We start from the raw sequence: 279221 nt of genomic DNA on the forward strand, positions 1-279221 counted from the left end.
GATTTACCCAAGTGTGATTTAAGAGCTGGCTGATAGCAAGGTCCCTGCCTACCAAAATTTTGTGCAAAATCTTGACAATTGAGAAAGGTGACCTCACTACCAGGAGAAGGCTATCTTAAGGCCAGCCTCATGAAGACATGAGTAGCAGGGCCCAAGGGCCTATAGGCCCATTGGTGTCAGGAATAGTCACAGAGAACTGCCTCCTGGAATCCATTCCCAAGCATACAATGGACAAGAAGGTAAAAAAAGGACATTCTGCAAATTTAACGGGCATACTACACCTGAGCAACCTCACTGCCCTCTAAAAAGATGAATAGCTGGTGAAAGAGTAGGGGCTGTGGCATATCTTTACTCTAATCAGACTTTTGACACTGTCTCCCACAGCATTCCCATTTTGGAGCTGAGGTTCAAGTTGGATATACGTAAGAACATGGCAATCTACTGAAACACGCTGCCCAGAGAGATCATGGATTCTCCATCCTCTGAAGTTTACTTGAATAACTTGTCTGGATATAACCTCAGTTGACCTTAGCTAGTGTCAGGAGCAGTCTGACTGCAAGCAGGAAGCTTACAATCTTCATAACCCCATCCTGTTAGTTTTTTCCACAAATCCACAGCTCACACCACAGAATGCTAGATTGCAACTTTTCCCCAGAGAGATACGCAGGAGCCCTGAAACAGATCTTCCCTTGCTTTTGCAGTTAGGTGAAAAGCATGTGCAAGATTCCTTCCCGTCACCTCATCCTAAACTAGCCTGACTAAACTTCCTATGATTTGTTTGTGATTTGTTGTCCAGCCACAGGTTTGCCTGAACAGCCTCGTGGGACATGGAAGAAACTACAAAGAGGTTTTTCTTCTAAAGAATATTTCCTCCCAGGGCTATTTTTGAGTGCAGACAATATGATACCCTGCGGAACAGGATACAGAAAAAGGTCCACAAGTTGCACCCAACATGTCTACATCTTTCATGGTACCATAGGACAGATGTTCTATAGACCAACAAATCCACCTGGTTCAGCATAGCAACTCACACACGTACTGGCCAAGGTCCAAAAGCATGATAGCTGTGCTCTGCAATTTGACATTAAAACTAAAGAATTCCCCTACATGAGCTAAACCATTTCTGCTACTAAATAGTCTCCTGAGGTGCAGAGCAGCAGTAGTAAATTAGCTGTCAGAGCCCCTCAACAAGGCCCACTGTTTTGAAGTGGCCTCAGTCTTGCCTTTCCTTCCAGGCTAATGAGCATCATGACATCCACATGAGAAATCTCCTGACCAGTTCCTATCACTTGCCTCCCCAGTCTGCACTGTCATCCTTTCAATAAAGAGTCCAGGATTTTTCAGGCTCCCTTTTCTCTTAGTATACTTTGTCTTTTTCTAAAAAGCTTTGTTGTTAATTCCCCCTGTTCCATGCTGGTTCACGTAAGCCAGAGAGGATATAAAATGGTTGGTCTAAATCCCTGCAACTGTGCATCACTGCATTGCACAGGGGAGCCAGCCATTCTTTCAGGTCTCTGAAGAGCTAGTGTGCCCTATTACAGGTCTCCAAGTCTGACACCTCTTAACAAGGGGCATAAGTCCACTCAAGATTTAGCAACAGCTAAGAGCATTTTAAGAGATCCTTATCCTCTCAGGCATGCAAGCACGTGAAACAGTTTCTCATAACTCTCTTTTCAGTTTCCTTAGTTTGAACAAGACTCTGCCTTTCGCCTAATAATCATATCATGTAAACAAAGCTCCTCCAGTGATTTTTGCATGGAAATACACCTCTCCCCTAGAGTTCTTCCTATTACAAAGGGCTATCAAAAGGCCTTCCACTTTTCTCCAACTCTGGTAGGAATGAGAGCTATTTCCATTAAATACTTTCAAACTCTAAATACAATAGCAAATGACAAATCGCCTGTCCCCAAATTGTGGATTTAAAAATTGTAACATAATTTTTAAAATAAAATTTAAAAAGACTTCATACTGTGACTCCATTCCGGTTTATGAACATTTCAGACATATTCACATCAAAAGTTCTTCTCTCTAGAAATATTAAGGCTAGAAGCAAGCTTTTTCTTTTTTTTCTTTCTTTTTTTTTTTTTTAATGAAAGAAAAGACTTGCACAAAAAATACTTGTCTGGGGGAGCTGGGTGCTACAGACACACAGTAAATAACAAAAGGCTCAAGATAAAATCAGCATGGTGTATCCCCAAACCAGACATATTTTACTCTGACTTTCACAGTTGGGTTTTGCCTCCAGGCTTCCAGGCTATAAAGCATACTGTTGTAGCCTTTTCCTTGAGCTGCATGGTTCATGTGGAAATCTGTGACTGATTGCATTTGGCCAATGGGAGAAAAATGCATAGGATAAAAAAAAGATAATAAACTTTCTGCAGCACAAAATGTTACAGTTAGTTGGGCCTTGAACATCCTCCAAAGTTTCCTGTCACTCTGCTTCCACTATTGGATTACTCAGTGCAGTATTTTTTTAGTCACTATAGAATATGTTTGTGAGTTCTTATATCATTTGTTCAATTCAAAATCAGTTTCCTGATATATTTTCTTTTCAGGAAACATAATCCTAAAATTAGCCTGATTCTGAGCAGAAAGTAAATAATGATGAACCTGGAAATAGAAGGCTCATATTCTTCTTGATGTGTGACATCTGGAGGAAGATGCATAAAGGAATACCAACAACAAAAACACAAATACATTAAGCAAACTCAATACTTTCCAGGGCAGTAAAGAATACGAGCAATACAAGCAGTGCTGATACATGAGAGAGAGCATGTTGAGGATTAAGTCGGGGAACACAGAAACTCCTTTTAAGAAGATATAAATAGTGGAAACAAGAAGTGAAAAGAGTAATGAAAAATTCTAAAGGCCAAGATGAGAAGAGTATGATGTAGAAACAGCAAGGAATGAGTAAAGGCTTCTAAAATGAAAAATTCCAATTGGCATGTGGTGATGGAACTGAGAAGTATAAACAGAAAAGCCACGACAATCAGCAGGTAAGAACATTAGACTAACAATAGGTCGCTTTCAGAAAAGATGGGGACAATGTGGAATGGAAAGAAGTGAAAAATATATCTGATCTGCATGAGCTTTATAAGCAACTGCGGAGATTATGGAGGGAAATGAAAAAAATAGGCATAGGTTATATGCTTGATGCTGAGACACAAAACAAATAAACATGGAAAAGCTTATTCACTGAATCAGAATTTAAAAACTTGGTATATATGCTTAAAAATATACATGCCTGTTTTGACTGTGGGAGAGAGAGTGGTCTAGGGCAGAGCTCCACTTGTTTTTAAAAAGGTATTTTTGTGGTGATAACAACCAAAATGACACTAGCAACGAATGTTGCTAGTAAGAAAAGAAAGATGAATAGTGAGAATCAGAGGGGAAGAAAAGAATTTCTGTTTTTTGTTATCTTTTAAGCACTTGTATCTCTCCAAGAGGAAGATAAGACAGGTAGAAGCAGAATTATTGATGAGAATGTGGGCAGACAAGAAAGAAGAAACGTACTTAGGTGCCATGAGCATACCAATATCATTGGTGAGGAGCAAAAGCACTGTTGATAGGGTGAACATAAAGATAGCATACAGACCCAAAACAATACACTAGGCAAACTGCTAAGAGAAGCACTTCAAAACTGCTAAAAATCAAGAAGAGTCAGTTGGTCAGACTGGAAGAAAGGTGAAGTGAAAATTCAATATCATGCTAATGAAGAAGTAAGAAACAATCTGGTGTCAAACACAGCTCAGGAAATTTGATTCCTGCACAAATCAAGGATGTCTGGTAGTAGGATGTCATGGAGCAAGAGCATCGAAGGGCTACAATGGTTCATCTCTTAAAGCCTGAGGATTATCATTAAGGTTACATTTCTCCCCGCAGTATCTCTTTCTAACTTGATGAGTTCCTAACTTGGTGACTTATACTGATCTGCATCTGAGATTTTTTTTTTCTAGATAGGGCAAAGCAGTCACATGGAAGTGAAAAAGAGCAATGTCTTAGGCAGAGAAAAATCATAGAATCATAGTATAACTGAAAATGTTGAGTTGCAAGGGAACCACGAGGATCATTAAATCCAAATCCTGGCTCCACATATGACCACTCAAAATTCAAACCCTATGTCTGGTAGCAGTGTCCAGATGCTCCTTGAACTCCAGCATTCAGGTCCATGCCCACAGCCCCGTGCATCCCGTTCCCCGCCCACCGCCCTGTGGTGCAGCCCCTTTCCCTGACCCCCAGCTGCCCTCCCCTGACGCAGCTCCATGCCGTTCCCTCGGGCCCTGTCGCTGTCACACAGAGCAGAGCTCAGCGCTGCCCCTCCGCTCCCTGTGAGGAGCTGCAGCCGCCATCAGGCCTCCCCTCAGCTCCTCTGCTCTGCGCTGAGCACAGCAAGGGTTCTCAGCCGCTCCTCGTACGTCTTTCCCTTCAGATCCTTCCCCATCTTAGTAGCCCTTCTTTCGACACTCTTGTCTGAGTCTGTACTCAAGTTTGTAGAATACAACCACCACTTTTCTCTGCTACAGTAGGTATACCATAAATGCCTACTCTAGAAAATGGTATTTTAACCTTACAGTCTTCATCTGTAGCACAAACATCTCTAGGAAATACTTCAAAAACCACAAAACTGAAGCGCTGAATGACTACAAACGAAATAAGTCACAAGGCAAGAATGACAATGAGGCATAAAGACTCCTCTAGTTGAGGAATTTATATCTAGGATCTAGTTGATCCTAGTTTATACAATAGGAAACAATTTTAAGTTTACGCAGAAATAAAGAGGAATCAGAAGGAAGAAAGAGAAAGCACTATTTATTTTATTTAATTTTATATTAATTCTCTATGAGACTGAAAAAAAATGCAATGCAAGAACACAGTGAATGAATAAGAAAGAGTTAAAGTAACTTTAGCTAAATCCTTGTACATATCTTAGAGGAATAATCCATGTAGGTGGAAGAAAATAATAGGCAAGTGCATTACATGTACCTTGATCAGTTTCAGCAGCAACTGTGTTTTTTTTTCTGCAATTTTAAATAGATAAATTCTTTATTTCTGAAGTGCCTTAAGCCGACCTGTAGAGCTGCTGGACAATGTTCAGCAATCACCTGCACTCACTTCAGAAGCAGTTGCTCTTTACTCATTACTGAACTTCAGTAGCATTACTTGCAAGCATCAAAACTACACTGAAGAGATGTTCCACTCCAATAGCATGCTTTCATTGACTCAGGCCTCCCAAGGGGAAAGAACCGGCGGAATTATTTCATGTTCTTAAGGGCAAAGAGAGCGTTATTTTTTTTCCTCCTTAAAGCTTGAGAATTATTCTTCGGACTACAGGGTCTGAAGGTCTTTGCAAAAAGAGTGTGTGCAGATAGATAAATATATGCATGTGTTAACAAAAACTACTTAAAAAAAACATGAAAAATACATAGTCAAGCATTGCATCAAATCAAGAATTAGGACTGTTAGGATAGCTTTCCCTCAAGCTTCTTCCCTGCTTATTATTATTAAGGATAACTATATATTATCCTTATCACATTTATTTTTTGCTTCAAGCACTCATAGAAGAGAGCATACAGAAGTCCAACTGTCTCCCAAATCCATATATATCTACTGCAATGAGTAGGATGAGGCCCTGGGCAGCCTGGTCTGGTATTAAATGGGGAGGTTGGTGGCCCTGCATGTGGCAGGGGGGTTGGAGATTCATGATCCTTGAGGTCCCTTCCAACCCTGGCCATTCTGTGATTCTGTGATTCTGTGATGCTCCTTGAAACAGGTGGTAGGATTCTTCAGCAAGCAGAGAACAGTACTGGTCTCCCCTTCTACGCATGCTTACTTCTTGGGAAAATTGGCTTTGTAAGTTTAAAACTCTCTTGTTCGCTTGTGTGAGTTGCATTTCCTTGGCAGATTATTCCTGATCTCACTGCCCTTGGCAGCATTAGAGGGGTCACATTTTTACACAGCTGAACTTTAACAATTTCTTCAAAGTATGAAATAGAAACATTCTTTCCTTCAAAGCAGCCATGCATGCTTTCTTCTTTATTCTGTTTGTTCAGTTTTTATGTTTTTTTTTTAAGTCAGTAAACACTTCGTACCTTGTATTCATTGCAAGAAAAATAAACTCTGCTCCATTACTATTATCTGCATTTTGTTTGTGGCATTTACTACTGGAAATTAAGAATTTCACATCTCAAATTCCTTTCAAGACTTAAGCACAATCTGTAAATGACGCTTTCTTCAGCAAAAGTTCTAAATGTATCTGGCAGGAATGAAGTAGAAAGTGACATCTCTGATTATCATTTGCCAAGCCTCAAAGAGCTGTTGTATCCTCTTTCCCAGTTCCCAGGAGAGAATCAGTACAGTAAACATCGCCTTCCAAGGTACTGCATGTAGGAGCAGCAGACACACTGGCAAAGGTGACCTAGCAGAAAGCATTCCTGCCAACTTTCCTTCAAATTCAAGGGGTTATTATGAACTATTTAGTGCAGAGTCTGCATATATATGATGAATTAACTGCATGGTACGTCTCTCATGAGTTATATCTACTTATTTATATAGCATAGGAGATGGATAAGGGTATTGCAAATATAAGGTAACATAGAATTTACCCAGTCCTTTTATGTGGTCGAAATATGGAACTTCAGCCTTTCTGAGACCCTGGAAAGATGAGACAGCCATTCTTCTATGCTTTTTCCCTTTGAAACATGTATTCTCATAGAAGTCCAATGAAGGAGATTACCTCCAACACTGCATCAACTTTTATTTCATAATTTTTTATTTCTTAAGCAGACTAATAGGATTATCAGTTCTGTATCCTGGAATTCATATTCAAAAGTAATAGCAACGAAATCTTTACCATGGAGACCAGAATACTGTGAGGTTTTTAGTGTGGTTCTTCAGAAGGCATTAAAATGCAGTCAATAAAGTCATCCAGCAGAGAGGGACAATGATGAAAAAAGCAATGACATGCCTGTAAGAATCCAGAAGGTCTAGTTGTTCTCTCACTCTCTCTCAGAGAGAGAGAAAGAGAGAAAGAGAGTGAGAAGGAAGGAAGGAAGGGAGGAAGGGAGGAACTCATATCTTCATTGGACAAGAAGAGTTTTAAAGTTACCATTACCACTTCAGCCCTGTAGGTCTGTGCTGATAGCCTGCTCCTGCTGTTCCTACATATACACCTCCTTTCTCCCTCTGAATCATGCCACCGTGCAGATTAATTTCTCCTTGCCCTTTCACAACTCTCTTGTTCTCATCCCTGTGCCTGACAAACCAAGCCCTGTGAGAAAGCTGCCTTCCCTTGTTGCACTCTCCTCAGAGGTTGTCACTTGTGCTGTCTCCATTCCTATATCCAGCACTGCACTGCCTAAGAGCAATAACTCCAAACAAAGTCTTACTGAGCTCCACTCAAGGAACAAGCAGAACTCTCAAGTCTAAAAGTGAAGGCCAATAAAGAGATAGAACACTTTCAGTGTTAAAAGGGGTCCTTGGAAGAAATTAGCTCCTAGATCAGTTGCTGCTGGTATTTTTAGAGGACAATACCTGACCAGCTGGAGAGGAGGTCTGCAGAGAAAGAGCTGGGTGTGCTGGTGGACAACAGGTTGGCCATTAGCCAGCAGTGAGCCCTTGTGCCCAAGAAGGCCAACAGTATCCTGGGGTGTATTAAAATGAATGTGGCCAGCAAGATGAGGGAGGTGAACCTCTGCCTATACTCAGCTCTGGTGAGGCCATAAATGGAATACTATGTCTGTTTCTGTGCTCCTCAGATAGAAAAAAAAAGACATGGATCTCCTAGAAAGAGTACAGTGGAGAACCACAAAAATGGTTAAAGGTGTGTAGCATCTCCCTTATGAGGAAAGGCTGAGAGACCTGGGACTGTACAGTCTGGAGAAGAAAATGTTAAGACAGGATCTTATCCCTGTTTATAAACATCTAAAGTGTGGGAGTCAAGTAGATGGGGTGGACTCTGTTAGGTGGTGAACAGTGATGGAACAAGAGGCAGCAGGCAGAAACTGGAACATAGGAAGTTCCATACTAACACAAGGAAGAACTTCTTTAGCCAAAGTGACAGAGCACTGGAACAAGCTGCCCACACAGTTGTGGGGTCTCCTGTTCTGGAGATATTCAAGACCCTCCAGGATACTTTTTTGTGTGACCTGCTGTAGGGAACCTGCTTTAGCAGTGGGTTGAACTGGATGATCTCCAAAGACTCCTTTCAATCCCTACAATACTGTGATTCTGTGATTGTGTAATACCTATGACTATGCCCAGATTTGTTTTTAAGAAAACAATGGAAGACATATACTTCACAACTTTCTTTTGATAACTTTTTTATAGTACCCAGGCATTCCAGATCTGCTCTTCACCAATAAATAAATAAATAAATAAATCCCCAACTAGACTGTTTTTATTTCAGCTATAGAACAATTTGTTTTTCTTCATTTCTGCATTTCTCAAGAAGGCACTCACACAAAATAGGACAAGTATCTGGCAGATATGCAGCTTGAATTTTAGCAAAGTTATAATCTTCTCTCGCCAGAGATGCTGGGCTTTATCTACTAGAATTCATGCAACTAGATCCAAGTAATACACATTTCTAATGTCTGTCATAATAATAGTATAAACTATTAAAAATGAAAGAAAAAAAAAATGAAATAAAATGGCCAGATATTGCCCTTATCAGCAATAAATCAGTCTGACTTACCTCAGTGGGCTCAAAAATTATAAATGAGTAAAGAATCACCAGAAGTTTTTCCAGCTCTTTTTTCAGACTTCTGCTTCTTTTGGCTGTCTGCCTGTAAGAGTCTGTGTCTCTGAAACAGCCTCCCTGATGTATTGTTTCCTGAAAACAAAGGATACAAAAAGGCAAGCATAACTATTCTCATTCATGGATACTTGAAACAAACAAGAGAAGACATAAGTAATGAGAAGGCCTCTAAGTCAGTATCTGATGAGAAATAATGAAGTATCTTACAGACAGAGAAAAATTGAAGTGCAAAGGCATGTAACATTTCACACATTAATAATGTAATCGTACTTTCTAAGATAACACATCTTTCTTATTTTTTTTTAGAGAGGGATAGTGGTGTTTTGCCTTAGAACTTATTTTATCTGGACCATTTCATTTACCATCAATACCAACCAACCGTAGGACAACAGTTGTTTTTCTGATTGACTTGTTTAGCCTTATGTTTTTAAGTTCTATCCTGCAGAAAGACCGGCACTCACCACCAGAACAGTTCATTATCACTTTCCAAAACTGTGTGTGAGTTTTACGTAGCATTTGAGGCTTATCATTAGCAATAACACTCAAAAGGCTAAATATACCCTCAAACATCATGAACAAGCATGATAGTTGCTGTTGGAGTTGATTCTGTATAACACAATTCCATTTCACCTTTCTCTAGCCCCAATAAAGCATTTCAGGAGTCTCCAGAGGCCCAGAAGGATAACAATAAGACTTTATTTTACCAAGCTGATAGCAGAAAACCTTTCCCAGATGCACTGGGTTTTCCCTCTGGCTTAGATGCTACAAATAGTTCAGAGCTTGTGGACTACTTTGCTAGTAACATCCTCATTTTTCATGCAGGTGTTCATCTTTACATGTCTAACTGAAGAACTTTAATATGTGTAAGATACTTTGGAAACAAAGAGCTCAAGTTTGGTATTTTTTTCATCAGAAAGAAATAAGACACAGAGTAGATTATTTAGATCAAGGTCACTTAGAGCACTGTCATAATTTTATTTTCAGCGGGATGAAGACTTTACCCATATCCCTGCTACTATTTTGGACAAAAACAATGTAAATTTTGTAAACAAAGCACATTTTTCAAAACTAGAAAGGGAAAGGAAAAAAAAAAAAGGACCTCATTATAAGCTGCAAATAATCCTTTAGCAAAATGAAAATGATTTAAAAAATAATCCCACTAAATACATACCTAGGCTGTCATTCCAAATTCTCTTTCAGCCAAGTGTCGCTCAGACACTTGATCTGAATTCCACGATTCAGCCTTCAGTACTTCAGATTTCATTTACTGCCCCAGTATACAGAATGGCTTAGGTTGGAGGGTACCTTCAAGATCACCTACTTTCAAGTTCCTGCAATGGGCTGGTAATTTATTGGTCCAGGAGGAGAGGAAAGGAAGGAAGCTCCGTGTCTACATGGCAGTCACTGAGTTGAAGAATATAAATTAAATAAAGTACAGATCTTTATAGATTATGGCAAAATGCACCTGCCACATCCAGTCTGCAGAGACTCTGCCATGGTAAGCATCAGAATGATAATTAAAAAAGCAAGTTATAAGGACAGGCTGCAGGAACTGATTTTACCATGCATGCGACCATTTATTGCTTGAACTTTTCAGAATTAATTTGTTATGCAGAACACCACAGAGAACATAAAGATAGCCAGCAACTTCCCAACTTTAAGTTGGCTTACAGACAGTAAGGTCCATCATAAGATTCCTCTGAGTCTCCAAAGTCAGGCATAGGTATAGACCCACAGTTGTATTAAAAGATAAGCTTATTAAAAACCAGCTTCTGAGGAGGGTGCAGCCAGGAGCATGCCTGCAACCTCCTTGTTGAATATCTGGTACACAGATGAATTGGAACAAAACTGTAATCTGTGCATTTATCTCCCCAGAGTGACTAACGCACTGACTTTCACAGGCATTCTGTGTTCTAACTTCTTCATTTCCCAGTAAACACTGCTGAGGTCTAAAAACTTCTGAAAAGCTTTGACCAAGCTTATTAGTTTCCTGAACATTCAGTAACTAGCAAGTCTTTATACTCATACTATTAACAATAAATGAATAGTCCACCAATGCCAGGCAAGAGGATTGCAGTCCTCCACAGCTATGAAAGTATCTGAGTAATCTCAGCAATACGTGCCAGCTGTGAGTGTGGTGTTTTTGAAGTGCTGTTAAAGTTCACTGCATGTTTAATTTTTCATAGTTTATAAATTTATAACCATTGCCTACTTGTGGTGTAGGAAGGTCTGGAATCAGAAGGTCGATACTGGATCATTTAAGGACTAACCCACAAATAATTTCTTCCATGGTGCCAGAGGAGAGAGTCGAGAGAGCCTGCAGAGGTTTGTGAGGAGAAATAACACTTTTCTAAGAGTGGTCAATAGTGGTCAATGCATTCAACAGGAATTCTGTAGTCTGCCTCTGATGTGGGGCAGAAACTCAAACATCTACCCTCCCAGCTAGCAATGAGCCACATCAGGCCCACAGTTAGCAAAATTTAGTCTACCAGTGATACACAAAGGACAAAATACAGTACTAATTGTACGAACAGGACTGTAGCACTGGGATGTTTGAGACCCTAATCTTGACCTCTGCTCTTTTGCTGCTGTTTGAGCCTACAATATCTGGGACAGCCAGGCTTTGAGCCACTTAAACCTGCAGCCATGGTTCTTCCTCCCCATTCCTTTGCTCCTGGTCCTTTCCACAAAGGAGGGATGGTGGCATATTGGAAGATTCTGCTTTAACTAGAAAACAAGCAGCAAGCAAGATCTTTTTCCACATCTCCAAACTTTGGTTGGTGACACTCCACTTTCTTCCTGACAAAGGGATGAGGTGTTGCAAAGAGGAGGGCAGAAGGGCTTGAGGTCCAAGGGAGAAATAAAACATTCTGGGATGTGGAGGTTTCTATGGGAGAAAGAGCCTCCAAATGGAGAGGAGGAATGTCCTGTGGAATCTTGGTGAGGTCAAGGATCTTGCTCCAGGGAAAAAGATGTAGACTAAGGACCTCGGCACCCCTCTGGGTGACAGCCTCTACCACAAAGCAAAATCTTGGGATAATTTCTGATCTCATTTCAGCCAGGCTCCAGCAGTGGCAGCGCAACTATGAATTATGTTTTTTCTCAATTTGTAATGGAGCTTTGACAGAAGACAGTTGGATTTTCAACATCTCACATGATTCAGCTGTAGCCAAAAGAATATATAACCTTTCCAAAATCTATTTGCATAAACACTGATCAAAGATGACACTTCTACCAAGATACTCTACCCACAGTAAAGAGAAAAGACACTAAACATTTCCACCTACATCCCCAACCGTGCGTTCTTCAGCCACAAGATTAATTTTGGATTAGTTCTACACACTGTGCTGTCCTTAAACAAGTCTCCAGACTGTCCATGCCCTCATTTGGCACAGGACATGTGACTAGACCTCTAGGAACATCACTGGAATAGCTCTCCAGTATGGCATGCCCCTCATCCTGGTTTATTCATTCTCTTGGCAAACATGCAAAGAGCCAAACCATGCTATCTCCACTGCCGCTCTGCTGCTCGGCTGTTTACTGCTCTGTCATCTGCCAGCAGCGTTTCACTGGACTAGGCACAAAGTATGAAGGAGCTGATGCATGGAGATTGCAAACAGAGAAGACCATTTCCAGTGAGGTCTGAGAAGAACAAAATCTCCTCTTTCCTAATGCTATTGAACTCTTCAGATTAACTCTCTGTGCGCTGCAAATCCAGCTGGGTTTCTTGCCATACCAGTGTGCAATTAGTGGTAAAGAGCAATCAGTCTTCTTAAAACTGAAGTATTGATTACACTAACAGTAGGAACACAGAAAGTAGACAAAGCAATTTTAGAATAGAAGTCTTTATTTTGTGTCCATCTCTCCTTGTTCTTACATAATGATAGCGTAGGTCAGCCTGACTTCTTCAGAGGCACAGCTGACAATTGCTTCAGTTTTAGCAGTCACCTAAAAGCTTCCTGTTTTGGAAAGAGAAGATCTCTTTTTAGACATCCAGAGTTCCTCTGTTCCCATCAGTTCCAGCACTTCCTCTGCATGTTCAACCTTCTTCTCCATTCCTGTTCTCCCTATAGCTTCATTCTAGTATCTACATATAGCAACTGTCCCTCAGACTTAGCTAATACAGCTCATCCAGTAGTTACGTGTTTATGGTATGCTGTATTCTCTAAATACTGGTGGAAGGTTATGCTATAAAGACATATGTTGATTAACTTTCAAGTGGCTCACAGTTTAAAGCACCACAATAGGATCAAAGCAGATGGATGCAAAGTCTAGATATACCTGCAAATTTATATGTGAACAAAGGACTTTTTAAAAAGACCTATTCTCACTGTAACGTTTAAAGATTTTTAACAACTGTTTACTCAACGAACACATACTTGGAATAACAAAATACAGAGAAAAAAAATCTTCAAATACGCTAGAAAATAAGGAGCCCCGACACCCTTTATTTGCATCTGTTTCCAGCATTTCATTTGTTTTGTATATGTGGTACATTTTGTGAATGTGGATGCATTGCATGCAGATGATTTCTTCTCCAAGCAACTGTTTGTGTAGTCAGGCTCAGTTCTCTGGAAGTTTATAATGTCTTCTCCCGAAGTAGCTGTTTACATTACTCTCATAAGATCTCTTTCTGCCATTGTTCAGACACGCACAAGGTCTGCTCACCTGCACATGGTACAGCTTGAGCCTCATCAGATTCTTCAGTAAATAAAGACGAGCACAGACAGAAATCTCACAACACACTTTTGTGTGAACATGGGTCTCACTGTGATGATGTGATGGGAGGATGGAAAGGTTATGTGTACACCACTTCACATGCAGCAGCTTTCTGATACACACGTGCAATGAGACTTGTACATAACCACAGAAAACAGGACAAAAAAAGTGTGACAAGACAAGTGTGACTTAAAGGCTATGCTATATCTTCCATACTTTGACAACTACACAGTTCTCTGGCTGGGATTGCTCTCCCCAGAAATATGGTAATGTATCTTAGCAACAGAGGCGAGGGGGGAAGGCTTACTGTACTGTAAAAGAATTCAAACAAAATGTATATAGCTGCTGACTGTTATAAATACACCCCTACCACTCTGAGGGGGTGTTCAGTTATACTCCTGATTGCTTTCCTTTCACAGAGGGGCACGGGCACTTCTCCAGCTCTCAGCTCACCCACAAAGAGCCTCAACCATCCTTCAGCTGCAGCGCTGACGACACAGGTTGTGCAGCACTGCCTGCCCCTGCTCAGTTCCACCCCCCCCCAAAAGCCAATACAGAACACTCAGGAGATAACCACTGTTGTGAGCCAAACTACCGCTCCCGCAGGTGTTTGGTTGCCAGCCTCCAAAGCCGCACTTCCCAGCTCCTCTGCCCCAGGCAGCTCAGGCTGCTCAAAGTAGGGCTGCAATCTTTCACCATTCTCTTGTCAGGAAAAGAGAAAGCTTCCTGCCACCTGGCAGGTGCAGAGTTTGCACAGTTACACCTATGCGTTTCCTACAAGTAAAATAATGTGAATGCAACCTTTATCCTTGCCTTCTACCCAAGTTCTCCATCAGGACAATCCTGCTGCTCAATTCCCACCTCCAGAAAATCACGGCTGAAAGCACAGCAAAGCGTTCCTCCTCCCCATGGATGCCAGGGACTGCACCCACTCTGTGCTGTGATGTGCGAGAAGCACTGAAATGATCTAAGGGAGTGGTTACAAAGTGAGGGGAAGGGCTCGAGGATTTGAATGACAAGCCAAGGTGCTGAATACATCAATGAAAAAAAGTGAAAGCACCTCTTTTCCTTCGGCGAGAGCAGGTGGGCTTCAATTTTCTTTCAGAGTATTGTCCCCAAGCAACTCTGGCAATACCTATGAGCAACAGCCTCACCTAAGCAACCTTCCAGCAAAGAGTTTGCTCAGGCTTCCTGGGAACGAGAACAGACATTGCTCGCCTCAAAGGAGACTTTACTCAATAGCTGTGAAACACCTGGAAATCCTTTGGAGGATTCTTGCCCCTCAGGAACTCCTGCTGCTTGCTATAGCAGATCTTCATGCATGCAATATGGAGTGGGTATATACTCAAGGATAAAACAGGTGGCTGCTGAGGGTTTGCTAAGGACAGCACGTCAAAGAATCAGAGAAAATCCCATATTGGAAAGGACCCACAAAGATCACCAAATCCAAATCCTGAAATCCAAACCCTATGTCTGTGAGTTCTGTCCAAACACTTCCTGAACTCTGGCACTGAAGGCCCATGCCCACAGCCCCGTGCAGTCCATTCCATGCCCACCGCCCCCTGGTGCAGACCCTTTCCCTAATCCCTCCACCCGTCCCCTTCATGCTCCATGCCGTTCCCTCGGGCCCTGTCGCTGTCACACAGAGCAGAGCTCAGCGCTGCCCCTCCGCTCCCTGTGAGGAGCTGCAGCCGCCATCAGGCCTCCCCTCAGCTCCTCTGCTCTGCGCTGAGCACAGCGAGGGTTCTCAGCTGCTCCTTACACACCTTGCCTCTTCACCAACTTCATAGCCCTTCTTCGGACATTATCTAATAGCTGTATGTCCTTTTTGCACTGCGGCACTCCGAGGTACACCTGGCTGAGGCTGGGCAGGCATCACTTATTTCCGGCAGAGAAGGTGGGGCAGCTGAGGGGTGCAGAGACCAAAAAAGCACGAGTGAATCGGCTTAGATTGGCTTAATGCCACATCTAAAGGCTTCTGCAGCACCCAGCCTCACAGTGCCATTACTCCAGAGACGCAGAGGCTAATTTCATCCTAAGTGTTCTCATCCTCTGAAAGGCCACACTCGACTGCTGTTATTAATTCCGTGCATGATGAAGACATTTAGAGCCTCGCAGCCTTTTTAATAAGCGGACGCCAGTCATGCCCCGCTCTTATGACAACACGCCGTTAATGCAGCAGATGAATTTCCACACACACACGGACAGGACACGCGGTCACAGAGAGATGGCGACGGCGCGGCCCGGCGGGGCGGCGATGCCGATCCCACCGCCCCCGCTGCCGTCCTTTCGGGGCTCTCGGAAAGTTTCCTCCCCGCCGGACACACCGCGCCGACACAACTTTCTCCGCCGCCGCGGGGAGGAGCGCAACTTGTCCGGCCGAGCGCGGGCATCGGGGCCGTACGGAGGGAACGAGGAGGAGCTCGGCGCGGGGGGAGGGGGGAGATGGAGCCGGGGCGTGGGGAAGCCGCTCCCGCCTTCCTCCTCCTCCTCCTCCTCCTCCTCCAGCCCGGCAGCCAGGCGGCCGCTGCCTCCCGCCCGAGCCGCCGCAGCCGGGACGTGCCGCCGGGATGGCCGCTCCGGCGGCTCCCAGCCTCCTCCTGCTGCTGGCCGGCGCCGCGGGGCTCAGCCGGGCCTTTTTCTCGCTGCCGCTCCGCGTGTCCCAGCCCGCCGCTCCCCGCGCCTCGTCGGCCGCCCCGCTGCCGCTGAGACCGGGGAGCGCCGGAGGAGGGCAGCGGGACGCCCAGGACGAGGTGGGCGGCCTGGCCTTGGCCTCCGACCCCGCGGGCAGCCTCAACTTTTTGGCCATGGTGGAGAATCTGCAGGGAGACTCCGGCAGAGGATACTACCTGGAGATGCTGATCGGGACCCCGCCGCAGGCGGTAGGAGAGAGGCGGGGGGCAGCGGGGAGCGATATGGGGGAGAGCAAGCATCTCGGCAGCCGGGCTCCGCCGGGCTCGCTCCAACGCAACTTTGTCTCAATGCCGGGCACGGCGCAACTTTGCAGCCGAGCCCGGAGGGTCCGCTCAGAATCCCCCGCTGAATTGCGCCCCACCACCGCTTCAGGAGAGCCGCCGCGGCGTGCGGGGATCGGAGGGAGCCCGAAGTTTCCTCGCGCCCTCCTTCCCCTCCCCGCCCCGCAGCGCCCGAAGTTTTCTCGCGGCCGCGTCACGAGACGGCCGGGCTGCGGAGGGGCTGGAGGATGACTGTCAGCTGAGAGGGGCCGTTTCCTGGCAGCCCGCGGGGCTTCCACCCTTCCCCCCCTTCACCGACCCGGAGCTTGCTCTCTGAGGCCGAGCCCTGGCGTTCCCCGTGTACACAAAAATCTCTGTTCTTTGGCTGTTCTCTGTAGCCAGGAGGCAGGGAATGCCAGAACGCCCAGCCTGCAGAGAATGTGTAGATAGCACGTTTTTGGGGGCTTCTGTGGGATTTTTGTTACACCTGGATGTAACTGTAATTGAAGTGTTTGATAGCGAGCTTGATATTTAGGAATGAGTCTCTTGTTTTACAATCAATAAATGGGGTTAAGAAGGAGCTAACCAGGTCTGAGGTACCCACGTGTGGCCTGTTAGCCACAGAGGACAGAAATAATCACTCTTCCACAGTGTATGCTGTGTTTTTTATGAGCTCTGAGAGTGTGGCATTGCATGGTCTTCATTCCTCGGAGGGATGTTCAATATTGTTTTCCGCCAGCATCAAGATATCAGGTTGAATTGGACTAATAATCCAATTCTGTGTGTCTTAAATTAAAAAATAATTTTAGGCAGAAAGGGTGAATGCAAAAGATGTCATCTTGCATGTCTAGGGGGATCTTGAAAGGGAAAGAAATGGAAAAGGAAAAATGTGACAGGTTCTTGATAATGTAACTAGAGGTCTGCCCTCAGTATGCTTGGAGACTTCACTTACACTAACAGCCAAGTATTACTTGCACTGCATGCCATGCAAACGTGCCTTGCTGATTTTTCCACCTGGAAAAAACTCCAGTGGCAAAGCTTTCATCATTTTGAACCAAGTTCTGAGTTCTTTCAAGGTTAATTATTTAAAGGATCTCTCCTGGTGGCTAACACATAATAAGTTGTATTCATGTGAGCAGGCCCACCATGGTTGCCGTAACGTTATAAATGCGCTTCCAGAATGTCAGACCCCAGGATGTAGTGATGGAGCAGAGTGCAGTTAAAATGTATTTGCTACTTTGGGTAAGAATTTGTTATCTTGTTCCCTACCTGAAAGTGGAAGACTTAAAGACCATGAATGTGCTTGTTGCTTTTCTGCTCTACAATGAGCAATAGATCTGCTGCAGTACACTTCCACTTGCGTCTCTCACAGTGCTGGCACTGAAAGCAAGTGTCTTGGTACTGCCAAGTGCTGGGATCACGTCAAACTCCATGGGCAGGCAGTTGCTGGAGTCACAGGGGACCGTGATTGGGTAGGAAAGGAGAGATGTCTTAGGCTAATTTAAAGGTTCCTCCCAGCCTGACTTTGCCACACATGGCAAGCTAGAGTGTATACCTTGAACACCTCCCTTCTATGACCCCCTGACATGGGACTTTCCCAAAGCTAATTCCCTTCCTCATTCAGTCCCCTTCTGAGCCAAGACACACATGGCACCGCTGTTCCAATGCTTTGCCATGGATGAAGAGGAATCCTGCCAGTGAGGAAGAGCTGTGGAGAAAAGAGCAGAATGACCAGGGAGCAAGGCTGCTGCTCTGCACAGCATCTTAGTGAGGGGGGGGAATGCAAACAAGGCAGGAGCATATCAAGACCAGATAGCAGGCTGTGAAAAAAGGCACAAGATTTAATGTTGCAGTTATAAGGCTGTTGCTAGCTTTGCGTTTAGTGTTGAAAGCCTGCTGTGCCAGTATGGGGGTAAACATTAGTTTCACAAGAGACTTTAGCATTCTTGAACTTGTATTGCTACTTAACTGCATTTGTAGAAATTTTTCTTTTCTAATTTCAGTTCTTGGAAGGAAGCTGCTATGAAAGAACTTATATTTTCAGGTCATTTAAGGCACACAATTTGGCTTTCGTTCCAAGTCTGATTTGTCATACAGCAGATAAACAGAACAGAACTGAGCTTCACAATGGCAGTTCTGAAATACTTGTTCTGCCAATATAAAAATAGAGCAGTTGTGTGAAGTCAATTTTTTTTTTTTTCAAGAGAGAAAATTTGAGTGTAGTCAGTCCAATTTTGTAAAGTATTTGCAGTGAAAGTATTTCTGACCATTTCCAATTTTACTATACATGGCAGATCTCCAGATTAGCTAGCAGATCACCAATAGTTCTCATTGCCTGCATTAATTTTCATTAATACACACACATCTCTTCTACGTCCTAATCTCTAGGATTATGTGAAAGCTGAAAAAGAAAAAAGGTTTTATATTGTTTTGCATTGAGGAGTGTGATGTATTTGTCTCTTGCATCGTGAGTGTATAGCCTCCTGTTTCTGATGGCTTATGTGCTTTACACCTGTATAGGTGCACTTTTTCCAATGCTAGATTTAAATATGAAGAGGCAAGAGTCCAATATGAACTGTGTACACTGCTCTCACTTTTTATTTCTTTAAATAATCTGATGGAATTCCTCTGCTCTGCCTTTTATTATTTTGCCCGCCTTGAGATTATAAGCACTGTGCAGAACTGAATCAAAGATCATTCAGGCATTTGTTCACTATCTTCTTTGTAGTTCTGTTGATATTAATTTTGCTACTCTTAGAAGCCTTTGACCAATGAAACAGTCAAACTCCGAAAGCACCCCATGTTCTTCACAGCTTTTTTGAAGTCCATGTGGACCATATTAAATCTTAGCAAATAGAGTACTGTTGTCTCATTCCACCTGTTATGTTAGTCTTTATTATATGAAGTAGTGGCAGTCCTGTCAGTCTTGCTGTGTTTCCAAATTGTGCTTTTGTTGAGATCATACAAATATTATACCTTCAAATTCGTTGCAGAGGGAGGCTTGGCATGCACCACTTGAAAGCTCAGAGTCCTGTAGCTATGGTTTGATTAGTGGGTATTGAAACCATGGTAGGATCTGATTTGTGCTCTGAATACGCAAACCCTTTCTCAACCCTGAAATTTAAACTTCTCATTCTAGGCACAAAGAGATTTTGTTTATTGTTCCCACTAATAGCAGTTTGTTCTGTGCAGGGGGTGAGCAAAAACCTCTCCTCTGAACTTTGCTGATGAACATGTTGGGTCCAGTGGTCTTTGCTGCAAAATGCAACCTTCAGTTTCCACATAATCAATGGGAGGTTGTCTTTCATTCAATTTATTCCAGTTATTAAAGAAAAGAAAGATATGTATTAAATATCTCAAGTGTGGCACAGACTTTTATAATTTATAGCTTGAAACTTTGAAGATGATGAACGCACACATTAGCAATTTCTGAACATGCAGCCATTCTTCCTTAATTGTTGATAGCTTTCATATTCAGGGTGAATACTGTGAGGAAAGATTCAGCTGCTCTTGTAATTTCATCACTTCAATAGTTTTGCTATGTTAAGTGATAAGTGCCTGATTTCTGCAACTGTGTCATTCCCCAAAAAGCTAAGCTTTGTTTTCTTCATTTTGTTTAAAAGGAGTTCACCTTCCTTCTAGATACAAAGAGAAAATTTGAAAATATGATCCTACCAGGTTCAAATACTAGAAGGCAAGTTCCAGCTCAAGTCTCTCATTTCTTTCCCCTTCTTTTGTTTTGTAACAGTTACGTGGATCTCAAAAATATATTTTTGAGCTTTTTATGGAAGATGAAAAATGGAATGAAGATGAGTGCTGTGACGTATTGAGTATTTTAAGGTGGCAGCACAAAATTCTGATCCCTCTGCTGGAAGTACTGTGGAGATGCAGCGTACTGCTGTTACATGATGAGTTGGGTAGATTTTTTTGTTGCTGTTGAGTACCAGCGAAATAAAAAAGACAAAGACCTGAAAGTTACAAGAGACAGGGCTGATACTCTGATATAATGTGCTGGGGTGTAATATATTTTTGGTCAAAACAAAAGTAAACAAGAATACCAGATTTTAGGTGACAAAACTGTCCCTTCCTTTACAAATCTGCATTCCAGCACCTCCTTTATACAAAATCAACCCTTCCAGGTTGACTGCATGGGAATAGTTAGAGCCGGTATTATAAAAGCAGCCCATATCATGAGTTAACGACAATGTAGTGGCCTTAGTAGAACATGGCACAGGGAGTACTTTGTAGCAAGGCTTTGCCTTGGTTTGTTTTGAGAGGTTCATCATGGCCTGTAATGTCTATGTGCAGTGTCACTGAATGGAAGAGGCTAGTTCCTCAGGATGTCCTTAAGGACAAATTCTTTAGCAGGGTGTGCTGTGACAGGACAAGAGGAAATGGTCTCAAACTTAAAAACAAGGCGAGATTTAGACTGGATATAAGGAAAGTTTTGGGTTTTTTTTCAGTAAGAGTAATGAAGCGCTGGCACAAGTTGCCCAAAGAGGCAGTGGATGCCCCATCTCTGGAGACACTCACGGTCAGGCTGGACAAGGCTCTGAGCTACCTGATGTAGCTGTAGGTGTCCTCGTTCATTGCAGGGGAGTTAGACCAGATGGCCTTTAAAGGACTCTTCCAGCTAAAATGATTCTATGTGCCAGCACAGATAGGTTGGATTAGAGCCCCACCTGCTTTTCGCAGGACGCTTTACTGAAAGGCGCTTAACTTCAGAGCAGTGCTAGACTATGTTATCCAGTGTCCCTGGTCATAGCAAACACAGTTGCTGTTCCTGGGCAGTTGGGGCAGAAGGGTGGCTGTGAAGATCAGTGACATGGCAGAAGGTGGCAGGTTCATACTTTTTACTGCCCCAAGCGTTTATTTCATCCCCTACCAAGGCAAAAGCATTAAGTTAAATTTAGAAAGAATAAACTAGAATGTGTACAAAGAACAATGTTGCCTATTATGAAGGAGTGAAGCAGTTGGGATTTGGAGCAGGAGTGATAAAAAATAAAATAAATAAATAAAAGAAGGAAAAAAGCCAGGGGACAAAAGAAAACCCATGTGGAATTTGGGATTATTAAGGGAGGAATATATATATATGTATTTTAAGCTCTAACCAGAGGTTTCTGAGCTCCAGGGATATTATCTGGCAAGATCAATTTAAAGATGACTGTACTTTGCAGTGGTGTTTAATTTTTTAAAGGAAACTCATGACTTTGACTCTTTGTGAACGTTAACTGCTCTGTTTGGTATCCGTGTTTCATTATCTTAGAAAATGTCTCAGTTATTGTAGGTGAAGTTGTGACCCAAAATGTTATCTGGTTGTTGTCAAGTATAAGTACATTTGAAAAAGGAAACTGAGATAGTTACATAGCCTGGCATATATGCTTCCCCAGTCTGAATCAAACGTTCTTCTCTCCCTTTTCTAACTTGTAGTAAAATATAGAATTGATCAGAATTTATGTTAATAAGTGAAGGAACTTGTTGCTTTAACTTATGTTCAAATTAGGACTTGAAATCAGGTTTTCAAAGTAAAAGAGGTAGTATTGAGCTGCCTGAGAAAAAGGAATTTTTTTTCCCTACCATTGATGGAACTGTCGTACATCCTACTACTTTTTAGCCTCATTTTGCTATGTAAATGTGAGCTTGTGAAGCAAATGGTATGCATATTGTACAGATACCAGACTGCTGTAGAAATAAAGAGTTTTAAATTTGAATCTGTATCTGTTAGCTCAGCATCCTTCAAAGCACTTAAATAGCCCAGGACTAAAATCTATTTTATCTGTGGCATTTTGCACATGAAACCTCTAGTTTTAAAATTATACGTTAGCTGAATATGTCTCCTTTTTTTTTCTGTGCATGTTTACATCACAGACACTCATGAGAGGAAACTTTGGCTAGTTGGACCTCTCACTGCTACTTTATGAGGAGTATTGTGGGACTGATTCATTACTTTTTTTATAAGAGAGCTCCTCGAATAGGTAAAGCCTGTGGAATACAGTGGAGAGGGAATCTGAGGAAAATAAGTGAGCTGGAAAAAATCTTAAACAAGTGAAAATTAGAATTCATGGAATGCAATTAATGTGTCATAATTAAGAGGCTCTTGAAGAGAATCTGTGAAGACAGTAATTGCACTCTACAATCCTGTTACTGCTTACTAGTAATTTTAAATCATGAAAAGTAAATTACTTGTGGATTTTTGTCGTCTTTGCACAGCTTGTGTGTACTAAAATTAGTTGGCTTTATGTTTGGTGTATTTTTGCACCTAGTTACTAGCAAAAACTGCTGTTAAGTTATGCTACATGCATTCAGAGAAAGTGTCTCGAAGTCATTGATAGTCCAGTTTTAATTTAAAGAGGAAGGTTATTAATGCTGCAGTAACACTTGGGAAGCTCCTGCTTAAAGACACCCATTGATTCCTAGGGATCTATAACTGCTTTGCCAGCACTGCTTTTTCCCATTAGGATTTTCTTTTTGGAAGAAAAAGCCAACTCAGGAGCCAAGAGTAACCTTTGCACTTGAGGGCCGGAACATAAACCTTTTCTCAGGAAAGGCCAACTCCTGCCATTTGACAGGGAGAAAGTAATCAGGCTGTTTTGGCAGCTCTCTCTTAGGTAATTCCTTCTGATATTTGTTTGTGGATCTGCCTTGTGAGCGGGCTGCAGGCAGTGCCTCAGGGCCTGCTGTGCAGTGAAGCCTACCTTCAGCACTGCAGCAAGGCCAAGTGAGAAGGTTTTCTTCCCACCTAGGCTCTTCTTTCTTGTTCTGCTGCCACACCATACCTCACTTTGCCTCTTGCTTCATGCCAGAAGGTCAGCCTATGGGCTATATGGGGCTTTTAAGGAAACAAAAAGGTTACCTAGAAGGCAGTCGTATGGAAGGGTGGCTCCAGTCTCCCTCTGTTCCCTAAAGTCTTTTTATGTGGTATTAGAAAAGAAAAACGCACAGTTCAACTGCAGATTTGTTTTTCTAGATTGCAACTTCGACTGTGAAATCTTGAGGGGGAGGTTTTTATTCCTCTCTCTCTTTTTTTTTCCTACTTCATTAGAATCATAACTTCGAAAATTCAACAATTATCAGCCTGCTCACGTGGGATCTCTGTCAGCCTTTGCAACATAAAATATTGGTAGTTGTAACATCTTTTCAAGACAGAGCACGCTGTACCGTTTTGGAAGTTATTTAGTGCAGTGTTATCAGGCTGCTTGAGCACAGTATGGAAAGCCCCGTGTTTTCCTTCGTGGAAGGTGCTAGGTGTCTGCCGCAAGTGAGAGGGAGTTGGGACATGTCAGAAACTGATTCATCAGTCCTGCTGATGTTTTCCTGTGACTAAAGAGATTTTTATTTATTAATTCATTCATTTTTCTTCTCCCACATTCTAAGGTGGCAGATATGACAGAGTAGTCCAAAGGTGGTCACACTCTGAAAAAGTGTGAGAAATGCTGTAGCAAGGTAACATCTGATGAAGTCACACTGCTTCAGTTTATCTGTCACAGAATAATCTTCTCATTACTTCACAAATGCATAGTCCTTCAGGGAATAACGCAAAACATTTCACACGATCCAGAGTGCCAGTTTTTTGCATTTGGACTGCTGAAATAAATAATGTATGGAAAACAAAATCAGAAAGTTTCTCAGCAGCCTTCGTTATAAATGCTGGAGCGTGTTACATATTTCAGCTAAAGTTAACTTTCATTAGCACTCTGTTTATTGTTTAAGCTAGCCTTGTCTTGGCAAATGATCAAATACCAATAATACCATCTACATTTTTATTTGGATTTAGGAACTTTGTTCACTTCAGGTATGCCCTACAGTGTTTTCCATTTATTAGTCATACTTTCAGTGCTCTACTGGTCTGAGCACCCCAAGCTTCAGCACGAGCAGCAGAGTGACTGCATGCTGCAAAGCTTTGAGAGAGCCATTCCAGGCAGGACATGACATTTAGAAACCCTGGGCAACTGTGGTTCCTGAGGTACCATCATCACACAGTGGATATTAGCCCCTGGCTGAAGCAGAGCATAGTTTACTCCTTCATACAGGTTGATATTTGGAAGGGTAGCAGGAACCTCTCTATGTGAAGCAGCCTTTGTAAGCCTGAGAGAATAAAAAGTATTTTAACTTCCTGCCCTAAAAACTCAGCCTGGTATCTGAAAATAAAGCTGTGTTCCTGCATGCCTCTGTGTTCTCCTGTGTAATAAAGATTTTTATAGTAGAACTTAGTTAACAGTTGTAACGATGTATGAGCCACAGGCAAAGCTAGTTCATTTCCCAGAGCTGCTGCCTCCACAGAATTAGCCAGAGTAAAGAGAGTAAAGTGTGCATGTTTGAGAAGGAGAGAGAGAAATAAATGAGACCAGGAGCAAGGGGAGTAATACTGCTGTTTTATTATTATTTTTTTCAAAATAAAAAATCATATCTTATTTCACTTGAAAATCACGTCTGCTTTTCAAATTGCCCTTCTGAATTTTTAAGTTATAGTGTTAGAATAAATATGAATAAAAATATCGTAATCATTTTTAATAAATCAAACTTTGTTGTGACATGACTTATAAGCTTTTTCTTTTATTTTATTTTCAATCAAACAGTCCTTCCCAGTCTTATGAGTTGGAAAGCTGCTTTTTGTGTACGCCTTTGAACTCCACTGTATGATTCCAGTAAATACCCATGATAACAATCAAATTCTGCTCATGATAATACCCTAAATAGGTCAGGTGGAATGGGGAGCAGAAGACTACCATTACTTGCATTCCCTGTAATAATTACCAGGGTAGTAAAAACAATAGAGTTGAGTCACCTTGTTTGTGCTCAGAGACCTGGAGCTGCATGTGTACATTCCCCGGGCTACTTGCATACATTCCCATGGCTGATCAAGGCAGCACAGAGCAGTGGTCAGCAGTTTGACCCAATAGCTTTCTCCAGAGATGTGGCACAGCTTTTGTAGTAGTGAATGCAGTCTGAATAGCCAAATTGCAGTCCTTCTGTTTGTTGCAGCTGGACCTGGTGTGATGTCTTCCCTCTCTTCTTCTTGACAGCAGCAGATGATCCAGTCCTGTCCCTTGTCATTGATATAGCAACAACCCAGTGGCTGTGTAAAATTAAGTGATGGTGGTTATCTCTCTAGGCGGAAACATCCCTACCTGGCCATACTGTTGAAGTTTTCCTAGGCTGAACAAAATGGAGCAGTGTTGGAAGTCCCATCCTGAGGAACAAGTTGTGACATTTTTATAGCGTAGGTTATGACTTGAAATATAGGGAGCTGCATAGTGAGTGTTTCCAGGAGGGTGCTCATGTATGGATCTCCCTGTGTCCCATGATCCTGGCTAATTCAGGAATGCCAGTGCGTGACCACGGGCTAGCCTAGTTTTCTGGCCTTCAGAAGGCAGAGGCTGCTTTCACAACCGTAAACTCCACAAGAGTAGTGAGGTGGGCATTCTTGTGTAGTCGTGTCCATTGGTTTTAGTGTTTTGGAAAGATATATTTCACTGTTATGGTGTGAAGATGAAGATTGCTTTAAGAAAAATGATGCTTATCTGCTATGATTTTGTTACAGTGTTTTAGGGGAATGGGTGGAATATACTGTATAGGCATTCAGTGTCCTGCTCTATGAAAAGCGTAGAAAAGATATGAGTGAGACCTTTCTGTAGGAGTCCTTAGGTACAGCTGGAAGAACGTTACAGTGAGCGGCTATACTGTGTGAGTACAGCACCTGGGTGAGGGCAGCCTGCTCGGGGAGAACAACTCAGCCTGATGTGTCTGGCTTGTCCTTCCTTCACCTTTCCTTGTGCAGCTCTTCAGGCTTTGAAAAACCTTTACTAACAAACACCCGTCTCTGAAACTAACGTCTTGACAGGGAGAAAAAAAACCTGAAGAGAGTCGTGTAGCTACAGGAATGAACTGACAGGGGGAGGAGAGGGAAAAGGGCTTTTGAGATCAGGTCGAGCATGCAGCATTCTTAAAAGATGGATTTTTCTCACTACCATCCTGCAAATGTAGAAGTATGGAAGCGAGACAGAGGCTCTACTCTTAGGCTGCTGCTGGCTCTGCCTGCTACTGAAAGATATTGTCTTTGACAAAAGGAAGACTTAAAGCAATATTTTTGAGGCGAGAGATACCTCCTAGTCTATACTCAGGAGTGTTAGGAATGGATTTCATAAGGTGTGTTGAAGTTTGAAATGTGACCTTTGATTAGTTATAATACTTCCAGCTGTCACAGTAAACATGGGCAGTGACTCATGGTGTAGAAGCTTGTATGTGCGGCATGAGGAAGGTCAGATTAGCTGGGGCAGGCTTTCAGTTTATTTGGTGTAGCTTGGCTCTGCGTAAATGTGTAAAACTTTCGATCTTACAGATGCTGCAGTGGGAGGTGGGTTTCTTTAGAGTATAGGACTTCTGAAGGTAGGCAGAAAAAAGAAATACGAATGCAATTTCTTTTTTCAGACAGCAGTTTCTCTGATTCTAATGAACAATAGAAGTAAAGAAAAGGATGGACTGACAAAATAAATTGGAAGCTAATTTTGTAGAGCAGAAAGCCTAGGAAAATTGAAATTCTAAACTGTATGCAGCTTCTGACTATAATAATTCACTGCATATAATACATTAACGTAGGCTTACTGATTTCATTTCTTTAAAAAAAAAAAGCAAAGCAAAAACCCCTTCTTCATATTCTGAAAAGTAATATATTAGCATGATGAGTTCTTTTCTCCTTTTTCTTTTTTTCTAAAACAAAACAAAATAACCCTCTGAAATGTTTGACATAGAACTGTGTTTTTTAGAAGTATCACGCTCTAAGAAATAGTGGTAGACAGAACAGACATAGCAGATGTCTAAAGTAAGACACGTGAGGTGGATGGTTTTTTGTTGGTTTTGTTTGTGTTTTTTTTTCTTTTTTCAGTGAGGTATTTGTTTTACAGGGAAAGTTTAGCTTCAGGTCAACTGAAACAATTTGATAGTGTTTTTCTTTACTTCGGGAATGAATTGTGGTTAAGCACATGGATATTAGTGCGTAATGCTAAGGAGGAGCTGGCTGGGGACAGTGAAACCATTTGTGGCTGGGGGTGTTCCTGTATTTTGAAACAGCTGCGCAGTCCTTCCCAAATCTCTACTGCCCTCCTGTTTACTAAAGAGCTATAAGCTCTTTCCTCTTTCCTTTCCCTGGGTCTCTGTTCAGCACATGTTCAGCACATACAGCCCCATGAACTCATAGCTATACCATATGGCTGGCCTTTGCTCCACAGAGCTCAGAATCCTGCCCAGTAGGGCCCAGCAAGCCTGCTCTGCTGTAACTACCCTTAGTGGTTTCAAAGCAGGAATGAGGTTCAGGTTCAGAAGGTGACTGAAATCTGTCATGGCATTCACAAGCTGCTGATTGAAACAGTCTTCAGGCGTTTCTTCTGTTTCTTGTTAGCTGTCGGATTATTGAATTAATAGCTGTCTCTCCAACACCTTGACTCTGTGTTCACTGGGGAAGGAGTGAGCTATGGATGGGATGCTCACTAATTCAGATGTGGCACAAAGCTCAGATGCCCATTTCTCTAAACCAAGGCTGAATGGGCACTGGGATGCCTAGTGAGCCTTGCAGTGAGACAGGAGTGTTAGTCTCAATGGTACTCAGTCTATACTTCTCTTTTCTCTCAGTGCTGTACTGTAATTAGTGGAAAATTGATGAATTTAATTCCTGTACACCTACTAACAGGTAGAAACTTGCTTTTGGTCTAATGTGGGCTGTCTGCATACTTCATATGTAAATGCCTGATGTTTTCTGCTTTCATTCTTACATTTCGGGATATGTTTATGTTTTGTTGTGGCATTGTGTTGTTTTTTTTTAATCTTACACTTATTTAATCATGTCATAATCTTTGAATTCACAAACATCCTTAGTATAAATATAGAAAATATATGTTTTTTCCTCACTGAAATTTGTAAGGACATCAGACTGTTCTTAGTAACAACTAATTGTCAACTTCACATTACAAGTGAAAGATGATGCAGTGCTGCCTACAGTGGGAAAGGCTGGAGATGGTGCAATAAGCTTACATTCTGTTAAAAGACAATCACAGTTTTCCACAATCTTGCACAGTTCAAGCCTTCCCAGTGTTGGAAGGTATCCCTAGACCTATAGATGATTTTTATTAATGAAAGTCTTCTGAGTTGTCCAGATTTTCCTTAAAACACAATATCTAGAACATGGCATGACTTCAGTTGAGGTATAGCTGTTTTGACGAATGAGGGAATTGTTTTGCACACATTTTTGTCAGCTATTCGGTGTCCAAGTCAGTGATACAGGAGAGGATCTTCTATCTGGAAGAAAAGAGGGGAAAAAAGGTCAATCTTTTCTGAAAAGGCAGTGAGACAAAATTGCTACGATTCACACAGCACTAAGATAAACAAGTAATTGCTCATGTTCAACAGCGAAGCATGTTCATATAACATGAATAGGATGGATGTGTTGTATGATGAATCTAGACACAGCAAATAAATTCCAGCTTGAAAAATAAGATACCACATGAGACAGTGTGTGCAGGAAGAATGTTAATGTTGAGGAAACTGAAGGAAATGGTGGAAAGGAGGGCGCAGAAATGAAGAATAGATATTTTCCTTTGTTACCAGGATTGATTGGCTTTTTTTTTTTTTTCTTTAAACCATAATAGCCTTCCCTTATTGTCAAAACGATAATATATATAAAGCACTTCCTGTAATATTTCTCTTCAAAATGACTATTCATCAGTCCCAGAGTCAGATGTTCATATTTCAAGTCACAATTTAGTTTAGCAAGTTTATACTTCAGAGTAATCAGTCATCTTTAACATTTGTGTTTTTAATACAAATCTCAACTACAGAAGCACACAGCTCTCTTAAACAGGGAAAGATTGGCTAATCCTGATAGTACTTTTCATCTTCTGGCAAAGAAAGAAATTATTACATTTCCAAGGAGAAAAAAAGGATTTTTCCCGACCCAGCAATTCAGATCATGAAAAGATTTGGGGCAGGAGACTCTGTCTTCTGTCAGCCCAATGCAGGTGTGATGGTAGCTAGTGATAGAAAAGTGTCTTGGAAGACAGGTGGTGGTAGAGTTAAGGTAAAGGTTATATAAATATGGGATCACATCTCAGGTCCTGACAATATTTGGGTATGTGATGGGGGGAAATGACAGCAAATGCTGAACAAGTTCTGGTGGACTTGATCTATGGCAGCTCTGAAGAGCCTCCATTTACAATTTGTTCTCCAGCTTATTTCATAACCTACAAACAGACCACAGTTTTTCTGACAGACTTCTGCTCTCACCAGAGCAGGAATTGTCTTTAGTAATATGCTTGACTGTCTGGTTTGGCCACCTTTTCATGGTTCTATAGTTCACTTCCTCCTGTGTCCCAAAGCGTGACGTTGCAGCAAAACATGGGCACCACCTGCTTAACAAACTTGATTAGAAAATCCATAATTGCATTGCCAGTTTGATTTCTTGCACCATCTCTCTTATCTCAGCTGGGCAGTTAAACCTTTCTAGAGGAGAAGTAGCAAAGAATTTGTCTGTTGACTCCTGTGAGTTGGCTTTCCTCAGAGCAGCACTTGGAAATTCTCCTCCTGGATCCAACATAATTTGTGGGCTTCCCACTTCCTCATTCTCCACAAAGGTGAGCTGTGATAAGGTCCAAGGCACAGAGTTGGGTAGGGAATTTCTCCAGTGTCACCAGTGGTATGCAACAGTCAGTCAAACAGCTGAGTAAAATTCTGTATTTCTCTGCTCAGCCCTGGTGAGGCCACACCTGGAGTGCTGGGTCCCCAGTACAAGAAAGGCATGGACATATTGGAGAGAGCCCAACAGAGTGCCACCAAGATGAAGAAGAGACTGGAGAACCTCTCCTGTGAGGAGAAGCTGAGAGCTGGTGCTGCTCAGCCTGGAGATGAGGAGGCTCAGGGAGGTCTCATCAATGTGTGTAAATACCTGAAGGGTAAGTGCAAAGAGCCCAGTGCTAGGACAACTGGGAATGGGCACAAACTAGGACATGGGAAGTTCCATCTGACTGTCAGGAAGCACTTCTTCACTGTGTGGATGATGGAGGACTGACTCAGGTTGCCCTGAGAGGATCTAGATTCTCCTTAGGTATATTCAAAACCTGTCTGGACTTGGACATGGGCAATCTGCTGTAGTTGGCCCTGCTTGAGTAGGGGGTTGGATCGGGTGATTTCCAGTGCTTTCTTCCCACCTCAGTCTTGTGATTCTGTGAAGTGGTGCAGGGCTGCTCAAGTCTAGGGACTGCTTAATGAGCCATGAAAAATTGCAGAATCCTGTCCCTGCTCCAGTGTTCAGCAGCAGTGTGCCAGTCTTTTGTACAGACTGACAGATACACACTTTTTTGTTTCAGTCCTGTCTGTCCAGTGAAATATACATCATTCTACAAGCAGAAATTGTTCATCACAGAGGCTTTCAGGTTTATGTGCAACTTTGCAGGCCTTGTATCTAGACACACTTCCTAAGATTCCTCTAACTCATGTTTTAATTAGGTTTTATTTCTTTATCTCAAAAGGAAGAGATGAACAATCCGCATTAAAGCTTAGTCTTCTGAATTTATTAGAAAGTAGGCTGTAAGTGCTAATTCTGGATAACGCCGAAAATAGTGTATGGTAACTGTGCCTAAAAAGCCACTGTATATTGTAACATTATTAATTTGTAGAAACAAATTGCTGAAATAAGCTGACTGACAATCTATGCTGATAATTACACATAATAACTGTGGGCAAACAGAGCATATAGTTGCTAGAGTTTTCTGTTTTGTGTGATGGCTCTAAGCAATTCTTGCCAGATGGGCTGATAATGTAATTAGGAATCGTTGTGTTAAATGAGGCACTATTTAAATTGGCAACTAATTTTCCTATCTATTAACCAGCTTAAAAAAGAACTGTTACCCAAATGATTTCTAGCTGCTAATCCCATATCACTTTTTTGCACTTTTTTTAAGCACTGCCTAGGAAATTATTTTCTGTAGGGCCTAGTATGTGTGGGACAAAAGAAGAAAGAGAGGGAGTTAAGACATGTTCCAGTTTCAGGGGTTTTTGGACGGGATGGATTTCTACTAAGCCAGTGTATCATGGTATGTGGCAGCAGCTCAACGAGCCAGTAATGGGATGCTTCCAATTTAGAAGTCTCTAAATGTGGACAGAAAATGTTTTTACTTTGTGATAGCTTACTGTGCAGCATACTCCATCAAGCAGAGTAGGATTGTGAACCCTATTTTAAGCATATGTGTAGGAGAAATCATGAAAACACAGCAGGACAAGATTGTGAATGGTGTATGAACGTTAGTAGCGTGTAATGTTCACTCTTTACTGGGGAAGAGAGAAGAATAGAAAGATGGGCCCTTGGGTCAAGTAGATATCCCAGGGAAGGTATGATCATTTATAGTTCTCACTGTAGTGTCTTATGAGTCCTGCTTCACTGGATCTACTGGCTTCATAGAATAGCTCAGGTTGGAAAAGGCCTTAAAGATTATCAAGTCCATCTGCAACCTAACCATACTACCCTAACTCTAACAACCCTCTGCTAAATCACGTCCCTGAGAACCATATCTGAATGGATTTTACACACATCCAGGGATGGTGACTCAACCACCTCCCTGGGGAGCCTATTCCAGAGCTTAACAACCCTTTCTGTAAAGAAGTGTTTCCTGATATCCAACCTAAACATCCCCTGGCACAACATAGGGCCATTTCCCCTCATCTTGTCACCTGTCACCAGTGAGAAGAGACCAACCCCTCTCTCGCTGTAAGCACCTTTCAGGTATTGGAACAGAGCACTAAGGTCTCCCCTCAGCCTCCTCTTCCCCAGACTAAACAGCCCCAGTTCCTTCAGTCTCTCCTCATAGGATATATTCTCCAAGCCCTTCACAAGCCTTGTTGCCCTTCTTTGGATCTGCTCCAGTATCTCCACGTCCTTTCTGTACTGAGGTGCCCAAAACTGAACACAGTACTTGAGGTAAGGCCTCACCAGTGCTGAGTACAGAGGCAGGATGACTTCTCTAGTCCTGCTCACCACACCATTCCTGATACAAGCCAGGATGCCATTGGCCTTCTTGGCCACCTGGGCACACTGCTGGCTCAAATTCAGCTGACTGTCCATTAGTACACCGAGGTCTCTTTCCTTCAGGCAGCTTTCCAGCCACTCCTCCCCAAGCCTGTAGGGTTGCCTGGGGTTGTTGTGGCCAAAATGACCTGACACTTGGCCCTGTTGAAACTCATACAGTTAACCTTGTCCATCAATCCAGTCTATCCAGGTCCCTCTGTAGTGCCTTTCTCCCCTCTGGCAGAGGGACACCATACTGACGTTCTGCTACAGGCCTCCTGACCAAGAAGACTAAATGGATAAGGCCTTCTATAAACAGATATGAGCAACTTCAAGTTCACAAAACATGGTCCTCATGAGAGACTTCTTCCACCCCAATATTTATTGGAAGTACAACACAGCAGGGCACCAGCAATCAAAAGGTTCCTGGAATGTGTTGATAATAATTTCTTCTTCCAAGTGGTACAGGAACCCATGAGAATAGGTTCTGTGCTGCACCTTGTCCTCACCAATGAGGAGGGACTGGTGAGTAACGTGGAGCTCAAGGGCAGCCTTGACTGCAGTGACCATGAAATGGTAAATGTTAAGATCTTTAGGGTGTCAAGAGGGTACACAGCCAGCTTACAACCCTGGATTTGAGGAGAGCAGACTTGGAACTCTTTGGGGAACTTCTTGGCAGGATGACATGGGATAAAGTCCTGGGGGGAAGAGGGGCCCAAGAAAGCTGATAAGTATTCAAGGACCATCTCCTCCAAGTCGTGCATCCCAAGAAAAATGAAGGCAGGCAAGAATGTCAGGAGGCCTCTGTGGATCGACGAGGAACTCATGGACTTACTTAAGTGCAAAAAGAAAGTTTATAAGGAGCGGAAGCAAGGAACAGGTTACATGGTAGAACTACAAAGAAGTTGTCTGAGCAGCCAGGAATCAGATGAGGAAACCTAAAACCCAGATAGAATTATATCAGCCAGGGACATAAAGGGGAATGAGAAGAAATTCTACAGGTTTATCAGTAATAAAAGTAAGGCCAGGGAAGACATGGGTCCTCTCTGGAAGAAAACTGAAGACCTGACCATGAGAGAGAAAAAAAAAGCTGAGGTACTTAATGATTTTTTTTGCCTCAGTCTTCACCAGGAAGGGCTCTGGCTACACTATCCAAGATGCAGAAAGCAAAGGTAAGAACCTGGAGAAGGAAGATCTGCCTGCTGTAAGTGAAGATCAGGTTCAAGATTATCTAAAGAACCTGAAGGTGCACATGTCCATGGGACCCAATGAGATCCTTCCATGGGTTGCGAGGGAACTAGCAGTTGAAGTTGCCAAGCTGCTATCCATCATATTTGAAAGGTCATGGCAGTGTGGTGAAGTTCCCATTGACTGGAAAAGGGGAAACATAGCCCTCATTTTCAAGAAGGAAAAAAAAAGAAGATCCAGGAAACTACTATTAGTCTCATCTCTGTATCTGGCAAGATCATGGAGCAGATACTTCTGAAGGCCATGTTAAGGCACACAGAAAATAGAGTTGAGGTGATTGATGGTAACCAACATGGCTTCACCAAGGGCAAGTCATGCCTGACAAACTTGGTGGCCTTTTATAATGCAGTTATAGTGTCACTGGATAAAGAAAGAGCAACTGACGTCATCTACCTGGACTTGTGCAAAGTGTTAAACACTGTTCCACATGACATCCTCGTCACCAAATTGGGGAAAAACAGATTTGATGGACAGACCACTCACTGGATAAGGAATTGGCTGGATCTCAGAGAGTTGCGGTCACTGGTCAGTGTCCAGGTGGAGACCAGTGATGAGTGGCATCTCTTGGGGATCAGTGCCGGTACTGGTAATATTTAGCATCTTTGTAGGTGACATGGACGGTGGGGTCGAGTGCACTCTCAGCAAGTTTGCAGACAACTCCAAGCTGAGTGGTGCAATTGACACACTGGAAGAAAGGGATGCCATTCAGAGGGATCTGGACAGGCTTGAGAGGTGGGTCTGTGCCAACCTCCTGAAGTTCAACAAGGCCAAGTGCAAGATCCTGCACCTGGGTCAGGGTAACCCCAAGCACAGATTGGACAGAGGTTGGACTGAGAATGGCTTGAGAGCAGCCCTGAGGAGAAGGATTTTTGGGTGTTGATTGATGAAAGATTCCACATGAGCTGGCGATGTGCGCTTGCAGTCCAGGAGGCCAACCATATCCTGGGTTGTATCAAGAGAAGCGTAACCAGCAGCAGGTTAAGGGAGGTGATTCTGCCCCCCTACTCTGCTCTTGTGAGACCCCACATGGAGTACTGCATCCAGTTCTGAGGCTCCCAACACAAGAAGGACATGGAGCTATTGGAGTAGTCCAAAGGAGGGTCACAAAGGTGATCAGAGGGCTGGAGCACCTCCCCTATGAGGACAGCCTAAGAGACCTGGGACTCTTCCGCCTGGAGAAGGCTCTTAGGTACCTCGTAGTGGCCTTCCAGTACCTGAAGGGGGCCTACGGGAAAGCTGGGAAGGGACTTTTTATAAGGGCAGGTAGTGGCAGGACAAGGGGAAATGGTTTAAAGTGGAAGAGGGTAGATTTAGAGTAGATATTAGAAAGAAACTCTTTACTGTGAGGGTGATGAGACACTGGAACAGGTTACCCAGTGAGGTTGTGGATGCCATCTCCCTGGAAGCATTCAAGGCCAGGCTGGATGGGGGTTTGAGAAACCTGGTCTAGATGGAGGTGTCCCTGCTTAGTGTGGGGGAGGTGGAACTAGGTGACCCTAAAGGTCTCTTCAAACCCAAACCATTCTATGATTCTATGAAGAATCTACAATGTTTAATCTGAAAGTATCAGGTCTGTTAACTTGAAAATCTATACTGGGCTTTTCCACAGGCCAGTCTTTTATGGGGATGAAGATGATGGCCATGTCAGTGTGGGTTACCCAGAGAAACAACAGTGCAACAAGGTTGCATGCAAGCCCTAGGATTCCACACCTGGTAAAGACTGTGGATGCTAAACCCCCAAGGAGAACTGTTTCAAAGAAATGAGTTATGCACCTTGCAGCCCGTGGGGTTGGTTTTGTGTGTTTTTCTGAACATGACCAAAGACTTCTGACCTCAAGCTAAAACAGGAAAGAAACACTTCCCTAAGTCTGAATATAGTGTAGTTCACAACAGAGGCAAGGTTTGTCCCTACTCAGGGATAGTGAAGTCACTTTCTGAATGCACTGTGCCTTTTGCAAACTGCGCTTCTTCTCACCAGACAGTTAAATTAGACATAGATAATGCCTAGTGCTGATGATGTTGTATTAACAGCACTTGCAGTAGCAGGCAGGGCATGAGCCTGAATCAAGACAGAGGAAGCTTTGCTGAATGAAAAAAGATACCAAAGTACAACAATATTCGGCAATGGAAAACTTAAAAACAAAAAAAACCTAAAGACATAGTGATGAGTTAAATTACTGAAGCAGTTGAGTGAGTATACAGTAAGTGTTATTTGATGCTGGTACTGAATCAAGCATTGGAAAGTTTGAGAGATCCTTGAAGTATTGACAATGCAATTGACTTCCACTTGAAATGAATCATTACAACTGTGGTTTTTTTTCAGCTTCTCCACCCGTTCAGAGTAAAAAACAATGTATGAGATATATGGCCTAAGGAGACTTCTGCCTCTCTGTTGATGCATTTCAATGTTCATGACTTTCAGTAAACAGGTTTTGAGTTGTTTGGGCTTTTTTAACTGGAACTCAATGGCATGTAGATAGGGTGCCAGATTTCAGCTGTAAGTTTTTCATGGCAGAAGTAGATGTTCCTGTCTTGCTCAGTCTATACCCAGGCACCTCTGTGAATCTTTTATTTATAATCATACTGGTTCTGCTTCTGTATGAAACATACTATTCACAAAATACTAATCTCCAGGTATGATATGAGGTACCGATTTCATGTCCAACAGCTGTAGTACAGGTGACCTTTGGGGCAAAAAAAAAAAAGGCTTTTAAGTTTGCTGTATAGGTCTAAAGCTGAACTCGGAAATGGAAAAAAAAAAAAAAAAAAAACAACCCACAATAGTAGGCTTTCCTTTTGTGCTTCAGGAAGTGAAAGGAAAAGAGTTTTACATGGTTTCTAATGCTAGGCATGTGATAACTCAGCAGCATTTGGGAGTTTTCTGCTTTGTAGCCTCATTCAACATGAGGGAATGGCATGGAGCTGTGTCAGGGGAGAGGCAGCTGGGGCTTAGGGAAAGGGTCTGCACCATAGGGCATTGGGCACAACCACCAGAGCCAGAGTTCAGGAAGTGTTTGGACAGTGCTGTCAGACACTGAGTGCTGTGTGAAGCCCAGAATTGGACCCAGCGATCCTTGTGGGTCTCTTCCAACTCAGGATTATTCTATGATTCAGTCATGCCTCTCTGATCTTGGCTATCACCTAACAGTTTCTGAAAAAAACATGGCAATGGCTAAATAGTCAGTTGTAAGAGATAGGACACGATTCTTTCAAGGTGGCTGCCGTGAATCCAGTGGATTTGCTTTGCCAGCCAAGGAGAGCTTTGATTCTTGGTGTCTGGTGCTTTGCCAGGAGGCCATTGAGGAGAATGTTTCCACCACTGTTGGATCTCCCTCAGCATCAGTGCCTTCTTTTTGTGCTGCAGATAGGTGAAGGGACAAGCTGAGGAGCTGTGGAGTTCAGGCTTCATTGGCAAGCAAGATGGTGAAATGTGACAGCTGTCACTTCCATCTGCTGTGATATGGGCCCAGCTGACCTCTGCAGATGGAGCAAGGCAGGCCTTGGGCCTCAAGAACTCTGTCTGCTGCCCTGTGACTCACCAGAGCTGGTCTGGAAGCTGCCCAGCATCCCTGTTACACTGGCAGAGAATTGGCACAGAATAACACAGGCTCTGGCAGCAACAACATGAAAGTGGCTCTTAATGAGATGGGGGGGGGCACTAAAGAAAGTTCAGAGCCAAAGGGCAGTGGGAAGAGAAGGAGTGCTCAGTCAGTTATACCCACCCCAAAATGATCTGTTAATCACTGCTGCCATTGTGAGGTTCACAATAAATCTGTGTCTGCCCTGGCCGCCCGCGTCTCATTATGCACAAACATGCAGATCAGGAATGTCAGCCTCAATAGTGATTTGTCGTGTGAGCTCGGCTACAGCCGAGTGGGCTGGGACCTGCATGGTTAGCTGTCTTTGTGTTTTCTTTTTTGCTTTTTTTCTTCTTTTTTTTTTTTTTTTTTTTCTTTCTTGTGAGGATATCAGTTTGCTTTTGGAAATGTTGGTTCGCTCTGTCCTGTGGGCAGTAAACTTGCCCTTTTTCTCAGCAATTTGCAAATTCTGTGATGTTAACATTTTATACAAGGTGGGGAGGAAAGATATATCTTCCATATGTGCCATTAGTTAATGATTGAGTTTTTGTTCACGTGGTTTTTTTTCCAGTCCTCCTCCATGTACAGCGTCATGCATATTACCGAGGCTAGGGCAACACCTACATGTATTTATGCAGCTGATATACAGTGCCCATTATTCAAACATTCCGGACTGCCTTGATAATGCTAATTAATTTAAGCCCTGCAGCACCCCTTTGAGGCAACTTTTGTTGGTCCTGATAGATGCATGCATTGTAACTGCTCTTTGTTATTTATTTTTGATATGATTTCTATCCCAGAGGGGAAAGGGGGGGAAAAAAAAAAAGAAGGAATAACTCTTACTTTCATAGGTAGTTGGCAGAATGTTAGATTTTAATCTCAGCAAAACAATGTATGAAGTAAACTGTGGATTTTATTGCAAGTCATGCCTCAGAGGTTCTCATTTTCTTTCAGAGCCTCAGTTCCTGAAGCCAGGTGAACTTAAATATGTCCTTTTGTTTTTAAAAGTCTGTCTAGCTTGTGTGTGATTACAAAATAAATTTTAATGTATTGTCTCCACTTAGACTAAAATCTGAGATGCAGTGAGGTAGGTAAATAACTTGACTAAGGTTGTGGTTTTATTTATATTTATTCTTAACGTTTTTGCATGATTAGGACTGGGAATGCCAATGACAAGTGCATGTAGTTCAAAAGAGAGCCCCACACATTACTAGTTGGTTTTGAGTTTGTTTTCTTCAGATCTCTGCAGTCCCATATTGCATTAGCTAGGTCAAACAAGGGCAACCCGCTGTTTCCTTTCTCTCCAAGTGCAAACCAAAATTGTTTTCAAACATCAGCTCACACTTTTTTTTGGTCTATGCTCATTGTAAAATCTATTAAAGAAGTATTCAGCGTGTCTTCTCCAAATGCTTTATCCTCCTTTCTCTTTATGCTCCTTTCTGAACTCGATCCTTTTTCTCCACCTCTTTTGTCAACACTGAGCTCATTTACTGTATCTTTCTTACCCTTCCCACATCTGCTTTTGGTGCTCAGTCTTGAGTCTTAAGTACTTGACAAGGGCTACAGAAGCAGTGAGCTCAAGTTTTATTCAAAGCACAGGCAAACCAGTCCTGATTTCTCCCTCCTACTGGAAAATTCTTAATTCCTTAACATTGTTATAGGTGCAGGTGTCTGCTGTGGCCTGGAGCATGATTTCACAATCATTTTGGGGCCAATCTGAGACCACACTGACACCAAAGGACGCAATCACCATTTTCTAGTATCTGCTCCTACCGTCTACTGTCAAGTAGCTGTCTGAGTTGATAGATGACTAATTTTTTGTAACTGTAGGAGAGGAAACTGATCTGATTTGCAGCACAGCCACATGGTTACTAGTGCTTGTGCCAAGAAGCCGTGGGAAACATACAGCCAAGAGCAGGCAAAAGCATGACCACCGGTTTTGGTAGTGGTACAGTCTCTGGCTTCAATTATCATTTAATGGCACTCCAAGCTGTAGTTTCAATGTGATCCCACATCTCAACAAATTCACAGCTGTGACCTTCTGCTTTTTGCTAGTACAAGCATTTTCCCACAGCTGTGGTGAACCAGACTGGTCACCTGAGCCAAATGGAGAAAGAGAGAATTTCATTTTTTTCTGTGTTTATTAGTCAATTTTTGGCATAAATTATCCTCCCAATTAACCGAACAAGTGGCCCACTCTAAGGCTGCCTTCCAGACAGTGCTTTTCACTGTGTTATAAATCTGGCCTCCTGTTCCCAGGCAGTGAAGACTGTGGTAGGGTACTGCTGCTCGGAAGGAGTTATACTTTCTTCTTATGCTTTCCAAACTTCATGTTTATGCTTATTTCTGCTCTGACTGGCACTCAGCCCCCCACCTAGAAACCTCATCAGCCCTACAGCAAGCAGTGCTTTAAACAGGTCACAAAGCAGTATGTGTCCTAGATGAGGCAGGTTGCTGACACACGTGGATTGGGCCAAAAAGAAGTTTGAGGTGTTCATAAATTCATTTGCTATGCAAATACGGACTTGGTGGGTATTCTCCCTTCCACAACCATGGCTATTTTAAAGCACTGCATTATAATCAGCTGTTCTGGAGGGTCCACAAGCAACGTGTCTTCCCCAAAGGTTAACACTTTGTATTTATTTTTTCAGAGCAACTTCCATCTTCATTTTTAAACTAAAGGTAGTTTAGACAAAAAAGCTTTGATGATTTTTTGTTTGTTTAGTTGAATATGAAAACCACCTCTCCTTTCTTCTGTTTCGGCAGTTAAATATTCTGGTTGACACTGGGAGCAGTAATTTTGCTGTAGCAGGTGTGCCTGATCCTGATGTCACCTCCTACTTCAATACAGAGCTGTAAGTACCTGTTCTGCACGCAGTGGTGGGATAGGATGTCTTTGAGATTCTGACTACTCAATGCATAAGAAGATGATCAGGAAGTTCATGGGGCTTCTCTGACATCCCGTTGAGAGTGGGTTTCTTCCTGAGAGGGTTTTCTTCCTGAACCAGAAGGTCAGCTGTCCCCAGTGCAGAGTCCACCATTTGACACCACAAATGTTCCCAGTGACAGCAAAATGATCTGGTGATGAAATAATGACAGCAAAACAGATCTGGGCCCTGTGCTAATTAGAGCTGAGGAAAAAGGAAGATTATAGTGTAAAAATTATTTGCAAGATCACACCAACTTCAACCAGTTTCTTGTCCAAACGGTCTTGGAAGGAATTACAAGTTTAAAATTACTTTCCTTTTGTTTAAAAACAAAAACTAACACTAACTTTATCTACTGCTTGACATTTTATCTAAAACCAAAATTAATCAGTCAAAAACTAATTTGTTGTTTAATTTGGATGAGGTCTTCAGTCACTGTTTGGGATAGGCCCAGTTTGGGTATTTATAAGATACAACTTGGAGATTTTAGCGCCTGTTACACACAAAATTTGCTGTTTAACAAGAGCTGACATTAGTCACAGCCAAACACAGCGCTGTGCAAATAATTCATCCTCCTTTCATCTTTCCTTTCAGCCCTTCTCTAGTTTCAATTACTTCAGTTATATTTCTACAAATCAGAGTGCTTATCTTTAGCTGACCATGTAGATAAAATTACTTGAAGGTCTGATGGTGAGGAGAACATTAACATTTTCTTTACCTCTTCATGTGTTTTACCACAGGGTGTTGCTTTTTTTTTTCTAATAAGATGCACTGGTGATGGAGGCAAAGCCAGTATTTCCATGCTGCCATGCTGTAGAATAACCATACCTCCTGTCACATATTCAGCTGTTGGCAGAGATGTTCCACATAGGTCTGAAAAGTTCAGAATTAGCACTTGAATACTATTTCTGTGCTACTGCAGAATTTTACTTGCTAGCTATCCCTTTCCATAGGTGGCGGCTGTAATTACAAGAAAACTGAATTGTCAGGAACTAAAAGCTGAAGTATTCCTCCTCACTTTTCTTTTCAGTGATGTTACTTTGTCTGGACAGGCAAGGCCTCTCTTAAAAGAGCCACACACCATTGCAAACAGCAACAACAACAGAGACTGTGTATTGAGAATGCTATGAAATCACTTGAAGGTTACAGCCTCTTATCAGTGTTCTCTGTGTACATTGTGTTTTTAGAACTTTGATACAAAATTAATGATGAAACCTTGAAAATTAGGCCCTGCAGAGTTAAGGGTACTTTACCAAGTGATTTGAATTCAGTAATAGCAGCAAGCAATTGTGATAGCAGTTCCTAGCTTGGGTTGGATTGATGCAGAACTGGAATTTGCTCAGAATGAAGTGCAGCCATTAGCACGCTTGAACCCAGCTACATCAAGCTTCTTTCCTTTCAGGTAGTTAAGGCATAAATGTCAGCTGGAGCACTTCTTGGCCCCATTGTAATCAGTAAGGCATTTAAATACTGATTGAAAGAAAACTCTGTAGGTCACCTGTTACGTATTCCCACTGAGGCAAGGGCTGTCACTAGAATGGATCAACCATGGCTGATTCTTGCCAAGTCCTGTAAGCCTCTGAGGGTGGAGAATTCATGAACTCTGGGCAGTGTGCTTCACTCATGTGCCATGCTCTCCTGTAGAGGAAATGCTTCATAATATCCCAACTGTACTTAACAAAAGGATGTTAACCCTGACAAAGAAAGTTGTCTGTGTCATTTCTGTAGCCATCTTTTAAGTGGTTGTAAGCTGCTATGAATTCTCCTTTTAGCTTCATTTGCAAAACAAGCCAAGATCCACTTAACTTTTCATAGGTCCTTTCTTGAGGTCCCTGACCTATTTGGCAGCCCTCTACCAGTCCATTTCTCCACATGCCTGTTTAACTGGCTTCATACAGCTGGCTACAATATTCCAGTTGTGGTCTCACCAGTGCTGGCCAGAAAAGGATAATAAACTTGCTTAGACATATTGACTGTTGCCCTCCAAATGCAGTCTGTTGTAGTTGCTATATGCACAGTGCAAGTATACTGCTGGCTCTTATTCTGGTGTCCACCATCACCTGAGATCCCTTTCTGTTGCTTCTCAGCCTATCCCAGTGTGTGGAGTTGTTTCACCTGAGCTGCAAAACTTCATGCTTCTCCTTGTTGAATGAATGAAGTTTCTGTTGGTCCACTCTTCCCATTTTTCAAAGTTGCCCTGGATTCAAGCTCTGCCATTCAGCACGCTCTTTAAGGTCCTGTGGTAATCTGCTTGAGGGTGCAGTCTGTCCATCATGTCAGTTCTTCACAAAAATTTTCTCCCCACTGATGTCATGCACTCTATATGTCATGAGCTTGACACTGAGCCATTGATCACTGACTCTTTTAGGCCTGGAGGTATAGCCCATTTTCAGACCCCCAGTGGTCTGTTCATTCAGCTCTACATCCTCAGCTTCTAAATGGGAATGCTGTGGGAGGTGGTGTCAGCAGTCTGACTAAAGCGAAGACGTGCTACAGCCCCTGATCTCTCCTCATCTGTGTAGCCAGTCATCTTGGTGTAGAGGGCAATGGAGTTGTTCACACGTGGTATGCCTGTGAAATTCCTTGCAGAGTTACAGAGTCCCTTTTTACCTTCTTGTCCATTGTGTGCTTGGGAATGGATTCCAGCAAGCGATTCTCTGTGACTCTTCCTGAGCTGAGGTGAAGTCACTGGGCCTATAGGCTCATTGCTCATCTATTTTTGAGACTAGACTTTTCCTGGCAATCAGATCACTTTCCCTAATTGTCAGTGATTTTGCATAAATGGTAGGCAAGGGCCTTGCTTTTATGTCAGCCAGGTCTGTAAAATGACTGCAGTGTGATCTTTACCCATGTGCAAGTGAAGCAAATAGTTTGTGTGCACTTTTCTTCCATTCTATGTAGGACACTTCAAAATTAAATAAAGACATTGTCTCTCATCTAATGCTTATTTCTGTAGTTTTTCCCTTTCTCATCATAAAATGCTTTCATATCAAAGTCATAAACTGGAAATTGAAGGCAAGAGAAAAGAAGGGTTAGTAATTTGTTATATTAGTAAAATTACTGGGACTGAGTTCTAACTCAGTAAACACTTATTAGAATATTGTGTTAGAGAAACATTATGATGAGTATGAATTTCCTGATTGCCAACATCTTATTTTAATTTTTTTCAAATGATCAAAATATTAAATTAAATGCATGATTGATTTTGAACAGAAACTGGGGAGAGTGCATAGGAAAGGTATCATCTTTGTTTCAAGAGTCTTGAGGAACTTGGCATGTGTTTTGTTCAGAACAACCTTCCTTGAGTAATTTTGTAACCAATTTGTTTACTCATATTATGTTTTCTTGTCATATAGTTGCATTGTTTAATTATCTCAGGTTGCATTGTTTAATTATCTCAGGTTTTCCATACAAAACAAGCAGAGCTATTCTCATGAATTCGCTAACAACTTGGTTTTTTGAGTGGCTCTTAGAAAATTCTGCTGTGAAAAGTTCTGGCATTGATGTTCATACTTCATAAGTCACCAAGATATATAATGTTGTGAGAAGTGGCCTCATAAACTGGAAAGAAAAAAAAGTTATGGCATTTGTTTCTCATACCATTCAAAATAATAAGTAGTTTTTGTTGAATATGCTAGTTATGATAAAAAGAGCTACTTAAACGAATTTATAAAGTGGTTTTCAGACTTAAAGCTAAATCAGCCTTAGCATTCTAACAGCGCATAAGAGAATGACATACATGGGCTGTCAGAACTCAGAATTGGTATCCAGTTTTATTTCAGTGTAAGTACCACTGCCTCACAGTCTAAAGTTTAAAGAAAAAACTGCTCAAGAGTTAGGTGGGGTAAGAAAATTACAAGGAAAAAAAAATTGAGATTATGCAATAAATTATATACCTGCTGGCAAAAGTAAGCTTCTGCTTTACATTGTGGTCCTGCAAGTTTGGCTGTGTACCCTGCGTATTTTATGGTTCAGGGTGAATTAGAAACTTGTTCTGGAACCCCTTCAAATTAGATGGGCTCCTTGGTTAAAAATTAGTAATTTATGTTGTGGAATAGCCTGTAGACAACTAGGTTGGTTGCTCAGTATTCTTTTTCGCTTTGTCTTAAAGTCATTGGCTCTGAATCACTTGTCTTGTGCCATCTATCTATCACTGGAGGGAATGAAAACATCTGTTCAGATCTTTTGGTCAGTTGCCATTTTCCACCTCTTTTTCACCATTGCTGGTTGTAAAGATTATTTGCTTCTTCAGAAAAAAAAAAAGGGGGGGAAAAAAAGGGCAGACAGGAAAATCTAAAGGTTTGTTTTATGCAGAGTGGCAATGGGAGTGCATGAAATGAAGGAGGAGTTGCATGTTTGGTGAGGTCAAAATTAAACAGTGCTTTATGCACAGTGGTTTTGTTGTAGCTCTATTGAGCTTCCTTTAAGTGTAGAATGACCACAGAAATGTTTTGACTATGTTTTGTTCAGTGCTGTAGGCTGGTATTGAAGATTAACTACATATGGTAATGAACCCATTACTAGAGTTCTAAGCTGAGACTGGAGAGCCATTCAAGGTCTGAGAATTTTCTGTCGGCTGCTCTGGAGAGAAAACAGTTAACTGCTGAGGAGAGGGTGAGAGGAGTGGTAGTACCACAGGACCTTCTTCTGGTAGGCCTTTTTCCTGCAAAGAAACACCCTTGTGGTGTAACCCCGCAAGCAGCCATACAGCACAAACAAGTGATGTATAAAGCAATTGCTCACCATCTGCCAACCAGTGTCCAGCCAGTCCCCTGGCAGCAGAAGTCCCCTGGCATACTCCCCTCACTTTTATAGCTTTTTCAGCTTTTTCATGTGATATCGTATGGTATGGAATACCCTTTATACCCTTTGACCAGTTTAAATCAGCTGTCCTGGTTCTGACCACTCCCAGCTCCTTGTGGCCACCTCCATCCCCTTCACTGGCAGAACAGTGTGTAAAGCTGAAAAACTGAAGTGTTCTTGACTCTCTTTAGCAACAGCTAAAACATTGATGCATTGTCAACATCGTTTTTCTCCTAAAGCCAGAGCCTAGCATCATACCATATACTATGAAGAAAATCAACTCTGTCCTATCTGAAACCAGGACAACTCCATCCCACTGAAAAAGCTGGATTTCTTATATTTGTTTCATAGTCAAAATGGCTTGTTTGGAATTGATGTGCTGTGCATTTATTTTAAAACTTTCTGCATGTGAATTAGAACAACTCTCTAGTTTTGACCTCTAAAGCCATTTTCTTCTTTTGGATCAGTGAGTTGGAAAAGCATGGGCTGATTACAGTCAATAAGATGTAGCAGGAAATGTTTTTGCAGAACAGAATATAATTACTGCCACAAGGACGATGTCAGATCCCTCCCACATTAGGAATTTTTCTCCTTGAAATAATTAATAAGGCTTCCTCTTCAGTGTGACATTTGTGTGCTTTGCCAGTGCGATGAACAGCCTCATACACATTTCTACAGGAGGGGAAGCACAGAGGGGAGGAAGTGACTTGTCTGCCTTTGTGCAGAAGAATTCATCAACAGTACTGGGTGATGAGCCCAGTCCTTTTGTATCCTGTTCCAGAGCTCAATCCATGAGCCTATTAGTGCTCATGGAAGAACAGATATGTACTGCTATTGTTGCTGGTCATGCAGAGTCTGTACTTGCAGACTGGCTTTGTGTTACTGTTCCAGTACTCACCTATCTTTCTAGTTTCAGATGATTCTTCTGTTGCACAGCCAGACACTTTTCAACATGACCAGCCCTGTATTTTCCCTTCCTTTTCCATGTTCTCCCACAGGTTTCTCTTATGTTGCTAATTATTCAGACTCTGTTTTGATTTATAAAATGTACTGCCAGTATCACAGTAATGCTCTGAAGACCCTGACTGAGCAGAGATGTCCCTTTGTTTAAATGTCACGGAAAAGCAAAATTACAAAGCACACTAAAACTGCAGTAGAGATGACCAGATACAGATATTAAGTGCCAGTAACTCTGGAATTTGTGCATTTTGAAATATAATCAGTGCAGCCTATTTTCTCATTTATTTCTATTGTCTTGGATGTTACAAGCCACTGAGTCCTGAAGCTCCCTGAAGGGCTAGGCACTGGGAATATCAAGAGCTACTCAGGATGGGGGAATGGTTTTAAACTAAGACAGGGGAGGTTTAGGTTAGATATTAGGAAGAAGTTTTTCACTCAGAGGGTGGTGATGCACTGGAACAGATTGCTCTGAGAGGTTGTGGATGCCCCATCCCTGGATGCATTCAAGGCCAGGCTGCATGTGGCTCTGAGCAGCCTGGTCTGGTGGTTTGTGGCCCTGCTCTCTGCAGGGGTGTTGAAACTACATGATTTTTGAGGTTCTTTTCAACCCAGGCCATTCTGTCATTCTGTGATTATAGCTTGGCCTCTTATTCCTCCATTAACTTGGAAGGAGGATCACTTGTATGGGCATTTGGTGAAATTGCCCAACAAGGTGTGAGTGCTCAAAAAGGTGGGAGTATGTGTGTACCCATCTGAATGGTGTTCCCCATGGCAGGCAAAATTCTCCGATCTTTTTTTCTGGCTGGCTCAGGTAAGGGTGGCTGAGGAGACTTCCGTGGCAGCTCACAGGCCAGGAGAAGCAGCTCTCCAGGGCAGCTCTTGTCAGTGAGCTCTCATCTCTTGCACTGCAGTCAAGGACTTCAAGGCTTCACGGCAGCTTCTGTCAGAGCAGCTGTTAGGTTAAGGCTGGGCGGATAAAGCTGTCCGCACTTGATAAATGACCTCTACTTTCTATTGTGTTACATGCATGTAATTTTTTTTAGATTTACTTTTAAAAAGGCTGTCAAGCTGAAAGTCTGCTCCGATGAAGTAAGCATGGTCATTTTTCTCTTTAGGACAAGAAACTGCATGCCAAGGAATGGGACCAAAAATAGATTGTAAGGGATCTATCTAGGTGTTCTGTTGCTCCTTATTTGTGATGCAGATGGAGGGTAGTTGCTATGTTTATACTGCAGGTTTTTAAAATGAAAAATTTCATGGTTTTTTGTAATGTTTTTGCTAAGCTTTCTGCCCAGGGTTTATTTTCTTTGCTCCTTTGCTTTTGTTATCTTGGTCTAGAAGGAAATCCTCCCTTTTATTCTCCAAGTTAGTGAATCATTTGTTAGTGAAATCCAGATCTATTAACTTCTTTATGGACAGGCCAGACTGCAGATTTCGGTGTGTATCTTACTGCTTAACTCACAGTAATATTCTCGTTTATCCAAAATGGAATTTTAATAATATTAATGAGATGTTAGTCTACAGCTATCCGGTTATCTTGGTATTTCAATTTTAGATTTGAAGTCACAAGCTTTTTATTTCTTACCACTACTTAGTACGTTCCATCTCCAATTAAAAATTATTGCTCCTATTTTGATGGACAAGTTTGAGTCAGAGACACATTGCTCTAGATGGCACAAAACCTTACATTAAATTTAAAAAAATGGGAGAGGAAATTTGAGTCATTTAAGGCTTCAGGTAGGGGCTCAAGGGTTTGCTTTTAATTATTATCATAATTGACTGTTACTTCCTTTAAAGTCCATCCCCCTTCTTCTGTATGTATACGTGACTGACTTTACAGATTTTACTTTCTTTTTCCTATCTGTGAAAAATGAAGATTGGGCAGTGCTTTGGTGTCTTAGATTGTAAATAAGCAGCTCACACGTAATTGTATCTTTTCCTTTTAAAGGTCAAGTACATACAAATCACAAGGGATCGAAGTCACAGTTAAGTATAGTCAAGGAAGCTGGACTGGAGTGCTGGGCACAGATGTCATTACTATCCCAAAGGGGATTGATGGCAGCTACACCATCAACATCGCTACCATTCTTGAATCGGAGAATTTCTTCTTACCAGGGGTTAAATGGCATGGAATTCTTGGTCTTGCTTATGACACCTTAGCCAAGGTAAGTCATCTTTTCCCCAGCTTTTATCTTTCACAATGACAATAAATAGAAATGTAAATATTAAAGAGGACAGATGATGATCTGTCAGCATGAGATTCATCCCTTACAATGACTCTATCCTAAGGATCCTTCAGATTTGTTAAAATATTGAAAGAATAAATTGGGTTGTGATGGTATCCCAGTTTCATATGTGGATTTAGGCTTTTCTGATGATGAAGGTTCTAATTTTAAGGCATCTGGAATAAATAAACTTTTTAAGAGTTTGTAATACAAGGAGGATAGGAGTAAAAGTTATAAGGCTTCTGGTGTATGTGCAGAAAGCATTTATTAGTGCTCTGGTAATCTCCTTCAAGACTTGTCAGCAGACTGCTGAATCTTTTGTAAAAGCCCTTGGCAGTTCATTCTAAGACATTCCCCATTCATCAAGTAGAAGTTGAGACAGAAGTTATATATGGGTAGTTTCAGTATAAACGTTAGCTACCATGTTTTCATGAACATATAACCAAATACATCTTGTTCTTATGAGGTAAGAAATTCAGATAGAAGTTTAAATTAAAACCTAAAATGTATAAGCTTGTAATCTAAAACTGACATTGTAATTGTTGCACTACACAGTCATAGCTTTCAACCTACACAGAACTGTCTGAGAAATTCACAAACTGAGATGTATCCATTTAGAATAGATGATTCAGAACTGTCTGCCAACTCTGGAATTAAAATGCTTTATTCAAGAGCTGTGTGATCGTTCTATTGACTTTACCTCAGCTGCTGTCATACATTGTCATCAGACAGACAAAGAGGAGCTGCTTCTAAGACTCTGCTTTTGGGCAAATAGCGTGTTCAGGATATTTAGTTTTCTCCTCTTCTGAAGACTTCAGTGTTGTTGGCTTCTGAGGCTGCACTATGCTTTGTGTAGTAAGAGCAGTTGGCACCTCGCAAGCTAATCAGTGGACCTGCCTGTCATCAGATGTAACTGCACAGAATCTGAATTACAGTGAAATTGTAGTACTTCAAGGCAAAGGCAAGTATGGCATAGAGCGTAGCAAAGAACTAGCTAGTCATTAACCAGCTGAACTTGAATATAAAGTTCTTAAGAAGAAAGAAGAGGAAATAAAGCCATCAAATTCAAAGTTCATTAGAATTAAATTATGTTTAAAAGCTGCAATTCCACACTTTAAAGTCTGTCCTTTTAACCATAGGAGATGGAAAGAGAAAGTCACATTTGAGCATTCTAATAACTGAAATCCTTTTCCAGACAGAAAGTATCGATGAGAGCTTTTACCTGAAACTGAAATAAGTATTCGAGTTCCAAAACTGCAGTTGGAAAATAATCTCATGCTTTAGAGATTTCTTTGACAGTGGTACAGATTAAAACTGCTTTAAAAAAAAAAGAAAAAGAAAAAGAGAAATGACAGGTGTTGGTTTTTTTTTTTAATGATACATAATATCTAGGATTTTCATCACTTGCTTGTCAGAAATTCAGTTTACTTGTGAAAAGTAGTCTTGTTTAAATGACTTGCTCATTACTATAAGGAAACTTTGTAATTAATACTTCTGCAATTCTTTCTGTTTTTCTACACCTTCAAGCCTTCAAGTTCTGTGGAGACGTTCTTTGATTCTCTTGTGAGGCAGGCAAAGATCCCCAACATTTTCTCCTTGCAGATGTGTGGTGCTGGACTGCCTGTTTCTGGAAGTGGTACCAACGGAGGTAGTCTTGTGGGTATCTGTCAATCTGAGAGGGAAGATGCATCTTTGTTAAACTCTCTCCCTTTTTTCTATGATTATCCTACTACCAAATTTAGTGGTTAAATGTACGAAATGTTTTATAATTTTTTGAGGTGAAGTTAAGCACTTAGGCAAAACTCAAGCATCTTGTTATTTTCATTCTCTATTGTCTTTTAATCTCTTGAGTTTGAATAAACTTTTGCATTTGAAGTTTTAATTTTAACACAGAAAAAATAAAAAAATTGTGGTGTCCCTCCTCACCAATTGTATTTCCTCAGGGAAGATTGTGCTACCTTTCTCAAGCTGAGTGGTCCTCTATTCAGCTATCAAAATGTGAAAGTACTTTTTTATATGATGTGAAAAGGGGGAGAGGAATCAAGGCTCTTTGTCTTTTTTGCAGACAGCATAGCAAAGGATAAAATCTGAGAACTGGATCTTCCCCTTGTTAATCAGGGAAGTTTTTGCATCCATTTTACTGGTTCAAAGTACTGGATATTGTTTATTTGAGGTAATGATTTGGAATAACTCTTATGCTGAAATAAGCATATCAGCACAGGAGTTAATTGCAAATAATCTGCTGTAAATTCACGTGCTACTGTAAATGTTAACACATTTGAGATAGATAATGCCTATGAGAACTTACGTTAGTAGAGTTCAAAGCATGATGGTCTAGTACGCTGTCACAAGCTTCAAAGTAAGTCTTGACAGAAGCTAATGATGATAGCAATTACATGATGATCATATTCCCTCTTTTATGTGAATGAATTGTTGTTAAGCAGTATTAAAGCTATTTTGATCTGATAAAGTGAATTTACGATATGCAGGTTTTACTATTTCATCCCGTTTTTGTACATTGCCTAGATTAAACAACTGAAGGCATGGTTTTGATCTGAAACATACATCTTTTGTAAGAAAATCAGTGTGAATTTGTAGAAGGTGCTGGAAATTTGCCCCATGGTAGGATTTTTTTGGTGTACTGAAGCAGTATCTTCTTAATTTCTAAATGTTTCAAATTTCTTTATTATTGTTAAAGAATTTGTTAGCAAAATGACTGGAAAAGGTGCTAAATTAAAAATTGTGATGCCCTCTGTATCACAGTGAAGCGTTCCCCTTTTTCCTGTACTTACCCCAAAGGTAAACACCTGTCATTCTTAAGCATGTGAATTTCTTTCCATTTTCACTCAGGTTCTAGGTGGCATTGAACCAAGTCTCTACAAGGGTAATATATGGTACACACCTATCAAAGAGGAGTGGTATTATCAGGTTGAAATTCTCAAGCTGGAGGTTGGAGGACAGAATCTTGAATTGGATTGCAGAGAGGTATTTGCAGTAATCTGTTTCTGTCTATATAAAACATATTTTTTTTTAAAAAAGCATCCAACTGATCGTTTTTGACCTTGCAAGCTCCTCTTAGAATTAAGACTGCATAGTGACTTTGAAAGGAAATGAACAAACCATGTGAAATGTACGTCCATGCTAAAATATATATTTGGCATGTACATGATAAAAGTGCTTGAAAGAGAAGTTCAGAGTTGTTGATAGTACTTGCAGTAAATAAAGAACCAAGTTATAATTATTTTGTCAACAGTTCGCTGAAAATAAAGCTGCTGTGGTTTGGAAGGGCTGAACCCCTTAACTAGTTTCAGATGTACTGCAGATGTCTAAGAACTGAAAATACTGCACTGATTTAAGAAGACTTTCTATAACACTCTGTAAAATCAAACCAAAGGATTTTTAAAACAGTTCTGGTCAAATAGAGGAAAGAGAATATTTTGCAATGAACTCTGGAGATATCTAAGCACATAATTCATGATGGCAGTAGGCAGGTATTTTCTGTGGAAGCTTCCCAGACTATCTAGGCTCATGCTTCTTTTTTATTTTTGAAGTTCACTTTTCACAGAATCACAGAATGGTTAAGGTTGAAAGTGATCTCTGGAGGTCATCTGCTCCAACCTCCTGCTCAAGCAGTGTCACCTCCATCAGGTGTTCAGATGGCTTTTGAACATCACAGAATCTTGGATTATCCTGAGTTGGGAGGGAGCCACAAGGACCACTGGGTCCAACTCCTGTTTCCACACAGGACAATCCAAAAATCAAATCATTATTTCTGAGAGCACTGTCCAGATGTTTCTTGAATTCTGAGAAGGGCAGTCTTCAAGGAAGGAGATTCCACTCTAGGCAACCTGTTCTTTTGCTCCACCACATGCTCAGTAAAGAAGCCTGATGTTCAGATTGAACCTTTTGTATTCCAGTTTGTGTCCATTGCCCATCTTCCCTTTATGGCTTTATCCTGTGGTATTTTGCTGAGCAGACCCCTGAAGAGGCTAGAATGTTCTCTCCTGAAGTCCAGGTTTGTGAGTTTGCTGGGTGCCCTACCCACAGTCCTAAGGATGGTGAACTCCATCATCTCATGCCCACAGTGGCCAAGATTGCCCTTGAGCTTCACATTCCTTGCCAGTCCCTCCTTGTTGGTGAAAACGAGGTCCAGTGGAGCACCTCTCTCAAAAAGCTCCTCTATAATTTGGAGAATAAAGTTTTCACCAGTGCAGTCCAGGAAACTCCTAGATTGTTTATGCACTGCTTTGTTGTCCCTCCCGCAGATTCTGGGGTAATAGATGTTCACAATCAGAACTAGGGCTTGCAAATGAAAAGCTGTTCCTATCTGGGCGTAGAGAACCTCATCCACTTATTCTTCTTGATCAGATGGCCTGTAGCAGACCCTCATTATAATGTCACCTCTGCTTGCCTTCCCTTTAATCCTGACCCATCTGTTCTCAGTCAGTTCCTCATCTATCCTCCAGGCCAAGTTTAATGCACTCCTATTGGTCACTGACTTAGAGGGTAGCATATTTTCCTCATCTCCCCTACCTGTCCTTCCTAAAGAGCCTGCATTCTTCCATTGCAGCACTGCAGTCCTGAGAGCCATCCTACCACATCCCCCTGATGCCAATAAGATCAAAGCCCTGCAAGGATAAACACATCTCTAACTCATCTTTTTTACTCCCATATTTTTTATGTTAGTGTACAGGCACTTAAGAGGGGCACCCACACATTTTAAGTCCCTAGAAAATGTTTTTGATAATTTCTCCATAATGTTGCCATGTTGGCATTTCCTTATTTTGCCTGCAAGTGCTGGATGTGACCTCTCTCAAGACCCATATTGTTGACTTTGTGATCGCACCCTATCACATCACTCCATGTCACTTGTTCAGCAGGCCTATGCATCACTCTTTTACTGGGCTTCTGGTTGCTTCCCCCCTATCGTAGTCCTTCCTAATTTAAAGCCCTCTTTACAAGGTCAGCCTGGCAAAAATGTGTTTGCCTTGCTAGGGTGCATCCTATCTCTCCCGCACAGATGCTGATTCTCAGAGTCCCATGGTCAAAGAAATGAAAACTAAATTTTATTCACTTCAGCCTTGCTAATTATTATTCCTCATGGTTATGTTTTCTGTTCTTATTAGAAAAAATTTTCTGCTGTCTCTGGATCAGTCTAATAAAACTGTGCTGCTGGATTTTTTTGTTCCAAAGCTGTTTTATGTTTTTCTGGAGGATATGTGTGTATGTGTGTGTTTCATTTGGTTCTTGCTGTTGCCTGTTGCTATTCATGTTTTGATTTTAGTTTGGTGATTTTCATGCCCTCTTTTCATTAGACACCCTGTCTTAGCTGTCACTTGTCCTCTTCATTGGAAATCAGTAGAATGTGCTAATTCTGAAGTTTTTATAGTTCATACATATTAAATAAAATTAACAATAAAAAGACTATGAGCATAAACGTATTGCCACACAAAATACAAAAGTCATATTTCTGTAGAAACTATTTTAAATGAATCATGCCATCTTCAATCTACTTAATAAGCAGAACAAGGTCTATTCAAATGCCTCCCTATTATATTGCTCGCAATGCAGAACTGCTGAGCCTCTAGCAAGAATGTTTGTATTTGCTTTTCTTTCCAGTCCTAAAAAACAGTCGACGTGTTTTGAAGAGGAGGCCTTGTACCGACTGCTTTATACATGCTGTTTCCAAAAAACAACTCACTTAAAAATCTAGTAGTGTTATGAAAGTTTCCTGTTATTGTCACTCTTCTGAGCCGTGGTTTGCTTTCACCTTGGACGTATCAGCACAGTGTGCCAGTCAATACTGCAAAAGGCATCATGTCTTTCTTGATTTAAAGAAATCTCCCAGCAAAACTTTAGGAGAAGAGAAGTAGGTGAAGGCTAGAATGATAAAAAGTTAACTAATTATGGGTTTGCTGAGAACACATAATTCTTTGTATGTGTTGATGAACTATGTGCCCTCTCGTCTCCTAATTGTTTTCTAGGAAGCAGAACATTTCTTGTAACAGTCACTAGGGACTACTCCTTTCCTTGAAAGGAAAAAGCTGTCCCTCTCACTTGAGCGCTCAGATTCTGTCCAGTATTGCATTGCAGCTGTGTCCGTGCTGCTGACAGAACAGGACTGAGAAGGCAGGGAGCTGCCACTGGTACTCTGTTAAATATTAACCAGCAAGACTGAGAAGGCAAGAAGTTACTGCATGCTGAGTGTACACTGTACACCACATGGAAATCCATAAGAAAGGAATTCTACATGTTTTTATGCTACTGCTTGGCCCTCTTAGTTGTGCCTCCCACCTACTTACTTTCAAGGGTAGCTCTCAGGATTACTGACCATTGCATATTTATGGTGCAAATATGCTAAAAAGTGTTTCCAAATGCCTTAACATTTTTCTCCCCTCTTCAGAAATTCCTGAGAAGTTCCTGAGTGTAGGATAAATGGCAGGTGTTGCCTACCAGTGCTCTTCCTGTTTGCTTTTTTTTCAGCGCTGTTTGGCAGCAATTTGTATTTGGAAGCCAATGTATTTGGAATTTAATTCCCGTATGATCTTTTCCTGAAAAGATTATAGTGTGTGTTTCCTTGTGTCTTTTGATTATGCCACAGACACATCACTCTTCAGTTACACTAATCCTGCTGCCTTAGCTGATACTTTCCATAGCTGGGAAGTAATTAATGCCAATGACTGCCACTGTTGCATGCCTTTCTTTTTGCAATTAATCATAGTTTTTAAAGGATCTACAGATTTTGAAGAGGCAAGATTGAAATTTTCAGACTTCTTTGTAGTTGCTTTTGTATGTGTTCTTGTGGTTTTCCTAAGATGAGAAAGAAAGGTGTGCATTTGGCTTCTGTACTCTTGAGTCAGGACCAAACATGACGTGTAAAGAGGACTCATGTTCTCTGATCATTTTAAGTGAGAAACAACAGTCATTAAAAGCAAGCTCCTATATGACATTTGAACTAGAGTGAGTGAGTACTTTGCATTATTGCAGAGACCTCAGTGCAGGGCTTAGGCATACATGCAGGTGCTTCAGTGTGCTTACCCTTTGTCAGTGCTAACCATGAAGGCACTTTAGCCATTCTATGATTCTATGACTGCTGAAAGGTATGACATACCGGCTGGTGAAGTCAGCTATCAAAAAGGAACAACCTTGTCATTGCTATGAAACAGTTTAATCTGCATTACATTAACTAAAGTGTGTAATTTGCCTCCTTTTTCCTCCTTTCTAGTACAATGCTGATAAGGCAATAGTAGACAGTGGGACCACCCTCCTCCGTCTGCCCCAGAAGGTCTTCAGTGCTGTCGTGCAGGCAATAGCTCGCACATCCCTGGTAAGCTAATGCCATTAATTTTGCTTTAAATGTTAAATTCATGTTAAATAACCGTTTGATCTTTGAAAGGACTGTCATCTTCTTTGTCTGCCTTGTAAGTCATAGGGTCTTTGACTTGAGGGGATCAGAATCTTTCCTGGTGTACTTCTGTTAAGAAATTATGGATGGATTCGATGGAAACAGAAAAGGGAAAGGAAGACGAGAGAACAGGAAGGGAGGTGGGAAAAATGAGGTCTAAATCCAGACAGAAGGTGCGTATGTGAAAATGCGCCAGAAATAGTGTGGAGACTGAGTATTTTGTTCTAAGCAATTCAGAAATACAGACTTAATTCAATATTTTTCTATTGAAGGTATTAAGAGTCCAAAAATCAGTCCTTTCATTCAAAACAGAGTGTTTGTAAAGCAGAAGAGCCTGCGACTACAAGCAGTTACTTTCCAAATACAGGCTTGATTGCTGCATAGAATGGATGCAATTCATCAGGATTATTCATATCAAAAAAGATACTTTTGAATGTCATTATTTAATTATGTTTTAAAGCATCTTTCTTTAGAAATAGAGGAGGCTTTAGAAGTAGGGCAGGGACATGGTGGATTTATCTGAGTGTAGAGTAACTGAAGCGACATTTTCTAGTGAACAAAAGCTGTTCATAAGTTTTGATTGAATACAGTGAACAACATTGAGGAGGTTAAAGCAAAGGAATAAATTTCAGATATTTTGATGTGAACAAATTGAATATTTCTGTTGTGGCTTCAGGAAGAGATAGTGGTAGGAAGTGCAAATCACAGGAAATGTAATAAGTAAGCTATTGGCCAGCTGTCCGACAGGCAACATACTTACCTGTATGCTTGTAGTTCAAGACTGATACCCTTTTCCTGACTGAAAGCAGAGATTTGGCATGAAGAGTTTATTCACTGCCTGTAGTTGTCTGGTGTGTAAAATAAATATACAAATTATCTTACAGAGCTCAGTTTCCCTGGTTAAAAGTTCTGCTCTTTGTAAAGTGCTTAAGTATTGATTTGTAACAATTGCAGCTGATGAGGGGGGAGGGAATCAAAAGAACCGTACCATTGAGCTTGTGTAACGTGGGCATGGCATCCTCCTGGGGAGTGGGTCATAGCACTCCATACTCTTCCCTGATGTGAGTCAGGAGGATGTTCAAATACGGGCTTTCCACATGCCAAGTAAGCAGCCAGATCAATAAGATATTAGAGGGGAACCACTCTCTCACTTTGCCTAATGATTTTTGTTCTTCCTATTAAAAATGCATAAGCAAACTCTTCCAGACAGGGTTTCTTTTTAATTTCAAGGGCCTTGTTGTTGTATCCCTTTGTCTCCACACACACCAGAAGTTATTTGCACAGCTCTAAACAAAGGAGATAGTCTACTAAATAAGAAAGTAGTTAACAAGATGTAAGGATTAGTTTCTTGAGTTGTCAGAGTTATTTTAGTAAAATGGGTACTTGCAGCAGTTGTACCAATGGCATGACAACTTTGCTTTGGGGTCTGTGCTTCTGGCAAGCTATTTATCACAGAAACATAAAACCAACTGCTGTAGTCAGATACCTCTGACCACAGGTGCAGTAGGTTAACAAGTTCCTGCTCCTAGCTGCTTGTTACCTGCTTCCCAGCATGACATTATTGCCCACTCAGGTTTATTGGCATAACTGCTTATGTACCATTCCTTTATTCAACTGCATTAAAAAAAAAAAAAATCAAGTCTGCAGCTTTCTGCTCTTTAATGGTGCAGAGAGTTTTTTAAAATGCCCTTATTTGGTCTGAAGTCTTTTAGGGGGCAGTTATAGATGCAGTTTGATGTTGGAAGGTCTGAAGAGTGGTGGGTTTGGCAGATGAGCAGAGATGAGTTGCAGGGAAGGCGCAGCGACTGTACCTCATGGAGCTGAAGTCAGAACAGCATGTCTTCTCACATCGTCAAAGTAATGCAAAGTCAGTAAGCTGGAGAAGGGAAAGCTCAAGTAAACCTAAAATCTTTATTTTAATAACCTTTTAGGTATCATAAAGCCAAATGCCTCCCGATGCATTTGTTCAGCATACAGAAGTAAGGCAAAGGAAATACAATGTAATAAGCAGCCTCACTGGAAAATCAAAGTAGGCACTTAAAATAGAGCACTTGATGGATTTTGTCTGTCCAGTCTGGGTGCTGCCTGGGAGCTCTTCTCAGATAACAAGCTCTGCTTTGCAATGCAAAATGGAGAGAGTGCTATGTTTTCAGCAGGTCTGACATGGGACTGCTGTGAGAGGTAGAGCATTTTGGTTCCATACCAAAAGATAGACTTAAGCATGCATTGAGAGTTAAGTGTAAAAGCTGGCTGTGTAAGTCTCATGCTGTGTTTGTATGAACGTACGTTTGCTGGCCCAAGAACAGAGATGAGCACTTGGAAATATAACGTCTCTAATACAACCTTAATTATTTCATTGGCAAGAAGGTGGGTGTCTGTGAATACTTGTCACCTGTAAAATGCCATATAAATAATGCATGAACTGATATTTGCAAAATAATCGATATCGCAGATAATTATAAATGAGTGGGGTAGAGAGGCTGGATTCCATCTTTTGCACCTGTACGAGATAATTTGGCTGTACAGCAGCGTAATAAGATATGGGCTTGTATGCTGCTTCATTGTGGAGTCAGAGCCAACACAAAGCACTGCATGCAAATAATGTTTTCCTCTGATCTGGCAGCACATCAAATTTGTTTGCTTTGGGGAGCAAGAACTCCAGGCAAGATTGTTATCTTAGGTGAAGAAGCTCTGGAAGGGTTTAATTTTCACTTTGTTTATGTCATGGCTATATTAAGAAACACTGCTAATCAACTTTTATTTCAAAAGCACATCAAGTCATACTGGTGGTGAGTGACAGAGCAGCAAGAGAGATAGAGATGTGTTTCTTTTCATTGAGTAGCAGACCTTGAGTCTCTTGGATCCATTTTGAGTCTCTTGGATACCTTTTGGCTTCAAAACCCTAAAGCTGAGTAAAAAACTGTGTGTGTGAGAAAGAGAAGCAATCCCATCAAACATTCATGTTGCTTGTATTTACTTTGTGTTTTCAAAAACTATTTATTTATTTTAATTGTTAGCATTCAGTCATAGCTATCAAAATCTATCAAAATGCATGTAATCTGTATGTATCGTGGTTTTTTTTCCATAGATACAAGAATTCTCTTCTGGCTTCTGGTCTGGTTCACAACTTGCATGCTGGGATAAAACTGAAAGACCTTGGTCCTTATTTCCCAAACTCTCTATTTACATGAGGGATGAGAACTCCAGCAGGTCATTTCGGATCTCTATCCTACCGCAGGTCTGTTTTCTTTGTTTATTCAGTGTTGCTTGTATTTTTTACTATTATAAGGCATGTGCTCTTTAAAAATGGTAATAAAAATTGGCTTATCACATGCAAGGGAATTTTCTGTAATGACATTTTTAAAGATCAGTTTTTAAGTAGGAAAAATAACAAAGAAACTTGTGTATTAGAAGAAACTCCAACTCCCAAAGCCAAATACAAAAGTTTCCCTCAGAGTGCAGCCCATGTAGTTGGAAATGATTCTTTCAAATTGTTAGGAAAAATAAGTAGGTTTGGTTTTGTTTTCTTGAGCATTAGCCTTATTATATATCAATACAGTGTTCCTATTCATTTTGATCTTCTAATTTTGGGAGAAGGAAATTGATTTGTTTTTCATGGCATTCTGAATTGGAGCACTTCTCCTGAAAATGATACTCTTGGCAAGGAGCCTGTGTGATCTCTTCACCAGTTCATATAACTTGGTTGGTTTATCTTTTATTCATATTTCATTCTAGCTTTTAGAAAATAGCGTTGTGCCACTTTTATTTCTGCTCTCTGGCTTTTTTTACCCCAGTATAGATTGCAATATAGGCCAGTATCTTCTAACATTCCTAATACAATCTTTTACCTCAGGGAATGGTCAGAAGTGTATAAGAGAATGAATTTTTAAGTACATTTTAACTGGAAATATAGTGAAGCCTCATGATAAGCTTTTTCTTTATTGATCATGTAGAATGTCAATCTTTCATCTTCTCCCAGGAGAAAAGAGGTAAAATGTGGCTTGAATGTATGAATCTAGAACTTTGAGCTAACACTGAATGCTTTCTGAATCAAATTTATCCTGATATTTTTGTTTTAAATATTATTTTTTTTCTATAATTTGGATTCATGTTCCAAATTCTTTCTTATGTATCCTCCCCGTGTGGAACATACAGTAAGAAGTGGGTTTTGTGAACTTGTAGGTTCTCTGCATGTAGTGAATGACTGTGTTCAAATTTAAGCTTGGGCTCCCAAGAGCTTTTACATGCATGTAAGCTTTGATCAGATTTAAATGTACAGAAGTCTGTTTGCTGCTATTCACTTTTGACTTCCAGTGGAATTTGAGTGTTTGATTATAAAAACCCGAAAAAAGTCTTGTAAGTACTCTGTGGTGTTCCTTCTTACACTCTGTCTTTCTTTTCTTTCTTTGTTATTTTAATAGCTTTACATTCAACCCATCCTTGGGATAGGAGAGAACCTGCAGTGCTACCGATTTGGGATCTCTTCCTCCACAAATGCTTTGGTTATTGGTGCTACGGTCATGGAAGGCTTCTATGTAATCTTTGACAGAGCTCAGAGGAGAGTGGGCTTTGCAGTGAGTCCATGTGCAGGTAAGAAGGATATTTTGTGCAGGACTGGTGAGTGAGGAAACAATTGCTACTCTCAAAATTGACCTTTGTCCTTTACATAATGAGGAAAGGTATGAAAGTGTGGTTAACAGTAAAGTATGTTTTTTAGCAATCCCAAAGCATTCAGATTTCAGGAAGAGTGAAAAAAGAAGGTCTTTTGGTATGAAGTAAATCAGCATCAATTTGGATATCTTAGCTGCATTCTTCCAGCTGAGATAGGATCTTCTTATTGAGACACCCATCTGTGTGTGCAGCTTCCCCAACAGAGATCAGTCCCTGTTTTTAATGCAGCTTCATGTGTGCAGTCCTGTTTCAATTTGCAGATAAATTGATTCTTTACTTGACTGGGCAGTGAAGTACCTTACTCATGTTTTTCTCTAAATACAAATCGTGCCTTTACAGCCTTTCAGAAATCGTCAGAGCAAAGATGAAAATGGTACTCAAATTAAGATTTGTGATGTCTGTGTTGGTTCTAAACACGTTGTTTGCTCAGTGTGAGTAGGAAGCCATTGAAGTTTTCATTAGCTGCTGAGTAAATGGGAAGAAAAGAGCTGGTCGTTTTGGGCAGATTTTGCAGTTATCTGGTTAACTTTCTTGTTGTTTTGTGTTATTTTATCTTACCAAAGGTAGCTAAAAACAATTACAATTTTGGCGTTCCCTCCCACTGCTGATGAGACATTGCTTTGGCACCACGTGAACATAAAAGTGGGAGAAAAAGAAAAGGCTGTGTACATATATGCAAATGTCTGTCCAAAATACAAGTGGTATATGCCTTGAAAAACATAGCATCTGTGATTTGCATGGGAAAAGGAGTATTGACTGACACTGCCACTTTAATCCCCGTTATTTATGTTAGAGATGTAAGGGCAGTAAGTACTTGAGTGCTTAGTGCGACCAGGTAATTGAGGGAAAAAAGAGACTAGCTGAGTTGTAGATTCAGAGCATTCCAAAAGCTTTATAAAATTATTTATTTATTTTAATTTCTATATTGTTAGTGGGTTCAAAATTGTTGTCTTTGAGCTTACAAAGAAAAAAATGCTGGACATTTGATGCAGGCTGCTTAGTGAAGAACTCTATGAGATACCCTACAGTGATGAAAGACACATTTTGAATGCGTCTGGAAGGAGAGTGTAACTACACAAATACTGCCGGGCAGGTTTTTCTGCCTGTCATTCCTCCATTTTCTTCCTAACTGCAATTTATCAAGCCTAGAAGTGCCTCAGTCCCTGCTATGCTGCAGCCATTAATGGAAAGAGGAAGGGGCATTTTGACTCAACGCTGTGACCAACATCAGGTCGGCAGGGCGAGCCAGCTGGTGTTCATAAGGGTTGCTTTAACAGCCATTTCTGTGTAGAGAAAAAAGAATCTGGGAACCATAGTAACACTTTCACTATTCACTTTCATAATTAATGTTGCTACACAGAAGCATGGAGTTTGGTCAGTGCAGTTAATTCTGCTAACCTCTCTAGAGTAGAACTGAGCTTTCTGACTAGAAATGAAATCCAGATCTGCATGAGCATGGACGCACGATGATCCCCAGGTGGTGTTAGAGTGCATTTAATTCTTGTTTCTTTGTCCATGTTTCATGCATAAGTCTAACATAACATCATGGGAACCTGATGCTTCTTGAAGAATCAGATGATGCAAACCAGTGACTGAGACAAGATATACTGATTTGTCAGACTTTATTCATGGGGGGCAGATGACATTTTGCTAGATGTGCCAGTTATTCTGAATTCACTTCTTCACAGCTTGTGGTTTCCATATTTAACACTACTTTCATCAGAAAACCACAACTATGAGTGGTTAGCAGTCAGTGCAGTGTGAGAGATTAAGCTGCCTAACTGGCTTCCTGTGGAGGCCAGCCACGTCCTCCATAGCAACTATATTAATGTAATTTATTTGGAGCTTTTTAGTCTGTTCATGGCATAAATTAAATTGAATTACCGATGGCATAAAACCTCAGAAGTAGAGAAATAGAAAAGACTGTTCAGTGTTGCTGTGCTTCTTTATAATCATCTGTGCTTTCTTGTTTACAGTAGTGCATTAACACTAAATTTAAACCCATGCTTTTGTGAGATATTAAACAGATATATGCTGAATTTAAAAAAACAAAACAAAACAGTGGGAACAAAAACTAAGACTAAAGCCCTCAACTTCACTAAGCTCCATGTTTCTGTTGGCTAGAATGGCTAGCAATGAGAAATGACTTATCCCACAGCCCTCCTTGCCCTGTTTTCATTCTCCAGGATCTACCAAGAACCAAAGGGTGAGGAGAGCTTAGTTAGAAAGCAAGAAGCTAATCCATTGTGGCAAGAAAGGAAATATTCTTTTTCCTTTAAGTCTTATTCTGCCTGTTACTAATTTCAAGTTGTTTCAAAATGTCTGTTGTTAACTTCAGAGATAAGTAGTATTTATAGGATGACTAGGAAGGGGTTTGGATTGAGCTCCATCTTGAGACCGAATGTTTGAATCACTTAGATAGTATTAGTGATGCAACCTGATGGTACCTCAGCATTGAGTAGAATTACACCTCTTGTTATTTTGTAGTAAGTGAGAAAATCATAGCAACAAGCCTTAGATGTTTTAAGAGCAGAAATGCACCAAGCACCACAATCATAAATAACTTCCACACTAAAATGTGATGAGACAGAATGAAGTCTCACCACTTTTTCATTCACTAAACTTGAGAGAATGGCTGATATGGTGAACACAGTGGCTAACAGAGCTTCAAGTGAAAATGACCATGCTAAGATGGAGGACTGAGCACCAGGAACCTCATGAGGTTCAGTGAACAGAACTGTGGAGTTTTGCATCGTCAACAGAAAACCATTGTGTGTGGGTACAGTCTGAGAGGGGCCTGGCTGAAGAGCTGTCCTCTGGAAAAAAGAAGTGGAGATTATGGTGGGCATCAAATGTAAGTCAAGGGAGAATGCAAGTGAAAACACAATGAAGGGCAACACCTACCAGTTATATCCTGAGATGTTTACTTTGACAGTAGGAAACCTTCAGCAGGAGAGGAGTATAGCAGGTTCTCCAGAGAGATCATGAGTTCTCCATCCTTAGAGTTTTCCAAGGCTTAGATGGACAAAGAAAGCTGCACCTGACTTGATCTATTGATGGTGACAGTCCTGCTCTGAGTAGGAAGCTGCACTAAGTGACCTCCAAAGGTCCCTACCAGGCAGCAATTCACAGTTCTGTGATATATTTGGTCTCGCTTCAGGTTGCTTCCTTTCCAGAAAATCCAAGACAGTGCAAAAGATTGTTAGACCTTCACAACTTTGAGTTCTACACGGATATTATAAGATAGCATTTTTGTCCTGTGATCATCAATATTGTAGGAAATCCCATTTGTTCAAGGTCAAGAAATGAGTGTAGGTAGCTATCACCAGGTATTCTAACAACAACAACAACAAAAAAAAGCCAAAATATCACAATTCAGCTAACGTATAATAGGTTGTGTGACTGTTGTTTTATGTTAGGGGTATATTTGAACAATTTAGGCAAATTTCTCCCTTTTTATTTCCTTGCAATTTCAGAGTAGAAGAGGGTAAAGGGAAAGTTTTCTTTTCAGAAGGAAAAAAGCAGAGTCTATGCTGCTATCAAACATTCTCAAAATGTAATTTCAAATGTCAGCCACTGCAGCAATAATTTTGTATTGCTTTTTTTTTATAAGGAGTAGTTATTGTATTCGAATCAAATAATAAGCAATTAGGGACTGCTTATTTTCAGAGCTAGCTATCTCCAAGGTGGAAAATTGTGTGCTTTTTTTTTTTCTTTTCATTTTTTCACTTTTCAAAATGCTGAATTCCTAAATAGTAATCCTTATGCCTTACATTTCACATTAATATTATATGTGGTTTAGTTTGGTTTTGCTGCAGGGCTTCACAGAGACATACAAAATGTGGGGCGGAGAAGAACAGTGAGATATGTATGAGAAATAACTGCATGGCAGGGCAAGTACAATATGTGGTCTCTGAACAACATAGATTTCACAGGCCTTCAAGGTTGACTTTTGCAATTCTGTCCACTCCTGTGCAGCTTCCATACAGTGTCTGTGCAACAGCAGTGTCTTGGCAAAGATATGCTGATGATAGAGGGCTGCTTTAAATTGGTCTGATGAGTTGAGAGAGCACGTTTGGCTATTACTGGTGTCAGAAAGCTTGTGAATGCAGCCTCAGGTTTCATGCACCTCTCTCTAATACTTTTTTGCCATCAAAGAAGTCTTCCCACATCTGCAGATGGAGAAAGGGTTGGTTCAGCGAGTGATCCCTGAGAAAATTCCTGGGTTTGACATTTCTTATGGGGAGGAGTGTTTTCCATCAGGTGAGTGAGCTGTCCAGACTCTCCTGGAAGCTTACCTGTCACCAGGGACAAGATTGTGAGTGAGCAGAACAGCCTTCTGCTTTAGTGCCCTACCATAAGTTGAATTAATTCTAGTGAGAATTGAACCTTTAAATAATATGAGATCATGGGAGGCTGGGAACTGAATACTAAATCCCCCATCTTTCTTCCCAAGGATGTTTTATGCCAGTCTCTCCAAACGTGCTTTCATGAGACTTGTCAAAGCTGTGTGTAAAGGAGATGCAATGTTTACAGTAGGCAGGGCCACTTAAGGTCTGGTAAGTGTGTTTCTGTATGTAAAATGAACAAGAAATGAGGCGAGAACCTTAGAACTGAGGTCTTTACGAGAAATATGCAAATGCATCTTGGAATATTTCAGTAGAAAAGCAGATGATGTCTGATTGGAAAGTTTGTTAAAATGCACAGAGAGCACTGACTGCAGGCTCCTAGTTGCCCTAAGCATGCTGGAAGGTGTGTCCTTCCCCAGCTACAGGCCTGCAGGTACAAAACGCCCTGAATATTTTGTTGCCCCAGGCAACTCCCTTGCTCTGCCTTTACAACACACATAGCCCCATCCACAGCTCAGGGGAGCTTTGCTGGCTTGCCGTGGTTACTGTGACAACCATGGACAGCATAACCCTTTCCAGCAAATACTGGTTTAACAAGTACCGGCTTGTAGTGGTAATGAAACAAATCAGGAACTTGTGATATGCCAAGATGGATGGCTGCTCAAAAACAGCTGCAGAGGCACTCCTTCACAATTTTTGCTTTAGTTTTGTCCTGTCCATTTTTGATCTGCTTCTTAGCTTCTTCCTCATTGCCCAACATATCATGTCCAAACTCCTCACCATTGGCACTGACCATCCTCTTCGCTCTTTCCCTATGCTGGGCAGATGTTCCCGAGCTCTCCTGCTTTACCTCCCCTTCCTTCTTGATTTTCATCTCAGCAGTATCGCTCCCAAGGCTATTGGTGCTGCTTTCTGCCTAGAATATGGTCTTCTAAAGTATCTGTGAAGCTAATAAACCTGCATATAACTCTCTAAAACCTTAGGAGGCAGCTAATACAGAAGATGTAAGAATCCTCTGACTCTGTTCCACTTGTTGCAAATGCCAGAAACGCACAAAAACTCTCCAGGCCCTGAACAGTGTACTGGTACTGTAGGATTTTTTAAGCCTCATTAGACTGACATTTCTGAAAGGTTAGTTCAGAAGGAAAATGTGATCCACTGGCTGGGGCTTTAAGTTGGCTATGGGAGACCTGAGTTAAAGTTCTGCTCTCTCACTGAGCCTATGTAGATGTGGGAGTATTATAGTCTCCATTTGCTTCAGATTCCCATTTTATATATGTGGAATACCAGCATTCTAATTGCAATAAGAAAAGCATTTAAAAATGACTGAGCTGAGATACATGATGATGGAGAGGGTTGTATAGGTTTTTAGGCTAGATCTTGTTACTTGCTTTTAGATGGTCTTATAGACTTAATGCTTCTCTTTCTGTAATTTCTCAGAGGTTGATGGTTCTCCAGTGTCTGAGATTGAAGGCCCTTTCACAACCACAGATGTTGCAAGCAACTGCGTTTCTAGCATAACTTTCCATGAACCAGTGTTGTGGATTGCCTCCTACGCTCTCATGAGCCTGTGTGGGATTATCCTCCTCATACTGATCATCCTGCTGCTTATTCCACCACGGTGCCAGCATCGCTACACCGACAATGACGTGGTCAACGATGAATCCTCCTTGGTGCGACATCGATGGAAATGAGAAACTTGATGGTGAAACCTGGGACTTCAACAGAATGAAGGACAAAGGACTTTGCCAAGGGGAAGAAGCCAATGCCTCAGTCCTTTCTACATCCATTACAAATCGTTGTGGAAAGCCCTCCAAATACTCTGCATCATAACTTTTTAAGCTTTATTTTCTAACACTGATTCTGAACCAAAGCACTGTTAACCACCTCTCTTAAGTGCTACGGTACTGGATTTGCTACTACAGTACAATGAGCCTTTATGCTCACAATAGTACCTTTTTTTTTTTTTAAGAAGAACCTTACACCATGATGTTCTTCCACTATCTGAACAAAACTGTCCATCCCTCTTTCATAAAAAAAAAAAAAAACAAGCTATCAGAATTTTCTAAGTGATCTGACTGTAGAAAAAGAGAAAAAAAATTAATAATCTTTCTTACTAATTACATTAAATGAATACTGCATTGTGTTTACATCAGTTCATTTTGAAGCTGTGCTTATGGTGCGGGGGAAGGAGGAAGGTCAGACACATGCAGCAGTTAAAGCAAGTGAGGTCAAGAAAAATGGTGGTTTGGGTTTTTGTTCCTCAAGTTGTCTGCTGCCACTTGAGGGGTCACCATTCCCAGGTGTCATTGCAAAATAGTTTGAGGAGGTAAAAACTGAAAAACAAACTTGTTCAGCCTTAGCGTAAAACAAGACTACCTCTCTTAATTCACAAGGATGATGCCACTGGTAAACATGTAACTTAGAACTGGTCTTAAAACACAAGACATCCCATACAACCAAATGTAACTCCTGCACTTCTTAGTAGTTGATATTAGAGAAATTAATACTTAACAACTTTCCATTTTGGTGCATAAAAAAGCTTTTCAGTTTCCCCCCGATTGTGGGGTTTTGTGTGGTTGTTTGTTTGTTTGTCTGTTTAATTCAGGATGACTGATATATAGAAAAGGCTGGGTTGCATATGTATAGATAGATCCTATAAATCTACGGTCCGTGTTCTCTTGTGTCTTTCCCTATTTCTAGTTAGTGTGTAAAAAAGGAAGCAACAAAACAAAAAAGACAACCCATTTTTTGCTGAGCTCAGCATTGTAGAAAATCAAGAAAAAAGTCTTTCCTCATGGACAGACTGTGAAGTGAAGATCTTAATGCCGGCTTGTTTTTAAACATGAGCAGCAGTTGGGGGTTTTAGTTTAGCTTCATTGGTGTGACAGGCAAATGAAAAATTTCTGGACTGACTATCTGAATACAAACATGCAGTAAGACTGAAAACAATAGTGGGAGAGATCAGGAAGGAGTGTATTTGACCAGACCTCCACTGTGCAAGCATACATCTTAATGATGAGGTCACAACACAGTATTTTCTTTGCAGACAGAACAATTTTTCATGTATTTTGTCAGACAAACAACACAAGGTTGAACATTCCAATGATAACAAGTTATCTCTTTGAAAAATAACAGAAAAAAAATCCTTTGCGTTTCAATAGCAGAGCAGTTTACAAATCTACGAGTAAAAAGAAAGTGGTAAAAAAGGAAGCTTAGCTCAGAATCTCCCAATCCCTCGTCCAGAAATTTTTCTGCCTGTAATCCCTTCCTGCAGTTTTCTGATTCACACTGCCTTTGCTTCTGACTCTGCAGGGAATAAGTGAATATTTCTTTTTTTTTTTCAGGATGGTGCTTTTACAGAGGTGCACATACTATGTGTGAAAATAAAGCACCGTTCTTTTTTAAACTAATGTGTATATCACTTCATAACTAAAAGTGCTAAAAACTTTCCCTTTTAATTCCTGCATTTCCGAACTGCTTGACTGCATAAGGTAAAATGATTCGTGTTTTGATCTAACATCTGAAAATGATTTAATTTAGAATTAAGAGTTGAAAGTGGGAGGAAGTTTTGAATTTGCCTCATTCCTCCTCTGCCTCTCAGCTTTTAAATGGAGAAAAACAATTGCAAGGAACACAAGAAATAGAGTTTAGGTGTTTTCTGCCTCATATACCTTCCATATGTCTCTTTCTTCATGTCTTTTTACTTCATGTCTTAAATTTTAATCAGGTCTTTTAGTACACTTTATAACAAAACGTTGCTTTGGGTTTTCCTTACAGCAAAAGACTTTGCTTCATTTCCAGTTCTGTGATTCAGTTCCACGTAGTCCTCCTGGGTTTGGTTTGACGCGTTAACGAACCTTTTCAAACTTGTATTCCTTCTTGTATGGTACAGTAATACAAGTAATGCTTTTGTCACCTGTTTCAAACAGAAATGTGTTGTGCATGTTTGGATTGATACAGCAGTAACCAGTGAGCCCTTTTTCACTTCAGAAAGCACCAACTGTTGTATGTTCTCTGAATACGTTAACTTCTGTTTCTTTCTCCCCTCCTGCCTCCTCATCACAAGGAGTTTTAGGAAGGAATTCATTGGGAAAGGTTTCTGGTATGCTTCTGATGACAAGCTAGAGTTGTTCTGAGTTGTTTAACAATGTGTAGAAAATTTGATGTAAAAGCCTTTTGTTTTGAATGTCATTGGTCAAGACATTTTAATAGAAATGCTTGAATTACATGAGCAATAATCAAGTAGGACAAATGAAATAGTAATATATTCTTGAGTTTTCATGGCATCCCTTGCCACTAAAATTTAGTTTAGTTTATAGTAAAATGCTGTTAGTGGCATCTGCTAGCGGCAGAAAATTCATCTTAGCTTGTAAATTGATACTTACATTGGCAGATATTCAGGTGAGTATTGCTTTGTTGCTCTGGCAACAAGAAGAGCAATAGAAACCCTTGAGGGTTGATTTTTTAGCCTACAGCACATTAAGAAAAATAATGCTCTTGAGCATTTTTCCATGAAAGATGAAACACAAAGATAGACTACAGCGTTACCAGGTATGTCTTACCAGTGATCGCTTCCCCTGGTGTATTTTTGTAAAGGAGAGTGCTGTGAGGTATTTTATACTCCCGTTAACTAACTTCAGAAATCAGATTAAATCATACCTGAAGAAAAAAGAAAAAAAGAAAAAGAAAAAAGAAAGAAAGAAAACAACCACCAAAGCCAAAAAGCAGAGCTTTGGATAAAGATGGTGCTGGGATATATTCTCTATTTATTATGGAAGACAGGGTACTCTAAATCACAGCACTCTAAATCACTCCTTGTATACATATCAATATTTGTTGCAGAACCAGCATTCTCCTAATGTGAATGTAATATTGTGTACCATGAAAATGTCAGAAAGCCATGTTTTATTGGATACAGCCTTTTAGATAATTGATGCTATCAGTTCAGTCATTAGGGATTTGAAGATGCGTGATTTGAGTACAATAGTTAAACCTGAGTTCAGGCATGGGAATATATTATTTATATCCCACTGCCTTGCATGTTTTAGAAATTTTATCATAGGCTTTTTGGCTCAATTTAAGAGCTGAAGAAAACATGAAGAATTTTTATAAGCTTTTTTTTTTTTCAGATTCAGTAAAAGGAGTTAGGTACAGGGGATTGTTCTGTTTTAAGGATTTGTAAGTTGGACCAACTTAAATGCAATATGTCAAGGCAGGGTGCAATTCCAGTTCTCAGCTTTGATATTCCACAAGTTAATGTATGGCAATCACAGTACTACTGGCTTTGCTATCTCTTGTTAACAGATTAGTTTCTTAACACTTAACTCTTTATCAGTTGATATCAAAAGATTCTGCTCAGTGACTTGCAGCATATGAATTTCTGTTTCACTGAAGGATTAGTCATTTGTATACTAACCTTTTCCAGTCTTTTTTTTTTTTTTCCCCTCTTAACATAGCATTTTGTTAAAAGACAGAGTAGTTTTTTTCATTGTCTAATAATCCAGAATGCCTGAAACATTGAAACGTTCTTTCGGTTCCATAGAGTTTTCTCAACAACTCTATTGGTTGGTTGCCATATTCTGACCTCCAACATGAGCCTCATATACATGAGCAATAGTAGTTCCTCATCAAGAAGGAAGCTGGTGTGACTGAAGGGAAAGCAAAGAAAATAAAGGAAAGAGAAATTAGTAGGATACCCATTACTCCACTTCATTAAAAATTTTAAGAGCACAACTGATTAATCCTTTTAGGAAAGGTCTGTGCAATCTACAAAGACAATAGTTGCTGTCAAACTTGACTCTGATTGACAAATCGTTCATTTCTGGGTGGTGAAATTCCTGCTGCTGTTCAGCGAAGGGAAAGCAGATGGCAATGGGATATGAGCACTCTTCAGAGGCAGTCAGATCTTCTGGCTTCTGGAGTCCAATTAGATTTTAGGTCAGTCTTGTGAATAATCTGGAGTCCTGGTAATTTCTTCTCAGGAACATTACCTGAAATAAAATTGTTGCCTTCAGCCAAACCCCTGAATGGAGTGAACCCATACTGCAAAATCTACTGCTAAGAATTGCACTAACTGACAAAGGGGTAAGGTGAACTGAGGCTGGCTGGTTGTGTGAAAGGATGAGATGCTAAATCACAGAGTCTTCTGCCAGACTTTCAGATCAAGGCTGAGGTTCCTCGGTAGAGAAGAATAGGAAAGCAATTGCAATTGCTGCTGTAAATGCAACCACACCAGCTAATCATCTGGCTTTTTGATAAGAGAACATGTGCTTGAATATTTTGGAAAGGGCACTCTGTGGTGCTTATTGCTATTACTGGGAATTATCCACCCATAAGTGAACAAAGGGTGCAGTCATCTTTCAGTAAGATCACTGGCCTGCTACTGAATAATCCCCTCTCCAGATAACAAAGCACTTAGTGGTATTTCTCACCCATTAGTAAGTAACAAAATGGGTTACTTTAAAACATGTTGACATCAGCCACTGTACAGTCAGTTTGCTTTTTTATTCTGTTCGCTACATTTAGGTTTTGCTGGATCTTAGTGGCCATATAGCTTTTGAAATGTTGGAAATTTTAGATTAATTGTAAAATACATATGCATAAAACATATAAGGTAATTCTCAGCATTTAAGTAAGAGCATTCAGTAACACTGAGTGTTCTCTCATGCTTTAAGCCGGTGATAATCATTTCAAATCAGTGTATTTAACTTCTGTCCTGTTAATTCACTGTCTGTGAATCTTCTGATTTTCTGAAAGTCTCTGACCACCACACCTACTTCCCCCAAAAGAAGTTCCAAAAAAGCCTCGTATCCAAAATTCAACCTACTAACAAAAGATACCATTTTCTTGGTCACCCTTCACAGACCTGTTTTAAAGCACTTTGTGAAGCTTTAGAAGTTAACTCTGGATTGAAAATAGTTGCAGTCAGGTGGTGAGCCTGGAAGGAGAGAATTAGAGCCAAAACTCCACCTGTGAAAGGGATCCCAGAACTTGTCAGAGTGCAAAGAACCCCTTTACACTTCTGAGTACAGCTCCTGGACTCTTTCACTTCTCACTTGGACAAAGTTTAGCACTGGTGTTCCTCTCTGGTTTGTACTTATCGCCCCAGATTGCTTGGAAAGCATTTGGTGTAGCACTCTCCTTCCTTCTTGGACTTATTTCCCAACATATTGAACTGAGTGTAGCTCAAGGAATACTGCGTAACCCATGGCAGACCTTTGGGTAATATACCCTGGAAACTGCTGACATGTACACATATTTTTCCTTGTTCTCTGCCTTATGGAATACAGGGGTGGAGGGAGGACTACAAGGAGCTGTGAGAGTCAATGCCATTCTGTAAGCAGGTGATGGCCCCCAATGGAAGGCCTGGCTGGTTTTGTACTGCCACGAACTACAGTCAATCCCTTAGTGACTTCTGGCTCTTCCTTCTGAATGAGAAACTTCTACTTTTTCAAGTTGAGCGACTCAACTTGATTTTACAGCGATGTGTAGTTAGGTAAAATACTTGAATAAACTGCATTGTTTGTAACCATTGTATTCCTGTTTGAAGTGTACCTTCTCTCATAGCTATGTCAAACCCTGAAGGGTATGTTTATCCTGAGTTGTTAGAGGCTAATCATGTAACAGTGTTTAAATGGCTGTGTTTGCAACACAGGTGTCCCCTGGAAAATCCCGGGCAAAATAAAACAGGTTCAAGTGAGGCATACTGAAACGACAAATGACAATTTCTTGATAGCACCAAGGCATGGATTACTGCAATACCTCCTGGGAAAACTGCTTCTCTAGCCTCTGTGTGTGTATAAAACTACACAAGGTTGAGTTTAGATGATTTATCTGAACCAACTCCCATTTTTTATTAAAAAATAAAAAATAAATGGAGATATAGAAATCTTTGACAGCTATCACTACATCAGCTGTTATTTGATGGTTCCTCAGGAAGCATGGAAAGGTCTTCACCATCAAGGAAATGATTCCATGTAGTAGAGGCAAATCTTCACCTCATCAGATGATGAGAGGCAACACTGACTGAATGGAAAACAGGATCAATACTTTGAAAAAAGGAGTACAGTCTCTTTTATTATTATTATTTCCATTCAGTCTTCAGGTTATATTAGGATATCTATCCCAATTACTACCAAGCCTCATTACTGGATTTTCCAAAAGTTGGTATTTGGCACTTTCAGGCCTTGCCATTTCCAGATAAACACTATGTAAAAGTCAAATTTTCCGCTGCTTAAAATAAATGATTAATTCTTTCAACTCATCCACTGTGTCTTTTTAAATCCTGTTAAGATGAACTTCAAAGCCAATAAATCGTATCCATCCAAATTCTTTGAGTACTTTGAGACGTTCAATTCTAACCTCTGCTCTAGCTCTAAAAAGAAAGCAGAACTGCTTCAGAACTCACCTGAAACCAGCAGGGAGGGGAGGAGGTAGGCATGTCCAGCTCCAATGTGATTTTTCCTGCTTACATTCAAACAACTTGAGATGTTCTTGATCCAAATTTCCATCAGTATGTTTCCATATTGGGCAAAAGGAAACAATTAACTAGAAAAGATGAAGCTTCTGATCACCTGCAATGGATTGAAATAATATCTGGGACAGCTGCCCTGAACTCTGAAAAAAGAAGGCATAGGATCTGAATGTCCCATCACTCAGACGGCAGCATTGTTTCCTCGCCTCTGCAGAATGAAGAGCAGCAGAGTTTTTGTGCTCTGTATTCGGTACCCCAGGAGGTGGCGCCCACGTTTTGTTTTTCAAATACAAGTTTTGAGCCTCTTCACAGCAAATTCCATTTGGTTGAATTCTAGTAGATGTGCTTTCGTTTTTTTCTTCTTACCTTATCTTATCCTTAGCGTCCTGATCATTTAGTGCTATCCCCCTTACCCTAAAGTCTTATTTTAAAATCCACTATTTTTAAGCCCAAAGTTATTTTTAAAGGTATAATGCTGTACACGTGTTAATAAATTTAGGAGATTGGTCAAGCAAGACAGATTAGTGCAAACTGCTTAACGTGGTGTTTTGTTTCACAAATTGGAAAGCTGTCTGGTTTTGCTCATTACTGTCCTGATGTTTACTGCAGCCAACCTATTATCACGCAGCTCTGCTCACAGCAGTACTATACAAGTTTGCATCTTTTTCTTGTTTAAACTTCTCCCGTGCATCTGAAATCAACATCATCTTCAGAACACTCTCTGTGCTTCAGGCTACTGAATCCAAATCTGTAAAGCCATCTGACTCATATTAATAACCATCAATCATTCACACTTCTCTTGTTCTTTTTTTCCCCACTGAAGGTGACCCATCTAAACAAAACACCTTCTATGTTTGTGTGCAACGTGAGAGTAAGAATTTATTGCAAGAACAGGGAGTTTTTAATCAGTGCACTCCATTACAGACAAATATGTGAAGGTTTACCATTCAAGAACTCAATCTCATTCTTTGGGACAACATGCAATTCTTATGAATGTTTAATATGTAATGTCTTTCTGCACCAAAACAAACTCTTTTCAAAGACAAATAAATGCCTTTTTTTCCTTCTAGAAGTTTAGAGATGACTACTGCCTACGCCTTGGATTCATCTCTTGTTTTTCTGGGATACTCAGGGGCATTTCCTAAGAAATGCAGGTTACTGTAAAGATTACAGGAATTTGTGTTGACAGTTCATGCATAAATACTAGCACAATTAATTTTACAGTCAGCAGGTAGATGAAACTATTTCTTATAAATAAACAAGGTATTGCATTCCTTCAACTGCTTTATTTTTAGGTACCCAGAAGAGTTCTGAAGTGCATTGCACAAGTATATCTTTTCCTTTGGTGGAGGCATTTTTTAAAGGTGCACTAAAGGGTAATACTAACTTCAGCTAGCTTCGTAAATTCATATTACATATTGGGCTACAGCTTGATACATCCTCACTAGATAAAGAGGAGGGGAAGGGGGGGCAGCGGCTGCTCCCAACTCCTCACGTTTTATGGTGTGATTATTTTTGCTATTCAGAGGGACCTCAACAGACTTGAGAGTGGGCCTGGGTGAATCTAATAGGTTCAACACAGCAAAGTGCAACGTTTTGCACTTGGGATGGAGGAATTCCAGGCATCCATACAGACTGGAAGGAGTGGTCCTTGAGAGCAGAGAAGAACCTGCTGGTCCTGATGGATGAAAAACTTCACATGAGCCAGCAGTGTGCTCTTGCAGCTCGGAAAGCAAATGGTATCCTGGGCTCCAACAGAAGAAGGGTGGCCAGCTGGGACAGGGAAGTGATTGTCCCTCTCTTCTCTACTCTTGTAAGGCTTCATCTGGAGTTCTGTGTCCAGGCCTGGAGCCCCCAGTACAAGAAAGACAGAGAGCTGTTGGAGAGGGTCCAGAGGAGAGCCACAAAGGTGATCAGAGGGCTGGAGCACCTCCCATAAGAAGACAGGCTGAGGGAGCTGAGCTTGTTCAGCCTGAAGTAAAAAACACTGCAAGGTGACTTCATTGCAACCTTTCAGTACCTAAAGGGAACCTATAAACAGGAGGGAGTCAACTCTTTGAAAGGGTAGATAACAGCAGGACAGGGGGAAATGGTTTTAAGTTGAGGGAGGGAAGATTTAGGTTGGATGTCAGGGGGAAGTTGTTTACTATGAGAGTGGTGAGGTGCTGGCACAGGCTGCCCAGAGAGGTTGTGGATGCCCCATCCCTGAAGGTGTTCAAGGCCAGGTTGGATGGGGCCCTGGGCAGCCTGGTCTAGTATTAAATGGGGAGGTTGGTGGCTCTGCCTGTGGCAGTGGGGTTGGAGATTCACGATCCTTGAGGTCCCTTCCAACCCAGGCCATTCTGTGATTCTGTGATTTTTAAGTGCTGATATATTTTTACAGCCTTCGGTTTGCTTATGTATGCCCTTCTATTTTGTACCCACCAATTTCCCACTCTGTCCTGCAGCATCAACCCTCTGTGACCACCCACATCTGTTGCCATCCTGTCCCAAAGGTAAGGTGATATTCCTTTCCTCTCTTCCTCCTTTCCACAAGACAGGTCTGAAAGAAATCCAGCTCTCCCTCTGTGTGTGTGAGGACTTGGCTTTACTGTAGAATTTTTGCTCCTGCAGACCTCCAGCCTTGCCTTCAGGTGACCAAAGCCTGGCACAGCAGGTCAGCCTGGATCCCTGTTGAGAAACTATGCAGAGAGAGTGGATTGAGGACATACTCCAAGACGAGCCACAGGATGTCTTCAAGCCACAAGTGCCTTGGGATTGCTGATAGCAAGGACCAGCTGCCTATGGTAAGTATCTGCTGGACTGAGCGGGCTTACACACTTGTTTACTTGCATGGGACTGCACAAAAGTGACCTGTAGGCCTCATGACTGCACTGACACCAGCATTTCCAGAGAACAGATCACAGAGACCCTGTGCAAAGCCATATCAAAACATCCATCTTCAAGGGAGGGATTTTCCTTTTCCTCTAATTTTGTCCTTCTCCTTCCTCTCCTGTAACATGGAATCTAGGTGACTATTAAAGATAACTAGATTTGGGCCCACAAAGTATTGAGGCTTTCCCATCTACTTGGATTGAAGAGCACATCTACTTGGATCTACTTTGGATTCCCATCTACTTAGATGAAGAGTTTTGAGTCTATTTTCCTTGTGCATCTCTGGATTAACAAGGTATGGGAAAACAGAGAAAAAATGCCCCACCTTAAACAACGTAAGGTATAAAGCAAACTTTTAAATAGATCAGCAACATTCTGGAACTAGATTTACTAGTTGTACAGGTTTTGTAGCTTATAAACTGGAATTGCTCATTACTCACTTTTTGCCATCTGTTACTGGAACTGGCTTTGCATTTCTGGGAGTGATTACATTGCAGTATATCCACACAATAACTTCCATTTCCAAAAGCTTCCATTTCCTGCAGACCTTCCAGTTCTACTAGAAATAAACATTCTTATATTAAAATACATACCAAAGTTGCTGTTTCTCCACTTTGCTCTTCATGATACCACAATTTCAGATACTGAGATTCCATCTGAATTATGGGCACAGACACACGGTGAAATACAGCTGAGTTATGGCTGCTTAAAGAACTGCTCTTCTGCTTTGCACTTTGTACCTCATCCTAGGAGGATTAAAAATACACCACTGGCCATTTGTGGATGAGCAGAGAACTTTGAAATTAAATATCTGTGAGAACAGGGATGAACACATACAGCAGATTGGCCAAGTGAGATTGGTGCAGAAAGCAACTCTGGAGGTACCACCACTCAAAGAGCAGGCAGGAACTTGTTCTGTTGTCATTTCACACCATTAGCAAATGCCTATAAACATTCTCCACTAACTGTGGCCTCACGCATAGGCATTCTGCCCATACACACATCTGTTTCATTTACTGTCTGCTGGAGTGGTTTGTTTCACGAATAGATTTCCTGCGCTGCTGCTTATCATCAAAGGGTCTCACTTCCTCACAAACATCTAAAGCAAAGATTCATGTTTTGAATTTTTTTTTCTAAGCTTTCAAATTACAGGATGAGTGGCAGAAGAGTGAATACCAATAATTATATTTCTGAAGTGTTCTGCATTCCTTATCTTCGAATACTTACATTAGAGAGAAAAGTATCACATTGCTTTCACAGACACAATATTGAAACACCTGAAGTAAAACTTCTTTAAGCTTCCCAGCTGTCTGGCATTTAAAATTCTCCCCTCAGACAGAGACCGCTGGATCCCTAGGCTTTGGCAACCAGAACAATGAAAGTGTTGCCCCGTTTTGTAGCAAACACCCGGGTATAGTTTGGTGTAGTTTAGGCAGTAATGAAAAAGCAATAAACTGACACATTTTTTTTCTGGTTAAAAGCAGGTAAACTGGCTGTCACCCAATTTACACCAACTGCTAATGATGTTTTGTCACAGTGGTGACAAAGCGCCTCAAGGCTTGAAATTTTCATCAGTGAAATTCGTGACCAACTGCTGGTCATACAATAAATGTATTGCAAAGTTAAATTATCCCAAGTCCTAGCGAATTTTCACTGTTTTAATAAAATCTGCAGAATTTTTCATTTTGATGCCACCATTAACTGCAGCATTTGGGGCTTAAGGCTTCCTTATTTTCACTTTAAAAACAAGAAATATCCCCTGTAATAGTTTTAGTCATTTATTAACAGATGTGATTGTCTCATGGGCCATCTTAGAGTAACACTTCCTACAGAAATACCTGTATATTATATATTTGGAAAACTAATTCAGAACAGTGTTGTCTCTAACTCCTTCTTGCCCACTCATAGCTCCTTCTCCTTTTCGCTCTATGCTTTCCATTTCTTAAATTTATTTGTTCCATGCTACCACTTAAATTATTTACACACCTAGGTTTTAATATTGCTTTTCATTTGCTAACAACAAGCAGCAACTACTCCTTCAGATTTTACCTTTATAGGACTTGCAGATGAAGACAAAAAATGCCTCTTCTCTGGTGACTGGAACCATTGTTTTCACAGATGTCCTAGCAGAAAGGCCAAAATCAGAACTGACAGGTGCTGATGAGGTTCCCTGCCCACCCAGACCTGCAAACACCCATTAACAAAGCCTACTGGAAAACGGAATACTAAAAACCCAGCAAGCCCATGATGTGCGGCTCCAGCTGGGCAATGCTCTTAACTAGAAAGCAAGCATCACCAGCACTGTGCTATAGTTCCACACTCCTGCTGTTGCCCTACACTGGAAGTAGAAGAGGTGTCCATTTTTTCAAGGTGATGAGAGCCAGGCACTGACCAAGTTACCCATCAGGAAGGGAATGTGGTAGGCAGGCAGTGGTGTGCGATGCCTTGCCTTCAGCACCAGCACAGCTCACAGCAGGAAAAGGTGAACCAAGAGCTCACTCTGGTGGCCTGGTGCCCATGGTAGGGCCATCTGGTGCTACACTGGAGGGGCAAGGAGGCCTCAGTGAGGTCCTACTCATGGTTTTGGCTAAAGCACAGATCCCGTCAGCTAACAAACCATGTAGAGCCACGCCATTGTTGAAGACAGGCTCTGAAAACTTAGCTAGCTGAAGATGTTCTTTGTATATGTTAAACTGACAAGCAAAGGGCAATTAAACATCCCTAAACAGATTAACATCCTTCAACCAAGGACATCCTGGAGCAAGTAGGCCTTGAGGAAGACATTACTCAGGATGTTTTAGGAGCATTGCCAATTCAGCAAGAAAACTGGAAAACTAAGAGACTTGTAATTGAAGTACCATCATTACAATCACTCCCACAGACCCTTTTATTTTGTTATTTGCCCCTTGACATGCATAGTTGCAAAAGGACTGTTAGCGATATTATAACTGTCTGTAACTTACTGACCACTCATCGTAAAGAAGATGGAAAAACTAGTGACTTTTCAAGCTGCGTGTATAAATACAGCATGGATAGTCCTGTTTGATTTGTAGGGAACTACTCAGCACCCAAATCAGCACAAATCTGAACTAAATAAGCAGTGTCTCTCCTGAGTGTGTGATTACTGACTTGTTGTTATGCATCTGCTTCTTGGATAACACTATCACCAGGTAAAACCCCTTACTTGTATATTGTTTTCTGAGTTGGGTTCAACCAAGAAAAAAAAAAAGGTTTTGAGATTTGGGGCGAAATTGTTTCTCAGATGGACTTCTGTATGGCACAAGCCTTGCCTTCAATCCTGTAAGCAAGTTATTTTCTTTCTCCAGATAATAACTTCTAGCACCCCTGTCTAATGCAGTATGACTGAATTAGAGAACCACAGAATCATAGAGGTTGGAAAAGACCTCTAAGATCACCTAGATCAACCACTGACCCACCCCCACCACACCCACTGCCCACGTCCCTCAGTGCCAAATCCACAGGGCTCCTGAACACCTCCAGGGACGGTGACTGCACCACCTCCCAGGGCAGCCTGTGCCATTGCATCACCGCTCTTGCTGAGAACAAATATTTCCTAATATCAACCTGAATCTCCCCAGCAAAACCTGAGGCCACTCCCTCTTGTCCTGTTCCTGCTACCTGGCAGGCCAACCCCACCTCATCACAGCCTCCTTTCAGGTGGTTGTGGGGAGTGATGAGGTTCACCTCAGCCTCCTCTTGCCCAGACTGAACAGTCGAGCTGTTGGAGGCTTTTCTAGATTAGAGGTACAGCTGTATTTTACAAGCTCAAAAGGAAGTTTGTTTAACAGTCCTCTCCTGCTCTCAAGAGCAGAGGTAGCCCTCAGAGCACCGGGCTGTCCACTGCCGCTGCCAAGGAGACATGAGGAGAGGCTTCCATATCGCCAGAACCGAGCCCCATTGCCAGCAGGACCCCACAGCCCCCTCAGAAAATGGCGGCGGCAACTATCACCATCCACGGGAACGCCTGATGACCGGGCCAAGGCTTAGCTTAAGGTCAGCTCCTCAGCCCAGGAAAACCACCTACACTTTTCCCCATGAGTGAACGAATAGCCCGAAGCAGCAGGGTGCGGCGCGGGGCCGTGCCAAGGCGGGGCATCGCGGACAGCTGGCCGCTCCCCTGTCCGTTCCGCCACTCTGCTGACGGCCCGGCGAGGCGGGGGTCAGTTCTGCCTGCGGACAGAGAAGAACGGAGGAGAGGGGAGGAGGAAGAGAAGGAGGAGGAAGAGAAGGAGGAGGAGCAGCAGCAGCAGCAGCAGCGGGGGACGGCGGCGGGCAGGGGGTGGGCGGCCCATCACCGTCCCAGCGATGTGGCAGAGGCGGCACTGTGAGTAGCAGTCCCTCAGCGTTCCTCTGTCTGGTTCTCCCAGAGCGCAGCTTTCCCCGGCTGTCAGCCGCCTGCGGTACGAACCTCTGGGAAGCATCATACTGCGAATCCACGCCGGATTAGTGTTTTTTTTTTTTTTTTTTTTTTTTTTTTTTTTTTTCTTTCGATCATCAGAATTTAATCTCAAGCCTCCAGGTGTCTTTTTTTTTTTCTCCCCTTGAATGCCGGCCTTGGAGCAGCGGGTATGTGTTGGCGAGGCGTGGCAGCGCCAGTGTTTCAAGTCAGCTAAGCACAAACAGAGGTGTGCTGTGCTTAAGCCGCTGCCAAGGTACGAGTGAGCACCTGAGCAGAAAGGAACCGGAGCTGTTGGAAAATGGGACAGGTGTTTTCCGAGGTCTTCCCGACGTGCCCTTGCCCACCACCACTTCATCTTTCCACGTGTTTTCATTCTCCTATGCCTCTCTGCCCCTTCAGCTCAGTATCTGCCTGTCACAGGCCAAGCACCTCTCTGTGGCATGCAGTTCCCTCACAGCTCTGAGTGCCGCAGCCATGCTGAACCACAACCTTTCAGCTCAGCATGAGCGCAGCCTTGCTTCTGTGAATGTAGACCCAGCTTCTCATTTTATGAGTGCTACTTGTAGCAAGTCATAAGTTCTCTTCAGTTTGAGTGTATGGTTTAGCTGCATATGGGTTTTTATGCATTTCTGTGTGGGGAATTTATAATATGTGTGGTATATGTGTCTTCAGTAAGTGAAGACCCAGTGGACTCCACTGATGCCTTCAGTGCAGTCCCCCACTGGCTTCTGAATCCCCAGAGTCAAAGCCAGAAGTTCACTGGCAATGTTCTACAACAGTTTTCTGGACTCCATCCTTCCATCACTCAAAGCCAGGGCAGCCTGAGCTGGTGGGAGGCAGCCCTGCCCATGGCAGGAGTTGGGGCGGGTGGGCTTTGAGCTCCCTGCCAGCCCAAACCATTCTGTGATTCTGTGAATTCCCTTAGCCTAAGATTGCAAATGTTGCAAATGGCAAAATGTGTTCTCTCTCTGAAGATTCCCGTTATATAACTTTCTCTGTCATAATCCTTTAACTCTTAAATACAGTGGCACAGAACATTTTAAGAGCTTAGACCATCTTGAAAAGATGATGTACTGTCCTTATTGTTTGTTTTTATTTATAAAAAAGATGAGAAACTGTATAGAAAAACTTTAAATGTTCATAATGATCTGCATTGCCCCTCACTGAGATTCAAGGGTTGAAGTACAACTGTTGCTCAGATGTTAAGCTGACACCTGTGATTCAGAGGATTTCCTAGTTCTGTTGCTGTTATGGAGAATAGGGTGTGTTTGTGATTCTTCTTAGTAATATTTAGAGTTAGTGTTACAACTATTTTCTGTTGAGTTTTGTTATTTTTGTGTGTGTGTTTTGGTGGAGTTTTTTTAGGTACAATACAAGGAACAGTCTTATGCAGTAGTTGATATAGAGGCTAGAGAAGTCAAAGCTTTGCAAGAGAGAAGATCTCTTTGTGTAGTATTATAAACTGAATTGAGGCAGTAAATTCTACTCTCAAGATAAATGTCAAAACTTCCTTTTGGCGTGAATAAACATAAGCAGAGCCTCCAGAATGGGCGCATTGTACTATCATGTCCATCCTGCACTAACAGATGTGGACAAGTCAGGCAGTCAGTGTGAAAGAGGTAAGACTTGTAAAGCAAGACTTGAGGAGAACAAGTGAAGAATATGACCTTATTCTACAGAGGGGATAAGCAGAGAAAGGACAGAAGTCTTAACGGTTGTAAAAGCCAGGGTTTCCCAATTCCACTGTGATATTTCACTGTTTAACATCATAACTCAGGTAATGTATCCCTTCTGAATAAGGAATGCGTCTTCAGTGTGCTCATCCTGATGGACCCTGCCACCTGGGATTGGCAGGTTCACTAGCCCAGCTCAGGGATCACCAAGACCCATCAGTGATGTCTGTCACTTGGTCTCTGCACAGCTGAGCCTGCAAAGGGGAGTTTTAGAGCCCTCCTTGGCTGTGCCAGTCAGTGTGAGGGGAAAGCATGGTGAAAATGGATGATTGTGCTGCAACAGCATAGCCCAGCCTGCGCTGCAGCCGGCCACTTGCCCCATGCTGACATGGTGGTGGCTTTGCCCCACCTAGAGGCCCAGCCTGGCCCCAGACACACATCCATCACTCAAAACAGCCTCACAGCAATGTGCGATCCACACTGCTGGGGCCAAAACCAGGGCATGGGGAGGGTGCAGTCTGTGCTAACAGATTATGGGAAATAATCATATGCATTTTGATACGTTGGCTAAACACAGTCCTGTGAAAAGCGAAAAATACACAGCTTTGCTGTCCATTTCAATAAATTTGAGAACAGATTTTAAGACTGCCAAGAACCAGACTGATGTGTTATTTTCACTAAAGGTCACATATCCTACTAGTTTTATGTTTTTGTTGCTTTTTGTTTGTTTGTTTCATTAAAAACTATATATTAAAAAAAAAACTAGCTTTATTACTTATATATATTATGTAAATACATAATTTATATATGTATATATGTGGCCCAAGACAATTCCTCTTCACTTAGTGTGATCAAGTAGTCCAAAAAGGTTGCACACCTGTGGTTTAAACCATTATTTTAGTGTCTGCACATCACACAAAAACAGCAGTAATTGTATACAACCTACATAGTCGTGTATGATATCTGGTACTAATTTTTGAATTGAATTTCATGTCTCCTTGCAGTATCATAACTATGGGTTGAGGGGATCTGGTGCAGAGCAGGGGGTGGGTTTTATTCTCAAAGATGAAGTTTTCAAGATGGAAGGAATTCTGAGACATGAGTGTGCAACCAGTGCTCTGTCACCATATCACCAAAGGCAAGGTTAACACAGTGGTAGAAAAAAATAGCCATTTTTGTAGCAGTGCCAGAGAAAATACTTTTTTTGTGTGTGTGTTGCTATGGGTACATCTTTATGTCTGTGTTTTTCTTCTTGGCAGATTTTGTGAAGTTATCAGGGCTCTTGTTGGCATCATCATTTGCTTGGTACTTGGGATACTTATTTGCTGCTCATTTATCACAAGAGACACTGTCGACATCTATAGCTTATCTTCAAGACATTGGAAAGAAACCAGTGTTGAGGGGTATGTAGTTGTATTTTTTTTTTCCTTTTATCTAATGTTCTCTATTTACTTGTTAAATTAAAAAGGGCTTACAATCATAAAATCACTAAGATCACCCAGTCCAACCACCAGCCCACCCCCACCATGCCCACATCCCTCAGTGCCACATCCACACAGCTCTTGAACACCTCCAGGGACGGTGACTGCACCACCTCCCTGGGCAGCCTGTGCCACTGCATCACTCCTCCTTCTAAGAATAAATTTTTCCAAATATCTGACCTAAACATGCCATGGTGTAACTTAAGGCTATTACCTTTTGTCCTCTTGTTACCTAACAAGCTATTATAAGAATGATGTTGTTTGGATGTTGTTAGGACCAGAGGGAATGGTTTCAAGCTACGGCAGGGGAGATTCAGGCTGGACATGAGGAAGTATTACTTTTCAGAAAGGGTGGTCAGGCACTGGAATGGATGCCCAGGGAGGTGGTGGAGTCACCGAGCCTGGGGGTGTTCAAGGAAAGGCTGGATGTTGTGTTGAGGGACATGGTTTAGTGGGAGCTACTGGGAATAGGTGAACGGTTGGACTGGATGATCTTTTAGGTCTTTTCCAACCTTGGTGATTCTATGATTCTGTGGATAAAGTGAATTCATTTAATTAGTGTAAATCTGGACTACTTCTTATGCACTATTTTGAAGAAACATAATGTCATCTTATATTTGTCAGTATGCAAATATTAATAATTGACTAGTAATCTAATAACACCTTATTTGTTTGTTAGCATGTAAGCATAAGCAATCTGCAAAGCTGCTGCTGAAGCTTTGACTATATCTTAGGTGTTTTTTAGAGTTTCCGTAACTGGTGGAATCGCTAGCCAAAGTTTGTGATGTGGTTCTCTTTTTTTTCTTCTGATCTGATGGACTTAATGTTTTTTTCATTCTATGACTGCTATTGTGTGAAAAAAGTTTAGAATTGTAACAGTCAGCTTCAAGCTATCTGCAGGAATTCTTTATCCATATAACCCTTGTTTACTTTTAATGGAAATAGTACAAAATAGTATGATCTGATTTGAATCGAGAGTATATGGAATTATTTTCTCTAGGCAAGTTAGCTCTTCTTCCCAGCAGTGGTTTGAAAGCCAACAATAACCCAAAACCCAAGCAAATCTGTGAGAATGTTGCCACAATACTGGAAAGCTGACAGTATTGGCCTCTGTGTATATAAGTGTGAGCTTATATATTAACGTGTTGACTCTAAGTGATTCTTTCCATGTAGAAATTGTTTATGTAGCACTCAGGAAGACTTCCTCATCTTTGCTGTTGTAGCCCCACTCCCCAGAAGGCAGAAGTGTGATCACTGGTCTCCCTGCTCACCAGGGAGCTATGCCTATCGGATTCTTAGTGGTGGTGGCAAAGAAAAGCTGGCTAAAATCTGTTTTGAAGATGAGCTGTAAGTACCAGACTGACTTTTAATATATGTCAATACTTTGTAGTATAAAGAAGGATCTTTCATTTTGGTTCACTAGCAAGTAAGCTCCTACGGAAACAAAAGACCTCTTCAGTAAAATTACATGCAGAAAAAGGTCACTGTATATTCCCTTTTCAGTTAATAAGTATGCCCTAGGTCTCTTAGGAACAAGTGAGTTTTTCCTCCTGTTCCTGTTTTCCTTTTTATGGCACTCCTTCTGCAGCATGATTTGAATTCCATCTTAAATACAGATTCTTCTCTGCTTCATTCTGGTGAGCTTTATGGTGATGATTCAAACTGAGACAATTCATTTCCATGGAACTCTGGCCTAAAGTAGAGACTTAACAGCACTGAAGGAGAGCTAAAGATAACGTGGAGATAGTGACTTTGAATATATGCTTATAAATGTGTTTTTTAAAGTTGTTTTAAATTTTTCTCCTCTTCTTGTGTGTTCTGCCTTTGGGATAGCACATCGCTGCCGTGTGGGTCTGTACTGTTTTTGCTGAAGGTTGTATTTTCCTTTCACAGACACTGTAGTTTCTATGTAGTATACTTGCCTTTGCTCAGTGTCCGGTCTGTTTGATTGGCTTTCTCTCATATCCTGGGCTGACTCAACTTTTTTATTGATAGGTAGATGTAATATAAGGTTATGAGAAGCATGTCGTCTGAGTCATTTAAACCTAGATCAAAAGACTTATAAATTGTTGATGTTTTATTGGTGGTGAACATCAGCATATATCTGATAATATTTAACTTTTTTTTTTTTTTTTTTTTTAATACATACATCTCAGGTTATTGTCTTTATTCCTGTAGATAAGCTGTTTTCAGCTGTTGGTTTCAATTATGATTTTCAGTTTTAGTCGTTCAGGACATATATTGAATGGTCAGCACCTTCTGAAAGTCAGGTTTGTTCCTCCTTTTTCAGACTGGACAAGTAAAGTGACTTTAAATCCTTAAAGTGATCTTTCAAGTAGATACAGCCACATGGCTTACTATCATAAAAACGAACCCACACATTTATTATGTTTTTTTATTTATCTTTTGGATGGATTTGTACAAAGCACTTTCTTGATCTGGTTCATTTTGCAGAACTCATTAAGTATCTTTGAAGGAAATGGACTGGTATAACATGCAAGACTTTAAAGCCAAAGCTCTTGCTTACTACTAGGCTCTTGAATTAGATAACTGAAAAAGTTTGAACACCAGGAAATGGCTTAGCATTGGTAAATCTGAATCGGAGTCTCTGGAAGGATGAAATCTACTGATACAGCACTTCTTTTCAATTCCAGGCTTATAAGTGAAGAAAAGGGTAATGTTGGAAGAGGTATAAACATAGCCATTGTCAATTGTAAGTAAGATTAAAAATGTTAGAGACATACCTTTGTGATGATTAAAAAAACAAACGTTTGGGGTGTTTTTAGTAGCTAGTATGGAAGCAAAGGAGAAATTGCAACTTGATTCATCTTAAATGTAAGAAGGACAAATTACTGCTTGAGAGAAATAGTCTTCTGGATAAATGAAAGAAACGTGTACATAATCAGTATAAGCAAATAAAAAGATATACAGTAACTGAGAATTGCAGTTCTACGTGAGGTACAATTTCCTTTTCTAGAATTGGTCAGTGGACAGAAAGACAAACTCAAAGCTTGATTAATATTAAAGTGCTTGTAATAGAAGCTGTTGGAAAGCTGATGCAGTAGTTTGTTCCAGGTCTCATGCACCATTTTAACTTAGATGAATAGGTATGGTGGTGAAATGCAGTGCATTCAACGATGGATCCTTAGAAAAATGATTGCTAAATATCGTGGGGGAGTGGAAGCAAGGGATGCACTGACAAGTTGGTTTTGATCACAGAACGTTTTTGTTCCAGTTTCCTTGTCTCATTATTGTTAAACAAGGTTTTAGCCTTGTCTAAACCTTCATGATTTTATTTGAGTTGCTGGGCTCAATTAATGTAGACAAGAATCTGAAACACTGCACAGAATGGAGCCATTCAAATAGAATCAGGCTTAATCAACTTCTATGTGTATGGTTGCCACCTAATGTAGTATATGTACGTATGTGCACTTGGATGTGTACAGTAAACGGAATTTCTTCCTTAAAACAAAAATAATGATGGTTTTGTCATCAGCGATGTTCAGATTCAGGCTTTTGTTTAAAGAAGAATTTGTTTATTTCCAGTGTGATTTCTCTCTGACAGTTTGCAGGTCTGTGTTGTAACAGAAGTGATTTGAGAACAATTTTTTCAGCTGACTGCAGCTACAAGCAGTGACTACACAAAATGTTTTCCCCGAATCTCAAATTTACATTATTCTATATTTCTTCCAATTTGAAAATGCAAACGAAAAATTGGAAGCACAATAATACCAAAACTTAGAGATGCCTTACTTTTGCTGAAAATGCTGTGCATGCTGCTAAATGTAACCGTTTTTGCTCATATTTGCACTCTTAATCTTTTCTTACAGATGAAACAGGAGCACTAACATCAGCAAATTTCTTTGACATGTGGGAAGGAGGTAGGGAAAAGAGTGCAACAAAGCTTTTGTTAACATCTCAGTGTTCAATAAAAACATATTAAAATATTTGTCCTAGTCTTTAAGTGACTGTGCTTCTTCATTGAAGAAGATCACTTAGAAACAAACAGCAGTTGTAGTCATTTAAACATAGCCAGATCAATAGCCAGATCTTTTGACAACAACTTTTCCTGAAAAGATGTGGGGCTTTTTTTTCTGTTGGTTGAGTTAGTTAATGTTTGTTGTGATTAGTTGCTATTTTTTTTCTCCATTATTTCAGTCTGGCAAAGGACAGCACTTAACCAGATACTGCATCTATTTAGCAAAATCTTTTTTCTGATACGTTTTGTTCTATTCTAATTGCAAAATCATAATAAGCTAGTCTTTCTACACTACAGTGTAGCTAAACAGAAGATCTACTTTAAGAATAGCTTCTAATACATTTTCCAGACTTAGGATGATACCTTACTGTACTTCCTACTAAGAAGAAACAGAATGCTATGAGGCACTTGCAGCCAATTCTTTCACCACTTAAGAGTGTTTATGACCTTGCATGCATGAACAGAAATCACACTGGGTCTAATCATGGGGCTTCAGATTTTCATATGGTGTATGGACTGCAATGTCTCCAAGGCTACTGCCATACAATACACTTACTTTCTATAGAAAATAACGTATGCCTTATAAATAAATATCTTAGTGCTGCAAATAAACTGCCATTTAATGCAAATGGATGTACAGTGGGGTGTGTTACTTAGATCTACAGTTGGCATGGTAGTCAGCACACAAAAATAAAGGCACAGAGTATCAGTGACTTCTGAACTATTCCATGTTTTGCTTGCTGGTGGAGTGTGACGCAGGGTAAAATCTCAACTTGTGTGTAAATGTTATCTGTTTTCAGAGGTTCAGAAGTATCTTTCTTTACAGCTGGGAATTATAGATCGACCTTTGCTCTTCTGGTCTTCAGTGAGAGCTGGCAGCTTTCTGCACCTTCAAGGATTAGGCAAGTCCTGTGCCAGTGCATGGAAAGATTGCCTAAATAGGTCTCATTTTGAGTAGGCAAGGTCAAAAAGTGAGAAGTTGAATGCAAGGGAAAGTAGGTGGAAAGTGATCGTGTGTGTGAGGGAGTAACCAGTTGTGTAATTAATTCAACAGACCACTCAGAAGAGATGGTGGCTTTCATTGAAAGTGCACCACAAGGGTCCCTGCTTTTCATGGTTACTCATGATGATGGAAGCGCCCGGTAAGGAAACTATTCATGACAGGCTGAGAAACACAGCAACAAATAGCCTGGCAGTCACTGTTGTACAGTGGTTTAAAGGAGTGATTCATTTCATTGTATAGTCATTTCCTCTCTTAAAAGTGTGGATTATATACACATTCATTCAATGCTTGCTCATGTCATATATGTTGATGCTTCCAAAGATGGAAGGAGAGCATCATGCTTGTTTAAAAGCACCAGTTATCATCATAAAGGGCAGTGTTATTATCTCTGCATCACAACCTTTTATTAAAAAGGTATCCACAGCTCTAATTAGAACATACCTAGCTTGCATTCCTTCTTACATCTTAACCTGATTCTTCAAGTCCTTTCAAATCTTATGATTGAAGTCATGATATCATAATTAAACAGGGACAGTCTTAATCATTTGGCTGATAAACATTTGAAGCTTTTGTCCACATTTAAAAAGGAATAAAAAGTCAAATTTTACAAATTCAGTGTTTGAGATGTATTTCTTTCTGCTGCATTGTTACAACCAGATGGTATTGACATCAGGGATGTAGAGAAGAGGAATTCAAAGATGTAATTTTGGTCTGTAGGTTTAATGGCATGCTAGTAAGACAGCACTCGGGAAGCTTTTAACTTCTAATTGTTTCTTGTGCCAACCTACTAATGTAAACCATAGAATTATAGACTCATCTAGATTGGAAAAGACCCTTAAGATCATTTAGTCCAACCATCAACCTGACCTCATGAGTCTTATCATTAAACTGTGTCCCTTTGTGCCACATCCACATATCCCTTAAATGCCTCCAGAGATAGGGACTGCACCACTTCCCTAGTCAGCTTGCTCCGCCCTCTCTGTGAAAAATTTCTTCCTGATGTACAACCCAAGTGTCCTCTGATAAAAACTTTGAGGCCGTTTCCTCATGTCCTAATGCTCGTGAACTGAGGGGAAAGACCAGCACCCACCTCACAGCAATCTCCTTTCAGTTACTTGTAGAGAGCAATGTGGAAAACAATCCCAGTTCCACCAGCCACTTCTCACTATAAAGCCAAAGTGTTCTTTTTCAGCTTTTTTTTATATTATTAATACTTTTTTTTTTTTTTTTTTAGGTTGAAAAGTAATGCCAAAAAGTTAGTAGAAGCTCTGGGAAGTAAAGAAATACAAAATATGAAGTTCAGGTCAAGCTGGGCTTTTATAGCTGCCAAAGGCTTCAGGCTTCCAGATGATATCGAAAGAGAAAAGGTCAGGTTCATTTTATTTTCAATTTTATTTGTTTCTGTCTCGGATGTAAACTTTAGGTGCAGATCTTGTGGGGTATCTGTAGTAACTTCAGGATCAGCCATAGTTGTTCAAAGCAAATTCTCTAATGTGTCATTATTCTTTGCTTTAGATCTGAGACTTTGAGTCTTTGGATTTCTTAGGCAGATTGTAAGAGAAATCGGTGGAATCTTAACCCATTATGTTGAATAAGATGTCTAACATACCCCTCAGCTTCCGTTTCTCTTTTATGTTGTATAAGGTTTGACAAACTAATTTGGTAAACACAAATACTGATTCATTTTATTTTGTTTTATTTTTAACAGATAAACCACTCTGACAGTAAGAAGAATAGATACGGTGGCTGGCCAGCTGAAATACAGATAGAGGGCTGTATCCCAAGAAACCTGATGTAAACAAATGCATACCTCCTTAGCAAAGATTCTTCTATATTTTTATACATATAACTCTGGTAGTTTGCGTCCAGAGCCCAATAAGCACCCGAACAGCATTTGTAAAATAAGTCATATATACAGTTTTTACTCTTGCTTTCATTTGTGAGGTTTTTCTCTAATCTGAAAACAAATAGATCTTTCGATGCAAGTGGTAAGAAAATGCTCTGGTTGGAAATTACAGTACTTAGACAGTTGGTTGTAAAATACCAGGGTTATTGAAAGTGATTGTACATTGTCATCAGTGACTTGTTAGTTACTTGTTTTTAACGTGTGTTTCCTCTTGGTTCCCCTTATAAACTAACATAGAACTTAGTCTAATCTATAATATAAAATAAAATGTAAATATAGTATAATATAAAATAAATTATTTAGTACTAATTTATTGGTAACTTCTCTTCAGAAGAAGCCACTACGTTTTTTGAGCTGGTTTTGGTAATGTTAACAATTTGGAATAACGTTGTTAACGTGTGGGAATGGGATGTTGTTTCTGCATTAGATATTAAAAAGGGCAATTGGTTTGAAGAAGTAGAACATAATGTATTTGTATTCTGTAACTTATCCTTAGATCGAAAAAGTAGAAATACTGTATACGTTAGCAGCATCTTTTGGAGACCTAATTACTGAATTATGTGATTAATTATTTCTTGCAAAACTGCAAGAAGTTGTTAAATGTTCCAAACAATGTGGTATAGTGTTAAGGATTAGAAAACATACTGTAGGGTTGTTCTGTTAGGATAAGAAACTCCCAGCAAAAGAAAAATAGATTTAACAAACATCTACACTAGGCTGGACTGTCTCACTCCGTGAGAAGCTTGGGATGTGACAGGCAGGCATCAAGATACTCCCCTCTGTCCTCCTTCCGAGCTTATCTCTATGCAAGGGTGGACGAGCAGATATCCAGAAACAATGACCAAACATAATGACCAAAGGGTCAGAAGTTAATTAGTTAATTAATTAGAAGTTTATGCTTAGCCAGCGAAGATTTATGTTTGTCCACTCTATGTTTAGTGAAGCGTAGAGAAGATTGTGAACATAAAGTACTCAGCCAGTGAGGAACTAGGGGAGAAAGAGATAAGCGTCGGGCAATAAGGCATAAAAGATGCAACACTGTTTTCTGTGTGCTCTCCTGCTTGCAGGAGGCCCGCCATTGCAATTGCGAATAAAAGCTGCTTTATTAGAGGTACCATCCTGATAAATTATTTGGATATTTCCAACAATTTGGGGGGTCATCTGGGATAATTATCACCTCCCGGGGGTCTCCCCCACTGTCCTGAAGAGGATAGGTGCACCCCGCTGATTTCAGCGGTCCTGTCTGGGTGGTGGGGTGACACCTTGGGACAGCTGATAAGAAACTGAGGCTGTTACATAAAGGACAGGCTCTGACAAAGCCAAGAGGCAGGTAGGCACGGGTGTTGGCCTTTGCGACCTGATAACTTTGTGCATGGCCAAGGTAAGGGAATTTAATTCCTGCCTTGGGGGTTGGTGGAGACTCTTGAGTGTGTGCAACTGAGGTGCACTTTCAGTGCAAACCAAGTGCGGAGTCCTGATCTGCGGTTCCATTGTCCTGCAAGGAGCACAGCCAGAGACAGATGAAGCAGCTGTGATGGTGAAAGGAAGAGTCTCAGGAGGGAGCTGTTGGTGTGCAGTGCCCTGTGCACGTGTATGGGAGCTGCTGAGTCACGGCCTGAACCTCTGATTGATCACCTGAGGCGAGCACTGAGTCAGCCAGGGGAGCACAAGGCAATTCACCTGTGCTGCAGGAAGGGGTGGAGCCTGGCTGCACCTCTCCTAGACCCATTTAAGAGCTGGCTACCAGAGGGGAAGGATCTCTTCTGGAGAGTGTCACAGCGAGCCCAGGATATGGGTAAGTTTTCTATCTATTCTCTTTTGATATAATAATTGCTTAGCCAAACTCTCTGGTATATTTCATAACTATAGCATCTATATATTCACTGATTATACAGCACTTGATAAAGTGCCAGCAATACACCCCTATTAATCTGAGAGATAGGAGTGTAGCGCTCCAAAGGGATTGGGCCCAAAATCCGAAAATCGGGGTGTGATAATCTGTGAGCTGGGTAGTTTACAGTAGCTTTTTGGAGGGATGGGTAATAGGAGCTCCCAAAAACAGGGGAAAAGGGTCCCCAGAATGATGCCTAGAGATAGCCCCTTGGGGAAGAAGCTTCAGAATTGGAAAAATAACCCCTAAGCTAGAGATGAGAACAGGAAAAAGATGTTTAAATACTGTGTACAGACGCAGCCTAGAGAGCACTACATGGAAAAACATTTCAACCAAAATGTGAGTCTGACAGAGATCGGCTTTTGTCAGACTTTGAATTTGTATGTAAACAATAAGACTCCTTTCTCTGAAACAGAATTGGCTTATACCGTTTAAAGGGAGCAAAAACAAGACGTAAAATAGTTCCTCACAAGAAAGAGTCAAAGTTCAAAAGAGAAAGGAGAGGAGCAGAAAGATCATAAATGGGATCCCTTCGATAACTACCCCACCTCCCCTAAAAAAAAAAAAAGTACTTACATACTTGTTTCAGTATTTCTCTACATCTAAATCATACTTCTTTTGCTTGTTCATCCTACACGTTTTGTAGGTCACAGGGTTCATTTTGGTGTTTTACAAGTGTGATGGTAAATGCATGTGAACTGTCGTGCCACATCCTGAATTTGTCCTCATTCTTGAATTGTAGGAATTTGAATGGAAAACTCAAGGTCTGCTAGCAGTCACTGGCTACTTAACACTAAAGAAAAGTTATTTATACCTCCTTCAGTTAAAAAAAAATAATAATAATAATAAAAATAAAGGAGGCATCTGTTAAAGGATATGCCTGTGATGCATAAAGGATGCATCACAGGCATCTGTTGTGACCGAGTTGGCCACAGCTGTCTGGAGTTCTGGAGATACTTCAGAGCTTATTCCTTGGGAGATTTGAAGCAGTACTCTGTATAGGCTCCTTAGGTGTGTTGTAGCACTGTGACTAAATTACCCCTCACTTGTGCTGCTGTTAAAGGGATCTAACCACTTGTTCTTCAGCACTCCTATCAGACAGATTGGTGCTAAGACATAAGGCTTGTGTATGTTTATTTTCTTAAGTGCACAGCTTTACATGATCACTATTTTATTTGGGCAGTGTTCACGTTACTGGCTCAACAGTTATTCCTTTAAATTTGTTGCCTGCTTGAATTGTAAAAAAAAACAACATAATTAATTACAGTAATAATAGCAGCCAAATCTGAGGATGCCAGGCTCTGTGGCAGTCATGGGACTCTGCAGTTTGACACTCATTACCTTCTACTCCAGCCTACAATTGATCTTGCGTCAGTTACAATTAAATTTTACATCATATCATAATCATAGAATCATCAAATGGCCTGTGTTGAAAAGGACCACAATGGTCATTTAGTTTTAACCCCCCTGCTGTATGCAGGGTCACCAACCACCAGACCAGGCTGCCCAGAGCCACATCCAGCCTGGCCTTGAACACCTCCAGGGATGGGGCATCCACAGCCTCCTTGGGCAACCTGTTCCAGTGCATCACCACCCTTTGTGTGGAAAAACTTCCTCCTCATATTTAACCTAAATCTTCCCTGTCTCAGTTTAAAACCATTCCCCCTTGTCCTATCACTATGCACCCTCGTAATGAGCTGTTCCCCCTCCTGTTTATATGCTCCCTTCAAGTACTGGCAGTCCACAAAGAGGTCTCCCTGGAGCCTTCTCTTCTCCAAGCTAAACAAGCCCGGTTCCCTCAACCTTTCTTCATAGGAGAGGTGCTCCAGCCCTCTGATCCACTGGCCCTCCTTTGGACCTGTTCCAAAAGCTCTGTGTCTTTCTTGTGCTGAGGGTCCCAGGCCAACATCAGTTTCTTTTTAGCAGTTAACACAAGTGTACTGCTGCTACGCCTTGTAGGTAAAAAGCAAAGTAGGGCTGTAGCTCTGGCATTACCAAGCCTCAGCAGCATCTTGCCTTACTGCTCCTGCAATTGCTTGCAAACCTTAACAACGTCAAAGAGGTCCTTGCTTAATGGTGAGGTGAGGATGTTACCCAGTTGCCCAAGCAGCCTTTCTTTGACAAAGGAAGGCTGGACATTTGGTTTTGTATGCCTGTCAGCGGATAACTGTTCTGATGTATCAGGAACAGGAACACCAATTCCAAGTACAATGTTTTGCATTATTATCATTCTTTCCATTACATCAAATCACACAGATACTGTTCATAGGTTTGTGTGGGGAACATATCAGGACATATTTTGTCCACAATGCTTATGATTGCTTCCTATTAACTGGGAGTATTTTGTGTGCCTCACCTAACTATTCCCAAACAAGCTTTTGGTACCTTTCTTTCTGCAAAGAGGTTGGTTTGTCTGCCAGTCCCCATGAAGCAAGTTCACGGTGCTCCATTCTCTATGAATGGGCAATAGTAAAAGTCACATGCTGGTGGTCTGAATCAAATCTCAGCTACCGAGAGCCCTTTGCAGCATGAGTCACCACACAGTGTTCTTCAGCTTCACTGGGTTTTTGCTTTCTCAGAGATGCAGCTGAATCATCCAGACATAGAGACTTCTAATAAGATGCGGTGTTGGACTGTCAGTTTTGTTTTCCTCCGTTTGTGGCACAGTGCTTAAACACAGTAGGTGGAGGAGACTTGGGTGCTTTGTGATGAGCAGAGGATGGGATGTCCTCACCAAGAAATGGGGTTAAGTCCTCCAGAGGAACTGCTCTTCTTCTGAAGCAGAGAACGCCTGCTGAATGGGAAAGTATCACCTGTAGCCTGCAGTGCTGCTCAGGGCTTGACATGGTATTTTCAAAAGCAAAACAACACAGCAAGTGGAAGCAGTGGCTGTGCTTATCCTGTGTCTGCCTGCATGGGACCAAGCTGCTGCCTTGGCTGGCTGCTGGTACCCCACACCTGCAGCTGAGACAGAGCCAACAGGTCCACATCAACCATTTCTTCCAGCAGCACATGGCTGTTGGCATTCTTCATGGGAAGCATCCAGATAGGCCCTCCTGTCCCCTGCCCACTTAGGTAGACACTTCAGATAGAAGCAGTTAGAAAAATAGCTACCGTTCCCTTTACCCTTCAGTGGAAGCACGATACAAGCAGTCCCATAAGGAACGGAGTGCCAGGACAGAAACCCTTCTTTATCTCTCCGTTTAAGAGAATGAAAAGTGTTTCAGGCCCTGATGGATCTCTTGCAATCCAGCTAGAAGGCAGAGACAGAAATACCAATCAAAGAATAGGTATCTTTTCCATTTCTCACTGGCAACCGTTGCTTCTGGTTGTTGGCCTAACACTATCTATCCCTAGGTGGAAAATTTCTCAAATGTTTAGAAGGAAAATACAAGAAAGTGGAAGTTGTTCCGCAAAAGATGCCCTTCTGTAGACAGTTTGTGCTGAAAGCAAAACTCCTGCTAACTGCAGTCTACTCAGGAGAGCAAAGAGGAGCTGATGCCTGCTGGGAAATAATATAGGAGTGGTGTGTCTCTAATCTCTTCTTAGCTGCTGGTGAATTGCCAGGCAGTAGCTTGAATTCAAGGCATTAAGATGGATGTCTTAATAATGTCTAAGCAACAGTGATTCCTCACTGCCAGTAAATGAAAAGTTTTGGTTTCACTTTTCTGCTGTGGATGTTTTGTGGCGGTGGTAGTGGCTGTGGTTTTTACCCCAGAGCAATTATTGAGCAGCATAGGAAATGTAGAGTCAAATACAAACTTTACATTAGCAGCTCTGATATGATTTTTCTGTCTGCTCCAAAGCGCATAGAGATAGATGCTTTGGGCTTGCCCAGTCTCTATTGTGGTTCTCATTAAAAATAGGTAGATACAGCCTACAGATTGGGACAGTGTTGCTTGGAGGTGAAATTAAACATCTCTGCTTGTGTTTTTCTGAGCCCAAAAACTGCTGTACAGCAGATTGTATGGTAAGGCTTGGATAAGATATTGATGGAAGCTGGTCACTGTTTCATTGTTCTTACTGTAGTTTTAAGAGTATATGGTACTTCTAGAGAACGCAAGTGTGAGTTTCACAATGCAGATGTTCACACTGTGATTAGAGCTGCTCTGCAACAGAAAAGTATGTATTTCTGGAGCAGAAGGTGTGTTTCTGGAGCAGAAGGTTTGGGGTTTTGGCTGGAATAATCTTCTCCATAGTGGCTCGTATAGTGCTGTGTTTGGATTTAGGATGAAAATAATGTTGATAGCACACTGTTGTTGTAGTTGTTGCTGAGCAGTGCTTACACAGAGCCAAGGACATTTCAGTTCCTCACATCGCCTGGCCAGCAAGGAGCTGAGGGGGCACAGGGAGCTGGGAGGGGACAGAACCAGGACAGCTGACTCTGGCCTATGTGGATGTCTCATAACACGTAGCGTCACGTTGAACAACAAAACTGGGGGAACTGGTGGAGCATCAGTTGGCTGGTTGTGAGCAATTGCTTTGCACATCATTTGTTCTGTTCATCCTTTTTGTTCCTATTTTATTTGTTCTGTTTCTAAGCTTTCTCAACCCAAAATTTCCCACACTTTCTAATGTTTTCCCCCATTCCACTGCGGGTGGCCAATATATGAGCCATGTGGCATTTAGTTGCCTCTGGATAAAACGACACTAGGCTGAATCATTAGAATCATTAGATCTAGACTAATAATGATTCTTGTTACTTCTAACATTTCCAGTATAATATGATAAATATACATTTTTATATTGCCCATATATTAGAAAGTGGGTATAAATAATCTCTCTTTGCCCATAAACAAGATCTTGAGTGTAGCAGTGTCCCAGCTTGCAGTGCTGTTTGTCCTTGGTGACCCAGCAGGAGTTGGTACCTTTTTCTCTTCTACTACTGGCCAGGAGCTGCAGGAGGCAACTTCTCAGACCACTATATCATGTCTTTCCCCTTGCCTCTCGCAAGATCTTGCCCATTCTCCATATAGTCTATAGGAACAGAACACAAGGATGAAGAAAATGGCCTGAAAGGTATTGGTCTTCCTTCAGTGTTCATAGAATCATTAAGGTTGAAAAAGACCTTTAAAATCACCTAGGCCAACTCTCAGCCCATCATCACCAAGTCCCTTGGTGCCACATCCAGTCCTTGAACGTTTCTAGAGATGGTGACTCCACCACCTTCGTGGGCAGACTGTGCCACTGCCTCACTGCTTTTTCTGGAAATAAATGTTCCCTGATATCTAACCTGAAAAGTAAAGGGGTTGTTGCTCATCAGCAGTATTATTTGCCCTCTGATTCCTCTGCAGGAGAAGGAGAAACCACAGGATGAGGAGTGTAGCGGTGCACTGGAGTGGTTTTGTTACTGGGTTCTGCAAAGCACTGGGAAGAAAATTGGCTAGTGGATGAGGATGTTGAGTGAAACAAACATCAGGATATTATTTCCAAGCATGAAAGCATTTTAGTTTCGTTTCTGCTTGTTTACGTCATGTAGGTGGAGTCTGTGCATACAAAAGCACCCAAAGCAGCTGAATGCAGTTAATTGTTTCTCCTTGCTGCATGACTCTGGCAGGTATGACTTTTCCTTTTCTTTACCTTCTTTTAAAAATAACCATGTGATTTTTAATTGCTATATTTGTTGCTTTTAATAGTTGAAGGTGTCAGCAGCACAATCTGGCCAGCAGTTTGCATGTACAGTGTTGGGAGTTTTGCACTGCTATATTTTTTCAGATAGTGTTAACAAATGTACAGCCCAGAGGCTGTAGAGATTACACAGATATCTTCTGGTCAGTGTGACAGGTAGAAGTCTGTGTCCCCTTCTGGCTGGACGCAGACTAACACAAGTGATATTTGGGAGACAAAAGGGGGTTGCATGCTCAGCACCGCAGCTTTGTGTTTGGTGGTTGGTTTTGGAGCTACTCCCAGAGCAGTGAAGCCAGGGCTGCCAGAGGAAAGCAAGGCTACTTATTGCCAGGCAGTTTGCAATCCATGCGGCCCCAGCTGGGTCAGGCTGCCCAGAGGTTTCTTGTGGGGTGGCAGGCAGCTGCTGGCAGGAGACTGCAGATGCCTTCAGATACAGTTCAAGGAAAGCAGAATGGCAACAGTGTCACAGCAGCTGTGGTGATGATAGAATGCTTACAGGGAAGAAGTTTTTCCTAATACCCACCCCAAGTAGTTGAATTGTCTTCTGTTGCTGGTCCAAATAAAGCACTTTTCTCACAGTCTATTTTTTGTTGCTGTTTTGGTTAAAGGAGAGAGGAATATTAATAATAATAATAAATTGGACTGAGTAGGAAGTGAGGAATTACTCTTTTTATTTTTATAAACTTGTTTTGCACATTTAAAGTATCATTTATGTTTTATGTGCTCTCCCCATATTGACATCAGCTAAAAGTGCAAAATACTTATTTTTAATTCAACCGAAGAACAGGCTCACTAGTAAATGTATCCACTAGGACTAGCAGATATTTTGGTCCACTAGTCCTAGGTAATTCAGTAAAATCAATCTGCCAATATCCTCCAGGTGCCTGTCTCTCTGCTGTTTTTCTGAATTGAATTTTATTCTCTGTTTTCAGATTGGTTTGTTTGTTTTGCACTGTATTTCACACCTTTCAGGTGTGAACAGGTGGGGGAAAAGTGATTTTAGTTTGCTTTTGTTACACTATATTACAGGAATTGCATTAATCTCCCTGTGCTTAGTTTGCTTTGTCCTTGACAATAACTGGTGAGTCATCTCCTTGTCCTTATCTCAATCTTGGAGCCTTTTTTCATCATGTTTTCTCCCCCAGTTCTGTTCAGGAGGGGGAGTGAGAGAGTGGCGTGGTGGAGCTAAGCTAGCCATTGTTGTGAAACCACTGCATCCGCCCTGTCCAAAAAATTTCTCGTTTAGTCTCCGTAAGAGAGACTGAGAATACTTTGGGAATATCCTGTGTCAAATTCTTTTTTGGGGAACACAAAAAAGGTTTAAGTGACGTCGTGGGAAGTGTTTCAAGTCTTTCCTCTGGAGATCAATCTTAATAATTTGAGAAGAATTTGGGTTCTTGATCCCTGTTAAGGGCTTGAACCAGGAGGTAGAAACATTGTTCTGATTTTTTTCTCTGCTATGGTTAATGTTGATTTCAGAGTCTGTCAAGAGTGGTTGGTATTGATAGTAATCACTGCTCGGTGCAGTACATACGGACAAGCCATAGAGCAAGCCAGAACAACAGCAGAACATGAACGGTGAAAAGTTCAACTTCAGCAGATCTTTCGGATGTGCCAGTCAGATCCCAAACTCCAACACACCTTTCGGATGTGCCAATCAGATCCCAAAGCAGGATAGTAACAAACCACCTTCCTTCCCAACATGTTTTGTTTTTGGGACACGTCCGCCACCGCCACCAGACTGTAGCAATCAGATGACTTCCTCTTTACGAGAACTGACTGACAGAAAGCCTGGGCATGAGCAGGAAGTGTCCAAGAAGCAGAATGACAGTGAAGAGGACAAGGATGAGGTAAGGCAGGTGGCAGAGAAAAGCACAGATACTCTCCAAACTCACCCGTGTTTTACATTGTGACTCAAAATGAATTCCTCTGTCTCTTTGGGGACTTGTTAGGTCGAAGGAGAGGAGAATTTTTAGGATCAGTGTCAAGAAGTCATTTGCATAGCTAGGAAGATGTGTGCCTACTGTTAATCTGCTGGCATAAAAACTGCTCATGTGATAAACAGCATGGCAGCAGCCTAGTAGCCAGTGTAACCTGTAATAAATATCTAATTCATTAGGAACAATTAGCAAACACCAGTAAATGGGAATCCTAAAATCTGGGATATTTTTTAACTTACTTTACTTACTTTACTTACTTTACTTACTTTACTTACTTTACTTACTTTACTTACTTTACTTACTTTACTTACTTTACTTACTTTACTTACTTTACTTACTTTACTTACTTTACTTACTTTACTTACTTTACTTACTTTACTTACTTTACTTACTTTACTTACTTTACTTACTTTACTTACTTTACTTACTTTACTTACTTTACTTACTTTACTTACTTTACTTACTTTACTTACTTTACTTACTTTACTTACTTTACTTACTTTACTTACTTTACTTACTTTACTTACTTTACTTACTTTACTTACTTTACTTACTTTACTTACTTTACTTACTTTACTTACTTTACTTACTTTACTTACTTTACTTACTTTACTTACTTTACTTACTTTACTTACTTTACTTACTTTACTTACTTTACTTACTGTTACCTTCAACGGAAACATAAAGAAACTTTACTAATAATCTGTGTTGTATATTTAACACACAGAGATTATCATAGAATCATTAAGGTTGGAAAAGACCTCTGAGATCATCCAGCCCAACCATCCACCTACACCAACGTTGCCCACCAAACCATGTGCCTAAGTAATACATCTATACCCTTTCCTTAAATACTTCCAGAGACAGTGACTCCACCACCTCCCAGGGCAGTCTTTGCCAATGCCTCACCATGCTTTTTGAGAAGAAATATTTCCTAACATTCAATCTGACCCTCCCTTGTGGTGAGGCCATTCCCTCTCATTCTATCACTATTACCTGGGAGTAGAGGCTGGGCTCCACCTTACCCCACCCTCCTTTCAGGTGGCTGTACTGAGAAATAATGTCTCCCCTGAGCTTCCTCTTCTCCAGGCTTAACAATCCCAGTTCCCTCTGCTGCTCCCCACAAGGTCTGTGCTCCAGACCCCTCACAAGCTTTAAGTCTGTGTTAATGGGGTTTCTTGAGAATGGCTGGGATTTACTAGGCAGTAAACACTGTGATAAAGGTAGTATGAAAGAGTTATCAATTATCAAAGTATCAAGGTGTTTTAAAATGCCTGCTGGCAGAGATGTGTACCATCTTTCTTATCTTGAAAGAAAAAAAATTTTTTTTTATTATATCTGACAAATATTTTCATAGGTGACTCTTAGACAGAACTGATGGTGGTGGCCAGCTAGGATCTGGCAAAGAAAGATGTGAACTACAGATTTTAGCCATGTATGGAGGTTGGTGGCCCTGCATGTGGCAGGGGGGTTGGAGATTCATGATCCTTGAGGTCCCTTCCAACCAGGGCCATTCTGTGATTAAGGGCACTACAACAGAATGATTTGGCGATTGATTACCAACTAGATCTTCAAACTTCAAAAAAGATCTAATGAACTTTCTGTACTAAATTATCTCATCGCTGTGGCCAGTCTCTATTTACATGTGTGTCCTTCCATGCATCTGTATGAGTGAAAGAAAATGACAGTTATTAAAAAATATATATATTCAAAGCACATTTAGTGTTAAGGTCTCTTTTTACTTTTCACCTTTCAGGACAGCTTAGAAAATTGGCCATTTTTACCAAGGTTGTTTCAGTCACTGATCCAATCTCAATAGAGTTAATCATAGTTATATCCATCTGTTTATAGCATGAGGGTGCAAGGATGCACAGTGATATGAAGTACAGGCTGGTGCTTGTACGTGAGGTTTACTAGAGAATGAAGAGCTGGAAAAGCTGCCTAGAAGGTGTTTATTAATTGTTTTGGATGGGTGGGTTGTTTTGATATTTATTTTTTTGTTTCTGGAAGCAGCTTATTTTAAAATTACCTTTAAATTAATTGTAAGTTTGACTCCAACAGGCAGCAGAACACACCTTGCACGACCAATATGACAAAAAGATCCGACCTTGTATTGACCTCGTTGACAGCCTGAGAATGCTTGGTATAGGAAACGACCTGACGTTGCCTGCGATCGCAGTGATTGGAGACCAGAACTCTGGGAAAAGCTCTGTCCTTGAAGCTTTATCTGGCGTTGCTCTTCTTAGGGACAGTGGTATGAATTCACCTTCTCCGATTTTCATCTGAATTTGACACTGGTGAAGTAGAAGGGATTTATTTTTTTTTCCTCCTGATGCTTAGGAGTAGATAACATTATGACTGAAGCTATACCTAAATCATGGGACTCCAGAAGCTTTCCTATCTCTGGTTTCCAGTAGAAGAAATGGATATGCAGGTGGGACGCTTCAGTGTCAGTCCAACAGCTTGCACAGTCTGGGTGGATAAGGGAGGAGAAATAAGGAGTATATAATGTGACATACTTGCTCCAAGTTGTAGGCAGGCAGAAAGGCAGCAGCATCAGCTAACTCGTTGTATTCCCCAGCAAAATGTATTGATTCCATATGCAAGATTAGTTTGAAATTTGTTTCTGCATTGCTCTTTTTAGATCAAAATTTTCTTACAGAAATGTTTGTTTTTGGCAGAAAATGTACAAAGATATTTGCTTACAGACACGTGCCTTGAATGTTAGATTGTTCAAAGACTGTATTTACAGCTCAGGACAACTCATTTTCTACGTGTGTTCACATGTATGTACATGTATATCCACACACCCAAGTTCTGTGAGTTCTGTATTGGTTGGCAGTACCTGAGTACATTTAGGCTTTCAGTCTGGACCTCAAGTCCAGGAATAGGGTTGCCTTCATAAGATGTAGATCAGATGAAGAACAAATCTCCATTCTTGGAGGCCTGCAAGGTAAAATTGTCTGGCCAATCCATGGTTGACCTCACATAGTACTGCTGACATAGTACTGTTGACACAGAGAAGGAAGTCAGATGAGAGCCCTTTGACTCTTCAAACTTTTATGTGCCTTTCCATGTAGTATTAGGCAACCCTGCACACATCACCCAGTCCATTCACACAGTCTATTGTGCATAACAACTGTGTCACCTATGTCTTTGGTGCTACTGCAGATGTCATTACTCGCTGTCCTCTGGAACTCAAAATGAAAAAAATAACACCACCATCAGAATGGAAAGGGGTAATTTATTACAGCAGCATGGAAATACAACTCCAGAATGCCTCAGAGGTGAAGGAAGCAATAAGAAAAGGTAAGTTGTGTATTGCCCTTGCTCAATCTTGTTTGAATTCTTTCTCTCCTTTTCTTAGGCTGAGAAACAGTCCTCAGACTAACACATGGGATTACAGCCACCAAGAACTGAATGTAGAGCTTAAGAAGATGAGGCATTGCAAGAGAGTTGTGCTAATTATTGCTTCAGTGAAGAAGATGGTCCACAGTATCTGACAAAAGCTCAGGCTGTGTGCTCAGCTGGATGCTATTTGTCTTGTTAGGGAAGTTTGTCAAGCTATAAGCATGCAAAGCCCTCAGTGGTTCATGATGTCAGCTCAAATGCTCAGAAAATGCATGTGGTGTCTATGGCAGGAAAGCCTATGATTTTTGAGAAAATTGAAAGATGGCAGAGAGGAGGGCATACAGAGCTTCTGTCAGTTGTGACCATGGCCTCATGCACTGCCATGCAACAGCTTTACTTTTATGGTATTTCATGCAGTACGAGAAAATATTATGTTACCCAAAGTGTAGTAAGCACTTGCCCTAAATGTGAAAGTGATTTTGTTCTTATTTCCTTGGTTAGGACAGCTCTACAACATTGCTATTCATCATATTCATCATGAGTACTCTGTTCAGTTTTGGGACCCTTACTAAAAGAAAGACACTGAGACCATGGAACGTGTCTAGGAAAAGGCAACAAAACAGTGAAGGGCCTGGAGCGCAAGTCTGATGGGGAGCAGCTGAGAGAACTGGGATTGTTCAGTCTGGAGGAGGCTCAGGGGAGACCTTATCACTCTCTGCAACCACCTGAAAGGAGGTTGTAGTGAGGTAGGGGTTGGCCACTTTTCCCAGGTAACAGCGATAGGATCAGAGGGAATGGCCTCAAGTTGCACTGGGGAGGTACAGGTTGGATATTAGGAAATACTTCTTCTCAGAAAGAGTGGTGTGAGGCATTGGAGTTTCCATTCCTGGAGGTGTTTAAGGTAAGGGTATAGATGTAGTACTTAGGCACATGGCTTAGTGGGCAATACTGGTGTAGGTGAATGGTTGGACTAGATGATCTTACAGGTCTTCTTCAACTTTAATGATTCTATTATAATGTTCCTTCATTAGTTTTTCAATATAGTTTTCAACATACCCTTCACAAGCTGCAAAGAAACTGGTATGATTTGAGTAGGCCAATTACATAGCTGATGGAATCTCTCATGAATATTATAATGGAGTTTTCTCGCTCCACATGGTGTTGTTGGTTCCATCATGATTGCCGATACACAACCTGGAGAAAAATGGTTTATCTGCCAACCTCACTATCAGTGCATGGAGAATATAGGGTAACACCTATTGGTCTTCAAAGGCAGCTAAAAATTAATTAAAGTCTACAGAGTATCTTGATGCTGAGGAATAATTTCTGCAGCTTACCAATACTTTATGCCCTTGCTCTTGTGATGTTTTATTTATGTGTATTTTGTGTATGTGTATGACAATCCATTAGTGTATGCTCTGTAAAATACTGCAGTTTCCACTCCAAAGGGATTTCACGTAATAACTTTTTTGGTTTTTTTGCAGAAATGGATTTACATTAATATCTAGGTCTGAAAAAAAGCCACGCCTAAAAGAAATTTAGGTGATAGTAGATATTTTTCTGGAGTCATCATATTCCCACTTCACCTACACTTCAACGCAGAGTTTGAAGCCTGTATTCATTGCTTTCCTCTTTCCACCTTGCAGCCCAAGATGCAGTGGCTGGAACTGATGGTAACATTAGTGGAGAACTAATTTCCCTTGAAATCTGGTCCCCGGATGTCCCAGACCTGACACTAATTGATCTTCCTGGAATTGCCAGACAAGACAATGGCCAACAGGTAACAGTCAGTTTTATCTGCCAACTTATGCGAAGGGTCTCTTCTGTAGCCTATCTTACATGCACATCTTTGCTGTAGGACTCTGGAATTATTATGCTGGGTTTCTGAGCCATTATGAGAGCTACACTAGCAAACAGACAGATCTGTTTTTTGGCAAGGCAGTGCTGATAGGAACAGTGAGGACTAAGACCTCCTGTCTTTCCTTGTTCAGGAGGGAGCTGCCCATGCTGGCATAGGTGAGCCATCCCAGGCACCTGCCAGAGCAGCTGGGAAGAACACAGCTGCACTGACCCTGTTTTGCAGATAGATGGTCTCCAACACAGCAGTGTCTCCATGCCCATAGGCTTGAACACAGACCGGAGTGTAGATAAATCCCAAACAGGTTGCATTTTCTCAGTATTGTGGAGATGCTTGGCAAAAGTGAAATGTCTGAGTTCTTGTAAGCTCTTCTAGAGCAAGAAGGCAGATCAGCACTTTTACTAGCTCAATGCTCTGTCATCCTTTGCTGACAGTGTACATGTGAAGGGAACCAATTGTCATTTTTTTTTTTTTTTCTCATCCCTTACAGTATTTCAGCAGGCCCATTCTGAAGTGAACAGTATCTGCATTAAAGGATATCTGTATGCTTCCCCTGGTGGCTTTTAGAAGAAATGCTGGGCAATGCAAATAAAACTCCAAGAGATAGGGCCAGCTGTGAGGGTGATGCACTGGAGTTGGCTATACTGTACTATACTATAGTCTGGCTTTCATTCCAGAAGTGTGTTACTAGGCATCAGAACTCATTTTTCTTTTGACATTATTTATGAAAATCATATTTCCCTAAAGAAAGATGTTATCCACAAGAGTTTAAATTTTACTTAGAAGAAGTTGTTAAATTTTATGTAATTTAAATGATTTTTTCGTGACAGATATAACAATAGTCCGTTCTTGTTCACATTAAATGTTTGGGTTTATCTTTCTGTAGGAAAAGAGACTACACTATTTTCTTAACCCATTTCCATGCCATTCTTTAACATTTAATGGTACTCACAGTATATGTGACGTATCATGTGGTGGCTTGTACTGCTAGGAGTGGTCACATCCTACATGCAAGCATTTGATTTCATTGAACTCTTTACTACTGTATTACATTTCAGATCAAAATGCTACTTAAAAAATATATTGGCTGCAAAGAGACAATCATTTTGGTAGTGGTACCATGCAATGTGGATATTGCAACAACAGAAGCTCTGAAAATGGCTCAGGAGGTGGACCCCACAGGAGAAAGGACACTTGGTGAGAATTTCTTTAAGCTGAAAGTGTGAATCATTTATTTCCACGAACGTCTGATTTGTGTACTTCATGATAAATCTTCAAAGTTTTAGTTCAAAGCTACTAAAAGAAGAAATAAGCAGACTAAATAAACCCTTTACAAAGCTGGAAGTGATCTACTAGCTCTTAAAAGATCTCAAATTTGAGTCTAGCTGGCATTCACATTGTGAATGAAAATCGAAAATCTCAGAGTTAGTGCTGGGAAAGTCTTGTTGCTCTCTATTGAAAAGGTTTGCAAGGCAAAAGATGGACTGAGTCCAACTGCAGAGTGAGTTTTACAGTGCAAAGCCCAGGAGCTGAAAGCTTTCTAGGAGAGAAAACAAAACAAAGTGCAGTTAATGTAAAACAAAACAAACACCGTAGGGAACATTTCCACTCTTACTGTGAGATGTCCTACTGCACCTCTTCCATCTTCAACTTCTGTGCTTGACTAACTTTCTCTTTGGGTAACTTCACAGGGATCCTTACTAAACCAGATCTGGTGGACAAAGGAACCGAAGAGGCTGTCCTTAAGATAATGCGAAATGAAGTCATCCCACTCAGAAAAGGTTATATGATTGTGAAGTGTCATGGGCAACAGGACATCAATGACAATCTGTCCTTGGCCTCTGCAATCCAGCAAGAGAGACAGTTCTTCGAGACTCACAAACATTTCAGGTACTTCTCACAGAAAGGACCTAACCCAAAATATACTGAAATCACTCCAAATCATGTAGCAAAAGGATGAAGGGAAATGGCTTTAAACTGGAAGAGGTTGTGGATGCCCACTCCCTGGAGACATTCAAGGCCAGGCTGAACGGGGCTTTGAGCAACCTGGTCTAGAGGAAAGTGTCCCTGCCTATAGCAGGGAAGTTGGAACTAAATGTTCTTAAAGATTCCTTCCAACCCAAACCATTCCATGATTCTCTAAGAGCAACAAACCTTGCTGGTAAAGGGGCTAGAAAGCAAGTGTTATGATGAAAGGCTGAGGGAACTGATGTTATTTAATCTGGAGAAGGCTGAGGGAAAATCTCATCACTCTCTACAACTACCTTGGAAGAAGGTTGCAACAAGGAGAAGGGGACTGGTCTCTTCTCTGTGGTGACAAGTGATAGGATGCTAGGAAAAGGCCTCATGTTGTACAAAGGAGGTTTAGATTAAATATTAGGAAGATATTTTGGTCAAGCATTGGAGTGAACTGCCCAGGGAAGTGGAGGAGTCCCCATCGCTGGAGGAATTTAAGACATATGTGGATGCTGCACGAAGGGATATAGCAATGGGGCTTGGTAGGCACGCTTACAGTTGGACTTGATGATCTTGAGGGTCTTTTCCAACCCAGATGGTTCTGTGATTCTAAAAGCATTAGCTTCAGAAGACCAGAATAGTCCTAATGAAGACGAGGTAAGCATATGAACCCTTCCAGTTAAGCACTGAAGTATTGCTATTCAATGGAAAACACTGTAAAACTCAGCATAAGAAAGCACACTGTCTGTGCTGAAGACACAAGTTTCCCCATAAGGTGACTTAGCAGCAAATCAATCACTGAGAATAAGTGATTGAGAGGTGAGAAGTGTTTTGAATTGGCATACTTCCCACAAGCAGAAATAACATAGCAGGTTTTTTGATATTTTTGTTTGTTTATTTTCAGCATTCTTCTGGATGAAAATAAGGCTACTATCCCTCATCTGGCAAATAAGCTTACAAATGAACTTGTGAGACATATTGCTGTAAGTAATGGAGATGCCATGCTAAGAAATATGCATCAGTTACTATCTTAAAAAAAAAAAATCCAACCCTTCTCCCTTTCAGCATTTTTTTTTTTTAATTTTTTTATGCATACATAAGGCTTATCCTTTAACCTTAAACAATCCAAGGACAAATAGAGATGAGATTTGAAGAGAACAAAAACAGCAATCTGTCCTCAGATTTGCCTTTAGCTGAAGAATTGACGATAGGCAAAGTATTTCATCTGCTTGTAACTCATAACACCTGCCTTTTCACGAGCAGCTTCTGGTGCTTCTTTTTGTTTGTGAATATTGTTGATAGGCTGAGTGACAATTACTGCCATTAGCTTTCTAAAACGTGATCATTTCTATCAACTGAAAATGTCTTCAAAAATCCCAAGGAAGAGCTAATTATCTTATTAGACTAATATAAGCATATTATTTTTATTATTTTATACAAATATATCTATAAATAATACATTATTCCATGAAGAGAAAATGCTAAAGTACAGGGACCTGAAGGAGGAAAAAAATCTGTATTAATGTGAACTTACATAAAAAATAAAGCAACCAAAGAATTGAGTTCAATGACGTATTTGTTAGGAATGGAGGGATCAGTGTACTCCCTACATCATGAGCTGTCATGAGACACCTTTTGGCCCACTGTAGGTGAAGTCTTGCCCTAGACTGCAGCTCCTCTGCCTGCTGACAGTGGTGTCAACCCCAGCATCTCAGGGAGCCCCCAGCCTTCTCTCTATGATGGACATATTTCCCCTGTGGTGTTATTCCAGTTGTTCCTGGAGAGATTTTTGGTTTCATTCCAAAATCAGATGTGTTCAGGCTAACTAAGAGTCCTTCTTTCCTGTCTGCCCTCCAGAAAACTTTGCCTGCAATGGAGATCCAAATACATGATGTGCTGCAACAAGCAAAGAAGGAACTACAAAAGTACGCACAAAGCACGCACAAAACTGACCGTGAGAAGATGGTTTTCCTTGCAGGAGTAAGTATTAATATTGCTTCAGTTACAGAGCAGAGCAGACCCTTCTAAAGAAAGCAAGGTAACAGAATGGACCAGGGAGATTCTGGAATCTGTCACTGAGGGGTCTCAGTGAGTAGACCCCTGAGTATGTGAGTATCCTGAGTAGAATCACAGGATATCCCAAGTTGGAAGAGGCCCACAAGCTCCAGGTTCCACACAGCACAACCTGAAATTCAGACCCTCTGTCTGAGAGCATTGTCCAAATGCTTCCTGAACTCCAGCACTTGGAGCTGTGCCCACTGCCCTGGGCAGCCTGTTCCTCTGGTGCAGAACCAAGCAACCAAGAGCTAAGAGCATGAAAGATACAAGGAAATAATGCCTTCAGTCATGTCTGTAATATCAAATGTCTGTGGATTTAATGAACGCCTACAAGTTAGTCTGAAGAAATAAAGCTTCAGTACTTTGTTTTTTGTGTTCCTTTTTGATTCATTACAGTTGATCAAAGTGTTTAATGAAGATATCTCTCGGGCAATGTATGGAAAGGAATCCTGGTTTGGAAATGACATCAGATTGTTTCCAAAAATCCGCAGAGAGTTTCATACATGGGGAGTGAAAGTCCTGGAGAGCTCTGCCAAAGGTAAGCATAGAAAATCTGAGAGATTCCATCCCCTAGCTTTTACATTAAGAGACAACATCATCAATATGTTGTTGTTTAAAAATAATAATAATAATAATAATAATCTAGGAGGAGATGAAATCTGCAGTAATGTTTTAGTTACACATTGGCCCTTAGGGACAGAGAGACCCAGCTTGTGCAAATCACTGTCCTTACAGAGAGATCATTTGACTTCTCCCAAAAAAAGCAATAAAATAAAGACTGGCTTTGGCAGAGAATTAACTGCTGATTCTCTGAACTATTCCTCTAAATAGCAGCAGCAACCATAATAAAAATAATACTTACATTATAAATTAATTGTTGTTGTCATTAATGTTTTGGCATTTTCATCTTCTGTTCAGCTCTTGTTTAAGATGGGGGAGAAACAATTCCAAGTCTACAATAACTATAACCCTGTAAGGAGTAGCCCTTTTTGTTTTTGGAGATAACATAGCAGCATTTGCTAGTCAAGCAGTAACTCTTTAATCAAGTTTAGTCTTTGATGCACATTTATTTTGTCAACATGTCTAGTGGCTATAAAACAATAGGTATAAACAGGCTGTAGACATATGGTCAGCCAGAGGCAAATACTATAGGGAGACAGAACAGACTGCTGTGTCATTGTTTCTCATGTCCTGTCCATGGTGTACCAACATGACTTTATAGAGGGGTGGAAAAAAAAAAAAAGAGTAAGCTAATTAAGGCACTGAGCAATGAGTGCCAACTTCCTTCTGCAGTAAACGTGTTGCTTTAAAGATGAGTTCTACTGTGAAGAGCATTTTCTAAGAGACTTCTTTCTTAATCAAAAGATTTATGAAGTAACCTAGTAGTAAAGCAGTGTTATTTTAATCTTACAGTTGAAGAAATCATATGCAGTAAAGCGTCCAAATATGAACACCTGTACCGTGGACGGGAGTTCCCAGGCTTTATCAGCTACTGGACATTTGAGGACATTATAAAAGAGCAAATTTCAAAGCTGGAGGAGCCAGCTGTTGTGATGCTGAACAAAGTGATCTGTACGTCTCACAGGCCACACAAGGCCATCACATGGGTGACAATGGTGTACCTGGTAATTTTGTGTCCAGAACAAGCCACTTATAATTAATGGAGTAAGAGCTCCAGTTGGGATGCCTTAATGTAGAAGTGAATCCCACTCAAACTGTGAGATTATTCCTTCTCTAGAGCTGAGACCTCAAATCTCTGCATATGACCTTAAGAATTTTTTAGTACACTTCCCCGTGGCTGGGAATGGGGAATTAGAAAGTAACTGTAATACATAATACTGTAAAGAAATAGCATCTTGGAATGCTATTTGGTGCCAGCCGAGCTGGCTGATATTACCAGGCTCAGTTAATGGGATTCATAAACCAGAACTGGGAATCCAACTTCTTTACCAGCTCTTTGCATAAGGGTATATATATTGCACAGTGACTAATGGGGGTGGGGGAAGGGATAACTCATCCCATAAGTAACACATAAGGAAAAAGTACGTCACAATCATTTCTCTGCCGTGTTTGCTTTAGAAAACAGCTACAGCATCTGTGCCAGTCAGGGCCCTGTATTACAGGCACCAGCCCCTCTCCTTGGAGTGGCCACTCGGATGAGAGGCAGATGTGCCTACGTGGCCAAGCGATGACCCACCTGGTCAAACTGAAAGCACATAGATTGCTTTATCTAAGAAGTCTCAGGGATATTAAATATCTGACATGGTGAGTGGTCTTTAGTGACTCATGTACACGGGCCTAGAGATCTAAATTCCTTTTTGTTTGTATGGTCATAAAGGTGCCTTACATCAGGATGGATACCCAGCTATTTTAGCATGAGCACAGAGAGACAGTGGTTTTTCCAGGCCTCATATTGATAATAACTTAAAAACCTCATTTTCTTACCTGACTTTGTTTTGTCTGTCTGTTCTTCCCTTAGGTATGGTTGAAGAGAAATTTTTGCAGCTGGCTAACAAGCATTTTGCTAATTTTCAGAACTTAAACAAAGCTGCTAAGGTGAGGGACTAGCCAAAACCTGAGATAATTCAAGAGCAAAATAGAATGACGTTTGTAAATATAGCCACGCTGATGGCACCTATTCCATCTCATTACATGCAACTATGTGATTTCCTGACAGTCTATGATTTTTATAAAGTAAGACATTTCAAACAACTGCATGTTTGTAATGGCACTAATGAAAGCACGCTCTACCTTTTGGTGCAACGTTGACAAGATCTAAGGCATACATTCTCCATTCATTTTGGTCATATTCTTGACGCACACAACACAGTGCAAAGAAAAGCTGGTATGGCTGCCACGAAGAGCTTAGTAACTTCAGTTTTAAGTCCTGAAATGTTTTGTTAGCATGTGGGCAGCCTCGCAGCACAGTGCTTTTGCTTTCTGAAAGGCAAGCCAGTGTTAGCCAGGGCAGGCATCACACTGTTGATCAAAGGCAGTAGCAGCTAATGAGCAGGCCATTTAACCATGATAGGGTTAGAAGATCCCTTTTTGCAGTTTGGAGGTGTCCAGGTTTTGGGTGGATGCCCTTGAATACCTTTTCTGGGAAAGATCTTTGAAGAAGTGGTGAGGGGCCTGCCATGAAGAACAACCCACACACAGGGCACTGCTTGATGGGAAACTCATAGGCAAATGCAACAACTGTCTGCTGTGTAACTTGCACAGCCAAACCCCATTGAAGTCCCAGAACAAATAAACAGGAACCAAACAAGCTATTTCAGCCAAGCACAGAGGTGTGGTGTCTTCAGGCATAACACAATGAGAGGAAGTGTAGCAGAAATGCTAACTCACAGCCTGAAGGAGTGACCTGGTGGGAAGGCAGGGCCAACCTGGGGAGCTCAGGTGCAATGCACCTGAGTGACCAGAAGGGGTGGAGCTGGGATCCACCCCTTCCCAGACTTCATTTAGGGGCTGGCAGTGGAGATAAGTTTATCTTGCTGGAGATCCTTGCTTACTGGAAGACTTCCAAGGTAAGCAGCTTTTCTTCTTTCGTTGCTGCATCCACAGCTGCTGCATTTGGGCTTGCTCTCATTTGGAGAACAGTCTCACAAGAATTGTGCCACTGTGCTAATTATTGATATACTTTCCATCACATTACAGAATTACAGGAAGGAAGAAAAGAGGAGATTCTGATAGACTCTGAGGGAAAAACAAAAATTTTATTCTGATGTAGGAATGCTAAGTTAGCATTTTAAGAGACCTTGGATGAAAAAGCTTATTGTCTCTGCAGGCAGATGGTAGCACCAAAAAGGTGAAAAAAACATGTTATTTTTAAAAAGATGCTAGATTGCTATGGATTAGATAAGGCTGGTTTGATGACAACAGGTAAGAAATCATGCTTTTGAGAATGGTGGAAGGGGAAATGGAGCTCACATCAGTACTGCTGCCACTGCCTACTTCAAGAAGGAGATTCAGCTGAAATGCATGCAAAAGCAATCAAAAACTGAGCAGGTGCAAAAACTGAGGGCAGGCTGAACTCATCACTGGCAGTTGTTGCTTGATCCAACCAATCTTGGGATTTTCCTTTGGGATACAAGCACCAGGTTTAAACTTGATTTGACATGATCCCACTTGTTTCTCATGAGGGGACCAAACACCACATTTTCCTGCTCTTTCCTGGGAAAGGAACCAGAAGCTAAAACATCAAAGTATGCACCAAAGGCCAACCTGAGATTAGCAGATGCTGCTACTAGCAAGTTGCAAGTGCAACTACATCCACTTCACCACCCTGAGGGATGTTGCTAAGCATCTCAAAACTTATTCTTTTCTTTTCCAGGCCAGAATTGGTTCCATTGCAGACAGACAAGCAACGACTGCGAAAAATTTCATCCTGACTCAATTTAAAATGGAGAAAATTGTATACTGCCAGGATAAGATTTACGCAGATGATTTAAAAGCTGCCCGGGCAGAAAGCATCAACAAAAATACAAAAATCAAAGACCTTGGTCCTGCAATGGCTTCAAGTCAAGGTTCCAGCTTTGTCTTGGAAATGGTTTCTCACACAAAGGCCTATTTCACTGTAAGTCTGCAGACTGCAAGGCAGTACACCAATGCCCTTTGGCTGGCTTCTCCTATGGGAACAAGAGCTAGGGGGATGAAAGGACCGTTACTTACCTGACTTGGGGGAGAGGAAAGCAAGGGGAAGAGCCCATAGCCCTGTAATGAGAAATTAATGACATCTGAATGATGGCAAGCCCTATTGCTCCAGTAAAAGAGCTGTCGGATTCTAAACTCAGAGGGCAGGACGAGTTGTAGTCAAATAATTGGTTAAAATGGATTTGGCTCTCTATAGAGATCAGAGTGGCTATGCCACATCGCATACAGCTCAGAAGTTAAATGGAGATAAATGGGATACTTTAACAAAAGATCATTTTAGAGCAAGACAGCCAAGAGAATGCACAGTATGAGAATATGCTTTTGATCTTTGTTTCATAAACTCCCTCAGTAAGCACCAAGTTAAATATTAATGCACTAACTTAGGTAGTGGTTCAATTTCAATAGAATGGTTTCTGAAACATGGCTGCAACTGAATGTTCAGGCTGTTCTTCCAGGTTTTTGCATTGGGAAACTTTCAGAGAGCAAAAGACAAAAGCAGAATTGCATAAAGTTCTTCCCTTCAGCCTCAGATACTTTCTACTATACCACAGAGTCTTGAAGGATAGTGGTATATTTGTAAATGCCCTAAACACCCTTTTAAACAGTAACCAAAAACCAGGGCATCACAGCTCTTGGAGACTTGGAGCCAAATACATGAGATGAAATCAGATTAGAGCTCTTAAGTCCATGGTATTTGAAAATGGCATGCCTGATCCCATGTCAATTAAGAAAGGTCAAGATTCTGTGTAAGGTTTAGCACCAGAATAACAAAATACATAGGCTCAGTAAGCACCCTGCTGGCTCTGCTGAATTACTCCATTTTGACTAGATCTCTGCAAACTAGAAAGAAAAACTAAATATCTAGTCTTTGGTATTTTTCATTGTCCTTGTAGATGAAAGATTTCTGAGGTAAAGCAGTATCTGAAGCCAGAAAAGACCAAGACTTTGCTGGAGATGGGTGGCCTAAGTCCTTCAGGACTTCCAAATCAAATGTGCCTCTACCTGGTCTAGCTGCTGGCATCTTCAAGTCATATGCCACCAAAATAAAGGAAGATAGAACCTCTGTTATTTGTAGCCAGACACTCATGTTGAAGTGCTCTTCTAGTCGCAGAAAAATTCTTATCAAGGTTAGCACAGAGAGAGATAAACTGGGAGTGGCCTGTGTTGGGTTTAGTTCACTGAGGGACAAAAAATAAAGCTACAGCTGACAATCCCATAAATCTTAACTTCTGGATTTTTTTTTAGGAACAAAAGGAATTAATGGCATTTTCTAGATGCAAGAAACACTCAATTCCTTGAAGTACAGTGCTTTAAAAGTGTGCAGTCACTTTGTAACAGAGCACCTATAGCCTGTTTTATCTTCTTTTAGGAAAGCAAGTCTTCACTTTTTTTTTTTTCCTCCTCCTTGTAGGGAGCAAGTAAACGCCTGAGCAATCAGATTCCTCTGATCATCCTCTCTACTGTTCTTCATGACTTTGGAGATTATTTGCAGATCTCAATGTTGCAGCTCTTGCAAGAAAAAGAAGAATTAAACCACTTACTCCAGGAAGATCATGAAGCTGCTAACCGGCGGAAGTTACTGACCAGCCAAATTAGTCGCCTCAACAAAGCCAACCAGTACCTAATAGACTTTAAGTCTCTGTAGATTTCCTCATCTTTCAGAAGTATTTTTCTGCTTTTGCTTTCTAGCATTAATGAGGAGCTTCGCAGAATCCTTTAATGCAGCAACCTTTAATACCAGTTTCTAGATTTTTCTAATGATTTGGTGGCCTAGTTCTGTCTTAATTTCCATAGTCTGATATGCCTACCCTTGTCTAAGCTCCACTGCAGTAGTTGTGATAAAATGTTATCCCACTCTCACCCATTCATTATAAACTTTGTCTTCCATACAACATTAAAATATATTTTTTAAAAGCTTGAGCTCTGAGGTAGGTGGTTTTGGTTTTATTTTTTAAGGGATGGGGAGCCTTCAGCTGTGGAACCCAAAAACTGTAAAAATCACATAACTTTTCTAGATCTCTGTGATTTTGCTGTGGTTGTTGTAGTGCCTGCCTTGCATAAAAGATACTCGTGCAACATGTTACCACTGGTAAGTTCCAACTCTGCAGATAAAGATGGTGCTCACAGTGTGTCTGAAACGGTTCCAGCCTACAGCTGATAAGTATACTCACAGGATGATGTTAGGATTCATTTCTCTTTTTTCTCTAACTTATATGGTTATGGTTAGAAAGCCAAGATGTTTTTCTATTAGGTGCCTGGACCTCTGCCTGAGATTTTGGGGTTGATGGTGGATTTACCAGACCACTGGATTGGGTTGTCTGTAACAGATTAATCCACAAGACACTGAACACTGAAAAGATGCCTCAGCACATAGCATGCTACCTGATATCTCCTCCTTCTCAGGCTGAGGAGAACGTTTCCAAAAGTTGTCTTTCATTTCATGGAAGGCAGTGCAAAACGCAATACTGCACATCATAATTGTGACATCTTTCATAAGGAGATTTTAACGGGCAAAACTATACTCTGTGCAGTGAGTGAGGGCTGGCTGCATTCTGCTAAAAAAATGTGCCTATTCCAGTTTGTCATGTAGCAGTTCCCAAGGTTACAAGAGAAGCCTTCTCTTTATAACACGACAGCAACAGAGTGCTGACTTCTGCAGCACAGAGCTCAACCCATTGGAGCATGCAGCATTTATAACCTTGTTAAGCACTACCAACAGTTTTCCACATCTACTACTGCTACTGACTTGCAGCACAGCAGCTCACAAGCCCTATAAAAACCTGATACCATAACACTGAAACACATTTAATTTTTATTTTGAATGTGCTTTAAACTTATAAACTTCATGGTATCCCCTAAGGGGCGCATGACAATCATGTGCTATTGGAAATACCCCTAGAGTAAACAGGCAGGTACACTGCTTTGGGCAGTGTGAGTTACAACAAATTAGGGTGCAATTCCCTCATCCCACTGCTTTTCAGTCTAAACTTCCCCATTTAACTCCATCTCATAAGCCCAAGTGATTTTGGCAGCCCCCTCCCCTGAAGATATCCAGTATCCCTGAACAGCCAGCTCTGTTCCCCTGGGTTTACTCAGGAACCTGAAATTCTGGAGTTAAAAAAACTCTGGAGTTAAGCAAGATAACCCTCTTGCTTTTTCTCGTCCTGCTTCTTCTTTCTTCTCAGAAGATTTCAGACATTGAGTTTAGCAACTGCTTCCAAGACATCCCAAACAAACAAACTGCTACAAAGGAAAATTATTTGTAAAAAAAAATATATTTTTTTATTTGGTGTAGTGTTTCCATGCAAGGTAATTGCATTTCAGTACCAACACAACTAGCGTCATTTATTTCAAGAAAATTATCCTTCTTAATAAAAGTGACTTGTTATGGCTTTTTGATCCTCTGTCCTATGATTATAAATTATTTTCCAAATCTTAGTCGAAGTGGCACTCTGATACTCATTGTATTTTGCTAAAAACATCATGCAGATACCTAAAAGAGAGCCCTAAAGTACTAAAAGCCAAATTTAATAAATGAGGTAGTTCATCTGGTTAGGCAGAAACACAGGCTTGTGTCTCCTCATCCAGAACACCCAGTCCCCAGATGGGCACTGCAGCCAGAGGTCTGCTGCCTGCAGCACACCCCACGGAGCAGCATCACATCCTCTGGATGCACGTGGCAGGGGACTTCGCTGGCAGGATGCTCAGCTGCCTCCTTTCTGCTGCAGCTCTGGAGCGTTCCTCTCCGTCACCTGTATCACAAGCGATGGCAGGTCTTGCCCTTTCAGGAGTCAGAGCAGTCCGAGGCAGAAGAGCACTTTTTAATTACTGAGAGGATCAGACTGATCTTACTTGGAGCAATCTGAGTTGGATGACGGCTGTCGTGATCCTGAGGATTTATAACTACCTGAATATGCAGTTTGTAATTTTTTTTTCCTGTGTCTCTACTAACATAGTGCATGAAAACTTCCCTTCATATATACCAAAAAACATTCATTTCTTCTTACATTGCCAGCCAGCAGCTCAGAGATTCAATATTCACATTACTTGACAGATAATTTAAAACCCCACAAAACCAACTGTCTCAGAACCCTGCTACAAAAATCTGAAGTTGTGATTAAAATTTCTATTTTAAACCTGCACCTGATTACCAAGTGAAAGTTACTCAGCTAAAAAAAAATCTCAGCAAGCATTTAGCAGAACGACTTTCCGAGAGGCACCCCATCAATAAAGGTGCTTACTGTGATATTCCCTCACTGACTAAAATCTGTCACTGTAGCCAGCACATAATCCAGCGTGCAATCCTTCATGTTATTAAAAAAAAAAAAAATTCAAAGAGAAAAATCATTTGTAAAAGTGAATAAATATCCCAGGCACCCATGGCTTCATTTTCTCTTGTTCTCAGAAACATTGAATGAGAAATGGCGTTGTCATCTGTTGGCCTGTTTAAAAACAAACAAACAAAAAACAAAGGCTCTAGCTGTGCTGACAGACCATCTCATCAATTGCTTGGATGCTTCTCAATGCAATAACTGAATGGAATAAATGATTAAAGTCAAGTTTCACCACTTGGGGCATTTAGAAAGATAGAAACATTTTACCTGCATATTTTTATGAATCCAGTCTGTAAACACAGTCATATTTCCGTAAACTCCAGGCCTGTTGGGACTAGCGCAGCCAGTTCCCCAGCTGGTATCTCCAACCAACCACCACACCGAGTTCTTGTTTGTTACCAGAGGACCTCCGCTGTCACCCTGCACAAAACATTGGTGCACTGTTAGTGACTGGCCACCAGTGAATCATAGAGTGGCCTGGGTTGAAAAGGACCACAATGATCACCCAGTTTCAACCCCCTGCTGTGTGCAGGGTCTCCAACCACCAGACCAGGCTGCCCAGAGCCACATCCAGCCTGGCCTTGAATGCCTCCAGGGATGGGGCATCCACAGCCTCCTTGGGCAACCTGTTCCAGTGCATCACCACCCTCTGTGTGAAAAACTTCCTCCTCATATCTAGCCTAAACCCCCCCTGTCTCAGTCTAAAACCATTCCCCCTTGGAATATGAGTTGGATTTCAAAAAAAAAGAGCTAAACATTATTGCAAAAGAGCAACTAAAATAAAACACTATGGCAATTACTGTATTAAATGAAGACTATACGCCATAGGAATGAAAATAGTTTGCCCAAAGCATTACACAAGACAGACTTTACTGACTTTCTTGTTCACAAGCATAATGCTGCAGTAATGTAGTGATTACAAACAGCATTTGTTCATTTTCAAGTATGAGATTACCAAACATCCTTGAAGTACATATAAAAAGACTGCCTCAGCCTCTCAGCACTGGCCCCCTGTGACATGTAGAGCATGACAAAAAGCTCTCCCTGCTACAGGATGTGCCACAAAATAAACTAGAAGCCCAACTAAACTGTTAGTCATATCAGTCAATTAGAAACATATTAAAAATTCTATCAGTTTGGAATTAACTGATGATAAAATCCCTACTAATAAGAGCACAAAAACAATCAACCAGATCACTGTTAGGTGTTAGAAATAATTACCTGACAAGAATCAATTCCTCCTTCTAAATATCCAGCACAGACCATTGTAGGCAAGACCATGCCATCGTAGACATAGACAGAATTACATGTAGAACGTTCTATTAAGAGTACCTTGGCATAATTCAAGTCACTTGCTGTTTTACCTAAAATTGAAACAAGCATGAAAACACATAAAAACAAAGACAATATTAGAATAAGCATCAGGTTACATTCCTATTACAAATTTCAGTGGCTAGCATTACTCAAGACAAAATAAAATCATGAGAAACTCAGGGATGGATGCTTAAGATGAACAGCCCGTCATGCAGAAAATACCCTCACATTTAAATTCCTTTCCCAGGGGTTGTTTACTCTGCACTGCTGTTAGTGTACTGTAAGTCAAGATAATAAGGACCTGCCTACTACAAGCCCAAGCAACTATATTAGCCGTAGGGCTATTAAAAGCACGTGAACAAAGCAATGAATGAAAAAGTCCTCCTCAGTTTCGCGGTCCGGCACTAGGCGGCAGCAAATCCCAAATTCAGCAGCCCTGTCCCTACCCCAGACCACAAACTTCATATAATCACAGAATCGTTTAAGACGAAAGGGACCCTTAAAGGCTATCTATTGCAACCCCACCCCTGCAATGAATAGGCACACCTACAGCTACATCAGGTTGCTCAGAGCCCATCCTGCCTGAGTTTGAATGTCTTCAAGGATGACATTCCTTGACATTCCATGACAGAAATGGACCCACCATTTCTCTGGGCAACCTGTGCCAGTGCCTCACCACCCTGATAGTAAAAAATTTCTTCCTTATGTCCGATCTAAATCTCCACTCTTAGTCTGAAACCATTTTCCCTTGTCCTGTCACAACAGACTCTGCTGAAGAGCCTGTCCTCTTCTTTCTTATATCTCCGCTTTGGATACAGAAAGGCCGCTCTCAGGTCTCCCCAGAGCCTTCTTTCCTCCAGGTTGCACAGCCCCAGCTCTCTCAGCTTTCTGATATTGCCTCTTTTTTCCGTTCTCAAGTCCCACAAATTGATCTAGTCTGAAGAGAATTGGCTGTGTAGAAGACCCAAATGTGTCAGAGCCATGCTTACCTCCTTGATACTCCGCTCCCCACCCAGATATCCAGCACTCCTCATTAGGCTCGAACATCAATCCCGGGTTAGGCAGACAAACTGGCTGTATATTATCTACAAAGCAAATACAGTGACAGTCTAGCCCCAGATGTCCCGGCATAATGCGAAACAAGTGGATACAACATTACTCACAATGACCAGCATTTGCCTTAAGTACATACATGCTGTGCTCTTTTCTCTGTACTTTACCCCCATTGCAGCTAAGCAATACCCTGCAACGCAGGCAGCAGTGAAAAGCTAAGCAGTTGCTCCTTCCTAGAGGACTACTGCATTCTGACCTCAAAGTGATGAAGGAGCACAGTTAGTGTGTCTAGCTCTATTCAACCAGCAACCTGGCTACCTGCAACAATTAACAACAGTTTGTGTGATCAGTAAAAAAGGACAGAGGAGAAACTCTTCCAAGAACTAGCTTCATCCTGTTTGCAAAATCCTGCTGAAAATAATCACTAATGCAAGTGGGATTCAATGCCTGTATACAAGAAGGGTGAAATAAAAGATTTCAAACATTCTAGCAAGCAGACAACCTCCAGAATATCTCAAGTCAGTTTAAGCTGATGCACTGAAATACAAGACTTGCAATTATAGCACCCACACACACACAGAACGTATATATATGAAGTACTTTAAGTAATGTTTTATATTTCAGTTTCTATGGCTTGCTTACAAGGAAGCATCCCCACTTTTAAGAAAATCCCTTTTCAATTTTATGTATTAAAAAACTGTTACCAATCTGCTAACATGGGGAATCATAGAACAGCTTGGGTTGGAAGGGACTTTAAAGCCAACGCCACCCCAACCCCTGCTGTGGGCAGGGCTGCCCCCCACCAGCTCAGGCTGCCCAGGGCTCCATCCAACCTGGCCTTGTGCACCTCCAGGGATGGGGCACCACAGCTTCTCTGGGCAGCTGTGCCAGCGCCTCACTGTTCTCCTAATATCTGACCTAAATCTCCCTTTTTAGTTTAAAACAAGGAATCTGATCAAGAACTTGGAACAGAGGTTTCGGTTGGTTTTAGAGGATTGGGGCTTTTTTGTTGGTTGGGCACATTAAGGTATCACTACTCATATTCTTTTGTTCTTCCCGTAAGTATCTACAAGGATTTCTTGATCAACTTCGGAAGTTTTAAGAGATATACTCACTACCCCCTGCTTTTTTCCCTCCCCCCCACCCCCCTTAAGAAGAGCAGAATACATACCAGTAAAAGTCAGCGGTGTCTCTAACTTCATAAGGGCAACATCATTGTCTTTAGAATCTGTATCATAATTTGGATGGGAAATTATTTTTTGCACTCTGTATCCAGACGTTGACTGCATCTCATTCTGATTCAGAATCCCAGCATAAACAGTCCAGACGTATGCATTAGCAAGTTGTCTACAGAAAAAAAACAAGTGTTAGAAGATTTGCTTCGCTGGCAGAGAAGCTCAGCTTACAGAACCACAGAATCACAGAATTGTGGGGGCTGGAAGGGACCTCTAGAGATCATCCAGACCAGCCCCTCTGCAGAGCAGGTCCCCTACCTCAGGCTGCCTAGGTAGGCATCCAGGTGGGTCTTGAAATCTCCAGAGAAGGAGAATCCACAGCCTCTCTGGGTAGCCTCTTCAAGTGCTCCATCACCCTTACTGTGAACAAGTTCCTTCACATACTGGTGTGAAAATTCCTATGCTCCAGCTTATGGCAAGACCCCTTGTCCTGTCCCCACAGACCTTTGAAAAGAGGTTGGCCATGTCCTTTTGACTCTCACACTTAAGATACTTATCAACATTAATCAGATCCCCTCTGAGTCTTCTTTTCTCAAGACTGAACAGACCCAGGTCACTCAGCCTTTCCTCATACAGAAGATGCTCCAGATCTTTTATCATATTTGTGGCCCTCCACTGGACTCTCTCCAGGAGATCCCTGTCTTTCTTGTACCAGGAAGCCCAGAACTGGATACAGTACTCAACCTTCCAAGAATTGTTTTTACTATCCATGACCAAGAATGCGTATGTATTTGACTGCCACTTCTGAAGGCAAAAGCAAACAGTAACTCGTGTCTTATTTTTGGCCAGTCTCCCTTCATCAGTCAACTTTAGCAGCATGACTTTTACTGTAATGCAAATGTATTAACAAAAACTGACCACAAGATTTTTTTGGTTTTTTTTTGGTTTTTTGGTGTTTTTTTTTTGCTTTGTTTTGTTTTTTTTTTTTCCTAAAAGACAAGGTACAGGCCATCTAACTTCAGGAGAGCTTGACTCCAGTTTCATAAGTGTACAAAAATTATTTGAAGTAAGTTAAGTATCACTGCCAATCCCCTTTGTCACTCAGCACAGCAAATTATAGCCTGAGACTGGAACACAGAAGCCTCTTTATTGATTTCAGCAACTGAGGGATCAAGGTGTTATTTCTGAAGTCTCATATGTCAGTGTTATCACTCGTGTGCTACCCAAAACATGGAAGGGCAGCAGAAACCAGAATTAGCAAAAATGTAATCTAGTGAAGGAATTTATCTTGAAAATGCTAAGTGGCTGTTTGGTGGGTTTTTGTTGTTTTTAACATCAGGCATATTCACTAGGTATAATTTAATCAGTCTCTGTGCTCCAGAACAATTCCCACATGCTCCATAGAGGACTTTCTATATGCGTGAGATCTCCTCCCCCCTCCCCCCCCCCCAGAACTGACAACCACTTTGCAAAGAAAACCAAATTTAACCTGAATCTTAAAACCCAGCTACACCTTGGTCACCACTCCTAACACTTTTGTATATTATGGAGCACACAGTAGAAAACAGAGGAGGGATAAGATCTTCACATAGAACTAAATGCTCACATTCCTTTCTCAAGGTTAAGGACAAAGTTATTTTCCCTTGGCTGAGCCTCAAACTGTGATTCAACCAACCGTTAAAATGTCTTTGCTTACTGGGTTTTCCCTCCAATAAAAGCAGCTGCCTTTAAACATAAATACACTTAACTGTCCTTTAAGTTTCTGCTTTCAAGTTAAAAATTGACAAAATACCAGCCTTCCTTCTCCTCGAAGCCTACACAAAGTGCTCCCCAGATAGGTATACATACATCTATGGTTAATACTGGCTTGGGCTTTACTCCCCTGCGGCATGAAGACATGAGGAAATAAAGGCACTCACCCCTCCACGCAGTGGGCTGCCGTCACCAGCCACTCACGGGTGATGAGGGAGCCTCCACAGATGTGGGTGTCCTGCACATGGAGGCTCACCTGCCACGGCCACTGCCCCAGCGTCGCCATGCTGCCACCCACGATCCTGCCCATGATGGCTCTGCTGTTAGTGGACAGGCCACACTCTGAGGGGTCAGGCATACACAGACACGCATTAGAGAGAGCTGGTTTCAAAGGCGGTTTCTTCATCGCAGGCTTCACTAAAGCTCAATAGAAAGGGAGCATGGACCACATCCACTGCACTGCTGTGAGCTGATGCCACAGCCCAGCCATTGCTCTACGGTGCTCGGACTCATGGGGACAGGGTGGACCAAGGCTCCAGTCCTTCACACTGCCCTCCTCATTGGTAGCTGTGCATCACAGTTCATCACTTCAGAAGTGAACCGTGAGAGGGTGGATTGTTACACCCTTGAACGCTGGCCTTTGAGTGTCTTTGCTGAGCCACACAGACACACACCCCCATGCAACAGGACAGGCAACACCCAGGGGTCACCTCACTGTGGTGAGGAACAGCGATGACCACCGGATGGCCATGTGTCAGCGCACCAAAGACTTCCCTCCACATCGCACAGCAATGATTACAGAGCTCATCATGGGGCAAGCTGTTTAAAGGAACATGTAACAGTAAAGACAAAGCTGGGGACCTAACATTCCCCTTGTCTCCTCTGCCATTCTGCTCCTTAAAGTCTGAAACCATGGCACAGAATTTAGTCATCGTTCCCACCAAACAATCATTCATGCAGATTCAAAAGGATTTATGGGCAGAGTGTTTCAAGGCATCAACAAGTGGAAGTCTGAGAAACATATACTTACCTATGCAGCGCAGAGAAACCACATTTCCTGATGCACAGTAATCACTGCAATAGAAATAGAAAAGAGCAAACAAGCTTTACGACGCCCAGCAAAGCAGACAGTGGGCAGAGCTCACCCTCACCCTCCAGCTGCTTCCTACCCATTCCAGCTATATGCCCTGCTTTCATGCTCATCTTCCTCCTTTCTTCACTCTCTCCAGCTACCCTACCAATACCCATCTGGCCTTCACCGTTTCTTGCATTCGCCAAAACTGTCACATGGAAGACCGCAGACCACAGTACAGCCAGGCAGCACATAAGGCTTGTAAGCCTATTGAGGAGCAAGATAAAGAACAGCATAAGAGAAAATTGAGTTGATTTATGAAATAGTCATAGAGGAATTTGAACAACAAGGGAGTAAGACAATAACTTTTCAGGTATAGCAATCTACATGTTTGCGAATAAGAGGCTTCAGACTTGTTTAATGCAACTTTGACATGTCAACCTTCCAAAGAGCACAGAGGAACAGGATAGGGCATCTGCACTTTTAAAAGAAGAGTAGAAGTGTTTTTAAATACAGAGAAGAGCAGCTGCTGCAAGCAGACTGAAAACAAGGTCTCTTTCCTTTTATTGTTTGGCAGGCTATATCTCCTACAACAGCTGAAAAAATAAAAAGAATTTCTTGATAAAAAGAAATTATTTTTTTTAGCAACAATACCTGCTTTGCAGCCTTTTGTACAAGTCTGTATTCCCCGCACTTGCATTTAGCTTCATAAAGCTTCTAATGGAGACATCAGCTGCTACTCCTTGGCTATAGTAATATGTATCTCTGTAAAACAGAAAGATCGTACTAAGAAAACCAGCAGTTTTGGTTTTCAAATGACAATAAATAGTGCCAAGCCACAGCTTCTGACAAGGGCAATTCTAAAATATTAATTTCTTTCTGTATTAAGCACAGAAAGAACCCAATGGTGCAGTACTAGCGCCAGAGACTGATTCTTAAAGAAATCTTTCAAGCTCAGTTTCCCACCAGACAGTTAATTAGTAGATTAAAATAATATTGTTATCTATTATGTGTACATGGTACCACTCTTCACCTTCATGAAACAAGGCACAGTGAAGTTCAAGTCTAATAAGTTCTAGCAAACACATTTCTATGGGACAGCCTCAGGGGTAGTAAATGCTGCTGCTCTGCAGGGCTTTCCAGCTGAGGAACAGCCTTGCAACATTGCTGCTGGGTTGACTTACTGTCTGAGAACTACTTTGGCTATTGCTGGTTCAGAGTCCTTAATTACAAGTGCTGCAGGCAGCCTGTGCACATGCCAGATCTGCCTGGGCAATTAATTGCCCTCATTACATTACACACTGGAAGACAGCACTTGCCACATCAGAGACAGGCAACATGAAGTATTTCAACTGCAGAAGAATTCAGGCTACAGCATTATGCATGGAGAACATGGACAGCATTCTTGCCACAAACATTTGTGCTGATCTTCCACACAGGCATCTGTTATTTGTGTCCTCAGGAGATCAAAGCTTTCCATGTAATACTGATGACAAATTAAGCCAGAATGATGTTACTGGGCAACTGTAACAAGCTGGTACTGTGAAGCAAGCATTGGAGGATTACTGTGAGTTAACATACAAGTGACCTCATGGAGTAACTACTGCATGCATGCCAGAAACACATCACCTGTCAGAGGAACCTTCCATTTTGATTCTGTAACACCTATCATTGTTAAATTAGATCCGCTTGAGTTCAACAAAGCTAGATCACTAACTGCTTTTTGTTTCTGATTTGTATTCTTAAAAACTGCAAGATTTAAGGGAATATTAACTTTTCCATGTATTTGCAAAGACTGACAAAGGTTAGACTTACACACTGTAACCCATGTCTTGACATGCAATCTTTCCAAAATCATCAGTCCAGTCATCTTCACAAACAGGGTACCAGGTTTGGCTGACAGGTGAATAAACTTCGAGGATGAAGTTTGGTCCGTAAAGTCTAACTGCCAGAAAAGGAAGAAAAGAACAAATCCCAAAAACGTAAGAACACCACAAACACTATGTTACTGCTCTGTTTAAAGGTTCTGCCACCCATGATATTTGTATGCACAAGCTGGTGCTAATTTAATGCTGCCATCTATTCAAATTGTGAGTAAATATCAAGTAGACAGTTTCTACTAGAAATTTTAAGGGAAAGTATGCAATATAGTGTTCATCATTTCAGTTCTTATTCTCAAAACTGTTTCATATTCTAACACTGCAGAAGATTGCAATACTCAATTTTCCATCTTTTACCTACACAGCCATGTATTACATGTAAATAAAATATAATCTGACGTAATCTATTTCTGTTATATCTTAATGTGCCAAATTGCTTCAGACAAGTGCTATAGAGCAAAAACATAACAAGGAGCAATCTTCTATGCCCCACTGTGTATTTATCTGCAAAAGAATTTAAAGCAAAATAATTCAAGTAAAAGAGCAGACTGAGCAAGCTTCTCCAAAAACTAATTATTCAACTAAATGGAGAGGAACAGCTGTTAGAGCACATGCCAGTAAAAGCTAATACTGCATGAAGCACGGACAGAATAGGAGTACAGAATAGGAGTTCACAAACAGCATAAGCACAACACAGGTGCTAGCATCAAGTGCCAGACCTTTGGAATGGGCAAACAGATGACATTTTCACCTCACAATTCCAGCTCTTCACCACAGCTTTTCTTGTCAGCTCTTGAGTTGGAAAAACACTAATCAGACCTTTCTTACACAAAGCAGATGTGAAACTGAAAATAAGTATTTGGAGAACGAGGAATGTGAAATATGTGGAAAAAGCTCTATACTATCACCTGAAGTTCTACAACAACAGTTCATTCCAGAGCCAGCGTCATACTCAGATTTGCATAAGCGAAAATTAAATAAAAAGAGAAACTGTTTTTAAAATACTAAAACTCCAGCAAACTCAACTCTGAGCCAGTCATTTTGCTTCAGCTTTTCAATCAACCGGAAACCAACTGAAGATCCAGATATAAGATTTGATGTATTCAAACATCCCAAGCCATTTAAGAGATACAGCTGAGCCTAAGCTGGCCCTATGGTAACTTAGCAAGCTTTAGACAAAGGAATTTGACCAAAAACTCTTGCTGCTGGCTTGACTGCTGGTACTCACCACACCGGTTTTCATCCTCCCCATTTGGGCAGTCAGTTATTCCATCACACCACACTGAGGGAGAAATGCACACTCCCGAAGATCCACACTCTATTAAGGATCCAAGACAACGATCCTCAACTGAAAGGAGCAACAAAGTCATCAGACTGAACATCAGACTGAACATCAGCTTAGCCTCAAGCAATCACCGCCAACTCTCACCTTATGGAACACGTCAGTTTAATAGAGCAAAGCACCAGCAAACTCTTAAACTCAGAGCTGGGAGGAAACCTCGCCCAACACAATCAAAGATTTATTGCTTTGTCCTTCACATTGCTTGTCAGGTTAACTCATTGATGCAGCTGACTGAATGGACAATTTTGTCCACTGCCTCCCCCAAATAAACAAGCTCTACTAAGTTTTCTGAAAGGAGTCAACTTCACACCAACGAAGCAGAGAAGAAAGAAGAAATTAATCACACCTTGTTGTTTTCAGTCCTGCTTAATAGAAGACTACATTCACCCTGCATAAATCTGAGTTTAAAAAAAAAAACAACATCTAAGAACACAAAGTGGCTGCCTAATAATTTTAAATGAACTACCTTCTGTTTTCCTTTCCCTTCCCATAGAGAACAGAGAGGTTCCTAACAACATAGCAAATTGTTCTTCAATTTTCTTAGAAAAATTATTCAATTGAAAGGGAAATTAAGTTATCACAAAATCGACTTGGGTAAGCCAAACATAACTGCTGCAGCCCAGCTTCAGAGCTCAGTCATTCCGGTTGGAGTTGACGTCCAAGTTCAACATCTCACCTGTGTTCCAGCTTACGGTGGTTACTTGGACTGGGCACACACAACTTTAACCCACTTGCATCAAAAGCCTCACAAAAGCAAATAAACAAAGGCAAACTAGTTCAGCTTTAAGTATGGTCCCATATACCAAAGTAAAATACGTACTGATCATTTACCTTAACTTTAGCAGCTAAGGCATATGAATTTACTTCATCTCCTTCCTTTGAAGCTAAGCCAAGTTAGAATTTAGAATACAGTTTCATTTCAGTGTTAATATATAGTACTAATTTCCCAAATTAAATGTACTGTAGGATCAGTTGCCCACAATCACATGCCAGCTAGCCACCAAAACACAAACCCTTGTAAAGCTATTCTTTGTAAAGCTACTCTTTAGTAAAGCTACTACAACATAGAGCTGTACTGCCTCAGCTTTTCCCAGACAGATTGTAGCTTTCCAGAAAAGCCAGCTGCTCCAGAGGAGGCAAAAAACTGACATCATTTGATGTCAAAAATGTATTCATTTGACAAAACGAAAAGAAAGCAATAGTAGCACTATTAAAAAACAAACAAACATCCCACAGTTAAGGCCTTTTTTTAAAAGCCACACTAGTTTATCTCTTATGAAACAGGTAACAAAGACTTCCTTGCCCTTAATTCAGCATAAAATGAAAGACAAGAATCTATATTTCTAACTTTAAAAGAGCACTACATCTTTTCTTTTCAGAACAACAACAAAAAGAATAATTCTTACCAAAATACCAGATCAAGAAAGCAGCAATTGCACAAACGACGACTACTAAAATGGATACTACAATTATTACGATCTTCATACCTGAAATGAAAGTATGGATAAAAATGAGAAATTAGGTTCACAAATAAAGTAATTTCCAGCATGGTCACAAGCGCTATGTGTATTTTACTGAATTTAAAAACTGGTGGTGTTTGCTCATAAAATTTTTCTCCATTTCACCACCTTTCCTCCAAATTGTTCAGGTTCCTGGTACGACAGCCAGCCATCACTTCCTTATTTATAGAGAGGAAGCAGCCCTCACAGATTCTCTCAATACAGGAATCTGAAGGAAAGACCACTTTTATTTCTTATCTTACTCTGGAAGACATTAAGTCTAACTTTGGAAGAAATGCCAACAAATCTTACTTGATGAACACATCCTGGACGAACTGGATGGAGGTGCTACTGGAATGCTTGACTGATGGTTGGAAACTCTTGGGATATAAGTTGGCACTGATGGAACATTCGTAGAAAAGTACTGTGGATATGGATTAGCACCTACTTGTGGCCTGGCAGAATAGCAGTTTTCTGTCTGGAAGCCATGATTTTCGTAGTACGGTGGTGGATTCTAAATGATAACGTTATGAGAAAAAAAGGGGAAAAAAAAAAAAAAAAAGCAAGACTGCAATTAGAACAAAGTAAATTTAAGATGCCACCTCCATGCAGAACTCTACTAGGTACTGAATCATAGAATGGCCTGGGTTGAAAAGGACCACAAAGATCATCTAGTTTCAACCCCCCTGCTATGTGCAGGGTCGCCAACCACCAGACCAGGCTGCCCAGAGCCACATCCAGCCGGGCCTCGAATGTCTCCAGGGATGGGGCATCCACAGCCTCCTTGGGCAACCTGTTCCAGTGTGTCACCACTCTCTGAGTTTAAAAAACTTCCTCCTAATATCTAACCTAAACCTCCCTTGTCTTAGTTTAAAACCATTCCCCCCTGTCCTACCAAAATCCTAGCAAGTGTCCAACACACTGATTTACATGGAGAAAGAGATTTACAGCATGTACGTAATACCTCACACTCTGAATAATAAAGATAGCAACAGAGTGAGCCCTGAAGGCATGTTAAAAGATCAATTTCCTGATCCAAAATAATTCAACCTTAAAAGGATTCTTAAACCCAGCCTACCAGTTAGCTGCACTGGTCATTTCACTTGAACATCAGTACAAATGAGGAGCAAGGTTCAGGCAATACTATCATCAAAAGAAATGTTGACAACTAACAGCCCTTATATACTCAACTGTCCAGGTTTAAGAAAAAGGCTTACTTGCCATTTTGTTCCATGGCAATGCAAGGCACACCTGAGCTATTTCCAAAACACCCTGGTCTACAACAAGATGCAGAATACTTATCTTGCAAGAGATTTATGAATCAGAAACCATTCCAACCTCTCTCAAACATACGGTTTAAAAGCATAAATCTAGTCCCATCAATACCTGAGCACTTGAAATGCTAATTAATTCAAGCCTCTTACACCTGTCTTACAGTGTATCTTTCCCATTATGCAGAAAGCATGAGAATTCCTTCTACCCACCTCTTTAAAGACTTACTAACCAGCACATCCTTCAGCATTCTAATAGTTGTAAAGAGACACAACCTCACAAAAACAAAAATTCAGAAAGGAACATTTTGTTCACTTACTACGCTAGAGGTCATCTTTCCTTTACAGCAGTCCTGAAACAATTCAAGTGTTTAGACGTAAAGACTGAACCTATAAAAAAAACAAGAAGTGGTCATAACGGAAATGACTGTAACCAAAAAGCTTTGTCCACCTCTCTCATCAGTTAAATCTTTAGAAAAATGCCAAATTAGGGGGAAAAAGAAATATGGAAGTCTTTTGAGAGAGAGTATAAATGAAGGTACAGCCTGAAACTGGATCTCAATAGCCTCTCACTACAACCCAGTGGATCACACAGTGGCAGGCATTCATCCACAGGAGCATCACGCAAACCCAGAGGATGGCGGCGGTGCCCGCTCCTGCCACAGGAGTGGTGATATCCAGCAGCCTGTCAGCCTCCACCTGCTGTCAGCACCCAGCTGCTCCTCCCGCCTCTCTCTCGGCACTTACTCATGTATCACTGAAGCGCGTGACACGGAAACAAGAGCTCAAACAAAGCATCAGGAAATACAAATTCAGTGGACTCATTTAATAATGCTACATCCGGTAGCCCTGCAAACCATGCCGTTTTCACTCTTCCGTGTTGGTTGTGTGCTGTGGCCACACCAAAAATGGGGAAAGACACACAGTTGGGAAACAACAAGCCAAACCAGTGCAAATGTTAGAGCTGCATCCAGTGTTTCAAGCATATAGCAGTTTATTTTAAAGTTAACCATTAACGCTAGGTAAAACCAACAATTTGCAGATACACAAGACATGCAACAATGTTTGCTGCCATATTTCTAACAAAGAAGGTTACACACCACCACAAGCAATCGTTTTAATGATTAGATCTACAGAGACTTCTCATAATGTTACTCTACATGAGGAAAAGCAGAGAAAGGGGCTCAGTCACATGCTGAGCAATACAGTTCTCCAGCTTTCCAGCTCCAGCAAGCCCTGCGCATGGGCACAGAAAGGCCTCTGCTGAAGGCCACTGCTGTAGACAGCAGTTGCATAAAGACACAGCACAGCTCAGCCTGAGGCAAGAAGTTCTTTTAGAGCCTGCACCTAGATCATTATCTCACCCAGAACTGAACCGCAAACATCTCCAAAGTGAATTTCTAGAGCAGCTTAGCACCGAAGAGCATGCCAAGTTCACAACAGCTTAAGATGGCTGCTCATGGTATATACCTGTTAGTACTACCAGTAAGAAATAAATAGAATAGCACTCCATTGAACTCATGTTTGCATGGCAGACAAGAGAAAACAAGTCTTATTCTTACTTACAGTAAGCAGTTCATCAAAACTGCTGACTAAGTCTGTATGACTTCTGTTTTATGTCGCATCCATTCTTGGTCACTTCTTCATAGTAGAGTTGGGTAAACTCAGTTCTGCCCAAACTTACAGAACAAGTAACACTTTGCGGGAAGATACTGCTCTTCCTTGTTGCCTGAAAAAGAAGGGGAAAAAAAGGTACAGAAGTTTAGCAATAACAGACAGAAGAGAATATTACGTGATTTTGAGGCAAGCCAACAGGAATCACAATTTAAAAAAAAAAAAAAAGCTCCAAATATTTTCTATAGCACAATTTGAAATTCTTTGCCAGTTGGCAGGTGACAGGCTTCCTCGCTCTTTTTTTTTTTAAATAACTAAGCAACAGAGACTTTTTTCTTATCTTGACTGTAACTACCACTCCCAACTTAGTCCTTGTGAATCTGTTTCCCATGCAACAGATAATAACAGAATTTCGATTATCACACTATAAAACATAGGCAAGATAAGATATAGTCATATACATATTTCCACAAAATTATTTTCCAGGATGTTAAAAAGAGATTAAAATGAAACCATTGGATTCCTATTACATTGTACATGCTTCAAAGCCAAAAAAAAAAAAACCAACCCAATGGGTAACATCCAATAGCAATATAATCTAGTCTTCTTAAACATGGATCACTAAGGTAGTTCAGGATGTTTTACAAATAACCAAGGGTACTGCAGCAGATTCACAGATAAGGAAGCTGGGCCACAGAAAAACAAACTGACCTGTGAAACAGTCCCTGTCCCAACAATGACAGAAGGGATGGGTGTGTTATCTCAGTCCACTGCTTGTCTCAGTCTCACGCATGATATTTAAATACATTACACACAAAAAGTGTTATAAAGCTATGTTGATGAGGCAAAGTTTAGTCAGAACACAAAACTATACTTTCCTTCCCCTTCCAGTCATTCCTCATCAACAAACATATGACAAGCTATAATGGCACGGTTACTGGGTACATTTGAATAAACCTCAGAAGTCCTTCAGGGAGAGAGGGGATGGGGGAATTAACAGGGACCCTCACACAAGGAAACAGAAATGGAGCTCATCTCTGCAGCAACTTGAAAGAACAAGAGACAGGGCATAGGAGGGCAAAGCCTTGAACAAAAGACAGAGTCCACTGAGGCAGTGCCTTGCAGGTCACATGCGTGCACCTTCCAACTTTGGGAAAAGTATAGCCAAGGATTGAAAAGGAACCATCATTCAAACCCCTGAGTTTCAAAACCTTCAGTTTGTTCCAAAGTTGAACAGAATGAGTGTTTGGACACCTGTATCACAGAAGTTCCAAAAACCAAGTTTTGCTTTTCTTACAGAACTCTGAGGTAAAGAAATAATGCCATAATTTCTAATGATGGACAATCATATGTACAAAATGTACAGCCATCACTGACATGGCATACAGATGAATGCACTGCAATACACTGACTCGCAGCAGGCAGCTATTACTCAAAATATCACAGCCTCTTTTCACATGTGCCTTAGGAGCATTATCATTATAGTTGTCAGGGGTAAGTAGGGTTGACAAATATATATATTATATATATATATATATATATATATATATATATATATATATATATATAAGCTTTTTTCCAATAAAAGATATCAGAATAGAAAAAAATTGAAAGTACTAGATTCACCCCAGACAAATTCAATCCAATACTTCTTTAGAAAAGTTTTTCAGTAAATGTATGTAAATTACTTCTGCATATGTAAAACAAAGTTACAATTTGATAGGTTTTTCATGCAAGAAATGAAAAACGTTCCTTCTTTATTACACATCATGTTCTAACTGTTAATTAGGAGCAGTACCATGCTCCAGAGGTGCAGTGCTCTACAAACACCACGAGCTACCTTGGTTTCTGCAAGCTTTCATAAAGAGATAGCTATAAGTTGTTTTCATGCTTGAACAAGTATGTCAACAGGATGGAATGACACCTTCAAGCATCCTAATACAACACCATAAATAATAGAATCATTAAGGTTGGAAAAGACCTCTAAGATCATTTAGTCCAAATGTCAAATCCAGAAATCTACTGAAGCAGAGATACATAGACAACAGTATGCGTCCTGTATTTCCATGCTATTTTGCTACATATCTAATGCCATTTCCTGAACAAGAAATTTAGTAGCTGTTTGGCTAGTTCTATTATAGGTATCATCAACTAAAAAAAATAAAGCAAGCAACAAAATCCAAAACTCGTTCTTGATAGCTAAACACGCATTAGAGTAAATGCATGCAAACAAGGAAAAAGGGAGAAGAACAAATAAAAACGAAAAGCATAGAGAAAAGATCTGCTTTTAAAAAGAGAAAGCGTAACAGCATCCAAATGATCCATATAAAGCAGTGACTAACACTGATACCAAGTCATAAGCAATAAACATTCGTCCTTGTTACCCTGATAAAGAAACACAGCATACCCATTAAAATGGCAATGCAATAATCTCAGCACAAAGCTCAACCTTAACTCAGAACAAGTCAACATGTTAAGCCTTTTATTGACAAGGTTACAAACGCAGCATACTGTTATGCGTTTATAACACATATAACTGCCTATTACAACTGCTTTACGTCATCCAAGAAGTTTCAGTGGATACAGGAGGCCAACAGCAACAGTAAGGGGACAAACAAGAAAAGAGACAATTCTAAATTTACTTACAAGATCTTTCCACATACTGTGCAGTTTATACCTTTGCTTCCTGGACAAAAAAAAAATGAAACAGTCATCTGGACACCACACTCAGACATAAAGCCTGATTTTGAGTAGTGCTGTATGGAGCCCAGAGTTGGACTCTGTGATCCTTGCAGGTTCCTTCCGACACAAGATATTCAGTGACCCTATGGCCTTGCAGAGAACTATGTAAGACTATGCAAATATTAACATGAAAGTCTCTGCCACAATTGAACCTTGGCATTCCTACATTTCTTAAGAAGTAACTTTGGAGCTATTCCGGATTAGCTCCTAAAAATATCATTAAGCCATACAACCACTTATCAACAGGTGTTAAAAAACAGTACCTGCTGATAAGCACTACCAGGAACTCAAATGAAGTCCATGATACAACAGTATTCCCAAGGTCAGAAGACCGAGATTCATTCCACTTACACAAGATAAAGCTCAGGGCATAGCAGTCTCATTCTAAGCAGCTATGGGATGCAGCAGTCATACTGTGAGTGATGCCCTGAAAAAGCATTATTATGAAACTGCCTATTACAAATACATAGCTGGCTGTATATAGAAAATAAAAATAAAAGTTAGGAACTGTGGGGTGGGAAAAGAAGCAGAAAAGGTGTTGTCTAACTGAGCAGCAGAAGAGTTATAACCCTATAAAAAGCTGTTTCCAAAACAAGAGAGGGCAAGAGTCCAAACAACCAGATATGCTGGGATGGTAGAGCTTGGTCAGTTATTAGCTGTAGCTGAGATTAGTGTCCACAGCACCCAGAACCTCACACACACAAATCACTTTGCTGCTAAAGGACGCAGCAACTGTCTGCCTGGCATTTGGATGCATTCTTCCTCAGTAGTACAGGCTGCCCAGAGAGCTTGTGGGGTCTCCTTCTCTGGAGACATTCAAAACCCACCTAGATGTGTTCCTGTGTGACCCAATCTAGGTGTTTCCACTTCAGCAGGGGATTGGACTAGATGATCTTTTGAGGTCCCTTCCAATCTCTGACATCCTATGATTCTGCCCACTTCCCTCCACAGAGGAACAAACAACCTCAACTTCAGGTAGCACAATGCACATCTCAGTCTGCAGAAATGAGACTTTGCTGGCGGTTCAGGGCTGGGAAGCTTGCAAGAACACTTGTTTGCCATAGCCAAATTGCAAATGATTGAGCTTGCAGACGTAGTTAGCAGGAGATAGCCACGCTGCTGAAAAATGAATAAAAAGTAGCAAAGCTAACAAAACTGACATATTTAGGTGTTTGCCCAGATCAGCAGCTTTCCATCATGACTTTTCCACTCTCATGAGAAGCTGTGAACAAAGGGGTCTGTAGCAGATGACAGAATTGTGAGATTTGGAAGAGATCTCTGGACAGTTCAAACCCCTGCTAAAGGCAGTTGCCTACAGCAGGTTGCACAGGAAAGTGTCCAGATGAGTCTTGAATATCTCCAGAGAAGGAGACTCCACAGGCTCTCTGGGCAGCCTGTTCCAGTGTTCTGTCACCATCAGAGGAAGAAAAGCCAGCTCCTGCTAGGGGATTGGATTCACCACATTGAAGCCCTCATTGCCAGAGACTGCATTAAGGATGCATGTGCTCACAACATGGGACGAGCACTAATGCAGCAGCACAGCTGTAGCAGCACCTTGTCCATTTCATTGACCAATGCCCCAAACAGTGCCTGTCTCACCCCTCACATTCCGCTGCCTCGTTCGATGCAACCCAGTCCCAGTAGGCGAATCTGCTTCCTTTGGCTCTTTGTAATGCGCTGAAGGCGTGAGTGTAACTTTACTCAGGGCAAACGGGGACACCCAGGACAAGGGCTCAGTGTGAGAGCAGTCTGTCAAGTTCACCGACCCACACTCGGCCCTGCAAACCTGCGGTGAAACCCAAGGTGCAGAGAGGTGTGAGCTTCAATGGGACCGCCGGAAGGAGCGTGAAGGGGGGTGAGCACAGCACTCCAAGCTCTGGCCTGGAAGCCTCAATGACACAGAATCACAGAATGGTTTGGTTGGAAGGGACCTCACAGCCCACACCACCCCAACCCCTGCCGTGGGCAGGGCTGCCCCCCACCAGCTCAGGCTGCCCAGGGCCTCATCCAACCTGGCTTTGAGCACCTCCGGGATGGGGCACCACAGCTTCTCTAGGCAGCTGTGCCAGCACCTCACCAAGCTCTCAGTGAAAGAATTTCCCAGTAACATGTAAAAATATTATGATTCCTGCAGGAAGGAATCTACCAACAGAGACAACCTTCCAAAATTTGAATGGACAAACTATGACACCCGTATCCAGAAACTGGCACTTTTGCAAGAAACCACAGAGCAGCAACACAACGAAGAGACCCCAGAACTTGACTCTGCTTTGGTTTATCCTGCATAGGAGCGACAACGCTCTGACACCTCGGAACAGCCACCTTATCCCGCCCCATTCTGCCTCGCGGCATATCCCTCCTCGGGAGAAGCCGTCGCTACCCCGCACCCCGGCACGATGGGGATGTAACGTCGGAACCCTCCGCACCCCAAAAGCCAAGCCCCGGCTGAAGCCCCCCCAGCCGCCCGGCCCCGCGGGCGGGGAGCACCGCGCTTACCTGGAGCGCAGCGCGGAGCAGACGCGGCACGGCGGGCCGGCGGCAGCGGAGGGTCGGGGAGGAGTCAGGCGGCGGGGGAGCGGCTGAAAGGGGCCGGGTGACGAATCCACCTGCGGGCACCTGCCCACCCCCTTCTCCGGCCGGGCAGCGGGCTTCCAGCCTTCCTTCCGTCCCCTCTTTCTCCTCCCTCGCCCTTACGCAAAATAAACGCCCCAGGGAAGCGAGCAACGAGAGCTATCGGCCTTTCCCTGAAGTGGGTAGGGTCGGGAGGTGATAACGAGTGCTCCCATCGTGCTCGGGCTGCAGAAATAATTTCCTTTTTCCTTTTTAATAGCAACATGATAAAAGGGTGCTTTTAAAGACGCCTGCGGTCTCAGTAGTCGCATTACTCTGATGGCTCGGGGTGACTCTCCTTTAAAGCAGATCTACAAACGAATTGGGTTATTTCTGCCAAAACAGCTCCAGCGCAAAATAAAAAACCACTAGTGTCCAAAAACTTCAGAGTGTTACTGAGAAAGTCCACAGGAAAATGAAGAATTTATAGCAATGCATCCAGATTACCTACAGCTGTGCCAGCATCTCTGCAGGGAGATTGCAGAGAAGGGAGCAGACCAAAGTTGGGCATGAGAAATGTTTGGGTTGTGTGTGTGTTCAGATGTGTATCGAGGAATGACATCAGACGCACCAAGAAGCCACGATCATACTTCGGTGTTTTTCCAGCTATATATATTTATTTAAAGACAGACATATCTTCTGATCTCTCAGTACAAAACAGTGTTTGCTGAAATACCACAGTGGGCATGGATGATCTTACAGGTCTTTTTCAGCCTCAATGATTCCATGATCTTTAAGTTTTACTTAGGCTTTCCAGCTGTGCCTTTCTGTTGGGCAATTTTTGATTATGTTCTCCTAGAAAGAGTCAGTGAGACTGAGATTTTCCAGTGTGGATTCAGTTACAGTAACTAGTCCTCTAATTTCTCCAGAAGCAAAACGCAAGAATGTTGCATGTCACATCTGCGGTGGTCCTCTGAAGCTTACACCTGTGTGGCACATTCTTGTCTTTAACCTACAGTAACTCTGCCAATGACCCTCAGAGTTTAGAAGAACTTTAGTTTTGTGATAGCACAAGGGGGAATAGCTTTAAACTAAAAGGAGGAGATTTAGATTAGGTATTACTGGGAAATTCCTTCCCCAGAGGGCAATGAGGCGCTGGCACAGCTGCCCAGAGAAGCTGTGGTGCCCCATCCCTGGATGCTCTCAAAGCCAGGTTGAATGGGGCCCTGGGCAACCTGAGCTGGTGGGGGAAAGCCCTGCTCACAGCAGAGGATGGGATGGGTTGGGCTGTGAGGTCCCTTCCAACCAAACCATTCTGTGATTCAGTGATCACCCTTTGGTTTTGTCCAAATACCCTGCACAGTGGCTGCAGGTAAAGAGAAAGGGAGATGTAAAATATAAATGCTTGTACCTCTATGAGTTGATGATGTCCACTTCTAAGGGATTATACCAACTAAGCAGAAGGACACAGTAGCAGGGAATTGGCAAGTGTGCTCTCTGTTGGGAAGAAGCCTTAGAAAGGGAGCCATGTGGCTTAGTGAACTGCACACAATACCAGCAGGGCTGCCATAGCGGGGATACAGTGGGGCCCCATTACAATGAGCAGCACTCTGCTTAGTTACAGACTGGAAGGCCTGGGCCCCCGCCAGCAGCCCGCTGATTAATGCTGTTAGCACCTTTTCTTCTCAGAGGGAAGACAGACGGATGGCAGAGCTGGCCAGGGACAAATGCACTCCCTCTTTACCCCAGTTCTCTCTTGCTTCAGTCTGGCCAGAAGGTTGGTTTCTGTCTCACTGAAGGGATGATGTTTCTGTTCTCAAACATACTAAAAGCTTTTTTTTTTTTTTTTTGTTTAGTTGTTGAAATTGGGTTAATATTCTCCAAGCTTAACTCAGTTTGCTAACAGAGGTCAAAGGGACACTCACACAGAGCAGCAGAGGTGGGAAGGGGACATTGTCTCCCTCCTCCTGGCACCAGAAGTTGCAGGGTCTGCTCAGCTTGTCCTGTCCAGCTGAGGACCAGCTCATGGCCCCTTCTGCAGCACATTTGTGTATATGTCTACATTAATGTCTTTTAATTATGCAAGCTGACTTTTGCAGAGCTGGATGCCAAGCGTTCATTTCATTAACGTATCACAAGCCAGGGCTGGGCTGGGCCTTCAGGGCTGGTGAATGCCTGCAGAGGACCTTTTCTTGCCCAGAGCTGGAGATGTCCCAGCATTACCCAGCATGACACTGCTTGCCTCCACTCTTACCCAAATATCTTTTTCACACTTAATAGTTTCAGTGTTCTGTGAACCACTTCCTCTTCTGCACTTATGCATGTGTGGGGAAGGGGATGATGCTTGCTTTAGTTTTTATAGGGAAAGAAGTTGATGCTTCTGTTCATTTGTGCTAAGGATCAGTGTGTGAATGAACTGATCCACTAAAGTGTCTGGCAGCACTGCCCACTGCATATCTGTCCATATGAAAACGTCACCATTCCTTGGCTTCTCCCTCTACTTTACTGTTGAAGGCCGTTAACCATAACTTTTATTGTTCCCACAGTGATTCATCATCATAGTTCATTTCCTACTCTGTTAATACTCAGCATATAACAGTCAGCTTTTGCATATGTTTCTAGTGTCTAAGAAAAATCTTAGGGCATAGGAGATGAAGTTTTATCTAAAGAAAAGCTCTGGAGTCCTTACTTACAGCATGTCATGGTGAGCTTGCCCTTACCACTTTGGGACCACCACAGAGGACTTCTACCCAACAGAACGAGAATTAAAGTTATCTCTTGATGAATTCAGTGCTAAGCCCTAAGCTGGACACAGCCATTTGGATAGCAAACTGACTGCCAGCAGGTGTTTTAAAACCCTACTGATAATCCTTCCATACTACCCTTATTACAGTGTTTACTGCCTAGTAAATCCCAGTCATTCCCAAGGAACCCCATTAACTAAGACACAGACTCAAAGCTTTTGAGTGATCTGGAGCACAGGCCTTGTGGGCTGAGGGAACTGGGATTGTTCAGCCTGGAGAAGAGGAGGCTCAGGAGAGACCTTACCGCTCTCTACAACCACCTGAAAGGTGATTGTAGTGAGGTAGGGGTCGGCCTCTTCTCCCAGGTAACAGCGACAGGACAAGAGGGAATGGCCTCATGTTGCAACAGGGGAGGTTCAAGCTGCAAATTAGGAAAAATTTTCTTCTCATAAGGAGTGGTGAGGCAGTGGCACAGACTGCCCAGGGAGGTGGTGGAGTCACCATTCCTGGAGGTGCTCAAGAGCCATGTGCATGCGGCACTGAGATTAGTGGGCATTCTGGTGAAGGGCTGCTGGTTGGATTAGGTGACTTTAGAGGTCTTTTACAACATTAATGATTCTGTAATTCTGTGATTCGTCCTCCCATCCCAGCTCTAAGCACTGGGGATCTCATTATGCCCTACTTGTATTTCTTTTTCAACATCAGGAGAAAGAGCTCTGAAAAAAAGAAAGAGCACTTCCCAAGAGGTGCTACAGTTACACATTCATCCACAAAACTACATCAGTCACCTCTTCTAACTTGGAAACTTAATTGGTCATTTAATAAGTAAGCTTAAAATAAACGTATTTTGACTTTGGAAGTACATTTGCATCTGCTGCTATTAACAAGAATACACACACGCACATTTTCTCTGCTTTAAGTCTATTTGAAAATCAAGCTAAATGAGGAGACATCTCCAAAAAGCACATGAAACAAGAGGTATTCCTTCATTAGCATATTAACTGAAGACACGGAAAACCTACAGGAACTGAAACCAATTACTGTTATCTGGGAGTAGGAGGGGGCAGCATGCACTGCAGATTACAAAGGTGTGGCCCTAGGAACATTCTCACTTCTTTCCCAGCCTGTCACAGAATTTTTCTGGAGTTTCAAGCCCCACACAGATGGAGAAACAGAAAATTACCTCTTCTTCATTCTTTCTTTTTAGTTTGGTTTTTTTTTTTTTTTCCTCCCAGCTTTGCTTTCTCCCAAGACAAAGAAAGTCTCAGAGTTGATAAATTCTTTGCTTCCTCCCAGAGGGAAGAAACCGTCAGGGATAATAAGTGACCTTGACTTGCCTTAAGGTGCGTGGCATTTCAATGGGTTCCTTGTCTATCTACATAAAACAAAAGAGAATAAAAAATCAAATACTGCTCTTTGTTGGATTTTTCTGGGCGTAGAATGTAAAAGCAGCTGCATTTTCCTCCATTAAAATAGAATCTGACCTACAAATTTGATTTGCTATCTGCATTAAAATAGCGGTAGTCTCATGGCATAGAAATTGAACAACAACTGTTGTTGGCTGACTCGTTTCTCCCTGCTTCCATTTCCTGCTCTGGAAAAGGGGATTAAAGTAAGCATTATCAGAAGCACTACTGCTATTTTCACGTCGAACCAAATATTTGCAAAAGTGCTCAGAGATTTGTTGGTTAAGCAGTTACAAAAGGGTAAAAATGAAACCTCCTTTGCTTGCCTGCAGCTTGGCAAGCCTTTATGGTCTGTTCCCGCATCAGGTATAAGTACTTGATTTTTATCAACAATTGAACATTGTTTTAATTCCACAATAAACTGGGTAGACGAAGTCAGAAAACTGTAAATCACAGATTGGCATGCTGTAAGCAAGTGAAAATATTCTTCAGCAAGACAACAGTTATCTCAGGAGAAGCGTATTTAATTGCAATAATGAGAAGGGGATTTTACATATGCAAATAGAAGATTGAAGCTTGTGTTGGTGTAAATCTGAACAAAAAATCCTGGTGAGAGGGGTCTGCCATTCCTTGACATTCCGTCAGTTGTGCTTTCCGCAGAAGCAGATGGATAATTTGTCCGTGAGTTTTCACAGGGTAACTTTATGGTCATGAAGAAAGACTTCCTACAGCATTTTACAGTTCTGTTTTGTTGTCGTTGTTGTTGTCTTTCTTAGTTAAAGTAGCTCAGAGAAGTGCTCTTTGCAATAAAGGTAGATTTTGGAATGGAGGAAAAATTGTGTTTTCTGAAATACTCTGAGTCAGTTCCTAGAATTCCGCATCTCAGTATAAAAACTATTGACCTGCAGTATAACACATTCAACAGTCTTACCATTCGCTATATTTTCCTCTTTAATGTCTAAAATGTCTTCACATTTCTTCACCTTACTTTGTCATGCTTAGTTTAGGTTTGACTCTCTTCACTGGTTTATTCTGATCCAGTTGTTGATTAACTCCTTAAGAAAGAACTATTTGCTTGGCTGCTGTCTATGCAGAAAAAACTTGTGTTTAAAGGCACCAATAAAACAAAGCTGAAATATTTCTTATCTTTAATTAAGAAAGTGGCATGAGGAAGCAGATCTTTCTGGTGAATAATGAGAACAGTGGCATTGCTACTTTCCTCTGAGAGGTGAAAGATTAATGCTTTAATTCTACCTTTACTTAATTGCCCATGCTTTGGCATTAAGCAAGCAAGTTTTTGAATGGGAAATTCCTATGCTAATTTAACTACTTGCTTACCAAACTTCATCTTACTTGTTTTCTAACACATTTTGAATCAAATCTCAACCACATGGAAATGTATGAAATTTTCATATAAAGTTAGAAGAAGCTAGCTGAATATATGTTTTCTCTGCCATTGGTTGGACATACACAGGTCTTCAAACTGCTCTACAACCTTACAATCTCCTGGTAAATAATTTTCAGGAGGTAATTTGAACTCATCTTTTGACAGGAGCATGGGCTGGATAATACAGGTTTTTGCTGGTGATGGACATCTTTTCCCAAAAATTCTGTGGTAACAGCAACAGTACTCATAAAACAAAAAACAAATACCAGTTTGGACTGGCATCTTCGCTGCTGCTTTTCTTAAAACAGTTCAGGGTATAGGTACCATGAAACACACTTAGACATTCCTGTGTGGAGCCAAGAGTTAGACTTGATGGTCCTTGCGGGTCCCTTCCAACTTGGGGTATTTTGTGATCCTACAATTCCATGCACATTCTTTATAGAAAATAATATTGGGTGAGAAAGCAGTGCTTCCATAAGTATACAAAAATAACAAAGCCTAAGCTATAAGTGGTACTTTGTACCACTGATGCTCATTACAACATTAACCAAGCAGGGACTGCAAAGTTTCTTCATAAAATCTTGATCATCTTATCTGTCTGTCTGTACATGCTTTAAGGACAAAAATATTTGGAGATAGCATAGATGAAATTCACATTAAGAAATTATTTTTGTCAAAATTAAATTTATTAACATGTTGGGTATTTTCCATCTCTAGCATCTCTTGAGCAGTGCTTTAAACATACGACATCTAAACAAATTATATCTAAACAAATCACAGTAAGTAGCCCATATTATTTTGGAAAATTACACAAGCTGCTGGAATTTGCACGTATTGTAGATACTTGAAAATCTAACTTTTCTGTCCTCCTTTTTTTTTTCCTTTAGTATGTATTTGAATAATTAATTAATGAAAAACAATTTTTTTTTAGTTGTTTGGAGTTTTTTTTGTAAGCAGCTGTTTGAAAGTTCTGTTTCTCAGCAACACATATTTTCCTGTAATATTTTTGTAAGAAAAAAAAATTAAAAATAAATAGTTGTTTTGCTTTTCAGTGACTCCATCCCTATCTTTACTAAACAAGATTTCAGACCTCGTATTCTTATTATCCAGGAGAAGCTAGAGAGGCAAAAGGCATTAAAAATTATTTTTCTCAATCCTATGAAAAGTTCCGTTTGCGACAACTTTCCATGTTCCCAAACTTTGTTCTACCATTTTGCTTTTGTGTGCCTGTTCTGTTAGACTAAATTTCTCTTTCTTCTAATCTTGTTCAGTTATTCAAACAACCACTTTGCACCTTTCTAGGCTGGCAGACAGATTCCACTTCTCACACTATTGTGTTCAACTAGTCTTGTATGCAAAGCATCTCATCTCTAACAGTGTTAACCTCTTGCTGCTGCCTTCCCAAAGCTCCTGCTGCTACTAATTGCACAGCTAGAAAACCATTCAGAGAGATGGGAACTGCAGTACCCAGGAATGCATAAAATATTGCAAGAATGTTTACCTGAGGAGTAAAAAATTTTCTGTGAGACAGGACATCTCCTGTATGTGGACTGGATTAATGCTGTCATTTTTGCTGTCACATCACTAATTGCATAGATGGCAAACATCTGTACCAACCAGGTTGAAATTTTTTGGGGGGAACTGTATTACCACTTTGTGTTTAATTTTTTTGTGAAGGCACACTGCAAAAATCTATTGAAGAGGATGTTTTGTAATCTTCATTTATTTTTCTCTTTTATTAACGTATCTATTTTTAATTTCTCTGTACCTATATACATCTTGCAACTGTTAGCATTGCCAGCATCACCTTATTTCTCATTTTCATTGCGTTTTCAATACAAAGCTAATCCAGGCCCCGTTTTCAGTGAACTTTGTTCTACTGAACTACCCTGGCAGCACAACAAAAAGGATTTTCTCACCTTTGAGCATAGCATGAATATTGTAGGTGCCTATTGCTTGAAAACATGGAATTAAAACCTACTTAATCTGACTGTGCAGAGGCAAGAGAGACCTGTGCCTTCAGGTTGAGGTTCATGAATGTTCAAGATCTCTGTGCCTTTGTGCATTGCCAATTGCTGCACATTTCAAGCTTGGTCTTGATGAGACTGGTTTATCAGGAGAGCATGAGCACAGGAGCTGGGAGAGTAAGTTGGGAAACAGGTGAAGGTTCAGACCTGGGAGATAAATACAAAGGGTTGTGGGCTGGACAGCACAACAATCTCTAAGATCAGCAGAAACAATCATGGTTGAATGCCTGCCCACAGCACAAGCCATTTATGATGGTAATATTTAGGTGAGCTAGACAACATATTGGTTTTTAAATATTTTCAATGCTTTAAATCATAGAATCATAGAATCACAGAACCACCAAGGCTGGAAAAAACTTCCAAGGTCATCTAGTCCAACTGTCCACCTACTGCCAATATTTGTCCACTAAACCATGTCCCTAAGTACAACATCTAAACATTTCTTGAGCATCTCCATGGATGACAACTCCAGCACTTCTCTGGGCAGCCTGTTTTAACTCCTGACCACTATTCTGGAGAATAAATTTTTCCAAATATCCCTGTGAGTGTTGGGAACTGCCAGATTGATTTAGGGCAAAGAATCCACAAAACAGTCTGACTTTAGCAGCCCATGATGCTTACCAGAAGGACTGGTATGGAGCTAGTAATTCAGGACAGTACTTCAGCAAGACACCACTTGTTAGATATTTCTCTGAGGAGACATAGAGTATTTGTCTTTGATATGCGAAAAGTGACAAATTAGCTCATTAGTCATTCAATTCTACACAAAATCACTGACTGTCAAACACTGAGTTACTTATCAAAAGACTTCAAAGAGGCCACTGCACCTTGTGCACCCAGAATAATTTGACTGTGTGTGCTTTCAGTGCAACCCAACTGCACTAATCCAAAAACTGTAGCACTGTACAATGAGGCTACAAAATCAATAAGAGCCCAGTGAGACCAAGAAACAATATCAAGATACACTGCCAGGGTTATGCCATGCCACCATGCTGATGCCCTATCTTCAATGGGAGACAACACGGGTCCAGCAGTGCCCAGGCTACTCTGAGCCTGGCTGAAGAAGGCAGCTGCAATGCAGACTTCAGAGTGAGCATTGTGTCCTCTCTCTTTTTGGCTGCCAACCTTGACCCAAGCCCCTGCACAGAGAATGAATGGAGAGAGCCAGCTGATACCAGTGCTGGAGAGGAGCACAGTCTAATTTAACCTTATGATGAACTCAATGCATTGGAAAGATGGATCCCACTGTGCTGCTGGACTTCATGATCATTAGCCACAGCATTTTCAAGCAGTCAAACAAAAGAGTATTTGAGTTGGATTATCTCAGATGAGCGCAGTTGCTAAACATAGAATAAGGAAGAGGGTAGAGGGTGAGCCAGAGGCAAGTGTCTCACTCCTGAGAGAGGGACAATCCTATTTAAAAAGTGTTGAGTACAATAGGGCTCTTTGCTCAAACTCTTACCTAGGTGGGACACACAAGCTACCTGGCTAGCTCTGAGTGGGGCAAGAATAGCAGTCTTTGTGGAGAGATTTCATATTTTTGCATGTCCACAAGAACAATGAAGTTTTGTTAGGTTACTCTCTCCAAAGTACCCAAGTCAGGAACTACATCTTACTGTGGACATCAACTGAAGGAACTGTAAGGAACACTGTTCCACTGAGTAAGAGACCTAAAGGTTCACCCCAACTTCTGCTGTGGGCAGGGCTGCCCCCCACCAGCTCAGGCTGCCCAGGGACCCATCCAACCTGGCCTTGAGAGCATCCAGGGATGAGGCACCACAGCTTCTCTGGGCAGCTGTGCCAGTACCTCAATGTCGACTCAGTGAAAAATTTCTCCCAACATCACCTCTCCTTCCATTCAAAGCCATTCTCCCTTATCCTATCACTATCAGACCATGTAAAAAGTTGATTTCCTTCTTGTTTATAAGCTCCCATTAAGTATCAAAAGGCTGCAATTAGGTCACCCCAGAGCCTTCTCTTCTCCAACCTGAACAAGCACAGCTCTCTCAGCCTGCTTTCACAGGAGGGGTGCTCCAGCCCACTGAACATCTTTGTGGCCTCCTCTAGACCCACTCCAACAATTCCACTCCTTCTCATGCTGCGGCCCCAAGGCCACAGTAGTTCAGGTGGGGCCTCATGTAGGCAGAGCAGAGCATCTACCCCTCCCTTACCCTGCTCACCACCTGTCTTAATGTAGGCCAGGATACAGTTGGGCTGTGAGCACACACTGCTGACTTGTGTTAAGTTTTTTATCTACCACAACTTTTGGTTATGTGTAAACAATCTTTTCATAGCCACTCATAAGTGGCACATACTGTTCTCATGCCAATACTTATTTCCTTCAGGAACAGAGTTGCAAATTATTTCTCATTGAGGCTATTTTCTAGTGGCATTCTGGACCAGAAACTTGATTTTCCTGGCTGGCTTTTGCATAAAACTTATAGAAGTCTGACAACTGAGCCACTCAGGAAATGTTTGCTACCCACAAGTACTGTTTGAAAGGGCAGTTTTTAGTGAACTATAAAACAGATACTGAGAATAAAGTTATTGTGGTACAATGTACATTAATTGCTGCTAATTCCCCTAGGAAGTGCCACAGGCTTCAATAAGACTTCCCTCCCAGCCTCTACTGGGAATAATAATGTTCATACGAATAATAGACCTATAAAATACGTTTCTTTTTAACATGCCAAAATGTATTCAAATATATTCTGTCTTAGGTTTAAAGGCTGGTGGATGGACATGGCCGACCTGCAAAAAGCCTAGTTTAGCCAATGGAAGTGCTATGGGAGAGCTTGGAGTCAGTCAGGTTTTAAAGCTGAAACAAAAACTTTCCACTACCCTCCCACACATTGTATGGTTAATGTAGGCAGATTACTAATGATATCTCAAATGTGAGCTTAAAAGAACCTCACCAGATATCTCGTGTGACCTATTCAAAGCTGGTCTGGAAAAAGGACTACAGATCTGTGCCAAATGAATAAGGAGTTCTCCTTCCTGGTGCAGATCAAAGCAGCCACCGTACTTTTGTGGTACCCTTGCTGATGTTTTCATTATCGTATCCAGACATATCATATCTCCTATCATATCTCTGAGCTAAGATGAGATGCAGACTGTGAAGTCCCTCAGGTTTTCTGACAATTATTTCCTGAAATTGAGAAGATGAATGCAGAGCTGGCATTCCCATCCATCTCTGCATTTGCTTCACCTACTTCTTTAGGAATGTCAACACCACATCCCAGCCTGATGTTCACTTAGGCCTGTTTTAGGAAGCTATTAAAATATCCATGGAAGGTCAGATACATTATGATTCATGACTTTATGAAGACATACTGGGAAATTCTTTCCCTCACACTTGCTGTTTGATGTGTCGAGGTCCACAGCTAAGTCTGAGATCAATATACTTCATCCTTGTTCTTAATATTTATCTACTTACTTTGTGATATGTTCACCTACAGCAGTGTGAATCCTAACTGTACTCCTGATGGCTGTTCTACATTCATTTCAGAGCAAGGGCTTTGTGTACTGCTAGCCAAGGTCCCAGATCTTCTGAAAGACTGATCAAATGCAACCTGCTATTTGTCAAAGTTGATTTGCTTCAAAGCCCAGTTCCATGGGATAAAGAAGCAGATACGTTCACCTTTTCTCCTATGAAGAAAGGCTGAGTGAACTGGGTCTGTTCAGCCTTGAGAAAAGAAGACTGAGAGGAGACCTGATCCAGGTCTATAAATATCTAAGGTGTGGGGGGCAGAATGGCGAGGCTGGACTGTTTTCAGTGGTGAGTGGAGACAGGACAAGGGGAAACGGCCAGAAACTGGAGCATAGGAAGTTCCGCACAAACATGCGCAAGAACTTCTTTACAGTGAGGTGACGGAGCACTGGAACAGGCTGCCCAGGGAGGTGGTGGAGTCTCCTTCTCTGGAGATGTTCAAGACCTGCCTGGATGCCGACCTGTGTGACCTGCTGTAGGGAACCTGCTTTGGCAGGGGGGTTGGACTCGATGATCTCTGGAGGTCCCTTCCAACCCCTACAGTTCTGTGATTCTGTGTGATTCTGTGATTTTCCCTGTGGGCATTTACAGATGGTCCATGGTGAAGACTGAATATAGCAGTGAAGTGCACAAGAGTCAGACCTGTAAGTCACTGTTGAAACATACACAGCTGTGTCTAGAAGTAGATCAGGAAGACGCACCACGGTGATACCATCCTTGCAAAGTTAGTATCCCTTCCTGCTGTTGCTGACCTGAGCAAGAAAAGGATCCTGAAGACACACTGGCTCAGATCTCAGCTCACAGCAGGCTGTTTGCACGTGAGACAAGCACTAGCTGCCTAGGTTCTTGTGAGAGGTGGGTGGAGTAGGGTTAGCACAGACCTCTGCATTTTAGAGCTGGGAAACTCCTCCTGCAATCTCTTCAATCTACTCCAATTAGAACCTGCATAAAAAGATTTTTTTTTTTCAGGGAAAATCATTGATGAATTTGTGACACCTGTTTGCTTGCAGCAAACCTGTTACATGCTTGGTTTTGTCCCAGATCATCTGAACTCAAAGTTACGTAAAGGGTGAAACTGAGGATCAGAGGTCCCAACAGGATAGTCTGAGAGATGGAAGATAGAGAGCTCACTACAAAAATTCTTCCACGTTCTTCAGAAACCAACCGATAGATTGCTCTCTTGGGCAGGCAGATTGGACCTATCAGCTGCAAAGGGCAGGCAGCTGGAACAGGATTTTCACACTTTTCAAACAACCCTCATCTGACAAATATTTAATGGAGTATTGCTTAAAGCAGTCTGCCACAGGGTGACTTACAAGACTTGTTTCAGTAATGCTGAGTGGGAAAACAGATGAAACAACGGCTGTTTTGTGTCACATGGTTAAACTTTTCTTTTTTTCTTTTTTCTTTTTCTTTTTTCTTTCATGTGGGTTAGCAAATCTAAAGCTAGCATGATTTCCAGAAACTAGGGCATGATGTACCTATTCTGCTTACCATAAGTCAGGGTTGCCAAACACATCTCTGTACAGCTTTTCATCAGACAGTTTTGTCTGAGTTGTGAGATGTTACGACAAGTACACCCATGCCTCTGTATGTTGTTAGCTTTTGGGGCTTTTTTTTCAGTGTAACACATCCCTTAAGAAAGCTGAGATCTGATGCTGCATTTCACACACCACGGTGGACCAAGTCTTGCTGAGGCTTCCCTGTGGAAGCCCATAGCAGAGGAGCAAAGCACGTTGGTGGCTGTCTTTTTGCAAAATGAGGCAGAAGAGGAAAAGTTTCAACCTACTTGTACATATCCCAGCTCAAACATCACGTCAAGCACAAGGGCTATCCTGTGACTGGCACTGTTGCTAATCTCAGCATCAAGGCTTGTGTTCAGCAGTTCTTCCAAGCCACTAAGAAACATTAATGTGAAGAGTTATGTACAGCCTGTGGTTTGAGACCTCCCCTGGATAAAATGAAAATTAAGAAGAGGATGACAAAGTGTTGTGGAATTTTTTTTTTTTTTTAAGAAAAGGTAGGAAATTATACATGTTCTGGGGTCTTAAGGTCCATATAAGCAAGTGGACTGAAGAGGGGTGATACTGAAGAGCTTCCCAGCTAGGGATAAGTACTGATATGCTGTAATAGTCAATAGGTGTTGAGGATTTGACATGATTTGCTGTTGGAAATCACCTTCCTGCACTCTCCCACTCTTCTCTGCACATCTTGGTTGTCTTAACAAAAAAGAGGCTTCTCCATTCACACCTTCTGTTTGTTAGCTGTGCTTTCTTCCCTCTTTTTTTTTTCTTTGAAGGAATCTTCCATTGAGGCTTTTCAAACAATCTATCCATTTATTATATTTCCCCTCTCTTATAAGGGTGAAAGGGAGTTTGTCTTCAGATGACTTGAGGCTTCAGCTGAGGTAGATGCTGCCAAGGTGCACAAAGAGAAACACCATGATTCATCTAAACGTTAATGTCTATGAATAAAAAGGAAAAGAATAATTTTTAAAATCTTGCAATTTAAAAAATCCTTACATTGCCTCTGAAAATTTACTTCTGTTAAAGCTGTGATTTTATCCCCAATATACAAAGTGACAGCTTTATGTGATTTGCTTATCATAACAGCTGCTGGCATATCTCTATCTGTTTTATTCGACTCCGTGCTTATAAACTGTAATCCATTTTTTTTCCTTCAAGTTGTTTTTCCCATCCCACAGGATGGTTGTAGGAGACCTATTTTTCAACTAACCTACTGTGAGGTGGGACTTGCTTGACAGAACAAGCAACCTCAGCAGTTTCTCCTCTTTCCTGTACTGTTCAAGTGAGTTCAAGATCATCACACTGCTACAGTCAAGACCTCCTAAAAATGCACTTCAATAATAAAAACTCACCAGTGAATGCTGGAGAAAGAGGAGAAAATAACAACTTCTTCCTGTGTCTTGCCAATGTGAAAGAGTAGTTAAGAACAGGAGCTCTCTCTGTTGTTTGTTGTGAAATTCTGCCAAGTATGCTTTGGTCGCTATGTAAATAATATTTCAGTATTTGTATGATCAATTATAGAACTACAATGAGCAACCACAGACTACTGCAAACACAAAGTAATTTGTTATTGTCATCTTTGGAAGTAAATTGCAATCGCTCCTTCAAAGTCAAGTTTGTTTCTTCATCATATCTTAAGTAAGATACCCCCATTTTCACAGTAGCCTCACAGAGCCCACTATGGATGCACAGTTTATAACCATTTCCATTCACAGCTGATCTGATGGAACATCTTGCTTAAAAGGACAAGGTTGTGATTGCAGAGCAGCATTTTTGCCCTGAATTGCAACACAGGTGAAGTAGAGATAATATTCACAACATGGCTCAGGCTATCAGCTCTAAGACCTGAGATTTCCAAGTGCAAACAGACGCTGTGAGCCAAGACCCCTTGCTGGGGGCAGTGCCCTAGGTGCAGCCGATATGGCAAGCCCTGCTGCAGGTGGGGAATGCAGAAGGCAATGGAGTGAGCCTGGAGGAACCTCTGCTTTCTTTCTTTCTTTTTTTTTAAGATCATTCTTTTCCGGGTAGAGATAAGCTCCCAGACATTCCTCCGACTGGAGTTGGCAGACCTTCGGGGCACGGTGGGGTGATATCAGCACAGTGCTGCTCAGTGTTATGTTGAGCTATGCATATATCCTATACAGAAAATGGGTGGTATGCAGAAAATGATTTGCCATTGTATTTCTTAAAACGTAAGCAAAAAATCCACGGGCCGTTCAAACCACCATCATTCTGAGGGCACAGTGAGTGACTGTGAAAGGGCTTGATCCAAAGAGAAACCGAGCCAAAATTCATAACATTGATTCAGCTTTCAGAAATAGGATTTTCAGAAAGTCAGATTTTCCTCTTTAATCTAAAACCCAGCCAGATAGCTGGAGGCACTATCTTTAATACAATTTGGATCATTCTTAAATACCTAAATAAAAAATGTCAGATTTTCTCCATTTTTTTCTCTCTTCAATTTTATTTATTGATTGACTGCATTATCAATACTAATATTTATCTAAGATGAAAAAGGTTTTAGAAAACAATTCAATGGGAGTAGAACCTGGAAAGTTATTTTAATAAAGTGAAGAAAACTGATTTTGCTTAATGTGAAAATAAGCTTAGAGAAGGGATAAAGCCTCTGTGTTTGACTCCTACGTAGATAAATAAATAGATCCACTGACAGATGTACGTTTTTGAAGAACAAAAGTGTGTGGCTTTAGTGAAAAATCAATGCTACTCTAGTTGTTGAATATTACCCATTGAAAGAGCTTTCCTGCATAAAGGTGAAAAATTATATATAGCATTAGTGTATATCAGGTTAAAGTTTGTATCATGGTAAGGTAATCAAAAGGATGAAAAAGAAAAGGATGGTTTTGCCTCCATCTAGCTCCTGATCATAGATTGAAATTTATGATCAAAATTGTGTCTAGAGGTGTGGATTTTCATATTCGTTATTCAGATTTAATTTAATGGCATATGCATGATTTATGGTTATTTGAAAATGTAATGTATAGAGAACAGTGCATATTACCATTCCCATTATTATACTTCATTTGTTTTGGCCGTAAACCCTTAAACTATCAAGCACTATTCTTATGATTAACATGTTTACATTTGAAATATGTACACATACTGTTATATAAGTAAACTGAATGAATCACAAGAGTCAGAATAATAACAGTTCTAGATAATATCGAAATGAGACCTCGCTTTAGTTTCCAGGTATGTAAGAGAACTGCAGGATGGGATTTAGGGGTGAGAGAGGTGAGGGGTTCTAACTGGGACTCCCCGCTTCCCCCAGAATTGCAGTTAGTAACATGATCAGAAACTCCCTAGGGTTATAGGACCAAAAGTGCAAATTATGATGTATGTGACTAGCTAGGCTGAGCAATCCCCCTGGATTATGTGGTCCTTATTGCAACCAACATTGCTGTCACACTTATATGACACTTACAGGACAAGCTCCTTTGGCCAAGCTCCTCCTGTCCAAAGGTACTAACACCACAAATGCCCACAGAGTCTCAGTGGAGATAGGAGTGGCTCAGCGTATCTAAAAATCAGATTCTGAATATCCACCAGCTTGTTTTTTTTTTTCCCCCACAAAACACGTGTAAATCTGTTGGTCACCACATTAACTCCAGGTAAGGAAGAAGACATGTAAGCAGGTGGTGTTCTTTTCGGTTTAAAAGGGAAAATTGAGGAAGTTCTCATTTGTCAGCCTGATGCATTCTATACTTGAAAATACAGGCAGTGCATTGTCTCTTTGGTATATAGTAAAGTGTAGTTGTTAAAGACTTATCAGATTGGATGGCATTACAAACTTCTAAAATATATATATCTATTAATAGTGATGTAACATGCATACGTTTTTTTCAATCCCCTGCAATTAGGCTACTTCAGCATAGATTCAAGAGAGTATACAGACATTACTTAATGAAATTTCAAGGAATTGTAATCTTGAAGTTGGTGTCATGAAACATCAAGAAGATGTGATATTAAGAGTCTTAAAACAAAGACATGAGCAACAAATAAGAGAATGAAATTAATGTGGAAGGTAATCAAAAATGGAAAGGAAAAATCAGAAAATTTCACTTCAAAAGGAATTTAGGATGCAAAGAGACTCTTGGCCATATGAACTTGCAGTAGGATACCAGTGTTAAATAGCTGAATGCTCTAAATGTTAGTGTAGTGCTCCCAATTCAAGGAGATAGCAGAAACAAAAAGGTAGTACACAGAAGGAGCAAGCATGGAGAGTCTACCTAGGAGGAGTGCAGAGGCATTTTCTGAGCATATAGTGGTAGGATTCGGAAAACCAAAGATCAGTTGGAGGTGAACCTAGTGACAGACAAAAGAGGTTTCAGTAAGGGCACTCACTGAAAATTAAAGACTAAGAAGTGGACCAGCTATTCAATGGGAACATGAGGACTAAGGATAAAAAAGGCTGAGGTACTCAGTGTTCTTTTCACCTTGTTTAACACTCACTGATAAGATTTGTCCTCTGGTGACCACCTCTGAGGTGTTTGAGCTTCCTGGCAGTCTGAGGGAGTGAAACTGTATAGCAGAAGCTGATGGAATTAGTGGGAGCTTCAGCTGATTTGCTATACATGAGTCCCTGTAACCAGATGGGAGGAATCCAAGGATGCCAGAGGACCTGGCCGATGTCACTGATCACAGTGGAAGTTCCAAATGACAAAAAAAAAAAGGCAAATGTCACAGCCATCCTCAGGAAGGGCGAGAAGGAGGACTGGGAGGCTAGAGACTGGTCAACACCACATTGGTCCATGGGAAGGTGATAGAACAAATCCTCTTACAAGCCATATCCAAGCGCAGGAAGGACAAGAAGTTGATTGGCAACATGAATTTACTGAGGACAAAGTCTACTCTTCCACCTTGAATGCATCCTGTGACATTATAACTGTTTCTGTCGATGAAGAGTGAGAAGTGGACATCGTGTTCCTAACTTAAGTAAGGCCTTTTAAATTGTTTTCTTCAATAGCATCATTGCCATGCTTGTGAGATATGGATTGGACAAGTGGATGATAGGCAAGTGGAAAATTATGTGGATTGCTGGGCTCAAAGAGTTGTTCATAATTAGCCAGTGGTACAAAGTCCAACCGGTGACCAGTTACTAGCAGTGTTCCTCAGGGATCACTGTTGGGATCAATACTGTTTTATGCCTTTGTTTATGACTTCTACAATGGGATTAGAAGGCACCGCAACATTCCACCAAAGGAGCGGTTGATATGCTGAATGGCAGGGCTGTCCCTGTTCAGAAAGACTTTGACAGAGGTGTAGCTAGCCAGCACAGAGAGGTACTCCTTCCTGTAAGACTACATCATGAGTGCTGTGTCCAGTTTGGGATTCCTCAGCACAAGAAAGACATGAACTTAGAACCAAGGACAAAGCTAGTACAGGCCATTGAGATGACTAGGTACTGAAGCACAGGGACAGACACAAGGCGATGCAGAAGGAACTGGAACGGTTCAGCCTGGATGAGAGGCATGTAATGCACCTAGTAGCTTACTTTTGGCACAAGGCTAAATCAAAATCTAAGTACATTACAATTATTATTAGATTATTAGATTATATGACACCTGTAACACTGACATTTGGTCTGAAGTTTGATGTTAGAGAACTTCATTTCAAAATTAGTCATAAAGAAGAGAATATCTTCCTCCCATCTGCCTGGTTTTCTTGCGAATTATCATAATGTGATAAACGATATTTTTAGTTAAAAATAGAGAGTCTGAGCTGAAGGTGCCCTTTGATACCTCATAATATGAATAAGCCCAAACTTTGCATAGTAGCATTTCCTTTAAGCTGTTCAGCTACTAGATTGCTGTTATTTTATAATCTTATAATTAGTAGTTGCACAAGTCTGTTCCTCTCTGGCGTGTAGCCAGTAGACTATGCCTATCACATACTGGGCTGTGGGACTCATGAAGCTCAAGTTACTCAGAACAAATTTTGCTTACAGTACATATTTTAAACAAAGGGCTCATGGAAATAGTCACCAGGAGGAAGAATAGTAGTCAGGTGGACTACACAGCTGTAAGTGGAAAACACAAGGCTGTATATTTGGACAAGTCTCTAGGCTTGTGTGTGTATGCACGCAAAGGTTTTCTTTTATAATGGAGTAGGGTAAGACTTGAGCTTTCTTTTTTCCTTACCACTTCAATGGAAACAAGGAAGAGGTTGTAGTTAGAACTCAAATGGACTCTGAAGAAAGCAAGGGAAAGAAACAAGGGTGTAAGAGTAAAGATATCCATAACAAAGGTCTCTAATATGAGAATTCATGTGAAATAGCTAGATCTTGTAGCAAAAGAAGAAATATAGGGAGTGAGGAAATTTGACTTCACTTGGCTTGACAATGTACACAGCCAGCACTATGTACATGTTAGACAATCCTGTGTGGTACTGTTTACATGGCTTTAATGTGGCCAATCTGCCAACAAGCAGTTACTGATCAAGAGGATGTATATATTGGCAACTCTCATCCAGAAATACTGTGCAGACAATGCTCTATATCAAAAGAAATGTGATATCCATCTAACCATTGTTTTTCCCTCAATTCCAATCTAAATCAATGTGCGGGAGAATGAGTAAAAAAGCTTAGTGACATCTTATTCTAATTTATCATGTGTGTTTGTACTGTTGGCACTAGACTTTTTGGCTCTGCTCTGCTCTATTTTTCTCCTTTTCCTTGTGCACTGTTCAATTTTCTGGTCACAACTGCCAGAACAAGTAGCATGGTTAATAACCTTTGAAGAAGAATGAGTAAAACCCTCTGTCTTAAACTGCAAGCTCGCTATAGAAAATAACTGTAAATATTATATACAAAAATATAACAGTAAACAAAAAATTATGAAAAAAAACAGGTATAGAAATTCATCATATGATTCTTTTCCTTGGTACTGCCCAGATATGTGTGGAGCCATACCCATGCATTTTGGAGACGTAACCATGTTTAGACCTATGTTTTCCCCCTTCTGTGATTCTGAAGAGCTTCTACAAGTAAGAGTAGCACCTGAATTTTCTCCTATTTAATGGCTGATTGAACTAAATCTTAGCTGAGGTGATAAATTCTGCTTCCTCTTTCAACATATGCAGCCTCATTCCTCAACCCTCTTACCATTCCAGGTAGGGACAATCAGAGGAGAGGGTTAATCGGGGATTTACATTTCTCCACTTCCCCGCCCTTCACACACATCGCCTTGCACCTGCATTTGAGATTTCAACAGATTCAAACAAAAGGCAGGGTCTTCAGTGAGAACAATGGGGCTGCTGTGTGTATAAATAACAGCACATAGCCTTGTGGTGTTTCTGTTGCCTGTTTTGTGCTTTTCCTAGCTGTCGGCTTAGTCTGTTGGCACACCCAGTGAGTAGGATTGGGTTTAAGGAAAGAGAATCCCACCTTTGAAATCAGCAAATCTCAGAGAGCCTTCTACACAGCAAATCAGTCTGATTTCCTTCCTTGACTGGGGAACAGGCTTTTTGGAAAGCAGGTAGACAGAGATAGACGGACAGGCAGACAGGGGTAGGATGTGGTTCCAGATACAGGCGCCTAATTTAGGTTCCTGCAGTGGAGATGACTTCACATGAGCTAAGTTTCTATGTTAGCATGAGGTCAACTGCCTTCCAGCTGCTGCTTGTTGTTTAATAAGAAAGGGTTTTGAAATCAATATTGAATGCTATTGCTTTTTAAATTTTCCTTTAATTTTTTTAAGGGTAATATCTTGATTTAGGGTTACAGACACAGACCACTGTTATTTGTGACAATCTAATTTCATTTTTTTAGTGATTCACTGTCAAAATGGTGGCAAATTTTGTACAAAAGACTTCCTGGGCTATAGGAGGCCAAAAGCTGAGCAGCAGACATCCATGACATAACTTCATGAAAAAGATAAACAGTCTAGAAGTATAAAGAAGATTATCTTCAATTAGAGGAAGGAATCCCTCCTCCCTGCTCTTGTGTTAGCAAAGCTGGAGTATCCTCAGTGCATCAGGAACTGATCTGGCTCATTTAAAGAAAGGCCAGAGGAGTATAGTGAGAAGAATCACCAGCGTAACCTCCCTCCTATGACTTTCAGGTAAATAGCACACAGTTTAGCATTGTTTAGCCTAAAGCTGATGAAGTTGATGTGGAATGTAAAAGCCACAGGTGCACAGAAGCTGGAAGGCATGCTTTCCACACCAGTCAATTGACAGAACACAGAAGAAGTTGTAGGACACAGACTTAAGGAAATAATGTCAGAGTAGAACAGGAAGAGCCTAGTCTGGTTTTACACGCACCAATTATTGGTAGTAATCCATCTCACCAGACCCACGTCTAAATGAAATGATCTAAGTACAGCTGATGCTGATTTGGGACAAGACTTTAGTTTCTCAAACGCAAAAGCAATTTCACAGACTGAATGTTCAGTGGAACATGTTCGAGGTAACTTCCCCAGAAGTTCTATCAACCACTTCTGAGTTATATTTATATATGCCTATTTTCGGCATCACTTCAAGATTTTACACCTGAAACGGGTTCATTTTTATTTGTCCGATGCACATTTCCAGCCAGCAGCCTGGAGGCTGAAGAGGATTCAATCCACAATTGTTCTTCAGAAAGCACACAAACTGAATAAATGTTTATAACCCCAAATGGTGTCACGGCAGCAGATGAATGGCAGCAGAACAATGGGCATCGCTGCACTCTTCAGGCTGCAGCCAAGTTCCCTAGCAACTACATAGGAGCTGTGCAGCCTGCAGAGGTACTGTGAGTGCCAGCAGGCCGTTATCTGAGAAATGACTGAGAAATGATCTTAGTGCCGTATTTCATTGAGGAGATACCATTAATCAATTGCCTGCTTGTAATTCACGGATACCACTTTCTCCCTTTGGGTAAACTATTAGGTAAGAATTCCTCTGGCTAATAATGTCATTGTTATTTAATTTTATGTATGTGTTAGTATTAATGATGTACGTTTAAAGTTCTTTGAGTTCCAAGGAAATAGCACTAGGTAGCTGCTATGCTGTAAGAAAAGCACACTGTGCTGAAGGTTGACGTTAAGCTAAACTGACCTAATAGCTGCTAAAAGCTTAAGTGCCAATTGCTTCCTTGATTTAGGACTGTTTTGAAACACACAGATAGGTACAAGGTAAAAGGGAAAAATGAAAGGAATGGCTTTATTGAAGAGACATTGCTATTTATTAAATCAGTTAATCATACATTACCAGACTAATTAACAATTACTGGTGCAAGGAATGTGACAGATTAGCCTACAGCGATAAGAAGTGCTCCAAACAGATGATGGAAAGCTGTGGTCTGCCCTTCCCATGTGTCTGATCACAACAGAGAGCAAGTCACTCCAGCTTCTATAGCACTGCGCTCTCTGCTGCTCTGTTACTCACTGTGTCAGGGGAGGGCAGCTGGGGGTTAGGGAAAGGGTCTGCACCAGAGAGTGGTGACGTGGAATGGGTTGCCCAGGGCTGTGGGCCCCCAGTGCTGGAGTTCAGTAAGCTAACTGAACTAAGTAAGTTCAGTTTGGACACTGTTCTCAGATGTAAGGTCTGATTTTTGGGTGGTGCAGTGTGGAGCATGGAGTTGGACTCAGTGATCCTTGTGGGTCTCTTCCAGCTAGAGATATTCTATGCTTCTATAATGTGAACCTAAGTGAGTTTCTTTACCATTCTGTACAACGAAGTCTTTCCTGCCCAACACTTCAGTATGTTGTAGGGGATTGTGAATTGTTCTTTACACACATCTGGAAGTAGATGGCAACATGTAACTTCTACCTGGACAAATGCTGCTTTCAGTCTGATTTGACTAGGAGACTTTCTGTTGACCCACTGTCTGTCTTCTTCAAGTAAGTTCACAACATATTTATCATATGCTACAGACTGGCATCTACCTCTATCCTGAGGCAAGAATTGTTGTCTTTGTAATTTTTACCTTTGTCACAGATAAAGAAATTACCATTTTACAGTAGGCCTAGGGATTTGTGGCCACTGATCCGGGAGAAGGGAAAGGAGCTAGAGACTCAGATGAAAAAGCGATGTACACGCGCAAGTAACTCTAAATACCAAATCAATCACATTTGAAAGTTCAGGATTAAAAGGAAGCGTGAGATTCTTGGGCTACAGCATCATGTTGCCTTTGGTAGAGAAGTTTTGCTTCAGAAAATATTTTCCTGTCCTTGGTTGCCCTCTTCCTGGCCACAGAGCTTACTGCTTCCTCTGTAGGCATGGCCCTGCTATAAGCCAGACCTCTGAAATGGTTTGGCATAAATCCCTCAATTTTTTCTTTTTCTTTGTCAGTTTTTTCTTTTTTTTTTTTTCAGTTTGGATCATTTTATAATGCAAACATGATAGGTAAGCACTGGGAGGACAAGTGGTGAATGTGGCACTGGGAGCCAACATGTTTCCTAACACTGCCCTCATCTGACTAAAATCTGCTTAAACTGCGGAGTACTCCTTACCTCAGAATTAAATGACCTATGTCCCATGTATTTCTATTCCACGGGTATTGCAAAATGAGTAGGAGAAGATGAGGAATTGGACATTAAGAATCGTGAAACATCAGAGATGGAAGAGTTAGGTAGAGGGACTAGTAATACTTTTTTTTTCTGAAGGTGAGGAGAATGTTCAAGGGGAATAAAGTTATGTGTAAGGTGGCTGTGTGGAGAAGGATGAGGTGAATTAAAAGGGAGACATGTTTAAGGGGATAGAAACATCTAAAAGGATGACTGTGAAGCAGTGTAGAGAAAAAGGAAGGCTATGACAAGAAACCTTAATGACTTCATGTTGAACAAGTCTAGAACAGAGGAATTAAGTCATTACCCATAGTAAGGCTTCTCAAACAAGAGGGCTATTTGGCCTATCAGTACTGAAAGATTACAGATCTTAAGCAAAAGTAATCCCATACTTCATCTAGACAAAAAATCAACGAAAGTCAATATGGTTTTATTGACCAGTGCAGTTACTTGCAGTCTGTTACTATGGGATGTCAGTTCTCATTGTCTCTCATTTTGGACAGCGTTTCAGCACAGCTGGAAGAATTCATAGCTTTTCAACTTCAGAAGGTTTTCTTGGAAACACGGAGGCAGCTGGCAATGCCACATCACAGTAGTCACTTACCATAGAAACCTCCTAACTGCTGTCTTCTGTATCTGCCCAAGCTGTCACACTTATTGTTGCACCAGGAGAAATTTTGCACAGCAGCAGTGGAGCTGGCTGTATCTTCCCATGCTAATGAAAGTTCTCAGGACTTGTTCACCTGCCAGCAAAAGGCTCATACTGGTCACTATAATAGAACAAAAAATTGCCATGCAGTAAGAGCCCCCCACACAAGCTTGTGGCTCATCTGAAATGCAGCTGAAAGTATTCTCTTGTGCAGAGCCCAATCCCTAAATCTCCATCACATGGGAAAGTTCCCCACAGCTGCGACTTTTACAGGCTTCCCTGTTGCTTCACATGTCCTTTCCAACACTTGCTGAACCAGCATAAGCTGTTGTTTCAGATAACACGCACGGTTCTACAAAAGACAGAAAATCTTTTCAAACATTAAACTTTTCATAGAATCATAGAGACATAGAATGGCTTGCATCAGAAGAGACAGAAGAGAAAGGTCATCTGGCTCCAACCCGCCAGCTCAGGCTGCCCAGGGCCCCATCCAACCTGGCCTTGAGCCTCCAGGGATGGGGCACCACAGCTTCTCTGGGCATCTGTGCCAGCGCCTCACCGCCCTCTGAGTAAAAAGTTCCCCCCTAATATCCCACCTAAATCTCCCCTCTTTCAGTTTAAAGCCATTCCTGCTTGTCCTATCACTATAAGACCATGCTTATAAACTTCTAAACGCAGCAAAGCCACTGGTCTCCCTGGAGACTTCCCTTCTCCAGGCAGCTCAAGCTCAGCTTCCTCAGCCTGTCTCCATAGGAGAGCTGCTCCAGCTCTCTGAGCATCTTCGTGCTGTCCTATGGACTCACTCCAACATCTCCACATCCCTCCTACGCTGGGGACCCCAGGCACGGACGCAGTACTCCAGGTGGAGCCTCACGAGGGCAGAGCAAAGAGGGACTTTCGCTCCTCTCATCCCGCTGGCCACCCCTCTTTTGGTGCAGGTGCAGGTAACCCGCCGCTGTGAGCTATCTCGGCCACACCCGACACCTGGGCCGGGCAGCCGCAGCCCCTCCCTCTGCTCCGGGCCTTTCCCGAAGGGCCACCCGCGCTCATCCGGGTCTGGCGCAGTACGGCCGGTAGGGGGCGCCGCCGTCCCGCCAGTAGAACGGGTGCAGAGCATGGCGTGTAGCCCAGCGCTCCGCCAGCGCTCTGGGCAGGGGGAGGGAGATCGCGGCTCTCTTTCGCGACTGCCCTCCGCAGTAGAAGCCAACAGAGCCATGTGGATGTGGCACTGAGGGACGTGGTCAGTGGGCATGGGGGGGATGGGATGACACTTGGACTAGGTGATCTTAAAGGTCTTCTCCAACCTTAACGATTCTATATTTGAGAAGTTAAAAACAGCTGCAACAAGGACTGTGGGATTCCAGATGTTGCTTGCTTTACCTTTGTCATCAGATGTCTGGCATTCACATATTAGTATGTGGCTGCCTAACAAGGAATTGGAATATTGAAAGCATACCTTCCCATCTACAAATAAATACAGCACTGCAATATTAATTTCTCCTCAGTTAGGAAGCTCCTGGATGGAAGTTCACCTCAGTCAAGTCTCACTTTGAGAGCTTAATTCTGATCTATCCAGCTTTGTGTTTATTTGCTCTCATACTGTAGTATTGGAGTCATACACTGCATTGCTATGGGACTGAAATAGTTCAGATTTTAAGGTAGTTTTTAAATCACAGCATCACAAAATGGTTTGGGTTGGAAGGGACCTCAAAGCCCACCCACCCCAACCCCTGCCATGGGGCAGGGCTGCCTCCTCCCAGCTCAGGCTGCCCAGGGCCCCATCCAACCTGGCCTTGAGCGCCTCCAGGGATGGGGCACCACAGCTTCTCTGGGCAGCTGTGCCAGCGCCTCACCACCCTTTCAGCAAAAATTTTCCACCAACATCTAATCTAAATGTGGCATTTCAGTGGATCGTGTTAAATAAATACTTAAATAAAATTCCAAACTCATTAATGGCCACTCAGCTATGTCTAGACCAGTCTGTGGCCTTATTCTCTCCACCTAGTCCTGTTCGTCCACTTTCTCATCTGGGATATTGCTTCCTGAATTCTCAGCTGTGATCTGCAGGTCCTCTCTGGACAGCATGTCTCTGCAGTGGTTATTTATATGGTGTCCTCTGTAGTGGTGTTCTTTCCTAAAGGTTCATGGTGTAGTAATAAATAAATTCTTTGAAAGACGCTGTCAGAGGAGGTCATGGGAGTAAAGACATATGCAAGGAATTGATGACACTTCAGCACTTTGCCAGTAAAGACATGAGCTGTCCTGTAGGAACAGGAAAGCTATTGTTGGACTGAATCTGCCTGTCTTCCTCTGGTGCCAGTGCTCCACAAAGCGTGCATTTTGTGACTGTAATGCTATTCAGCTTTGCAAAAGGTACAGCCTGGGACCAATAGGAGAATGTAATTAAAGAATGCTCAGCTTCCATCCCTCATATAAAGGTTGTGTATTTGTATTCCAGTTAAGTCAGCCTTCAGTGTTTGTAAAGTGTCTGATGTTCTCTTCTTGCTGTGCAAACAATAGCAAAACCAAAACAGAATTAAATTTCAATTAATCTGAGACATTCATAACAGGCAATAGAACAATAAACATGTTTTATTATTAACCTTCCTCCTTCATATGAGATTTTGACCTCTTTATACTAATCTGATTTTATTTGTCAAATTAACTGTGAAATTCAATATTAGTAGTCCCAGACAATGACTCAAGCTTCATCACCTCCTATTCCCTCTTTGTGGGAAAAAGAAGGTAATAATTAGTTTTAAAAATAATAATAACCTTGGAATGAAGTTTCAATTCTTATTTCTGAATGACAAGATCCTTTTTTTTCTGTTTCTGTTTTTTAGCCTTTATAATGTATTTTCCTTTTCAATTTTTTTTTTCCCTGAGCATTTCTGAGGTCTGGAAACACACACACACACACACACACACACACACATATATATATATATTTTAATGAAACCTGAGATTCCTGAATAATTACTTGCCTTTGGGAGCTGGGATTTTAATTAAAAAAGAAAAAAGAAAAAAAAAAAAAAAAAAAAGAAGTGGGGCAGTTGTGATAAAATCATAAGAATTGGCAATGTATTTAAATCTCTACACCAGGTAGGGAAGCATTGTGAAGGAGAAGAAAACTACCCGACTGTAAGGAGACTTTCTTGATGATGCAGGGCTATGGCCAGCTATGGTACCTGTAAGACATAGAGGGATGGTTACAGAGCAAGTGCAGGAAAGTGATATCTTCAGCTGTGAAAACTACTTTGTATCATGTTCTTTACTATGATAAACCTCTCCTGCTAGCAGCTCCTTATCTGCTGATAATCTTGCCATATCGCAGTCCACATCTAAAGTGCATGCACATTTTGGGGCAAGGGTCGTGCTGGCTGGGACCCTGCCCAGTGCCAAGTAGGTACAAGAGGCTGGGGGCTGACTGTTTATTGGGCTGTACTGTTTATACAGTAATTCTTGTCTTGCTCAGAACAAGGGACAGATCAAGGCTTAATCCCTTTCCCCGACAACCCTATTACCTAACACCAAGAGTGGTAGAAAAGTCCTAATCTTCAGAGGGAGAGGGACAGTAAAAGTTCCTCTATCAGAGATTGTTAAGATAGCCCAGAACAAAGCTTTAGAGAGTTATTGCCTACAGTGCGTTTGAAAAGGAGATAACCCAGCAGATGTCTGGGTTTGCATTGTGGTGTAATTACAGGTGAGCTTTAAAGTCACTGGGAATCAGCTGACTGTTCTGGGAAGAACAGCAGTGGTATGTTGCTGCTGTGCCTGTTTCAGCACAAAAGCACACATCTCATGAACAGGCATGTCTTGCAGAGAAACAGCATTGTGTTGGTGTTCACAGTGCTCAGCAGTGCTTAGAGGTTTTAATTTGTGCACTCGTGAGATCATTTCACCTCTGCTTTTTCTACCAAAGCTGTGAATTTCACAGTTTGTTTTTCTAAATGGACAACCGGAGTGTGTGATTTTCCTAGCACAGACTGCACACTTAATAACATGATATGAATCTCTCAATAGGGATTAAAATTTGGGGTAACAGCACAGCCTGTATTCCTCTTATCAGTGCCTGATAATGGAAATTCTTTCAGTTAAGACAGTGCCAAATACATTGTGGGCAGATAGGAAATCTCCTGGTTCAGAAAGGCTGACCCAGCACCCAAGTGAATGGAAAATACGTCATCCTTCAACTCCCTGAAGAAGCAGTGTCCTTATCTAGTGCTTGCTTTATATTCAGGGACATGAACCCACTTTCTAGACATAGAGCTTCAGTGTGCAAGCCATGATGGTGCCTCATCTATTCTTACTCTCTTCCTCATGCTTCTGGGTTCATGATGGCTCCTGGACTCTCATTGTACTCAGCACTTACCTCAAAGTAAAGGCAATTTGATTTCATGCAAAAAGTGAATTCTCCTGCACACTGGAGTGAATTCATGAAGACAGAAATTAAATCATGGTCCAGCTACTGGCTTTCCTTGGTTTTTATACAAGAAAATCCTAAATTATCCCAGGTTTTCCAGTGTGAATTCTCTATTAGAGTATATGGAGTATATTAGAGTGTATCAGTATATTAGAGTCTATTAGTATATATTAGAGTATATAGAATAGAAGGCAGCTTCTTCTTCCCTTTTCTATCCCTGATGTATTTCAGACTGATGCATACTACTTTGGGGGGGCAGAGGGGTGCTGGCTTTGTATTGCTGCTGGAGATAAGGGAGGAGAAATCACCTCCCCCATTCAGTTCACTCCTATATTGAAGTGTGTTTCAGAAATATGTTTAGGTTTGATTGGGAGGGGTGGGAAGAAGTTCTACCGTCTCTATTTGCTTCTATTTTACTTTGAAGCCACATCTTTGTTGCCTGGCTTTTCCTGCCTCTCAGACATGGGAACCAGCAGGGAGAATATGATGAAACAGGTATTTAAGGCAATTAAGGGGCAGGCTGGAGCACAGGCTGGGTTATCAATCATTGCATGATCTATCTGGTGAGGTGAAAGAACAGTGTGGGTACTCAGAGCACAGCCACCAGGTATTGAAGAGGGGGTGTCTGGGATTATTATTTTTTTAATTAAACCTGCAGTGAAATAGATAAAGTTTGTTAGTTTAGCTGCTCATGTCTGATGGCTTCAGATAATACTTTAAATCAATATTCTGACAGAGCCAAATCACTTTTCCAGAACACTGATCTAATGAAAGTTCAGTTTCAGGACTGAAGCAGGAAGAAGGCTGAGAATCACACTGAAACACAGCATTTAACTTTGGCTTTAAGAACAAAATCCTCGCTGCAGTAATCCCAAACAAAAATGCTCACCACAAAGAAGTCCACAGTGCTTCAGCCCACAAAAAAAAATCTGTCAGGGATCAGATTACATCCTAAAATGTCCTTAGCTTGTTATTCCTGTCTCAATAGAAACTGTGAACAGATTTTTATGGTGTCATCTGCAAAATCCCACCCAACTGCACCTGCATCAGTAATCTACCTGAACTCACTATTCCCGTGATTCAACAATAGAAGACTTTTTTCAGGTTTCGTTTTGTCTTGTTTTACTGTTGACAGAATAATATTCTACTCATTACAAATGGATAAAAATTAAAAGTATTGCCCATCCACAATTTTAATTACTGGTTCCCATCGTGTGGTTTGGAGCTCCACTGCTAGTTTGAGGCCACGGTGCCCTTCTAACCAGTAGTGCTGATGAGCTTGCTAGTCCTGATTGACTCTACTGATGGGCTTAGGTCCATGAAACACTATCAGAATGTAACAGCGGCCCATTGGCCTAAAACTTTGAGAAATAGCAGTCTGAGCAAAGAATGTGGAAAGGAAACAGAAAGAGCGTGTGATGGAGTGACCAAGATTAGCAAACATTTGGGAAAATACTCTGGGATATTTCTATAGCAACAGTAACTGATTATTTTTTTAATGTGTATAGGATTTTTTGTTATTGTTGACTGTTTGTTTTTAAAAGGCTTAATGGTAGTAATGGTTATTAATAAATCAGTCGCTTCGAGAAGTTTGTGGTGTTGATGTCTACCAAAACCCCACTAGGTGTCCTCAGTTCAGTAATTCGACCTGAGAAGTTGCAGTTTCCCATAGGAGCCATGCAGACCTTGAGGTGTGGGAAACAAAGCCTGAGCACCCTGCTGCGGTTTGGAAGGCTGCGTGCTTCCTCCTCCTCCTCCACATGTCGGTGAAACAGCCCTGAAAGTCGGTCCTGGCCTCGAGAGCATACCTGTGTCAAAAGCAAAGCCCTCGTCACTGTTTCCATGCTTTGAGACATCTTTAAATGCATGACACTCAATGTCCTCTGCATACATTTGGGCATACTGTTAAACGCACTGTCTACTCGTAAGTGCATGGATCACTGTGTACATCTTAGAAGCCAGAAGAAGGATTCGCTTTGAAGTATTTCATGTTTGGAACATAAGTAGCTCTGTTCTACCCAAGGAATTGAAATAATCAAGGAACCTCTGAATTTATGAAGATTAATTTGAAAATCCCCAGCACATGTGTCTACAGCCAAAATTTTCACGAATGTGTAAACCTGTGGAATCCATGAAGCTTATCTGGAAACCAGGAGGCTTTCTTCTAAGTCTTTTGGGACATTTTTTTTCTTGCAAGGTGTGTTGGAAAACCCCAAGCACTGCTTTTCTGCTCCTGTCTTAGATCTTCCCCTTTACTTTGCTGGAGTTGGGTATCTGTCATCTGTCATGAGTAGCTGAGCTCAGAGTTCACTTCTGTCATGCTGCTCATTTCAGCCTTTTCATTGTTTTTTGGCTTGTGTTGACAACAGAGGCTCAACATTTCTGAAGGAAGCAAAAGATGTTTGTGAACTTCGGAAACAGATGGAAAATCAGCACGTTGTCAAGAACTATGGTTTAGAGTGTCCAAAAATCGTATTTGGCATTACAATATCAAACAAAAATAAACATCCCATTGATGGCTTTCTGTGAGCTCCAGCAGGCTTATGCTAGTGTTTTGTAAATTGTATTCAAAAGCAATCAAATTCTGAACTGGATCTATATGAAAGGAACCATTTCTTCTCAGAAGGAGTGGTGATGTAGTGGCACATGCTGCCCAGGGAGGTGGTGGAATGGCCATCCCTGAAGGTGTTCAAGAACTGTGTGGATTTGGCAGTGAGGGTTGTGGGCAGTGGGCATGGTGGGGAAGGGTTGGTGGACTTTAGTGGTCTTTTCCAACCTAAGTGATTCTGTGATTTTACAAATAGTGACCTTTTGACAAAGCTGGGAATGGCATATCTGTGCACAAGATTAGAATTGCTCAGGTTGGAAAAGACCTTAAAGATCATTGAGTCCAACCACAACCTAAACATGCTACCCTAACTCTGCTAAATCACGTCCCTGAGCACCACATCCGAATGGTTTTTAAACACATCCAGGGATGGTGACTCAACCACCTCCCTGGGGAGCCTATTCCAGCGCTTAGCAACCCTTTCTGTAAAGAAGTGTTTCCTGATATCCAACCTAAACATCCCCTGGCACAACATAGGGCCATTTCCCCTCATCTTGTCACCTGTCACCAGTGAGAAGAGACCAACCCTGCTCTCGCTGTAAGCACCTTTCAGGTATTTGAAGAGAGCACTAAGGTCTCCCCTCAGCCTCCTCTTCCCCAGACTGAACAGCCCCAGTTCCTTCAATCTCTCCTCATAGGATATATTCTCCAAGCCCTTCACAAGCCTTGTTGCCCTTCTTTGGATCTGCTCCAGCATCTCCATGTCCTTTCTGAGTGAGGTGCCCAAAACTGAACACAGTACTCAAGATGAGGACTCACCAGTGCTGAGTACAGGAGCAGGATGACTTCCCTAGTCCTGCTCACCACACCATTCTTGATACAAGCCAGGAAGCCATTGGCCTTCTTGGCCACCTGAGCACACTGCTGGCTCATATTCAGCCAACTGTCCATCAGTTTTTCTAGTCTGCAGCACACTGATCTCAAGAGCTTTAGAATTTTAGGTATCTTATTTGACCATTTCAGTACACTAATGTCTGAAGAAGAGCTCTCCATTTTTGCTGTTTCAATATATTTAAACCATTCTGTATTTCTACAAGAAAATTGTTTTTAATGAACAGACTGCTGCTCAAAATATATATTAGTAGAAAACAATTTATTATGCAAGCTAAAGCCTCATGAGACTTGCAAATTGACAACTTCAGAGGAGAAAGCTCTCCACATAGCCACGGGGCAAATAAAGCACAAGCAGAATAAAATAAATACAGGCCCTGACAAAGAGCTGCAACTTTGGCCCCGGGTTGCTGTTTCCGGTTGGGTTGATCGCCTGGTCTCCAGTGCTGAGAGCTGGAGCTGTTGCTCCCTCTCCTTGTTTCGAGTCCTTCAGGGCACATCTGTTACCCTGTAGCCTCCTTTGGGCAATCTCTTTTCCAAATGTTGGAGTTCTTAATGTCACCCTTAAGCAACCAGTGGCTCTGGCGCCTTCGTGCTTATCTTGCTTTGCAATGTGAAGTTGTTCCTCCCCTGAACAGTGACATCAATTTACTGAAAGAAATCAGGCTTTCAGGGGGGAGTACTAAAGAGAGGAGCTCATCCCTCTCAGCAAGGCAGACCCCCTGCCCTGAAAGTCAGGAATCAGCATGACTCACCATAGGTTTTGAGTGGCACATTTACTGATCCGGCACTTCTTCCTGTGCACCTCTCATCTCATTCTGCTCTTAGTCATAAAGTTTTATAAGCACTTTTCTTCCTGGCCTTTTTACCCTAGCTCAGTGCTGTTAAGCAGCCCTTTGTTCCTTTTAGTCATCCACCCACAGCTTTCCCAGTTTTATTAGAGTGAGTGAATGTTCCCACTTCTCTAGGCCATTCAGTACTTATTGATTCACCCAACTTCTAATCAGCCTTTTCTTACTCCCAGTGTGAGACTGTGATTTAGCTGAAATTTAAATAGAATCCTGTAGATTAGGATGTCTGCAGAAGTAGATCCCCTTTTGTATGGCACAGAAGATAAGCTTTAGGTTTCTAAATTCTCCAGCAATTATTCTAGCATTATTAGCACTTTAGGGAGTGTTCCTGTTATCCAAAAAGGCCTTAATTGTGCCCTTGGGTTATTGCGAGATGGGAGGGAAGCCAGCAGCGTTATGGAAAGATAAATCATTTATCACATTTCTGCATGTTTTCAAAGTCCCCCACAAGTGTTGCGTTGGAGCAGAAAGCTCAGCAGCACTTGCTGCTGGGAAGCAGGGCTGCTCTACCATGGCTCACAGCCAACTGTGCTGCTTCAGGAGACATCACCTACTTCTGCACATCACCCACTTCGACACATCACTTCACTTACCTCCACGCATCATTTACCTCCACAGGGTGTGCTCACTCTTCCTCTGTCCTGGCACCAGCTCTTTTGGGAAGACAAGGTGGCATTAGTGGAAGCTGTGTTCCCTCAATTGCAGTTTGAGGGGTCTCAGTGCTGAGATTCCTCTGTGGCCTTATGGGCAGTATATTTATGTGCAGCCTCTTCATAGGAATGACTAGCTCTAAGGTCAAGTCTTTGTTTTGTCTCTGTAGAAGAATCCCTACTAACAAGAAGAAGCCTGCATAGAAGGAGCAAGGATTTAATTTCTCCCTGCTCTTTAATTAGTGGCACTGTGGTTTTTTTTTTTAATGGTTACTTCACAAGCTAGTCCTTTAGGTGGCTACTATTTCTGACTTGTCTGACTCTACTTTCTTCCTCTCTGCCTCCATGCCCCAGTCCACTCATTTCATAGAATCATAGAATGGTTGGGGTTGAAAAGGACCTCAGAGTTCATCCAGTTTTAAGCCCTGCTATGGGCAGGACTGCCTGCCACTAAATCAGGCACCAGTTCAAGCTGCCCAGCCCCCCATCCAGCCTGGCCTTGAGTGTCTCCAGAGATGGGGCATCCATAACCTCTCTGGGCAACCTGTGCCAGTGCATCACCACTCTCTGAGAGAAAACTTTCCCGCTGACACCTAATCTAAATTTCCCCTCTTTTAGTTTAAAGCCATTCCCCCTTGTCCCATCACTATCTAAGAACAAAATTTGGTTTCCCTCCTGAATGTAATCTCCCCTTAAGTGCTGGATGGCTGCAAAGAGGTCTCCCCTGAGCCTTCTTTTCTCTGGGCTCTCTTCTTTTTGTGTCTTCCCCCTCATTATATATATATATATATATATATACACGATATATTTATCTTTGCAGACTTCCCTTACCTCATCATCATCTTGACAACTACCACAGCCTTTGCTTAAACTATTGGAAGCCACTGAAGTACTACTGTTGACAATGAACTGTCATCGCTGTCACTCTGCCATGCCAAGGTTGTTGCAAGATGGCCAAGAGAGGTCTCATTGCTGAGTCACTGTTTGAAGAGCTCTGCAAGCATGGGCGTGTGAGACTATCTCTGCTTGGTTCTTTTTTTGGCAGACCTCCTCTGCAACAAGTCATGTCCCTTAAAAAAAGCAACAAAGACCAAAGCAACCCTCCAACATACACTTCCCATCTAGATTTGTAACAGGAACAAGCTAGACTTACAAACAGCATAATCTGTTGTCTTTCTGCCCGGGTTTTGTAAGCTTCCCTTCAGCTGCTGTGAAGAGCAGACTGGATCCACAGTCAGTCAAAGCAATGTGATTGTTAGACATCCAGTTAAATCTCAATATCCACATAAGGGAACTAGTTTCCCATAAAGTTTGGGATTGCTTGCATACAGGATTGTGCTTCTTTTAAGGATACAGACTTGAACTGAGGCATGATCAGGTTCTGTGAAGATGAACAAGATGCTTGAATAATACAAGATGCTCCAAATGACCATTGGGCTTCTCATACAAAGAAAGAGCAGGGAGTGGGCTGGATGTGTATTAAGTAAGTAGAGGAATAGGTTACTGCCCACGAACTGACTTCTTGTTTTCCTTAGCTTGCCTTCCCTCTGCACACCCCAAAAGTCAAGGAGTCCTGTGCCCTGCTGCCTGCCACAGGTGGGTGGAGGAGGAAGGAGGGGAGAGCAGGAGCTTCCACTTTTGTTAGCAGCAAGTTACTGAGCCCTGATGTGAACTCTTACCTTGGAGCAGGACAGAAAGAGCAAGCACAAATAGCTCTGGGGCAGAGCGTGAGTAGAGCAGAGGCAGCAGTCACCCTGCGGTGGTGGCAGAGATGGAGCTAAGATGAAAGCTGGGGCATGACCCTTAGCTGAACAGCAAACCCAGAAACAATCCATGACAAAATCTTGCCTGGGGAGAGCAGGAGGGAAAGAGGGCCATAGAAAGGCAGCAGTGTGGGGAAAGAATGGTCAGTTAGAAACATTTCTGAATTGATTTCTTGAGTTTAAGAGGTAGTAGAAAGCAAAATCACAAATAGTGATACTTAAAATTTTTAGGTGGAAAGAATTTGAAATAGATTATATTTTCCCCTTGAGGCTTTCTTACCTTGATTTGAAACAGCATTATTTAAAATAACGTTATTAAAGGAATCATTTCCCAAATAAAAAGTTTCTTGGTGGGAAGTCATGGAGGAACAGGACAGTTAATTTGAAAACACTTTTTTAGGGAAAAAAAAGTCCTGCTTTTATATATACATTTATTACTATATATATTCATATTAAAGTCTGCCAGGAAGAACCTTAAGTAACTTGCATGAAATACATAGATTTAAAAATGGTATCTTTCAACACAGAAATCTAATTAATAGTCACAGCTTACTTTTTCTTATTAAATGAAGCAATCCTCTCTAGGGCTGTTATGCCAGAAGTGAGCTTGAGGTGAGACTTGAAGTATTTGTAGACAAATCACTACCATGGTGCTGAAAGAAATGACCTATTGTTTCTCACAACAAAAGAACGCCTTTGTAAAGAATGTCTGTCCAATGCCAAAAAGTATAACCTGATATAGGCTGATTTGCATGGTAAAGATGATATATTATTGATATAAACAGAAGTATTTCATCCACTTACAGCGTAGACCTCTCCCATAATATCTTCTTGTGCAACTGCATTGAAATCTCTGTTGACATTGAGCGTGTCCTGCTGTGTCACCATGTTTCCAAACAAGCCACTCCTTCTCCCCATTGTTTCCTAAACCTCTCTCCAGAGAAATTATTTACTTCAGTACTAAACAAACAAAAAAAAGTGCATGTATAAAATGTAAGCCCAAGAAATCCGTAGCATGGCACTTTTCAGCTAACAAAGGAAAGAAATACTTTAGTGGAGTGTAGTTATAAGGAGATTATTATACCATATTCTACTAATTTTTTTCCAGCTTCTCACTGAAATTTCTCCAGGAGAGGAGACTATTCACAGTAAGCAGATCCATCGACTGATGACTGTCCCAGCCTAATGTCAAGACTGAATTGCCATTGGAAGACTTTTATTGCCACATCTGTTTTTCTGCCCTAAACATTAATACTTTCGGAAGGCAACTTGTCTGTTGACACATTCTCTTCCTGCTTCCCAGACAAAGTACTCATCCACACTTGAAATACTTGGGATTTTTCAGGGGAGAGGAGGCTTATTTTTTATTAGTGTTTGATTATCAGTGGTACTAAATTGTATAAAAGCATGAGATAAAGAGAGCTGTTCATATAAGCACAAATTTATCGTCAGCACTATAATGCCTTAAAATTTATGAAGGTCAATGCTAAGAGTAGGTGATTATCCTGTATCTCTACAGATAGGAGCAGATAAGGAGGTATTTATAGATAAATAAGACTCCCAATTCCTCTCTGTTGAGAAGTTCAATCGTTTTTATGGTGAACACAAAACTGTTTAAAAAAAAAAGCAACAATAGCTCCAGAAACACTGCAGAGTACAACTTGTCAGTTGCTGTCACTGAATATTCAGATGTTTGCTGGGAATTTAATTTAGGGCACTTCATGTTCTTTTCTCTTTTAGTATCACTGTTCTATGTTAAAGAACATCTGCAATGAGGAAAGATTGTATGGCTGAATAAGTGAAAATATATCACAAGAGTATAACTGTTCCAAGGAGCTCAGTTCAGCAGAAAACAATAAAGGCATCACACTCTTGAATTTCTGTACAGTACGAAGGAACCACTTTGCAGAAAATTGGTATTAAAGTGTTCAGAAAAGTCTGAGGCTGCACAGAATAAAAAATGTAAATACTGAGGTTGAAGTAATTTCTCATCCAAAATTATTTTGGACAGAAAACTCAAAGCTTTTGTGCCTTTTATATTACTCACCAAAATGACAGAGGATTGTCTGTGGAGCTATGCACGCAGACTTGTTGCCTCCTGTATCTAGTCTGTGAAGAAGTCAAACAATGACAAAATCTGAGTAATGCATATTATTTTCCTGTGAGTTTACATGTGCAAGGATATATTTATCCTGCTGCAAAGTGACTGAGTTGTCATGTGTAGTAACTTCAGAAAGAGAACCAGTATGAACTTCCTTACCAGTCAAGGAGTTGGTCTACACACATTCAGTGAAATGCCAGGTTACAGAGCAAGATCAGTGAGACCAAGAACGATGCCAAAACGTGTGGCTGATGAGACTGTAGGGATGATATCTACCTCACAAGTGAGTGGACTGGAAACTTGGCCTCTGCTCAAACTTAGCATGAGTCTTAATGTGAAGCCATTTGGTCATTTTGGAAGTTGAGATACTCCCTGTCTCAGAAAGGAATCTCTCCATGTTACACTCTATTCCAGCTTTGAGTACTTCAGTCTGTTTCTTTATTTGAACACACTGCAAATGCTACCAGTTCAACAGTAAAAAGAGGTCAAAAATTGCACTTAAAGCAGAAAAGGCTGCAGTGGTTTCAAGGGACTTGGCAGAGAGATCGTATCTTTGCACTTCGGCTGTTTCTGTGCCAAATATCTGCTCCTCGGAGGCTCTGAGCTGTCCTGGCAGCTCAGTGCTGGTCAGTTTGAGGTGCCAGCACATTGTCTGCCATACAGTCTTACCAGTTGCTGGCCATGCAGTGCAAGGGTTACAAACAGTTCAGCAGATAGCAACTTCCTAAATTGCTGCTATTAAACCTAGTGTTGCATGCTTGACCCATGCTCTTAAAAACTTTTCCGGAACCGCTCTCGTTTGCCAAGCAAGCAGCAAGAGCTTTGCAATTTATAAGTTTGTTCTACTGAACTGATCTTATCTGTAGTTCAAAATGGATTTTAAGGGTGACAAATGCTGTACTCTGCTGGCACTTGTCAGAACTGATGAAGATTTCAGACTGAGCAGCGTGTTGGAGTCGGCCATTCTTCATGCTCCCATCAGCTTCGGTGAGACTGTGGGAGGGAGTACCATCATGTACTACATCATAGTGTGACATTTTTGTTGTCTGAAGTACACACTGCACTCTGATCTCTGGTTTGATCTCTTGTTATCACAAAAGGTTACGTTTCAGGAGGCTAATATTTATTTTGGCACAAGTGGCGTTTTTCTTTTCTCTATCTTACTGACTGAGAGCACATTACTGCACCATGATACACAGATATCTTCCTTTGTTTTTTTGTAATTAAATTGCAGGTGTCTGTTAGGGGAATCCTTTCTTCTGTCTATTCAAAGAAATAAGAGGCATCTGGTAAAACTTGTCACATACTTCTGTTTTTTTACCCTCAACCAGAATTAATTCTGCAATAACATTTGGTGACAGACATCTGCGAGGCTCATAGATTCTTATTTTTCACCTTTACAACCAGCGGTTCAGAGATGCTGAAACATCTTGCAACACGTGAAAAGCACTATACATCAAATCCAGTGTGTGCTCAGAGAAGCCAGAGAACTGTGGTTGGGTAACCATGCTCAGGGGAGCAGCTGTCATGGCCAGGTATGCATCAGGGAGGGGACCTGGGAGTCCCTGAGTCTTAGAGCAGGCCCAGGTGGGAGGTACTTTTGCTCTGGGATTTCTTCTCAAGCATGGTGGTGGCATAGAGGAGGTGTTCAACCATGAACACAATGTGTCTGTCAGGCTGCGACTTTCTCTATATTCTCCTGAGAGCTGAGAGGATTGCTTTGTGACCTATTCTCTCTGTGGTAGACATCTGTTTGTGTAGAGCTGATATTGGGATGAACATAGTGTTCAGGTGCTTTTCTTACCCCACAGGCTTCAGGTGAACGCACAATGTTCAGCTAAGGCAGCACAGGTCACATCTTTGTACTGTCTTAGACCTGTGGCCTGTGCGCATTTTGTCCACATGAATGGTGGAAATGCTCCTGCTTCCACTGAATCACGAAATCATTAACGCTGGAAAAGACCACTAAGATCATCCAGTCCAACCGTCAGCCCATCCCCACCACACCCATTGCCCACGTCCCTCAGTGCCACATCCACATGGCTCTAGAACACTTCCAGGGATGGTGACTCCATCGCCAGACTGTACCGATGCCTCACTACTCCTTCTGAGAAGAAATGTTTCCTAATATCTAACCTGAAACTGCCCTGGTGTAACTTAAAGCCATTACCTCTCATCCTATCATAGTTACCATTGTCCAAAGCAGACTTGGATTTTTCCCACCAATGTCCCTGCAGCATGGCTGAAGTCTACAGCGGCTGTGAATGAGGGATTTGGTTGCTCCATGAGCCTGCGCTGTTGTGCTTGTAGCCATGCTCAGGTTATATTGTGGAGCAACCCCCCCAGGCATTTTCTACATGCATCACAGATGCTATTAAATACAGGGGGGGTGTAGGACAAAATAGGCTTGCCTGGTGCTGTTTTGTCAAAATGTAACCAGGACAAATGCAAACTAATTAGAAATCTGGACAACTCCCATGTAAAACACTGCGGTGTGTCATGCAAGCGCCAGCACACAGAGCCATTACTCAGTTGTTGTTCAGGCAGAATTCCCACTGAGTAAGGTCAGAGTAATCACCTCAGGACTTGGCCCTCCTGCCTTCCCCTCCAGCTGCCACGGTGCTGTCCGTGTGATGAAGACAATGTCCTTTCTGATCTCCATGGCGTGCGTGTCCTGTGCCCAGCGCTGTGCTGAGTCAAGCTGAGGATTGGCACAGCACCTGAATACCGACCTGTGCTATCCATGAGGAGACAAATCCTCCTGGGCCACCACACGCATTCCCCTCAGAGGTCACTCTATCCCCACGCAGTGTTACCAAAACTGTCACAGCTGTCTAATAGAGGTTGTGTGCCCTTGTTATCTCTCCATCTTCCCCTGGCCATGCCTTCCACCCACCCTCCCTGGCACTACCCCCGTGGGGCACAGGCCCACATGGCTTTCAGGTGCTTGCTTCCAACTCAACTGCCTCAGCCTGCAGCTCCCACCACAGCTTCCTGGAGGCAGTTCCATGTCTTTGGACAGGCCTAGGGACCGTGTGTTCACTCAGGGCCAGTTGGGGTAGAGCCATGGTATTTCTGATGCTTTTCTTGGCACAGAGTGATGGCTTTCTCCTGCCCACAGCTCTTCTCTCCAGCTCAAGACACTCATTTGCCTCTAATCTATGGGGACGTGCCAAACCTTTTGTGAACCTCTTCTCAAGTCAGTGCTGTTCCCCAAAGGACAAGTCCAGGGCCTGCCCTGAGCCCTGCAGCACTTTCTGGGGGCTTTGGTCTGGCTCCATTATTGTGGGTCAGCTTTCAGGAGCTGGACTAAAAATGTTAATATGTAGACAGAAGGAGAAGCTGGGTTGAAGAGAAGGTGGGTGAAGGAGAAAATGAGTGTTTTTTTGAGGTGCGTAGCTCTGTAGGACTGCAGTCCCATCGGTATCCTGGGAAGTCCTTTCTAACAGTGCCATGAATACCACCAGTCTTGAGGTGAGGTTGCTTCCATATCACACTGTATTTTCACCCCACTGTTCTGGGTGATCTCTGCATCCTTCCCCCATCTCTTTTGTCTCACTGCAGGGAGGAATTGTACACATAACTTAAACACCAGGTCTGTTGCTATTCTCTGGTGCTCCCCACTCACTCACCCCATACCCATGTCTCCCTCCTGGGCCTTGCATGCTTGCCCCACACCAGCTCCCCTCTGCTCTCCTTACTCTCTCTGCTCCACCCAGCTTTATCTGACAGACAGAAGAAAAGATATGACACAAAATTGTGTTGAGATCTTACTTCACTCAGTTGATGATCTCTCTCTAATTAACTTAAATGCAAGCTAGCACAGCAAGAAGAGGAAGTTTTGGAAGGTCTGGAGAGAAAATGTCATGTTATGTGGCAACAGCAAAGGAATTTGCAGGAGAAATAGGCTGTAAAATGGAATTCTAGGCCAGTTATCAGGAATTTAATGATAAAAACTTAAAGTGTGTAAATTTGGGACTTGATACTTCTGTTGTTTCTGTGTAATAGGGGTCTGATTGAGGACGGTGAGAGTGAGCTCTGGCAGCTGCAGCTGTTGTGCTTGATATCCCCTTCTGCACTCAGCTCTGCTGCTGCTCTTCACTATACAGCTCAGATCCTGAAATCTTTAATGATGGCAGAACTGCATTACAATGCTGTAAACCCAAGGGGGTGCATGACAAGTCTAGATCATTTTCTGGCTCCTTTTTGATGAAGAGATACTGTTTAGATAAGAGTGTGGTATGTATGGGGATGGTAATGTCTCATCCACAAGGGTTTATTCACAGATCAGAGAGTCCCCACTTTGATTTCACTTTCATAAACTTAATGCTGTTTTTCTCTTTGCATGCCCCTGGCTCGATGGAGATGCACTTTTTTACATGACGCAACAGAAGTGCTTGCAAAGGAAACATCTTTTATGCTTATGTAGGTTTTATGTATGGCTGCTGGGAAGGAAAAAATCTGTCCTTTAGAAGAGCGTTATTAAGGGAAACCAGTCATTAACAAATATATATGGAAAGGGTGGGGTTCATCATTACTCCACCCATTTCAGCATCTCATATCTGTCTCAGGAGTGCATCATGGTGATATCAGCATTTTATTAAATAAAACTCAGTATTACGCACCCACGATTACGCCACAGGTAGCTAATTCAGTGGGTCTCTGACACTGCAGCCTATCTGACTAAAGTGGCAGTGGCTGAGGCAGTGGAGCTATCAATGGCAGCAAATTACGCTATGGGTGTCAAGGAGCATTTGCTGTTATGATATAAACTTTGAGAGATATCCAGGGATTAAAACCTGTGAGACTGCAATCTGATCAGATGAGATTTATCCTGGGATTGGCTGAGACATAGTTACATAGAGATCTGGAGATAAGAACGCCCAGTGGCCAATTCTCTCTGTAGGAAAGTGAGAAATTAATTGTTTTTGGTGTATGCTACATGAATTATCTTCATGCTTTTTGAATGTGTTCTGTCCAGTCTAAGAAGAAAACCATTGTGGGAAGATATATTAAATCAAATCCCTTTCCAGGCAACCATGGGTTACAGATTTTTTCTCCTCTCTTTGAGGAAAAGTATCTGATTCCTTGTGATAGAGCTGGTGAAAAAATAATACTTCTGTTCTGAAGCCCAATGTTGCCATTATATCCAGTGTGGGAATAAGAAGTCTACATTTATTGCAAAACACAACAGTTATTCCTCATGAAAATTCTCCAGAAATCTTTTATTTTGATAGTATGGCTATTCCATACTCTGCCATTAAACAAGTAAAAATATTTCAGTACTGAGAGCATAGAAAACATAAATAAGTAAATCACCATATCAGAACAAAATATTATCTCGTTCCATTTTGTAAATCTGAAAATTTCTCTGGTCTCTTTTTCTCTCAAGAAGACTTACATCAAACAGTTTCTGCAAAACTTCTTGATTCTGTTGAAACGAGAGGTCTTCATTTCCTCTCAATGGAAAACTCTTTCCTTTTCCCAGGTATTCTAATTTTTTTTAATTGTCAGGTATTCTTAATTTTTTTTTAACATGAGCATCTGGTTTTTCAGATCCTACGAGGCACAGGGTGGCCCCAGGTGAAATTTAAAGGACTCAGCACTCTTCAGAATGAGTCCCACAATATTTACCCAGTGATGAGACAAGTAGGTGTAATTACCTTGGCCTTTATCGTTTTCACATAGCCACCTTGCTGATAAGCTGTCCTGCTGAGGACTGGTCATGCACATTTGATGACAAATCAGCGTGTTTGTGTCTGTGTGTCTATGTGTGCATGCACACCAGGGCTGCCCGCTGGCACCTCTCTCATGTCGTGTTGGAGCAAAACAGGGACTCAGCTGTTGGTGCTCAAGCTGTTGGTACTGCTCTTGTTATTGTGCATTTTTGATGCATTCCCACCCTGAATCAGAACTCTCTCTCCTTAGTTCTCCTCCTTCTCCGTACTTAGTGAAACTAGTAGTGGAGAAAAGTCCCTCCATTCTGACCCTTGTATCACAAAGCCTATGATACAAGCTGTCCTCATTCTGCAAAACTTTGCAATGAATCACCTTCTCCATGTGCCATTACTTTCAGTCCTCATGATAGCTGTCTTTGTTTCTTTTTTTCCCTCTCTTTCTTGCTCTCTTTTTTTTCCCTTTCTCTGAGCCCAGGCTGCAGAGGAGTGCAATTGTTCGACTCTGTTGGTGGACTCATGGCAAATTCATTTCATGGGGCTGCACTTGCTGGGAGGAAGGTGTCTAACACCTGCCAGCCAGTTACTTTACTGCTCAGTGGTTGCAGCACATCCCTGCCCTCTGCATCTGTAGGGAAAAGTGGATAACATGGAGGGTGTGTTCAACCAAGATGTGAACAAACAAGTCAAGTCAAGTTGTCTTTTAAGGGAAAGATGAGAGGAAAGAAAAAAAAAAAAAGCGTTTCTAAATGACAGGGAGAAAGAGGTGTAAAAGATAGAAATAATTAGGCGTGGCTTTAAGGAGTGAAAAATGCCCCAGATGTAGATTCTTTCCCTTGTGTCAATATTTAACTGTACGAAATTTTATGAAGCGGTTATCTTGGGATCAATAGTTGCTTTTCAAATAGTGCCTTTGACCTATGTACATAGGGAGCATATTACTCGGTGTTTAAATAAATGATGCTGTTCCCATGTGAACTGCACAGGAAATGTGCAGGTTATTAACTAGCTTATTTCTCAGCTTGGAAAACATCTGAGAGAAAGCTGAGCATGAGCTTCCTACTGTCAGCATCAACCAGTGGTTTTCTCCTGTACAGACTATATTTTCCAGTCCTCTCACTTCTGACTTCTACTTCTGTCAGCACTGCACCTCTAACCATACTTCCTTGTGCCTTTGAGACATTACTCTCCTTTTCTATGGCCGGGAAATACACTGTTCTTCTCCAAACCATCAATGGAATGGAAGAAAAAAAGTATATGGGAAGATAGGAGTAGATGGGCTTAAATGGGCTTTGCAATTTGCTATTTGCAAGTGATTTTTTATAGACAAAACTTTTTAATTGATTCAAAATGGATATTCATCTCAATATGCATTTCACTAAAATGAAATTCTCATTCCTGTTTTCAGTTCTAATTGGTATTTTTTTTTCTTTGTGCGTTTCAAAGAGAAACATTCCCACTCTGATGGTTCCTCTCATTTTTTATTGTTTTTCCTTTCACTCTCAGTTTCCAACATTCCATCAGCTAGTTCGCTTGCTTTAGGTTTTTCTTAATAAAAATATGTGGTGTATATATGAAAACATGTTATTCAAATGAATAAAAATGAGGAACACGGAGTTGTTGCTTTTTTTTTTCTTTTCTTTTTCTGAAGTCCTCAGAAATCTGCCTACCTTGTCTGTATTTCCTTACCCCCTGTATTCCATATAGTGCCCTGGATCTGTGATGCAAGTGCAGCTGTCAAACTGTGTGAGGTTGGGAAGTGGAGGTGCCAGAGCATCCTTGGAGAGCAGGGATTGAAAATGCAGGCCAGAGAAACATCAAGTAGTGGGATGGGGAATAAAGTTGGGACTTCAGAGAGAGGTCCGTGCTGGGTCTGGTAAAGTTGACAGCACCATGGGTTGGACATTTCCCTCTTCTGTGGTAGAGTCAACCCAGCAAAAGAGGTAATTCAGTTGTTGCTCTGTGTGGTGGGGCTTGTACGTGTGCAAAGCACTCTTCTTGGTGGAAAACAGCAGCTGTGGTTGCTGTGGTTGTGGTAGAGGGAGAAGCTCACAAGCTAGGGAGAGGAACAGCAGGAAAGGAAGGGATTTCACACTAGTATGAGTACAGGCAATGTGTTGCATAATTATGGTTGTGTCATTCAGCCAGAGAGGATGTGACCCAGAGAGGATGATAAAATATGAAAGAAATTATTAACTTGGAGGATCCTGCACCCCTTGGCAAGACAGCAGCCTGTGGTTGTGCTAAGGAGAACTTGCTGCCACTGCCTCATTCTGGGATAGCAGTTTGGGTAATATGCAGATCTGTAAGATCAGGATTTGTGAAGGATGCCCCATCCCTGAAAACATTCAAGGTTAGGCTGGATGAGGCTCTCAGCAACCTGTAGGTGTCCCTGTTCATGGCAGGGGAGTTGGACTATATGGCTTTTAAATGTCCTTTCCAACTCAAGCAATTTTATGATTCCTTGATTTCTTGAATTCACATCTCATTTCTCCTAGAGGAGCCATTCTCAGCAATTCGAAAAGGAAAAGTAGCCAGCTGAGGTTTAAGGTGTCTAACACCAGTCCAAATGCAACAAGGTAACGTAATAAATTGCAAACCCTATGGGAGCAATGAGGGTTGCTGGTGCTGTGCCAAGGGGAGCAAGCTACTGCCAGTATCTGAGCTGCAGCTGCTGCACCAGCGGCCCAGGAACATCAGCCTTTTTCCCCTTGGCATGGGCAAAACCTCTAGGCTCCTGCCTCACCAGCAATTGCTGTTGATGCAGGTAGGAATCCCAGTCTGTCTCCCAAGGAAACTGAAATTGCATCACAGCACAAGTAGGAAGTCTCTCTGGGGAGAGGAAGAAATGGGAGACGTAATGGGATAGGAGAAGGGTATATGAGGGAAGAGGCTGTGGGAGGAAAAATGGTGAGAGACCAGTTTATCCACTAGTCGGGAGCAGACCACCCACTCGAAATTTTTACATTCTTTATCTGCTCATTGTACGCCATCTTTGACCTCACGTGAGTTCTTGCTCTCTTTTTGCCTCTCTGTCCTCCCCCATCCAGCATGTCTCTGTGTTTCCATGAGCAGCTGCTGGATATGTTGGAACTGTTCTTCAAAATGAGAGAGCTGGGCTTGGTTTGTTCCGGACAATTTAGGATCAACATACACACACCTGTCTGGATGTTGGGTGGCCGATGAGACTGTGAACGAACAGTGTCATCACCTCTGAGATGTGCACAAACACCCATGAGGTTGCACACACAAATTACCCAGTTGTTAAAAGTGGAAAACAAGGAAATATGATAGAAGGATCTGTGACAGACCCCTACGGTACGGGAAAGAATGGATGGGAGTCTTCTTTGAAGGCAGTTGTCATGCCTGTCTGAGGGATTGGACCTTGCTAAAAACAGACCTCTGGCTCTTCCAAAGCCAGCTCCAGTTGGAGAAGCAATTAGGTTGCCAACAGGCTGCAAACAGCTCACCTAAGAAATGGAAGGCAGCAAATCATGGACTGCCTATTTCAGTATGAGAGCTGGCCAATGGAAACTGAGTTGATAATCCGAAGGTGGCAGTTAATTGAGTGATCACACAGTAACACAGGTCACTGTGATAAGAATCATGGATTTCAAGAAAGGCATGAAGACAGATGGTTATTTTCTGGGTCAAGTCTAAAGAGTAAAGGATGACTTGCAACAAGATACAATAACCAAAACACGCTGGTATACTTTCCTGATGTAGCAGCCAGCTGGAAAGCTCTGTCTGAAATACCCTGGAGAGGAGCTCAGTGTAGACAGTTTTGCTTCCACTTCAGGATGTTGTGCAAATTCAAACATGGAGAATAGGTTCTCAGCAGCTGTGAAACAGAAAGGTTTGCTTGTGAACAAAGCACAAAGGACGTCCAGTTGCAGCTGCAATGCAAACGTGGCCTTCAGCAAGAATGGCCAAAGTCTAAAAAGGCTTGTGCTCCTGCACTGGCTCTCGTGGTTTGTTTGTGTTTTGGGACTGCAGCACGCTGTATCTCAAGTGGTTCATGTCCACAGGAATGTGAAGAGCGTTCAAATAAAGATCAGGATGACTGATAGAGTGGTGTTTGTTTTCTAACCCTGTTACAAAAAAATAATAATAAAAAAAAAATTAAAAAAAAATCTGCTTTGTAGAGCAGTCTGCACTGTAAATAAAAGTCATCTGATTTGAGTCTGTTTGGAAATATTCAGCATAGCCAAGTCTTCACAGTGCCCCTGAGCAGTGCTGGCTGGAAACATGAGGGGGTACTCATTTTTGCTATTATAATATTAAATATAATAATGAAAAATTAGATACTTGAAAGAACTCACAAGTTTTTGGCAAAGCCCTCTGATTCGGCTGCACTTTGGCTGTTTTGTGGCCCTTTTGCATCCTCTGTGCATTCTGTTAGCTAGTGCTAGTGGTTTCTTTTACTGTTACAAAGCTAGATCATGAAGAGAAATATGCAACATGTCCAGCTTTTCTTGTTCAGGGAGTAATTTTTTCCATGACGTCTAATCTTTTTCTTCTGCTGAACTGTCAGTAAAGCCAGACCACTTAGGCTTGGCACTCAGCCCACATCCACCTACATATTTTTCTTACCAGCAAACAAACTAATTAAATGCCTTTATCATATGAGACATTCCTTTCTCTCAGGTAGTTACTGATTAAAAAAATAAATAGAACTTCTCACTATTTTGAGAAAACAAGAGATGAGTCAGTGTGTTCACAGCTTGGTTTATTATTAAATAAGAGGCCGGGATCAAAAAAAAAATGAGCAGGCTGGAAAAAATGTTACTGCCATCATGCTATGTTTGTGGCCAATGAAAAGAGTTTGTTCTCACTCCAGTGAGCATTTCCAATATCTATTAAAATTCATGAGCTTTGTATTTGCACATGAAGGTGGATGGGGGTACATAAATGAGGCAGCAGTGCTTCTCATGTGAAGGGTTACTGAAATAAAATGTTAATTTACTAGCTGTAGTCAGTATTGCCTCATGGTAGTGATGGGCTTCAATATCTTTTCCAACAATGCTAACTAGAGGCAGAAAGACAACTGGAGCTGAGGAAGGTTATCCACATCTAAGCAGAGGAACATGCAACAGTAAATTTACTAACTGAAGCTTTGTCTGCTTTTTAACCTCAAAAATTGTAGAGCCATAAAATGAATGAACTGGAAATGGGAAAATCCAAGGAGATCATCCAGGTCACTCTCTACTGTGGCAGATGCAGTTGGATTCTGCTTGGAACTGTGGGAACTGATGCTTTCATGGCTCTATGTGCCAGGCCTGAGGAGCAAAGGTGCTGCTGGACAACCTGGCTGTGGGCTTTTCTGGTGCGGACGCTGGGTTAAGCCCCATGGACATCTTGGGACTAAGCAAAAAGGTCTCTCTTCCAGCCTTGCTGTCTGAGTGTTAACCACAACACCTTGATCAATCCAAAGGCACCAGCCAGGCTCTGAGGGCTGAACAGATCAGTAAGTTCCTGTCAGGGCAGCACCAACACCTCTAGGCTTAAGAGAAAACAACAATAAAGAGATCTTCAGTCCTTGCTGTCTCTTTCTCTACAATTAAGCCCAATTCTAGGCTTGCCCATGTTTGCCTGGAGAATACTTTATGCCCCAAGACAAACCAGGAGACGCTTGCTTCTATTACCAGCAGTCGTCGCTCCACTTTGGGAGGTGTTGCAAAATGTGTACATCAGCATAGCTCTTCAGCCCATGGTTTTCTTAATCAGGGCTTCAACTCCAGTCTTTGAAGCAGGCTTTATTCACAACAGACCTATTAAGTTATTTGCTGCTGCTATTGTATAACCAGGAGATCCACACATGCCCCACAGTTACATAGAAGCCATCCATGCTTTCTAACATCAGAATTTATGCAAATCTGCGGGATAGATCATTTGGCTTAGAGTTTGGACCAAAGTGCCAACCCTATATTTAAAAGCTACCATGCCATGGGACAGTATCCCAGCAAATTCTCCTTGTCCCAGAAAAAGAAGCTGGAGCTGTTGGCTTCCAGTCACACCATCTCTAATCCTAGCCTCCAAGCTTTGAATGATTCAGCAGCAGCAGACTGGGATCTTCCATGCATTATTTTGATCCCTAATCCTGCCCAGTCCTCCTCCTTTGATATGTAATAGGAGGCTACTGGCAACTGTGGTGAGTGGCTGCTTCTTGCCCAAGGGTGGTGAGCAGACACCAGATGCCAGAGCTGAAGTATGTTACCACTTGGGCAGACTCTTCAGCATGACCTGAAAGAATAGATCAGTTGCTGGATCTGGAAAGGCCCCAGGGCTGGAGATGATGGTGAGTTTGGCCAGATAGTGCTCACTGAGATAGTGAGGAGGGTTAAACAGCCCCAACAGTGTGACATCGGCTCCCAGCCTACCTTCCCACTTTGCCAATGATAGCAGGAAAACAGGCTCTTCCAACTCAAGCATTAAGTGTATGCCCATAGACACATATATAGGAGTCCCTGCCTCATCCCAAAATAGTGCAAAAGTCATTTTCTCTTTTTAATACCAACTCTCTAGCTCCTTATCTAAGCTCTGCAAATCACTTAGGCTTTTCAGACCCTGATGTTCCTATGCCTAGTCTTCATCTTAGCACAATACCTCCTGGAGCATGTCTTTATGAAAAACAATTAAACCCTTGAGGACACTGCACAGGAAATCATCCCAGGAAACTCCCCAGCTCCTCTTGCACAAAGCTCCGGTCCTGCCTTGAGCTTTCTGGGGAGTTTCCACTGCCTTTGGGCTTTGATTAGCACTGGTGCCACGTGGGTGGGTGTTTGGTGGCTCATGTGTCTGATGGACTGCATGGAAAGGTCTGAATTGCTGCATGGGCCGATATGTTGTGTATGGCTGCAAGGCTAAACAAGCAAAAATGAGGGTGGTGTCCTGAGGGAAGACATTGGTCTTTGATTTGTTCAGGTGTGCTTTGAAAAAAACATGGCAGAAGTCATGATGGTTAGAGTTTGGCATCACATGGGCTGGAGACCTCTTCAGCTCTGCGTGCTGGGTCCTGATGGATGTAAAAGTAGGATGGCTATCATAGGGGTGAGAGTCCTTATTTATTTTGAACCGTCTCAGGCTCCGTAGAGAAGGATATCAACATTACAGATAGGGCTAGGGCTCAAGCTGGCTTGCAAAAATCTGTAACACATGTTTGGTTCTTGTAGTTCTGTAAAACATGGGCAAGAGTTAGCATCACCTGGGGCAAAAGGCTCACAATTCATTTAGGATCAGCTCAGGATCACTGGACTAGAGAGTTAAGAGCAGAAGCTGAAATTTGATGTAATTAAGCATCTGCAGAGCCTGTCTGGAGAAGATAAGGGTTGCATCCCGTGGAGGCAAATTGCCTTTGATTTGCTCAGAAGTAGGATGGAGTTTTCTGTAAGGGTAAAATTAGAGCTGGTGCCTCCTGGCTCAAATCCAATATTAATCATTCTGGGCCAGATTCAACTCATTGAATAGGTATCATGGCTTGTACTTAGTGTACAGAAAACTACAGTCACTGAGCATGAGGCTGGAGCTGGGAACACTGGTGGAATATCTTTGTCTAGGACAAATGGAAATAGATTGGAATTAAGGGAAAGGCTGGGTGTTAGTAGTCCCTATTACTACCATTGGCCTGGATTTACCCAGGCAATGTTGCTTGTGTTATTTATTTTGATCCTGTGGTTCTTAACCCAGACTCTATATTTAGCTGAAGCGCCCAACATAAAACACATGCTGATAACTTGTGCAGGCACTTTGCTGCAACTTTAGGCCATGTTCTGAATGTCTTTAGATCCACTTGTACCAAATCATCTGACTATCCCTGCAGTCATGAGCTTCCATACACTCAGAAATCTTCAGCCAAATTCAGAATTATCTAGAGCCCCTCAAAGTTTGCCTCCAAGCCCATTTCCCCCAAGGCATTATCTGTTAGGACAACCTTGCAGCCCTAAGTCCCAGCTCTCATACAGGAACCACCTTGGTGAAGGTAGGTAGTTTAAGGGTCGATAACCATTTAACCCTATAGACAACAGGAGGACTTACTCTACATCTTTGGTCCTTGCTTTTAACACAGTGGTAAACCGAGCACTTTGTTTCCTGCTGTACTTGTCCATAATCATAATTCTACCCTTAGTGTTAGCCCATTAGCCTGGTCAGCTCAGCCCAACCCAGCCTACTAGACAGTAAGTTTCGAGAGCAAACTCTCACAAGGAACACTCACCCTAGGAGGATGCAACAGATGAAATACATGGCTCCGCTACCAACACAGTCATCCTCCTTCCTTAAGAGTATACAGAATGCAATCATGAGCCCAGTTTTCCAGTTCCTGAACCAAAGTTCTCAGATAAGCAGTGATGAAGCACTTCATAGGAGCTTATATTTTGGCCTGCCCTGGGGCTGTTTTAAGAACAAAGCATAGGCAGCTTTGCTGGGATCTAGCTCTCCTTACTTTGTCCACCACCATTCTTAGGGTTTCATCTGGACAGTCTACACTCATTCTCTGGTCAGTGCAGGGCACTCAGCTCACCCAAAGGCACAGGTTGGTTTGGGAGGAATAAGCACACTGAGGTTTTCTCTTTTTCTCCCCACTGACTACTGAGGGAGTTTTTGCATGCTTGAGGCCTATTAGAGACCTAAAGCTGGCTGTGCTGCATCCCACCAGGCTGTGAAAATTTATAATTGACAGTCTGCACAACTATGATAAAGTATGTCTGACTAGTCCACTTCTCCCAGTTTTATTTAACTTGCCATTGTATTTCCAGCTTTAGCAAACACATACTTTGTTGGTGATCACAATAATTAATAAACAGTGTGTATACAGCCCCCTGCACTTGGATCTGGGATGTATGGCAGGGGAGACAGCACTACAGTGGGTGCCTGGCCCTGCTGCAAGGGAGTCTGTAAGCACAAGTCTTCAGTGACACTTAGGCACCTGCTGCCATGAATTTTGGCAGGGAAAGGAGTTAGGGCACTGCTGTGCTTAGGCAATCATCTAAGCCCTTCCCTGGGCACTGTGTTTGGATCCCCACCACTTCTGGAAAATTGCCTGACACCGCGTGTCTGTGTTCATGCAGCTCATGCTGAGCAAGGAGGCGGTGGTAAGAGGAGGCCACAGAGTGACGCCGCAGTCAGAGGAAAAACAAACAAACAAACAAACCCATAATCTTCTTTTTGATAGGAGCTGTCAGAAAAACACCTGGTGGAGAGCTAATTTCAGCTGTTACCTGATACCAGCTTGATATCACAGTGCCATCTTGGGTGGGGTCTTTATAGAGAACAACTTTGCTACTAGAACATTAAAGCTGTAACAGCTGGCTCAGACAATGCAGGTAAAAGGAAATAAAAGGGGAGGATAAGAAAGTAATTGTCATAATTAGGCAGGAGAACAAAATTGAATAGACTGTGTTGGGGGGAGGGGGAGGGAAGAGAAGAGACAGTAAAGTGCTGTTGGGCTGCCTGCTGCAGGTGTTGAGCTTTAATGGCAAAGACTCAAAAAAAACATTAAGAGTTGTGTAATTAATACTCCATGAATAATGCAGATAGGTGCCCTCACAAGTAGTTGAATAACAGATTTTGTTACGGGGCTCCTGCATAATTTTACAATATACTTCCTTTTCTAGCTGTCTTGTTAATTTTCTGCCTCCTCTTCCTCCTCTACATTTCTGTTTCAGGATTTGCTGGCTTTTTTTTAGTTTTTTTTTTTTCTTTCATCAAATCTGTTTCCTGCAGCTCAGCCCATTTCACTGCTGTGAGAGGCAGATTCTTAAAAACTTAGCCTGAACAAGACAGGAGTAAATGAAGGAAGGCTCTCTGAAGGCCTACATCACAGACAACAGAGAGGAAAAGCAGTAGCTTCCTGCAGAGGCAGGAGGAAAAATTCTGCAGTGACTGGGCCAAGTGATGTGTAGACTGAAGTACAGGGGTTGCTGCTGGTAGCTATATTCCTGAAAGCCTCTGAAGCAATTCCTTCATTGGAGCAGACACTGCTGGCTTCCAGCCTCCAGAAGATACAGAGCAGATGAAACACCTGCAGTGGGGGCTGAAGCACATGGCCCATCCTTTGTGTTCAGTTTTTCCTTTCCTTTGAGTTATTCCTCAGCTCTGGAGGTCTTCAATCATTGAGGACTCAAAGGGAAGGAGAAGAACCAGGGAGAGGAATAGAAGATTAAGACGGCAAGTCTTAAGCATCCCGCCAGTGGCAGCTGGCTTACCTAAGGGAAAGAAGTGCATGCTGGGCTTGCTGGTATGTGTGGTGGCTGTAGGCACACCTACGCACCAGGAGGGATGGCCAGGTCACACCAGGGTGACAGCACAGCTGGCAACTGCAGTCATCTAGGAGTTGTCTTTAATGTCTGCTGGGTCAAGGTTGCTGTCAAGAATGAGGCCAAAGTAAGAAAGGATGGATATGTTTATAGTCTGATCGCTTCTTAAGACAAGGGATCAGCACCTAGTGTACCTAGGCATAAAGCAAGCTCTAGCTTGGGGCAGCCATTCCCTGAGAGTCTTCAAACTTATTTGCAGGCATGCTAGAAAACATCTTGTCTGGATGTGGATATTCCTGGAGAGAAAATGGATGCCTTGCTGGCCCGTGTTCTTTCAACGACTTGAATGAAAGATGGGATGCCAAACAGACTGAATTTAATCCATAGTTAAAGGATTATTTCTTCTTGGCCCCTCAACAATCGTACACTCAGTGGAAATCCAGTGGCAGCAAGTGTGTCATGATGTAATGTTAACAGCTTCATTACGTATCAACTCGGTTGCAGCCCAGACATCACAGCCAAGCTCCCACCCTGGCAGCAGGGAGGTGCTGGTGCCCATGGTCAACTCTACTTCAAATGTCTTTTGGATGAAATGGTAGGACAGGGCTGGCTCTTCAGGAGGGTCACTGAAGTGTTAGGTGGGGTGGTAGGGTGAAAACCAATGCCCTGGGCTGACAGCAGCTTTCTTCACACTCTTACCACCCATCCCCACACCACAGCACGCGGATGCCCCGAGACCTGCTGTCTTGGCTGGCTAGCCCTGCCTACTTCAGAACAGGGCTAGCCAGAAAACAAGCTTCCTGCAGCACCAGCATGCGCCAACTTGCTTTCTGCTCTCTAGCCATTGCTCCCCAGGTCCATTCTTCTTCATGACTGGCAGAGGAAAGCTGTATCTGATGGAGGATGATGATTAAAGCCACGCGGGAGGCCTTTGTGGAAGACATTCTCCTCTGGCATGGCCATAGAACACAGCATGGCTGAGAACTGTGCTCTTCATGAGTGGAAATTTTTGTCTTTTTGCATCTTGATACCTAGTGAATTTTGTTAATTTGAAAAATATTTAGGGCTTAGAGGCTGTTAGGAAAACAGGCAGAACTCAGAGAAACAACAGAAGGGCAGTGGGGGCTTGGGGCATTGCTGCTTGTAAAGTGGGTCTAAAGCTGTGAGAAGCTACTTATTCTCTGTGTGCATGTATGTGTGTGAAATATCTAATAAATACTTTATATAATAACAATGGTAATAATAATAATAATAATAATGCTTTATGCATTATATAATACATAATGATAATACTTAATAACACAGGGAGGTGGGATTGTTTAGCCTGGAGAAGAGGAGGCTCAGAATAGACTTTATTACTCTCTACAGTCACCTGAAAGGAGGTTGTGGTGAGGTGGGGGTTAGTCTCTTCTGCCAGGTAACAGTGATAGGATGAGAGGGAATGGCCTCAAGTTGCATCAAGAGTGGTTCAGTCTTGATATTAGGAAACAATTCTCGGAAAGAGTAGTGAGGTCTTGGAACAGGCTGCCAAGGGAGGTGGTGGAGTCTCCGTCCCTGAAGGTGCAAAAGAACCTCCTAGATGTGGCACTGAGGGACATGGTTAGTGGGCATGGTGGAGGTGGGCTGATGGTAGGTGATCTTAGTGGTCTTTTCCAACTTTAATGATTCTATGATTCTAGTTTATATAATAAATAACACTTAGTACTAAATAAATAGTACTAAAAAAAACATTATACACAACTCTTCTACTGGCCAAAGACTGCCCATTTATGTAAACATCAGAGCAGTGAAGCACCAGCAGAGAGTGGATGGTCAAACAGATGTTCCAAAGGTTTTATATACATGCAGGTATTATGTATAATATTGTACATATACAATATAAAAAGGACTATTATATATATAATATATTATAACATATATATTATATACCACATTATGTATCATTATATATTATTAACTTATGCACATACGTAAGTTTAATATATATAAAATAAATGACAACGGTTAAGAACAATGTAGGATTCTAGAAATCTTTAAATATTTATAATTGGTAATGCAAACACTGTGGCGACTGTGATGTGGAAGATGTTCTCCCTCTGGGCCTTTTATTTCCCAGCTGCTCAGGGAGGGATGATTTTTAGCTTCCCTTCATGATTTTAATGCTGAAAACATTGAGTCAAAACCCTGAATTTGGTGAATGCTGCTCTGATCCATCCTTGTATTCAACGGACTCAGAGTGTCTAAACTGGAACAGCCACACTTGTGCTCATGGCTGTGCAAGTGGCTATTTCTTCATCTCGTTTTTGCAGCCAGGATTTGATTCCTTCCCAACAGTGGCAGCACCTTGAGGGAGTGGATTGCAGGGCTGCGGTTGTGCTGCGATGTGTCTGACTCGGCAGCCTACAGCAATGCACCTTGGGGCAGCTTTTGGCTATTGGGATGATCTGACAGACCACAGGGAGCAGGGATGGAGCAGCTTAGAGGGAGAGCTGCAGGCTGTCCTGATACCAAGCAGATGGTGGGATTAAGTTAGCAGAGCGTAACACTAACTTCAGTGCAGTACTGCTGTCTCCTGTCTGATTTTCATAGTCTGTTTCCAAAAGGAAAGCACTGCAGTCTTGTCTGAACGTGGCTTGGACTGGAATAAGTTTGCTGAATGTGGTGGTTTAAGAGCTCCCTACCTCAAAAAAGGTCTGATGTTGCATTTGTAGATGCGTGCACAAACACCCACCCGTGTGTGTGAAGGCCAAGCATGGGTATGTGTTGGCTCTGTAGGTGGGTCAGTCAGAGCGCGTGTCTGTGTAGGCAGGTACACATGCACACACACCAGGCTGTCCCTGTGATCAAAGTGAAGAAACAGCCATATTAAAAAGCATGAATAGCTTCAGATCATGTCCTTATTGCCTCTGGTGTCTCACCTCGCCCAGCCTCACCCTGTCCCACGTCCCTGCTAATTGCCTGCAAACAGCAGCAGGGATGCACCAGCTGCCAGGGCTGGAGCATGCTCACCACAAGGCTGAACAGGCTGTGCCTTTCTCTGGGAAGCTATAATGTAATGTGAAGCTTGTGTGAGTGTGAGACACCACCTCGTTGGCAGGTGTCGAGCAAAGGGCAGGGAAGGTGGAAAAGTGTCTAAAGGATTGCCCTGCAGAGGGCTGGTGGCATGCATGAGGGCCCTGCATGGCACACCTCAGTCCACAGTTGTGGGAATTTTATAGGGAAGTCTTCCTGCTGTCACACTGGGTTGAGGGGGGTGGGTTTTGGTGCTCTTCTCTCTTTCCCTGATGCTGGCACAGCTGAAAGGGAACCCCTCAGCTCCCGATTCTGCAAAGCTTTTTGCTTTGGAAATTGTGCTGGAGCTGGTGGAAGGAGAGCATTCCAGAGCTGCACCAGGCTGAGGGATGCTCACAACTCCAGAAATTAGAACTGAATGTGAAGATACAGGGAATAACTGGCAGAGGGACTTCAAGTTAGGCTGAAGTCAGCCTTTGTATTCACCCCACATCAACTTCTTAGGCTTTGATTTTGCAAATGACCAAATAATACTGTGCATGTAGAACTGCTACCAATAGAGCTACTGAGATAAAATTTCCCAGTCTCCATTTTAATTGTGGCCTGCTTAACCTCCTACAATGCCTTTAGCTAAGCATCTCTGCTAAATAAATAAATAAATAAATAGATCAAGATGGTGCTGGGACAAAGCCAACCTCACCAGGGGCTTTAAAACACAGAGCAGACATCAGGAATGGCAGCTCAAGGCTTGGCATGCTGAGCTGTGAGTCTGCAGCCCATCTTCATCCTGCCACAGACAGAGGATGCTCTCTGCAGCCGTTTTGTGCTGCCTCTCGCTTTCCCATAGGGTAGATGTTTCTCCATCACAACAGTGCAGGATCAAGTAGGGACAAACCTTCAGGGCAGCACTTGCAAATGGACCCTTGCCCATTCCTCAGATAGAGAGCATAGAGCACCTTTCCCCTTATCACTGTCAGTTTTAGTATCTGCTTTGTGCTTTTACTTGTTTCCTCTCAAGCCTTCCCAAGCAAGGTGTTTCTGTGCACATCATGAGTTGCTCTTTGTTAGCATTTAAATGGTCTTTGCTCTACATAATTGCAGAAGAAAGCCTGAAACTCTCTCCAATAGATTTTCAAAAACAAAAGGCAAATAAGGTGGCGGCAGCGGTGCTTTCATTCCGCTTTTGTTCAAGTTCCTGCTGTGTGGTCTCCTACAAGCTCTTGACATCCTCAGTGGGGTGACGATGGCAGCAAGGCGCTATAGGCGGGCTTCGTGCCAGCCTCTCCACCGCAGCCCTGCTGGTGAATCAGAGCCATGCAGCTGCCTCCCCATGCCACCTTGCAGTCTGCCCCGTAACAGCTGCCTTCCGTGCCCCATGTCTGGCTGCTGGCAGTCTGTGACGCTGAACCACAGCGCTATCATGGCCACCCAACATGTTGGGATCTGCCCTCTGCTCCCTCCTCTGTTGAAACAGTTTCCTGCGCTGTTGCCATCTGTTTAATCATCATCAGCTTTGAGTTGGTAGTCTTTCCTTAGTGTGGGTCCCCAGAGATACTATTTGCTGCTTTGCTGCAGCCAGGGGCTCAAAGTGTGTCATTAAAGCTGGTGGGAGCAGGTAGCACTGTGTGCCATGCATCCTCCCGCCCTGCTCAGCCTCTGTTCTAACAGCAATCAGAAGCTTCATGCAGAGGCTTGAGCGCATGTGTGAGCCAAAGAACAGGATGAGCTGAACTGACAAAACCACAAAATCAGAATATCCTGAGTTGGATGGGACCCACAAGGATCACAGAGTCCAACTCCTTGCTCCACACCAGAAATTCAAACCCTATATCTGAGAGGACTGTCCAGATGCTCTCTGAACTCCGGCACTGGGGGCCGTGCCCACTGCCCTGTGATGCAGCCCCTTTCCCTGACCCCCAGCTGCCCTCCCCTGACGCAGCTCCATGCCGTTCCCTCGGGCCCTGTCGCTGTCACACAGAGCAGAGCTCAGCGCTGCCCCTCCGCTCCCTGTGAGGAGCTGCAGCCGCCATCAGGCCTCCCCTCAGCTCCTCTGCTCTGCGCTGAGCACAGCGAGGGGCCTCAGCCGCTCCTCGCACACCTTGCCCTCAGAGCCTTCCCCATCTTTGGATGCTCTCTAACAGCTTTATGTCCTTGTTAAATCGCAGCACCCAAACCTGCACCCAGTGCTGCAGGTGAGGCCACACACTGCAGAGCAGAAGGCACCTGTGCTGGGCCTGGTGCCCGCCGGGTATGGTTGTCCCTTTGGCTCCAGGGCACACTGCTGGCTCAGGTACAGCTTGCCATTAGCCAGAATCCCCAGATTCCTTTCCATAGGGCTCCTGTCCAGCCTCTAATCCCCTGTGTGTAAATATATTTGAGGTTGCTCCATCCCAGGTACAGAATCCAGCATTTGTTCTTTTTAAACTATATGCAACGACACCACAGGTCTCAGAACTTGCATGCAGAGCAGCCTGGTGCCTTTGCTTGTGCAGGTTTTTACCCTTCTGCCAAAGGAGCCCTTGGTGATGCAGCTTGACTCCCTCACACCTTGTTTTCCTGGCAGCCTTAGCCGTGTGGAGCCAAGGTGGTGCAAGGAGGAGGCAGGAATGAAAAGTCTGAGGTTTGCCTCCGGGCCTCTTCGCAATCGCCCAGCAATCCTCTCCCCTTGCCTGCTGCCAAGCGTGTTTGAACCACAGGCTTGTCAAGTCCTCTCAAGGCCTGTAGAGACATGGCACTGCAGCTTCTTGGTCTGAGGAGTGGGTAAATAACACCAGCGGGTGCTGGGAACAGGCTGCTGGGAAGACAGGTCACGCACCAGGGGCTGCCTCGTCACCCAGAGGCTGAGGCTTGGATCAGGGAGGTGGTGAGAGGCACATTCTGCTGCTGGGACCCTGTTCCTCCCAGCTATGCTGCTGCGGGTGCTCAGAGCTGAGCTCTGCAGCACTCTCCTTGCCATCACACCGCGTACCAAGCCTGTTTGCCAAGAACACAGGGATTTACGCACCTTTTGGGGATTGCATGATTGCTGGAGCCAAGGGTTTGAGCAGGCAGAGGCTGCATGCAGGGTGACAGCTCCCAACCCTGCCTTTGCTTGATTCTGGGTGTGAGCTGAGGGTGAAAGTGAAGCTGCTGCAGAGTCCAGATGGGACTTCAGCAAGCCAGTGAGCAGCACGCGCATAACCATGAAAGTCACCCACAGGAGACGTACAGAAAGCAGTAATTCCTAGTTGCTCCTAGCGCTCATACTGCACCCCATTCAGCCCTCCTGACTGCATGAGGAGCTGCCATGTGAGGAAATACACTCCCTACAACACTGGCAGCACAGCATGCAATCCCTTTGTTGCTTTTTCCCCAATGCCTTCTATGTAACACATAGCTGTTGCCTATTGTTGTGAAAGACTGGAAAATAAAGACTCGTAAGTGTGGCTTCATGTCTAATTAGAAGCTAATGTGCTATTATTATTAGGCATTGAAGGAATGTACTGGCGAAGCAGTGCTCGAGTTGTTTTAAAAGCATAAGCTTATACTTTCTCTTTGCCTAGCTGGTACACACTGGGATTATTAGGAGGCACAAGACTGTTGCTGCTTAGTCCTACAGTTCTTCTTCTGAAGTTTGAGCAAATACCACTGGAATTAAGTATCCCAAATCTGTTTGTTTGGAGGACTTGAAGTGTAAGGTGTGTCCCAGGCTAAGCCAAACGTTTAATCACAGCAGCACAGGACTTGAGAGAGTAAGTGGTCTGTGGCTTAATTTCTATAAAGAGATAGTGATGAAGCACAGCTTAATGAAACATGACAACTGCACTGGTCTCAGAAGAGGCTGAAGGAAGCAGTAAGCAAATTATAATATTCTTGTTTGTTTTATGAGAAGTTTCACTGTCATTGCATTTAGGAAGCTTGCCATGACTGTTAGGCTCAATAAGAGGCATATTGCTTTGTAACCTCCATATACTGGCCACAAGCACAGATTCACTGTCTACTTCTCAGTACAGTTCTGCTAGGTGGGCAGTGAAACATCTCAAACAGGGAGCAGCTTGCACCTACCTGCTTACATAAAGCCCCACACTACACGGAATTTAACCAGGGGGGTGCAAACAAGTACAGAGAGGTACCCTATGTGTAGCCACAAACAGTCTCAAGCAGCAGTGAGAGCCAACCCTTTGGTTTTTTTATGCATTCAGCCACCACTGCTGCCATTGCCCATGAAAGGAGCAGCTTTGCTCTCAGGGAGGCAGAAGCCTTTCATTTGCTTCAAGATGGAAAAGAAAACCAACGTGACAAAATGCAGGCAGATATGGAGCACAGTATTTTATTAATAATGTGTCACATTTGAATTTTGACAAGAGTGAAACTAAAAGGTGTATTAAAACATACCCACTCTAAACAATCTATTTTCTTCAGTAGAAAAAAAGCATACAACAGGTAGAAATACTATATACACAGTATATCAATCTAGGTAACACACAGTTCATTCTCCCAGGACATGTACTGTGGCATGGCTGGTATGGTTCTCTAACATGTCCCTACAAACATCATTTTGCAATTAGACTTAATGGTGTTAGAATATACCATCCAGTTTGAGTCCAGTATGAATTTTTTTTGTTTGTTTGGCTTTTTGAGAGAAACCACTAAGAACATAGTTCAGCTTACTGATCTTAAAATGCATAGAAGATGGTACTGCATATGAAGAGATCAGTTTTAAGCTTTACTTCTGCTTATGTAATTTTGGGATCCTTGTTAATGACAGTCTGTCTTAGTCATCTTGATTACATGGAAAACTATAATCAGTGTATCTCCTTTAAACAGAATACCTTCTGAAAATGAAACTTAGCCAGGTTTTATGATTGACAGTATCTTGAATAGCTCTTTCTTCATCTCTTGCATTAATTTCCAGCAGATTTGTGTTGGGTTTGTTTTACTTTGGAGGCTTTGAGCCCAAAATATAGGTCACTGCAATAAACCAGGAAGCTAATCCATCCTTTTTCTGAGGAAAATCAGAATATTAGTTCTTAAATTACTTTGTAAAAAAAAAAAAAAAGCAAGGGGAACGCACAAGTTGCATCCTACACTCACAGCATCTGTGGGAGGGGAATATCACTATACAGTGGGGCAGGCACATGCAGAGTGGATGATCCAGACCACAGTGTGGTGGGCTCCAGCTCTTAACCTTGCATTTGGCTTTAGTCCATGTGCTCCCTCTCTCACACACTCAAACATGAGTAGCTCCTTGCTGGCCGCCCCTCAGTCCATCTGCTGACGCTGCTGGTGAGCAGGTCAGTGCACAGCTGGACGAGGCTCTTGTGAATCAAGTTCCAGCAACCTTCTCCACACCAGGCAGAAAGATAGCAAGTACTGTACCTTTTGATTAAGTCTCACTTAACAACACAGTAACTGAGCTACTGCTGCTCTGCTGAGTAAGCCGGAGCAGGGTCTGAAATGTGGGTCTTTGCAGATCAGTGAGTGCCCCGTGCTTTAGAAGAACCTCAACTGTTTTTGTGTGCCCTCCTCTTGCAGCCAAATGAAGAGCTGTCAACCCCTCATCATCAGAAACATTGATGCTTCCTGAACTGACAAGTTCTTCTACTACTTCAGAGTGTCCATTTTCTGCAGCAAGATGCAACGCTGTCCTATTTAATGGGCCTCTGGCAAAAACATTGGCCCCTTCATCCATCAGCAACTTTGTTGTTGCTAAATGGCCGCTGCGAGATGCCAAGTGCAGAGCAGTACATCCTTCCACTGTTGCTGCCTCAATGTCTGCACCATGTTTAAGGAGCAGCCTGGATGTGCTCGTGTGGCCAGTTTCAGCAGCTATGTGGAGAGCAGTCTGCGAGAGCGCATTCGGTACATTGACATCTGACTCCAGGTCTATGAGCAGGCGAGCGACACGGTAGTGACCTCGCTGAGCAGCCAAGTGTAGCGAGGTCCTTCCATCCACGGTCTGCACATTTACATTTGCACCTGGTTGTTTGGCCAGAAGCTTTACGATGGGAAGATGACCTTGCCAGGCAGCATAGTGCAGAGGCACCCAGTCATCCTTTCCTTTGATGTTCACGTTAACGCCTCTTCTCAGCAGAATCCGCACAATATTCTCTTGGCCATACTGACAGGCTATGTGGATGGGGGCTCTGCCTTCAAAATCTACCTCATTCAGGGATGCATTCTTATCAAGCAGCATTTTGGTGCTGAAGTCGTCCCCATTCTGGGCAGCAAAGTGAAGAGCAGTCCACTGATCCTCATCTTTGGCATTAACGTTGATCTTCCTTGCCATGAGCAGCTCCACAATGCTTTTAATTTTCTTCTCAATGGCTATGTGAAGAGGGGTGGATCCTTTCTTGTTAGTGAGGTTTGGGTTAGCATTGTAAAGGAGGAGCCATTTGACACATTCCTCTTGACCAGCTTCAACAGCTAAGTGCAAAAGACTGCAGTTCCCATCTAAAACAATATCAACGTCTTGAGGCTGGAGGATCTTCATCAGCTTGCTCGTGTCTCCAGCTAAAATAGCCTCTGTTAGCTTCCTTTTCTGTATGTCTGTAGTACCTATATCTAGATGAAAAATAAACCATCATCACAATGCTGATACTTGACAACCCTTATTCATTCTTGGCTAGCACAGCTGGTGGCTTCAGCAGTGTCTTCAGACTGCAAAAAATGCCCTCCCATCCCACTGCCGTATCTGCAGAAGTTTCAGAGCCAGTTTACATCACAGTTGGAGCCCACACTACTTCTTATTCTGTCTCCAATGAAACTAAGAACAAAGGAAGTTGCAGTTTGTTCCCCCTCACTTATCATGCTTTGCCTAAGTGGAAAATTGATGCCTGTTTTATGCAGTACATACTAAAAAGGGAAGGGCTCATCGGGGGAAGGGATGGGGAGGGTCTTTATTACAGTGTTACTGGGGCTGCTGAGAGAACTGCTTGAATCTTCTCAAAAGTCAGGTGCTCAGACTTGGGCTTAGTATTAACTGCAAAAGCTACAAGCTCCTGTACTGGCACTGGCTTTAGTCCCACTCTGACCAGGACACTAGACAAGGTGATCTCCTTTCCAATCAACATTTCCATGACTAATTCTGTAATTGCTTCGATGGGAATTCAGGTACCTTCTCTTCGTAAGTAAATTAAATGCATTGCTTCTCATTATTATCATGCTTGGGAATCTCTCCATTTATTTTTTCTTAATAGCTGCCTCCAGCAAACAAATTTACAGTTATGACAACAGGACATATTATTTTTTACATGGTCCCTCTCCAACCCATAAGGTCCCATGCTCCAGTCCAAGCAACCACAGAAATAGAAAAGCCAACAACGAAAAACCCCTGACCATTACCTGAACTCTCTCTTTCAAAGGAAAGGGAAAGGGAGCCTCTGGATGAAAATGCTGAATCTACAGATGAAACTCCTGAAAGTCGCTTGTCGCTGGCAGCAAGTTTGGATTCGGAAGAGCTGCGGCTGAGATCCTCAGGGCCTTCCATAGTCTGTGAAATCCCTGAATCCAGCTGGGACAACAATTCTGATAGACTGTAATCCTTAACTGATGCCACAACAGGCTCCTGTTTTGGCTGCGATAATGCAGACATCCCCTTCAAAAGAAACACACAAGTATTTTAGAAAGGTCAGTAAGGAAAACTGAGTATGACCCTCTATGAGAGAAAGCCTAATACTGTTAGCTTGCGGGTAGCTTTAAGCATTGTTCTTATTAAATGAAATCTGTCTAAAGCACCTGGTATGTTGTTTCTTTTTGTTTGTTTGTTTTTAAGATCAAACACACCCACGTAGTTCCAGCCCTGATTTTCTAACTGTCTTGCTGTCCTTCAGCAGTCTAAGGATCCACTGGATCTCAGGTTTTGTGCAGGGGTTTTCCTAAGCTTGCCTATACTGTTGCTTCTGCAGCCCAATCCTTCAGCAAGACCCACTTCAATCAGGCAAGGAGGTGTTAAAAAGCAGCAAAGAGAAAGCTGTTTAGAAGTTAGTCACAGAGGAACCTGTTTCTGGCAAAATAAATAAATAAATAAATAAATAAATAAATAAATAAGGGGGAAAAAAAAAAGAAAAAAGTGCATTTTAACATGGGACAGAAAGACAAAATACCTCAGATCGCTGCTTTGGGGAACTTTTGGTGTCCAGATCCTCAGCTACCATTTCCTTTGTTTCATCTTCTGGTTTTTCACAAAGCGTTTCTGTTACCGAAGTAATTTCTTTGAAGAAAGAAAGAGAGGTTTTACTGTTTGGTTAGATGGTTGGTTGGTTTTTTTGTTTTTTTAAATAGGAGATTTCTCCCCAGGTGCCCTACTGCTTTTCTCTGTCTTAATGGTTATGAGATATTACAGAAGAAAGACTCCAGTTTTGGCTATTCCACCAAGCACCTCATCAGAAGGTAGAAATGTGCAGCTAAGCAAAGAGTGCGTAGGACTGACTGAACAGTTTGTTTCCACATTCAGACAGGACTGATGTTACATACACAGGGCTTTTTCAACTGTTAGCAGACTTATGTGATACCTCTTCCATCCATGGCCATACTTTATCCAGGCAGAAAGAGGGGAGTGAATGGGAATAAGAAACAAATCTCTGTCACTGATGCTAAATGAAGCCACTTGTAGATACCATATGCTACATTCTACTGCACATCTGAATTCCTAAGAGGTTCTGGGGCAAGTTCAAACCTTTGGCCAGAGCTGCCTTTTTTTTTTGTAAACAGAAAAATGACAGTACAAATTTTTTTGTAACAAGAAGACAATTCTGTTTCTTGGCATATAGTGGTATAGCTCAAGAGCCAGGGTGTTCAACACTTTTGTATGGTACAAAGCCCATCAAGTCCAGCTTGGCATCTACACTAATAGAGATGATCGGACGTGAACATGAACCACCTTCTCTTCAAGTACCAACTAAATGGATCAACTGATTCAGTACAGATCTTATTCCCAATATGTTTACATAAAACCATCATGGTTTGACTTGTCCCCAGATAATCTCTTCCGCCACCAGTGAATAAGTGGCCTGTATCATTGTCTCTGCCATACAATGTGCTCTATTTATTCTGTCACAAATGTTTGCAGCATTTACCTCAAGGATTAAGAGAGTCCTGAGCAATAACGTGACTCATGGAAGAAGAAACAGGCAGCCAAGCTACGAGGAAATCTTACCTTGAAATGTTGGCCGTTCACCAGGATCATCTTGCCAACATTTTTGCATCAGTTTGATCAAGTTATTACATGAATGAGGTCTGGATTTGGAAACAGCAGGTAGCTCTGGGCGGTGGCCTTTAACTACTTTTACCATGATATGTAAAATGTTGTTTTCCTCTGTAAAGCAAAAGCACAGAATTGAAGCTCTCAGCAAAAGGAAGGATTTCTCTTTTGTCTAAGAGTACTAACAGTGCATTAAGCAAAAACTTGTTTTCTCACACTTTAAGATCTAAAGCACTTTATCAACAGGGAAAAAAAATCTTACTCTTCCACACCACTTCCACACACATTAATGTCTACTTCTCATGTATCAGTTAATCATCAGTGAGTGACTATGTGCTCTTTCCACCCATAAAAGAGGCAGAAACAGAGAATAAAATACAAAAACACCTCACAGTTCTTTGCTACCTCTCTTTGGTTTTCTGTATCTGCTGTTTGAAAACTGAACCGCAGTTTTTACATAAACCAAGTGCCTGAACTTTACATAAAGGTGAAGAAAAAACACAGTGCATTAATGTGGCTCTTGACTCTGAAGTCAACCACTGAGTTTACTAGGAGAAAAATGAGTAGTAGACTGGAACCCGCTCAAACATGTTTGTTATACTTAGGCTAGTCGCATACAAAGGAAAATAGTCATAAAGAATAAATAACTGCCTGTAGATTGATACATTTACTGTGGGGCAGAACAAAGCTTACTCTCACAGGCAGCTTTTTTATTTTTTATTTTTTAATCTGTACCTGCAATCTACAAATAAACTCCAGAACCACTCTGCAGAGAAGCTCTTCCTGAAAACAATAGGCTTGCCTGCCAGTCGGCTTTGCCCTGCACCTTCCTGGCTGCCCATGAACATCAGAAGTCTGAGCAGGCCACACACTGATCTGGATCAGCACAGCAAACTCCAGCAAAATCAAAAAAGTGCAGACGAGGGCATCTCATGGCAGTATAGGTTCTGCTTTTAGGATGGAGGACAAAGGAGAACCTGAAATTGTGCTTGGAATTTGAGAGATTACATATGCCTGTTGCACAGGACTGTAGGAATTCAGAAGACATGAATTATTTATATCACTTGTCTTTGTGGGGCTGGTGAGGAGGGAAGCGTGCATATCATTGTAAGAAAGGCATAAGAAAATCCAGTGCAAACCATGATCCATCAATCTTACCTGCAAAAGGCTTCTTCTGTGTAAGAACTCCCCAGATCACAATGGAAAAGCTACAAATATATACCAAAAATAGTTTTAGAAAAGCTGCAAAAATTAATTTTAAAAGCCCGCTATTAAACAGAAGCATAATTTATTTTGCTAAGTTCTCTTTCCTTGGATTTCACTACTGCGTTTCCACTGAATAACACACAGAGCAAGATGCAGCCAAGAACTATGATCTGAAAGTCTCATTTGTGCAGAGAGGAATCCAAGGCAGCGAACAAAGAGACTTGTTGGAGTCTGCGGGTTTCTTGTTAACATATACCAATTACTCCACAAAAAAACACTAACAAGATCAGAGAGCAGCAAAGAACTACTATGGATGTCATTTAATACTAGCCTGCAACACAACTGTACAAAAATACATTTCATTTAGAACATGACATATCTTGTAATCTACAGCTATGACTTCCTCTTCCTAACAGCCTTACTGCGAAAGAAGAACCGAAGACCTAGTGATGAAATCTACTTAAGATAGCTAAGAATTGTGTCACAGACTAGAAAAGTGGGTCAGGATGTACCTTTAATGGGGGAAAATAAGGTGGGCAGAACAGCATCCATGTCAGTTGCTAATAATTGTTCCAAGTAATGTTTATTTAATTTCCACAAGACCAGGATCAGCTGCAGTTTGTTAAAAGCATTCTACCCTGTAAGGACTTTGCATAAAGCAAACCAAACGTGAGCCTTTGCAAGATGAGCTTCAAACTAGAGGTAGGGTTCTCATGCTCAGGTTTTTGGGTCATTTATTCAAGCACTTATTTTCGCAGTTAACTGACCTGTACACATCATGCTTGGTGTCAAAACACCTGTTCTTCTCCTTGATGCGCTCTGGAGGAAGGTATGCAATTGTGCCACACAAGCCATCCATACTGAGGTCATGGGAATGTGACAAACCATTGCACTTCGCAAGTCCAAAGTCAGAAATCTGCAGAAGATGGAGGAGGAGGAGAGAGAATTGTGCATGTTACCAGCAGACTTCAGAGGAGTTTACAAAACCTCTTCTGTAAAAACAGAGAGACGTAATGCAGTGACTCAAAGAAACAACACAGCGAGCTACCATTCAGAAGTGCCCAGCTAAGAAAACAATGCTGGAAGCATTACGCTGCTGTAGGCTTTTCTTTAAGGTTAAGCTGAACAAAATAAAATAAAAGCAAGAAGCTTTCTGCAAGCAGCAGCATGTTAACCCATTACATGGCAAACACAACCGTCAGACAATTTAGTGCAATTTAAAACCAGTCAAAAAGTAGCTAGTGCAAAGTACAGGTTAACACAATTACTGCTCTCACCCATCCCCTCTCCCTCTGTAACAGCATGTTGCCAGTTATGCCCAAGCTTTCTGAGCACCTGTTTTCAGACCATGGGCCCAACAAGTGCAAGAGAATTGCTCCTCCAGATATTACAGTTGCACTGACCGTGCCAACAAGGACTGAGGCACAACAGGCCCAAAAAACACTAAACCCACACAGGGAATTCTTTTTGGCAATGAGCAGATACAGCAAGTTGGTGCAGTGACGCAGTGAAGGCAGCTGAAATGAACCGAGCAAGTGACAGCAAGTTTAGAAAAAGGAAAACACACCTCCACTTTAATTTGAAGTGTCAAACAAATATGCATTCATTTGCTCTCAAAGGCATACCAATCATCGAGCAAACAGATAGGCAAGGAATTTTCCTTTGTCTTAATTATTTCCCACTGGTCAAAAATGTGTATTACGCTAAGTGGAAATTTCAAGACAAGTCAAGCCTTTTTGGGCCGTTCCGGTTCTGTCTACGTGACAGATAAGCTTTCTCCTTCACATAACTCCCCTCCACCCCAAAATGGACTTAGACGTTCTTTTTATCTCAAAAATACTCCAGTTTTCCAATGACTCACTCATCTCTTTTGATCTTCACAGCTTCTCCTTTGAGAAAGTTCTCCCTCAAAACAACAGGCATAATTTAAAAATATTTATTTATTTATTTGTTTTAAATAGGCTCCAGCTTAACACTTTCAGAAGCTTCTCTCTAAAGATACCACAGGGCCAGTTGTAACATGCACCTGATATTGGAAAGGGAGAAAACCGCAGCCTGCTCCACTCTGCTGGAGAACAGGCAGGATATACACCGCTGCTGCTCTCCGTACGGTAGGAATCTCCCAACATAGGAGAAACAAACCGACCCACATAGCTTCAGAAGGAATTTCTCCCAGGAAAAAAGAACTTGGGAGAGAAGTTGTGTGGACAGCCTGTGCCCTAGCACACAGGGATATAGAATCATAGGATTGCATGAGTCGGAAACTCAAAAGGCCACCTAGTCCAATTCCTCTGCAATGAACAGGGACACCTACAGCTACATCAGGTTGCTCAGAGCCCCATCCAGCCTGACCTTGAGTGTCTCCAGGGATGGGGCATCCACCACCTCTCTGGACAACCTATTCCTACCTGTATCTTAAATCTATATGGGTATATGCGAATGACTTGAGAGAAAGAAATGTGAAGTCATCTGGAAGAGTAGTTTTTCTCCTGCCAAGTGCTGGAATATAGGAAAGCAGGGAGTAGTCAAAAACCTGTGTTTGCAAGCCAGCTACTCGCCCCATTGAGTGCTGCAGGAGTTTGGGGTGCTCAGTGCTCTGCACAGAACAAAAGCACAATGCCAACATCACACAAATCCTTGGTGTCAGGTTAGTAAACTCTCTAGCTCACACAAGCCTGAACAGATCCGACTTGGCAGAGTCATGCTATCCTGTGATTAACATAAAGCAAGGAGCTGTGTTACACCTCAAGAAATCCATATGGCATGCAGGCATAATTAAAGTAATACATCTTCCTCTTTGTCTAAACAATACCAGGTTTCCTACTGTGTAAGTTAAGAAAAAAGATGAAATGCAGACAGTGCAGTGACAGTGCTGTGTTCGGAAAGAACAATAGCTACTTTGTGTGCATCTAAAGCTAGAGCTAAGACGTGAGGTTTGTGCACTACGAGGTCTCACCCCAAGCCTACAAACCAAGAAACAGCTAAAATACATGGCATATAGCCTCGTAACCTGTTCCTGCCTACCGTGAAGGATTAGGCTTCATACCAAAGTAAAGGAAATTCATCTGCTGAGCAGAGCTGCCATCATACTGAATGTTGCAGGAAGCACTGGACACAAACATGTGTTATCTGCCAGGCTGCAACAAAAGAGCGAGATCCCACAGACAGCTTTTGTGGCTTTCATTAGTTCCTTCAGGATAACTTTTCCACGCAGCACAGGGTATTTAGTCATGCAGTTTCTTTTAACATCAGTGGGAACTATGCAGTGGGTGGAAGATGCAGCCATGTAACTTATCTCTCCTGCCTTTAAGTTGCCCATCACGTGCTCCACTCACCAGGCACCTTGCTGGCAAAGTTTCCATGCCTTCCACTGAGTCCTTGCTACCCGCAGGCCCATGCCCACCCCAGCAGCTGACCCGTGCCACCACTGGGCACTTAGTCCTCACTTTGGACGGATCCCATTATGCTTCAAAAGCGTACATAATAACAGCATAGTTTAGAGGAGACACGGAGGCGACAACCTGCTCCATGCAAAGCAGGTGGTGAAGAGGTAGGAAGAGAAAAGAAAGAACAGCGGCCAAACCCCACGGAGGCAGCGGGATTGTTCATGTTCAGACAGCTCACCCGCTCCCTGCCTCTCAAAGGTTGTGTGAGAAGAAACACGTGAGCAGTCACTGGGGAGGGGAGCTGCCCGTGCTTCCCTGCCTGCTGCCCAGCAACATCATCCTACTGCCAGATCCCAGATCCAAAGGGCATTTTCCACAAAACTTGTCTTTTTTGGTTTGAGAGCACTTTACAAACAGATTTTTAGCTGTTTCCGCCTTTTGCAGACATTTCATAGAATCACTGAGGTTGAAAAGACCAGTAGGATCACCCTGTCCAACCATCAGCCCATCCCCACCAAGCCCACCAAGCACATCCCTCATTGCCATCTATTTCCATTCTATTTTGTGAAAAACACTCACTCTCTTGCAAGGGTTTAGATGCTTGACTTGGTCAAATTATTTCATGGAGCTTTTACAGAAACTAAAATCTCTCCTGAACTGAAGCTGCTCCTGAGCAGTGCCAGGGTTTACCTCCCAGAAATAAAATTAGTGATTGGAAACTATCCGCTCCCGATAGCCCACCCTGAAGTGTGCACGCAGTTCTGCATGTCACCTTTCTACAAATAAGACTCAAGCATCAACCAGAGCAGGCTCAGGTCAGAGTTCACCCAAAGGTTTATCAAATAGGTAACACAAAGTAGTCAGATTAATTTTTAATCTCTGTTGGCATATTCAGTACTTGTCCCTGGCCAAACTCTCTGTGCACTTGGCTGTTGAGAATGCCATTGCATCTGTCATAACGGGAAGTTTTAAAAACCATCTCCTCATAAATACGTTTGGTTTTTTAGGTTGTTTTTTTTTTTTTAATCAGTGATGTTTACAGTTGTTTCTTCAGAAGAGTAGAAAGCATTGTGATGGCTTCTAATCCATCACAAGTGTATATGACCATAGCAGCAATGGTCTTGGTACCTCCTCTGTGCCACCGCTAGGGAACTGATCAAGGCGAAAATCATCTCGCTTAGCTGGGATCAAAGAACCAGGTAACAGCCCTGCCTGGAAACCTTCATCTGGAAGGGTGGGAAACTAAGGGATCAGAAAACAACAAAGCCTTTTCTCATTTCTAATAACAGGAGAGTGCTTGCAGCTAATAAAATGGTTGTTAACTACATCAGCTAGTCTAATAAAAGAGAGAACCTCTCTTTACCAGCCTGGCCTCCAGGTGTTACATCCACCTATGGTACATTAAGAAGCTTTATCATCAATTTTCTACCTGACTATGCTGCTTCTCAATTCAAACCCTATAAATTTTGCAGCCCTTCCCTTCAGCTGAAGGTAACTAAACACAGACAGGATGCCTGTGTGTACTGGGAGCACAGCAGCAAACTTCACACTGGCTTAAGCTGGACCAACAGTGGGTGAAATCCACTACAGTTGAGCTTGAGCAGCACACAGCTGAGACAGCTCATCCCATTCAAGTTCTTTAAAACAAAACCTGACAGATGAAAAATAACTGGTGGAATTTGCTTGTGTATGCATCTGCACAGAGAGACTATATATATATATATGGTGCAAATACACACAATTGCACATACATATACACACCTATATATACACAAATGCACATACATACATATATATATATGAGAGGCAAAAGCCAGACTGCATAATAAAAGAAACAAGGACTTATAAATACTGTTTTTATCCAGAAGTATTAAGTTGCGGGCTGACTTCATTTTAAAAACTTGAACAAAAGTAGCTCCCTTAAAACGGTAAGAAACCTGGAAAGTAGTAACAGAATACACGCGTATGGTAGCTGACAATAAGTCAGACAGAGATTCCTGCATGTGGGGGCTGTCTTCCCCTGCAGATGGCCCTGGAGAAGGATCCCATTGAAGCAGTGCTAGATACAGCATCACTTCCCCAGCTCCAGCTCCATCTGGATTGCCAGAGACCAAGGAGCTCAAAGGAGGGATTCCAAGTTTGTACAAGGGGTGGAAGGGCAGAAGAACAAGAAGATGTGGTCCAGGTAAGCAAAAACTAGGTATTAAGAAGTCCATAAGCATATGAATCTATGAAACACCAGACAAAGGAGCAAGGCAGATCTCATTGATACAGACAGAAGCAACAGCTTGAAATTAAGGAGGAAAAAAAAAATTGCAAACTGTTGGTTGCTAGCAAAGCTTGCCAGGGTATGTAGTAATCTTCCCAAGGAAATCACACTGCTCAAGGCAGCCCAGAACAACAGGACATGGAGACGAAGGGAGCTCCTGCCTCAGACTTTTCAGGGCAGGAGGCATGCATACATCTTACACATGAGAGCAAAGCCTTATTCCAAGTTGCACATATTATATACATACATTTAGAATCAGCAAGGAATCCCCCAACGTGAGAAAACTAATAAATACACAGCTATCTATGTCTTGGCTCAGGCTAATCTTTCCTCTTAATTATCCTCCCAATAACCAAATTCAGCACACACACACACTTATGTAACAGACAGGAGACAGCTTTAAGATATGGAGGCACCCACTTGATGATAAGTTCTGTGCAACACTGCTGCATTAGTCATCATCCTCTCTTGGGGTTCTTACTGTAAGTGTTGTGCTCGTAAAAGAAGAAGGGCGTGTTTCCATTGAACTAGCAATATGGCTTTTCTAATGTACTCCACTGCAAGACTGTTTCCTGGCTCAAGGGCAAACAGCTTATAAAAATTCTCCCTACCTCCAAACTCCTCTTTTGCAGTCTGCAACATCTCTTCACTCACTTTAGGATCCTATTAGGGACAGGTCACCCACTAAATTAACACTAACATTTTAAAAGTAAAAGCACTTCAATCATCACCTTCATTAGCCTTCCAGCAAGAAAATGCACATTAAATGAAGCTGCAGGGTCTGAAATTTAATTACAAGTTTCACATATACAAAAAGAAGGTTTGGGGCCACATTTTTAAAGTGAAGGCTCCTCACAGAACATGTACGTCTCTTATTTTGCATGTAGGTTTGTATGTCTCCTTTGCTGCTTGGAGGACTTTCCAAGATGGCTACAGATCTGAAAGACTTCTGGCTGAAAAAGGCTGGGATTAGACCATTCTCTTCTGAGCTTAATGGAAAGGGTCTGAAGAATGTGCTCTGTATATGAAACATGAAGAAGCAACAGCTTAGAGAAGTCAACAATGACCTCAGCTGAAAAAAACTTTGGTGCATTTTGCACTTTGCCCCCTTGTATTACATCACCTTGAAGGTGCAGCTTATACAGCGGGCAGAATACTAGGCAGCATTTCAAGCTCCTGAAATGGTGAGAAAAATAAAGCCTTCATATCTTGGTTTGCGGATGAGTCAAGAATTAGGAATGTAAAAGTTATGCAAGCAAGCATAAACTTTAGATAAATAAATACTTAGCAAAGACTTCTGAGAATATGTGTGTGAATATACTTTGAACAGCTCAGATCCTGATGTGCTGACCATAATACCAGGGACTGCCTGCAATTGCCTTATAGCTCAGACAGAAGATCTTCCTAAGAAGTAAATCATTACATGGCCTAGAAAAAAGCTGAGAAAGCATGAGGTCTGATTCCATTAGGCTTCTTATGGCTCCAGCCCTCTCAAGACATTAGGAAAGGTGCTTTTATTTACTGAACGCTTCCTTTTTAGTGCAGTAGAGCAGGATCACAGCCATTTGCCCACTTTGAGGAGGACAGAAAAACAGGGAGAGGATGGATGATGGCACTGGAAGATCTATAACTACATGTGCTGGACTACATCAGCTAGGGTTAGAATTGGGCCACTGATTTGGAAAAAAAATTAAAATTAAAAAAAAAAAAAAAAAAGATATTTCAGTTTCTCTCCTCTCCAAAAAGAAGCATCAGAAAGCAGACACAATTTCTCCAATCCAGTTGTCAAAACAAAACCTTCAACAGAGAAGGCCGATAAATTTGCCAGTTTACTCTGGAAAAGGATACTGAAAAGAATTTTGTAGTGATACAGCCACAGTGATTTCCCTGAGTGACTTCTTGGTAAGCATAAGCACTCATGACAGAGCTCATTTTTCATTGTAAATGCTCTGAACAAAAGAAAGGAGAAAATGAGTTGCTGCCAGGAAGGCTCTGCTTCTCTGGACTCCCACTGTAAATAAGACTTGGGTATTTAGTGGAGCGTACACAGCCCACACCTAGACAAAACAAGGTTGTCATTCTGAGATGTGGTGCAAATATAAACAATTTAGATATTCACACCATTTTGCTGTCCCCATTTTCATCTGCCTTATGACCCTGCTGCAGGGAAATACATAACAGAATCTATTACATTTGCAAAAACAAAATTCACTACGCTAGCACTCTACTAAAATTTTAGGAGAGGTCTCGCAGGTCCCCCAACTCTACCTCCATTTATTCACCAAAATGGTGCATAAATCAGTAGGCAAGTTGGGGGACTGGAGCAATTAAGTGTTTTTCTAACTCAAAAGGAATGCTTCTGGGTTTCCTCCAGACCTTTGCGTTTGGCAAAAGCTATGCAAGAATATGCAAAAGTGGGTTTGGGCCTCAGAGCACCAAGGCATACCTTGACGTGGTAGTGGGCATCAAGAAGGATGTTGGCAGGCTTAAGGTCCAGGTGGAGCAGTGGAGGAGACATGCAGTGCAGGAAGTTCATACCCACGGCTGTCTCGTGGATGATTCGGAAGCGCAACTCCCACGGCAGAGGTTCAGAAGCCAGGAGCTTTTCCAGAGATCCTGTCTCCATATATTCCATCACCAAACCAACCGGCTCCTTACAGATGCCATAAACAGGAAGGATATAGCGAAATTTTGCCATTTCCATCTTCCTAGCTTCTTCCAATAACTCCATGCGCTCCCTAGGTAGGAGAGAATATAAGGTGAAAGATAGAATAGCTGCTTCATCCCTCAACACAAGCACAAAACACTTGAAAGTGAAAAACATGTTTAGTGCTCATCACCTGGCTGAATCACACCTCATGCCTCCAGCCTATATACCCCAGGAATATTTTCACATTTACTGACTTGACAGTTCACAGATGCTAAACCACATGCAAGCTTGCACACTTCAGCAGCAAAAGTCCCCCTAACACAAAGCCCACCTCACTTTTGTGATGCGTACACAATGCAGTTAAGAATAAGGATGATACATTTAATGCACGGATTCACCAGTGCTGTAACTCCCTGGGCTAAAGTAATTAGCCTTTTGTGAGTCATAACACTGTGATCAGAAGCAAGCATGGACAACAGCACTGCTTCAGCTGCCCTGTGCCCCAGGCTGCACGGACCCAGCACTGTCAACAAAGAGTCCCTCAGATCCAACATTTAGTGGAGAAAATTCCCTACTGCAATCAGGTGGGGCACAGTAGAAGCCTTCTTTCCACCAAAACGTGATGTGGCACTGAGGGATACGGGTTAGAGAGCATGGTGGTGATGTGCTGATTGTTGGACTAAATGATTTTAATGGTCTTTTTCAATCTTAATGATTCTGTGATTTTAAAATCACTTCAGTACACTTGCCACACCACAGCTGATGCTGGCCTTCATTAGGTAACAAGGATGGCACAGGTAACAAGCACCTGTGGGTTGATTGCAGGTGGCGGCTGGCCTGACCCCACAGCATTAGTCAGGCTAAGGCACGGCATCCTGGGTCAGGACCCTTAATTGCGTTAATACCCTTAACGGCCTTCTGCACAGCTGTAATGCCCCGACATTAGCTGTCTGCAGCCAAAGTCAGAACGCAAAGCACCCATGAAGGGGAGCTCCATGCGACAAGTCAGTCAGAAGTTACAATGCTGGTGGCAACAGACAGCACATAAAGCAGCTTGGGGTCACAGGTATCAGCACAGCACAGCACAGCAGCCATCCATCCATCCACTAACAGACCAGGACATAAGGTGGTCAGAGATTTAAAATTCCTGCACAGAATCTCCCACATCCTTCTGCACACCTCCTGTCCAGGACTTGGAGTGCTGGGGACACTTAAGTATGGACAGGTGACTGCAGTGAGATTTGTGTGGGAATACTGCTGGCAAAAAGCTCTCAATATGTCCCCCACAGTAACTGCAGGAGCCACCATGTGGCACCCAGCCTGTGTCCTGGGGCTCCATGTGAAGGCTTACCATGATGGCAGTCCCCAGGGCAGAGGTGAGAAGGCTCCGCTTTGCCTAGCGTGGAACACCTAAGTTAGCATTAGCTCTTGCTTACAGGTAACAGCTGAGGGAACTGGGGTGTTTGGTTTAGACAAGAGGAGGCCCAGGGGAGACCTTACCACTCTCTACAACCACCTGAAAGGAGATCAAGGCAAGGTGGGGGCTGGCCTCATTGCCCAGGTAACAGCAATGGCATGAGAGGTAATGGTCTTAAGTTATATCACGGGAGGTTCAGGTTGGATATTAGTATTGGAATAGGCTGCCCAGGGAGGTGTGGAGTCGCCATCTCTGTTGGTGTTTAAGGAAAGGGTAGAAGTGGTATTTAGAGACACTGTATAGAGGGCAACATTGGTGGTAGGTGGATGATTGGACTAGATGAACTTAAGAGATCTCTTCCAACCTTAATGATTCTATGATCTAGTAGAAACCTTGACTAGCTGCAGTACTCTGCAGTGATCAGATATGCTGAACATTTCTCCTCGGGAGTGGTTCTAACCTAGCAAGAAGCCACAGATCTATTTCAGAGGCAAGATCAGGCTGAAAAATGAGTGAAGAGGGAAGCACACAATACTGGAAGGATAAAAAGATAAGAGAAATCTTTCTTCTCTATTAACCACGTCGACTCTTGCTGCTCCCTACAGCAGCTTTCTTGTGAAATAATTGCCTTTGTAGACAAGTACCCAGTTTGCTCTCTGGCACGCTGGAAGGGAGCGCCTCTGAATAACACAACCAACTCCTTGCCCCCAAGCCACATGCATAGCCAGCATAATTCATCAGGCTTCAGCGAGCTGAGCTGAGCGCTGGAGTCAGAGATGTAAAACACCCGTCTGAGCCCTCCGAGGCAGAGCAGGAACCCAGCCACAGCTGGAATAGAACAGGAGCCGCTGGGCCAGGGACAAGGGGGTTCCCTGGCTAAGGAAGCATTGCCAAAATCAGAGATCAGCTGCTAGAAATGGGGCATCTTCCCCAGTGGAGAGGGAGCTCTCAGAACAAAACAAAAACCTCCTTTTCTGTTTCAACCAGGCTCGGTTAATTAGTCATTTACTCAACTAAAAGACAAGTGTCTTAGATGTGATTTGCTCGTTTAAATAAAAATCCCACACAATTGCCATCTTCAAGTTCTTTCCATACAAAGTCCATTTCAAAATGAAACAGATGGTGATGCAGCATAGCCATTACAGCTTAGGTAGTCTAATTTTCAAACACAGCTCCATCACCTTCAGAAAACAGGAAAGAAAAAGTGGCAGAAGAAATAGCCAGAATACAACTTAATCATTAGTCAAGCAGGGAGTGCATTTGCATTAATCCTTTTAACACAAACATCTCTTTAGGCAGGCAAGGCCACCTCCATCAGGATGAGATGAAAGGCCTCCACTTTTGCTTCCCACTTGGTGCAAGGATCTGCTGGCACTCAGCACTCACACAATCTGCCTATCACTTCAGTACACAAGTTCTAACGCTACAAGGATGCTGCAGGTATCACTGTCATTCAGTTTTAACAGAGCAAAGCATTGTTTTAATGCTGTCCAGTTACTCCTAGTGCCTAGAAATTACACTGCATTGCCACCAAGAAACAAACACCTCCCCCGCCCCAGCAAAAAGGAAGGATCCTTGTGAGGCTTCTAAGTCAAGTGGCACAGGACTAGCCTCTCTTACAGTTTCTTATTTCATACCTACAAGTCTGAAGAGTCAGAATTATCTTCTCTAACCACTTTCACACCATGCCCTTTCCCCCTCCAAATAACAATACAGCAATTAAAAAGATTTGCATCCAGGACAGCTCAGCTCCCATAAATATAGGGGTATGTATGCTTTCCCACAAAATAACATCAGGGGAGAAGGGCAAGCACAGCAAGAGACCACGCTCCAGATTCAATGGCAAGTGACACCTGTCACAGAAGACAATGACAGAACAGTCATTTTCAGAACAATCATAAATATTGGATAAATCACTATACATGACCTCTAGCATTCCTGAAGGCAGACAGAGCTGCATGCCTTCGGTTCTCCAGAAGGGACAAGGGAATTGTTCCTGCGGCAACTCTCACCACAGAAATTATGACTGTGCCCACACTTGTATGTACCTGATCTTTACGCTCTCTAAAGATAAGGCTCTGTGTGCAAAGACACAACTTGCAGCTTCCCACACTGCTCTGCAGTTGGGAACACAGATTATTCCTGCAAGCTGCTGGCAACAAACACCGGGTCCACAACAACATGACACCGCTGAATTTTTCATGCGCTCTTTCACCTGCTTCGAGGCAGACATTTAAGAGCATGCTATGACCTCTGCTGTGCCATCTACTGCTTTAATGACCTTCACACTACTGATCCTCAGAGAGGAATATGAATAAGAGTAGAAAAAACATAGTATGTTTGGAGCAGAATATGCTTTGGGCCAAAAATAAGGCAGAAAATCCCTTCTTCCAGGTTAAAATGGCTCTCAGACTGTTGACAGGTCTCTGCCACACAGCCTGGCGTGACAGGATTGTATGCAAACCAGCACAGTTGGGCTCAACCTGCCTCTAAAAGGGAGCGAGGTGAGTATGAGGTTTGACTTACACATCCAGAGACCACCTGAATACATTCAGTCACCTCTGTCACCTGCCTAAATAGATGCAGCACCAGTTAACAGCAACACATTCCTACACCCCGCTCCATTCCTAAGTTCTACTCCATTTCCAAACCCAGGTACACGTAAGATTTTGTTCATTTTTCCCAGGCACAAAGGCACACCTTTCCACCCCCGCATCCAGCAGGCACCCTCATGGACAAGCACGCTTAGCCAGGAGCCTGCCCTGGGAACCGTTACAATGATCATACTCCTTACAATCCATACAGCCACATCCAGCTCTAAGAAACCCACACTGATTTCCAGGCTGTTCCCTCAGAGCTTGTCACCTTTTCTCCACACCAGACCTCTGTTCTGGACAACACAGGTATGGAAAAGAGTTGGTTTTCTGCAGGCCTTGGGGACAGCCCCCTCCACTCTATTCTTTAGCCTGAGGCTGATCCTACCCATCCTGAGAGCACCTGAAGCTGCATGTGAGAATTTCAGGTCAGGGGGAGGGAAAGTGGGAGCAGGTAAAGCCTAATAAATGGGATTTGGCTAGACAGCTAGAGAGGGCTTGGATTAAAAAGTAAAAATATTTCTGGCTGTACACTCAGTTTTTTTCTGCTTGAGGCCACTTCACTCTATGGTGAGATAATTGCCAGGGGAATTACTCCAAATCTCTTACTGTCTGCACAAACACTGCAGGAGACACTAAAGAGCTCTACCAACACCAAACCAGTACAAATGGTGTTTTAATGTGGTCCCAAATAAATAAAGAAAAGCCTCTGCTCAATTCAGTTAATGTTTCCAATACTTCTGGTAGCTCCAACTCTGCCGCTTCAGACACTTCCAAGACATGATTCCTCAAATTAATCTCCTGGATTAACAGTTCAATTATACGGGCTTGTTTCAACTAGCTCCAAAACCTGCAAACTACATGAGGAGTGCTTTATTGTGTCTGTGCCCCCCTGCTATTTAAATATACAATCTGCAGAAACAGCCTTTTCAAAGGCCAAAGACCCTCCTCTCCTCCCCCCAAACTTCTGATTAATGCTCTCCTTAAGCGCCTAAAACACATTCTGCAGCAAAACAAATACACTCCTGTTTTCCCATGATTGCCAAAATGAACCATGTGCTGCAGGAGCCCCCTGCCCTCAGATGTTCCAAAAGTCTTAAACTGTTTTAGTTCACTGAACCTCAAGTTCACATTATTTGCCTCATACTTGCAGACCGTGTAACTACTGGAAGAGAGGCAGCTCTCCATTGCACCACTGAGTACTGCTAAGAGAGACATGGACCTGCTGGAGCGTGTCCAGGGGAGGGCCACAGAAATGATTCCAAGGTCTGGAACTCCTCTCCTAAGAGAACAAGCTGAGAGAGCTGAGGACAGCCTGGAGAAGGCTCCAGGGAGAGCTGAGAGCGGCCTCTCTGGGTATACAAAGGGGATATAAGAAGAAGGGGACAGACTCTTCAGCAGGATCTGTTGTGACAGGACAAGGGGAAATGGTTTCAAACTGAAAGGGCAGATTTAGACTGGGTATAAGGAAGAAGTTTTTTTGTGGTAAGACGCTGGCACAGGTTGCCCAAAGAGGCAGTGGATGCCCCTTCCCCACAGACACTCCAGGTCAGGCTGGATAGGATTCTGAGCAACCTGATGTAGCTGTAGGTGTCCCTGTTCACTGCAGGGGAGTTGGACTAGATGGCCTTTAAAGGTCCCTTCCCAACGATGTTATGATTCTACCACCGAGATTTGGTGGCATCTCTCACAACGAATCGCTCACATTACAGTAGGTGGCAGCACGGTTCACCTCATGCTAAAAAAAAAAGCTGAATGCATTTCTAAAACGTTCTGTAAATAAAAAGCGCAAAAACCATTCTAACTTATTTTGAAGGTGGTGATGGTGGCCCTGCCGTGTGACAGAGCTCCGGGGAGCGCCTATAACCCAGTCTCCCTGTGCCTGGACACTTTGAGCTACATCGCCTGGTCTGTCCGTCAAAAACAAGCTGACACCGGCAGGGCAAACAGCAGCAGGGCAGCCTCACAGGCGTTTGAGCTGATGTTAAAGCTGATGTTAAGCTCTATCACTTCCATTAGTACGCCCAGTGTAGGGCTAGCCAAAAAAAAAAAAAAAGAAGAAAAAAAAAAAAAGGAAAACAAGAAGGATCCGTGCGCTCTCCATGCCCGGTGCAGACAGCCGTCCCGCCCCGTCCCCCAGACGCCTACCGAGGCGCTGCCGCCTCGCCCCCTCCCCAACCGAGCCGAGTCAGTCGAGCCGAGCCGCCTTACTTCTCGTCCACGTGCAGGCTGGGCGAGCACTTGATGGCGAGCCAGGTCTTCCAGTGGAGGTGGCGCACCTTGTACACCTGCCCGAAGCCCCCCGAGCCGATCTTCTCCCAGCTGCCGAACTCGCTCTCCTCGAAGGTCTTCAGCAGCCCCATGGCCCACGGGGAGCCGCTCTCCCGCGCCATGCCGCCCCTCGGCCGCCGCCCGGCTCAGCGCTCAGCCGCGCCGCCGCCGCCTCCCGCCGGCCCAGGTGAGTCAGGTGAGCCCTGGGGGGCCGGGCCCGGCCCAGGAAGTGACGGCGTCCCGGCCCCGCCGCCATGGCGCTGGCGCAGGGCGGTGCTGTGGAGGAGTTCTCGCCGTCGGGCTGTGGGCAGCGCCATCCCTCGTCCCGTTCCTCTGGGACGAGCACGAAAACGGTGGGCGAGAAGGGGACCTGCCTCAGCGGCCGGGAGCTGCCAGAGGTCATAGGATCGCAGAATACCCCCAACTGCAAGTGACCTACAAGGATCGTCGAGTCTAACTCTGGGCTCCACACGGGACCATCCAAAGTCAAACCCTGTGTTTGTGAGCAACATCCAAATGCTCCATGAACTCCGGCAGCTTGGGGCCGTGCCCCGGGGAAGGGAAACATCAATGACTCCGTTCTTTGCTTTTCCCGTAAACAGGGTCTATTCTGGGAGTCTCACCTGGGCTACAGCCAAAGAGAAACCCTTCATCCACACATCCTGCTTCAGGCTGGGAGACAGTCCCATCTGCTTCGTGCTGCAGAGCATGGGGTCTGTCTGGGTGTGCTTGGAAACAATTTTTTTTTGTCTCTAGGAAACTGTACTGCCAAGCATTGATGTGTCTATGGCTTTTACCTGCCTCTAGGTTGAGGGACTTCGATTAGTTCAGCTGCAGATTCCAGTGGTTGAATCCTTTTGTACATCTAACTGCAGGTAGAATCACAGATTCATGTGAGTTGAAAGAGACCCTTAAAGGCCATCTGGTCCAACTCCCCTGCAATGAACTGGGACACCTACAGCTACATCAGGTTGCTCAAAGCACCTGCAGTGTCAACTTGAGTGCCTTCAGGATCAAGGCATCCACCACCACTCTGGGCAACCTGTGCCAGTGCCTCAGCACCCTTACTGTAAAAAAATTTGTTTTTATCTCCCCTCTTTCAGTTTGAAACCATTTCCTCTTGTCCTGTTACAACAGACCGTGTTGCAGAGTATGTGCTCTTCTTTCATACAGCTCCTCTTTACATACTGAAAGGCTGTTCTTGGGTCTCCCTGGTGCCTTCCCTTCTCCATGGTGAACAGCCCCAGCTCTCTCAGCCTGTCCTCATAGGGAGGTGTTCCATCCCTTGGATTATTTTTATGGCCTTCCTCTGGACACACTCCAACAGCTCCATGTCTCTCCTGTACTGAGGACTCCCCATCTGAACACAGTACTCCAGCTGAGGTCTCACCAGTGCAGAGAAGAGGGGCAGCATCACCTCCCTCACTTTCCTGGACACGCTTCCTTGGATGCAGCCCAGGTACTCCAGGACTTGGACCAAGGCATAATGACTCTTAATCTGTTGCTGAGATACTGCAGCTGTGAGGAAGGAGTCCGCAACCTTTGGTAAGCAGCATAATTGTAAAGAGGTTGTTCCTATCTGCACTGTGACCTTCATACATATCACACGTCTAAAAGTTAATAAAGTTTGTGATTGTTTGTTATGGTGAATATCAGACTCAATTTTATTGTTCTAGGCAGTCAGTGTATGATTGTTTAATCTGGCAAGTTAGGCAACAGATGGAGGACAATATGTTTAAAAGCTGAGATAATAGCAGTAGTCACTCTGTTGTCATTGCAAAGCTCCATTTAGAAAGAATTTGTAGAAACGTTTAATTATTTTTAAGACAAGAGACATCTAGTCTGTTCACAGGGCTTTATTTCACATGAATTACTTCCTGTTTAATTTAGTCTGGATTAAACTGAACACTCGCTTACTCTCAATGAGAACATCTATATATACATAAATCACAATCAAGAAATAACTGTGTGTAGAGACAAGTCCTTAGTCCCTCTGTCTCGCCACCTCCTCCTGCCTACCATCCTAACTTCCTCCTTCTTTTGATCTGGGTTCAGCTAAGCTGGATCCTTGTGGAGAGATGTTTGTGCTCTAAGGGAGCTCTGCTGAAACTGAAGCGATCTGCAGAATGGGGATCTTGGACACTTCCTTCTGGGGTTGTGCTTGACTTAGTTGCTAGTGGCACACCAAATATTTCATTCCATTAACGATACATTGCAATTCAAACACCTACTTCACTGGTGAGATGGCAAAGACTGTAAAATAAAATAAACTGGACAAAACCCAACTTGCAATTAGCTTGCAGTTGACTTTAAGCAATAAATTGATTGTACACCTTCCACCTGCACAGCGACCGCAGAACTAATGCAACACGCAGCAGCAGCAGAGGAGAGCTCATGAGCAAACATGAAGAGTTATGCTAAGAGAATTTATATTGCTCAAGTGCTTTCATAAAGGTTAGGCCTAAATAAAATTCACATTTATGTTGCCTAGAGAGTGGCGGCTCAGCCTGAAGTTTTGGTTGATGAAGTGTAGAGAGGCTGGAAAAAGGCACCAGAATGGCACTTCCTTTAAGAGGAAGAAGAAGATGGCAAGGGAATTCCAGAGCTGTTTGTTCCCCAATTAAAAATAAACACATAAACTATGCCAGTAGATAGGCAGCATGACAAAAGAACAGTCGGTATGGAGTTTACTGAGAACAAATCATGTGACAGCAGCCTAATGGATCTCTTTGTGGCAAGGTAGCCAGTGCTGTCCATGTCCTTCTCTCCTGTGCATTAACACAGGCATCAAGAAGAAAACCCTCTTCCTACTTTGTTTCACTGCCTTGCAGTGCTATCAGAGAACAGGGCTTTAGCCTTTTCATTTTATGTGGATGTCATTCTAAAGCTTTGCTTGATATATACACAGTAAACCAAGCCAAAGCATCAATAGGTTGTGGGGCACCTTTTCCCCCATTAGAGACAAAATGTTTTTCTCCCATTGTCTATGAAGGGATAGCAGATTTCAACTATGTAACAGCTTCAAAGCTGGTACAAAGGGACACTGATTTGTAACTTTCCAAAGGTAAAAATAAAAAAATTCATCCATTCACTCAGGCTGCAAACCTCTAAGCTGTGTTTTAACATTTTTTATACAGAAGTGGTGCAGTGCTGTAGTTTGCTTAAGCCAATCTGAAATGGCGTCTTGCTGAAGGAGGCTTGCTATCCCCTCTTTCATATTGGTGCTGGCATTCACGTGGTTGAAGAGTAACTGAATCAGCTCAATGATCTCACTTTTAAAAAGAAAAAAAAAACAAACAACAGAAAGCCAAACCACCATTTCCTTATTAGTGTGCAGACAGACTTTAAGCTGGCCTGAGTTACCACTGATGTCAACAGACAGGGGGGTAGAAAGGAAATCACCTCTGAAGAAGGTGGTGAAAAGGGCACAGTTACACATGGCAGCAGATGCAGTGAACTCAGCGTGTGGAATTCCTTGCTGATCTCATTTACAGCACAACTGCTTACTTAAAGAACAGTGACAGAGAGTAACAGAATGCATGCTGTATTTCGTGGGATCTAGTAAGAAAATGGTTTCAGGGCTTTAGGGAGGCTTTTGACATGTCTTAGTGATTTGAAATTATATGCCAAAAATACAGATTGGGCCAAACACTCCTCTCCCAAATGACAGAGTTTAAAGCAAGTGCAAAATAATAGAACTGACTAATGGTCCAGCTTGGAGGGTTTTTTGCAAGGAAAAATATGATACTTTTCCTGACTGCTTTCTTAGGAACCACTGAACTATTTTTGTCAACATTGTTCCTTTGTAAGGATATAATACGAAGCCCTGAATTCAGGCTGTTAAATGAGAAGGATTAAATGGCATCAGTTGTATGTGTATCTCATTAGCAAGTCTGTTTATAACAGTAGAGATCTTGAAAAGGCATCAAAACACAATAAAAATTAAAGATCATATTATAGTGTAAGCAATGAATAGGGGTTGTTTCTGTGGTGCTAAGAATGCCTAGTTCTACGTCTTCTTTCTGCAACCCCGGAGAACAAAAAAGGTGTTCTGCATGACTTCCCCAAGCTGGATCTTGCTCTGCCTCTTGGCAGACACCATCCTTTTTCAGGTACATTTTTCCCTGCTGCTAGCTGTGCTGCAGGGCACCATCTCCTAGGTCATCATCAAAGGGTTTCTTTGTCAGCCAGGCAAGCTGGCTCCTTCATCCTCTGCAGAGCCAGAGCCAGGCCGCTCCCACTGACATCCACAGCGGTCCCGTGCCAGACCCGCAGCGATGCATTGTGCTGCTCTCCATATCCCAGCAGACTTATGCCAGCTCGCCTTATCTGATATTCTGGCTCCATGAGAACGAGTCCCTCATGACTCACGTCCACCTCATGCCTGATGTGCACGGGAAGGAGTTGTTTTCCAAGCCGGGTCCTACATACTCCTTGCTTCTCAGAGCTATCTATTGGGAAGCACAGAATACATACGTGTTCAAGGCACCCTCTATGGGTTCTGCTGGAAATAGCACTCGTGTGGGTGTGAAAGTAACTTGAGAATGACGGTGGAACTAAGGCAGAACCTAAAAACTAGTTTCCCAAACTGAATAGTTTTAGATTACATGCATTAGAGTAAAAATAACCAGCATGAAAAATGCATAAATTGGCATCAATTCACAGGGGGAAAAAAAAAAGCTATTTTCAACAACGTTCATTGAGATCAGTATTTTATTTTGCTTTTGATACGCAAACCTTGGAGTGCTAATGTAACACCAAAGTGTTAACATAAAATTTGAAAGAAAAAAAAACCTCCAAAAAAATAACTTTGAAATCCATTGTCACAAACTATTGCCTAGTAAATACAATGAGTCTAACACAGCCTTTGTATCCAAACCACAGATGAATACAAACTCTAAATTCAGTGAAGGAGAAAGTTTCACTTTTTAGCTTCCTAAGGCCTTTGTGTGAGTGCTAACACTGAATAGTAATGAATCATTATAGAATCATAGAGTCATAGAACAGCCTGAGTTGAAAAGGACCTCAAAGATCATCGAGTTTCAACCCCCCTGCTATGTGCAGGTTCTCCAACCAGCAGACCAGGCTGCCCAGAGCCACATCCAGCCTGGCCTTGAATGCCTCCAGGGATGGGGCATCCACAGCCTCCTTGGGCAACCTGTTCCAATGTCACCACTCTCTGTGTGAAAAACTTCTAATATCTAACCTAAACCTCCCCTATCTCAGTTTAAAACCATTCCGCCTTGTCCTATCACTATCCACCCTTGTAAACAGCCATTCCCCTTCCTGTTCATACGCTCCCTTCAAGTACTGGAAGGCCACAGTGAGGTCTCTGGAACCTTCTCTTCTCCAAGCTAAACAATCAACCTTTCTTCTTAGAGGATGTGCTCCAGCCCTCTGACCATCTTAGTGGCCCTCCTCTGGACCCACTCCCAGAGCTCCATGTTCTTTCTGCGCTGGGGGCAACAGTGGGATAAGGCTTTATAGTGTGACACTAAGCAGCATGAGAACAATTGCTTTAAGATATGATTTTCAAAATAAGTTGCCATTAATAAATGATCAACCTTTCTGTGTCTGACCCCACCGTTGATTTTTGTCTTCCAAAATACATTTGATGGGCTTAAATATATCTTGCCCTTCAAGTGTGATTCCATAGCTCAAAACCGTGCATGCTTAAACCTGTCATAGGAAAGCCCAGGTCCTGAATAGGCTTTGTGTAAATTAGCCCTGATACCTGCAACGCAGCAAACTCCAAATCAGGCAGGCATAGGCAACTGCCCAAAGGAGTAAATTGTTGGATAAAGGATTAGAGGCTTTTGGTAAACTATTATAAAAGATCTGCATTTTGGTTGACTAATACTTTCCATTATAAAGGATTCTTTCTTTGGGAAGCATTAACACCTCTGTTGTTTGTTGCAGGCCTTTGATATTTAGCAGGGGAAATCCCAGAGGCTATAGTGGTGCCTATTCTTTGCCCAGAGACACGTGAGTCAGTTTTACCAGTATTGTAAAGAATTAAAAATGTTGGGTCTCTGATTCATGCACAAAGGCAGATTAAAATCAGGTTACCTCCCACATCTGTCTGGTCTGCACCCTCCGCAAAGATGGCTCAACTGCTCTTGAAACATCAGCTGAATTGCCACAAATTACAGCCAGGCATATTTAATAACACTAAAAGGCGAGCACGAAGATCTCAGCTGCTTGCAGAGCAGAAACTTTCCAGGCAGTAACAAGGTAGATGGCTGTGGGAGGAAATTTTTACTGCCACCATTTTAAATCTGCCTGTATGGGTGACAGAGATCTTACGCTGCTTTTCACTCTCTTGCCGAGATGGTCTAACGTTGCAGACAGCCTGCGCTGGGTGATTAGACTGAAGCAGCAGTGAGCACTGCTCTCTGAACACGGGCACACTGTCAGAGACATGAGTTAAGGCTCTCTCTGGCAAAATCCTCTCCCATTCATAGTGGGAATGTCACAAATGGCACAAAGCCTTCTGCTGGCTTTCGCTCCACACTCTTTGGAACAGCAAATGCAGCAGGAACTGCACCCAGCTCCCTCAGAGCGTGAGGAAGTAGGAGTAGTTCATGGGTGAGTGTAACAAGCCCTATGCTGACGCCACCACCTCACCGCCTCCTACCAGCCGGTGTGGGAGCCTGTGCTTTTCCAGCTGTGTGGTTGAGAGGGAAGGAGTCTTATCCCTTCTTCCAGCCTAGCACATGGGCCTAGCCTGTCCTCATAGTCCTCACATGCAACAGCTGCAGGCAGTTAAGGGTCCGTTCAGCAGAGACAGTTGTCTATAGAAGATGCACAGTGCAAATCCTCCCAGATAAAAGTGTCCCAAAATCCCTGACTGCTTTGTAGTTACAAGGCGAGCTCACTTCAATTTTTGTTCAAACTATTTCCAGTCTGTTTGATATTCTGTTCTTGTTGGCTGGGGACTCAACAGATGCAGGTTTGTTCAGGTAAGGAAATGAGCATTCAGGAAGCCATGGTAATCACACCATCCACTGTGTTATGAAGGGCCTTGCCTTGAAAGCACCTGTTTGCAGGCAGCAGAGCAATCCACTCCCAGAGATTACGTTTGGCTCCTCAAGGGATGCTGGCTTGTAATAACTAATATACTGTCAATCAGTCTTCCAGCTGGCTGAATACTACCTCCTCATGTAGTATAGAAAGCTCTGGTATAGAAATCTCTGGTCCTACAATAATGTTTTCCCCAGTACCTTGTGACTGTGGCTGAAGTTGTGTGTAAAGTGCTTCCACTGCTGAGGTGTCTTTTACAAGAGTTGTCGTCTTCTCTTCCACAACTATTTTGTCTTATTGAAAACCTATTTATTATCATCTTGTTATCAGGAGTCTGACCTGAACCTGGGATTGCATTATATATTGCTAAATTTAAACTCATGTGACCCTCATCTTCTTTGTTAAACCTAAAGGAATAGAATAGAACATACTGAAAATACAAGTTACAGACATAGTATTTATGGAAGAAAATAAGAATAACCTCTCATTAGATTGCCAAAATTGAAATTGTCAGCAATTAAAAGATGAATCAGATTGCAATTTATTATATTGTATTAAAACAAAAAATGCTCAATGTGAAGAGAACCGACTGCAGTAGGATTCCAACAAGCTCATCAAATACACGACTGAACAGAAAATAAGAGACACCTATTTGTAATTACATCTTATTTACTGAATTTTCTTGTGCCAGTTGAAGCAGTGGTAACATACCTGAAACAAGAATGACTGCTGAGTTTATGCACTTCTCAGAGGTCAATGTATAACTCAGAAGTATTTCTGAGATGCGGCATTTAGATTTTGGAATACCATTACTCTTGGAAAGAAATGGTGTTAGAGTCATTTACTCCTTTGTTAAAAATGGCAAAACCACACTATCTAGCTAAAAAATCTTACTGAAGTTAGCTTCCTAAAACGTTTAAAATATATGAGTTTTAGGCAAGCTTATCTGATTAAGGAACCCCAGTGAACATATAAATTTCTGCATGACCTTCAGCACTGAAGATGTATCTTCAATACCAGTGTGACAATATAGCTTCCACTGAAATACATTCAGTTTACAATACAATGATCATTATTTGGAAAGTAGAAACAGACAAAAAGCGTGCACAAACTATTACAGCTAAAGCTGTATTTTTAATGTAAAGCTGCATTTTTAATTTTAATCTGACTCACCTGTCTAAAAGTGATGTAATTTTTACATAATTGATAGTTTCTCTATTTTCAGGTTACACATTGGGTCTAAGGGTACAGCACCAACCTGAGGAGAAAGTTAATACTGTATATTAATCCAGTGTTTTGAGTTTTAGATTAAGATTGGCATGTTGTCACACACACATATATATATATATAGGTAAGGATGAATCAGGTATTTGCATAAGGCTTGTAAGAGTCTTAGAAATATGTGCAAATACTTGATTTGATGGAAAAATGAAAGATTTCTTTCATTCACATGAAACTAAACACATGCAAATATGAAGCTTTAGGATCATTTGGAGCAATGTATTTTATTCTACTATTTAATATACTCACCACATGTGCTCTCTTGTAGTGCCGTCTCCAAGTTTGTAAAGTCCATGAAGTAAAACCACATCCTTCAACATCACAGCTGTAGGCATCTGAATCACTGTGCGTTTCAACACGTTTATGCAGATCACAGGCATTCTTAAAACTCAAAACAAAGTAAAACAAATAACAGATAGGATAGTACAGAGAAGTACTCTTGTGGTTAATGTTTAGGACTGGGAGGTAGTAATTTTTGGCTCTGAAAATGACAAGTGAAAGCGGAATATCTGGAAATCATTTCTCTAACTCAGTTTTTCCATCTGCAAAAAGGGGATAATACAGACACCTCTTTGATGTGCTTTCTATTTCATTTTCCATTCCTTCTTTCTTCCCACACATCCATACCTTGCCTGAATCTAGGAGATTTTTCCACAACCATGTTGCAAGGCATCGTCATCTCTTTCTGTTCACATAAAGAATATTCTTTTCCACCATTTAGCAGTCAGTTCATTACTTTGGGTCTAGAAATTCAGATTATTTCCTTGTGTTCTCCCACGATGTGAACACAAAAGTACTTAAATATTTGTTCACTTTATCCCGCTCTCAGCATACAAAGATAAGATCACTCATTTTCTCTGGCAGAAGTTATACATAAAAAGTTATACATACGCTTACATGTGCAATCTGGTCTATCACATCACAGTGCTACTTTTTTTGTTTGGTTGGTTATAATTTCTCTGCTCATTGGCATCATATTGTGAAAGCAGAAAAGAAGCCACCATAGAAAAGTGAGCAACCAAGACTTTAAATGTTACAGTGAACGTGTGACAGAAGAATAATTCAAAAGAGAAGACTGAGCTCTCTGAACAAATGGCTAACAGTCATTTGGAATGGCAAAACCCAACATTTTCAGGCACTACTGCTGCACATCTCATCCTGATGAATATTTTTTAGTGCACAAATTTTGTCAAGAAAAGTCACCTTTAATAAATCAATCCTACTTCACCACTGAACTACATTTCAACATATGAAGGCAGATGAACAGCAGATAAATCTATTAGATTTCCGAATTGAACAGCTGTCTATTTTAGCAGTTGAAAAGTTTTCTTATCTTTATGAACTCCTATGTAAGACACTAACTCAGGGTTAGCTGAGGGTATCGCTACAAGCCTTGCATTTTCTTACCTGCTGTCACAGAGGTGACTATGGAAAGGACATGTATTACAGCGTCGGAATCAGATGCGTGTTTCCGGTGAGAAGGCGTTTGTGCATACCATGTTACAAAGAGGATATGTTACAGAGTTAGCTACAGAAACTTTCAGTTCTGCAACACAACTCCATCAGGATACTCAGTCCATACGACAGAAATATATATATATTAAAAGCTCATACTAAAAAGTAACATTCTAGTAATTTGGGAATCAAATGTACAGAGAAAGAAATGAGGTGAAATTGGAACGCAGATACAATAGAGAGAACAGTCAAATAGCAGTCAGTCTTATAATCTTTTACATGCATATATAATCTTATGGTGTTTGAAGTTACTTTCCAAAAAGGTAAGGGAAAGAGGCGTAGAGGATCACATTTCACTCTCCAGGCTCTAACAAAAGGATGATTATAGTCTTGCCTTTAGCACTTTGGGAGAATTCCTAAAAGGTGCATGTTGTCTGCAGGCCTTCTGACAGACAAGCACTGGCAAATCTACTTTTAATGTTTAAAGTATTACCACTCTTTTATAAGGTGGCAGAAGGAGTATGTGTCTGTCCTCCGCCTCCCCATTTCACATTCGGATATTTTTGCTTAAGGCATAATAATGGTAGGTGGTTGCTAAGCTGACAGACTTTGAACTGCACTGGCTGAGGCACTGGTTGGCTCTGCTGACTGTGGAACAGGGGAGAACCTCTGGCAAGTTAGCAGGCAGGACTGTAACATCTTAAGCTGAACAAGTGCTTGCTTTGCTGCAGATGAATCAGGAACTTGATGAATGTCATAGGAAGAGTCTCAGTAAAGAAGTTTGGGATTCAGATAAAATCTGTTATATGTAAGACCTTGAAACATTGCCTTATTTTATAATCAGATCAGTGCTTAACAGGTGGCCAGAGAAAAACATGCAGTTGAAGTGGTCATGTGAAAAAAAAAGGGCTTGTTCTAACTACTCTGGAATTATTCCTTGCGTAGATACTTTTCCTCTTCATTTATCTTAAACTATGAGGATTTTTTTTTTCCTTTCTAAAATAAGTAGCTTCTTCTGTAAAATTAGTCTGGAAAAACTTAACATTTAAAACTGAATCAGTGATGTTCAACAGTCTCTTGAAATGGCAATATCCAACAGTTTACCTAGTTGCCTGGCATGTAAATGTTTCCACGTAGGGAGCAATTTCAGAACACCTGCAGCATTTGCGTTCGCATAACAACTTATTTCACACTTATTTCTTAGAGGTAAGCAAACACTTTTAAAGGAAATTTCAATAATTATCTATTACCAGAAAGCTATTACGAAATACTGGTGTAAGAATCTGAAAATGCCATGTCTGCACTGGCAATCTGTGCTGGCATATGTGTGCTGCCAGAATTTGTAAAGAAAGCTGAATCATGAACTGAGAAAGTAACTGGCTGTAATGTCTGAAGGGATTTAGGTGGTGCTTGAACAGTTGGATCAAGACTTGCTTCACAGCTTCCTCAGCCAAGTTCGCGTTATAGCTGGTTCACAGTGGCTTACTGGGACATGACACAGCAACACCTCATCCTTCTTCCTAGGTCTAAGAACCCTGTGATTTTCCCTGGCTGTACAAGCAGAACACAGTCTGAGTTACCAGGGAACGAGGTTAGCCAGGCTCCTTGCACAGTTCACAAAGGTTTAGATATAGCCAGAGGGAGCAGAAACAAACTGTTCTATTAATCGCACGCTTTATTTTCTATATCAACTCTATTTTAAAATGCTATGTTTTAATTTAAAAGAAAAACCTCAGCGTATTTCAACTGCTTCATTAGCTAATAAAAATAATAAAAAAGTATTTCTTTCCAATTTCTAGCTAAAGGAATAAAACAGGAAACAAAGAAAAACATAAAATATAAAAATTAAGATATCTTAAATCAGATGCATGTCAAGTATAAAAGCATTTAAATGCAAATTAAATGCTTCGTCCTGGTAGCTCACAGCAAGCACCAAATTAAATGCATACTTGTTAAACATCAATGCACTGATTTGCAGACAGTGAAAAACCATGTTTTCTTTATGAATGCAGCTAGAAAGTAGAATCTACTGTGACTGAGCAAGTCTGCACAAAGCTATTTTATGTTTATACAACCTAAATAACTGGTACCCAGGTCTGTCTACATGGTTCAAGTATCCCTGTTCCCAAAGCAAAGACCCACCCACCTTTTGGCTTCTGCATTTCCTGTATGTCCAAGAGCAATATCACGTTTCCTTGTGCTTAGATGCTGTAGGATTCTTTCCCAGCAAGTCATAGCTGTTGTAGTATAACTTGTGGGAATAATTTGGGGACCTTGGGGAGATTGTGGTTAGGTCAGTGAAGGACTGTTCCATTTGAGTGAAGCTGACTATGTGCTGCAAAGCAAGCAGAGTTGCAGCCCAAGCTAAGACACTGCTTTGGCTTGAACCATTCTGCCAGTTGGGAAAGCAGGTAAACAAAGATGCAAATGAAGAACAAACATCTGCTTAGAGAACTCAGAGAACAATTGCAAAATAGAAAAGCTTGTATTGAAAAACCCCTGAGCTTCTTGATCAGAAAGAATGGAAAAGGGAGCTCCTATGCTGCAAGGGACTGGCAGTGAAATTCTTACTTTCCATTGTTTGTAACTCAGTTGCCGTAGTTCTGTCTATTAATTTTCTTACTTGATATAACAATACCTTAGTATTTGTGGTTTATCAAAAGCTCTTCTATATAAGGCAACCTTCAGAAAACCATGATTTATTTAAAAAAGCTCTCACTTACTGTGTCCCCTCATGTGATCACATAGCAGCCTTTCATGGGCAAAATGCTTGTGACACTTCTGGCAAACAAACATTTGTTCTGAATTTAAACCTGTAGCAATTGTTGAGTGGCAATACAAATTACTTATGAAAGATATATTAACTAATATCCCGTGGTTGTCAATTTTGTGAATAAACTATCACCACGTCTAGACTGTTTCAGTACTCTTTTTCATTATGAACACTTTTCAGAAGAAAACTTAGTTGAGGCTTAATGAAAAGGATTGTTTATCAGTAACTTAATTTCATTCTCAGATAACAATCTGTTCAGAACACTAACAGCTTGAAATTTGAGTCCATTCTTCTTCAATTACCCAGAGTACTTTTGCTTTCCATCACCAAAGTACCCGCAACTTCTAAACACATTCCAACTAGTTAAAAACAGAAAAAACAGATACCTCTCCCTTTCTCTTTAGCACACAGAAAAGTATGCCGATCAGTAGACAGCTGACTGAGGTAGTGAGTGTTCTGGTGGAGAAAATATGCACTGAAAAAAGAAAAGCTAAAGAGAAAAAATGCCATTTGATCTGAAAGTAGTTAAATGGTCATTGGGATTACTTGCAGAGATTCTGTAATCCTGAGCCTAGCTCTAGTGGAGGTTCTCACTTCAATAATCCTCCACAGGTAGGACATACAGCAACTTCTTCTTGCATGTGGGTTCATAAGAGATCCCATAGCTTGTGCTTCCTTTTAAATATTCCTAAGTAATCTAAACAAACAAACAAACAAACAAATATAGCTGCACGTGAGTACCATACTATTTATTACATAGAAATAACAAAAGTTATTACATATTTATGCTTTATTGCAATATTTTTAGAAACCCAAAGTAAAACCTTTCCTGGAAAAAAAATCAGACTGTCAGAAACATAATGTGACATTTAACCACACAAATATCTATGCCAAAGTCAGATTACTTGTCAGTAATCAGAACTGACTTCAAGATATGTTGTCTGTGTGTCCTTCTTAGGAAAATTTTAGCTTTGAATTTGCAGAGGGCAAGCTTTATACTTTTCACCCTCACATGTCAAAGCATTTTATTCCACCCATGTGTTCATACAGTAGAAGAACAAAATTCATTACAATTTCTGTTTTTCCTCCATCAGAAAAACACGAGAACAAGACGGGGTAGTGAATGTATGTCAAATAACTGCTCACTGACCTCTTTTGTTTTTTTTAATCTTCATATTTTCTGTCCTTACATACACGTTTACATAGTGGCTAGCCAAAAGCAATCAGTTATCCACAAACAATCCTTACAGTACATAAAAAGCTACATCCTCAGATCTCTTGAATTGGGAACAGTCTAAATATAGAACAAGCCTTAAGAGCACAATCCTACAACACTGGCTACCAACATGTGACACATAAGGGCCTAGTGGGTTAATGTGCTACTATAAATGAAGCTCAAGGAGTTCTTTCAGCAGAAAACATCAGAAGGATGTGAAGGAATACCCTACCACATCACATAAGGAGAAGCAGCCACAAGACTCTCATCTACCTAGCAAAGATAACAGCCATGCAGAAAACCACTTTTTTAGGGAGGTGAGATAATAGCCTGGACCTAAAGTCTTGAGATAAGTGACTAAATTCAAATTCAGGAACAGGAATTAAGAAAACACAAGATATTCTTTTGCAGATGATGCACGAAAATGGTCATGAGTCAAACTCAATGATAGGTTGGATATCTTTAGGTCTCAGAAATTAAAACAAAAGTAACTTAATAGATAGGACTCACCTAGTTAATTCAACCAAGTAGATGCATTTCTGTCACTTATGGGGCTTTCCCTCCACAGATTAATAGGGTTGAAAACAACCCAGATCCACACTAACTTCCTGGAAAAGACTTCTGAGTTTCAGATTGACGTGCTGAGTAAAGGGATGGAGCACCAGACTCCACATCAAAGATAAAGGAAATCCTAAAACTTCACCTTGCCAACAATGAGGAAATAAGATTATTACCGGACATTCAACAGCATGTTGGAATCATAACGTTCAGTGTCACAGATGTGATATTTTCTCTCCTCTAAGTACTACAGATTCTACACTGTCAGGCTATTAGAGTGAGTTTCCCTGCCAAAAAAAGGAAAAAAAAAGGAAAAAAAAAGTTCATCTGTCATCAGTTGATCTCAGTATAGAAAGGAAACAAATCGATACTGCCTTACATCTGCTGATTGGATTTTGCCATCACGGCAGTGAATACTTAATTCAAAATGTAACTTTAACCTATAAATTAAAAAGATCTGGGGGGATCACAAAGAGGATTCCAATCAAATCTGAACTTTATTGACACAATACAGAATGAAATCTGTTCCAGGACCAGAGTCCAACAAATTGTCTCATTGTTCTTCAGCACAAAGTCTTCTTGACAGGTTCTGCCTATCCACCTTGTGAATCTGAAGCTGAATGGCACGTACATCAAATCGCAGCCCATACTTCAGCCCTTACTCAACCAATAAAGGCATCTGCTATGAAAGACTGTCAGTGGAATGCAGCTTCTACAACAGAGCCAAGGGCAGAACATCAGCTTTGAAGCCACGACAGTAATTTCAACACAAGAGGTAGCTAGCAACACAGACAACATAATAAAAATGCTCTTTCTCACCACAGAGTTGAGAAGAACTAGAATGGCAACAGGTGCTCTTCTCTTGATTTGAAGGAAAGAGATGATGGAAAGCAGTGAGTAAGCTCACCATCAAAGATTAACGTGAGGGAAATATTCATGGTCCTGACCGGTAGGATACAAATGAAAAGTCTGCTTGAATGGTACAAACCAAGACTCACAGGATGAATTATGGAGAAAGCCAGCCTTGTTCAGTGATGACCTTTCTCAGCTTCAACTAATTGGGAGCTGAGCGCGTTCAGTCCTTGGGTGATGAACTGTTCTACCTAAACCATAGATCCTATGTAACAGAAGTGTTTCCACAACTATTTAAGATAGATGAAAAAATATCTGAAGATCTCACAAGTTCCTATGTAATATTTACTACGAAGTTAATAATAAATGCTGCAGAGAAAGTTTTTTCAATATTGAGGTTTTTTTTTTTTAAATGAACTGCCTTTCCAGTGGCAATGAAGAGCTTTCTTCTGAACTGTAACAGTTTTTCCCTCAGTAGCATAAGCATGGTGAGCAACATGTTGATAGAATCACTCTGGAGAAGTAACCTGAAAAAAACCAACAGGAAGCATGGAGAAGGCAAGAGAGTTTTGGCAGGAAATCAACAGGAGCACAGAATTGTCTTCAGAAACCAAAGAGACACCAGTAAATGTTGCAGTAACATTTAATTAACTTACCCCAGCCCAAAGAAAATTACATCAATTAAAAAAATGTAGAATATTCTACAGTATCCCACACAAACCAGACCCTGAATTTAGACCTACCATCAAATAGCTGAACTCTGTCTGGACTAATTGAGGGAACGCTACCTGTTCTTTGGGGGAAACATGTTAAGACACTTCTTTTTTTGGCATATTTTCATCTTCTCCCCTTCCTTCACTTCTGCCTGCTCCTGCTCACCAGGAAGCTATGAGGGCAACAGAAAGAGGAAGGCCACACAATTATTAGACTGCGTTAGATGCTAGAGACACAGCACTCCACCAGCCAGTTGTTACATGAAAGGGGGATTAAATCTTAAATAGCCTCTGCCTCACCCCCCAAAAATCCACAGCTGTAGTGAAAGTATGCTGGGTACTGCACCTTCTTCAGTTGCATAGGGTGTTGTTCAACTGCATACTGTCATCAGTGGCAATTTAAAGTAACTCTCTAATTTCCTAATAATGTAACCCCTTAACCTCTGCTACACTAGCCCAAATTTTTAAAGCAACACGTTGAACTGGGACAAGGAATTGATTTGGCTTTAACAGTATCTTTTTCATCAGAATTGATCTGGCTTTAACACTGGGCAGGGGAAATGGGAAACAAATGAAACTCCCTGAGCTGATACTGCCACTGCAGATAACGTATAGTTGATTCAAATCTAAACAGTTTTACCTTTTTAAGATGCCTATATAAATTACAAAAACTGTTTATTATGCTTGTAAGCACCCTAATCTTAGAAGACTGTATTAAATTATTGAGCTTTTAAAAGCATTCTTTGTGCAGAAGAGAGCATTCACACAAGGGATCGATGCAAGCAAACTACTGCATTTTTAATTCATACTCCAATCTATTTCACAATAACTCCCTGGAGAAGGCAAGCTCTTATGTCCTCTGAAGGGCTCAAAACATGATCTGAGAGATCCAAGGTCCTGTGTATATCAAAATGTGCAGGCATATTAAGGTGAACCAACTAACCATATGGACCTAAACAATGATGGAAAGAAAGCCTCTTCACTTGTCATGAGAGTAACCATGTGGAGATGACATCTGCCTTTATTTTTTGGCATCATCTCTTTAAATCTTTTACTCAAACTTTCTTGGATATTTCTTTATGTAAAAATAGAAGTTTGGAGGGCTGTCGCCAGGAGTGGTAGCTTTGGAGAAATGAAATCTAACACAGTAGGAGGCATGAAAAGAGACAGGGAAAGATGTATAGGAGAATTATATTCATAACTGTGGGAACATATTTGCAGGAGGGTGGGAAATGTAAGCAGGTTTCCCCTGCACTTACAGTCCTCTTTCCCAGTGTGCCCTACCCCACCTGCTGGGTCTTGTCTAGCAGGCCTACTAAGTTGAGAAACATTCTTTCAAACAATAAAATTCACAACAAAGTTAGAACTTAAAAAATAAAACCACTGTCAAAATATTTAGCAAAATGCTGCGGACTGCCCTTTAACAGAAATGAAAAACAGAACATGAAATCAATTAATGTGAAAATTTTTCTTTTTAAAGTGTGTTTTTACAGAAGACTGTGCTTTCTGATGCAGCAAAATCGGTCTCCTGAGGGCTTTGAGGTTTTCCTTCATTTTTTAAAAATATATGGATTATTATTGCACTGTGAAAATAAAGGCTGGTTGGTATTCATTAAAAAGCACAGAAACTTGAAAATAATCACTGTAAGAAAAGCAATTTCTAGGAGCTATGAGACATAACTGTAACAGCATTTTGTAGCCACACTATGCAAGCCATCCAAAAGTTATCGTAAATAATGCTTTCTGAGAATCATCTCTTTATAAACTTCACCCAAAGATTTATTTATTTTTTTTTAATGTGATTCCTCATGAAAAGTAAAAATAATGAAAGAAATTAAAGCCTTTTTGGGTCTAGATATACCAAACGCAAAGCAAAAAGAGACAAATGATACCTCTGGACATTCTTCTCAGTAATAACGCACAGGTGAACAGACACTCGCCCTGTTCGTATGCCATGCCATAAGTAATCTGCAAGCTGAAATATATAGAAGAAACTAGAAATAACTTTAGAATTAGTAAACAGAAGATGAGCAAAATGAAGCATGGGCTATTATCACCATCAGGAAACAAGAATAATTCCACTCTGTTGTTGCAGTTTATTTGTTCTAATGTTACACGTACTTTAATCTAACAGTGTGTAAGTGAGGGATACAATATATAAAGCAGCATCAGACTGATGATCCCTTGCGTGGGCATATTTTCATCCTTAATAATGTTTGTTTATAACATCAAAAAGCATAGTTGATGTCATAAATTAATTTTATCACAACTTTGATATGAAAAAAGTCATAGATAATAGAAAAACAGGATCTGAAGTTGAAGCTTCTGAATCCAACAGTGACATGGAAAGTGCTTCCCTATAATGTCGTATCACTGTGGGGCCATTTTGGATCAGGAGCAAACACTGCTAAGAAGCAGAAAGAAAATTATATAGGCAGCACAGTTTATGTTAGCACTCAAACAAACAAACAAACAAACAAACAAATAAAGACAACAGCTGCTACTCATCTTAGTTCACTTCATATAAAAATAGCACAATAAGAAATGGAATGGATAATCATTTCTAATACAGGATAACAATAGGCAGTCAAAACCATTCTAGTTGGAATCAATTTGGGCCAAATTGGAACACGGGACACACATCAACAGCTTATTACAAATGATTTCTGTCCCAGTAATAAAAAATAACAAACAAACAAACAAACAAACCATTTCTAATTGACCCTAGAAACACCTGATTCTCCCACTTGAAAACAAACTCCACCAAGGTCCTTGGCAGCTGATGCCAGATCCAGCTGCTCAGCAGATGTGCTGGCAAATCACTGGCTGTGCTCGTAACTGAGAGCCTATGCATTTCAGCTTGGTGTGGTAACTGTGGAAATGGACCTATGTGATCAGCCCTCTGGGATGCTTTGCCCCAAATGCACAGTTTCTTCACCAGCACTGGTACCGTTCTAAACACAAGAAAGGAACTTGTTACAAAAAAACTGCATGAAATCTGCAACACTGTGCCACAACAGTGGCAAAACCAATAGCACTTACTTTTGTAGTAGCCTCATGATCTGCAGGTTAGCGTGGCACAGAAACTGATCAGTTCTATCTACTGATAATGAGGTAGGTAAAACTTGCAAATTTCAGTGGCAATCACATTAGGCACAGTCTCAAATCATAGCAATAACAGTGCGCTTTGTACATTGAATAACTTATTATAGAAAAGCACTTCATATATTCAACAAGAAAATTTTGTAAAAGTTAGTACTTTTCTTAGGTATATATTAAGATACTCCTGGGATTTGGTCACACAAACGTTGTTAATGTTGGTTCAATTCTGTATTTTTCACTTTTAATTAAAACTCATCCACCTTTAATTAAAATGTCTACACCTGTAATTACACTTGATTATAGCGTTAAGAATAAAGAGCAGGATACACGAGAGCCAAAATAGTTGCATTTAAAAGCCTGGTATATTATTGCTATTACATCCACAGGGACCGGCTATAATTTTCTGCAGAATCAGATTTTTTTTGTTGTTGTTTTCCTTTTAAGTATACTTAGTACCATTTGATAGATGTAGAATACAACCCCAGTCATAAAACAGCACTTGTGTCTGCAACCAAATAAGGCAAACGCCACACAACCAATCAAGTTTCCATTTCTCTATAATGATTTGTACACACGCTACTTCCAACTTGAAATGCTTAAGCACCAGCTCAGTCACCTAAAGGGGAAGCGCTGTGCCAGTCAAAAACAAATTTCCAAAACCCATTTTAGACAATTGCATCTGCTGAGAACCTAACACTGGAAAAATCCTCAGTTCTCATGACATCACTTTTCCAGTCTCTTTCCATTTTATGAACATTTATCAAGAAAAATCTAAGGCGAGGTCTAGGATGAACAGTTTAAAACTACAAGAGAGATTTAGGTTAGATCTCAGGAGGGAATTCTTTCCCAGAGGGCGGTGAGGCGCTGGCACAGCTGCCCAGAGAAGCTGTGGTGCCCCATCCCTGGAGGCGCTCAAGGCCAGGTTGGATGGGGTCCTGGGCAGCCTGAGCTGAGGGGGGGCAGCCCTGCCCACAGCAGGGGTTGGGGTGGGAGGGCTGTGAGGTCCCTTCCAACCCTAACCATTCTGTGATTAAGATAATCAGATTTAAAGTAAAGAGCAAGTGAAAACCCTCGTCTGAGTGCTTCATGCAGATGGGCACCAGCAAGGCTACAAAGGTCTGCAGTGAGGTTATAGATATCAGCGAGGTTTGGAAGTAATCTTCAAAACTGCAATGTAATCTGTGTGGCAGATGGGACATGAGTGACCTGCTGCTTCCAGGAGGGGCTACAGAGACTCTTCCAAATATTTAGTAAAGTGATCACAAAAGTTCTCTGTGCATTTTCCTACACGGGAGCATTCTTCCCATTCACGTGGCAGTATCAACTCACAGTTCTTCAATTTGCTTCCAGGAACCCTCACCTAATCTTTTTAGAAGAACTTAAATTTTAGTTGTTGTAAATTTCCCTTGTAAAAACTAAAGTTAAGGTTATGGCCTCCTAAGTTATACTTTTTTTTTTTTTTTTTTTTTTTTTTTTTTTTTTAATTTTTAGTTACTGAGTACTTTAAGAACATATGGTGGCAGCTGGCAGACCCCTTACCAGAAGCCACAAGCTGTCACATTTTCATTACGACCATCCAGTGACAGCCCCACAATCACCATCTCAAACAACTGTGACTGCAATTTAGTTCCCCAGCAGTGCTGCAGAACGCCTTCCCGCATGAAACACGAGAAAAATACTACCGCGAGTACAATCCCAGTCCCTTGAACCTGACAGAAAAGCACACCCGTGGCAAGACTCGCCCGACGTCCCTGGGCTCCCCTCGGCCGCCCCACCCCACCCAACCGACAGCCCCACCGCCCGGCAGCGCCAGGTCGGTACGAACACGCGTGACAGCCGAGTGCGCCTGCGCAGCAGCCGCCCCCATTTTGGCGGCAGGGTCGCGTCCCCTCAGAGCTAGTGCGCTTCTCTGAGGGAAGGCGAAGTTAATTAAGAAGGCGGTGTGTATAGCATATAACTAGAGCAGCTATCTCTGAGCTAGAAGTGCGCTCAGGGTTGGCTGAATTATCCTGCAACGCCACTTTTTTCCAAGGCTAAAGCCAGGAACGCCTCGTATCTATTTCTCTTCAACCCACTCCTTACCTGAACAACCACACAGGTATATCATGCCTGGAGGAAAACTTACTGCCTGTTGGGATTTGCATGCGTTTCATGGGAAAAGTAGTGGAAGAGGGAGGAGAGTGAATGAGAAATAGATGCGCTTGCCTCCAGGACAAAGTTTCTCATTTTTCTCTCTGATTATGCAATCTGAGCTTTTCTCTTTTCCGTCTTTATAAATGGTGCTTTGTCCACGGGTTCCACTGCTTCTTCAGCAAAAGCCTTCTGTTTGCATCAGTGCAGACTTCACAGCAATGGAAGTGTTTTCATTTTCTAAGACAGCCCCCAGAGAGCCCCACCCTTTGTACACATAGCTCCAACTTTACCCATATGCATTTTGAAAACATACTGAGGAATTCTGCATGGTCACCAGGACCCTTGGGTGCAGATGCCATTTGTACAGCAAGGAGGCAAAAACAATTATTCCTTGAAAGCTCACATTCGGGTCTTAACACAGGCATGGGTATGGAAAGAAGAGCAAAAGAACTCATACACGCTGTTACCTTATTTATTTATTTACTTTAATCTCCCTCTCCTTGGCAAGGAGCTGGGATAAGAATTTCCCCACCCTTTCCTTTAATCTGCTCGTTTGATTTTGTTGTTGTTGTTTTGCTCTTTGATTGCAAAGCAGCCCTCTTTATTCTACTGTAATCCCCCTCGTGTCAAACTTATGTTGTAGCACATACATGACAGAGCAGGTCTTTTCTGTGCGTGAGAAAGGACATTCAGTCTTGAGAAAATTCTGCCCACAAGTGTGCTATAGCTCTTTCCAGAAGTGATGAAATGTGGACCTGCTCCATTCTCTTATCATTTGTGCATCTTGCGTTTTGGTTTCTGCATGTTCCTGTGTATAACACGCTGTGTTTTACCATTGCATTTAATTTATGGTAAACTAAGCACACATTAATGCTTTCCCCTCTACACTTGTAGGTTCTTCTAGAGAAAATCATCTGAACACAGCAATCACTAATATTTAGTTAACAGGACTGCATCTACCAGAACTTACTATGCAATTTTGTGCAGCACGCTAAGTCTGTGTTTTCTCTGCCTTCATCTAATTATACATCCAGTGTATTTTATTGCCCCTCATGTCCCAGTCTCATCTTTCTTTCCAGTGAAATTTGTGGGTACAAGGCTCAGAGATGCCCACTCCCCTTTGAGATCAGTGGAAAGTGCCAGCTACGTGAGGACAAGATACTAAAATGAGTGCAGGGCTTGAGAAGAAGGCAGGTGAACTCAGCTGGTATCTGGCTTCATTAACAACACCCAGCTCGTCAGACCTTATGCAGGTCGTTCTGGCAAATCAGCCACAGTATGTGCTATCTCCTTGTTTCAGTGTCACAGCAAGAACCTTAGATTCACATGGGTAGGAGAAGGATGGAAACTCGCAGAAAATTAGTACCATTGGGTCTGCCAATTTTAACCTCTCATTCTGCCAATACTACATTTTTTTTTTAAATATATGTTTATATAGCCATTTAATTTTTGCTACAATTACCGAACACCTTCAAAGCTTTCTAGAATCAAAATCTAATTGTAAACAGAAAAATAAAGGGCTCAACTGAGGGCAAAAGGACATTAGAATTGAAAAACTCTGCTTTAGATGGAATAAATGCCTAAACTCAGTAATTTTAATTGCTTTTGACATCAGCTGTTCTTGAGTCACTGTAACCAGCCAGACGTTAATTGGTCAAAACAGCTCATGGATAAGACAAAGGCAACAGCATTACACTACAGTTTTGAGAAGTAAGGCTGAAGTCTCTTGGAGGAATCTCACCTTCCTACCACTCTCAAAAGATTGCCTTTCTGCCCCTTTCAGCTTGGCTTTAGGAAGGTAAATTTAGAACAGTGAGCTTGAACTCTAGGAAAATGATCCAGAGCATCAGCCATTGTTAGGCTGTACTGCAGGATCTCTGTATGGTTATTCCAGCTGAGACTGAAGTCTGCCTTATTTAGCTGGCAGCAGTGGAATCAGAATAGTTCTTCATGACCTAGGGGGGAAAAGAAATCCAGAACAGCTTTCTCAGAGCATTTCACAGCAAAAAAGGTATTTCCCAACAATGGTTACACTGCTTGATGAAGTAACTGTTGCTTACTTAACACCTTGCCATTTACATTGGGGATATGATAGTAGCACTGATATGATAGTAGCATTGGGGATATGAAAATCGCTCTGAGCTGATGACAAATGCTATGGAAATGCCTTTTGTTGTTGCTGTTGTCCTTTTGCCAACTTTGGATTTGCTACGTGGCAAAACCCCTTACATGAAGACATCTTGGCAACTGATCTCACAGGCACAAGTCACTTGGCTGTACAGTCTTTGGCCCAAACTACTTAGAGCAGATACTACTACTTAGTGCAGATCAGCAGTATCCTCCTCCAGTATGTTTCCTTCTGCCTTTATACCATATTGGGCCAATGCACTCACAACCACCATGAACAGATATGCCAAAAATACAAAAGGTTAAGGATTATCCAAGAGGCATACCTATACTGATAACACATAAAAGGCCAGGAGTAATTACGAGGAGTGACAGTATTACTTTAAATAATGTGAACAACGCCAAGGAAATATCATTCCTGAAAAAGAATGCACAAATCAATACCAATAAAGCTGTTTTCCTTATCTGTTTTCAGGTAATGCCTACACAGTTTTTACGTGACTATAATTTGAATGAATAGTATTTTTTCCAGTCCTAATTTTCAGGGTGGGAAATTCAGGCATCTTCTTGTGTGCAGAGCACTAGTAAATCATTCTGACAAACTGATAAGAAAATCAGTTATAGAAATAAAATCATCTGTTTTCCAGTTCTTAATTTCAGAGGATTTCTGAAACAGTGAAAAGGTGCAGAAACTTAGCAGTCTATGCAGAAACTGACTGCTACTGTTCTGAAAAAAATATTTTTCCAGTGACACATCTCAAAACAAAAGTTTATAGGGAGTGTAATGGCACTTAATACAGTAGCTTTTCCTGACAAAATTCATCACAGACCGCTGCTGAGAAAGATGCAAATCTCTGTTTTTTTTATTTAGTATAGTAAGAAACTATAGAATAAATATTTCAGGATGCTACCCCATTTCCCTGTATATTTTGGGATACTTTGGGTACAAAGTTCTATGAGGTAACTACTAATCTTACTGCTTTTGAAGCACGTCCATGTGATTCAAGGAAAAAAAGTCTGATATGTTAATTGAGGACCAGAAAAGAATAAAAACGCTAGTAGAGAAGGGTTCTGCACCTTGTTGCTCCTTTACTTCAGAGCCCATGTGCCACAGACAGCATTCAATTAAATAATAGTCTTACCAATAAACAAAGACAGTACACAGCACTACACATCACTCCTTTGGCTCCAAATAATTCCAGTTTGGTACTGAACAGTCATTACGCAAAATCTCCAACACATGGCTGAATAAAGTAACCTTCATAACCTATAGATGAAAAGCCTAGTAACAAATTGGCAAATGAAATTTAGATTGCAAATCCCTTACGTATTTTTATTTGTTGTGCAGGGTGTAACAGCATCAGTAGAACTTTGGTATTCATTTGCAAAAGGCTTAGTTGGGAGAGCAGCTGGCACTCGCTAGTTCTCCAAGGGAAGTGCCGCCTGGAAAGGAATTAACTTCCAACTTCTCCAAAAATATTCTTTCTTTTGAAACTTTTCCTATTGCAGCACACTCAAGATACAGTTTTGTTCTCATGGGGATGTTAATAATAGTAGTAATAATGAAGTCACACTGAGAGATGGTAAGATAACACAGCAAAGGTTGCAGGGAAAGTCAAAGTTATTTCTAAAAGGAGTGTTCTGGAAGGTTCAGCTTTTTGAAAACTTTCTATTGCCTGGCCTGCTTGAGGTGAGCTTCATTTTTTTCCTCCATATTTTAGCAGAATATCACTTAAGATTTGGAGGATAGCAGAAAACTGGAGAAATTTCTTTTCCATGTGACCACCAACATGCAAGCATTTATTGTGCAATCAGATTGTTCCTTTTATAATTGTTTAATTCACTATCAGAAGTGCAGGATTTTGCTTTGCCTGAGTCAGGTTTTGTGGGAGAGCAGGAGGGATGACACAGTCAGTACAAGACTACAGAAAACCAGAAGATCACACATCGGGAAAAGGAGTTTTGTGAAGTCAGAGAGGTATCTGTAATGAGTGATGACCTCCACTCACCGTTCATTTCAAATAGTCAGGCAATTACATGTTAAAATGGCTCAGACTGATTCAGTGCTTCCTGAATACTACCGTCAGTGCTATTCACATAGAATAGTTGTACTCACTCTGCAGCTGAGGCAGAAAAATCCCACTTAAAAGCATTATCACCTATGGACAAGAAAACAATCTTCCAGAAACATAATGGTGGAGTACTGTAACCTTCCATGTTTGTATATATATATACAATATATATATATATATATATATATATATATATATATTAGATCATAGCCATCTTTTATTTACCACAATAACTTGATCCAGGATACATTTCTCTTTTTTTTTCATTCACCCTGCCAAATTATAATGTACTTTTCCCAATTAGGCACCAAATTCAGCAAAAGGAAGAAAGTTGAAAGTACGTAAGCAACACATTTTATAAATGAAAGACAGCTTCCTCATGACCAATAGGTTTTGCGCTTGTGGAGAAGACAGCTGAGGTTACCTGGCCTGAGCCAGTGGTGGAATAATCCAGACAATACAGGAGCATCGAGCTCTAGTTCTTGCGAGGCCAAAAAAAAAAACCAACGTGATCATAGAGTGTTGTTTGAAAAGGATCTGGGGAAGACAAATAAGGAATGGAAAATTCTTTTGTTTCTGCACTGGTAAAAGATGTTTTCTCTTTCTGATACGCATTCCTGTCCCATCAAATTTAGATCTCTCTCATAGAGACATTTATAGACTTGTTGATATTTGCAGCAAAGTAGCTCTGCTCCTCTGACACAAAATCTGTCACCAGGAACTCCTTTGTTACATCCTTTCCTAATAGCAACATATTCTAATGCAATTAGGCTTTACACAGAGCCTCGCATAGCGTTGCCTCTAGACGTTGATATGGCACAAGGAAAGCCATGGAAGGTTAACTTTAATTTCCAGTCATTTATACTTTGGAAGGATTTGTTGCAGAGATTCTAAGGCATCATTTAGGGGTCAGGTAGTCCATGTGAATACAGACTTTCAAAGACAAACTCATTCCTATTCATATTTTTGCTAATACATACAACATTTTCATAAATATGATAGGCACAGACAGGATTTTTACAACCATCAATCTATCTTCACTGTTAAACACAGCAGATGCTTTATACCTGGCAAAAATCTTAAGTAAGGTTCTGAGGTTGGCTCAATTTGCAGCCCTGAAAGGACTTGTTCTTCGGCTGCAGCTGGTAGGACAATTTTGGCCGTCAGGATTCCAGACAGCACCTGTTTATTTTTATTTATTTTTTGTTAATCATTTTTAGTTAAATTTCTTTTTCATAGCAGCCATTCTTATCTGTGGGAGAGATACCGTCTTTTTGACATGCAACTGTCCAGACTGCACATCAATATGTGGAGAATGGAATCAAAGTGTTGTATCAGCATTGATGTATTTCATAGAATCATAACCACAGAATGGCTCGGGTCGGAAGGGACCTTTAAAGCCCATCCAGTTCCAACCCTCTGCTGTGGGCGGGTTTGTCTGCCCAACCCCCTAGTTTACAGCTCCAATATTCAGGCAAACCTTGCCCCTTCTACACTAGGGCATGCTGCCTCCACGTGGCCAAGCATGCTTCAGGCTTTCTTTTGTCTTGCATTTCACACAACTGTGTGAGGCTCTGAAAGTTGGAAATAGAATGGACTAGAATTCATGCATTATTTCTGTGAGACAGGGCAATACAGGGATGAAAAAATTAATGACTTATATTGATAAGTGTCCTTCACACAAATATTCACCAGAAATGCACAATAAAGTACAAAGGCATATATATATATATATGTATATATATAAAAAAGAATACTTTCTCAAATGTTTATTACACGATGAAAGAAGACTAATTGAAAAAAAATTCACATCCTGAACTTGATCAAAGAGGACCAATTACTCTTCGGATCTATTAGCTAAAAGCAAGTTTGAAAGAGCAGTTCTTTAAAATTACATAAAACTGTATCACATTCTTGTTTCAGTTCATAACTGATTTGATTCCGACTTGACTAGAAGACCACAGACGTTGCTTTAGTATTAGACCAGCTATGTGGTTCAAGTAGCACTAACAGTGTTACGGGTACAGGGCTTTTCCCATCACTAAAATGGAAATGCTTGTGAAAATGGTCTATTTTTTTCCACGCCACACTCAGCCCCACCCTCAAGTCCCAGCCTCCACCTATTATACCAATATTGTTAGAAGGACCAAAAGGAGAAAGAAAACAATTATTGTTCCGCCCATTTCTGTGTACATTTCATTCTCTACCAGCTGACCACAAGTGTATTCCAGCTCACTGTCAACGAGGTCTTCGTATAAAGTTTACAGCTTGGAAGGAAGTGTCATGTTATGGCTAAAAGGCTTTCTGAATTTCCAGTGCCATATTATTTCCCTGCTTTGGTTAAGATGTATTATGACGCTTCCTGTCAAATCTCACTCTTACTGCCCCAAATTCACAGTGCAAAATACACAGTACAATTTAGCAGGGGTACTAAATTAGTGATGGTTTTGGTTTTGATTTTTTTTTTTTTTCCTTTTAAAAACATTGCAAGGTTTAGAGATGATGTGAGAACCTCAAGATTCTCACAGGTGTTGTAGGGTGCGATGCCAACTTTAGCTTACGTTTCATTGTATAAACACTTTCCCATCTCTGTTTGGTATCCAGCAAATAATCCTATCAGAAATTTTCCAAACATCCTGTGTTTTTGTCTCTACTGTCCACTTCAAATTTTCAAAGTATAAATTAGTAGCTATACATCTGTTGCTGCTGCTCTGCTTGAACCTGTTGCTGTCCTGACTGCTGCTGCGCTGGCTGTGCCGCGGGCTGCAAGACATCAGTTTGAGGCACCGACCTCCACGTCAGAGGATGCTGTTCTGTGATCTGGTTTCCTAGAGGAGCAATGGAGTTCACCAAGGTGGTTAGATTTATAAAATGGGCCACAGAATGAGGATTGGCTGCCTCTGGCTGCGGCTGGATCTGAATGTCATTCTGGCGGTTGTGCAGCATGGCAGAACCGCTGACTGTGTCAAACGTCACAGTGAGAATGGAGTTGTCCAGCTGCAACTGGCGCTCCGGAGCAGTCAGGTGGCCCACAGCCACTGGTTGGAGGTTTGTGAATTGCGTTCCAGCTGCCGTTGTAATGGGGGTAACAGTGATATTTGTCAGTCCAACAGAACTGGACGGCGCTGTGACATTTGGGTCACCAAGGGTCACCACCACCTGAGGAAAAACAGAAACCTTATATTGCACAGCTGACTGTCAAGTATCTAGCACTGAGAAAGATCAGCTGAGTGCTGATGGGCTCACATGTTGCTACTGCCACTAAAAGAACTCATACAAATAGAGGGCAAACAAAGCTGGGGCAGGGTCTGGAGCACAGGCTTAATAAGGAGCAGCTGAAGGAGCTGGGATTGTTCAGTCTGGAGGAGAGGAGGCTCAGGGGAGACCTTGCTCGCTACAATTACCTGAAGGGAGGTTGTAGTGAGCTGGGGTTGCCTCTTCTCTCGTGTAACTGGTGATAGGACTAGAGGGAATGGCTTCAAGCTGCACCAGGGGAGATTTAGGCTGGACGTTAGGAAATAATACTTCTCTGAAAGGGTGGTCAGGCACTGGAATGGGCTGCCCAGGGGGGTGGTGGAGTCACCGACCCTGGAGGTGTTCAAGCAACATTTGGATTTTGTGTTGAGGGACATGGGTTAGTGAGAAATATTGGTGATAGGTGGATGGTTGGACTGAGTGATCTTGTAGGTCTTTTCCAACCTTGGTGTTTCTGTGATTCTGTGAGAGGGGAGTATAGAGCACTTGAACATAACTTCCAAGTGTAGAAGAAAGAAGATAATGAGAGGGGAGCATATGTAACATTCAAAACCATCAGTTAAATTGACTGTCTTGACACTTGTAGTCACAGCATCAGCCAGTTAGTTGGCAAACAAGGAGATGATAACAAAAAAAAAACAAACAGAAACAGATGTGAGGAGTTGCATGGACAAACACCTTTTTTTTCCTCTATTTATCTTCATCTTACTGAAGTTTATCAAACTAGCCCTAAATGTTTGATAATGTTTTTGTGTTTGCCACAAGGGAACCAGAAGTGTTATCCCCCTAGGCAGTGCCAGCTGCCCACCCTTCTACTGGAGCTTACCTGCTGAATGCTCTGTACAGCTGAATTAGTCTCATCTCCAACATTTCCTGTAAATTCAGCTTCCTTCTCTGTGTATTCACTGAAGGCAGGGTCCTCAGGAACTTGAGTTTCCTCCTCCTCACCCGACTTCTGCTTTCGTTTCTGGCCACGCTTAGGAGCTTTCATATGCTGTTTTCCTTCTGGTAATTCTCCCTGTTCCAAGGCTAATTCCGGCTGAAGCAACACATTTCCAAATGAAACACTAAGCAAAATGACTTGATGAAGTTCCATGTAAGACTACTATTACCTGTAGTTGGTTTACTGTTGATTTTCAAGTAAAAAAATCAAACTTCAGCCAAAACTTGATTGCAGGGAATGAGAACTCACCCTATAATTACCTCCATTTTATAAGCACGTGTTATATAACAAAACAGACTGATCTTGAATCTGCTTGTACTGCTTAGAAGACAGCATACCACACCTTAACCTGGGACTGATTTCTAAAAAAACATATTCCTTGCCTATCAGCCCACGCTTGGCTATGATACATACCAAAAAAGCAACACCCCCAGTAAGTCTGAAAATCTTGCTGCCACTGGAATTTGGCAACGGTAAATGTACCTGAACAATCCCAATTGAAGAGGCATCAATGGTTGTAGTCTCTGGCAGCTGCTCTAAATCATCAATCTTCACTGAAAGAATCTGTGGACAAAGAGGTATCAGCCTGGTGAACAAACTGCAGCCAAACAATACAGTATTACCTTACCTAATCACAGAGCAAAAACGCTGCATCCAACATGTCATACAAACCATTTAATGTAATGGTTTAATTTAATATAACCACAGCTTGTTTTGTTTTAAATAGCCTTTATCTTGTGGCACAAAAATCTTTTCCTTTTCACTGAAAAGCAAAGTTTAAAGACAATATTAGAAGAATGTGTTTTTTCTCGTATTCCAGACAGCCCACAACCTATCGAGAAGTGAAGAATTCTGTAGAAAAGAAATATAATATTTTGTAAAATGTAATTGGCTAAAAATTACTTTATAAAACTTATTTTATTGCTATTGATAATAAACACATTAACTGTGTCCTACTCTATTGTCCCCAGCAGAATCTCTGCAGCTCAGCTTATCAAAAAACAGGAACAAATTGCCTCTAAATTGCAGATAGCTAGCTGCATTTTTAGTCCAAAAAATCAATAAACAAAAGCTTTTTGCTGGCATCTTTCCCTGTCACTGTGATGAAAAGTAGGCATAATTTAAGGCAAAGCAACACTGATGATAATTTGGTTGTAAAATAAAGGCTAAAATGGAAAGAACAAGCTTTAAACAACCTAAAGAAGAAACTGCTGAGAAAAAAAGCACATGCATTATCTATTCAGAAATCCACTAGCTCCACTAGAGTCAGACAAAACAACTCTCTAATCCAAATTCTCCACAGTTAGCATTTATCTTTATTATTTATTATTTTCTATCATCATCGGATGCTGCTGTCACCTCTATTCCCCATTTCTTTTAGATCACTCCTGAATACAGAGAACATAATGAAGAAAAAAAAGTGAACTATGCTCACTAACAGATGAATACAAAATATGAAAAAATCATACATTTAAGCAAAGGCAAAAAAAAAAAGATTTAAACAATCAGAAGAAAATCATTTTTAGGGAGTGACAATCAGGTGTGTTTACTGCTGAAATATAACATAAGTGCTCATTCAGTTAAGTGCAAGCTTAAGGGATAGTGCCCAAGCTAAGGTTAATTTACCCTTAACCAAAATTTGCCTCAAAAGAACAGGGATAAAAAAGAGTTGGGGTGGAACTCCTTCTATATCACTGAAGGCCATTAAGTTTCCAAAACAAAACAAAAGTCAAAATACCAAAGCACGCCATGAGCTACTTGCCAAACTAACTCACCTCTGGATGTTTACGCCTCATATGTCGACTCATGGATGCTCTGGTAGAAACCTTTGTCCCACACAGCTGACAGCTCTGGGCTTCCACCTTATCGTGAGTGAGCTGTATGTGTTTCTGGAGCATGTAATCAGTGACATACTTCTTATCACAGACTGAACACGTCCACTGTTTTCCTACTGGTGGCAGAGGGAAGGGAAATCTGTTAGCAACAGCCCCGAAAGGTGAGTATCATATTGTCAGTAGCTCAAGAAGAACTACAGAAAAAATTAGGCTATAGTACTTGGCTATTATTTCTTGGAGATTTTACCTGTATGAATCAACTTATGAGTTTCCATTGTATTTCTCTCACTAAAAGTCTTCCCGCAGAGCTCACACATGAAATCTTTGATTCCTGTATGAAGAGTACATTTAGCATAAGAGCAGTAATAGTTTAAGGCATCTGGGATAATTTTAAATCTCGTATTACCAAAAACCCCATCACACAGCCAAACAAGTAGGGAAAGCCCAGCATCACCAGCTATTTTTTAGCTAAACCGTGCCACTCTTATCAGTCAGAAAATAACAATAAGAAATGGGAAATAAGAAACTAAACACTAATTTAAAATGGAAGCAATACTCTAGGCCTACCCGAGACCAAACCAACCTCCATTAAAAAAGGAAAACAAGAAACCAACCAACCGGTGTATCTTAGCTGCATAATACAATAGTGGTTCTGGCTGACAAGAGGTCAAAATCCCACTTTTCAAAAAGCATAATGTGTGTATTTCTATTCTGACACTCTCACTCTTCTAGATACGAGTTCTCCCAAGAAGCATTTAGTTGATTTTGCACATCTTTAGAGACCTCACCCGTGTGCCTTTTGTAATGCTTCAGCATGTTGACTTTCTGTGCAAATTTTCGGTGACATTCCTTGCATTCATATTCTTTTATCCCTTTATGAAGTTTCATGTGGTGACGAAGTGCATGTTTTGTCTTCATTCCTATGAGACAAACAGACACAGCTAAAAGCGTGGTATGAAGTGGTATTTTCTCCATTTCTCCCACCTTCAGAGGAGAACTCAAACTAAATTCATTGTTAGCCAATAGCAATTTATCACTATTCTTCTAGACCCAGGCAAAAGCTCTGGAAAACATCCGAAGAATCACCGAGGAAGAAGCAGAACAGCAAGGAAAACAGAAGAAAAAACATTATCAGAGATATCACATTTAATGCCTTTACTAAAATGCCAGTTCAGTAATTGCTCAGATTGTAACAAATAACTCAAAAAGTAGAAACAGCTTTTGACAGTTGAGGCTCTTAGAGAAATCACTCTAAGTTTATGTCTGAAAACAACTTACAATGAAAAAAAATACAAGCAACCAAGATTTTTGTTCACTTTGGTGCTGCAAACGCAGCAGAATTCAGTCAGAGAAGCACTTCTCAATCTAACAGAACAGAGGCAAATTTTATTAACATTAGATGCATCTTACAGGTCATGGAAGCAGTTCATAAATTTAGAAGTGTTATATATATCTGTCAAGCTCCTGATTAATAGTTTCTAACACTTGCAAGTAAAGAAATTTACATTCAGAGGACCTTCCCAATATTCTAAGAGCAGAATTTGAATTCAGATATTCATCTGCTATTCAGTACCACAGTTAATGGAAAACAAGGCTTTAGACATACCTTTGCCACATTCTGCACACAAGTATTCTCGGATATTATCATGGACCCGCATGTGTTCTTTTAACATGTCTTTCCTAGCAAATGATTTGCCACATTGCTCACAAGCATGACTTTTTACACCTTAAAAATAAATGTAAAAGACAACATAAACAAACAAAAAAAAATGTTAATGAAAAATGTGCATCCCCTCAAAACTGACTAGATTGGTGAATTAGAGGGCGACAGTCCATCTGTGTCGTCAGCCACATCTTTCATGCATACTGTAGTCCAAACTGCACTAGGAGAGTTAGAGAAAGAAAAGCTGCTTTTTTGTGTGTGTGCATGATCTGAAAAAAGACAAAGCCTGAAGTAGGGCAATACTGTATAGCATGAAATAATAATGAATTGTTAAAAATGATTTTGCAATAGCAGTTTTCAGCCTGTGTAATGGTGAGAAGGCGACATGGATAAGAATTTGAGGAAGAACGGAATACAGAATTAGGTTTTTTAGCAGATGAATCCTGCATGGGATTAACTAAGGATCTTCTGCACTGTGGGCTTTGACCAAATATCTTCATTAACACTTTCTGCTTTAGAAAACTGGTCTACCTTAAAGCATAAATAGATAATTTATCTTATTGTAACTTAGAATAAAAACCTAGAAGCTTTTTTCTTGGGGAAAAAGGAAAAAAAAAGGCAGGCACTGGCAACATAAATTTTTTTGGAATATTGATAATTATAAAGAAACACAGCATTTTTACCTGTATGTATAAGCTTATGTCTTTCCAGATTCCCTATACTGTTAAAAATCCTTCCACAGATTTCACATGGATGGATGTATCTGAAACCAAAAAGACCAAAAGTGTCACACCTCCCCTGAGACAGAGATGATTTTTAGACATTTCTGTCAGTAACTTTATTTGGTAATTACTAGACAAGTTCCTTCAACTGTAAATGTAAGCTTGGAGCACTTTGGTATTGCTATGTCCTCAAATCATAATCGTGTTCTTGTTTTTTAATTCTTATTAAAAAGCACAGATTTATACTTTACAAAGACCGAACTGGGAGGCTGTTGATTAATAACACTAAGTGAATTACTAATGTTATATATTTCATTATAGCCCAGTTCTCCTAAAGCATCGGATGAGAGAGCCACCGTGACTACAGAAAGACAGCTCCTCTTAGCAGCCCAACAAGTCATCTTACTTCTGCACATTAGGATCAGGTAGGTTCTCCCGGTGAATGACCATGTGTGCATGGTAAGTGGCCTTCAAGGCAAAGCGTCGATTACAAATGCTACAGCCATAGCCTTTCTCCTTGTGCACGTCCATTATATGCTTCAAGTACTCCTTTCCTCGGCCGAAAGTTAACTGTGAAATGAACCAATAGTGAATGAAAGGGGAAGAAGTTCCTTGCGAACAGCTGTGGTTTAGTAACACATTATTGGGATCTACAGTCAGAAGCAGCAGTCAGAAATATTCTGCTTATCGCTAGATGAAATATCTTTGAAAGCTAGATTCGGGACTGAACCTGTTTGGCCATTACAAGCACTCTGCTACAGGACATCAATTAACTCACTCAGAAAACCAGATCAGTATGGTATCTCTGTGTCATTGCTGACAGAGGGCAGAAGAGCATAATGAAAACAGTTCACTTATTTTTGGGCAGAGAAGTGCTTCTTGTACTACATTAGTAGAAGACCTCCAATTATTTGTGCAGCAAGGAACAGACTTAAAAAGAGCCACGTATAATCTTCACTAGCTGTTTAAGCAAGGATGCCACAGACAGAGATAAATGTTTTTTGAGCTCTAAGGCATAGTATTCCATTCTGCAGAGAAAGCATCAGCACTAGCTTCAGGGAGTTTGTATTTCTTGGCATTTGTAGGGCAGAGATTCCAGCTCAGCTCTTGAAAGCACTACAGCTACAACAGACAGGAGCTCCACCAGGGCCAAGTAGCGTTGCATATTCTTATATGCTCCTATGTATCAGGGCAAAGTACCACGACAACATGTTCATTTGCTCTAATTTTGCTTCTATTCAGGGCACGGCTGACAGCACTGTACAGCTTGGTGAAGATGTCCTTTGGGAAAAGGCAACTAAGTGAGAGACTCCCAAAATCTTGGAACACATATTTCACTAATACTCATTTGTATGTAGTTCTCCTTTAAGAGTGCATCAATTTTCAGCCAAAAACAGCCTCCCTATCTCACCATAGCTTACACTCATCTTCCATCGCCTTACAGTTCACAAACTTCACAAACACCTGCAGAAGCACTAAAAGAGACCAGCTTTCAGAAACACCCTACTAATTTGAAACAGCAACATTTCCCTCATTTAGAAGCATATATTTTATACAGTTTATGTACCCATTAAGTGCCAGACGTTAAAATTAGCAAGTATATGATTAACTGGTGCGACCACATCTTATGCTTACTGACATAAGCTTAAAATCAGTTTGCAGATAAGAACAGAAACCTGAAGTACTAATATCTCCAAGTCTTTTCCATGAGAAGGTAGGCTAAGTGCTTTCACTACATTGTGTGTATCTGTGATATAAATTCTGATTTCCAGAGGACAAGCCAGTGATTTAACTCCCAAGATTCTCCAGCTCCACTGCCAGTTTGGCCAGTTCTGCTGTTCCCACAGATCATTTTTTTGCAACCCTCTCACTCCTGCGCAATGTGCTCCCCATGAATATATAGAACCCAAAGATCCCATTCTTCCTCATTACTTCTTTACAAAATGGCAAAAGCCATGCAGTTAAAGGCTGACAGAGTCTTCCTCTGCTTGCTGACAAGTAAGCAAAGTATATTCCAGTACCATCCTGGTAGTAATAGAGTAGGCCAAGAATAAGCGTTCATGTTGGACGCTAACAGGAGTGTTAATCCCCCAAAGTGGATACCCACTAGACAGCATTTGATCTTTTTGAAATGAATCAAATTGTGAATGGCACCATTCAGAAATACCACTTGAACATAAATATTTTTTTAATTTGCACATAATTAAAACATAGTCTAAGAATTGAATGAACAGAAATTTACTGTTTCTTCCTCCAGTTTTGCTTGCTTGCTGCCTCGCATACAGGGAAACATATGCATTTATCTTTCTAAGTGTCTGGCATTCACCTTGCAGAACACCACCATGTCTTGTGGAATGACATCACTTTGTAGATCAGAGCACTGCAGAGGAGAGCAGACCTGTGAGCTGGCCTGCTCTTTCCTAATTTTCAGCATTACTTAAAGTTATAAATAATTGATAGACACCTCCACTCCTTCCCTCCCATTAAATTAATTTGAAAGTATTTAAAGCTACCTGGCACCTTTTGCAGCTATACTTGTGAGGCTCAGAATCTGCACTTTCATCAGAATTGTCATCATTTTCTTCTGATGAGATTCCAATTTTACCAATGAACTCTTCCCTCTGGTGATCGTCCATTAGTGCTATATCCTGTGCAAAGTAGGAAAGAATATTATGTTTTCATAGATTAAACATCTATTTCAAAATGTAATACCTCAACAGCATTTTCTCCACACTGACTGCCTCACATTATCAGCTGCTGTAGCACTATTTATCAACGTCATCTAGATTATCTTCCCATTTCATTCAAGTAAGATAAAGAAATTCACTCTGTCCTCACTCTGTCACTCTGATTAAACAAGAAACAACCATTTATCTGAACAGATAATACCAGATTTTGTGTACAGAATGAATTTTAATGTAAACAGAGTCAACGGGTTCAGTATTACATCCACATAAGAGTCTTTACAAATGTCACTGAGTGATGCAATTCCTTTAGATTTCGGGTTAACCAAGTGATGCCAAAATAATCAGCATCTGTTTAGACACTGCTAGTCTTTTTTTTTTTCTTTTTTTTTTTCCCTGTTTAAATGATTTGAATCATTTTGACAAAACCAGGTTAGGAACTGAGCATGCAGCCAGTTATACTGGTATATACAAGAGAATCACAATCACTGTCATGGAAAAGAGCAGGAACAGTTAATTTTGTTGTTGGTTGGTGAAGTTTTTTTCAGTGCAGAGAGGGGATGACAGTAAACCCTCATCTCAGCCAAACTACAGCTGGAAAAATACATCTGTTAGCAGCTGTCTTGTTAGGTAATTATTCTTTCTGCTTTAAAGCAATCCACCTCAATGACTCATGCAAAGTCACAAGTTTAGAAGAGCATTCTGAAATAACACATGTGGAAACCCAGAGCCATAGGTAAAGAACACAGTGCTTGCTAGACTGCAGCAGAAACATCTCCACACAGGATACACAATCACTTGTGTTGCCATACAACACGTGGCTGTAACACTCTCACTATATTTATCCATATGTTTGTTAATGTTTGCTAAATAACATGACTTCTCTACCAAACAATTAACACAGTACCTTAAAATGGACATGAATGTGATCTCTCAACACATCCACTCTAAAAAATTTACGTCCACAGATTTCACAGGTGTATTTCTTGTCTCCATGTGTTAGAAGGTGTTTGTTCATATTGCTTCTACATGAAAACACCTAAAAGAAAGAAGGATGGGTTTTTGTATCACATCCAGCAGAGCTGCAGTTCTTTACAAGTTACCCAACAGATAGCTAAGAATGTACCTCCTGTCTTTTTTATTTATTCAGACCAGAAACAGACAGGAACATCTGTTATCTAGCCAGCAGATGACCTCACAAACTGGTGACAAAGCAAAACATATATGCAGCTCCAAAGAACTTAATGAAATTGCCTACTTATTAGAGGTGGGCTTACAAATAGATGCAGCAGAATTACATAGGGTAAGTTTATTTAGACAGCTTTTGAACCAAGAATGTTGCATCTATCTGTAAAAAGATACATCCACAAAATCTATCTTCACTGAAATTAACATACTGAAAGCATCAAAATCAAAAGCTTACCCCCCAATTTAAGTGTTGCTTGAGTACACCTTCCACCATGAATCATTAAACATTTCTAAAATCACTAGTAAAATCCAAAGTCTTTGCACTGGTGACAGTAGCAACTTCAGATAATGAATATTAAGCTCCAGAACACAACAATGGCACAATCACACAATGAATTCACTTGGAATTCTAACGGATTTTCAATACAGTCAATTGTAGCCATTTTTATTCTGGAAGAAAATCTTCACTCTAAATAGTGTAAGCCATGAGGATTCACTGCCAGACACAGTGACCATGTTGCATGTCCTGAAAAAACTCTCATCTGAACTTCAGTTTTGTTCTTATTTTTGTCATAACAGCTTCCACAATCACTGGCTGTAGTGGAACTTGGGCATATAATAGAGCTCATGCAGCTGAAAGAGGATCATCTTGGCTGGGCCTCAGGACTTGCTGCTGACTGACTATGCATCTGTGTAAGTTGCAAGGCAGTCTGATGTGGCACATACTGCACTAAATATCATTTACCTCAACCTTTTGGCAGACGGTGTGTCTATTCAAGTAGATAGCTATTATGTTTTAATGCATGGCTGGTAACATGTTCTATGTCAAGATAATTCATTTAGAGACTCAGAGCTGAGGCACTGTACCCTCAGCATGTTCCTGGAGCTACAACACATAGCTTCACGGGGCACATGCTGGCAAAGCAGCCTACCTTCCCACACACAGGACATCCTGAAGGCTCCTTCTTGTAGCGAACCATGTTTTCCGTGCTGTGTTCAAAGTCTTCTCTTTTCACACGCCTCACCCCTTTACAGAACAGCCCCCATCAAAAAAACAAAACAAAAAAAATAAACCATGGCTTTCCACTCCAATCTGCATGCCCTCTCAGGTGAGTACTGTAAAGAAGAGTGAAATACTGGGAAGAGCCTCAATGCAGAATTTAATTGCTAGCAAAAGGATCATTTCTTAGTAAAAATGCCATCTTAAGAATACAGAAGAATTCTGCCAAAGGGAAGTATTGTGGCCTGTTGGATATTACTCCAACTGCAATGTGTCTGAAAACAGGAATTTATTGCCAATAACAGAAAATAGGCAGATCTAATAGGCCTTGGTATTTTGATCAGATATCCAGGCTACAAATCCCTTTGTCAGTCTCTGAGGGGAGAGAGAATAACCCAGCATCATTTCTGATGTTCAAGGATGATTACAGACCTCTTTCTTTGCTACTTTCCATGAAGAAAAGGGCTGCTGCTGTTCTGTGACAACTGAATGTGAAACTTCTTGCCATCGCTACTCAAAACCTTGTCCTCTAGTTCAGGACACAGAGAGCTGAATCATGAAAGTCCAGTGATGGCTGGCTATGCCCAAAGTGACAAATTACATAATTTGACTGCTTTATTATTATTTTTATATATATATCACCTTCATTCTTATCTTCTACACTACTAGTGGTATTTTAACGTATAATTTGGTAAGCTGTCATTGTCCAAGTTTTTCCAGACCCTTTGAGGAGTATCTGTAACACAGAATCATATCATAGAATGCTGTGGGTTGAAAAGGACCACAATGATCATCTAATTTCAACCCCCCTGCTATGTGCAGCATTGCCAACCAGCAGACCAGGCTGCCCAGAGCCACATCCAGCCTGGAACATAACATCCTTAGATGTTGGAAATTTTGAAATCTCATAATCTCATCTTCATATACTCCCTAGATTACATCACACAGTATTCCATTTATACAATATTGGTCAAGTAGCAGCCTATAGAATAGATTTATATTTATACAGCAGTCACTTTCAGTTAATTCTCTGCTTTCAGATATTCTAATTACTCCAGGATTCATTACTGTTATTTTTCATAAACTTCACATACTGCTGAAACCTGCAACTTTACAGCAAGAAACTGACTAAAAATGACACCTACCATAATAACTAGGTTCATAGGTGGTAAGCTTACCTTCCAGGTGTCGCCTTTGATGGTCCAGCATGACATCCTTCCTGTAGAACATCTTATTGCAGATTTCACATGCAAACTTCTTATCTCCATGCTTTTTCTTGTGTTTGGAAAGATTACTGTTTGTAGAAAAGAATCTGAAACACATCTCACACTGGAATGTCTTGTCATCTGTAAGCAAGAGAAACCAGGCAGCTTTTTAAAAGGAAAGCAAGTTTTCTATGTTTGTGACATATCTTTTAGTTCTTTTGTGAAACCTGAGTTATAGCATACAAGTAATCAATCATTATATATAGATTGAGGAAGGAAATGAAGTATGTATTTTTTTTTAACTCTAAAATCTGTCCTCTCATTAAAAGTATAATAAACACCAAACAATACACCAAGTGCATCTTTGCTATCTGTGAAGTTAACAAGCCCTGGAGAGTATTTCTTCAAAAGCAATAACAACATATGTCAGTTCAACACTGACTCTACCATCATATCTTCCTTCCCTGGTCTATTTCTATCATGGTCTAGCATACATTAAAATAACATTCAAGGAAGACTCAGTTACAGTTGATTCAAGTTTTCAGTGATGGTAAAATAGCTGTGTATATGGCAACACATCATAACACTGTCAGCTGTATCTAAACATCAGAATACTGCCAGCATTGGCTCCTAATGTCAGCCAGTACAGTATACTCCAGAAGAAAGTACAAAATCTCAGAAGAGGAACATTACAAGTAACAGGCCTATGGGAAATTTGTTTTATATTCAGTAGTTGAGACTTCTGTCAAAAAATGAAAGCATGGTCCTTTAGGTGGAATTTGCCAACACTACAGCAATCACAAAGATGCTAACTGCTTGATTTGTCAAATTGGAGAGCAAAAACTGCTGCTCATTATGGTAGCAGTCAACTCAGAAAGAAAATGAGCCAATCTCTTTGAATACTGAGGTCATTCAGCTTTGCTTCCCATTCTTCATAAGGCTGAGTTCTTATTCAATCTGCACCCTTTCAAAGGAAATCAGAAAATTTATTTTGAATGGTGCTTGAGGCAGCAGCTACCCAGGTGATTCTGAACAGGGAGTTCTCATGTGTCTATAAAAGTAATCAGGCTGTCATTTTCTAAGCATAAGATCACTCAGAACATCTAATAGGAGTAATAACAAGGGAAGGCTGTGGAAGGAAAGGACAGGCTGTAGTGATAGCAAGAAGGAAACACATGGAGAGATTATTTTAAGTATAAAGAAAGCATGAAAAAGCAGAAGAAAACTAATCTCTGAAAATTGCAGACTATCAATAATAGTGACCTCTTTTCCAGTTCCTCTTTCTCAGAGAAATTAGTTTTGGAACTAAGTTTCAGGAAAGAAAGTTAAACAGAGACAGTGACAGAGTATCCGTGAACATACAAGTGAAATACCAGTGACGATATTTTATAGGTGAGCAGGGAAAAGAAAAAAGGCAACACATAAGTGGATGTATTACTCTACAGATTATGGATTCTACTTTGATTATTGCAAAAAGAAGTTTTATAAGGGAAGGAAGAAAGGAAAGCGGCAGGCTGCTTGCAATAATGAAAAAAATCCAAATGTGTACTTTCCCTTTGTAGTTAGTATGCTGTGGTGGATTTGTGGGCATACCCATAAAGATGAGAGGAAGCTGAAACATTAGCCACGCTCACCTGTCCTGCAGTTATGGAATTCCAAGGCACTCTCTATTCGAAAAGCCTTTTCACATGTTGTGCACTTGTATCTGTACTCACTGTCCACCTGAGGATTACAAAGATTATTTGAGAGGGGAAAACGTTGAGTCATGATTGACAGAGAAATCTCAATTACTTTTTCTGCTTTTTATCTTGACCAATTTTTCTGCCTTCAACGTGATGTTTAAATATACACCGGTGCAAAATTCTAACGCTATATTATCATGCTATGTTCCTACATTTGATCTCTACTAAAAAAACAAAACAACAGAAAAACCAACAGTAGATCAATAGACCAATAGACCATGCGTGCATCTAACAGTCTTCCTGATTACCCCGAGTCTGACAGAGAAATTCTGAAAAGCAAGTAACCTGACTCATCCTCTAGCTTTCAAATAGATGCCAGGAATACGAGAGCCTTGGGTCTTGATGTCAGGCAACAGAAATTTTCAATAAGACCCCACCACTGGGATGTTTAATACTAATATGGTGGTAGTAGAACTAAAAAGCCCTCGTCAGCAGGCACAGCACTCTGCTATAAGCTCTGTAAGTTTACACATGGGCTCACAGCTCTCATTAATGCAGCCTTTAGCCAGAGTATTCATACACTATCTCTGCAACAGGCAGAGATAAATAAACGAGGACAGGCAAACAAAAGTAGAGCAACACTGTTTGGTACAATAAACTGAAGTCCAATCTCACCTCTGGGTCATGTAGGTGCAGCTAATTTCAGCTTGTCTTACTGTAATTGATGCCTGAAAACACCCTTCTACGGGAAATTGAGACACAAAAAAGAACTTTATGGCCTTACGTAAGCCCACGCTTTCCAAACTGATGAGCTGTTCTAACAGAAGATGTTACCTCTCCTTATCAGTCTTACCTCACTTACAAGAAATTCACAGAGATATCCGCTCAAGCATAATTGACCCAAACTCCCCAGTGAGCACCTGGAAGCTCACTGCACATTTTCACATAACCTCAGAAAAAGCCAGCTGGTCATTTCCACTCACTTCATTCCTGCTGTGCTTGTATGAAACATGCTGCTTTAAGCTCTCCTTACGGCTGAACAGCTTTGCGCATTCCTCACATTTAAATAGTTTGTCACCTGAGGGCATCAATCAAGATTAAAAAAAAAGTAGTCAGAAACTGATAATAATCAACTCTAAAACAAGACAGGGGAAATCAAAGCACAAACAAAACAAACAGGCTAATGATTAGAAGCTTTAGTAATTCAGGAGATCCAGATAGTACATCTTAACCTTTTTCATCCTAGTGAAGTTTACCAAGTGACAATTTTGTTTGATTCCCCCCCACCCTTTTCTGAAGTGCTGTTTTTTGCAAAATCTTTAGAAGCAGGTCACGAGGAATCCTGGAACTGCAGATCACAGAAGGGAAAGCACTTTGGTGATATTTTCACAGCAGTGTTGATCATGAGACTGTTCAGATGGGGGAATATATCTGTAAAGGGACTCATAGTTTTGGAAAGTCATCACCTCCTTCCCCCTGCTTAAATCTGTATCTAGATGCAAATTTTAAATAATTTCAGTTCCTATAGTCTGCATAACTTAAAAAAGAAGAAAAAAAAAAGGAAGAGCTCTATTAAAACAATGCATACCAATATCTAAGAGTAGCTTAAGATGTTTTTACTCAAAAGTGGAACCAATGAGAGAAAGAAACAATGCACAAGCAAGGCAAAAGCAAACCTACCATGAGAACGGATGTGCCTGCTGAGGTTACTGCTGTTCTGGAAGATCTTACTGCAGATACTGCACTGATAGACTCTTTTGTGCTCCCCAAGTTGTTTTATCAGCTTCCGCCGTATACCATGTCTACTGGAGAGAATTAAACTTCTTTTGAGGGACATGCTGTTTTGGTGATGAGCAAACCTACTGGATCAGAGAAAGAAAGGCAGGGACTGAAAGGTATCCCACAGGTTGCAAGAAAGTCCCACCAGATGGCGAAAGCTAGAAGATGTTATGCTCAGCTTCTGACAGGAGAGGGAGCGCTGGAGCCTCATCATTGCGAAGACGACCTTTCGGCCGCCTGCTAGAAGCAGCAGATGTTGGAAAGCAGCTTGCTTCGAATTAACTTCACCCAAGACAAAAAAGAAAGGAAGCAGGAGCCACCAACCCCACAGATTGTCTTTTCAGGCCTCTCAGAGGAGCACAAAGGATCCGTTCTGCTCCTCTGAAAAAATACCATTAGCATGCTTTCAGCTTAGAAATCTTGGCAGTTTTCATGCAAAAAGCACGTATGGTAAAAAAGGCAGCAGGGCACCAAGAAGCAACAGTGTTCTATTTCCCAGCACCACCACCAGCTGGAATGCATTTTTGATGGCTCTGTATCTGCTAAGGACTGTAGTATATAGCATTACTAGCTAATTTTGAAATATCTAACAAGCACTTTATTATGCAAAAAAATAAAAATCAAGAAGCCAATTTTACCAAGTCAGAAAGACGAAAAATAATTTTAAAAGTCCTTGATATCTAAAAGTCTCCTTGAGGTTCTGGTATACTTACGTTTTCACTTTCCACTGCTCTAAGTCTGAGGTGACACACTCAAATCAATATGAAGTGATTTATGAGTTAAAATACAAACCAGACTGAATAATTGTTAGCTTTCTTTTAAAGCAAAAATCTATTTGCCTGTTTTATGACCAACATTCAATAGGAGTATATTCAATTGCACAGTATTTCATTGTGAAACTGCAAGAGACTTTGGGATCACATTGAATTAAACCTGTCACGTGACAGAAAATGAAATTATCATATGTTCCAGCCCTCTAGCACCAATATCTCATCAACCATGCATCACCCTACAGTACATGAGCCATCTCTGTGGCTCTTCTAGCAGCAGCATCACGTTTTTTACAGAAATGAGAAAGAGCACCTATGGGCCCAGTAGAAGAACTGTTGCACGCTACTTAATCTTGATTAAGCCTGAGAGGAAATTCTGCGTTCCAGAACACTTACTTTGTGACTGAACTGATGCTATTCGTGGTGCTAGGCACCTTTCCTAAAACCAATTCCATTATCCTCTCTTCTGCAGCTGATGGCAGAGCCACTTCTTCTGGTGGGACTTCAGCTGCAGTGTCAGCTACACGTTCCACTGCAAACATATCATAAAAATACAGTATTAATGTGATAGCTAGAAAGAAAACCTTAATACATGATTTTTCTTTTGTAGTGATATATGCGTAACAAATAACAGATTGTTAATGAGTAAGCATGACTTGCAGGATACAAAAAGGGGCTACAAAATCACAGGTCAAAGTGCAACGTCTTACCTTTCCACAGCCTACCACTAAGGGGCCAGTTGACTATATGCAAGGTGAAATATTCTATGTGACCTTCCCTTAAAGAACAGCAAGGTCCTGAAAAAAGCCCCTTCCAGGAACACCACCGTATGTCAGAGAAAGGAAGGTATCTTTGCTTGAGGGAAGATGCTTCTTCTCCTGTTCCTTCCTTTGGAAAGAGTAGATAATAGCAGGACAAGGGGAAATGGTTTTAAGTTGGATGGGGCCCTGGGCAGCCCGGTCTAGTATCAAATGGGGAGGCTGGTGGCCCTGCACATGGCAGGGGGGTTGGAGATTCATGATCCTTAAGGTCCCTTCCAATCCTGGTCATTCTGTGAACCTTGCAGGAAGCTAGGCAGGTCTCTCATAATCACCATCCTGCATTTCTCTGGCCCTTTCTATTCCTAAAACTTTTGCAGGAGAATGCAGGTAATCTAACTATAGATGTTGCAACCTTTATTGCAGACCTGGATCTGACAGAAATATAGGTTTGTACTTATCTGCTTTAGAGATGGTCCTAAAAACCTCACCCTGTCTCTGTGCTACTTTGTAGGCCTTTTTGAGAAATAAAGACACATGAAGGGGGGGTATGACTTAGCATTTTCTACAGTTTTGTTTTACCTGCAGGATCTTTCTCTTCAGCAACAAGGGGTGCTTCTGTTTCTGCTTTTGTTGTTTTGATCTTCCTTCCCCGCCTGGCCTTTCTCCTTGAGTCTGTACTGGCACTGGCAGCATCACAAACCACTGGTGGATCCGCAGGGGGAGCCTCTGTTACTTTATCTGCAACAACCTCACTTTGGCTGGTTTGGGGGGCACATTTAGCTTGTTCCAGGTGACTCATCAAGTGCTCTGAACGGATGGAAAGAGCAGGAGTATAAAGAGGTTGCCATGAAATATACTAAGGGATAGATTGATCTGAAGCCTATTGAACAGGTCAACCTCATTTAACAGTGACTCACTTCAAATTATTTCAAAAGTAGTCACAATACCATCCTAACTAAAAGCAAACTGTCTGATAAACATTCACATAATTACTAACATTGACTGCAATTTTTAAGAGGTCTGTTAGATGTAACCGGAAACAGGTTGTGCCCCTGATAATTTCAACCTTAACGAGGGTAAATTTAGATTGGACATGAGGAAAAAGTCTTTTACAGTGAGGGTGGTGAGGCACTGGAACAGGTTGCCCGGAGATGCAGTTGATGTGCCATCCCTGGAGACTTTCAAGATGAGACTGGATAAGGTCCTGAGCAACCTGATGTAGCTGTGGTGTCCCTGTTCAGCACAGGTGTGTTGGGCTACATTACATTTAAAGGTCCCTTCCAACCCTAAGGATTCTACAATTCTATGATAATGGGTACATTTTTCCAAATACCCAAGTTATTTAGCAACCCGAGTGTCCTTTTCAAAAATGAGTCAAATGGTGACAGCTCTCAAATGTTTTAAACGGAATAAAATAGCTGCAAATGAAATGCAGAAAAAACATATTTTATTACTATTACTATATCTGTGTCACAAACACCAGACAGTATCATTAACTGCAAGCTGGGATCACTTACTGATATTATACACTGTTTATGCAGTTCCCTGTCCTTGATATTCCTAATATTCCTATCATTTTCTTGATAACGATTTTCTAGATTCAATATCTCAGCTGTTTGCCCAGAGACTGCTTGCTGCTATATTAATAACATCATTTTACCTACCCCTCATCCCTACCTTCTTTGTCAAAGGAACACAAACATAAAATCTTTATCTTACTACATCATGGACAAAGATATAGCTTTGCAGTCTGGAAGAATGGAACTCTCCTAACACCTCTCAGTACCATCATCAATTTTTAGCACTCCTTACCTGTCAAAAGCTGAGGCTCCTGGAAAGCAGATGAACACACTTTACATGTCCACTGGCTGGGTTCTGCTTCTGCAGCTCCACTGCCTTCTGGAGTGCTCACTAAATCACAAGAAGAAATACTCTAAAGCTTTGAATATGGGAAAGTAGTAAATCCCTGTAGTCTTATTCAGCTTGCAGTGACTCCTTGTATATCACAAACGATGATTTAAGCAATAAGAGGCTCACAGAGGCAGCTGCTTAATTTTTGACTTCCCAGCTATATTCCACCAATGTAATCAGATGCCTGTACATGTTTAATTCAAAAGGAAATGAAGTTTGATTTATTCTCTGGGGCCACTTTGGGACGTTGCAGACATGAACACCTGAAGTCAGAAAAGAATCTAAATGGTTGCAGGAGAACATTGGTGCTTTTGTAAAGTCCTAAGGTCCCTTCAGCACCTTCTGAAGAGCTGTGATGATTAAAGGCACAATAAAAAGTATTTTTTTGCACCATTAAAATTGGAGCTACCATTACTCTACTGGGTGAGCTGAGGACAGAAGTAAAAAAATCATCCTTGCTCTCTCTGCAGAGCATCACAGATTAAAAACATTTGGATGAACAGATGTATGGGTGAGAATAATGAAAACCTGGTTTTGACTAGTTTTGTTAATTGGATATTCTACCAGTCTACTGTATTAGGATTTTAATTAGCCTATCAGCTGGCACACAAGAAGAAATAGAGAGGAAAATAGATCTGGAGTTAAAAACAAAGGGAAATGGTTACTTTGCACACAGTCCATTGTCTTTCAGTCCTTGGATGATCTGTCTACATTTGTCATGAGTATCTCATAAATCTAGACCAGTTCACAGATTTTTTGGTACACACAGAATATTCCACAGCACACAAGAATTCCCCAGAAAAGGAGGATGACACTGTAATTAGATGAAGTGAACACCAGCACAGAAGATTCAAACTGTATGACAGTAAGCACTCAGTTAAACTCTCTCTGCCTAATCTGTACCCCATCTGTACTGGGATGATAAAGATACTTCTTCCTTCTTGTTCTTGGCTCTTAAGCCAAAATAAAAGGCTCTCTGAGGCTACTACAAGCATGTTTAATGTTCTACACTACACACATCAGATCTCATCCACACTGTAATAAATAAATAAAAATCATAGAATCATAGAATGGCCTGGGTTGAAAAGGACCACAAAGATCATCTAGCTTCAACCCCCCAGCTATGAGCAGGGTTGCCAGCCACCAGACCAGGCTGCCAAGAGCCACATCCAGCCTGGCCTTGAATGCCTCCAGGGATGGGGCATCCACAGCCTCCTTGGGCAACCTGTTCCAGTGTGTCACCACCCACTGTGTGAAAAACTTCCTCCTAATATCCAACCTAAAACTCCTCTGTCTTCATTTAAAACCATTCCCCACTGTCCTTTCATTATCCACCTTTGTAAACAGCCATTCTCCCTTCTGTTTATATGCTCCTTTCAAATATTGGAACCACCTCCCCGGAGCCTTTTCTTCTCCAAGATAAACAAGCCCAGTTCTCTCAACCTTTCCTCACAGGAGAGGTGCTCCAGCCCTCTGATCATCTTAGTGCCCTCCTCTGGCCCCGCTCCAAGAGCTCCCTGTCCTTCCTGCACTGGGGGCCCCAGACCTGGACGCAGTGCTGCAGATGGGGCCTCACAAGAGCCAAGTAGAAGGTGACAATTACCTCCCTTTCCCTGCTGGCCACCCTTTTTTAATGCAGCCCAGAACACAGCTGACCTTCCAGGCTGTAAGCACACACTGCTGGCTCATGTCCAGCTTCTGGTTTACAGGACCCCCAAGTCCTTCTCCACAGTTCTCTCAAAGGGTTCTTTGCCCAGTCTGTATAAAACACCTGGGATTGCCCTGGCCCAAGTGCAACACCTTGCACTTTGCCTTGTTGAACCTCATTAGGTTCTCATGTGCCCACTTCTCCAGTCTGAATGATTCCCAATAATTCAAAAACAGGAATTCCTTCTTCAGAGGCTATGAAAAAAAAAAAAAGTAGTATCTTGAGAGATTTGTAAAGGTGACCAAAGATAGCAAGCCTGAACAGCAAAATTTTGTGTAATTAAAAAAAAAAAGTCAAACTATTAAGCAATATGTAAGGTATTGGATCTACGTCATGAAGTTTCTGTGGCTAGTAAAAATGACAATTCACAATCTGCAAAACTGAAGTCCGTTTTTGAAAACTGTCCCTCATTTTGTGTCTCCCTTGCTCCTTACCTGCCTTGAACCTAGAGACCCTGACTGTGTACTGATTACCCAGGAAGAGTCATGATCTGCTTAGCTTTCCACTTTGTCAGGCTTCCAGGTTGAAGCAAAGATCTGTCAGTTTGCAATAGCTCTGCATGACTTAAGGTCAGTATAAGATTCAAAAAAAGGCATATTTTGTTGTGGAAACATGAAAACATTACAAGCAGTGGGAATACTTCAGGGTTCCCAAAGTATAACAGCAGCATTTTGTTTCTGTTAAAGCTGGGCTTTCAGACAGTAGAGTGAAGGACGTAGAAAGCGTTGTTCACATTTTTTGTCATTTTTTTTCCTGGAAAAATCAGCATGCTAAACTGAAAAGCAGCTGTCTGGCCAGCTTCATATTTAGACTGTGACAGTATCCATGTGAAATGAATAGACCTCTTCTGATGAAGTTCTCTTACACATCTGCAACCTTCTGCTCTTTTCCTGTCTATTTTTAATACTAGTGAGTAAAATTTAACCAACTTTTTCAAAGAACAGACACAGAATGCTTTCTTTTGATCCTGAACTCCATATATACTATATACCCTATATATGCTATATATTGCTACATACTCTGAGTTTACTTTTAGACATGGTGACTTTTGTTAAAAGGACTCTAATTCCGCTGTTCCATTTACCAGAGATTACGTGCAGATTGCTTCATAATCAGCCTCAGGGACTGATGGTCTGTGACACCACCAGTTATGTCCAGATCTCCATATTCTTTGCCAGTAATATCCATATTGCTTATAAATTTAACTAAATTTGAGTTCATGTTCTACTCAGTGCAGTCTGAACCGTTCTAGACTTCTAGCATTATTGTAATGTGGGGAGCTCTGCCAGCAAACAGCACTGTTCTTACACTCACATGTTTTCTTCTAGATCCTGACCATTTGAACAATTGCACTTTGCATAAAAAGTCTAAAGATTGTCTTTGCAGCTCCCCCGACTCAGCCCATATCACCTCCAAAGTCAGATGCAGTTGTTTTCATGAAAATCATCTGGTTAAAGGAATTTTTGTCCCTTTTGTCACATTTTAAGCTGCACACATGCAACTGTGATAAGGCCAAGAGAAATCTAGGCTTTCAAATACTTTCTAAATAAGTACTTGCTGAATATATAACTGTGGTAACTATGATGAAGTGCTATACCTAGAAGATTTTTACATTTACACCTGCCCTCTATCTCTCTTACAACTACCATAACTTTGCATACCTGTTGGATCAGCTACTTGTATGCTGGATTTCTTCGCTTTTTTATGGGGGAAGACGACAGTTGAGGGCTTTGGAGAGACTTTGTTCCCCTCCTTATCACATTCCATCACTACCAAGCACATATCTATGGAGAGGAAAAAACAGTTCCATTTCTTTACTTTCCAAACCCTTTGATTTTCTTGCTCTTTGCTGATGGCAGCAATTATAATTAAAAAGTTTTGCCTTATAGCAGGCCTGCAGAAAACATTACTGTGCAAAATCCTAACCAGCACATTCTTGCTCTCCAATTTGACACAATGTGCCCTTCATATTCTGGGGTATATAGTGAAAGTGCTGAAGAGAGAAAGCAGGACATACCCTAACACTATTTTTAAATACCTTTTTGAACGTGAAAATACATGAATGGTTTAAACTAAAGAGGAAAAAGATGAAACCCTTCAATTAATACCACTTGGAAAAATCTTAAATTCAGAAACAAGTTTACAAGACTAATTCAGTATTCCAGACTGTGCTTACTACCAAGATTAGCTGTATGTTATTAGCACTGGCCTCTCTGCAGGCCATTTGTCACCCCAAATTATACTCAGCGTAGCAATAACACCAGATGGGAGTACACCCAACTCAACAACAGAAATTGCCCTTGCAATGCTGAAGGATCAAGCTTTTTAGCTAAAGAAATGCAAATATAGGGAAAAAAAAAAGCAGAGGGGCAGAGAGATAAAAGACCTCTGGCAATTCTAATTTGGGCTCTAGTAAATCTGCTGCCTTTTTCGCCAATGCACAGGCAATCAAGTAGAATGGAAGCTTACTTCTGAGCTTACGTCATTCCAGTGGGTTCCGTGTAAAGCTGCAGAAGGTAAAAGTTTTTCAGAATGGTACAGCAGTTTTAAGCAAAACCAAAACATTTTCACTCCAACTGAAAAAACATGGCTTCTTTACCAAATTAGCATATACATTTAGACATACATTGACAACTGAGCCCCTTTGCTCTTGTATCCTCAAGTGATTTTGATGCAGCTAACAGTTCTTCAATTAAGAACTAATTATCCAGTCTGTTGAGCCTGAAGAGGCCGAATCATCAAGTAGGTCATCCTTCTGCTTTCAAAAGCTGAGATATATCATGGTGAAGAATCTGTGCTTTCTTCTTGTAAGGTAACCATGTACACAGGTTAGCCTGACTCTGAAGGCTAACACATTCAGGGTCAGAGCCTAACCGATAAACAGCACTAGCAACTATAACTAGCAGCCCCTAAGAGGCTTGGGTCCTTAAGAAGGAAAAGAGGCCCCCACACATACCATTGGAAATACTAGTGACCTGCTTCAGCATTGGCTTTTCCATTTTTTTGGCGTAAAAAGCTGCATACCACACTCGCAGCTCAGTTCCTGGTGGGATGTCCCGGGAGGTGGTGAAATAAATATCATTGTCATGCTGGAAGGCAGTTAAGTTTTGATGCTCGTGTTCAGTGGCTGGTCGCACCATCATCATCCAGTTGCAATCATCTTCATTTGAGGTGTCAAAGTATAAAAAAGGCCCATCTTTCTGGAACACCTGCCAAGCAAATTATACACGTGATAAAGCCGTAACAAAAAATGCAAAGTTAAAAAAATGTATATATATATTTTTGCCATGGTGTTCATTCAAGGGACATCAGGTTCACTGAACAAGCCTCAACGTTTGCGTCATGAATCAGTCACATCCTCAGATGAGTAAAGTCTGAGACGGGCTACCAGGGGCAGGATGGGAACAAAGAGAACCCCCATCCCAAAAAGTCTTGGTATAGCCACTAGTTTTTCACAAAATGTGAATGACTCCATAGAGGAGAACAGATTGAAACCTTAACAGCACACTGTGAAACACCCATCAGCCCCTGCATCACATTTCTAAGTCCTTGCTTCCGAGTCATGTATTATTGAAAAGGATGAATTAAATTTTCACCATGGTATTTCTCCCATCAAAACTTGTCAAGAGAAAAATAAAGCAAATGCAAGACTTATTCTGCTTGTTCCATAAGACTAATGAACGTGCCACTGATTAAGCAAACAAGATCAAAGTGAAGCCAATGATTAAAAAACCCTGAAATGAACTGCCATGTGCCTGACACTTCCTGTATTATCACATGCAAGTGACAGACAAGCAATTGTGTGATTGGATTATATCCTAGCTCTTATCTCCCACAGAATGCTTCTGTAGATTAAACTGTTACAGTATATGCCTAAAAGATATCCCAGTAACATTCTTTGCCCATCTTTTCCCACAGTGGCAGAAAGTATAAAACCATCATGGGTAAAGCCAATTCCCTTTTATTGCTTTTCACATGCCACATCTTACCTTTAGGGGAAAAACAGTTTCTTTTTCAAGCTTGGCAACTCTCTTGGATTCAAATGGGCCAAATTGGGTACGTTTCACTAGCTGAGTCAAAGCAAATACTCCTTCAGTCCCATCTTCCAATTGTCTTATCTCCAAATTAGAAGGGAGAGATGATCTAAGAATTGAATAAAGAACTGAGTCATATATAGGACAAAATTGCAGGGATCAAGGGAAGAAAGATGTCAGCATTCACTCCCCCACTCTCCAGTGACAGAAAACTGTCTTCTGTCAAAATACCTTTATTTCAATGAGAATTCATAAACAGAAGAGAAAAAGTAACAGCAGTGGAAGAGGGCCAAATCAGCGGTTACTTAAGAGCACTCCACCCATCTAAGTCCAGGCACTCAACAGGCTGAGTCTATGGGTGGAAGGGGATGGTCCAGCACCACATTGAAGCTACTCTGTATCACCTTTAAAATATCGTGGCATTAGGAAAGGTCCCTGATGATTAGAGAACAACAAATGCTGCACTCACCTTCAGGAAAGAGTCAAAATGAACTACAGGTTGGTTAACCCTGCTTCAGTCCTTGGCAAAACTGTGGAGCAAGACCTTCTGTGAGGTATTTATGGGCACACCAGCAACAGGGGACTGGAAACAATCACACCTGATACACTCATTGCCACAGAGGTTTGTGGATGAGGGAAGGGCAGTGGATACAATTTGCCTTGACTTTAGCAAGGCTATCAACAGCCTCTCTGACCACACAGCCCTATGCACAGGGGGATGCCTTTGTAAGACAAGTACAACCCTGGTTTTTCAGCTCTGTGCTAATGGGTCAAAATCTAATTGGACAGGCTGACTACTCTATAAAGGCTGCCAGTGCCTCATCCACTTTCCTGTCTACGTGAAGAGAAACACAAAAAGATTACAATCTTAGTGATAAGCAAATGAATTGAAAAAAAAAAAGAAAAAAAAAAAAGCTTTTGGTTTTAATAGAAGAATTATACAGTAGTAGAGTTTGTGAAGTTTAGGAGATATTTCTTTTTTTCTAACTGTATAGGAACAATTTTATCTTTTCAGCAGAACAGAGGAAAACAGCTACCATGTGGTTACACAAATAGACTGGGTTTGAAGAGACCCATAGCCAGGTTTGTGGTTAAACTTGCCCTCAACCTCAGACAAATCACTCTCTCAGCTACTGTTCCCCAGATGTAAAATACATTACATCTTGTTTCAATTACAATTCTTGTTCCCATTTCTTATCCTACCTGTTTTCGGCTGTAAACTCTTCAAGAAAATGTATTTTTTTTCCCAGTAATACGGTCATTTTTAAACTCTGCTTTCAAATCCACTCTCCAGCAGCCAGCACTTCCACTAGGGAACTAGGGAACACCTATGCTAACATCTGCTAGAAGCAGCTGAAAACCAGTGCCCACACCATATTCACAAATGCTCACAGCTGGAACATCTGGACGTTACTACAGTCCTCCACCATACGAACAGACAAATGTTAAATTACAAGGCAATAAAAACACACCCCACCATAAAAGGTAAAAAAGAACAGTTTAGCTTGTCATTGAATCTTTTTGGGATGGGTTGGAGACTTACTGCACTGGCCACTTTCTGTGCATTAGGAAAGCACCTCCATCACCAGTTTGTACTATTCCTTACAAGAAGCACATAAAGACACACAAACTCCCTTCCCTTTTTGGATTTGTACTACATCTTCATCATAGCTGTCTTTTCTCCTTAGCAAAAGTCCCACATTTTACACCTTTTAATGAATTTTGCTTACAATGCCAGAAGTAAAACTAATGTGCTACTTCAGTGCTGTTTTCTTCTAAGGAGATTGAGTCTATTTGTTTCTTTTAGCAAGCATGGCCGTTTCTGTTGCACTGTTGTAGATTTCCTGACAGGAGCATTAGCCATAATCATTTGTACAGAGTCACAATAATGAGAACAACTTGCTTTGCTTCTCCATGGAGGAATTACAGAGATAATATCATGCAGAAAGATACAACCATTCACAGCACCGGGAAATCTGCATATGCTTGTCTGAAGCCAGCATGTTACATTTGAGGAGAGGAAGGAGCTGCAGATACGTGACCAAGGCACAAGTCATCCCCCCATCTGGAGCTATCTGACTTTTTGCCAGAAACTCGAGCAAAGAAGCCAAATCCTGATGAGCAGCGAGTTATGTTTTGGCTTTCATTCAGAAAAGCAATTAAGTGCATGCATCAGTTTTCTATTTAATAAAGGCTGTGTCCTTTTCACAGACCAGGGCTTTGCTTCTCAGCTGTCAGCGAAACAGCGATAATACCCAATAAAGAGCAAACACGACTTAAAGAACTAACGTGAGCATCAGTTAATCAGCACTAACACAAATGCTCCTTACCTGGCCCTGCTCAACACAAAGGAATCTTTGACTGTCACCACCGGGCCCAGCTCAGGGCACTCTGAATCATGGTACTGCCCACAGTCCTCGCACCCTGCAAGGAAGCAGACAGCAAACAGAGTTCATGGAAAACTGCTGGAGAACAGCTGCCTTTTTCTCAAGAGTCAAATGCAAGATCTATCACAATGTAAAATACATCTAAAGGTTTTTGGAAACAGCTTGGACAGTGTAGTCCTTCTAGAAATAAGATGTGCCCCATCCCTGGGCACAAACAGGGGATCTTGTGCAGGACACGAGGGCAGAGCAGGAGCCAAACTCTGCCTAGAGCCACAGCTGATGCAGTCACACTCCTCAGGCATGGTGTAGGCAGCAGCCAATACTGAGTTAGCAGTGCCTGGAGACAGCTTCTGGTGTCTTCCCAAACAAGTCAGCTAAGCAATGCATTCAAACTACTCCTTAACTCACTTTCAACTCACTAAATTAAGTGTTAGCATAAGTGTAAATTACCAGAGCTGAAAGGCCCCTACAAAATCATTTCCAGAGTAGGATAATTTGAAACTTTCTAAAATAAACCAGCTTAGCAGGATTTCAAATGCATTCACATTGCTTGGCTGTGAAAAACAGCAGTCAAACTGCCCTGCCTGGTCAGCAGCTGACGCAGCGTAAGAGATCATCACACACAGGTTATCCTCTCAGAGCTCCACATTCGCAAGGGCAAGTCAGTTAACCCCAGCAAGGCTGCAAAACAGAGGGTGAGCACACTTTGCTTGGAATAAGAACAAGAAATAAAGCAGTTTTGTTCAGGGTATGCCTTTGTGCTAAAAATGCTCTGCGTTCTTGACTGGAAACCTCTCCCTGCAAGTTTATCTCAGTGAACTAACTATATCTGCAGGGTTCCTGCAGCCTGTGGTGTCCTTGGTGAACCAAGTCACGAAATCACCATTTTTTCCCATCAGTGCCTTTTCCAGCTGAATGAATTTCCCAGCCCAGTTTGCTGTACAGCACCAGACAGATGGATCAAAGGGAAGGACGAGTGGGGAGGTGTTACTCACACATCACCGCCAAGCCTCAAGCCTACAGCCAAGCCACCTCCCCTATGGTGCAGTTTAACATACCACCACTCCCCCACGTTTGACATGGATCAAATTCAATCACTTGTAGTTCACATTGCACTTGATATAATCTGGGTTAAATATAAATTTCCAACACCAACCAGGATGGAGGAGCCACGGAGGATTGTGTAAAACAGACTGCTGAAAGGAATTAGATTATCACCTGCAAAGGTTGTCACCACCAAAGAGACCTGGAAGAAATTGCCAGAATGACAGCTCCTCAAACTGGCTTTGCTGCCAAAGGAAACAAAACACTTACTTCTCTATTCCTCTTATCTTTTGACTCCACTTAAACACCATCTACTAAAATAGCTGCTGTACAGGCTCAACAAGCATCGTCCCAAACACATGTGGGAATAAACTGTATGTGGTTCTCACTGCATCGTGGATGAATAATCAAAGCAGAGGGAATATGAGACCAACACTGTGTGGCACAGCTCTCAAAATCTAAGAGATGCCTCAGAGCAGCCACCCCCAAAGCTGGTGGTACACTCTCCATGTGTGACACCTTCAAGACATTACAGCCACAGGAAAAATGCACAACTAACCTAAACCAAGCATTTTGCTTAAATGGCAAAATACCCTGCAGGTGTGTATGCACAGACTTTCATGAAAATATTCCAGAACTCTCCTATGTCTATGAAATAGATATTTAATGATGTTAGCCATGGGAATGCACAATGTCATTTACAACAACTCCCTTTTTTGGAACTTAAGCAGTCCTCATATTCCATGGTAAAATCTTACATAGAATACAAGAAGGCTCGAGAAATTCTGTGATTGTAACTTTCACTGGAAGAGGAAAAAAGGCCGTGTGCCACCTTCCATCTGCAATTAGGGAATGGCATTACATCCACATCCTTATTGGTACCCACTAGGGTGGGTTATAGGAACTCTAGTAAATCTGTGGTAGTGGGAAAATTTTCTTTCCCATACAGTTGCCATAAGGCTGACATGCAGCTGTAGGGCCATCAGGAGCAAAAGACTGTGGATGAATACTATCAAGGACATAGGCTCTGTTCTGCTCTTCCCAGATCAGATCCCCAGTATCCGAGTCCCCTGTGCTCACACAGGTAAGCGTGTTTACTTCTTTGCAAGTATGTGAAATGCTGGCTTAGCCATGAAGGCAAAAGAAAATAGTGTACAGCATGAGCAAGACCTGCCAGGTCAGGCAGCACATCTCACAGGGGGTTTGCCCTGAAAGAACAATTCTGCAGACTCCTCCCAGAGGTGCAGATGTTTAACTCAAGCTACATGTCTGAGATTCATATGGAGCAACTCCTGGCTGCTAAAGCCAGCAGTACAAGGACAGGACAGTCCCTGGCAAGCTCCAGGCCTTCAGCCACACTTATTTCAGCCACGAAGAAGCTGTTCTGCTAAGTCACATCTACAGAGCTCTTCGCTTGTTTGTTGCCAATGAAATCAGGAATATGGGCATGCTTAAAATTAGCAACCTTCTCTCTACTCCTCCACAAGCTGTTTCAGCTTCCTTTACATAAATACTTTTCTAAATAAAAACTGAGTTTGTTTTGGTCTTGAATTTCCAAAGTCCTGCACAGGCAAATCACATAAGGAGAAGTAAATAATCTTCTTTTTCATACTTACAAACAAACATAGTCTCATCATTGCCATCTTCAGCCATCTTTTAAACCTGCCAAAACACAAAAGGTGATGTTAGTTCTGCCTGAGTTTTACTTTCAACGTACTACTGAAACATCCCTTGATGGAGTGATGATGCTGACTGATGCAGAGCATATCCAAATATACGACTGGCCTCAGCAGGGGTACAAATGGAAAGTTAAACAAAAATCTAAGTTGCTAAAAATGCCCCAGTAACTGCTGTATTACTGCAGGTGTACAGTCAAGAACAAGAATGTATAGAGAACGAGGCTGCAGAAACAGTAGGGATGTTGGTCAAGAAGAAAACAGGAGAGAGTAAGAGCTTGAACCTGTGAGAGGTTGGACAGATAAGAGGAAACAAGTCCAAAGACAAACCAAGGCAGCAGAGACTCACAGATGCCATGGTACAGCGATTCTGCTGTCAATTATCTGGGCAGCAGCCCAAGAAGGGTTTTGCTGTAGGGCTGTGCTCCCCATAGAGCTTTCCCAAAGTCTACAGCAGCACAGCCCTTCCTAACAACTGCCTGCAGGTAAGTGGCTAGGACTGCTTCTCAGGCACAAGTCTACCCTGGCTATGGCTTCTGGGCACTAAACATACCTATCAAAACATTTAAGCAGAAGCAGCAATCCAGGGAAATTCCTAAAACTTCTTTTTCTGAAAGCATTGTACACAATGAATTGGAAACCCAAAGTAAATGAGTACAAAACAGGGTGAATCACAGACTGAAGGCAAACATGGCTTGCTTTGCTTTCTAACTTTTGCTCTGTGGATGGTCGGTGCTATTTCAAGAGGTGCACGTCTAGTTATTATTATGTAGTTTGTGCCCTGACAAGATTCACCCTAAGCACGACTAATTCAACAAATCCTCTCTTCAGACAATGGTTTCGATACACAGGGGACAGAGTGCAGCAGATCAGCACTGCTGCTGTGCAAGCTGCTCTTCAGAGGCACTTGTCCTTTCGTCCTCCTCTCTGTCACGCTTCCCATGCAGTAGATTGACGACTTTCAGTATCACTGAGGCAGCAGGGTCGATCTCGCTCTGGTAGCCATAGACTGAGAACAGCAATAAAGGGGAGGAGGAATCTTAAGCAAATAGATACTGGTCAAGGTGAGAAACTGTCAGGGTCACTCAACTATACGTTACTCAGCTGACTAGGCACTGTATGTCAGTTATCTGTGTTAGCTTCATTTTCATTTTTGAAGCCAGAACATGCACTTTCCACATCGCAGCATTTCAGATTCACCATCCACGGTTCCTGTGACCTGCTGGGCTTTGAAAAAAGGCAAGAAAGGAAAATGCGTATCAGACGTATCCATCCCTCATCACACGGGGTATTCAAAGCCAGGCTGGACGTGGCTCTGGGCAGCCTGATCTAGTGGTTGGAAACCCTGCACACAGCAGGGGGGTTGAAACTCGATGATCATTGCGGTCCTTTTCAAACCCAGGCCATTCTAGGATTCTGTGATTGCCTTGTGTCTCGCTCTGCGCCTTGCCACCAATTCCTGAGAGGCTGTCCGTCTCTCCTCCCTTCCTACTTCATGAAGAGCATAAGAAAGGGCAGATCAAACACCGAGGACAGACTTTGGGGCTTTTATTTTCATCTGCTGCTGTTCAGGGCCACATCTCATTATTTTCTTCCATGTATTTGTGTCAGAAAAATACTCCACTAAGCCACTGCACACATTTTACATTCCCGTTTCGCAGAGACAATCCCAGCTTCTGGGGAAACTCCAGAATCTTTACACAAACCGACTGCGCGCTTAAGCCAACAACAGCGCGAAAACAGGATTTTCTGCCCGCACAACCCAGCGCAGCGGTGCCTGAGGGGGCCGCAGCGCGCAGGGGGGCGGCGCTGCCCGCCCCGCGCAGGCCGAAGCTCCCCGGCTTTCCCTCGCGGCGCACCGCGACCCTCGGCACACCGAAGCACCGCGTGCCCGCTCGGTGCGGGGCAGCCCTTCCGCCCCCCGCGCCGCGGGGCGGCCGTTACGGAGCGGCCGTTACGAAGCGCGCGGCGCCGCCCCTGCCGCTCGGCACCCCGCCCCGCCGAGGCCGGAGCCCGGCGGCGTAGCGAGCGCTGCCGCCGGCGGTATCGAGGGGCACCGGGGCTCCCGGCGCCTCGCGGGGCGAGGGGAGAGGCGGCCGGGCCGAGTTTAAGCGCGGCGCCGACGGCGCGGCACGGCGGGCGGCGAGAAGCGACCGCCCGGAGCCCGACGGGCGGCGGGGCCCGGGATCCGGGAGCGGCTCCGCCGGGTTTTGCCTCGGACCCGCCTCGCCCCCCTCCCTACCGCCCTCCCTCCGCGCGGCGCGGCGCGGCCCTGTAACAAAGAACAGGCGGCATGGAGAAGGCGGCGGAGGAGGAGGAGGCGGCGGGGCCGCCCTCCCGCACCGGGAGCCCTCGCCGCAGCCGCCCCCGGCCCGGCCCCGCGAGCCGCGGGGAGCGGAGGGACGGCGGCACAAGGGGGGACGAGGGGGGGGGGACGGGGAGCGGAGCGCCGCGGGGGGAGATCCGCGAGGACGGGGCGCGGGCGCGGGGGGAGGCGCGGGGAGCCGGCGTTACCTGCCCTGGGAATGGCCCGAGCCGGATCGGATCCGGACTCCGGGTTCCGATCCGCTCCGGAAACCACGCGCCAGCGGAAGCCGCGCCGTGCGCGGAGCGTGCCGGGAGGCGTAGTCCTCCGCCGCCGCGGGGAGCGAGGGCGGCCGTCGGTAGCGGGACGGGGCGGCGCGCGGACGCTGACCCTGACGGGAGGCCGTCGGGGCGGGAGCCGTGCCCGGCTCGGCGTGCGCGAGGCCCGCTCCTGCCGGCGGTCGCTGCCGCGCAGATCGGCGCTTCCTTAGCCCGGCCCTGCGCCCTGCCCGCCGCGCCGCCGGCGGCCCCAGGGCGGGGAACCTGGGAGGTCGAAGAGAACGGAAAGCGGGCTCCGGGGAACCCTTCTTCTGTTTAGCAGTGAGTCAGCGAGGGGAGCCTGAGCGTGGCGAGCGAGCACGGTGGGCTGGTGGCTGCGCTGGATCTTTTCCAGCCTTAACGATTGCGTGATTCTGGTCACAGCGCAGAAATTAAACCACTCGAGATGAAAGCAGGAAATAAAATGAAGAAAGCCTAAGTAGGGGATTTCAGCAAAACAATAAACGTGAGGTAAGCACGGGGAAACAGGGCCACGTTGGTGAAGGAGAGCAGAAAGCTGCCTCGAGTGGCTGGCTGAGTATGTAGGACAGCACACAGAGCAGAGACAACAGGCGTTTATTGTATGTACAGCAATAGCATTTCTTTTAAAAATCCATACATTTTTTAGTGATGTAATAAATCTGTACATCATAAGCTTTGTAACTGTACCAACTTCGTTTTTACACACGCGCAAAATAAAGCAAAAAAAAACCACAGCAGAAGAAATGACTGTCACAGTTGTGTACCAGAAAACTGAAGTGTTACCCTACCTGGAATATCAGCGTACT

The 279221-nt window shown here is 41.9% G+C and overlaps 6 protein-coding genes across 11 annotated transcripts; 3 read left to right on the plus strand and 3 right to left on the minus strand.

Moving 5' to 3' along the window:
* Positions 1-15964: 15964 nt before the first annotated feature.
* On the plus strand, positions 15965-72901 carry BACE2 (beta-secretase 2). Its single transcript, XM_048966905.1, has 9 exons — positions 15965-16356; positions 40066-40154; positions 47938-48154; positions 49742-49870; positions 51065-51199; positions 55440-55541; positions 58708-58857; positions 60041-60209; positions 66080-72901. Exons 1-9 carry the CDS (start codon positions 16045-16047, stop codon positions 66331-66333), a joined length of 1557 nt encoding a protein of 518 aa, XP_048822862.1. The 5' UTR covers positions 15965-16044; the 3' UTR covers positions 66334-72901.
* A 7302-nt stretch (positions 72902-80203) lies between these two features.
* FAM3B (FAM3 metabolism regulating signaling molecule B) lies at positions 80204-90689 on the plus strand. Its single transcript, XM_048966937.1, has 8 exons — positions 80204-80334; positions 83342-83485; positions 84787-84910; positions 86218-86276; positions 87394-87444; positions 88597-88684; positions 89780-89912; positions 90254-90689. The coding sequence occupies exons 1-8, from the start codon at positions 80316-80318 to the stop codon at positions 90341-90343; spliced, it is 708 nt and encodes a 235-aa protein (XP_048822894.1). The 5' UTR covers positions 80204-80315; the 3' UTR covers positions 90344-90689.
* A 7115-nt stretch (positions 90690-97804) lies between these two features.
* Positions 97805-115706, plus strand: LOC125702975 (interferon-induced GTP-binding protein Mx-like). The gene is made up of 14 exons (XM_048966891.1): positions 97805-97899; positions 99450-99820; positions 101972-102164; positions 103082-103219; positions 104908-105041; positions 106178-106316; positions 106811-107009; positions 107980-108058; positions 108933-109055; positions 109530-109671; positions 110547-110705; positions 111613-111689; positions 113467-113709; positions 115198-115706. The coding sequence occupies exons 2-14, from the start codon at positions 99542-99544 to the stop codon at positions 115429-115431; spliced, it is 2139 nt and encodes a 712-aa protein (XP_048822848.1). The 5' UTR covers positions 97805-97899; positions 99450-99541; the 3' UTR covers positions 115432-115706.
* A 2396-nt stretch (positions 115707-118102) lies between these two features.
* TMPRSS2 (transmembrane serine protease 2) lies at positions 118103-137516 on the minus strand. Of its 2 annotated transcripts, XM_048966925.1 has the most exons (16): positions 137331-137516; positions 134739-134778; positions 132045-132207; positions 130799-130868; positions 129520-129721; positions 129115-129195; positions 127595-127714; positions 126302-126431; positions 125141-125251; positions 124445-124488; positions 123582-123756; positions 121659-121834; positions 120424-120519; positions 119342-119484; positions 118388-118540; positions 118103-118228 (listed from the first exon to the last, which is right to left on the minus strand). In XM_048966925.1, exons 4-16 carry the CDS (start codon positions 130811-130813, stop codon positions 118217-118219), a joined length of 1458 nt encoding a protein of 485 aa, XP_048822882.1. In that variant the 5' UTR covers positions 130814-130868; positions 132045-132207; positions 134739-134778; positions 137331-137516; the 3' UTR covers positions 118103-118216. The 2 variants fall into 2 exon arrangements, with proteins under 2 accessions (XP_048822882.1, XP_048822872.1); XM_048966915.1 differs by lacking the exon at positions 134739-134778.
* Positions 137517-198308: 60792 nt separating this feature from the next.
* RIPK4 (receptor interacting serine/threonine kinase 4) lies at positions 198309-218473 on the minus strand. The gene is made up of 8 exons (XM_048966862.1): positions 218200-218473; positions 211774-212065; positions 204440-204588; positions 203625-203674; positions 202422-202580; positions 201370-201476; positions 200609-200861; positions 198309-199828 (listed from the first exon to the last, which is right to left on the minus strand). The coding sequence occupies exons 1-8, from the start codon at positions 218379-218381 to the stop codon at positions 198651-198653; spliced, it is 2370 nt and encodes a 789-aa protein (XP_048822819.1). The 5' UTR covers positions 218382-218473; the 3' UTR covers positions 198309-198650.
* Positions 218474-245005: 26532 nt separating this feature from the next.
* Positions 245006-278510, minus strand: PRDM15 (PR/SET domain 15). 5 transcript variants are annotated; one of them, XM_048966750.1, is made up of 25 exons: positions 278326-278510; positions 275752-275797; positions 273035-273128; positions 270660-270813; positions 269627-269879; positions 268332-268454; positions 264864-264962; positions 263631-263858; positions 262687-262822; positions 261422-261546; positions 260725-260819; positions 259694-259781; positions 258033-258200; positions 256787-256881; positions 255574-255705; positions 254496-254630; positions 252389-252552; positions 251944-252023; positions 251204-251323; positions 250386-250517; positions 249845-249928; positions 249538-249713; positions 248246-248326; positions 247646-247858; positions 245006-246723 (listed from the first exon to the last, which is right to left on the minus strand). In XM_048966750.1, exons 2-25 carry the CDS (start codon positions 275786-275788, stop codon positions 246247-246249), a joined length of 3489 nt encoding a protein of 1162 aa, XP_048822707.1. In that variant the 5' UTR covers positions 275789-275797; positions 278326-278510; the 3' UTR covers positions 245006-246246. The 5 variants fall into 5 exon arrangements, with proteins under 5 accessions (XP_048822707.1, XP_048822689.1, XP_048822698.1 ...); XM_048966732.1 differs by having other exon boundaries at positions 261422-261600; XM_048966741.1 differs by having other exon boundaries at positions 249538-249710; positions 261422-261603.
* Positions 278511-279221: the final 711 nt, after the last annotated feature.

The sequence above is a fragment of the Lagopus muta genome, chromosome 1 (genome assembly GCF_023343835.1).
Source record: "Lagopus muta isolate bLagMut1 chromosome 1, bLagMut1 primary, whole genome shotgun sequence".
NCBI lineage: Eukaryota > Metazoa > Chordata > Aves > Galliformes > Phasianidae > Lagopus > Lagopus muta.

Bases quoted from the DNA above. Each gene is read 5' to 3' on its own strand.
- BACE2 (XM_048966905.1), top strand. From the start codon at position 16,045: ATGGCCGCTCCGGCGGCTCCCAGCCTCCTCCTGCTGCTGGCCGGCGCC. The intron at 48,155-49,741 runs GTAAGTCATCTT...TACACCTTCAAG, and splicing joins CTTATGACACCTTAGCCAAG to CCTTCAAGTTCTGTGGAGAC. The intron at 51,200-55,439 runs GTATTTGCAGTA...CCTCCTTTCTAG, and splicing joins TTGAATTGGATTGCAGAGAG to TACAATGCTGATAAGGCAAT.
- FAM3B (XM_048966937.1), top strand. The intron at 84,911-86,217 runs GTAAGTACCAGA...TTTCAATTCCAG, and splicing joins ATCTGTTTTGAAGATGAGCT to GCTTATAAGTGAAGAAAAGG. The intron at 86,277-87,393 runs GTAAGTAAGATT...CTTTTCTTACAG, and splicing joins AAACATAGCCATTGTCAATT to ATGAAACAGGAGCACTAACA.
- LOC125702975 (XM_048966891.1), top strand. From the start codon at position 99,542: ATGAACGGTGAAAAGTTCAACTTCAGCAGATCTTTCGGATGTGCCAGT. The intron at 105,042-106,177 runs GTAACAGTCAGT...ATTACATTTCAG, and splicing joins GACAAGACAATGGCCAACAG to ATCAAAATGCTACTTAAAAA. The intron at 109,672-110,546 runs GTAAGCATAGAA...TTAATCTTACAG, and splicing joins CCTGGAGAGCTCTGCCAAAG to TTGAAGAAATCATATGCAGT.
- TMPRSS2 (XM_048966915.1), bottom strand. The intron at 121,835-123,581 runs GTGAGTGCCTTT...TTTTTTCTGTAG, and splicing joins GCAGCCCACTGCGTGGAGGG to ACAACTTGCTAATGCATACG. The intron at 119,485-120,423 runs GTAAGCATGGCT...TTTCAATTTTAG, and splicing joins GGGAGCGGAGTATCAAGGAG to GTAAAACAGCAAGTGACTTG.
- RIPK4 (XM_048966862.1), bottom strand. From the start codon at position 218,381: ATGGCGCGGGAGAGCGGCTCCCCGTGGGCCATGGGGCTGCTGAAGACC. The intron at 203,675-204,439 runs GTCAGTTAACTG...ATATATTTGTAG, and splicing joins ACCAAGCATGATGTGTACAG to CTTTTCCATTGTGATCTGGG. The intron at 202,581-203,624 runs GTAAGATTGATG...TTTGCTTTACAG, and splicing joins ACAGAAGAAGCCTTTTGCAG to AGGAAAACAACATTTTACAT.
- PRDM15 (XM_048966723.1), bottom strand. From the start codon at position 275,788: ATGGCTGAAGATGGCAATGATGAGACTATGTTTGTTT. The intron at 269,880-270,659 runs GTAAGATGTGGC...TTTGCTTGGCAG, and splicing joins AAACTGTTTTTCCCCTAAAG to GTGTTCCAGAAAGATGGGCC. The intron at 264,963-268,331 runs GTATGCAAAGTT...CTTGTGATTTAG, and splicing joins ACAAGTAGCTGATCCAACAG to TGAGCACTCCAGAAGGCAGT.